Genomic DNA, 288,358 nt, shown 5'->3' with positions numbered 1-288,358 from the left:
CATCTCATCGGCAGGTTTGTAGTCATATACCTAGATGATATCTTAATTTATTCGGCTGATCTGAAAACACATGAAGTACATGTCAGGCAAGTACTGCAAGTCCTACGGACGAATAAATTATATGCGAAAATCGAAAAATGTGTCTTCGCCGTTCAGGAAATACAGTTCCTGGGATATCTATTATCTGCTTCAGGTTTCTGTATGGATCCTAGGAAGGTCCAGGCAATTTTAGATTGGAATCTTCCTGAGAACCTTAAAGCTCTACAACGTTTTTTGGGTTTCGCAAATTTCTATAGAAAGTTCATTAAAAATTATTCAGTGATCGTTAAACCCCTTACTGACATGACTAGGAAGGGGACTGATTTTTCTAAATGGTCTGACGCCGCTAAAATTGCATTTTCCTCTCTAAAAGAGAGATTTACCTCGGCACCTGTTCTAATTCAACCTGATGTCTCCCAGCCTTTTATTGTTGAAGTAGATGCGTCAGAGGTGGGAGTGGGGGCTGTATTGTCTCAGGGTCCGTCTCCTGGCAAATGGCGTCCTTGCGCTTTCTTTTCCAAAAAGTTATCTACAGCAGAAAAGAACTATGATATTGGAAATAGGGAACTGTTGGCGATTAAACTGGCGTTTGAAGAGTGACGTCACTTCTTAGAGGGAGCAATCCACCCCGTCACGGTGATTACGGATCACAAAAACCTTCTGTACCTAGAATCGGCTAAGCGTCTCACCCCTAGACAAGCTAGGTGGTCGCTATTCTTTACCAGATTTAACTTTGTAATCACCTATCGTCCTGGGGCAAAAAATACCAAGGCAGACGCATTATCTCGTAGTTTTCCTGGAGGGGGTAATGTTAGTGATCCGGTACCTATTTTACAAAGAGGAGTGGTTGTCTCTGCTGTACACTCTGTTCTAGAGGGAAAGGTGATAGAGGCCCAGGGGGACGCCCCGGCCTCTTGCCCCTCAGAGAAATTGTTTGTACTGTTAAACCTGCGTCTTGAATTATTAAAGGAACATCATAATTCGGCACTTGCTGGGCACCCGGGTAGTAAAGCAACCTTGGAACTATTGTCTCGTCCTTTTTGGTGGCCAAGGTTGCGTCAGGATGTAATGGATTTCGTGTCTACTTGTTCTACTTGTGCACGAGCGAAAGTCTCTCATACACGTCCAGCAGGGTCTTTATTGCCACTTTTCATCCCCAATAGGCCATGGACACATCTGTCAATGGATTTCATCACTGACTTACCGTTGTCTGTGGGTAAAACAGTTATCTTGGTAGTAGTAGACAGGTTTAGCAAAATGGTACACTTTATTGCGCTACCCGCACTTCCTAATGCTAAGACTCTTGCTCAGGTGTTTATCAGTGAAATCGTGAAGCTTCACGGGGTCCCTTCCGATGTGGTTTCGGATCGGGGAACCCAGTTTATTTCTAAGTTTTGGAAAGCTTTTTGTTCCCGTTTGGGGGTACACTTGTCCTTTTCCTCAGCTTTCCATCCTCAGTCGAATGGACAGACTGAGCGTACCAACCAAAACCTAGAAACATATTTAAGGTGTTTTGTGTCTGAAAACCAAGAGGTGTGGTCATCATATTTACCGTTAGCCGAGTTTGCCATAAATAATCGCTGTCAGGAATCCACTGGCAAGTCACCATTTCTTGGTGCATACGGTTTTCATCCCCAATTTTGTACTTTCAAAGATGGGGGGTCTTCTGGGGTTCCCGAAGAGGAACGGTTTTCTTCATCTCTTTCATCGGTATGGCAGAAGGTGCAAGCTAACCTGAAAAATATGAGTGGTAAATATAAATGCATGGCCGATAAGAAACGGTCGCCAGGTCCGGACCTAGGAGTGAATGACTATGTGTGGTTGTCTACTAGGAATATTAAGTTGAAGGTTCCCTCTTGGAAACTGGGCCCTAGGTTCATTGGTCCTTATAAAATAGTAGCCGTCATTAACCCTGTGGCTTTTCGCCTGGAGCTACCTCAGACTTTTAAGATCCATAACGTCTTCCATAAGTCGTTACTCAAGAAGTATGTTCCACCTCTAGAACCATCACCTCTGCCACCTCCTCCTGTTATTGTGGATGGTAATCTGGAGTTTCAAATATCCAGAATTGTTGATTCTCGTCGGGTCCGCCGCTCTCTTCAGTATCTGGTGCATTGGAGGGGTTACGGTCCCGAGGAAAGAATGTGGGTTCCAGCGTCAGAGGTAAACGCCAACAGGTTAATTCAGGCTTTCCATGCCTCTCATCCTGGGAGACCTGGTCCTGAGTGTCCGGAGGCCCCTCGTGAAAGGGGAGGTACTGTCACGAGGGTGTCAAGAGCCACGTCTGACTCCGTTATACCCGGGGTCAGGAAGTCGCAGCGGGTGGCTGCGCGCTCTATGTCTAAAGATCACGTTGTTTCTTAGTGATTGTTTTCTGTGTTTGCCTTGCAATCCTTTTTGTCTCACTCAGGGATCCGTAGCTTCTCCTCCTCAGCTGTTTCTTGTCTGCCACTCCCAACCTCCTTATATTCTCCTCTCACACTTCTCTAGTTGCCAGTTATAGAGCTTCCTGCCTGGACTTCTATACTGACCCACTGGAGCTGTGAATCCTGGTTGTTGTTCCAGAGTGCTACCCTCCGGATCCCTGTTGGGCTTTTTGTTGTCTCCTGTTGTCGCCCACCTGGGATTATATGTTTAGTCTGTATTGTCTGTCCTCCCCTTGGTGTTTTCCTTTAGAGCTAGTGGTGCGGACTAGTGTTCCCACCGCCCTGTTCACTATCTAGGGCTCATCTTAGGGAAAGCCAGGGTTTTAGGCACGTGATCGGCGTACGGGTGAGGAACCCGTCTAGGGACGTCAGGGCAGCCAGCCGCAAGGTGAGTCAGGGGTCACCACCTTCCCTCTCACTTGGGCAGGGCCTTCCTCTTTCCCTCCCTCTGTGTCACGTATGTGATAGTCATGCCGATCGTGATATAAGGACAGGCAACAAGCAGAAGAGACTTGTTTGGGCTAAAGAACACAAGGAATGGACATTAGACCAGCGGAAATCTGTGCTTTGGTCTGATGAGTCCAAATTTGAGATCTTTTGTTCCAACCGCCGTTTCTTTGTGCGACGAAGAAAAGGTGAATGGATGGACTCTACATGCCTGGTTCCCATCGTGAAGCATGGAGGAGGAGGTGTGATGGTGTGGGGATGCTTTGCTGGTGACACTATTGGGGATTTATTTAAAATTGAAGGCATACTGAACCAGCATGGCTACCACAGCATCTTGCAGCGGCATGCTATTCCATCTGGTTTCCGTTTAGTTGGACCATCATTTATTTTTCAACAGGACAATGACCCCAAACACACCTCCAGGCTGTGTAAGGGCTATTTGACCATGAAGAAGAGTGATGGGGTGCTGTGCCAGATGACCTGGCCTCCACAGTAACCGGACCTGAACCCAATCGAGATGGTTTGGGGTGAGCTGGACCGCAGAGTGAAGGCAAAAGGGCCAACAAGTGCTAAGCATCTCTGGGAACTCCTTCAAGACTGTTGGAATACCATTTCAGGTGATTACCTCCTGAAGCTCATCAAGAGAATGCCAAGCGTGTGCAAAGCAGTAATCAAAGCAAAAGGTGGCTACTTTAAAGAACCTAGAATATGACATATTTTCAGTTGTTTCACACTTTTTTGTTATGTATATAATTCCACATGTGTTAATTCATAGTTTTGATGCCTTCAGTGTGAATCTACAATTTTCATAGTCATGAAAATAAAGAAAACTCTTTGAATGAGAAGTTGTGTCCAAACTTTTGGTCTGTACTGTACATTGTATATACAGGTCCTTCTAAAAAAATTTGCATATTGTGATAAAGTTCATTATTTTCTGTAATGTACTGATAAACATTAGACTTTCATATATTTTAGATTCATTACACACCAACTGAAGTAGTTCAAGCCTTTTATTGTTTTAATATTGATGATTTTGGCATACAGCTCATGAAAACCCAAATTTCCTATCTAACAAAATTAGCATATTTCATCCGACCAATAAAAGAAAAGTGTTTTTAATACAAAAAAAGTCAACCTTCAAATAATTATGTTCAGTTATGCACTCAATACTTGGTCAGGAATCCTTTTGCAGAAATGACTGCTTCAATGCGGCGAGCATGGAGGCAGTCAGCCTGTGGCACTGCTGAGGTGTTATGGAGGCCCAGGATGCTTCGATAACGACCTTAAGCTCATCCAGAGTGTTGGGTCTTGCGTCTCTCAACTTTCTCATCCCAATATCCCACAGATTCTCTATGGGGTTCAGGTCAGGAGAGTTGGCAGGCCAATTGAGCACAGTAATACCATGGTCAGTAAACCATTTACCAGTGGTTTTGGCACTGTGAGCAGGTGCCAGGTCGTGCTGAAAAATGATATCTTCATTTCCATAAAGCTTTTCAGCAGATGGAAGCATGAAGTGCTCCAAAATCTCCTGATAGCTAGCTGCATTGACCCTGCCCTTGATAAAACACAGTAGACCAACACCAGCAGCTGACATGGCACCCCAGACCATCACTGACTGTGGGTACTTCTCACTGGACTTCAGGCATTTTGGCATTTCCCTCTCCCCAATCTTCCTCCAGACTCTGGCACCTTGATTTCCGAATGACATGCAACAGTCCAGTGCTGCTCCTCTGTAGCCCAGGTCAGGCGCTTCTGCCGCTGTTTCTGGTTCAAAAGTGGCTTGACCTGGGGAATGCGGCACCTGTAGCCCATTTCCTGCACATGCCTGTACACGGTGGCTCTGGATGTTTCTACTCCAGACTCAGTCCACTGCTTCCGCAGGTCCCCCAAGGTCTGGAATCGGTCCTTCTCCACAATCTTCCTCAGCGTCCGGTCACCTCGTCTCAGCGTTTTCTGCCGCATTTTTTCCTTCCCACAGACTTCCCACTGAGGTGCCTTGATACAGCACTCTGGGAACAGCCTATTCGTTCAGAAATTTCTTTCTGTGTCTTACCCTCTTGCTTGAGGGTGTCAATGATGGCCTTCTGGACAGCAGTCAGGTCGGCAGTCTTACCCATGATTGCGGTTTTGAGTAATGAACCAGGCTGGGAGTTTTTAAAAGCCTCAGGAATCTTTTGCAGGTGTTTAGAGTTAATTAGTTGATTCAGATGATTAGGTTAATAGCTCGTTTAGAGAACCTTTTCATGATATGCTAATTTTTTTAGATAGGAATTTGGGGTTTTCATGAGCTGTATGCCAAAATCATCAATATTAAAACAATAAAAGGCTTGAACTACTTCAGTTGGTGTGTAATGAATCTAAAATATATGAAAGTCTAATGTTTATCAGTACATTACAGAAAATAATGAACTTTATCACAATATGCCAATATTTTGAGAAGGACCTGTATATTGTGGACATGCAGGTGGAATACTGGTGGAAGGAAGGTATATTTCACCCAGATTTCTCACCTGGGAGAAGTAAGTGTATTCCAGGGAGTGCTGTAGCCTGAACAAACTTAGTTGTTTAGGCAGGATTCTTTCTGGAAATACGTGGGGCCTGGATTATGCGGAACGGTTGTTAAAGTTGTTAGAGGGAGCAACCGTTCCCTTCCTTCCAGGCCAGTTTGTTGCTCTGAAACACCTTAAGGCAGTTAACCTTGTTTGGTTACTATATACAGAGTGCAGTGGCTCACTTAGGTAGAGGCCTGCAAGGACAGCACACAGTGCTGTTAATACTGAGGACCAGTGAGCGAACTACATGCTGTGTCAACGTCAGCCGAACAACTGAGACAAACTATTTGTGTTATTAGTTAGTCCCTGACGGGAAGGCTTTCGTTTTGTGATTTGTTACTGCAATACTGGAAATCCTGGGTTCCGCTAAAAAGCAGGTGTTGATGTAACCCTCCTGAAATCGGACCCTAAATAAAAGTGATGTGAACTTTATATCATCTGTGCCTCCGTGAATATCCAGAACAGTACACTGCCCCCTTGCAGGCTTACAATTGGTGGAGAATGCGTGCATAACGGTTGCTAATGGCAACGGCACAAAAAAAACCTTTTTGCTCCAGTGGAGGCTGTGGGTAAAGCCTGACATCGGCCTGCAAGAGTCACGCGCTAATATGGAAGCGGCCATAACCCAGTTTGTTAAAGCGCAGGCTGAGGCGAACCTCCGCCAACAGGAGACGAACCGCCTTTTGTCAGAACAAATGGCTGCCCTTACAAAAGCCCTGCTGGTTGTTTCCCAGACCGCTCCAGCATCTCCCCGGAATCCCAGGAAAATTGCGCAACAGTCGCTACAGAAGTTCACCCCAGAGGACGATATTGAGACATAGCTAACCATTTTTGAGCGCACAGCAGAGCACCTTCCGGTGGCTTATTGTGTCAATAACTTGGCACCTTTCCTATCAGGGGAGCCCCAGAAGGCGTACCATGACCTTGGCCAACAGGAGGTTTGGGATTATACTAAGCTACGAGCAGAAATCCTGGCACGGTTAGGAGTAACCCCTGCTGTCTGGGCCCGGCGTGTGCATACCTGGTGCTTTGATTTAACCAAACCTACTCAGTCCCAAATGTTTGACCTGGTTCACCTCCCGAAAAAGTGGCTAAACCTGAGCTGAGCACAGCAGCCCAAATAACTGAACAGGTCGTAATAGATTGATTTACGACTGCATTACCTAGGACATTACAGCGCTGGGTGGGGCGGGGCGACCCTAAAGACCTGGATGAGCTGGTGAACCTGGTTGATCTGTATCTCACCATGGAAGACTATCTTCAGGATAATGCCTTCCCCTGTGCTCCTTCCAGGAGTGACCGTCCCAAATCTACAGCGGCTAGGAGACAGTTCCCAATGGGGGAAGCAGAAAAAATTGCACTGGAGAGTCCCCAGTGATTTTCCCCAAGCGTGCCCCGATTTTCTTCCCCAAAACTAGGACGTCCCCGATGTTGGAGGTGCCGGGAAGTGGGGCATGCCGTCGCTGACTCACTAATTGTCTCCTCACTTCCGAACCAATGGAGTGCGAGGCCGGCGGATGTCCTTGTTTGCTGAACTGGTCTTTGTGGCTTCCCCGGAGGTGAAACTTGAACCCCAGATCTGCAGTGTACTGGTGAATAGTCAACATGCAACTGCACTACTAGACTCAGGAAGTCTCGTAACTTTGGTGCATGCCTCTTATGTAACCAGAGACAAAGTCTAGGGAGAATCCCTGAGTGTGCTGTGTATCCACAGGGATGTTAAGGCATATCGGGTGGCAATGGTGACTTTTGAAACTACCTCTGGCTGTATTGACCATAATATAGGTGTGGTATAAAACCTCATGCATAATGTCATCCTTTGGCGTAACTTTCCCTCTTCTGGCAGTTGTGGAGGAGGTGCCAACCCCTTAGAGCTGCAGAGCAGTCGTTTAAAGAAGAATTGTCCGAGTTTGAGCCGGAATTGTTGCCAAAAGAGCCTGAGGAGAATAGTTTTCCTTTACAGGTACTGGCAGGAGATGAAGAAGCCTCCTCTCCTGAGCCAGTATTTAGTGATGAACGAGCACCAAAGTGTTCAGGTGTTCGGTCCAAACACATCGCAATATTTGTGCGCTCGGCCGAGCACCCGAGTATAATGGAAGACAATGGGAGGCGACCAAGCACCCAATGCTCGGATGAGGGGAGGGTGCCTGGTTCATAGGAAAAGGTCTGAAAGTGATGGAAACACCTCTGGAAACACCTCTGAAATCAATCAGGAACAGCAGGGGGACCATGTCTGGATGCATCTTGGACACCAATGTCGCTGCTGGGAACCATGTTGTCCAAGTTGTACACCACTTTTACAGACTGACAAAAAAACGCCCAAAACCCCGCCCCCAATTGTTTGGAAACATTCTTTCCTGTAGATTCAATTGTATATACAGTGTAAGTGCTGCCCAAAATTACAAGGAAGAAGAGATACAGCCTGTATATCACATAAAAGAGGGCCTCATTCACATGGTGCTACAATTGTTCAGGTAGTGGGACTCCTATACTCATAAAGCCTATGCACTAAGTGAAAGTGCTGCCCAAAATTACAATGAACTGGCACTACAATGCACCCTTTATTACACATAAAGGAGGGCATCATAAACACCCTTTAAAAATGATCATTGATGGCCTGCTGGTGACCCTCAAAAACATTAGGAGCAAGGGACTGCTTATCTAAACACCTAAGAAGTTAATTGACCCGGTCAGCACAGACTACAAAGAAAGAATGACCAATTTCTAAACGTAATGTTCCTTTTGTTTCCAGAGAACATAGCAGAGTTAGTGCAGGGAATGGTGGTCAGCATTTGTTGCCTCTTTACATTATGGAGCTGTACCACAATTACAAGCTGCTATTTGACTATCTTGGAATTCTATTGTCTACCCCAAAAAAAGATCTAGAGAAAGTAGCACATACAATGAAAAAAAGAAATACAATTGTAATTCCTCCAGGCCCCAAATGTGAAAGGGTCTAATATCTCCTGAAAAGGCATCTGCAAAGGAGAGAGGAGAAAATGTCAAGCAAGACATTTATTTTTATTTATTTTTTATTTACATTTTTACCCCTGTGCCACTATATAAAAAACAGAATCCTGTAAAAAACACACGTGTGAAAGATTCACCACTGAAGGAAACCAAATTATGTTTCCTTCCAAGTCTAAAACATAGAAAATAAACCATGTCAGCTGACCCCCAAAAAATTGTAGGTGAGGGCCTACAGGTGAGCGAACCCCATGAAACATTGTAGTGAGGGCCTACAGCTGAGCAGACCGTATGAAACATTGTAGTGAGGGCCTACAGCTGAGCAGACCGTATGAAACATTGTACTGAGGGCATATATACTGTATGGAACAGGAGGAGGAGGAAGATGAGTAAACAAGATTTTGTGGATTGAGTACATTGTAAAGCATACATTTAAATTGCGTGTTTGTTCCTAATTAGCTCAGCGTTCCTCTGGTGGAATGGAGAAGCCAGGGGCAATCCAGGCCTTGTTCATTTTTATCTGAGTCAACCTGTCAGCATTGCCAGTGGACAAGCAGATACGCTTATCTGTGATGATGCCACCAGCAGCACTAAATACACGCTCAGACAAAACACTGGCGGCAGGGCAGGCCAACACCTCCCAGGCGTAGACCGCAAGTTCATGCCACGTGTCCAGCTTGGACACCTAGTAGTTGCTTATTTCCGTTGAGATGCTCTAATATAGCATCTCTCAGAAAACCTTCAAACAGTTTACCCACAACAGATGTTAAACTTACCGGCCTATAGTTTTCAGGCTCTGTTTTTTGAATATTGGCACCACATTTGCCATGCGCCAATCCAGTGGGACATTCCCTGTCAGTATAGAGTCTGCAAATATCAGAAATAAGGGTCTGGCTATGACATTACTTAATTCCTTTAGGATACGGGGGTGTATGCCATCCGGTCCTGGCGATTTGTCTATTTTAATCTTTTTAAGTCGCTGATGTACTTCTTCATGGGTCAGACAGAACACTTTTAATGGGGAATTTATTTTTGCATTCTGCATGTCATCTGACAGTTTATTTTCCTCAGTGAATACATTGGAGAAAAAAATATTTAACAGCTTTGCTTTCTCCTCGTCGCTCTCTGCGACTTCCCCCTCATTACTCTTTAAAGGGCCGACAACTTCAGATTTATACTTTTTAACATTTATATAATTGAAGAACATTTTAGGGTTAGTTTTACTCTCTTTGGCAATTAATCTCTCGGTCTCTAGTTTGGCCGCTTTTATTTGTTTTTTACATGTTCTATTTTTTTCCTTATAGTTTTTCAGTGCTTCCGTGCTACACTCCTGTTTCAGTGAATGATATGCTTTCTTTTTGTCATTTATTGCTTTCTTTACAGTTCTATTTATCCACATTGGTTTCTTTTTGTTCATTAACCTTTTATTCCCATACGGTATGTACCTCTCACAATGAGATTTTAGGATGTTTTTAAAGATATCCCATTTTGAGGACTTTGTCCCAGTTAGTTCGGCCTATGGCCTCTCTTAGTTGGCTAAATTTAGCTTTTTTAAAGTTTGGTATTTTTGTTCCTCCCTGTAGAAACGCTCTTTTGAATGATAATTGGAAGGTTATTACATTATGGTCACTATTTCCCAGGTGTCCCCCAACCCGCACATCTGTTGTTCTGTCAGGCCTATTGGTTAGTACTAAGTCCAGTATGGCCGTCCCTCTAGTCGGGTCCTGAACCAGTTGGGAGAGGTAATTGTCTTTGGTTATTGCCAAGAACCTGTTTCCCTTATGAGTTATACAAGTTTCAGTTTCCCAGTCTATATCTGGGTAGTTGAAGTCCCCCATAATAACCACCTCATTATGATTTGCTGCCTCGTCTATTTCGTTTAGTAGTAGATTTTCTGTGGACTCTGGTATATGAGGTGGTTTATAGTAAACGCCTATTAGTAATTTATTGTTGTTTTTAGCTCCATGTATCTCTACCCACAGTGACTCCACATGTTCATGTCCCTCCCTTATTTCTTCGCGGAGTGTGGGCTTTAGACAAAACTTTACATAAAGGCAAACCCCTCCCCCTCTCCGGTTTTGACGATCCTTTCTAAACAGACGGTAACTTTGTACATTAACTGCCCAGTCATAGCTATCATCCAGCCATGTCTCAGTTATTCCCACTATGTCATAGTTCTCCTCACACATCAGAAATTCCAGCTCCCCAGTTTTATTAGTCAAGGCTTCTGGCATTAGTATACATACATTTGAGAGGTTTATGTATATTTTTTACCCTACACCTTTCCTTCTGAACTGTTCTAGTCCCTCCTTCCATTCCTCCCCCAGTCCCACTACCTTGCCCCCGGTCTCTATCTGCACTATCTTCCCCTCCTATAATGTAATTTTCCTCCCTCCCAGTCCCTAGTTTAAACACTCCTCCAACCTTCTAGCCATCTTTCTCCCCAGCACAGCTGCCCCTTCCCCATTGAGGTGCAGCCCGTCCCTACGATAGAGCCTGTAGCCGATAGAAAAATCGGCCCAGTTCTCCAGGAACCCAAACCCCTCCTTCCTACACCAGTTCTTGAGCCACTTGTTAATCTCCCTAATCTCCCGTTGCTTTTCTTGTGTGGCTCGTGGTACAGGCAGTATTTCAGAAAATACTACCTTAGAAGTCCTTCCCCTCAGCTTTTGACCTAAATCCCTGAAATCATTTTTAAGGACGCTCCACCTACCTCTAACTATGTCATTGGTTCCGATATGGACCATGACCGCTGGATCGTCTCCAGCCCCTCCCAGTAATCTGTCAACCCGATCCGCAATGTGTTGAATTCTAGCGCCAGGAAGACAGCACACTGTTCGGCGATCACGGTCTTTGTGACAGATTTCCCTATCTGTTCCCCTAATAATGGAGTCTAGCACTACCAGCACCTGTCTGGCCTGCCCTGCTCTCCTGGGCCCCTGCTTACTGGAGCTGACATTCCCCTGACTGGCAGAGGAAGTGTCCGGCTGCAGCAGTGCCATCCCTCGACTGACATCCCCCTCATCTGCCAAACGTGCAAACTTGTTGGGGTGTGTCAGATCAGGGCTAGCCTCCCTGGCACTCTTCCCTCTACCCCGCTTTCTAACTGTTTCCCAGCTATCTACCTCACTTTCCTCAGTCTCCTCTCTGTCACCCTCCCCCTCATCTACCCCAAAGAGTGCCTGCTCGGTGAGAAGCAAACTCTTTTGCAAATTGTCAATGCCTCTCAGTGTTGCAACTTGCCCGTCTAGAGACTCGATTTGCGATTCCAAATGGGTAATTTGCTCACATTTTGAACAAAGATATACACCCTGGAACGGCAGTTCCAGAACTGCATACATCATGCAAGATGTGCACTGGAATGCTTGTCAATTGTGCAACACATACTAAATGGGGATTACAACAGTAAAAAAGCAAAACAGTATAATATGCTTTAGAATTAGACCATGTCTGCTGTAATTGAAGGACTACGTAAAATTAAGCCAACAACACACAAGGAAATTATATCCAACCTTAGTTTCCAACTCCTTTTCTTAAACTCCTTGTTTTTTTAACTCCACTAAATAAGAAGCCACTTAGTAGAGCAAGCCCCAGGAAGAGCTAGCTCAGGAGAGTTTAAGTGGTTAAATTTATAGCACCTGGTTGCCCAGGGCACTCCCCTTAATCAAGCAGAGAAAAAAAAAAGTTTTAAATGGCAGTACTAGAATGCACTAGGCACGATGGGTGCATCACTACATCTGCCTCTCTTCTTACCCTGATGCACCCATCACTCTGGAACAGTGTAAATCTGGACTCAGACCACATGACCTTCTTCCATTGCTCCAGAGTCCAATCTTTATGCTCCCTAGCAAATTGAAGCCTTTTTTTTCGGGTTTGCCTCACTGATTAGTGGCTTTCTTACGGCTACACAGCTGTTCAGTCCCAATCCCTTGAGTTCCCTTTTCATTGTGCATGTGGAAATGCTCTTACATTCACTATTAAACATAGCCCTGAGTTCTACTGTTGTTTTTCTTCGATATGATTTCACCAAACGCTTAAGTGATCACCAATCACGATCATTCAGAATTTATTTTTCCCGCCACATTTCTTACTCAAATACAATGGTTCCCCACTATCCTTGCAGTTTTTAGTTATGCATTGGACAGTTCTTAACTAGGGTTGAGCGAACCCGAACTGTAAAGTTCGGATCCGTACCGAACTTTAGGATTTTTGGACCCTGGACATTTCCATAAAAGTTCGGGTTCGGTGTTCGGCTCTTTCTTGCCACTTTTTGAAAGGCTGCAGAGCAGCCAATCAACAAGCAGTTAACTGTCTGACCTTAGAGCCATCAGAGCCATGCCTACTAATAGCATGGCTGTGATTGGCAAGAGCAACATGTGACCCAGGCTCTATATAAGCTTGAGTCAGGTAGCGCTGCACGTCACTCTGCTGTTACAAGTGTAGGGAGAGGATGTTGCTAGACTTGTGATTTCAGGGAGAGAATAGGAGAGAATCTAACTCAGCGATCTACAGAGAAATAGTTGTGTGGGTGCCGGGCACAACCATTTTACCCTGCCCTGAGGCCATTGACCAAAAAACTAAAAAAAAAACTAAAAAACAACAACTTATAATTCTGTTAGTTAGGTGGGCGGCGGCCATTTTATGCAAGCTCAGTGCACCAGCACTGCATCTGAGCTTTTGAGACATTGCAAATAACCATTTTTTGGGGGGCAAACTACAACATCTTTATTAGTCAGTGTGCAATTTAAGCTAGAAATACACCCATCATTTTCTGGGGTTTGAAAAACACACTTTGACAAAAAACACTATTTTCAGGCCTTGCAGCATCAGCACGTGTGAAATTGCAGGCTTATATACTGCTGTCAAATTCAGTTGTTAAACAAACAGTCGTTTGGGCACAAAAAATTTAGTTGGCAGCCTTTGATGCAGATGTCATTGTGAGATACACCCGTAATACATTTGGGTTACATTCAGAGATCAGGCCTACACTGGTTCAGGCTGTGTGAGATACACCCTCTACATACAGGGGTTTGAATCAGGCATTTGAAATACAGCCATTTTGTGCAAAGAAATATTTAATTTAGACCTACGCTAGTTCGACCCCTGTGAGATACTCTCTCTACATACAGGGGTTTGAATCAGGCATTTGAAATACAGCCATTTTAAATACAGCCATTTTGGGCAAAGAAATATTTAATTCAGGCCTACACTGGTTCAGACCGTGTGAGATACACCCTTTACATACTGTTGTTCTATTCTACTATTAATTAAACACCCATTAAGGGCAAGATCTTAAATTGAAAAATATGAGGAGAGCGTCAAATAAGGGATGTGGCCCAGGTCGTGGTGCTGCTGGTGGAGCTCCTGTTGCACAGAGAGGACGTGGTCGATCTGTGCCAGCTACACGCACAAGTGAAACCCCTTTCTGAGGTGCGAGTAGGTGACAAAACCTGCAGCGGTATTTGGTCAGGCCTAATGCTGCTCTATGAATGGTGAGGCCTGAACAAGGACAGGCCATAGTATATTGGGTTGCTGACAGTGGACCCAGTTCCTTCATATTGTCTCCCACCCAGTCTCCTGCTGAAAGACCACAGTTGGCACCTGCAGCCGATGTCCATCAGTCTTTCACCTCACCCCCTTGCAAATCAGCCAAGCAGTCTGAGCCCCAAGTCATGCAGCAGTCTCTTCTGCTTTTTAAAGACTCTGTTAGCAGGGTTTCCTAGAGCCATACACCTATCCCTGCCCAAGAAGTAGAAGATATTGAGTGCACCGGTGCCCAACCACTTATCTTTCAAGATGAGTACATGGGAGGACCATTGCAGCACGTCTCGGATGATGACAAAACACAGGTGCCAATTGTTGGGACTTTTGAAAGTGTGCAGACCGAAAAGGAGGGCAGGGGTGAAGACTGGGTGGAAGATGATGTGGAGGACGATGAGGTCCTCAACCCCACATGGAATCAAGGTCATGCGAGTGACCTATGTAGTTTGGAGGAAGAGGCTGTGGTCGCACAGAGCCACCAGCACAGTAAAAGAGGGAGCAAGGTGCAAAAGCAGAGCGGCCGTCCTCTAGACAGTACGCCTGCTATTGCCCACCGCAGCAAGGGACCGAGCACACCAAAGCCAGCTCCAAGGAATTCCCTGGCGTGGCAGTTCTTCAGACAATGCGCTGACAACAAGACACGAGTGGTTTGCATGCTGTGCAATCAGAGCCTGAAGCGAGGCATAAACGTACTCAACCTAAGCACAACCTGCATGATCAGGCATTTAAGTGCAAAGCACGAGATGCAGTGGAGTAGACACCTCAAAAACCAAGAAAGGTCTCTGGATCCTCCTGCTTCTTCTTCTGCTGCAGTCTCGGCCTCTTCATCCACCTTTGGAGTGACAGTGCCACCTCCCACCCCGCAAACATAGGATCTTCCAGCAACACCACCACCTGGTTCACCAAGCATCTCCACAATGTCCCATAGAAGCGTTCAGCTCTCCATCTCCCAAACGCTGGAGAGGAAGAGGAAGTACCCCCCTACCCACCCGCGATCACTAGCCCTCAATGCCAACATTTCAAAATTACTGGTCTTTGAAATGCTGTCATTCCGTCTGGTGGAGACAGATAGTTTTAAAGGCCTCATGGCGGTGGCTGTCCCACAGTAGGTCATGCCCAGCCACCACTACTTTTGCTGGAGAGGCATCCCTTCCCTGCACAACCAAGTAGGGGACAAAATCAGGTGTGCACTGCGCAACGCCATCTGTGGCAAGGTGCACCTGACTACGGATACGTGGACCAGTAAGCACGGTCAGGGACGTTATATCTCCATAACAGCACACTGGGTTAATGCAGTGGCGGCTGGGCCTGAGGCGGATAGCAGTTGGGCACATGTCCTTCCACCACCGAGGATTGCAGGGCACTTCAGTTTGCCTCCTGTTGCTTTCTCCTCCTACTCTGCTTCCTCATCTTCTACCAGCTCCTCATCCAGTCAGCGTAATACCTTCACCACCAACTTATCTGTTTGGGGGACAAACCCCACACTGCGCAGGAGCTGTGGACGGGCCTTGAACAACAGACCAACGAGTGGTTTGTGCCAGTCAGCCTCAAGCCTGGCCTTGTGGTGTGCTATAATGGGCGAAATCTCATAGCAGCTCTGGGACTAGCCGGTTTGACGCACATCCCTTGCCTGGCACATGTGCTGAATTTGGTGGTGCAGAGATTCCTTAAAAATTACCCCGATATGTCAGAGCTGCTGCATAAAGTGCGAGACGTCTGTTGCACGCTTTGGGCATTCTCACCCTGCTGCTGCTCGCCTGTCAGCGCTGCAGAGTAACTTTCGCCTTCCCGCTCACCGCCTCATATGCGACGTGCCCACAAGGTGGAACTCCACCTTGCACATGCTGGCCAGACTGTGCGAGTAACAGCAGGCGATAGTGGAGTTTCAGCTGCAGCACGCACTGTGAATCGCTCGGCAGAACAGCACCACTTCAGTACCAATGACTTGGCCTCCATGCGAGACCTGTGTTCCTTGTTGTGCTGTTTCGAGTACTCCACCAACATGGCCAGTGCCGATAACGCAGTTCTCAGCGTTACTATCCCACTTCTATGTCTCCTTGAAAAATCGCCTCCTGGCGATGATGGAAGAGGATGTGGCACAGGAGGAGGAAGAGGGATTATTTCGTAGGGTTTCTGGCCAGTCATTCCCAAGTAGCTCCGAGGGTGGGTTCCTGCACCCACAAACCAAGGTACACAATTGTCCAGCCAGGCCACAGTTCTGGAGCATGACAAGGTGGAGGATGAGGAGGAGGAGATAGAGGAGGAGGAACCATGTTCACAGCAGGGTGGCACCCAGACCAGCTCATGGCCATCACTGGTGCGTGGCTGGGGGGATACAGTGGACACAGACGATACACCTTCCACCCTTCCACAGAGGACAGCTTTTCGTTGCCTCTGGGAAGCCTGGCACACATGAGCGATTACATGCTGCAGTGTCTCCGCAACGACCGCTGAGTTGCCCACATTGTAACTTGTGCTGATTACTGGATGGCCATGCTGCTGGATCCCCATTACAAGGACGACGTACAGTCCTTAATTCCGTCACTGGAGTGTGATTGTAAGATGCACCTGTATAAGTGTATGCTGGTAGATGCGCTGCTCGTGGCATTCCCACCTGACAGCGGGGGCACAGTGGAAGCACAAGGCGATGGCAGAGGACGAGGAAAAGGTCGCCAACACAGCTGGGGCACTGCTAGCACCTCAAAAGGCAGGGTTAGCATGGCCGAAATGTGGAAAAGATTTGTCAGCAGGCCACAACAACCAGCACCACCAACTGATATGGAACGTCTTAGCAGGAGGCAGCATTTCACCAACATGGTGGAGCAGTGCACACGCCTCTAGACGTACTGAATGACGGGACTGCCCCCTTCAACTTCTGGGTCTCCAAATTGGGCACATGGCCTGAGCTTCCCTTTACGCCTTGGAGGTGCTGGCCTGCATTGCAGCCAGTGTATTATCTGAACGTGTGTTTGGCACGGCAGGGGGCGTCATCACAGACAAGCGCAGCCGCCTGTCCACAGCCAATGTGGACAAGCTCACGTTGATTAAAATGAACCAGGCATGAATCCCTCAGGACTTGTCCATACCTTGTGCAGAATAGAAATGTATACCGACACTAAGCAGCCATTGTTATGCTGCAGCGCAATTGCTCATTTTGTATTTTGGATATCTCACACTCTTTTAGAGTGTACCCTAATTTTAAAAAATTAAATTAAAACCAAAAACCTGTGTTGGATACCTCGTCCTCCTCCACCGCCGATTCCACCTACACCGCTACGTCCACCACCTCCTCAAACTCCTACTCTGGTTTAAAAAAAAAAAATGTACTTTACATTTTTGGGTGAAATACACCAATTTTTGGATGTATAGTATCAGTGCTATACCTAGTAGGCCGATTAATAAAAAAAAAAAAATGTCAGTTACATTTTTGGGTAAAATTCACAATTTTTTGGGTGTGATGTACCACTGCTATACCTAACAGGCCGGTTAAAAAAAAAAAAAAAAATTGTCAGTTACATTTTAGGGTCAAATTCACAAATTTTTGGTTGTAATATACCCCTCCTCTACCTAGTTGACAGCTTAATAAATTTCAATCATTTTTATTTTACATTTTCGTGTGACAATAAACAATTGTTTTCTGTCATAGACCCCTGCTCTACTAAGTAGACAGGTTAATACATTTCTGTATTTTTTCTGTTACATTCTTTTTTTGACATTATACAATTTTAGATGTGAATAAACCCCTGCTCTGCATAGGTGACAGGGAATAACATTTCTGAAATGCTTTGTTAATTGATGCGCGCCACCTCCTTTGATTCAATGCTTATACCTAAACAAGTTGTACCACATTTGCACTTCAATAATTTGGCCCACATTTTTGCTATACTCTTTTGGCCAACATTTGCACCTCAATAGCTTTTCGTACATTTCCGCTTGACTCTTTTGGCCCAAATTTGGGCTTCTGTAATTTGTACCACATTTGCGCCTCAATAGCTTTTCCCACATTTCTGCTCGATCCCAATTTTTTAAATAAATTTATCTCCCTTAAATTTGTTTTTTTTTTCTCATGCTCCCTCTCCAGCCTGGAACCTTGATTCCCCGCTACCCGTGATCTCCATGGTAGGCGCATAAAAGAACATTGAAAGTTGATAGAGCAGATATCAAATTGGATCGTGAACATCACGGGGATGTGCGACATGGTGGGGCAGTAAGTATGCACACGCCTACACGAACTAACTGACAGAGGTCAGCCCCTGCAACTTCTGGGTCTCCAAATTGGGCACATGGCCTGAGCTTGCCCTTTACGCCTTGGAGGTGCTGGCCTGCCCTGCAGCCAGTTTATTGTCTGAACGTGTGTTTAGCACGACTGGAGGGTTATATTTCCCAATGTTTTGGGGTGTACCCTAACTTAAAAAAATATAAATAAATTTTAAACCAAAAAGCAGTGTAGGCTACCTTCTCCTCCTCCACCGCCACTTTCACCTACACCGCCACATCCACGGCCTCCTCAACCTCCTACTCCATATGGACCTGGTCCTCCTAGATCAAGATTATTATTTTTAATTTGTACGTATTTTATGTTATTTTAAGTAATTTCCCTGTCCACATTTGTTTGCAGAACACTTCCCATGCTCTTAACCGCATTTTGATGACATGTGCAACCCTCTAGCCTTTTCCATGACATTTTTACAGCCATTTTAGTGCTCAAAAGTTCGGGTCCCCATTGATTTTAATGGGGTTCGGGTTCAAGTTCGAGTCCCGAACTCGAACTTTTTTCCAAAGTTCGCCCGAACCCGTCGAACCGGAACATCCAGGTGTCCACTCAACTCTACTTCTGATACAACGGAATTGACCATAATGTACATTAATTAGCCACCGTGGCAAGTGACAGCTTGAAAACAAGATGTAGCTGTTTCTTGCCATTGGCTTCTGGTAGGTGTTGCATGTATATTTAATGTTTTTCTTAATGATCTGTAGATCTAAAAATTCAGTTTCTTCGTTATTGATGTTGGATGAGAAGCATAAGTTTAATCGGTTATTATTGATCTCTGCTAGAAATCTATGTAGTTCCTCTGTACCGTTCCTCCAAATTAATATGTCAGCCTAGCTGAGGGCAAACCTGGTGCCCATGGCGGTACCTCTAGTCTGCAAAAAATATTCTCCCTTAAAATAAAAATAGTTGTGATTGAGTATGTAGGACACTCCTTCCACCAAAAATTCAATTTGTTCTTTTCTTAGCGATCTACTTAACTCTAATTGACTCCTCATAGCTGAAGTTCCCTGGTCATGATCAATGATCGTGTATAAAGATTGTATGTCAAGAGTCCCCAATATCCAATCAGGATGTACTTCTAATTCCTCCAGTGTTTGAATAATATGAGTAGTGTCTCTTATATAGCATTGTGTCCTTTTTACTATTGGTTGCAATAGGGTGTCAATGTATTGTGAGAGATTGGCAGTCAATGAGTTTATCCCTGAAATAATCGGGCAGTCTGGGGGATCCGTTGGGTTTTTGTGGACCTTGGGTAAATAATAGAAGACTGGTAGTCTTCGTTGTGTACCCATGATAAAGTTGTGCTCCTATTCTGACAATATTCCCAATTTCAATCCTTTGTCGCAGTATTTTAATAGGGTCTTCGTAAAGTCTTCATTTGGGTCTCCTCTTAATTTTTGATATGTCGTACTATCTGACAGTTGTCTGAGACATTCTTTATTGTATTTTTCTCTTTCTAGAATGACGATCATGCCACCTTTGTCAGCGGGGCGGATCACTATATCTTCCTTCTCTTGGATTTCTTTTTTAGTCAGGATATTTTAAAAAAAGGGAGTTTTTATCTTTTATTTTTCTTAAGTCGGTCTCTATACATTTTTGAAATGCTACGATTTCTGGGCTAATCTCATTTCTCGGGAATTTTTTTTGAATTGTTCCTCAGATGAGTATGTGTAAAGGGACTATCTGTTGTATCTTGTACATTTGTTGAGATGGGATTTAAAAAACTTATTCAGTCAGACTGTGGGGGCAAATTTTAGACCTTTGTTCAATAGTCGTACTTGAGCTTCTGTAAGTGACATTCCACTTAAATTTATTATAGCTCCTAAGTCTGAACCTAGTAATGTCTTTTGTGTTCTGTCTTTTTCTTCTGTCCTCTCCGTGTCTTCTTGGTCTTAATGTGTCTTCCTGGTGCTGTTGTCTTTGTGTTTCCATCTGTCTGTGATTGAGGGGTAGGCTGTACTGATGTTGATTCTATTCTGGTGGCCGTGTCTTCTGGTATGGTCTGTCTCTCTGATCCTGTTTCAATTGTGGGGGTTTGTGTCTCAAGTTGTATGAGTGGGTTGGTGAGGGATATCTTTCTCTGGTGTGTTCTGGTGTTTGTGACCGTCTGTGTCTTATTAGTGGTAGATGGTGCGGCGGAGTTCTGTCTAAAAAATGTTGCTTGACAAAGTTTCATACCTATTATTCACTGGTATGTTGTATCTGACTTGATTGTCTATTCTTTCTCCTCTTTCTAGTTCTTGGTTATGGTTTTCTTCCGGCTGTGTTTGTGAATTAAACTGTGTGTTGTCTATTTTTTTGTTGTCTTATTCTAGCTGTATTTGTGTGTTTTTTTCATTTTTTTGGTGATTATTTCTTGTTCTGTTATGTCCAGACTTTTACATAGTCTCTCTTGCCATGTATCAAATGTGTCATTTTTTGGGGAATTTTTCTAAAGTGATTTTTATTTGATTAATTTGGGTTGTGAGTGTTTCCAGTAATTGTGTTCTTCTTTTAATAATTACATCTATTAGTGCCCATGATTGTTTAACAAGTAAATTGTCCCATTCCTTATCAAAGTCTTCCCCATTGAGGTCCTGAGTAGGTATTTTTACTAATAATAAGCCTTTCGGTATTTTATCTCAGTCTATTGTCTTAAGGATCGGATCTCCCAATGTTATTTCAATTGTTTTAATAGGAGACCTTCCAGTTCTCTGAAGATGTCTTACATAGAGCTCTCCTCTTGTTTTATATTCTTATTAGTCTTGAGTGTGTCAAACATAAATGATTCTGCCTTCAGTCTCTTGTGTTCCATGTGGTTCCATATGTCCATAGTTAATGGTAGAGGGGCTCAATTGCCGTATGGGTGAAGTGGTAAGAAAAAATGCTAGTACAAGGCAATGGCTCACTCTACTATATACCAAGGTATCGAATTGCAGAGAAATCTGTACACAGAAATCCAAACCAGGCTTTGATGGGAGCTCAAACAGGATATAAAAGATCGGATCCGGAAACATTGAATATAGCCACTGAAGAAGGGGAAAGTACTTCCGGAAAACACGTCTGGAAACTGTAAGACTATATTCAATGTCTGAATATATGCAAAAATAAGTCTGAAGCGCTTCAGCACATTGCGAAAAATTGGATGCAAAAAATCGGATGCAAAAAAATCGGATACATAAAAATCGAATACTGACAAGAATTAGAATTTTCCCGTGAGTTGTGAGGAGAGTCACGTGAACCGCCAACAAAAAACACAGCGTGAGATGCCGAGGCACAGCGTGAGAGGCCAAGATCGCATACCATTGCACCATAGGCTGAAACTCCATGCTGAAAACGTGGCTTTCCAATTCGATAATATCGATCACTGCAAAGGCGACATACAGGGTCAGGTAAGCCCACAGCAGTGGGATGCCACAACGGGCTTGACCGACTGAACTGTAAGTAACCATCCAAGCGGGTATTGAATCATTTAAGTTATATACAAATACCAATATCAAAATTGAAAGCCTAAGCCATATTTTTGTTCTACATATGAGCCCCATATAGCAGAATTGCCTGACATGAACGTGTACAACTGATCTCATTATAATATCCTGGTGTACATATGAACTTTCTACAACTGAATTTATTGAAATACCTATACATGGGACTTTTGTGAAAACACGGAACATATGTGGAGTGACTTTGTGGTTTAGCTACCTTTCCGTGCGTGGTTTTATGGTTCTATTATTTGTTTTTAGTGTGCAACATTTTTAGTGTGCAATATTTTAGCTGTACTATTCAGCTCTGTTATACATAGTTTTTAATACCTAATAAATCTACGTGTATCCATGTGAGTCACCTATGTTTGAGTGCCAGTCCACCCATTATTTATTTATTGTACTACTTATCATTGGAAGGGTGATCCAATTGGACTAGAACACCTACCTTGGTATACAGTGGAGTGAGCCATTGCCTTGTACTAGCATTTTTAAGACATGCTCTTTACTTATTTTAGAATATGGGAATCAATGTGTGTCATCAATCCATTTGCTCAAACTCATCGACAGCTTAATCTTTCAACAAAATAAATAGTCATTTAGATGGGCTTATAATGAAATTGGCAAACAACAGCTGAATATTTTTAATGATATAAAAATTTACTTAAGCCATAAAGCATAAAAGAGGATTATAGTATTACATTGTTTATAATGGCCCAGTTTGTACATATTGGCTAAAACTTAAATTTTTATATTTATATTTCATAATAATATTCCATGGCATTTGAACGCTTACATTCAATCTGTTAAATTGGCATCTGTCCTGCTCTTACATATATTTATTGTGCATATTGCAATTGAATAAACTGATAGCTTAAAGTTCTATTGGGAAAAGCTGACAGAGATGACAAAGAGCTCTAAAAGTTTGATGTTATTTCTATGAAAGCAAAAATTGTGGAATGATAAACGAAATAAGCATAAAATGTAATTTTTCCTTTTTATGGAGGAATCTAGAAATTGATTTGCATATATAAAATGTTAGTTTTATTAAAATTAAGGATGAGCAAATTGATTTGTTACGAATTTCACAAAAAATTGTCTGTCAAAAAAATTCTAAATATTTCTGGTTTACTTTGGATAAATCAAATCAAACAACACATGGTGGGTAAAAAAAATAAAAATAAAAAATGAGGGAGGAATAAGAAGCATGCTCACATGACCCTGGGTGGAAGTAGGGGGAAAGGTTTGCTCTGATTGTATTAGAGGCTAAAAAATAGAGAAATGTCTGTGCAGAATGAGATGATGCTATTCTGTTGATAAGTAGTGATGTTCGCGAACCGCACGTTCACGGCAAACCCCATTCACTTTAATGGCAGGCGAACCTGAAAAACCTTCAGTTCATATTTGCAGCCAGCAAACACTTACTAGAAGTACACAAATAGTCCCACAACAAGGACAGTGATATACCAGAGGGGGATCATTGGCAAAAATTTCCACAAAAAAATATGCATTTTAATCAGGGGAAATTGTTATGCATCTTAAAGGGAAACTCTATAAAATGTGCCCTGCTGGAGCCTAAATTTTTTTTATTTTATGCCACGGGAGTACAGGCCCCAAACATTAGGCATTCACCTGACAAAAAAGAACTTGTGATTATGTGGCTGGAGGTACATTAGGCAGTCACTGGATAAAAATGTTACTGTCGGCCAGTACAGGCCCCAAAAATTAGGCATTCACCTGACAGAAAAAAACTTGTGATTCTGTGACTGGAGATACAGTAGGCGGTCACTGGATAAAAATTTTACCGTAGGCCACTGGAGTACAGGCCCCAAAAATTAGGCATTCACCTGACACAAAAGAACTTGTGATTCTGTGGCTAGAGGTACATTAGGCAGTCACTGGATAAATTTTTTACTGTAGGCCACTGGAGTACAGGCCCCAAAAATTTGTCATTCACCGGACAAAATAACTTTGGCTGATGTGGTTGGAGGTACATTAGGCATTCACTGGATAAAAATTTTACTGTTGACCACTGGAGTAGAGGTCCCAAAAATTAGGCATTCACCTGACACAAAAGAACTTTTGATTCTGTGGCTGGCGGTACATTAGGAGGTCACTGGATAAAAATAGAACTGAAGACCACTGGAGTAAAGGCCCCAAAAATTAGGCATTCACCTGACACAAAAGAACTTGTGATTCTGTGGCTGGAGGTACATTAGGCGATCACTTAATAAAAGTTTCACTGTAGGCCACTGGAGTAGAGGCTCCAAAAATTAGGCATTCACCTGACAGAAAAGGCTTTTATGCCGCTGTATATACATAAGACAAGGACCACTATTTGTTCTGTGTTCTAGTGGATATGTGTGGGCTGGCATGAGGAAATTAAATTACACGTGGTGGTCACAGGTGTTGAATTCCTCCGAGATCCATACCTCATTCATTTTTAGAAATGTGAGGTAGTCCACACTGTCGAGAACTAGGCGAGTGCACTTGTCGGTCACAATATCCCCTGCTGCGCTGAACGTCCTTTCATACAGGTCACTTGAAGAGGGGCAAGCCAAGAGTTCCATGGCAGATTATGCCAGCTCTGGCCACAGAACAATCCTGCACACTCAGAAGCCATGGGGTTCCTCGCTTCTCAGAGCGTCCACATCAGCCGTTAACCCGATGCAGTCGGACACCTGTCGTTCTAGGCGTTCCCTGAGGCTGGATCCATACGGCGGCTGTCGATGGGTTGGTTGCAAGAATGATCTCATATCCGAAGTGACCAACACATCTTCAAACCGCCTTCTTCATGCAGGCGTGGTAGGATTGGTACCACACCTATTTCGCTGTAGGTGGAAATTCCTCTGCCAGCTCCCGCAACAGAAGAATGCATCTCTCACAGTAAGGCATTGAAATGCTGCATTTTTTCAGCCTTCTGTGATGCTGTAACATGTCCACCATTTTGTGTTTGCATCAGGGGTCTAAGTACGTTGCCACCAAGTACTGGTCCATGCCCTTTATGCTTTTTATACGGGGGTCCCTCTGCAAACACTGGAGCATGAATGCCCCCATTTTCACTAAATTGGAAGTGGTGGAGCGACCTGGCTCCTGCTCATCGCCCAGAAGAATATCGTCCTCGGTCTTATCCCCCCAGCCACGGACAACACCATGGATTCCCGAAAAGCTTGAAGTCCCCCTCAAAGCCTGCTCATCTTGCTCCTCCTCCTCGTCCCAGCCACCATCCACCTATGACTTTTCTTCAGACTCCTGCTGACTTGTTTCAGATGGAGTAGCCCCTCCTGGGAATTCATTCAGCATTGCGACTTCCTCATCTTCCTGCTCCTCGACAGCTTGATCAATGACACAACTAAATGCACGCTCCAGAAAGAAGGTGTAAGGTAGGATGTCACTGATGGCGCCCTGGCTGCGACTGACCAGTTTAGGGATCTCATCAAATCGCCGCATAAATCTGCATGCGTCACACATGAGCAGCCACTGTCGCGGTGAAAAGAAACCAAGCTCCCCAGAACATGTCCTGCTGCAGAGTTTGTACAGGTAGTCATCAATGGCACATTGCTGCTGGAGCAGCCTATCAAGCATATACAAGGTGGAGTTCCAGCGTGTCGGGCTGTCACAAACCAGACGTCTGATGGGCAAGTGATGTCGCCGCTCGTCAGCAAGGCAAGCCATGTCCGTGTAAAATCTTCTAAAATGGCCAGAGATTTTCCTGGCCTGCCGCAAGATGTCCTGGACCCCGGGGTATTTGGCAACAAATTGCTGCACGACTTTCAGGACCTGTGCCATGCATGGCATATGTGTCATTTTGCCCTGTTTCAGCGTACTCAGCAGATTGGCACCATTGTCGCACACCACTTTACCAACTGTCAAATTGAGCGGGGTTAGCCACTGATTGGCCCGTGACCACAGAGCTGAAAGGAGTGCAGGACCGGTGTGGCTGTTGGCTTCCAGAGACAACAGTCACAGCACAGCATGACAATGTCTCACCTGGCATGTCGAATAGGTTCTGGGGAGCTTGGGGGTTCAGTGGAAGATGCGGTAGCAGTTGAAAAGGAGGAGTCAGCCGAGGAGGAGACGGAGGATGGAGTAGGAGGAGGAGGAGAAGAAACATAGAAACATAGAATGTGTCGGAAGATAAGAACCATTTGGCCCATCTAGTCTGCCCAATATACTTAATGCTATGAATAGCCCTTGGCCCTATCTTATATGAAGGATGGCCTTATGCCTATCCCATGCATGCTTAAAATCCTTCACTGTATTTGCAGCTACCACTTCTGCAGGAAGGCTATTCCATGCATCCACTACTCTCTCAGTAAAGTAATACTTCCTGATATTACTTTTAAACATTTTCCCCTCTAATTTAAAACTATGTCCTCTTGTAGCAGTTTTTTTTCTTTTAAATATTCTCTCCCCTTTTACCTTGTTCCTTCCCATTATGTATTTTAAAGTTTCTATCATATCCCCTCTGTCTCGTCTTTCTTCCAAGCTATACAAGTTAAGGTCCTTTAATCTTTCCTGGTAAGTTTTATCCTGCAATTCATGTACTAGTTTAGTAGCTCTTCTCTGTACTCTCTCCAAAGTATCAATATGCTTCTGGAGATATGGTCTCCAGTACTGTGCACAATACTCCAAATGAGGTCTCACTAGTGCTCTGTAGAGCGGCATAAGCACCTCCCTCTTTCTACTGGTAATGCCTCTCCCTATACACCCAAGCATTCTGCTAGCATTTCCTGCTGCTCTATGACATTGTCAGCCTACCTTTAAGTCTTCAGAAATAATGACCCCTAAATCCATTTCCTCAGATACTGACGTAAGGACTGTATCACTGATTTTATATTCTGCTGTTGGGTTATTACGCCCCAGGTGCATTATCTTGCACTTATCAACATTAAATTTTAGTTGCCACATTTTTGACCATTCATCTAGTTTTCCTAAATCCTTTTCCATTCGGTGTATCCAGGAACATCAACCCTGTTACAAATCTTTGTGTCATCAGCAAAAAGACACACTTTACCATCGAGGCCTTCTGCAATTTTGCTGATAAAGATATCAAACAATATGGGTCCCAGAACAGATCCCTGAGGTACCCCACTGGTAACAAGACCATGGTCTGAATATAATCCATTGACTACAACCCTCTGTTGTCTGTCCCTCAGCCACTGCCTAATTTATTCAACAATATGGGAGTCTAAGCATAAAGACTGCAATTTATTAATAAGCCTTCTATGTGGGACAGTATCAAAAGCCTTACTAAAGTCTAGATAAGCGATGTCTACTGCACCTCCACCATCTATTATTTTAGTCACCCAATCAAAATAATCAATAAGATTAGTTTGACATGATCTCCCTGAAGTAAAACCATGCTGTTTTTCATCTTTCAATCCATGGTATTTTAGATGTTCCACAATCCTTTCCTTAAGTACGGTTTCCATTAATTTCCCCACTATTGATGTCAGGCTTACTGTTCTATAGTTGAACTATTCCTCCCTACTACCTTTCTTGTGAATGGGCACGACATTTGCTAATTTCCAATCTTCTGGGATGACTCCTGTTACCAGTGATTGGTTAAATAAATCTGTTAATGGTTTTGCTAGTTCACCACTAAGCTCTTTTAATAGCTTTGGGTGTATCCCATCAAGCCTCTGTGATTTGATTGTATTAATTTTAGACAGCTGACTTAGAACCTCTTCCTCTGTAAAGACACATGCATCAAAAGATTCATTAGTCTTCCTTCCTAACTGAGGTTCTTTTCCTTCATTTTCCTTTGTAAAAACTTAACAGAAGTATTCATTGAGGCAGTCAATTCTTCAATTCACCTTCTTCAATATACCTTTCTTCTTTTGTTTTTAATTTGTTAATCCCTTGTTTTAGTTTCCTTTTTTCATTTATGTATCTGAAGAATGTCGTATCGCCTTTTTTCACTGACTGAGATAATTTCTCTTCTACCTGTGCTTTAGAAGCTCTTATAACTTGTTTGCCTAATCTTATAAATTTGCCTGTCATCCTAGTTTTTTTTTTTTTATAATTACTAAATGCTATCTTTTTGTTTTTAATGATTTTGGCCACTTCTGCTGAGTACCACACTGGTCTCTTCCTTTTTTTGCTTTTACTGACAAGCCTAATGCAATTATCTGTTGCCTTCAATAGTGCCACTTTTAAGTAGTCCCATTTCTCCTGGACTCCATTGAAACTGTTCCAATCTGATTGGGACTCGTATACCACTAATCTAATTTTAGAAAAGTCAGTTTTTCGAAAATCTAAAACTTTTGTTTTTGTGTGGTGTGACTCAGTCACTGTATTTATAGTAAACCACACTGACTGGTGATCACTAGATCCCAAGCTTTCCCCTACAGTAAAATCAGATACCAAATTCCCATTTGGCCTCCTTCCAGGTTGGCTCGTCAACTACTTGCTGTAGAGAAAATCCCAGTAGGGAATTTAGAATATCTGTACTCCTGGCAGAACTAGCTATTTTGGCTTTCCAGTTTACATCTGGAAGATTAAAGTCTCCCATAATGATAACTTCCCCTTTCAATTTCATTTTAGCTATTTCCTCAACTAGTAGATCATCAAATTCTTTGACCTGGCTAGGTAGTCTATATATCACACCTACACAAGTTACCTTATGATTATCAAGCTGCAAGGTAACCCAAACTGACTATAAATTGGTCTTGCTAACTTGTATTAAATTAGATTTTATGCTATCTTTCACATACAGGGCCACCCCTCCCCTTTCTTGCCTTCCATGTCTTTCCTATATAGAGAGAACCCTCGAATTGTTATTTCCTAGTCATTACTCCCATTGAACCATGTCTCAGTAACAGCCACTAAATCTATATTCTCAGATGCCATTATAGACCCAAGTTCATTGATCTTATTCCCTAAACTGCGAGCATTTGGAGACAAGACTCTGAGCTTGGAATTTTTTTAACCTATGTGCTACTGGCATCTTCTGGCATTGTTCTGGGGGGGGGGGGCAGTCGGACTGCTGGATTATCACTCTTTTGCCCCCCTTTCCGAGTTTAAATGTTCCTTAGCAAATACTTTGAACTGTTCACTGAGGACATTTGTTTCCTTGAGAGAAAGATGCAAACCATCTTTCTTGTACAGTTCTTTTCCCGAAGAAGAGGCAGGCCTGCATGCAATCCGTGGCGGTAACACTAAATCCACACCAGTGCCACGGGTTGCATGCTTGATGGCCGTCAGAAGCTTTACCCAGTGCCCAATAAATGTTATGTAACTTCACTGCCCGTTGTTGCTAGACCATGTGTCTGTGGTCAGATGTATCTTGGCACCGACACTGTCAGAGATATATTCACTTGCCTCTGAACGTGGCGATATAGCTCCGGGATGCTCTTCTGAAATATATATTTCCTTCCGGGGACCTTCCATTAAGGTATGCCAATGGCCACAAATTTTCTAAAGGCCTCCGAGTCCACCAGCGGCAGTAATTGGCGGGATAGCACTTCTGACAAGCCAGCGGTCAGCCATTGGGCAAGAGGGTTATCCGGCGTAATCATATTTTTACGCTCAAACATTTGGGCCATGGAAGCCTGCCTAATGCCAGATGAATGCAATGATTGCACGGTGGAGGGCGGAGTGGAGGACAAATGGGAGGAGAGAGGAGAAGGAGAAGAGGCAGGATGTGGAGAGCCGGCAGTGTGCTTTGTGGGTTCTGACAGTGTTGCTCCCACTGGGCTCGCCAGAAGTGACCCTGCATGGTGGATGGCTAGCTCCAGATACATTTAGTAACATAGTATATAAGGCCGAAAAAATACATTTGTCCATCCAGTTCAGCCTGTTATCCTGCAAGTTGATCCAGAGGAAGGCAAAAAACAACAACTGTGAGGTACAAGCCAATTTTCCCCACTTAAGGTGGGGGGGAATTCCTTCCGGACTCCAATAAGGCAATCAGAATTACTCCCTGGATCAACAACCCCTCTCTAGTAGCTATAGCCTGTAGTATTATTACACTCCAGAAAATCACCCAAGCTCCTCTTGAATTATTTTATTGTACTCACCATCACCATCTCCTCAGGCAGAGAGTTCCATAGTCTCACTGCTCTTACCGTAAACAATCCTTTTCTATGCTTGTGTACAAACCTTCTTTTCTTCAGACGCAGAGGGTGTCCCCTCGTTACAGTCACATTCCTGGGGATAAATAGATGATGGGAGAGATCTCTGTACTGCCCCTGATATATTTATACATAGTAATTAGATCTCCCCTAAGTCGTCTTTTTTCTAAAGTGAATAACCCTAATGTTGATAATCTTTCAGGGTTCTGTAGTTGCCCCATTCCAGTTATTACTTTAGTTGCCCTCCTCTGAACCCTCTTCAGCTCTGCTATGTCTGCCTTGTTCACAGGAGCCCAGAACTGTACACAGTACTCCATGTATGGTCTGACTAGTGATTTGTGAAGTGGTAGGACTATGTTCTCATCACGGGCATCTATGCCCCTTTTGATGCAACCCATTATCTTATTGGCCTTGGCAGTAGCTGCCTGACACTGGTTTTTACTGCTTAGTTTAGTTTGCTTTTTATTAAAATTAATAGGCACTTTTCCATGTCAGTGTTACCCAGTGTTTTACCATTTAGTATGTACGGGTGATTTGCATTATTCCTTCCCATTTGCATAATCTTACATTTGTCAGTGTTAAACCTCATCTGCCACTTATCTGCCCAAGCCTCTAATCTATCCAGATCTATCTGTAGCTGTATAGTGTCCTTTACACAGTTTAGTGTCATCTGCAAAAATTGATATTTTACTGTGCAAGCCTTCTGCAAGATCATTAATAAATACATTGAAGAGAATAGGGCCCAATACTGACCCCTGAGGTACTCCACTAGTGGCAGTGACCCAATCTGAGTGTGCACCATTAATAACCACCCTCTGTTTTCTATCACTGAGCTAGTTACTTACCCACATACAGACATTTTCTCCCAGTCCGAGCATTCTCATTTTATATACGAACCTTTTATGTGGTACAGTGGCAAATGCTTTGAAGAAGTCCAGATATACAATATCCATTGATTCTCTGCTGTCCCTTATGAAGCCATGCTGATATAATGTTATTTTGTTGTTTTCATTGAGATCCTCCAAGATAGCATCTCTTAGAAAACCTTAAAACAGTTCACTCACAACATATGATAAACTTACTGGCCTATAGTTTCCGGGGTCTGTTTTTGCACCCTTTATGAATATTGGCACCCCATTTGCTATGTCCCAATCCTGTGGAACACTCCCTGTCAGTATAGAGTCTGTAAATATCAGAAATAAGGGTCTGGCTATGACATTACTTAATTCTCTTAGGATACGGGGGTGTATGCCATCTGACCCTGGTGATTTGTCTATTTTAATCTGTTTAAGTTGCTGTTGTACTTCTTCCTGGGTCAGACAGGGCACTTTTAATGGGGAATTTACTTTTACATTCTACATTTCATCTGACAATTTATTTTCCTCAGTGAATGCATTTTCCTTTTGCCTCCTGTGCCCTGTGAGCTGTGCCTGCTTCTCCTCCTTTTCCTCCCTCTCTGCTGCTCTGTATTTCCTTTTGAACTCCCCTCCTCTTCCTCTCTTGGGGGCACCCACATGACGTCCATCGACACATCATGATCTTCACCTTCACCAGCACTGATATTTGAGATCTCAGAGTAGGCAGCAACAGCGGGGACCACCCTCCTTGGGCTGATCTAGGTACTGTCATCAGACCACTGGGTGCCGGCTGTTGATACCTCCTCTTCCTCATCCGATGTCAAGAATGGCTATGCATTGGTAAGGTATGGAAATGGATGGGAAAATAATTCCTCTGACTCGTGTGGAGGGGATATGGTGGTGGTGGTGGTGGATTTGGGGGTGCACACAGCTAAGAGTGAGGCGGCTGAAGATACAGAGGATGAGGAGGGTGCAGAAGCGAAAGGCTGAGTGAGCCACTCAACCAACTCTGGTGCGTTCTTTGAAGTAATTACACGTGCCTTCTCCAACTTCCCACTTAGTCTCCGGCCTGGTGCACCTGCCCGACCCCTAGCACCCCTGCGGAATGGCCTGCCTCTTCCTCTGCCTGTCATTTTCAAAATGACCCTGTTCAGAAGTCCCTATAGAAGAGCAGTATTTGTGGAAGCAGGTATATTGCAGGCCTCATCAATATTTGGTGTTCGAATAGCGTTTGTCCCTCTATATAGCTGTGGTATCGCAGCAGAATAGTAAACAACTGCTGCACAGTACAAATGCACTATAATATACTTTCTATGTTAGAATGTATATTATAGGTATATCACACCCCTCTGTATATCACACCTATCGGTAGCACACCTATACCAGTCCTTAAAATGACTTTTGTGTCCCTATTAGCTAGCGTTTGGTGTCTCTAACAGCCTGTCCCTGCTCCACAAAGCAAACTCTCCCTACACTGACAAAATAAAGAATGTAAAATGGCAGCCAAATCGGGTTCTGTTATAGGGTGAGGGGTGTCCATGTGCTGAAACGTCTCAATTGGCTGTCCTGTCCCACCTGATGGATGTGTCATGGGTCAAAATTCAGCGCAATGCAAAAGAATATGGTTTGGGCAAACATCGCTATATGTTCGCAAGTTCGGCAGATCGCGAACGTTCAAAGTTCACCGCAAACCGACCGCTGGGCCATCACTATTGATAAGCATAAAAAAGTCCATGCAGTGTCTGACAGAAAAGAATGTTACACATTATACAGTGCACAAGCAAGCATTTATTCTAGTGTAACAGAGACAGTGTAGGAAAATAATAGAAATAAATACCTGCAAGAAAATGTATATATATATATATATATATATATATATACACTGCATGTGTATGTATATATATATATATATAATATATATATATATATATATATATATATATATACATATATCAATCATGTGCTGCTGGGCTGATTTACAGCCAGTTGAGGTAAAATACCGGACCGGATTTTAAGTGCCGGTCCGGGATTTGGCAGCACCTGACTGTTCTTAAATAGACAGCTGGGCTCAGAAGCCAAGTCTCTGTGTTGGGAACTGGGAGCCTTGTGTCTGGATGAAGGCCTGCTGCCTTTTTGACGTGAAAACAGGTTGGTGGTGCTATGGTCAAGGAGTTACCATATATGAATTACCACCAACACCGCAAGGTGACTTTTTGCTTGATTATGATTCTTGTTTTGTCACTTGCCTAAAGTGTGAATAAAATACTGAATTGTTTGATCCAAAGAATTTGTTGTTGCCTCTATACTGCATCCGCTAATCCTGTCAACCAGAGTGAAAACCCCACAATTGGTGGTGGATGCGTGCATGAGCAGTGAGGCTGGCGCGAACGCCGATATTTTTAGTTTCTGCATTTTTCAGGCACAGTTGTATGTCGTATATTAAACCAGCTGTATTACAACCAGTGCCCCATGACAAAATAGATCAAAACCAAAAAACTACCACAAGTACAAACTTCTACAAAAATATAATAGCTTTATTAGTAATATATATACTATCCGAATTGGAGTCTGGGAAAAAGGGGCAAGATGGAAAAAGACTCAGAGAAAGTGGGGAGCTGCCCTCCATCAGAAACCAATGTCAACTGTATGTTTAGTAACATGCAACAGCAATATCAGACAAATGTCTTTTTCCATCTTGCCCCTTTTTCCCAGACTCCAATTCGGATATTATATGTATTACTAATAAAGCTATTATATTTTTGTAGAAGTTTGTCCTTGCGGTAGTTTTTTGGTTTTGATATACAGTACTGCCCATAATTATTCATACCCCTGGTAAATTTTGACTTAAAGTTACTTTTATTTAACCAGAAAGCAATTTTTTGACGGGAAATGACATAGGTGTCTCCCAAAAGATAATAAGACGATGTAGAAGAGGCATTATTGTGGAAAAAAAAACATTTCTCAGCTTTGAATTGAAATTGAATTGTTTGGTCACAATGATGTTTCCTTCATTTGGCATAAAAAACGAGAAGCCTTAAATCCAAAGAACACCATCCCCACTGTCAAACATGGTTGTGGGAACCTAATGCTTTGGGGGTGTTTTTCAGCCAATGGACCAGGGAACCTAATCACAGTAAACTGCACCATGAAAAAAGAGAAATACATGAGGATTCTCAATGACAACATCAGGCAGTCTGCAGAGAAACTTGGCCTTGGGCACCAGTGGACATTTCAGCATGACAATGACCCAAAACACACAGCAAAAGTGGTGAAGAAATGGTTAGCAGACAACAACATTAACGTTTTGGAGTGGGCCCAGCCAGAGTCCAAACTTGAATCCAATTGAGAATCTGTAGAGGGAGATAAAGATCAGGGTGATGGCAAGAAGACCCTCCAACCTAAAAGATTTGGAGCTCATTGCTAAAGATGAATGGGCAAAAATACCTGTGGAGACAAGCAAAAAGCTGATCTGCAATTATAGGAAGCGTTTGATTGCTGTACTAGCCAATAAAGGCTTTTCTATTGATTATTGAGAAGGGTATGAATAATTTTGGACTGGACACTTTTTGCTCAAATGTAAATAAAAGCTGAGAATTATTTTTTTTTCCACAATAATGCCTCTTGTACAACGTCTTATTATCTTTTGGGAGACACCTATGTCATTTCCCGTCAAAAAATTACTTGCTGGTTGAATAAAAGTAACTTTAAGTCAAAATTTGCCAGGGCTATGAATAATTATGGTCAGCACTGTATGTATGCTGGTTTCCGCGGGCGTGTATACTGTTAAGAAATAGGGAGGTTTGTAGGTTTATATATATCCCACGACAAAATGGAGGCTGTTGTGAAGGCCCTCATGGAGGATAATCTGAAGCAGCGAGAGAGACAAACCTGCAGCAACACGAGGCTAATAAGCAGCAGCAGGAGACTAACTAGTTGCTGCTACAACACATGATGGCTTTGTAGACGGCAGGAGAAAACCTGAGTGTCCATGATGCCTAGAAAGCAGTCTATGCGCTATTCCTAAGATGACCCCTGCAGACCACATCGAAATGTTTGAGAAACTGGCCATCAGGGAAAAGCTACCCCGCGACCAGTGGGCTGAGGTCGTTGCTCCGTTCCTGGCATCCGATTCCCAGCAGGTGTATTTCGAGGCCGACTACCAGAAAGTCAAGGGTGAGATTCTGGCAAGACTGGGGGTGAATGTGTTGGTCCGGGCCCAGCGGGTACATCAGTGGGGGCTCCACCCGGCTGAGCCTGCAAGACCCCAGTATTATAACTTACTTCCCCTCTTACAAAAAATGCTACAGCCTGATGTGCTGAGTCCCACTGTTATGCTGGACCATCTGTTAGCCAATATGTTCTGGAGGGTTTTGCCATACCCTCTCCAGCACTGGATCGGTTAGGTGTCTCCTGCCAAAGCCTTTGAGATGGTGGACCTGGTGGAATGCTATGAAGCTACCAGAAATCTAAAGGAGGGTTCTGTCGGGAGGGGGGTCAGTAAACCCCGGAAATATCCACCCCAGGCCCGGAGATTTGAGCCGATAAAACTCGCCCGGGATGTACCCATGGCAGACCTGGAAACTAACTATGGCTACCGTCAGTCGCTATATGCTAGGAGGCTGTGTGCAATAGGTACCCCAGAGTCTCTAGATCACTTATGCCAGGTGGAAGTGGGAGACACTCTGACGGAGGCTCTGTTGGACTTGGGTAGTAAGGGCTACCCTGGTGTGGTCCCCTGAGTATACTGGACGGAAAGTCGTGGTGATGTGCATCCACAGAGTCTTAAAAGACTACCCCATCGCGCTGGTGTCTCTAAGTACGGTGGCCGATAGATGAACCCACAAGGTGTCTGTCGCCACAAATCTACATTATGAACTTATAATAGGGAGAGACTTACCGGGCTTCCCGGCACTGTGGGCTGCTATGAGAGTGACTGAAACCCATGAGACAGGGGTAACCCTAGCAGTGTGACCCGGCTCAGGGGGGAGACCAGAACCCTGGAAATTAAAGACCATATGGCCAGTGGTAGGGATGACCACCACTTCGGTGGAAGAGGGGGAGACAACCCCGCTAAGTGTTATGGTGGAAGATGTGGAGGACTTGCCGCCGCATCCTGAATTGGCAGACCTCAATGTCTTCGGGTATAATTTTGGATGTCGGGACCCAACCCTATCCCACACCTGGGAAAATATGTTAACAGTAGATTGTGAACCACAACAACCTGGGGCAGAGTCAGTGTTTCCCCCTTTTGTGGTTTATCAGGATATGTTGCATCAGGTAAGCCAACTACGGGGTGAGCCAATTGAACAGTTGGTGGCCCACAAGGCTTATCGCAAGCATGTGTTAGATCTAGCTTACCAAAACGTTCTTAGGGGTCACCTGGGGCTGCAGAAAACCCAGGATCGTATTCTACTGCGGTTTTACTCGCCCAGCATATTCAAAGAAGTGATAGAGTTTTGTAAGTCTTGCCTGACGAGCCAGATAACTAGCCTCCAGCCACATTTCAGTAGTCACCTAGTAACTCTACCGATTATCGAAGAACCATTTGACCGAATAGCTATGGACCTTATTCTAGACTACGCCACTCGGTACCTGGAGGCCGTGCCACTGCGACATACCTCGGACAAACTCATAGGCATAGCTAAGAAATTAATGGAAACGTTTTCCCAAGACTACCTAAAGAGGTTCTGACTGACCAAGGAACCACTTTTTATGTCCAAGGTGATGAGGGAACTCGGTAAGTTGCTGCACATAAAACAGCTACGGAGATCTGTTTACCATCCGCAAATGGACGGTCTGGCAGAAAGGTTTAACCAAACATTAAAAAATATGTTGAAAAGGGTGGTGGCTAAAGATGGGAAGGACTGGGACCTCCTACTGCCCTCCCTAATGTTCACAGTGCGAGAGGTACCCCAGGCCTCTACTGGGTTCTCGCCCTTGGAACTGCTATATGGCAGACACCCTTGTGGTCTCTTGGACGTGGCCAAAGAGGTGTGGGAACAACAACCCACTCCACATTAAAGTGTCATTGAGTACGTTACCCAGATTCAAGATCGGATAGAGACAGTGTTGCCTCTTGTTAGGGAGCATATGGAAGCAGCTCAGAGAGCCCAGAGTCGGGTATATAATTGGCAGGCTCGGGTACAGATCTTTAACCCGGGTGATCGGGTTTTGGTTCTGGTGCCGACCGTGGACAGTAAGTTCCTGGCTAGGTGGCAGGGGCCCTACGAGGTACTCAAGAAAATTGGAGATGTAAACTACAAGGTACACCAGCCAGGACGGCTATAGCCAGAGAAGGTTTACCATGTGAGTTTAATCAAACCGTGAAAAGATAGGGAAACTTGTACAGAAGACAGCCCACGGCCAGGTTTGTCTAATGCAAGAGAGGCTGCTACCACAGTAAAAATTGCTGACAGCCTCTCCTCTAAACAGACTCAAGAGGCCAGGGAGTTCATTAGTCGGAACAAGTAAGTGTTCACCAACCTCCCTGGATGCACTTCCATAATCCAGCTTGACATTGTCACTGAACCTCAGGCAAAAGTCGGATTAAAACCATACTGGGTACCCGAGGCTCGGCGACAAGCCATATCGGAGGAGGTGCAGCTAATGTTGTTGCTAGACGTCATTGAGGAGTCAAAAAGTGAGTGGGCCAGTCCTATAGTATTTATACCCAAGCCGGATGGGATGTAGAGGTTTTGTAACGACTTTCCAAATGTGATGCGCATCCCATGCCCTGGGTGGATGAGCTCATTGAGAGGTTAGGACAAGCCTGGTAGTTTTCTGTTTTGGACCTCATGAAAGGGTACTGGCAGGTGCCCTTAACGGAGGCTGCCAAAGAGAAAACTTCCTTCATCACGCCTGAGGGTCTGTATCAATATAAGGTCTTACCCTTTGGTCTGCATGGTGCCCCAGCTACTTTTCAGCGACTACTGGACATTGTGCTTCGTCCATATCGTCGATACACTTCAGCTCACCTAGACAATATTGTCATCCACAGTACCAACTGGGAAAGTCACCTACCCAAAGTGCAGGCTGTAGTGGACTCCCTAGGAAAGCTGGCCTAACCGCTAACCAAAAATAATGTGCGATAAGGTTAGAAGAGACTAAGTACCTGGGGTATGTCATTGGGCGCAGAGTCATCAAACCCCAAGTGAACAAAATAGAGGCTATACGGAATTGGCCCCGACCTGTCACCACTAGGCAAATATTCCTGGGAATGGTGTGCTATTACATGAGTTTTTTTTCCCCACTTTGCTACTCTAGCCTTGCCCTTGACAGGACTCTTGAAGGGACACAAGTCAATGATGGTTCGCTGGGATGAGTGGGCGGAAGAGGCTTTCTCCGCTTTGAAGTCAGCCCTGTGCGAGTTTTGGTGACGCCCGACTTCAAAAGGGAGTTTATAGCACAGACCGATGCCTCAGAGGTAGGCCTCGGTGCTGTACTGTCTCAGGAAGTCAACGAAGAGTATCATCCCATTGTTTTTCTTAGCCGTAAGCTCACCCCAGCCAAGAACCAGTATAGTATAGTGGAGAGAGAGTTCCTGGCTATCAAGAGGGCACTAGAATCTCTCCGCTATTATTTATTGGGGAGAAAATTCTGCCTGGTGACTGACCACTCCCCTCTCAAGTGGATAAGCCGGGCCAAGGACAGAAATGTCCAGGTCGCCCAATGATATCTCTCCCTACAAAACTTTACGTTTTCGGTGGAACACAGGGCAGGCCGGGGACAGGTAAACGCGAATGCGCTTTCCAGGGTACACTGTCTGGCGTGTGTTCACCACCTCAGGGTTGAACAAAGGTTATGTGACACAGTGAGAGGTTTTGTCTGGGAAAATATGTATTTTCCTCCCAGCATATGCTGCTGGGCTGATTTACAGCCAGGCGAGGTCACATACCTGACCGGATTTTAAGTGCCGTTCTGGGTTACGGCAGCACCTGGCTGTCCATAAATAGGCAGCTGAGCTCAGAAGCCAGATCTCTGTGTTGGTATCTGGGAGCCTTGCGTCTGGATGTAGGCTTGCTACCAGGTTGGTGCTGCCATGGTAAAGGACTCTTTGAGGCAGAATTGATGCACAATGTGAATTACCACCAACACCGCAAGGTGACTTTTTGCTTGATCATAACTGCTTGTTTTGTCACTTGCCTAAAGTGTGAATAAAACACTGGCCTGTATAATCCAAAGAACTTGTTGTTGCCTCTATACTGCATCCGCTAATCCTGTCTACCAGAGCGAAACCCCACAATATATATGCATTTTTTATTTAAATATAGAGCTTTGTTTTTAATTTGTTTCCAAAACCTCAAGTTTCTACAGAGGCTTATATCCAGCTTATTGCCAGAACAGCACAATAGCATTCTGCTGCTGAGCAATTGTAAATTTTTTTGCAAACACGTTTTTATTTTTAAACCAGTTGCATTATAGCAAACCATTTCATAGGAATTTAATGCCAGTTGAAATGACACTGTAGATGGAATTATTACTGCCTTTCATGTATCGTTATATAAGGGGAAGGGAGAACAATTGTATTACAAGTAGAGTTGAGCAGACACCTGGATGTTCGGGTTCAACGGGTTCGGCCCAACTTGACCCGAACTTGGCGCCGAACCCGAACCCCATTGAAGTCAATGGGGACCTGAATTTTGGAGCACTAAAATGTCTCTAAAAAAGTCATGGAAAGGGGTAGAGGGCTGCAAATAGCAGCAAAACGTGGTTAAGAGCATGGCAATTGCTCTGCAAACAAATGTGGATAGGGAAATGACTTAAAAAAACTTAAAATATGTAAAAATAAAAAATAATAATCTTGATCTAGGAGGAGGAGGTCCATATGGAGTAGGAGGTTGAGGAGGTGGTGGATGTGGCGGTGTAGGTGGAAGCGGAGGTGGAGGAGGAGGAGGAGGTAGCCAACACTGGTTTTTGTTTTTGTTTTTTATTTTATTTTATTTATTTTTGTTCAAATTTGGGTAGACCCAAAACATTTGGAAATATTAAAAATAAACGAAAGAGAAAGTGCGCTGGAGTACAACATTGGCTGGGTGAGGCCTGGTATACATGTCTATTCTGCACAGTCCTGTGGGATCCCTGCTTGGTTCATTTTAATGAACATGAGCTTGTCCACATTTGATGTGGACAGGCGGCTGCGCTTGTCTGTGATAACACCCTCCTACCGTTCTAAACAAACGTTCAGACAATACTCTGGCTGCAGGGCAGGCCAGCACCTCCAAGGTGTAAAGGGCAAGCTCAGGCCATGTGCCCAATTTGGAGACCCAGAAGTTTAAGGGGGCAGACAAATCAGTCAGTACGTGTAGGCGTGTGCACCTATACTGCTCAACCATGTCGCACGTCCACATAACGGCCTTGATCCAATTGGATATCTTCCCTATCAACTTTCGATGTAATTTTATGCGCCTACCATGGTGATCACGGGAAACGGGGAATCAGGGTTCCATGCCAGAGATGGAGCCTGAGAAAGGGATACCACTTCCAAGTGAGGTCAATGGATAAAATTAAATGTGATCGAGCAGAAATGTGGGACAAATTATTGAAGCCGGAGCTTCCAAGCAAAGGAGGGGGCGCGGGGCAATTACCTACTCCCGACGCGGGGAGGTAGTGACGATAAGTAACAATACAGGACTCTTAAGTTGCTCTGTTATTGGAATGATTAATACAAAAATATAGGGAATGTCACTGGGGTATTTTGGATTTGGAAACATTAGACAGGAGAGGCCCTGCTGCTGCTTTGTTGAATCTAGATAACTTCTGCCTGATCGCTTGTCCAAGTGACGTCCATAATCCAATTGGATATCTTCTCTATTGACTTTCGATGTTCTTTTCTGCGCCTACCATGGTGAGCACAGACCAACCGAAGATGAACTGAGACTAAACTAGTTTTTATATAATAAAATATAAATATACTTTGTTAAATAATTACCATGAATATACAGAATGTGATAAATCGGATAAAAGAGTGGACTACACCTGAGGGGACATAACACAATATTCATATAGGTGGAGGACAGTAAAAGAAGACCAAGTTGGCTAGAGTACAGAGTAGGTACAAAAATGTATACAAAAGTCACATCCAGACCATATCAAAGTGCAAGTGCGTATCTCTGTAGGCATGGAAGGAGTAACCATCAGTAACCTGAAATCAGGCAATAAACAGAAGTGTATACATACACAGAAACTAATCACTTCAATTGCCGTGTCCAATGATAGTGAGCACCAATACTATAAGGAGGGAATTGCAAGAAATAAATACAGGGAGCAATCCCCCTATTACATGCGGCGAATGGCCAAGGATACTAGAATTATATGACATATGCAGGCACCAACCACTTGTACTAGACCTCACACTCCAAAGAGTAACATACTCATAGAAACAGAAGTGTCCACCTCAGGAAAGCCACGTACCCAGCCGTGCGTTTCGACAGAATGCCTTCCTCTGGGGGATGTGGCTCTCCCTGTGAATGTGCCCGTTTTAAAACACCCTGCTCACCTGTCTGTGATTAGGAAGTTATCATGCGTCTATGCATTGCCCGATGGTCAGTCAGACGACCGCATGCACGTTCCCACCCCATGACACGACAGTGACGTGATGGCCAGTCACGTGACTGTTCCCGTAATGTTCCAGTAAGGTCCTCAAACCATAATACATGATTTTAACTGGGTAGGTGGTAAAAGAAACATCCATGGTGCGATGTGTATGGTACATTTCATAACTTGAATTACTCAATAACACAGCTTTATAACATGATAAATAAATAATCTACATTACAGATTGTGCAATTCATAAGTGATTAAAATAAATAATGTATATAATTCATAGGTAAATAGGATTGGAGAAATATATATATATAGATACGAAAAATGGCGGCACTGACCCTGTGTGGAGAAAATTGGGTGCACGTTCCAAGGGAATAGACTTCTTACCCCAAGTTAATATATCCAGAAAAAGGACGGCACTCCGGTCTTGTAAAAGTGGAAAAGTTCTTTATTCAACCATGCGGTGCAACGTTTCGGCTCCACTGAGCCTTTCTCAAGCAGTGTTACAAATCAAGTGATTGCAATTATATAGGTGAGTTAATTAAAATTCACATCATGTGATCACACCACACCCATAGGGGCGTGTTCAAAAAATACCATTGCATAGAACATGAGATGCACAGTGCAAGTGCAAAACTAGAGCAAATGTCATATATCTAGTGATAATACATCATGAAACTGTAATCAAGTACAAAATCAGACATTTGCGTATTAAAGTGAAAGAGGACAGACCCATCGATCGCACTCTTATACAAGTGCACAACCCGTGGGTATGTCCAGTGTACATGGAAACACACCGAGGGGGAGGAGCTGAGGGACGTGTTAAAGGACACCTGCAAACATTAAAGAATTCCTTCCAGGCGTACACTAGATTGTCTATACACATACACTTACATCGGAGCGGCATAGCATCAGACAGGAAGTAGTGATGACATCTACTACAGGACGCCGAGCGTCATCAGAAGCGGCCCACGTTCCTACGTCACCACAGCGCCACCGCAGTCAGTCTGGGCGTATTGCGGCGCATGCTCCGTCCATAGACACTCTCAGGACGCCATCTTGGAAATTGGAAAAGCAGCCCTTACCTGTATGCGGCCACCAGCAGGGTATTGCAAATTAGACCAGCACGGGCAGCCCGGTAACCAGATTGCCCTCATGCTGCACCCTGATTAGAGGCCACTGACAATACGGAAAACCCGTTATGTACAGGAAGATCTCCATCAGGGGTGTCTGGTCGCATATATACCCAAGGAGGGTTCTCCTCCAATTAGTGCCCAGGTATCACAGGGAGCAAAGCCATACCAACATGATGGAAAAGCAATTATAGCACCATCACAGCCCAACTGTAGTACTCATGATGCGTACCGAATCCGACAGTGAAATTTTTTTTTATAAAAATTAGATCAAAACTTCTTTAATAGAATAAAAAAGAAAAAAAACATATAGTTTCTAGAGGTATCCACCTCATATGTATAAAGATGTGTCCACTTCATCCTTGAGCTCCACCCCTCAATATGTGAAATGCTGGTGATCTGTGTGCAAAAAAGAGAAGAAAAAATTACTGTTAGTCCAACAGTTTTAAAAAATAATAAATAAACACAGTGTGTACATAAAAGTACCTTGGCATAATCAGCATAACACAGGAGGCAAGCCATTCCTCACACCACCTCCCCAAAGTTAAATTCTACATTCAATCCATTGGGTCTAAGGCTGTTAAGCCTGTGGATCCAGCACAACTCCCTACGTTTAAGCAACTTAGACCTGTCACCGCCACGTCTGGGTTGTGGCACATGGTCGATGATCCAAACTGTCAGATCACCCTCCCTGTGCCCAGCCTCAGAAAAATGTTTAGAAACTGGTAAATCGAGACATTTCTTACGAATGCTCAGGCGATGGTTGTTAAGGCGGGTCTTCAGGTCTGTTGTTGTCTCTCCTACATAGAGTAGGTTGCATGGACATGACAACACGTAAATCACGTAGTTGGAGTTGCACGTGAGATGAAATGATATCCCATAGGATTCACCTGTATGAGGATTTATAAATGTTTTTGCTTTTTGGATGTATCTACAATTGACGCACCCTAAGCAGGGAAAACAACCCAAGCCCGGCTGCGTCAATGCTGTCTGTCTGAAGGATTTCTTAGGACCAATATCCGCCTTGACCAGCTGGTCACGAAGATTTCTGGAACGGCGGTAGGAGAACAATGGCGGGCTTTGAAACTCTGGTATCCCCTTGAAAGAAGTCCCAAGTAGATCCCAGTGTTTCCTGACAATCCTATTGATAGACGGGCTGAGCTCACTGAAAACTGACACAAAAGGGATCCTGGCTGATCTCTGTGCAGTTTTTCAGCCAGGATCCCTTTTGTGTCAGTTTTCAGTGAGCTCAGCCCGTCTATCAATAGGATTGTCAGGAAACACTGGGATCTACTTGGGACTTCTTTCAAGGGGATACCAGAGTTTCAAAGCCCGCCATTGTTCTCCTACCGCCGTTCCAGAAATCTTCGTGACCAGCTGGTCAAGGCGGATATTGGACCTAAGAAATCCTTCAGACAGACAGCATTGACGCAGCCGGGCTTGGGTTGTTTTCCCTGCTTAGGGTGCGTCAATTGTAGATACATCCAAAAAGCAAAAACATTTATAAATCCTCATACAGGTGAATCCTATGGGATATCATTTCATCTCACGTGCAACTCCAACTACGTGATTTACGTGTTGTCATGTCCATGCAACCTACTCTATGTAGGAGAGACAACAACAGACCTGAAGACCCGCCTTAACAACCATCGCCTGAGCATTCGTAAGAAACGTCTCGATTTACCAGTTTCTAAACATTTTTCTGAGGCTGGGCACAGGGAGGGTGATCTGACAGTTTGGATCATCGACCATGTGCCACAACCCAGACGTGGCGGTGACAGGTCTAAGTTGCTTAAACGTAGGGAGTTGTGCTGGATCCACAGGCTTAACAGCCTTAGACCCAATGGATTGAATGTAGAATTTAACTTTGGGGAGGTGGTGTGAGGAATGGCTTGCCTCCTGTGTTATGCTGATTATGCCAAGGTACTTTTGTGTACACACTGTGTTTATTTATTATTTTTTAAAACTGTTGGACTAACAGTAATTTTTTCTTCTCTTTTTTGCACACAGATCACCAGCATTTCACATATTGAGGGGTGGAGCTCAAGGATGAAGTGGACACATCTTTATACATATGAGGTGGATACCTCTAGAAACTATATGTTTTTTTTCTTTTTTATTCTATTAAAGAAGTTTTGATATAATTTTTATAAAAAAAATTTTCACTGTCGGATTCGGTACGCATCATGAGTACTACAGTTGGGCTGTGATGGTGCTATAATTGCTTTTCCATCATGTTGGTATGGCTTTGCTCCCTGTGATACCTGGGCACTAATTGGAGGAGAACCCTCCTTGGGTATATATGCGACCAGACACCCCTGATGGAGATCTTCCTGTACATAACGGGTTTTCCGTATTGTCAGTGGCCTCTAATCAGGGTGCAGCATGAGGGCAATCTGGTTACCGGGCTGCCCGTGCTGGTCTAATTTGCAATACCCTGCTGGTGGCCGCATACAGGTAAGGGCTGCTTTTCCAATTTCCAAGATGGCGTCCTGAGAGTGTCTATGGACGGAGCATGCGCCGCAATATGCCCAGACTGACTGCGGTGGCGCTGTGGTGACGTAGGAACGTGGGCCGCTTCTGATGACGCTCGGCGTCCTGTAGTAGATGTCATCACTACTTCCTGTCTGATGCTATGCCGCTCCGATGTACAGTCATGTGAAAAAATTAGGACACCCTTTGAAAGCATGTGGTTTTTTGTAACATTTTTAATAAAAGGTTATTTCATCTCCGTTTCAACAATACAGAGAGATTAAAGTAATCCAACTAAACAAAGAAAACTGAAGAAAAGTCTTTTCAAGATCTTCTGTAAATGTCATTCTACAAAAATGCCTATTCTAACTGAGGAAAAAGATAGGACACCCTCACATGTATTCCCTCTTAAATTGGCTCAGATCTCACACAGGTATATCACACCAGGTGCACATAATTAGTAGATCGTTACTCTGCATGTTGAATGAGGCTTGCCCTATTTAAACCTCAGACATTTAGTTTGGTGTGCTCCTGACTGTTGAAGTGAGAGTGAGCACCATGGTGAGAGCAAAAGAGCTGTCAGAGGACTTCAGAAAAAAGATTGTAGCAGCCTATGAGTCTGGGAAGGGATTTAAAAAGATCTCAAAAGATTTTGAAATCAGCCATTCCACTGTCCGGAAGATAGTCTACAAGTGGAGGGCTTTCAAAACAACTGCCAACATGCCCAGGACTGGTCGCCCCAGCAAGTTCACCCCAAGAGCAGACCGCAAGATGCTAAAAGAGGTCTCCAAAAACCCTAAAGTGTCATCTCGAGAACTACAGCAGGCTCTGGCTACTGTTGATGTAGAAGTACATGCCTCTACAATCAGAAAGAGACTGTACAAGTTTAACTTGCATGGGAGGTGTGCAAGGAGGAAACCTTTGCTTTCCAAGAGAAACATCGAGGCCAGACTGACATTTGCCAGAGATAAAGTTGACAAAGACCAGGACTTCTGGAATAATGTTCTTTGGACAGATGAGTCCAAAATTGAATTATTTGGACACAACAGCAGAGGACATGTTTGGCGTAAACCAAACACAGCATTCCAAGAAAAGAACCTCATACCAACTGTGAAGCATGGAGGTGGAAGTGTCATGGTTTGGGGCTGCTTTGCTGCAGCAGGACCTGGTCAGCTCACCATCATAGAATCCACGATGAATTCTACTGTGTATCAGAAGGTGCTTGAAGAACATGTGAGACCATCAGTTAGAAAATTAAAGCTGAAGCGGAACTGGACCATGCAACATGACAATGACCCAAAACATACTAGTAAATCAACCAAAGATTGGCTGAAAAAGAAGAAATGGAGAGTCCTGGAATGGCCAAGTCAAAGTCCAGATTTGAATCCCATTGAGATGCTGTGGGGTGACTTGAAAAGGGCTGTACGTGCAAGAAACCCCTCAAACATCTCACAGCTGAAAAAGTTCTGCATTGAGGAGTGGGGTAAAATTTCCTCAGACCGATGTCGAAGACTGGTAGATGGCTACAAGAACCGTCTCACTGCAGTTATTTCAGCCAAAGGAGGTAACACTCGCTATTAGGGGCAAGGGTGTCCTATCTTTTTCCTCAGTTAGAATAGGCATTTTTGTAGAATGACATTTACAGAAGATCTTGAAAAGACTTTTCTTCAGTTTTCTTTGTTTAGTTGGATTACTTTAATCTCTCTGTATTGTTGAAACGGAGATGAAATAACCTTTTATTAAAAATGTTACAAAAAAACACATGCTTTCAAAGGGTGTCCTAATTTTTTCACATGACTGTAAGTGTATGTGTATAGACAATCTAGTGTACGCCTGGAAGGAATTCTTTAATGTTTGCAGGTGTCCTTTAACACGTCCCTCAGCTCCTCCCCCTCGGTGTGTTTCCATGTACACTGGACATACCCACGGGTTGTGCACTTGTATAAGAGTGCGATCGATGGGTCTGTCCTCTTTCACTTTAATACGCAAATGTCTGATTTTGTACTTGATTACAGTTTCATGATGTATTATCACTAGATATATGACATTTGCTCTAGTTTTGCACTTGCACTGTGCATCTCATGTTCTATGCAATGGTATTTTTTGAACACGCCCCTATGGGTGTGGTGTGATCACATGATGTGAATTTTAATTAACTCACCTATATAATTGCAATCACTTGATTTGTAACACTGCTTGAGAAAGGCTCAGTGGAGCCGAAACGTTGCACCGCATGGTTGAATAAAGAACTTTTCCACTTTTACAAGACCGGAGTGCCGTCCTTTTTCTGGATATATATATATATATATATATATATATATATATATATATATATATAATAAAAAAACATATATTTCATGAAGTCATTAAGGCAAATACAAAAATACATATATATACAGTACAGACCAAAAGTTTGGACACACCTTCTCATTCAAAGAGTTTTCTTTATTTTCATGACTATGAAAATTGTAGATTCACACTGAAGGCATCAAAACTATGAATTAACACATGTGGAATTAGATACATAACAAAAAAGTGTGAAACAACTGAAAATATGTCATATTCTATGTTCTTTAAAGTAGCCACCTTTTGCTTTGATTACTGCTTTGCACACGCTTGGCATTCTCTTGTTGAGCTTCAAGAGGTAGTCACCTGAAATGGTTTTCACTTCACAGGTGTGACCTGTCAGGTTTAATAAGTGGGATTTCTTGCCTTATAAATGGGGTTTGGGACCATCAGTTGCCTTGTGGAGAAGTCAGGTGGATACACAGCTGATAGTCCTACTGAATAGACTGTTAGAATTTGTATTATGGCAAGAAAAATGCAGCTAAGTAGAGAAAAACGAGTGGCCATCATTACTGTAAGAAATTAAGGTCAGTCAGTCCGAAAAATTGGGAAAACTTTGAAAGTGTCCCCAAGTGCAGTCACAAAAACCATCAAGCGCTACAAAGAAACTGGCTCACATGCAGACCGCCCCAGGAAAGGAAGACCAAGAGTCACCTCTGCTGTGGAGGATAAGTTCATCCGAGTCACCAGCCTCAGAAATCGCAGGTTAACAGCAGCTCAGATTAGAGACCAGGTCAATGCCAGTTCTAGCAGCAGACACATCTCTAGAACAACTGTTAAGAGGAGACTGTGTGAATCAGGCCTTCATGGTAGAATATCTGCTAGGAAACCACTTCTAAGGACAGGCAACAAGCAGAAGAGACTTGTTTGGGCTAAAGATCACAATTAATGGACATTAGACCAGTGGAAATCTGTGCTTTGGTCTGTTGAGTCTAAATTTGAGATCTTTGGTTCCAACCACCGTGTCTTTGCGCGACGCAGAAAAGGTGAACGAATGGACTCTACATGCCTGGTTCCCACCGTGAAGCATGGAGGAGGAGGTGTGATGGTGTGGGGGTGCTTTTCTGGTGACACTGTTGGGGATTTATTCAAAATTGAAGGCATACTGAACCAGCATGGCTACCACAGCATCTTGCAGCGGCATGCTATTCCATCCGGTTTGCGTTTAGTTGGACCATCATTTATTTTCAACAGGACAATGACCCCAAACATACCTCCAGGCTGTGTAAGGGCTATTTGACCATGAAGGAGAGTGATGGGGTGCTGCGCCAGATGACCTGGCCTCCACAGTCACTGGACCTGAACCCAACCGAGATGGTTTGGGGTGAGCTGGACCGCAGAGTGAAGGCAAAAGGGCCAACAAGTGCTAAGCATCTCTCAAGACTGTTAGAAGACCATTTCAGATGACTACCTCTTGAAGCTCATCAAGAGAATGCCAAGAGTGTGCAAAGCAGTAATCAAAGCAAAAGGTGGCTACTTTGAAGAACCTAGAATATGACATATTTTCAGTTGTTTCTCATTTTTTGTTATGTATCTAATTCCACATGTGTTAATTTATAGTTTTGATACCTTCAGTGTGAATCTACAATTTTCATAGTCATGAAAATAAAGAAAACTCTTTTAATGAGAAGGTGTGTCCAAACTTTTGGTCTGTACTGTATATATATAAAAAAAATATATATATAACGTCCATGAAATTGTATCTAATGCATCACAGTCTGTATTTCATGGTAATTATTTAATAAAGTATATTTATATTTTGTTATATATAAACCCATTTAGTCTGAGTTCATCTTCGGTTTGTATGTATTTATGTACAGTCGTGGCCAAAAGTTTTGAGAATTAAATAAATATTGAAAATTGGAAAAGGTGCTGCTTAGGTTTTTATAATAGCAATTTGCATATACTCCAGAATGTTATGAACAGTGATCAGAAGAATTGCATATTCCTTCTTTGCCATGAAAATTAACTTAATCCCCAAAAAACATTTCCACTGCATTTCATTGCTGTCATTAAAAAAAATCAGGGACAGATTGATCTTCTGCAGAAAATATGGTGAATGGACTGCTGAGGACTGGGGCAAAGTCATATTCTCCAATGAAGCCTCTTTCCGATTGTTTGGGGCATCAGGAAAAAGGCTTGTCCGGAGAAGAAAAGGTGAGCACTACCATCAGTCCTGTGTCATGCCAACAGTAAAGCATCCTGAGACCATAGTGGGGTTGCTTCTCATCCAAGGGAGTAGGCTCACTCACAATTTTGCCCAAAAACACAGCCATGAATAAAGAATGGTACCAAAACAATCTCCAACAGCAACTTTTTCCAACAATCCAACAACAGTTTGGTGAAGAACAATGCATTTTCCAGCACGATGGAGCACCGTGCCATAAGGCAAAAGTGATAACTAAGTGGCTCGGGGACCAAAACGTTGACATTGTGGGTCCATGGCCTGGAAACTCCCCAGATCTTAATCCCATTGAGAGCTTGTGGTCAATCCTCAAGAGGCGGGTGGACAAACAAAAACCCACTAATTCTGACAAACTCCAAGAAGTGATTATGAAAGAATGGGTTGCTATCAGTCAGGAATTGGCCCAGTTGATTGAGAGCATGCCCAGTCGAATTGCAGAGGTCCTGAAAAAGAAGGGCCAACACTGCAAATACTGACTCTTTGCATAAATGTCATGTAATTGTCGATAGAAGCCTTTGAAACGTATGAAGTGCGTGTAATTATATTTCACTACATCACGGAAACAACTGAAACAAAGATCTAAAAGCAGTTTAGCAGCAAACTTTGTGAAAACTAATATTTGTGCCATTCTCAAAACTTTTGGCCACGACTGTACACTGAGTGGGTATGTTATTTTAGGATGTTCTTTTCACATAGGACCATCATATGGTTTATGTAGATCTATGTGTATTTTGTGACCGATATTGATTAATCATGGTGATCATGGGTAGTGGGGAATCAGGGTTCCACGCCGGAGAGGTAGCTTGAGTAAGGGATACCACATCCAAGGGAGGTCAATGGCTGAAATGTGATCTAGCGGAAATGCTGGACAAGTTATTAAAGAGGAAGGATCGAATGAAAAGAAGGGGAAAACGTCAATTAAAGACAAATTTTAGAAATTTAAGTCCCTGTCACCTGAACAGGGGTTTTTCATCGGCAAAAATGGGTTAATGTCACCAACCAATGGAAAAGACGATTTTAAAAAAATGTGGTCCCTGTCAACTATGCAGAGCAGGGGTTTATTCACGGCAAAAATGGTAAAATGTCACCTGAGAATGTGACACACGCTTTTGCACCCTGCTCCCTCTTATTTTGTGCTGGTGCCTCTGTGCGACCACGACCTCTTCCTCCGTACTATACAGGTCACTCGCATGACCTTGATTCCATGTGGGGTCTAGTACCTCATCCTCCTCCACATCATCTTCCACCCACTCTTTACCCCTGCCCTCCTTGTCGGTCTGCAGACTGCAGAAAGCTGCAGCAGTTGGCACCTGTTTTTTGTAATCATCAGAGACGTGCTGCGGTGGTCATCCCCTGTCCTCATCCTGAAACATAAGTGGTTGGGCATCAGTGCACTCAATCTCGTCCTCTTCTGGTGCAGGGCTATGTGGATGGCTCACGGGAAGCAACAGGAGGCAAAGAGAAGCGCCCTGCAATCCTTGGTGGTGGAAGGACATGCGCCAAACTGCTATCTGCCTCAGGCCCAGCCGTCATTGCATTTACTCATAATGCTGTTAGGGAGACATAACGTCCCTGACCGTGCTTACTGTGCTTACCTAACTACGTCCACGTATCCGTAGTTAGGTGGACCTTGCCACATTGCCACAGATGGCCTTGCGCAGTGTACACCTGATTTTGTCCCCCACTTGCTTGTGCAGGGAAGGGATGGCATGCCTGGAAAAGTTGTGGTGGCTGGGCACGACATACTGTGGGACAGCCACAGCCATAAGGCTTCTAAAACTCTCCATCTCCACCAGACGGAATGACAAAATTTCAAAGGCCAGACATTTTGAAATGCTGGCATTCAGAGCCAGGGATCGCAGGTGGGTAGGGGGTTACTTCCTCTTTCGCTCCAGTGTTTGGGAGATAGACAGCTGAACGCTTCTATGGGACATTGTGGAGATGCTTGGTGATCCAGGTGGTGGCATTGCTGTCACATCCTCTGTTTGCGGGGTGGCAGGTGCCACTATAACTCCAGAGGGGGAGGAAGAAGCCAAGACAGCTGCAGAAGAGGAAGCAGGAGGAGCTAGAGACCTTTCTTGGTTTTTGAGGTGTCTACTCCACTGCAGCTCGTGCTTGCACTTAGATGCCTGGTCATGCAGGTTGTGCTCAGGATGAGAATATTTATGACTTGCTTCAGGCTCTGATTGCACAGCGTGCAAACCACTCATGTCTTGTTGTCACCACATTGCATGAAGAACTGCCATGCCAGGGAACTCCTTGGAGCTGGCTTTGGTGTGCTCGGTTCCTTGGTGCAGTGGCCAGTTGCAGGCGTACTGTCTAGGGGACAGCTGATTCGCTTTTGCACCCTGCTCCCTCTTCTGCTCTGCTGTTGGCTCTGTGCGACCACCGCCTCTTTCTCCAAACTACACAGGTCACTCGCATGACCTTGATTCCATGTGGGGTCGAGGACCTCATCATCCTTCAGATCATATTCCACCCAGTCTTCACCCTTGCCCTCCTTGTCGGTCTGCACATTGAAGAGAGCCACAGCAGTTAGCACCTGTGTTTCGTCATCATCCGAGACGTGCTCATACTGAAACAAGTGGCTGGGCATCGGTGCACTCAATCTCTTCCACTTCTGGGGCAGGGCTATGTGAATGGCCCTGGGAAACCCTGCCATCAGAGTCATCAAAAAGAAGAAGAGACTGCTGCATGACTTAGAGCTCAGACTGCTTGGCTGATTTGCAAGGGGGTGAGGTGAAAGACTGAGGCCATGGGCTGCATGTGCCAACTCTGATCTTTCGGCAGGAGACTGAGTGGGAGACAATGTGAAGGAACTATAGGCACTGTCTGCCACCTAATCTACTGTCGCCTGTACTTGTTCTGGCCTCACCATTTATAGAGCTGCATTATACCTGACCAAATAACGCTAAAGGTTCTGTCACCTACTCGCATCTGAGGAAGTTATTTCATTTGTGCGTGTAGCTGGAATAGATATACGATTTCCCTGCAACAGGAGCTCCACCAACACCAGCAGCACCACGACTGGGGCCACGTCCCTTTTTTGACACTCTCCTCATTCTTTTTTTTTTTTTTTTTTTTTTTAAATAAAAGTTTTATTGTTTTTCAACAAGAAACAAAGGGTAACAGGGTACCAAGGTAAAAGCACGCAGGCCTTAACAGAGTCATGAAGTAAGACGAGTACATTACAACATATTCCACTTGATAGTATCACATTAACCTAGACTGCATATTCAGGTCAATCATAAGCAGTACGATGTCACGCGAATCAGCCTCACATTAGGGAGTAAATAGCATATCAATAAACAGTATCAACCTAGCTCGACCTGTCTATGGAGAAACACCTTAATTTTGTTCGTATATGTATAGAACACAACAGTCGAGGACCAATGTACAGCAGAGGGGGGGAAAAAGGACCAATCCTACGTGCGACATCTTGACTCCATACATTGGCTCCCACCTCCCTTTGTAGATAGAGTAAGGACTTCCGGAAGGGGAGTCAATAGTGTATATGTTGGTCACCCAGCTCTGTAGCGCGACCTCGCCATGCTAGATAGTAGTTCATTTTTGTGGGTTCCTGAAATCTGCCCAGAGTGCCCAATTCTTCAGAAAAGTGCCATGAGCACGCATTTCCCAAGAGGATAATTCTTCAAACCTCTGGATTTGATCTAATTTTTGGATCCAGTCTTCCACAGTTGGGATGTGGGACTGAAGCCAATGTTTGGGAAGCAAGAGGCGCGCTGCTATAAGCATTTGCTTAAACATATAAGGCAGTTTCCCCCTGTGATCAGATGAGGGGAAAGAAAGAAGAGCCAGCTGTGGGGAAGGTTGAATGGAGGTCCTACAGATCTCGTTTGAATGGGCAAATATCTCAGTCCACCATTTATGAATAATAGGGCAGGTCCACCATATATGTATGAATGTACCCCTCTCCCCAAGGCACCTCCAGCATACGTCCGAGGCCGAATTGGAATATAAAGATGTTCTATCAGGCGTATTGTACCATCTGGTGAGAATCTTATAATTATTCTCTTGAATTCGAACGCAGCGAGAGGCCCCATGGGGAGAGCTCAGGAGACTAGAAAGCTTGCCATATGGAATAACTATATCTAGATCCCTCTCCCAACCCATAATGAATGCTGGTTTTACGAGCAAAGGAGGCGAGCGGATCCTACCATGAATCATCGATATAACTTTCTTGGGAGGGGAGTGATAAGAGATGATTGATTCAAACCACACTATGGGGCGATAAAGGTCTCCTATCTGTACATGTTGTTTTAGATAAGCTCTAAGGTACGTAATGGCAAAGGTGTCACATGGGCGGGGGTTTAAAAGGGCTTTCATCGAGTGGTGATCTAACCATTCACCTGTATGTAGTGTCAGAGCCACTAACTGTAAAGGTGTGGATTTGAGCTCTTGAGAGGTAGCAGCACGTAAAGTAAGAGGGGCAGTGTCTATGATGTCCTTTACTGTCAGAAGCGGGGAGGGGAAAGGAACGGAGTTATGTGAGGACAAGAACCATTTCCAGACCTCAAGCGCTGCTTTTATTAATGGGTAAGGGGCGTATTGACTCGGGATAATCTTTTGGGAACCAAGAAGCAAAGCCCTAGGGGAGCTTTGTAGAATATCCACTTCTGCTTCCACCAAGAGCGAGTGGGGGGGGGGGCCGCAACCATGCCACTACTCGGGCTAGGAGGATAGCCCTACCATAGTTTTCAGGATTTGGCAGGCCAATCCCTCCCTCATGTCTGGGCCTGGTAAGCAAAGAGTATGACAGCCTTGCTTTTTTGTTATTCCAAATAAAGGCCCTAAACTTTTTAGCTATTTGCTCATAATAGTGTCTGGGGACTGTGATGGGCAATACCTGTTGAAGATAAGTTAGGCGTGGAAGAATCAGTGATGCGAGGAGGTTCTTGCGGCCGAACCACGAGAGAGTTGGGTTAGATTGTGCCAGTTTATCTATAGCTTCGAATATGGATTCCCTTAGGGGGGTGTAATTAAGGGAAAAAAGATCCTGAATATTAGGGCTAATTTTGACTCCTAAGTAAGTGATCGTGGGTGAGGACCAATTAAAGGATGAGCCTACCCTTAGCTGATTTATTGTAGATTGGGGCACCCCTACGCAAAGGACTAAGGATTTGTTAGCATTGATTTTAAAATCCGAAGCTGCACTGAAGCAGTCTAAATGATATTGAATACGCGGTAGGGAAGCTTTAGGGTTATTTGTCATTATGAGAACATCATCCGCAAATGCAGCAACTTTTTGCTCCCTGCCTCCCAAACATAGACCAGATATCTCCCCATCTCTCCTCACAATAGCCAAAAGAGGTTCTAGCGCCAATATAAATAGGAGGGGTGAGAGGGGGCAACCTTGCCGTGTCCCATTGCTTATCAGGAAAGGGGCTGACAAGCTTCCATTTATTTGTACTCTCGCTGATGCCCGCTCATACATGGTAAAGGTCGCATCAATGAAGGGACCAGGAAGGCCAAATCTTTGAAGAGTCTGCCGTAAGTATTGCCAGTTCACCCTATCAAACGCTTTCTCCGCGTCTGTACTAAGGAGAAGCAAAGGGGAGGAAAGTCTTTTGGCGTGGCAGATGACGTTTATCACTCTGGACGTATTATCTTTGCCTTCTCTTGCGCGGATAAAGCCGACCTGGTCCCCATGTATGAGGGAGGGGAGGAAGGAAGCTAGTCGGTTCGCTAACATCTTGGCTAGGAGCTTGAGGTCTATGTTTAGGAGGGAGATGGGCCTATAATTGGAACAGCATTTGGGGTCTTTCCCCTCTTTCGGTATAAGTGTAATGTGCGCCATAGTCATGTCTCTTGAAAGCGGGTTTCCCAACACGGATTGGTTACAGACCTTCAACAGATGGGGTAAGAGAATTCCTTGAAGGGTCTTGTAATAAGCAAGGGGAAGCCCGTCCGGACCTGGGCTCTTTCCGGCTGTCATTTGTAGCATTGCATTTTTAAGTTCTAAGATGGAGAAAGGGGCTTCTAGTTTTAATTTCTGGTCTGTTGAGATTTGTGGTATTTTGGACGCGTCTAAAAAACTTCCAATGAGCGAGGTTCGTTGATCAGTGGGGGCTGAGGGGGAAAGGTTATAAAGGTTACTGTAATAATCTCGAAATTGCTCCGCAATCTGAGAAACTGAAAAGATAGATTTGCCATCTGGAGAAGAAAGCTGGTGAACATAGTTCGAAGATCTCCTTCCCTTAATCCTGCTTATCAAGAATTTTGAAGCCTTGTCTCCATGAGCAAAGAACTTATGTTGAGCACTCAAAAAGAACTTTGCTGTTTTAGCTGATAAGAGGGATTGGAGTTTCGCCCTATATTCAGAGAGTTCCTCTAGCTGTGATTTTAGAAGGGTAGATTTGTGGCAGGACTCAAGGTCCCGTATCTTTTTAAGGACCTCATCCATTGCCTTTTCTTGGAGTTTCTTTCTAAAGGAGCCCACACTGATAAAGTGGCCCCTTATAACTGGTTTATGGGCATCCCACAGGGTATTAGCGGAAATATCCGTACTGTCATTCAGTGAGAAATAATCTTTTAAGTGCTTTGAGGCCTGATCTATCAAGTCTTGGGAGCCCAATAAGGTCTCATTAAGGCGCCATTTAAAACAGGTAGGATTTTTAGAGGGAGCAAGTATCTTAATAAATATAGGGGAGTGGTCTGATATATGGATAGAGCCAATTGATGCTGAGTTGCAGAGGTGGAGGTGTTCTTTAGAGATGAACATGTAGTCCAGCCGGTGATAAGTGTCATGGGCCGGGGAGTAGAAAGAGTAGTCTAGGGAGTTGGGATGGAGGGAGCGCCATGAGTCTACCAGGTGAAGATCCCACAGGCTTTTCCTTATGAACTTGAGAGATCTGCCTGAGTGGGAAGATCTGCGTGATGACGTATCTAAGAGAGGGAAAAGGGCCACATTTAGGTCTCCCCCCATAATCACGATCCCTTCCTTGAAGGGGTTGACAATTGGGACCAGAGTAGCTACCCATTGGGGTTGGTTAGCGTTAGGACCATATATGTTGATGAAGGTGTATATTTGCTGTCCAATGGAACCCTTAATCAACAAATATCTACCCTCTGGGTCCAAAACCTGGTCTACGAGCTTAAACGGAATTCTCCTATTAAAGCCTATACTAACCCCACATGAAGCTGAGGAGTTACCCCCACAGTGATACCAATCAGAGAAATAAGAGAACTGCATGTTGGGGTAACGGTTGAACCGAAAGTGCGTCTCCTGGAGGAACACCACCTCAGCCTTGGCTTTCCTTAGAATGGCAAAGACTTGACTCCTTTTGGAGGGAGAGTGAAAGCCCTTGACATTGTAAGAAGCAATGTGTAAGTCAGCCATATTGTGAAGTGTAGATGCAAGTACCTCTGCGCTGGAGGTGTCCCCTCCAAGAGAGCAAAAAGGTATTAAGCGTTCTCTTCTCTTGATCAGTAGCCGTCCCCAAGACGCAGCCTCGTACACACGCAGTGGATAGAAGTGACTCATACCTTGGAAGAAAAAGAGGGTGAGAATACGGAACAAAACAGGAAAGAACAAACAATAAGGAATTAAGCATACAGTTACATGCTACAATCATGAGGGGGAAGTGTGGTCTTGTGACCGAGTAAGAGGTCATATAACATCTCAGCTAGGGCCATTGATTTTTCAGAGAGGGAGAGTCTTCCTGAACATTCCAACGGGACTAGACAGGGATATATAACTAAGCAGTCTTGCCTATATTAACCTGCCATTAAATCAGCAGGCCAGGACCTACTCAAGAAAGAAAAAAGCAATGGGAACAACCAAAAATAGATCCCAGACATAATGAGGAGGAACTTCTGTGTCCTAGGCTAATGATCCTGGGAAAGGCTTCTTGGAGTGAACTGCAAGCCTCTCTTCCTGGATCTGGAATTCTTAGGAGTACGCGGGACCTCAAAAGGAACGACTTTGGGCAGTTCTGGAAGGTCCTTCAGGTCTTGGTAGAGTTCCCAGTTCTCAATCGGTAATGGATCGATATTCAGGATGTCATAGGTGGCGAACAGGTCGGTGAAGGAAGCGATGAATACTTTCTTCCCAGAGAAGGAGAACGACAGCCCAAATGGATAGGACCAACGATAAAGGACTTTATTAGACCGGAGCCAATCGGTCAAGGGCTTCAGTGCTCGGCGTTTCCTCAAGGTAGAGGGGGCCAAATCTTGGTAGATTTCAATCTTAGAGTCCCCATACGATAAATCTGTGGCGTTGCGGGCGGCCTCTAAGATGGCGGACTTGACCGGAAAGTTCAGAAGCTTACAGATGACGTCTCTAGGGGGCTCAGACGGCTTGGGTTTCGGGCGGAGAGCCCTGTGAGCCCGTTCCACGATCACTTCACGTGTATAATCAGGCCCCAGTAGAGAGTTGAAGATAGAGAGGACAGCTGCCGGTATGTCACCTGGTTGTATCGCTTCAGATATCCCGCGGATCCTCAGGTTATTACGGCGCCCTCTGTTTTCTTGATCCTCTATCATATTGTGAAGCCCGTTCAGGTAAGACGAACACCGGCTCAGAGCATCTGTCGTTGCAGCTTGGTGGATCAGAGACGCAGCTTGGAGCGATTCCACGGCCTCTACCCGATCGCCGATGTGCTTTACCTCCTGCCTGAGAGCGGAGATTTCGGTAAGGATGGGTTCCATAACCCTACTCAGGGCTCGATCCAGATATTTTCTGGTGAGGGGGAGATCGGCACAAGCCTGCGTTTCTTCCGTGTCACTTTCTCCCTCTGAAAGAGCCTGCGCGCGCTTCTGCACCTTCGTCTGTGGTGTCGGCGCCATCTTGGCTTCCTTCTGAGTCACCGTGGCGGCAGCTTTTCTGAGGAATTTCTCCATCTCTCCAGGAGGGATCTGAGTTTTAGAGGTGGTGGAGTGTTCACCCTGCTTCGGGTTGCCAATCTTGACCATTCTCTCTCAATGAAGCGTCTGGTAGCTGGAGTTATGAGCAAACCTCTCGGGAGAGCTGTGAACTATGCAGCCATCTCCATCCGGCGCTAGCTCTGCCCCCTCTCCTCATTCTTTGCGTTCATCAACCAAACTAACAGATGGTTTATTTCAGGCGAAAAGCCGCAAATAAAGTGTCTTGCACAAAATGGGTTTAAACCACAATATAACAGCAGTATTTACAGTTTGTAATGGACTGTCAGAAATGCAGAAAAGGCCCCAAATGAAATGTTTTGCACAAAATGGGTGTATTTTTAAACCCAGAATATAACTGCAGTATTTAAAGCTTGTATTTGACTCTCAGAAATGCAGCAAAGGCAGCAAATGTAGTGTCTTGCAAAAAATGGGTGTTTTTTTAAACCAAGAATATAACTGCAGTATTTAAAGCTTGAATTGGACACTCAGAAATGCTGCAAAGGTCGCAAATGAAGTGTCTTGCACAAAATGTGTGTATTTTTAAACCCAGAATATAACTGCAGTATTTAAAGCTTGTATTTGACTGTCAGAAATGCAGAAAAGGCCCCAAATTTAGGGTCTTGCACAAAATGGATCTTTTTTTAAACCAAGAATATAACTGCAGTATTTAAAGCTTGTATTAAACTCTCAAATGCAGCAAAGGCCCCAAATGTAGTATCTTGCACAAAATGGGTGTTTTTTAAACCACAATATAACAGCAGTATTTAAAGCTTGTATTAGACTGTCAGAAATGCAGAAAAGGCTGCAAATGTAGTGTCTTGCAAAAAATGGGTGTATTTTTAAACACAGAATATAACAGCAGTATTAAACGCTTATATTGGACTGTCAGAATTGCAGCAAAGGCCGCAAATGAAGTGTATTGCACAAAATGGGTTTATTTTTAAAAACAGAATATAAAAGCAGTATTTAATGCTTGTATTGTACTATCAGAAATGCAGCAAAGGTTGCAAATGTAGTGTCTTGCACAAAATGAATATTTTGTTAAAGCGAGAATATAACTGCAGTATTTAAAGCTTGAATTGGACACTCAGAATTGTAGAAAAGGCTGCAAATGTAGTGTCTTCCACAAAATGGGTGTATTTTTAAACCTAGAATATAACTGCAGTATTTAAAGCTTGTATTTGATTGTCACAATTGTAAGAAAAGGCCCCAAATTTAGGGTCTAGCAAAAAATTCATATTTTGTTAAACCAAAAATATAACTGCAGAATTTGAAGCTTGTAGTGTCTTGCACAAAGTTGGTGTTTTTTTTTCAAACCAAAAAATAAAAGCAGGATTTAACGCTTGTATTGGACTCTCAGAAATGCAGCAAAGGCTGCAAATAAAGTGTCTTGCACAAAATGGGTGTTTTTTTAAACCAGAATATAACAGCAGTATTTACTAGTTGTATTGAACTGTCAGAAATGCAGCAAAGGCCGCAAATGTAGTGTCTTGCACAAAATAGTTGTATTTTTAAACCCAGAATATAACTGCAGTATTTAAAGCTTGTAATAAACTCTCAGAAATGCAGCAAAGGCTGCTAATGTAGTGCCTTGCAAAAAAGTGGGTTTATTATTATACCCAGAATATAACAGCAGTATTTAATGCTTTTATTGGACTCTCAGAAATGCAGCAAAGGCCACAAATGAAGTGTCTTGCACAAAATGGGTGAATTTTTAAACTCAGAATGTAACTGCAGTATTTAATGCTTGTTCTGGACTCTCAAAAATGCAGCAAAGACTGCAAATGAAGTGTCTTGCACAAAATGGGTGTATTTTTAAACCCAGAATATAACTGCAGTATTTAAAGCTTGTATTTGACTTTCACATATGCAGAAAAGGCCCCAAAATTAGGGTCTTGCACTAAATGGGTGATTTTTAAAACAAGAATATCACTGCAGTATTTACAGCTTTTATTGGACTTTCAGAAATGCAGCAAAGGCTGAAAATGTAGTATCTTGCACAAAATGGGTGTATTTGTAAACCCAGAATATGGATTGGACTCTCAGAAATGCAGCAAAAGCCGCAAATGAAGTGTCTTGCACAAAATAGGTGTTTTTTTTAAACAAAGTATGTAACAGTAGTATTTAACACTCGTATTGGAATCTTGAAAATGCATCAAAGGCCGCAAATGTAGTGTCTTGCACAAAATGGGTGTTTTTTTTAATCCCAGAATATAACTGCAGTATTTAAAGCTTGTATTTGACTGTCACAAATGCAGAAAATGCCTCAAATTTAGGGTCTTGCACAAAATGGGTGATTTTTAAACCAAGAATATAACTGCAGTATTTAAAGCTTGTATTTGACCGTCACAAATGCAGAAAAGGCCCCAAATTTAGGGTCTTGCACAAAGTGGGTGATTTTTAAACCACAATATAACATCAGTATTAAACGCTTGTATTACACTCTCAGAAATGCAGCAAAGGCCGCAAATGTAGTGTCTTGCACAAAATGTGTGTATTTTTAAACCTAGAATATAACTGCAGTATTTACAGCTTGTATTGGACTCTCAGAAATGCAGCAAAGGCCGCAAATGAAGTGTCTTGCAGAAAATGGATGTATTTTAAAACCCAAAATATAACAACCGTTTTTAAAGCTTGTATTTGACTGTCACAAATGCAGAAAAGGCCCTAAATTTAGGGTCTTGCAAATTTTTATATATTTTTTTTTAAACAAGACTACAACTACAGTATTTAAAGCTTGTATTGGACTCTCAGAAATGCAGCAAAGGCCGCAAATGTAGTGTCTTGCACAAAATGGGTGTATTTTTAAACCCAGAATATAACTGCAGTATTTAAAGCTTGTATTTGACTGTCACAAATGCAGAAAAGGCCCCAAATTTAAGGTCTTGCACAAAATGGGTGTTTTGTTAAACCAAGAATATAATAGCAGTATTTAATGCTTGTATTGGACTGTCAGAAATGCAGCAAATGCCGCAAATTAAGAGTCTTGCACAAAATGGCTGTTTTTTTTTAAAGTACCCCTTGAAAAAGCTGTACGCGAAACGTGCGTTGGGGAGTGGACCGGTGGTGCTGCTGTACGGTACATTTAAACCAAGTGGTCAGTATTTCCTTTATTATGTGCTGAATCTAACTCTAATTATCCCTACTGCTTCAGCTTTGACAAATGTGGTGTGTATTATCACACTAACTTTGTGACAAATTCTGATGTATAATGCATGTAGGTATTCTTTTGGTAGTTATGAGCCATAGCTTTTGGATATTATATATCCTTTAATTGATGACCAACTGGTAATATTTATGCACTTGCACTTTATACCTACATATATGTATCAACAGTTCACCATCGGTCCTCTTGGTTTTTAATGTGTATTGTAACCTGTGTCTATTGTTCTATTGTGACCAGTGCTGATCATGTGTCCTTTTTGTGATTTACAAATAAATTATGTGATTTTTGGACTACTCTAGTATCACTCGATTTATTTGTATTATACTTATCTCACTCCTTATGGATGGTAATATATGTTTTTTTTTTTTTAAACCAGAAAATCAAAGCAGGATTTATTGCTTGTATTGGACTCTTAGAAATGCAGCAAAGGCTGCAAATGTAGTGCCTTGCACAAAATGGGTGGTTTTTAAACCATAATATAATTGAAGTATTTAACGCTGGTATTGGACTGTCATAAATGCAGCAAAGGCCGCAAAAGTAGTGCCTTGCACAAAATGGGTGCATTTTTAAACCCAGAATATAACTGCAGTATTTAAAGGTTGTATTGGATTTTCAGAAATAGAGCAAAGGCCGCAAATTAAGTGTCTTGCATAAAATGGGTGTACTTTTAAACCCAGAATATAACTGCAGTATTTAAAGCATGTATTTGACTGTCACAAATGCAGAAAAAGCTGCAAATTTAAGGTCTTACACAAAATTGATGTTTTTTTTAAACCGCAATATAACAGCAGTATAAAACGCTTGTATTCAACTCTCAGAAATGCAGCAAATGCCACAAATGTAGTGTCTTGCACAAAATGGGTGTTTTTTTAAACCAGAATTAGCAGCAGTATTTAACGCTTGTATTGGACTGTCAGAAATGCAGCAAAGGCTGCAAATGTAGTGTCTTGCAGAAAATGGGTGTTTTTTTAAACCAGAATATAATTGCAGAATTTAAAGCTTGTATTGGACTCTCAGAAATGCAGCAAAGACCGCAAATGAAGTGTCTTGCACAAAATGGGTTTATTTTTAAACCCAGAATATAACTACAGTATTTAAAGCTTGTATTAAACCCTCAGAAATGCAGCAAAGGCCGCAAATTTAATGTGTTGCACAAAATTGGTGTTTTTTTCAAACCAGAATTTAACTGTAGGATTTAACGCTTGTATTGGACTGTCAGAAATGCAGCAAAGGCAGCAAATGTAGTGTCTTGCACAAAATGGGTGTACTTTTAAACCCGCAATATAACCTCGGTATTTAACGTTTCAATTGGACTCTCAGAAATGCAGTAAAGGCCGCAAATATAGTGTATTGCACAAAGTAGGTAATTTTTTTTTAACTCAGATTATAACTGGAGTATGCAAAGATTGCATTGGACTCTCGGAAATGCAGCAAAGGCCACAAATGAATTGTCTTGCCCAAAATGGGTGTTTTTTCAAACCACAATAAAACAGCAGCATTTAAAGTTTGTATTTGACTGTCACACATGCAGAAAAGGCCTAAAATTTAGGGTCTTGCACAAAATGGATGTTTTTTTTAAACCACAATATAACAGCAGTATTAAATGCTTGTATTGGACTCAGAAATGCAGCAAAGGCCGCAAATGTAGTGTCTTGCAGAAAATGGGTTTATTTTTAAACCTAGAATATAACTGCAGTATTTAAAGCTTGTATTAAACTCTCAGAAATGCAGCAAAGGCCGCAAATTAAGTGTCTTGCACAAAATGTTTTTCTTTTTAGAACCACAATATAACAATAGTTTTTAATGCTTGTATTGGACTCTCATAAATGCAGCAAAGGCCGCAAATGTAGTGTATTGCACAGAATGGGTGTTTTTTTGAAACCACAATAAAACAGCAGCATTTAAAGCTTGTATTTGACTGTCACAAATGCAGAAATGCCCCAAAATTAAGGTCTTGCACAAAATGGGTGTTTTTTTTTTAACCCAGAATATAACTGCAGTATTTAAAGCTTATATTTGACTATCACATACAGTACAGACCAAAAGTTTGGACACACCTTCTCATTCAAAGAGTTTTCTTTATTTTCTTGACTATAAAAATTGTAGATTCACACTGAAGGCATCAAAACTATGAATTAACACATGTGGAATTATATGCATAACAAAAAAGTGTGAAATAACTTAAAATATGTCATATTCTGGGTTCTTCAAAGTAGCTACCTTTTGCTTTGATTACGGCTTTGCACACTCTTGGCATTCTCTTGATGAGCTTCAAGTAGTCACCTGAAATGGTCTTCCAACAGTCTTGAAGGAGTTCCCAGAGATGCTTAGCACTTGTTGGCTCTTTTGCCTTCACTCTGCGGTCCAGCTCACCCCAAACTATCTCGATTGGGTTCAGGTCCGGTGACTGTGGAGGCCAGGTCATCTGGCGCAGCAGAGGTGTGTTTGGGGTCATTGTCCTGTTGAAAAATAAAAGATGGTCCAACTAAACGCAAACCGGATGGAATAGCATGCCGCTGCAAGATGCTGTGGTAGCCATGCTGGTTCAGTATGCCTTCAATTTTGAATAAATCCCCAACAGTGTCACCAGCAAACCACCCCCACACCATCACACCTCCTCCTCCATGCTTCACGGTGGGAACCAGGCATGTAGAGTCCATCCGTTCACCTTTTCTGCGTCGCACAAAGACACAGTGGTTGGAACCAAAGATCTCAAATTTAGACTCATGAGACCAAAGCACAGATTTCCACTGGTCTAATGTCCATTCCTTGTGTTCTTTAGCCCAAACAAGTCTCTTCTTCTTGTTGCCTGTCCTTAGAAGTGGTTTCCTAGCAGATATTCTACCATGAAGGCCTGATTCACACAATCTCCTCTTAACAGTTGTTCTAGAGATGTGTCTGCTGCTAGAACTCTGTGTGGCATTGACTTGGTCTCTAATCTGAGCTAAGCTGTTAACCTGCGATTTCTGAGGCTGGTGACTCGGATGAACTTATCCTCCGCAGCAGAGGTGACTCTTAGTCTTCCTTTCCTGGGGCGGTCCACATTTTAGCCAGTTTCTTTGTAGCACTTGATGGTTTTTGTAACTGCACTTGGGGACACTTTCAAAGTTTTCCCAATTTTTTGGACTGACTGACCTTCATTTCTTAAAGTAAAGATGGCCACTAGTTTTTCTTTACTAAGCTGCTTTTTTCTTGCCATAATACAAATTCTAACAGTCTATTCAGTAGGACTATCAGCTGTGTATCCACCTGACTTCTCCACAACGCAACTGATGGTCCCAACTTCATTTATAAGGCAAGAAATCCCACTTATTAAACCTGACAGGGCACACCTGTGAAGTGAAAACCATTTCAGGTGACTAACTCTTGAAGCTCATCAAGAGAATGCCAAGAGTGTGCAAAGCAGTAATCAAAGCAAAAGGTGGCTACTTTAAAGAACATAGAATATGACATATTTTCAGTTGTTTCACACTTTTTTGTTATGTATATAATTCCACATGTGTTAATTCATAGTTTTGATGCCTTTGATCAGTGTCAATCTACAATTTTCATAGTCATGAAAATAAAGAAAACTCTTTGAATGAGAAGGTGTGTCCAAACTTTTGGTCTGTACTGTATGCAGCAAAGTTCTAAAATGTAGGGTCTTGCACAAAAGGGGTGTTTTTTTAAAACCAGAATATAACAGCGGTATTTAATGCTTGTATTATACTGTCAGAAATGCAGTGCAGAGGGAAAATTTACTTTTTAGCAAAAAAATGTTTTTGTCCCCACAGAATCTAACATATGGATTTACTTGGATTGCACTATACAGAATAAAATGTGAATATGTCACTCCCTGGGTCCCCTAATTTACAGAACGATTCTCTATATAATTTTGCAGGTGCACTTTATAAAAATGGGTATGTGTTGCCCTCTGAACTAAAAGAACAGGGTTAAATTATTGTCCCTGGCACATATGCTGTGCTGGTGCAGTGAACTTGCACAAAATGGCCGCAGACGCCCACCTAACTAAAAAGTTATTTTTCTGTGTCACTGGGCTCAGGTCAGGGTAAAAAAAATGTTGCACTACACCCTTAAAACACAATCTCTGTAGATCGCAGAGTTAACAAGTTCTGAAATCAGATAGATTATTTCCTATTCTCTCCCTCACAGCAGCAGCATTCTATCCCTACACTAGTAAGAGCAGAGTGACGTGCAGCGCTACGTGACTCCAGCTTATATAGAGGCCGGCTGGCTGTGATGGCTACTAAGGGCACAAGAGTTAAACGCTTGTTGATTGGCTGCTTTTCAAAAAGCGCCAATAAAACCCAGAGCACCGAACTTGAACCCAAACTTTTACTGAAAAGTTCGAGTTCGGGTCCTGGGTCCAAAATTCCTAAAGTTCGGTACTAACCCGAACTTTACAAGTTTGCAACGTGTGTCTTAACAGTGAAGATTTTTTATTTAAACTGCTTTTTAAAACACAAATACAAGAGTAGACAGAAATCTTATAATTAAAAGTAAATTACAAGTTTGAAACATGTGTCTTAACAGTGAAGAAATGTCTTTTTCGATCCTTCTTTTTAAAATACAAATAACACAGTAGACAGAAATATTAGCAGCTTTCCTTGCATCGTTATATTGGTGGTTTTGGGAGGAAAGAATGGCATTGCAAGTGTGCATTGTGTGTCTTAACAGTAAAGAAAGGTATTTTTTGAACCTTTGTTTTTAAACACAAATAACAAAGTAGGCAGAAATCTTATCAGCACCAATACTGCAATATTCCCAAAGGAAATTGTCAAAAGCAGTGAATGTGTTTGTAGAAGGATATTTAATTGCATCTAAAGAAAACACATTGCAATTTTGATATAACTGTTCCATAATTTGTGTGACTGGGTACCAAATATGTGACTTTAATCTGGGAAAATCATTAGTTTTCATTAGGCCTCAATAAAATCTTTGGAAAAGAGAAGAGTTCAAAAGGAAAGACCCAGTCCTAGTCCTCCTAGGCCAGAAGCAGTAATGGTAGGCCCCAGTTCTCCCTAGCTTCCTAAAGATACAACATTATTATTAAGAGGAGGAGATTGTAGACTGGATGGCTCATTCCTCCTCTCAGTCACAGCATTATGACATGGAGGTGACCTCCATGTCTGACACCATGCCTTTGAGCCAGGGGTCACAGCATTTCTCCTGCTCCTTCTCATTGCAGCCCCAGAGATGCCTTTCAATGTCTTACTCTCTGTCTTCATTGCCTCCACCTAGTGTGATGCCTTCTTTTTTTTCATAAGAAGAAACAACATGAAGTTGATGAACAGTGAAGAAAGTCTGTTGATGACTTGTGTGAGAGCAGTCAGCATTGGACTGCCATGAGGAGGAGGTTTATTGGGATGCTGGCGACCCAATGCATAACTGTGTTGGTGGTGACAGTGGTGATGGCACTTGTAGCCATGGTGCTAGGGGCCGTGGTAGTGACAGTCATTCTCTGGGAAAATACAGCACAGGACATTGGGAAGCACCCAAGGAACCCACCATGAGCTATCTCAGTCTGCTAAAAGTGGTGGGGAGGGAGAGGATGATGATTGTGTGTTAAACAGGACCTGGGTATTAGATTGGGGTGCTGAAGGGGAGACATCAGAGGAGAAGGGTGGTGGATATATACATCTGCAGGGCATTTGTATGTTCTCCCGTAATTGCGTGGTTTCCTCCGGGTACTCCGGTTTCCTCGCACACTCCAAAAACCTGCTGTTAGAGAACTTAGATTGTGAACCTTAATGGGGATAGCTTGATGTTAATGTCTGTAAAGTGCTGCGGAATACAGTAGGGCTATATAAGTGTCTAAAAAAATAATAATACTGTGGATGCAGGCTCAAAACGTTCCAGACCTTAGAGATCATGTGCGAGCAACTCCCGTATGACAGTTTTTCTCCACAAGGCTGAAACATAAAACCACAGCTATGTGCAAGATCTGCTAAATTAAAATAAGCTGTGGGCATTCAAACACAAACATATTGTATTTTTCAGACTATAAGATGCACCTGAGGAAAATAAGAAAAAAATATATTTTGAATCAACCTCAGATTAGACCGCTAGTCCTCCTCAGACCCCCAAATCAGACCCCAGTTTTTATCAGACCTCAGATCAGACCCCAAAAATCTGACTACCAAGCTCTATCAATCCTCAGATCAGACCCTCATCAGACCCCCAAGCTCCATCAGCCTCAGATCATACCTCTATAGCCCCTATCAGCCTCACATCAGACCACCCAACCTCCATCAGCCTCAGATCATACCCCTATCAGTCTCAGATGAGACACCCTTACCTCCATCATCCTCAGATCAGACCCCCATCAGACTCCCCCAAACAGCCTCAGATTAGACCCCCATCAAACCCTTGCCTTAGATCCGATCCACATCAGCCTCAGATTAGACCCCATCAGACCTAAAAAAAAAAAAAATTACCTTGCTTTCTCTAGACATCGCTGCCACTTTCCAGATCCAGGACTTACTGATCCCTGCTCTTCTTCCGCCCTACGCTGCACTGTGACCTGACATCACAGAGTGGTAGGTCATAGTGCTTGCCTACATACACTACCTCCTAACTCTGTACGCAGTCAGGACACAGTGCAGCGTGGCACCTGGAAGAAGATGGGGGATGAGTAGAGCCAGTGCAGCGCTTCTGAAAAGACAGAATACAGAAGTAAGTTGAGACAGTTACAGTATGTGCTAAAATCTAAATATAGTATATGGCGGATTTCAGGAATGGGTTAAAATGTATGGCTGTGGACAAAAAACAGATAATTTCCTGAAAATCTGAGTTGTATATCTAAGTGAACACAATTATTAGTAGATGATTGTCAAGTTATGTGGGCCCCTATTAGACTTTGATGTGTCAATAACAGAAAATGACTGAGTGTGACAAATAGAAAAATCAGCTATGCTGACTCAGCATCTCAATGCAAGGAGAACAGACTTTATGTTTGAAGAAAATAATATACTGGCAAAGGAACTGATGTTCTATTTATACTTGCATTAAATCATACCATACAGCATAAAATATTTCTGTTTTGGGCAGATATGATGAATTTTCTTGAAAAAGATTTATCTTGTAGGCCTTCTATGCACATATAAAGATCAGAACAAGATATTTTACCTCTGTTCTCTATAAAATGCGTTGACAAGTAAAGTACAATTAAAACTAAAGATGAAGTACCTGCTGAAATCCCTAATCGAAGCTTTATTATGTGACTTTTTCCATAAATATTTAATGGCTGGAATCAAAAAGTTTTATGATGCACAGGAAATAACAAAAGATTGTAGTTTAAGAAAATGCTATCTCTAACTATAAATTCTTTATGTAAAGGAGGAAAACAAACAGGATAAAGAGTAGCAATATATTTTGGGTTAGAAAAAAAGAATACATCAGAATTAGGGATGAGCGAACTCGAACTGTATAGTTCGGGTTCGTACCGAATTTTGGGGTGTCCGTGACACGGACCCGAACCCGGACATTTTCGTAAAAGTCCGGGTTCGGGTTCGGTGTTCGTCGCTTTCTTCGCGCTTTTGTGACGCTTTCTTGGCGCTTTTTGAAAGGCTGCAAAGCAGCCAATCAACAAGCGTCATACTACTTGCCCCAAGAGGCCATCACAGCCATGCCTACTATTGGCATGGCTGTGATTGGCCAGAGCACCATGTGACCCAGCCTCTATTTAAGCTGGAGTCACATAGCGCCGCCCGTCACTCTGCTCTGATTAGCGTAGGGAGAGGTTGCGGCTGCGACAGTAGGGCGAGATTAGGCAGATTAACTCCTCCAAAGGACTTGATTAACTGATCGATCTGCAGCTGTGGATCATTGAGCTGCTGATCCTCAATTGCTCACTGTTTTTAGGCTGCCCAGACCGTTTGTCAGTCACATTTTTCTGGGGTGATCGGCGGCCATTTTGTGTCTTGTGGTGCGCCAGCACAAGCTGCGACCAAGTGCATTTAACCCTCAATGGTGTGGTTGTTTTTTGGCTAAAGCCTACATCAGGGTGAAGCTGTCACACCAAGTGCATTTAACCAGCAATAGTCTGTTCATTTTTTGGCCATATACAAAATCAGGGGCAAGCTGCGCCTGTCACCAAGTGCATTTAACCCTCAATGGTGTGGTTGTTTTTTGGCTAAAGCCTACATCAGGGTGAAGCTGTCACACCAAGTGCATTTAACCAGCAATAGTCTGTTCATTTTTTGGCCATATACTAAATCAGGGGCAAGCTGCGCCTGTCACCAAGTGCATTTAACCCTCAATGGTGTGGTTGTTTTTTGGCTAAAGCCTACATCAGGGTGAAGCTGTCACACCAAGTGCATTTAACCAGCAATAGTCTGTTTATTTTTTGGCCATATCCCAGTCTAATTCTGTCACTAAATCCATACCGGTCACCCAGCGCCTAAATACTAGGCCTCAAATTTATATCCCGCTAAATCTCTCGTTACCGCTGTCCTGTTGTGGCTGGGAAAGTTATTTAGTGTCCGTCAAAGCACATTTTTTGTTCTGGGTTGAAATACAATTCCCAATTTAGCAATTTCATAATTTAGTCGTTTCTGCTATATCAGAGCTATTTGAAATCTATCCCTAAAAGGGTAGATCATATTGAAGGTGCACATAGGGTCATTCAGAATAACTTCACACACACGCTTCTGTGCATTTCCAAGTCTAATTCTGTCACTAAATCCATACCGGTCACCCAGCGCCTAAATACTAGGCCTCAAATTTATATCCCGCTGAATTTGAATACAATACATTGGGCCAAATAATATATTTGTTGTTGTGGTGAACCATAACAATGAGAAAAACATCTAGTAAGGGACGCGGACGTGGACATGGTCGTGGTGGTGTTAGTGGACCCTCTGGTGCTGGGAGAGGACGTGGCCGTTCTGCCACATCCACACGTCCTAGTGTACCAACTACCTCAGGTCCCAGTAGCCGCCAGAATTTACAGCGATATATGGTGGGGCCCAATGCCGTTCTAAGGATGGTAAGGCCTGAGCAGGTACAGGCATTAGTCAATTGGGTGGCCGACAGTGGATCCAGCACGTTCACATTATCTCCCACCCAGTCTTCTGCAGAAAGCGCACAGATGGCGCCTGAAAACCAACCCCATCAGTCTGTCACATCACCCCCATGCATACCAGGGAAACTGTCTCAGCCTCAAGTTATGCAGCAGTCTCTTATGCTGTTTGAAGACTCCGCTGGCAGGGTTTCCCAAGGGCATCCACCTAGCCCTTCCCCAGCGGTGAAAGACATAGAATGCACTGACGCACAACCACTTATGTTTCCTGATGATGAGGACATGGGAATACCACCTCAGCATGTCTCTGATGATGACGAAACACAGGTGCCAACTGCTGCGTCTTTCTGCAGTGTGCAGACTGAACAGGAGGTCAGGGATCAAGACTGGGTGGAAGACGATGCAGGGGACGATGAGGTCCTAGACCCCACATGGAATGAAGGTCGTGCCACTGACTTTCACAGTTCGGAGGAAGAGGCAGTGGTGAGACCGAGCCAACAGCGTAGCAAAAGAGGGAGCAGTGGGCAAAAGCAGAACACCCGCCGCCAAGAGACTCCGCCTGCTACTGACCGCCGCCATCTGGGACCGAGCACCCCAAAGGCAGCTTCAAGGAGTTCCCTGGCATGGCACTTCTTCAAACAATGTGCTGACGACAAGACCCGAGTGGTTTGCACGCTGTGCCATCAGAGCCTGAAGCGAGGCATTAACGTTCTGAACCTGAGCACAACCTGCATGACCAGGCACCTGCATGCAAAGCATGAACTGCAGTGGAGTAAACACCTTAAAACCAAGGAAGTCACTCAGGCTCCCCCTGCTACCTCTTCTGCTGCTGCCGCCTCGGCCTATTCTGCTGCTGCCGCCTCGGCCTCTTCCTCCGCCTCTGGAGGAACGTTGGCACCTGCCGCCCAGCAAACAGGGGATGTACCACCAACACCACCACCACCACCTCCGTCACCAAGCGTCTCAACCATGTCACACGCCAGCGTTCAGCTCTCCATCTCACAAACATTTGATAGAAAGCGTAAATTCCCACCTAGCCACCCTCGATCCCTGGCCCTGAATGCCAGCATTTCTAAACTACTGGCCTATGAAATGCTGTCATTTAGGCTGGTGGACACAGACAGCTTCAAACAGCTCATGTCGCTTGCTGTCCCACAGTATGTTGTTCCCAGCCGGCACTACTTCTCCAAGAGAGCCGTGCCTTCCCTGCACAACCAAGTATCCGATAAAATCAAGTGTGCACTGCGCAACGCCATCTGTGGCAAGGTCCACCTAACCACAGATACGTGGACCAGTAAGCACGGCCAGGGACGCTATATCTCCCTAACTGCACACTGGGTAAATGTAGTGGCAGCTGGGCCCCAGGCGGAGAGCTGTTTGGCGCACGTCCTTCCGCCGCCAAGGATCGCAGGGCAACATTCTTTGCCTCCTGTTGCCACCTCCTCCTTCTCGGCTTCCTCCTCCTCTTCTTCCACCTGCTCATCCAGTCAGCCACACACCTTCACCACCAACTTCAGCACAGCCCGGGGTAAACGTCAGCAGGCCATTCTGAAACTCATATGTTTGGGGGACAGGCCCCACACCGCACAGGAGTTGTGGCGGGGTATAGAACAACAGACCGACGAGTGGTTGCTGCCGGTGAGCCTCAAGCCCGGCCTGGTGGTGTGTGATAATGGGCGAAATCTCGTTGCAGCTCTGGGACTAGCCAATTTGACGCACATCCCTTGCTTGGCGCATGTGCTGAATTTGGTGGTGCAGAAGTTCATTCACAACTACCCCGACATGTCAGAGCTGCTGCATAAAGTGCGGGCCGTCTGTTCGCGCTTCTGGCGTTCACATCCTGCTGCTGCTCGCCTGTCTGCGCTACAGCGTAACTTCGGCCTTCCCGCTCACCGCCTCATATGCGACGTGCCCACCAGGTGGAACTCCACCTTGCACATGCTGGACAGACTGTGCGAGCAGCAGCAGGCCATAGTGGAGTTTCAGCTGCAGCACGCACGGGTCAGTCGCACTACAGAACAGCACCACTTCACCACCAATGACTGGGCCTCCATGCGAGACCTGTGTGCCCTGTTGCGCTGTTTCGAGTACTCCACCAACATGGCCAGTGGCGATGACACCGTTATCAGCGTTACAATACCACTTCTATGTCTCCTTGAGAAAACACTTAGGGCGATGATGGAAAAGGAGGTGGCACAGGAGGAGGAGGAGGAGGAGGATGAAGAGGGGTCATTTTTAGCACTTTCAGGCCAGTCTCTTCGAAGTGACTCAGAGGGAGGTTTTTGGCAACAGCAGAGGCCAGGTACAAATGTGGCCAGCCAGGGCCCACTACTGGAGGACGAGGAGGACGAGGATGAGGAGGAGGTGGAGGAGGATGAGGATGAAGCATGGTCACAGCGGGGTGGCACCCAACGCAGCTCGGGTCCATCACTGGTGCGTGGCTGGGGGGAAAGGCAGGACGATGACGATACGCCTCCCACAGAGGACAGCTTGTCCTTACCCCTGGGCAGCCTGGCACACATGAGCGACTACATGCTGCAGTGCCTGCGCAACGACAGCAGAGTTGCCCACATTTTAACCTGTGCGGACTACTGGGTTGCCACCCTGCTGGATCCACGCTACAAAGACAATGTGCCCACCTTACTTCCTGCACTGGAGCGTGATAGGAAGATGCGCGAGTACAAGCGCACGTTGGTAGACGCGCTACTGAGAGCATTCCCAAATGTCACAGGGGAACAAGTGGAAGCCCAAGGCCAAGGCAGAGGAGGAGCAAGAGGTCGCCAAGGCAGCTGTGTCACGGCCAGCTCCTCTGAGGGCAGGGTTAGCATGGCAGAGATGTGGAAAACTTTTGTCAACACGCCACAGCTAACTGCACCACCACCTGATACGCAACGTGTTAGCAGGAGGCAACATTTCACTAACATGGTGGAACAGTACGTGTGCACACCCCTCCACGTACTGACTGATGGTTCGGCCCCATTCAACTTCTGGGTCTCTAAATTGTCCACGTGGCCAGAGCTAGCCTTTTATGCCTTGGAGGTGCTGGCCTGCCCGGCAGCCAGCGTTTTGTCTGAACGTGTATTCAGCACGGCAGGGGGCGTCATTACAGACAAACGCAGCCGCCTGTCTACAGCCAATGTGGACAAGCTGACGTTCATAAAAATGAACCAGGCATGGATCCCACAGGACCTGTCCGTCCCTTGTCCAGATTAGACATTAACTACCTCCCCATAACCATATATTATTGGACTCCAGGGCACTTCCTCATTTAATCCTATTTTTATTTTCATTTTACCATTATATTGCGAGGCTACCCAAAGTTGAATGAACCTCTCCTCTGCCTGTGTGCTAGGCCTAAATATATGCCAATGGACTGTTGCAGTGGTGGCTGACGTGAAGCCTCATTCTCTGCTATGACATGCAGACTGATTCTCTGCTGACATGAAGACAGATTCTCTGTTACGGGACCTCCCTCCTCTGCCTGGGTGCTGGGCCTAAATATATGCCAATGGACTGTTGCAGTGGTGGCTGACGTGAAGCCTCATTCTCTGCTATGACATGCAGACTGATTCTCTGCTGACATGAAGCCAGATTCTCTGTTACGGGACCTCTCTCCTCTGCCTGTGTGCTGGGCCTAAATATATGCCAATGGACTGTTGCAGTGGTGGCTGACGTGAAGCCTCATTCTCTGCTATGACATGCAGACTAATTCTCTGCTGACATGAAGACAGATTCTCTGTTACGGGACCTCTCTCCTCTGCCTGGGTGCCGGGGCCTAAATATCTGAGAATGGACTGTTCCAGTGGTGGGTGACGGGAAGCCAGATTCTCTGCTATGGAACCTCTCTCCAATTGATTTTGGTTAATTTTTATTTATTTAATTTTTATTTTAATTCATTTCCCTATCCACATTTGTTTGCAGGGGATTTACCTACATGTTGCTGCCTTTTGCAGCCCTCTAGCTCTTTCCTGGGCTGTTTTACAGCCTTTTTAGTGCCGAAAAGTTCGGGTCCCCATTGACTTCAATGGGGTTCGGGTTCGGGACGAAGTTCGGATCGGGTTCGGATCCCGAACCCGAACATTTCCGGGATGTTCGGCCGAACTTCTCGAACCCGAACATCCAGGTGTTCGCTCAACTCTAATCAGAATCTTTAATAAGTAATACTGTTGAGTGAGCATGCTCGGCCGAACTGCTGTTCGGCTCGAGCATCGCTATGCTCGGCAGATCCGAGTGCTCGGCCAAATATTTTGGGTGCTCGAGTACACTTTAATACAATGGAAGTCAATGGGAGAACCCCAGGCACCCCCTGCTCAGAAGAGAAAAAGGTGTCTGGTTCATAATAAAAGGTTAGAAATTACTAGGAAACAGCATTAAGAGGATAGCTGAATGCTTCTTAGACTCCTATTATGTATGACATACAATAGACAACCACACAAAGGCTATATGCTAAAAGCCAGGTATGTGCAGGTCATCAATCTATCCTTGAGATAGATAACAGCCAACATACCTTACAATGGCAGCCTTGTGCACTATGAGATATTCCAAACCAGCTCTCATCTGACTGAGAACCAGTAAACCTTAAGGTTATTTTGCATCTGTTGGATGGCTTTGGTGGACCTGTACACCTAGATCAATATCATTAGGGCGACAAAAAGTTTTCTGATTGTACTAACATAACATTTAATAACCTTTCTATACAGTTTTGTCATGTAAAAACGGGTTTGCATAAACATGGGCATATGGGAAAGACATGCAAATGAGCAGAATCTGCCTTGTTTTTTAGCTGTCATAAGACTATGAAAACCAATAGATGGCACTATTGAGTTATGAACAGCGCCATCTATTGGTTTCACAGTCTTATGACAAGACTAGATTAATAGTTTTGTCAAAAGACTATGAAACCAATAGATGGCGCTGTTCATAACTCATTAGCGACATCTATTGGTTTCATAGTCATCTGACAAGAATATTAGACTATGAGTCTTATGACGAGCTTATTAGTGTAGCACCACTTCACCACCAGTGACTGAGCCTCCATGCAAGATCTCTGTTCCTTGTTGCTCTGTTTCAAGTACTCCACCAACATTGCCAGTGCCGATAACACAGTTCTCAGCGTTACTATCCCACTTCTATGCCTCCTTGAAAAAACGCTGCTGGCGATGATGGAAGAGGATGTGGTACAGGAGAAGGAGGAGGAAGAGGGATCATTTCGTAGGGTTTGCAGCCAGTCATTGACAAGTGGCTTCGAGGGTGGGTTCCTGCACCCACAAACACCAGGTACACAATTGTCCAGCCAGGGCACAGATTTGAAGGATGTTGAGGTGGAGGATAAGGAGAAGGAGATGGAGGAGGAGGAACCTTGTTCACAGCAGGGTGGCACCCAGACCAGCTCATGGCCATCATGGTGTGTGGCTGGAGGGATACAGAGGACACAGACAATACACCTCCCACAGAGGACAGCTTTTCTTTGCCTCTGGGCAGCCTGGCACACATGAGCGATTACATGCTGCAGTGTCTCCGCAATGACCACTGAGTTGCCCACATTCTAACTTGTGCTGATTACTGGGTGGCCACGGTGCTGGATCTCCATTACAAGGACAACATACTGTCCTAATTCTGTCACTGGAGCGTGATCATAAGATGCGCAAGTACAAGCGCGCGCTGGTAGACGCGCTACTGGTGGCATTCCCACCTGACAGCAGGGGCACAGTGGAAGCACAAGGTGAAGGCAGAGTAGGAGTAAGAGGTCGCCAAAGCAGCTGAGGCACCACCAGCACCTCAGAAGGCAGGGTTAGCATGGCCTAAATGTGGAAAAGCTTTGTCAGCACGCCACAACAACCAGCACCACCAGCTGATATGGAACGTCTAAGCAGGAGGCAGCATTTCAGCAACATGATAGAGCAGTATGTGTGCACACACCTACACGTACTGAATGACTGGTCTGCCCCCTTCAACTTTTGGGTTTTCAAATTGGGCACATGGCCTGAGCATTGCCCTTTACACCTTGGAGGTGCTGGTCTGCCCGGCCTGCAGCCAGTATATTATCTGAACGTGTGTTTAGCACGGCAGGGGGCGTTATCACAGACAAACGCAGCCGCCTGTCCACACCACTACATCCACCGCCTCCTCAAACTCCTACTCCATATGGACCTCCACCTCATAAATCAAGTTTTTTTTAATTTGTACTTATTTTATGTCATTTTACTAATTTCTGTTACATTTTCGGGTGAAATTCACCAATTTTTGGGTGTAATATACCACTGCTATACCAAGTAGATAGGTAAAAAAAAAAATCACTACTTTGTCTATTACATTTTCGGGTGAAATTCACCAATTTTTGGGTGTGATATATCACTGCTATACCTAGTAGACAGGTAAAAAAAAAAACACTAATTTGTCTTTTACATTTTCGTGTGAAATTCACCTATTTTTGGGTGTGATATACCACTGCTATACCTAGTAGACAGGTAAAAGAAAATCACTAATTTGTCTGTTAACTTTTCGGTTGAAATTCACCAATTTTGGGGTGTGATATACTACTGCTATACCTAGTAGACAGGTAAAAAAAATTCACTAATTTGTCTTTTACATTTTTGGGTGAAATTCAGCAATTTTTGGGTGTGATATACCACTGCTATACCTAGCAGACAGGTAGACAAATTCACTAATTTGTCTATTAGATTTTCGGGTGAAATTCACAAATTTTTCGGTGTGATATACTACTGCTATACCTAGTAGACAGGTAAAAAAAAATCACTAATTTACATTTTCGGGTGAAATTCACAAATTTTTGGCTGTGATATACTCTTACTCTACCTAGTTGACAGCTTAATAAATTTCACAAATTTTTCTGTTACATTCTTGGGTTGACATTTAAAAAATTTTGACGTGAATAAACCCCTGCTCTGCAAAGGTGACAGGGACCAAAATTTGTAAAAATAATCTGTTCCATTGGTTGGTGACATTAACCCATTTCTAGCAATGAAATACCCCTACTCTGCATAGGTGACAGGGACTTAAATTTCTAAAATTCCTTCGATCCTTCTGCTTTAATAACTGTTCCCATATTTTCGCTCGATCAAAATTGACATTTTACCAATTTTACCGGATAGAAACCCCTGCTCTGCATAGGTGACAGGGAATTAAATTTCAGAAATTCTTCTTTAATTGATGCGCGCCACCTCCTTTCATTCAATGCTTAAACTTTACCAAGTTGTCCCACATTTGCGCTTCAATAGTTTGTCCCACATTTCTGCTCTATCATATTTAATTTGAAACAATTAACCTCCCCTGGATGTGGTCTCTCTTTGTCAAGCTCCCTCTCTGGCGTGGAACCCTGATTCACCGATAACCATGATCAACAGAAGATAGAGAAGATATCCAAATGGATGGTGGACATCACAGGGACGTGCAATCTGGCAGAAGTTAACTAGAGTCAACAAAGCGGCAGCAGGGCCTCTCCTGTCTAACGTTTCCTAATCCAAAATACTGCAGTGACATTCCCTGTAATTTTTAATTAATCATTCAAATAACAGGGCATCTTAACCCCTTAGTGACCATCCATACGTGTTTTTACGGCGGTCACTAAGGGGCCTTAGGCTGGGCCGCCGTAAAACAGCGGGGAGCGCAGACCCGGCTCTCACATGAGAGCCGGGGCCCTGCTCTAACAGCCCGGACCGGCAGAAGTGCCGATCCGGGCTGTTTAACCCTTTACATGCCGGGCGCAATGGTGCCCGCTGCATGTAAAGTGGTGACAGAGGGAGCAGACTTCCTCTGTCTCCCATCAGCACCACGAAAATGCGATTGCGGGGTGCTGATGTGTTCGGAAGCTTACCTTGCTTCTGATCAGGGCCCGAGCCTGTCTGTAGTTATCTCCAGCAGGCTGTGCCTCTCTGGCGCAGCCTGCTGGTCAATGTTTGAAATGCATTGGTATTTAAATGTAATGCTTTATAGAGATAATGCATTACATTTTAAAAGCAATCAAAATACTTTATATTATAGTCCCCTTGTGGGACTTTTAAGTAGTAAAAAAAAATACACATTTACTAAATAAAAAAAAATACCATTTTACGCATTCCAATGAAAAAAATTGCAAAAAGAAAATATCCCCCATATGTTTGGTATTGCCGTGTCCGTAATGACCCGGACTACATAAATATTACATAAATTATCCCCTATGGTGAACGCAGTAAAAAAAAAAAAGTTTCCACCGAAAAAAAACGTAATAACAAGCGATCAAAAAGCGCCATTTACTCCAAAATGATACCAATGAAAAATACAAGTTGTCCCTCAAAAATCAAGCCCTCACACAACTCCATAGAAAAATAAAAAGGTCTTGTGAAGTGGCAATGCTAAATAATTTTTTGGGTTAATAAAAGGGGTTTTATTGTAAAAGAAAAGTAGTAAAACGTAAAAAAAAAATGATAAGTATTTAGTATCACTGTAATCGTACTGACCCAGAGAATAAAGATATTATGTTATTTGTAATGAAAAATGAACGTCGTAAAATTTATAATGTAAAAACGCAGTGGCAGTATTGCTATTTTTCCCCATCTCCCTCCCAGAAAGAGTTAATAAAAGTTAAGCAGAAAGTTATGTGTACCCCAAAATGGTGCCATTAAAAACTACAACTTGTCCCGTAAAAAACAAGCTATATAGACGGAAAAGAAAAAAGTTATAGCTGTTGGAACGAGACCATGAAAAAAGGAAGAAAAACGCTTGGTCATAAAGGCCCAAACAGGCTTGGTCACTAAGGGGTTAAGAGTCGCAGAAAAGAACATCCAAAGTTGATACAGCAGATATCCAATTGGATTGTGAGCATCACGGGGACGTGCAACATGGTGGGGCAGTATGTTTGCACACGCCTACACAAACTGACACGAACTGACTGATGGTTCTGCCCCCTGCAACTTCTGGGTCTCCAAATTGGGCACATGGCCTGAGCTTGCCCTTTACGCCTTGGAAGTGCTGGCCTGCCCTGCAGCCAGTGTATTGTCTGAACGTATGTTTAGCACGACTGGAAGGGGTTATCATAGGTTATATTTCCAAATGTTTTAGGGTGTACCCGAATTTAAAAAAATAAAAATAAACTCAAAACTAAAAAGCAGTGTAGGCTACCTCCTCCTCATTAACCGCCTCTTCCACCTACACCGCCACATCCACCTCCTACTTCATATGGACCTCATCCTCCCAGATCAAGATTATTATTTTTACGTATTTTATGTTATTTCAAGTCATTTCCCTATCCACTTTTGATTGCAGAGCACTTGCCATGCTCTTAAAAACATTTTGATGCCATTTGCAGCCTTCTATCCCTTTCCATGACATTTTTACAGCCATTTTAGTGCTCAAAAGTTCGGGAACCCGTTGAACCCGAACATCCAGGTGTCCGCTCAACTCTAATCATAACACAAATATGGATTATAACTAGTGTTGAGCGAATGGAAGTGAAACAAATTGACTTAGATCTGAATTTCTGAAAATTTTTTAATTTGCCACAAATACGAATTTCCTCACGCTTCATGGTAACATTTTTTCCCCTAAAATGGCTGTTACATATGTTACAAAGTGAATGTAAGAAGCCTAGGAAAGCGATATGATCCAAAAAGCCACGTAGCCAGCCAATCAGCAGATAGTTATCCCCTGTGTTGTAACAGCCCTATATAAGCCTCACTTAACGTGGTCGCCGCAATTTTATTGTGATTTAAGCATAGGGAGAGAATATGCAAAAAAAAATAAAACATTTTTATCTGAATAATTATTCTTTCATCTTGTAGTGAAAAAATAAGCCTTATAGCGAATAAATTTGTATTTTACCAAATAAATGAGTCTGCTCCAGTATTACATCTGCTCTGAACATTTAAGCCTCTTTTACACAGGTGTCACAGATTTTGTCCAGATGCATTGCGAGTGCATTGCGCCAAACCCGCGCGAGTAGACACTCAATTTCAGTCTGCGATTGCATTCTGTTGTTCAGTTTTTTCCGCACTAGTGCAATGTGTGATAAAAAACTGAATATGGTACCCAGACCCGAACCCCTTCACTGAAGTTCGGCTTTGGGTTAGGTGTTCTGTTGATTTTATTTTCCCTTCTAACATGGTTATAAGGAAAAATAATAGCATTCCTAATACAGAATGCTAACTGAAATCTCCATTGAGGGGTTCAAAAAAATATAAAAAAATAAACCCACCTCATCCACTTGATCGCACAGCCGGTATCGTCTTCTTTCTCCTTCCTGCAGGAGCTGCAAAAGAACCTTTGATGACGTGGTGAGCGTGGTGACGTCAGCGCAGGTTCTGCTGAATGAAGATAGAAGGTCCTTCTATCTTCATTCAGCAGGACCTTCTCTGACCACGTGGTGAGCGCGATGACGTCATCAAAGGTCCTTTTGCAGGTCCTGCAGGAAGAAGAAAGAAGACGATACCGACTGCGCGATCAAGTGGATGAGGTGAGTTTATTTATTTATTTTTTAACCCCTCAATGGACATTTTAGATAGCATTCTGTATTAAGAATGCTATTATTTTCCCTTCTAACCATGTTAGAAGGGAAAATAATACAGTGAATTGACTTTACTGGGGTCCGGGGTTGCTCATCCCTATTTACTAACATCATCTCCTAGCAACCATGCGTGAAAATCGAACTGCATCCGCACTTGCTTGCGGATGCTATGCAATTTTCACGCAGCCCTATTCATTTCTTTGGGGCCTGCGTTGTGTGAAAAACGCTGAATATAGAACCTGCTGCAATTTTCACGCAACGCACAAGTGCTTTGTGAAAAACAACGCTCATGTACACAGCCACATTGAAATGAATGGGTCAGGATTCAACGCTGGGGGAAATGTGTTCATGTCACGCATTGCACCCGGGCGGAATACTCACCCGTGTGAAAGGGGTCTTAAAGGGGTTATCCCACTTTGCCTTTTTATACTTACCTGCTGCCACTGCGCGTTCACTTCCTGAATTCTGGCTGGGTGCAGGCGTTATCTTGATTGAAGTCTTCTCCCGGCCGGGCCGCACGCTGAACGTGCACGCCGCCGCGCATGCGCCATGGTGACTTATTTATGGCCAGTATAGTACAGAGCCGGCGTGCGCCTTCGCAGCTCTGTACTATTCTGGCCGGGTAGAAGTCACCGTCGCGCATGCCGCGGCAGCGTGCGCGTTTCAGGACAGCGGGCGGCCTGGACGGGAGAAAAGAAGGAGTCTTCTGGGCAAGCCCGACCATCGGGATTTTGGAGAAGAGCAGTGGTCGTAACCAGGGGAGACCGAGTCACAACAATAAGGTAAGTGGGGATGAATTTTATCCTAATCGGTGGGAATTTGTTAATAAAGTAAATTTACAAAAATGATCACTGTCAAATCATTTAACAGTGATCATTATGATGGGTTAACCCCTTTAAGGGCATCACTGAACAATTACTGCTGAACACCACTTGGCGCTCCAGGAAGTTGTACGTGGAATGCCTGGGGTCAAATAACAACTTGTATTAGGATTAAAATCAGATGGGTCAAACCTGAATGGATCAAATATGGCAGCTGGCATAAGGGAGGAGTGTCGATGGTTATTGGAATGATCCACACATGCCACTTCACCAACTCGACCCAAATTCATCGTAGCTGATACAAGTCGTTAATTCAATTGCTTATAGTCGGAACTATGACGGTATTACCAGACAAAACGCTTTACCAACTGACCCCAAATTCATACAGATGCAGCCAAGCTAAACTTGATGGTTAATGTGTTAAGTAAAAAATGGCACAAAAAGGTTAACTAATTCTTTCAATGTATTTTAATGGATTTTGTCAAAAGATGGCACAAGATAAAACTGTGACATCTGTTATCAGAGTAAATTTTAGCTTGACTACATCTGTACCATGTTCTGTTATGAAAAATTTTAATCTGTGCCCCTTTGACAGCCACAACAAATTTTAAACAAATTCTACGTCACTGTGCAGTGCAACAAAATTTTAACCCATGTGGATCCCTCCATAAAGTCCGGGATCCCTCCCTACTATGAACTTAATGGTATTTTGCTTTCAATATGTACTTGGGTTAAAACCAAGTGGGGTGAACTTGCTGAATGGATCAAACCTGGCAGCTAGATTATTGCCATACTGGAGGAGTGTTGTCGTTATTGGAATGAACCACAAAAATCACTCCACTAACTCCATTCAAATTCATTGTAACAAATATGTTCTTTTAGTCAGTGTTTAGTAAGTGTTTTGCATCAGTATTGGATCAGGATTTGTAAGCCAAAAGCAGGAGTGGGTCCAAAACACAAATGAGATGCAAATAATTTCACTATATTTAATCTCTGTTTTGAACCCACTCCTGTTTTTGGCTTAAATTACTGATCAAATACTGATGCAAAATACTGAACAAATACTGACCATCTGAAAGATGCTAAAAATACAGGATAGTTCTTTGTTGTTGTTTGTTTTATTCTCTATTGATGGATGCCACTGCTGCTGCTGCCACCACCCCCACTCTGTCATGGGGCCACTACTTGAATCTTGGGGCACTGCATGGTTAAGTCCATGGCAATAAATTACACCTGACATATTTTTTTTTGACCTGTAATACTAATACACAGTAATTCAACGGCTAACAGAAGTGATTAGCTATGAATCTTGGTGCCTTGCTCAGTGATGTAGATGGCGATAAATTACAACTTCCTGTAATACTAATGGCACAGCACCTACAGAACAGATTAACTATGAATGTTGGTGTACTAGAACATAATGCACACGGTGATACCCTCTCCCTGCACTGTACATGCAGTTTAAATTCCAAGCCTTCACACTGAGTTTGGGCCACCAAGTGATATGTATATGATTAGGCAGAATGGCCTGGAGTCACCAGATTTATTGTCATTCGTGACAAATTAATTAAAAACAAATCAAATTTCTTGAAGAACTTCGGCGAATCGTCCAAATCATATTTTTCTAATCTTAGCTTGTCTCTAATAATAACATTACTACTGCTTACAATATACAAAGAAGCTGTAATGGGGAGCCGGCAACGCGCTCCATCCCTGCAACGCTGCCGGCATCCTATCTGTCCTCGTCTCCATAGTAACAATGGGGCAGGGAAGACCCAACCGCACACGCCTCCTCAGCGTGGCCGACGTCGTTCATCCCCAAGACAACGAGCAGGGGGGAAAACTGAGTGCCGACGGCAATGAGTCGGCGCTCAGGTGTTTAGATCTAAAGGACATGGGTCACGTGACACTGGCCACGTCACGTAACCCACCTATTTAAACAGGTAGCCTGCTGGCCACAGATTGGTCTTATTACCTCACTAGTGTTCTCTGCATGTGTGACTTTGTTTGTTTGACTTCGGCTTATATTTGACCTTGACTTGCTGTTATCCGTTGTACTTATGCGATCTCTTGGCTCCTGACTTCGGCTTGTATTGACTTCAATTTTGTATTAACCCTTTGTGCCTGTGTTATCTCCTGGCTCTTGACCTCGGCTTCCAGTTGTTCCTGTTGTGGTACTTTCCCAGCCTGCAAAACTTTGCACTTCTGTTTGTTCTGTCTTTGTCTTTTGGTTTTTTCCCTAGTTATTTCCTTCCTTGAGGCCCCTGCACGTACGTAAGTAGGGACTGCCACCCACTTGTACCCCGTCGGTTAGGGTGGACCGTGCAAGTTGGTAGGGATAGAAGAGTGGGTGGAGTATAGGGCTGCACTTATCCCTACCTTTTCGTGACAGAATCATAGGCCTTACCTAAATCATGGACCCTATGCAAGTTCTTATGGATCATGTAAATAAACTCGTCCAAATGGTGCATGAAATGGCAGAGAGACCCCACCTATGATGGACCAATCAGAATGTGCTGATCATTTTGAATGGCTAAGATTTAAGCTGGATTGATTTTTATTTGAAGTCTCCCATTACTGCACCATATCCAGCCTGCTAGATGCTGACTGGGAAGCCCTTCAACACCCAGCCGCTTCTCTGTCCTGTAAGTAGCCATTGGATAAATGCTCAACAGAGCTAGCCTCCATCACCTGTATCATCTATCAAATTCTTTCTATGTGTAGTCTATAATGATTTTTATATTTGGAAACAATTAACTGTTTTAATAAGCTATGCTGAATCCCCCTGATTTAGGAATGCACAGGTTACAAGGGTCCCTTTGATCTCAGCAGGACGCCTGCAGTCAGCTGCCCTAATGTCAACACTTAGGTACACAAAATAGACCCTTTTCAGCATAAGGAACTATGTCTCCAAGGAACTTTTACAAATTGAACCCTCTGTGTTCCTACTACTAAAATCCCTTGGGTCTCTCAGAAAGAAGAAAAGAGGTAAAAGGGGGAAGGGAGGAAGATCTCGTAATCCCAAATTACCACCCAAAAAAATCTGATACAATTTAAAAAAGAAAAGACCCAGAACTCCCAAACAGAGACAGTTGCCACTCTTCTGAACGCAGGCCCCAGCTGGGGGGCTGTTAACACAGACTCCAAATCTCAGGAAGGCCACATAAAAGCAGTACTCTGCAATGCCAGGTCAATAAATAACAAAACAGCAGTTATACATGACTTAATAGAGACTTCAGATCTGGCCTTTCTAACTGAGACATTCTGGAAGCTGCTGTGCCGGCCAACTACTCTGTGCTACACTGCTAGAGACAAGACCGCAAAGGAAGAGGGGTTGCACTGTGCTTCAAATCCAGTTTAAAATTCAAACCCTTTGCTGTGGCCCCACCCATTCTTTTGAATGCCTGGCAGGGCAACTTTTAACTAAGAAAAGCATAAACATACTGCTCATCTACCGCCCTCCTGGCAGTGGCTCAAACTTTCTCAAGGAAATGGCTGATCTTCTATCCTGTCTAGCATTGGAACTCCCGAGATGGATAATCCTGGGAGACCTCAGTGGACACCCACTCCTCCCAGCTAGGAACAGATCTACTTCTCACCATGAATAAACTAGGCTTCTCTCAAGCCGTTCACCTACCTACACACAAGAGAGGCCATGCCTTGGACCTCATATTTCATTCAGGACTATCAATTTCCAAGATGGAAATAAAATACTCTAATTTGGTCAGACCATCACACTATCCACTTTTCCCTTGCAGGACCAGCTCTAAAACATCAAGCAAAAGATCTCACAAAATACCATTCACTGAAAGGTCTATCTCCCCAACATCTTCAGCACAACCTAAACCTGGATGGACTAACGGAACACAGCTTAGACCTCGATTTCATCGTCCATAAATATAACTGCCTTGTATCATCTGCCTTTGACTCTACTGCTCCCCTACGCATAAAATGCTCCACACCATTACATCATGCGAGATGGTTCGACAACTCCTTAAAGGAGCTAAAGAAAGAGGGACGCAGACTAGAACGACAATAGCGCAAATACCAGCGCTCAAAGGATAAACACTCCCTAATTCGTCACCAAAATAATTATTAGGCAGTGATCAACAAGAAAAAGTCCTCTTTTCTATCACAGGAAATTGCAAAACAGCCAACAAAGCAGCCCAGCTATTCCGCACAGTTGACAGTCTATGCAATCCATCGTGCTGGAATCCCAACATCACATTCTCTAAAGATCTATGTGAGAAATTTGCCCTCTTCCTCACAGACAAAGTCTCATCTGTTCGGTCTGCTATCAAATCTACAACACCGAAAACCTATGCAAAGACTCATAACTGATGCCACAACAACCTAGTGCCATGGTCTGACTTCAAGGTAATTGTCGAAGAAGCCATCTCAAACATCCTTCTAACCCTTCGCCAGACTACCTGTGACCTGGCCCCACACAGTTCATGTTGAAATGCCCTGATCTGTTCATGCCAGCATTAGTGATGAGCGGGAGGTGCAATATTTTCGATTTTGCGATATTTCGCGAATGTTCGAATGAATATTCGTGTTATATTCGTCGAAATCGAATATTCGTAATTATTCAATTTATCACGAATAATATGCGATTTAATTAATCGCGTATTGCAATTTTTCTTTTGATAGTATAAGGCAACGTTCCTATGACTAATTCACTATGGCTAGGCTAATATGTGTATTTTACGAATATTCGTAATATTGCTCCAACATCGTCTTTTAGAATATTCGTAATATTCTAAAAGACGAAGTTAGAGCAATATTACAAATTTTCGTAAAATACACATAGATTGTAATTTAGCTAATATAGTGCTATAATCCATTTTTTTTTCTAAATTTTTTTTTTGCCTCTTCTGAACTTCAGTTTTGGAAAATATGTACACTATTAAAAAAAATTACTATAGCAGTATATTAGCTAAATTACAATCTATATGTGTATTTTACGAAAATTCGTAATATTGCTCTAACTTCGTCTTTTAGAATATTCGTAATATTGCTCTAACTTCGACTTTTTAGAATATTCGTAATATTGCTCTAATTTCATCTTTTAGAATATCAGGAATATTCTAAAAGACGAAGTTGGAGCAATATTACGAATATTCGTAAAATACACATATAGTGCTATATTCCATATTCGTTAATTCTAGCCTAATATGGAATATAGCAGTGCTAAGTTGAAATCGCAATTCGATTAATTCAAGTTATAATAATCGAATTGCAATTTCAACTTGGACCTGGTTTAGTTGTGATTAAAAATTAGCACTGCTAGATTCAATATCAGTTAAGTTCGTTAATTCTAGACCCATTCCATTAGAGAGACCCAGCAGCAGCATCAAGTTGAAATCACAATGCGATTAATATAACTCGAAGTAATCGCATTGGCGATTTCAACTTAGTACTGCTATATTCCATATTCGTTAATTCTAGCCTAATATGGAATATAGCAGTGCTAAGTTGAAATCAAATTGCGATTTCAACGTAATTCTCAAATCCCACAGTACATTCTAGTATATGGAAACGTTCCCATGGTGATGCTCCATGAGAATAAAAGTCGGCAGAAGCAGCAACGGGCACTGACTGGAGCAGCCAGGAAGCCAGGAATTCTAAGGACAGGTAAGAACAACTTTAGGGAAGTGGTAAAGAAAAAAATATAACAATAAAAAATAAAAAAAATAAACTAATATTCGATTTCGCAAATATATAGAACTATATTCTAAATATTCACGAAATCTCGAAGTTACGATATTCGAGAAAAAAATTTGCAATTCCAATATTCGCGCTCAACACTAGCCAGCATTCCATAAGATAGTCAACTGCTCCTTGTGCAGCGTCTCACTACGTGTGTGTGGGCACTGCTTAATAGCACTTTCTACATTTAAGACAGTATTATGTTGTAATGTATGACTCTGTATTAATGTACCTGCAAAATCCCTGTTACCAGGCAGATTAGGTGTAATTTATACATCCCAACACTAGATGGGGGTATAGCTTAGGTCTTATATATACCCAGGTCAGGCCTAGTGAGACAGATTAGTTGGGACCAAAGTTCAGATTAGTGGAGATAGATCAGTGTGGAGATCAGTAAGTAGACTGATACTGAGAGTGAAAGAGTGCAGATCCAGCACTTCTGCTCTAATGAAAGTCTAGTTCAGAAAGGGACAAGGAAAAAGGACTTATATACCTCCAAAGAATAAAAGCCACAAATCCGGCATCAAGGACCTTTGGAATATTCAGGTGAAGGATACTATAGCCTCTGGCAACCTCACCCAAAATTGCCCTGATATTAAAAATAACCCACTGCTCCAAACAAAAACCTGAAAAGCCTAGAAAAAGTGGATTTGCAGACCAACTCTGTACCGTCAAGAGACTGCATTTTTGTACTGCTGCAACCAAAGTCATCAAAAGTAAAAGTTGTGAGTTGCATTTCACCACTGTCTACCTCATTATTACCACTATTGGTTGTACCGCCATTAACGGTACTGGCGTCACGACAAAAACCATCAAGGGCCGCAACAAGCACCCTAAGCACCCCTAACACCAAGGGCACCTCAACTACCATCTTGGCTGATGCTTCCCTACCACAGAGCGTGCCCCGGAGGATTTCATGCTGTCCACCTCAACACTGTGCTACCAGCCCAGGGAGGCTTTCTGCTAACCGTGAGTAAACTGATGAACTGTGTGTTATAATTTGGCCCCTCATCGGTCCACCGTGCACCTCACATGTTGCCCCTGCACTACTGGCTAGCTGCACTTGCAAGCGGGGAAGTTTCCTACCTGTCTGAAAGAAGAAATCATCAGGCTACTACTCAAGAAACCATCTCTAGATCTGAATATTTTGAGCAACTACAGACCGGTCTCCAAGCTTCCCTTTTTGGGAAAAGTTATTGAGAAGGCTGCATATCTCCAACTTGAAGCCAGGCTCTCATTGAACAACATCTTTGACCCCCTACAATCTGGATTCAAGAAGCACCACAGCTGTGAAGCAGCTCTTGTCTGGATTTGCAATGACCGGCGAGTGTTCCATCCTGGTACTGCTTGATCTCTCAGTAGCTTTTGATGCACTTGATCATTAAATCTTGCTCAACAGGCTGCAAGAGTACTGTGGCATTAATGGTTTAGTCCTCCAATGGTTCTCCTCCTTCCTGGCTGGCAGAACTCAAAGGGTAGCCTTGGGGTCTTTTCAGTCCAACCCTGTACCACTAAATTATGGTGTGCCCCAGGGCTCAATCCTATCCCCTTTGTTGTTTACCATATACATGCTGCCACTCGGAAAAATCATCCAAAAACACGGTCTAACATACCATTGCTATGCTGATGACACCCAGCTATATATGTCATTCAAACCCAATATGACAGACCCAATCCCAAAAATAAACACATGCTTAGCCGAGCTTTAGGAGTGGATGAATGGAAACTGGCTTAAACTAAATGCTGACAAAACAGAGGTTCTTGTCATCGGAGGCCAGCGCCTAACAGCTCCAGACACAGTCAACACCACTGAGGGTAGGGAACTCAGACCTTACTAGCTCCAACACTGTGCGCAGCTTGGGTTTACTGATGGATAAGGAGTTAAACCTCAGGAACCAAATTTCAGCTGTGATGAAACACTCCTTTTTTCACCTTGCAAAAATGAAGCACCTCATACCTTCAGAAGATCTTCCAACCTTAGTTCACGCCTTCATCACATCATGGCTGGACTATTGCAATGCCCTCTAATCTAATTGCAGTTGCCTGCCAGCGTGTGTGTCAGGCTCACAGCGCATACTGTGCCCACTTGCCCAGTGCCACCACTCATATTTGGTGTCACAGTAGCTTGCATTTAAAAAAATAACAAAAAACTTTTTTGACTGTAATATAATTGCAGTTAGCTGCCTGCAAGCGTGTGTGTCAAGCCTACAGCGTGTACTGTGCCAACTACTGCCAGTGCACAGTGCCACCAGTGGAATGGCACTGGTGTCACAGTAGCTTGCATAAAATAAAATAAATGTTTTGACTGTAATATAATTGCAGTTAGTTGCCTGCAAGCGTGTGTGTCAGGCCTACAGCGTGTACTGTGCCAAATACTGCCAGTGCACAGTACCACCAGTGCCAATCATATCTGATGTCACAGTAGCTTGCATAAAAAAAAAATTGACTGTAATATAATAGCAGTTAGTTGTCTGCAAGCGTGTGTGTCAGGCCTACAGTGTCTACTCTGCCACCTTCTGCCAGTGCACAGTGCCACTCATATCTGGTGTCACAGTAGCTTGCACGCCTAGTACAACTAAACTAATCTAAAAAAAATGACAGGCATAGGCAGGCCATGGTCATGGCGCTGTGATTCCCTTTGGCCCTAGAATAAAAAAAAAAAATTTTTTGACTGTAATATAATAACAGTTAGTTGTCTGCAAGCATGTGTGTCAGGCCTACAGCGTCTACTCTGCCAACTTCTGCCAGTGCCACCAGTGCCACTCATATCTGGTGTCACAGTAGCTTGCATTAAAAACTTAAAAATAAAATTTTGACTGTAATATAATAGCAGTTTTCTGCAAGCGTGTGTGTCAGGCCTACAGCCTCTACTCTGCCAACTTCTGTCAGTGCCACCAGTGCCACTCATATCTGGTGTCACAGTAGCTTGCATTAAAAAAAAAATATATACCGTAATAGCAGTTAGTTGCCTGCAAGCGTGTGTTTTAGGCCTACAGCGTGTACTTTGCCAACTACTGGCAGTGCACAGTACCACCAGTGCCACTCATATCTGGTGTCACAATAGCTTGCATTTAAAAAAAAATTTGACTGTAATATAATAGCAGTTGTCTACAAGTGTGTGTGTTAGGCTTACAGCATCTACTCTGCCAACTTCTGCCAGTGCCACCACTGCCACTCATATCTGGTGTCACAGTAGCTTGCATTAAAAAAAAAAATAATAATAATAATTTTGACTGTAATATAATAGCAGTTAGTTGCCTGCAAGCGAGTGTGTCAGGCCTACAGCATCTACTCTGCCAACTTCTGCCAGTGCCACCAGTGTCACTCATATCTGGTTTCACAGTAGCTTGCATTAAAACAAAAAAAACAAACAATTTTGACTGTAATATAATAGCAGTTGTCTGCAAGCGTGTGTGTCAGGCCTACAGCGTCTACTCTGCCAACTTCTGCCAGTGCCACCAGTGCCACTCATATCTGGTGTCACAGTAGTTTGCATTTAAAAAAAAAATAAATAATATTTTTTGACTGTAATATAATAGCAGTTAGTTGTCTGCAAGCTTGTGTGTCAGGCCTACAGCATCTACTCTGCCAACTTCTGCCAGTGCCACCAGTGTCACTCATATCTGGTTTCACAGTAGCTTGCATTAAAACAAAAACAAAAAACAACAACAATTTTGACTGTAATATAATAGCAGTTATCTGCAAGCGTGTGTGTCAGGCCTACTACGTCTACTCTGCCAACTTCTGTCAATGCCACCAGTGCCACTCATATCTGGTGTCACAGTAGCTTGCATTTAAAAAACAAAACAAAAACAATTTTGACAGTAATATAATAGCAGTTAGTTGCCTGCAAGCGAGTGTGTCAGGCCTACAGCATCTACTCTGCCAACTTCTGCCAGTGCCACCAGTGTCACTCATATCTGGTGTCACAGTAGCTTGCATTAAAACAAAAAAACAAAAACAATTTTGACTGTAATATAATAGCAGTTGTCTGCAAGCGTGTGTGTCAGGCCTACAGCATCTACTCTGTCAACTTCTGCAAGTGCCACCAGTGCCACTCATATCTGGTGTCACAGTAGCTTGCATTTAAAAAAACAAAAAACTATTTTGACTGTAATATAATAGCAGTTAGTTTCCTGCAAGCGTGTGTGTCAGGCCTACAGCGTGTACTGTGCCAACTACTGTCAGCGCACAGTACCAGCAGTGCCACTCATATTTGGTGTCAGAGTAGCTTGCTTTAAAAAAAAAAACTAAAAAACTATTTTTCTGGTGTCACAGTAGTTTGCATTTAAAAAAAATATAATAATATTTTTTGACTGTAATATAATAGAAGTTAGTTGTCTGCAAGCTTGTGTGTCAGGACTACAGCGTCTACTCTGCCAACTTCTGCCAGTGTCACCAGTGCCACTTATATCTGGTGTCACAGTAGCTTGCATTTAAAAAAAAACAACAACAATTTTGACTGTAATATAATAGCGGTTGTCTGCAAGCGTGTGTGTCAGGCCTACTATGTCTACTCTGCCAACTTCTGGCAATGCCACCAGTGCCACTAATATCTGGTGTCACAGTAGCTTGCATTAAAAAAATAAAAAATAAAATTTTGACTGTAATATAATAGCAGTTGTCTGCAAGCGTGTGTGTCAGACCTACAGCGTCGACTCTGCCAACTTCTGCCAGTGCCACCAGTGTCACTCATATCTGGTGTCACAGTAGCTTGCTTTTAAAAAAAATAAAGCGTTTTGTCATGGTCTTACCTCCTTGCTGTTCTCCTTCGTTTGACATGTGCTGGCGGCCATCTTGGTTTCTGGGTTTCTTGTAGCCTCCCACCCTGCGGCTCCTCCTTCCCACTGGGAGGAGCTGGATGCCTAGCTCATATATATAGGAGGTCTGTGGCTTCAGTTCCCTGCTTGGTCCTCCTGTGCTCACATGCTTCTAAGACTGCTGCTGCTTCTGGTTCCTGATCCTGGCTTCGTCTGACTACCCTGCTGATTCCTGATCCTGGCTTCGTCTGACTACCCTGTTGGTTCCTGATCCTGGCTTCGTCTGACTACCCTTCTGGTTCCTGATCTTTGGTTTCGCAAGACCCTGCTTCGGTTTAGCCATCCGTTTGGACTTTTGCCTTACAGCTTTATTTTCAATAAAGCCTTCTTATTTCCACTCATCTCTTGTTGTACGTCTGGTTCATGGTTCCTTGACATTAGGACCAAGCCATGAATTCTGACGGTACAGGGCCATCCTCGCTACCTACGCTGGTTGCCAGACTTGATCAGCAGGATCACCTGTTGGGTCGGTTCGCTGTGGCGTTGCAAACCCTGCTTGAACGCACGGCTCATTTAGCTTCCGTTGCCGATGGGTCGGTTGTCGCTCCTGGGCCCGCTCCTACTGCCGCTCCGGTTGTTGCGCCAGAGTCTACCCCGACACCTGTTGCTGCGCCTGCGGTGTTTCGGGGTATGACCGGTTCTGCCCCCCTTCCACAGCGCTTTGGGGGAGAGCCAACTCAGTGCCGAGGTTTCCTTAACCAGGTGGGCATTTACTTCGAGTTGCTGCCACATGCCTTTCCTACTGAGAGATCAAAGGTGGGCTTCTTGATCTCGCTGCTCTCGGACAAGGCCTTGGCCTGGGCCAGCCCTTTATGGGAGAACAACAATCCGGTGGTTGCCGAGTTTTCCGGTTTTGTTGCTTCTCTTCGGAAGGTATTCGATGTGCCGGCTCGTGCTGCCTCTGCTGCGAAGCTCCTTATGTCCATCAGACAGGGTTCACGATCCGTAGCTGAATACGCCATTGAGTTTCGTACCCTGGCAGCAGAGGTGGGCTGGAATAATGAGGCTCTGGTCGCTGCTTTCTCTCATGGTCTCTCGGATGCCTTGAAGGATGAGGTTGCAGCTAAGGACCTACCTGTGGAGCTCGAGTCTCTTATTTCTTTCCTGATTTTGATTGACACCAGACTCAGGGAGAGACCTTCCTTTCAGGAGAGCCTGCGGAGGCCTTCTAACAGATTTGCTGTCCCACCCGTGCCTCCCTCTCCTCCCACGCCTCCTGGGGATGACTTGTCTGGGGGTGAACCCATGCAGCTGGGGTTTGCTCGCCTGTCCGAGGGGGAGAGGGTACTCCGGAGACGCGAGGGCCGATGCATGTACTGTGGTCTCGGTGGGCATTTTCGGTTGGCATGCCCGAACCGTCCGGGAAACGCTCGCACCTGAGATCCTGTCGGGGGCAGATCTTGGGTGGAGTCTCCTCGTCCCCGGTTTCCCGTGTTGACAAACCACTGATTACTGTTGTCCTCTCCTGGGTCGGGGGCTCGGTGACGACCCAGGCGTTGGTGGACTCTGGTGCTGGTGGTTTGTTCATTGATAGTGTGTTCGCTGCCGCCAATTCCATTCCTCTGCAGCCTCGAGTTTCCCCACTGGCTCTTGAGGCGATAGACGGCAGACCCCTTCTGCCGCCACACGTGACTCATGAGACCCTTCCAGTGGGGATGGCCATTGGTGGCGTTCACAGAGAGTCGGTCTGTCTCCAGGTTATTTTGTCTCCACACTACTCGGTGGTCTTGGGGTACCCCTGGCTCCAGAAGCATAATCCGACGTTCGATTGGAAATCGGCCGAGATCCTCTCGTGGTCACCGCAGTGTGGGGCTAGTTGCATCCATGGGCCTGTCAAGTTGCTGTGTACTTCCTCGGACTCTCTGTTGCCTCCTGAATACGAGGAGTACCGGGATGTATTCGATAAGGTGCGTGCGGTTGCCCTACCTCCGTACCGCCCATACGATTGTGCCATAGAGTTACAATCTGGTGCCGTTCCTCCTCGTGGCAAAGTCTATCCACTGTCGGTAGCGGAGAATGAGGCCATGGAGGAGTACGTGAGGGAGGCGCTTTCACGCGGACACATTCGCAAATCCTCGTCCCCGGCAGGGGCTGGATTTTTCTTTGTGAAAAAGAAGGGCGGTGAGTTGAGGCCTTGCATCGATTACAGGGGTCTCAATCGCATCACGATCAAGAACGCTTACCCGATACCCTTGATTTCCGAGCTGTTCGATCGCCTCAAAGGGGCCACGTCTTTACCAAACTCGACCTGAGGGCGGCATATAACCTGGTAAGGATCAAGGCGGGCGATGAGTGGAAGACCGCGTTTAACACCAGGAACGGTCATTATGAATCCTTGGTTATGCCCTTTGGGTTGTGCAATGCGCCCGCAGTCTTCCAGGAATTCATCAACGATGTTTTCCGTGACCTGTTGCAGCAGTGTGTGGTGGTCTATTTGGATGACATCTTGGTATATTCTGAATCCATGGAGGCCCACATTCTGGATGTCAGACGAGTGTTGCAACGGTTACGAGAGAACAAGCTGTTCGGTAAGCTTGAGAAATGCAAATTTCACCGATCCCAGGTAACCTTCTTAGGTTACATCATTTCCGCTGAGGGGTTCTCCATGGATCCTGAGAAGGTTTCGGCTGTCTTACAGTGGCCCCAGCCCAGTGGTCTTCGTGCCCTGCAGCGCTTTTTGGGCTTCGCCAATTATTATCGGAAGTTCATCAGGGACTTTTCCATGCTAGCCAAGCCTCTCACGGATCTGACCAGGAAGGGCAGTAATCCCCAGGTCTGGCCGCCCGAGGCCATCCGAGCTTTTGAGGCTCTAAAGTCCGCCTTTGTGTCGGCTCCGATTCTGTCGCATCCCAACCCTGGGTTGCCGTTTGTCCTCGAGGTGGACGCGTCTGAGACGGGAGTAGGCGCCCTCCTGTCTCAGCGTAGAACACCAGAGGGTCCTCTGCTTCCTTGTGGGTTTTACTCCCGGAAACTGTCTTCCGCGGAGTGCAACTATCAGATTGGTGACAGGGAGTTATTGGCCATCGTTCAGGCCCTTAAAGAATAGAGGCACTTGCTCGAGGGCTCGGTGGTTCCGGTTCTCATCCTGACGGACCACAAGAATCTGACCTACCTCTCTGAGGCCAAGAGATTGACACCACGTCAGGCCAGATGGGCTCTGTTCTTGTCACGTTTTAATTACGTGGTCTCCTACCTACCCGGTTCCAAGAACATCAGAGCGGATGCCTTATCACGGCAGTACTCCGAGCTGTCCGGGGAGGAGTCGATTCCGACTTCGGTCATACCTCCGAATCAGATCCTGGCCACCATTCGCACCAGCCTGACCTCTCCCCTGGGTGAGCAGATTTTGGCGGCTCAATCTGGTGCTCCCTCTGGGAGACCCAACGGCAGGTGTTTTGTGCCTGAGGAGTTGCGCACTCGGTTGTTGCGAACCTACCATAACTCCAAGGCCGCGGGGCATCCTGGAAAGAATCAGCTGTCCTGGGCTGTTTCACGTGTGTTCTGGTGGCCTTCTCTACGTTCCGACATCGCCGCATATGTAGCGGCATGCTCCGTTTGTGCCCAGAGTAAGTCCCCTCGGCACCTTCCGTTGGGTCTTTTGCAACCCATAGCCACCGGGGAGCGTCCATGGTCACACCTGGGGATGGATTTCATTGTGGACCTCCCTGCATCCCGAGGCCATACGGTCATTCTCATGATAGTGGATCGGTTTTCCAAAATGTGCCACTGTGTACCTCTCAAGAAGTTACCCTCTGCACAAGAGTTGGCCTCGATTTTTGCCAGGGAGGTCTTCCGGTTGCACGGTTTGCCCAAGGAGATTGTGTCGGATCGGGGGAGTCAGTTTGTGTCCAGGTTCTGGCCCGCCTTTTGCTCCCAGTTGGGGATTCATCTCTCTTTCTCATCGGCCTACCACCCTCAGTCCAATGGGGCCGCAGAACGATCCAATCAGGCCTTGGAGCAATTCCTTCGTTGCTATGTCTCCGATCACCAAGACAATTGGGTTGACCTCCTGCCTTGGGCTGAGTTTGCCAGGAACACGGCGGTGAACTCTTCCTCTGGGACGTCTCCCTTCATGGCCAATTATGGGTTCCAACCTGCCGTGTTACCGGAGGTATTCTCTCCCCAGGATATTCCGGCTGTGGAGGATCACCTTTCCGTCCTACGTGCTTCTTGGGTACAGATCCAGAGGTCCCTTGAGGTCTCTGCGCAGCGCCAGAGACTCCAGGCTGATCGCAGACGAGCGCCCGCTCCTTCCTACCAGGTCGGAGACCGCGTATGGTTGTCCACCCGCAACCTCAACCTTCGAGTGCCCACTCCCAAGCTGGCGCCTCGCTTTGTTGGTCCCTTCCGAGTGCTTCGCAGGGTAAACCCGGTAGCCTATGCCCTTGCGCTTCCTCCTGGCATGCGGATCTCCAACGTGTTTCATGTCTCCCTCTTGAAGCCACTGGTGTGTAATCGTTTCACTTCCTCGATTCCTCGGCCTCGTCCGGTCCAAGTGGGCAATCGTGAGGAGTATGAGGTGAGCAATATCCTGGACTCACGCCTGGTCCGCGGCCGGGTGCAGTTTTTGGTCCATTGGCGTGGTTATGGTCCAGAGGAGCGTTCCTGGGTTCCCTCCGCAGATGTCCATGCTCCTGCCTTGCTCCGAGCCTTCCACGCACGCTTCCCTCAGAAACCGTTCCTTACTCCGCGGAGGAGGGGCCCTTGAGGGGGAGGTACTGTCATGGTCTTACCTCCTTGCTGTTCTCCTTCGTTTGACATGTGCTGGCGGCCATCTTGGTTTCTGGGTTTCTTGTAGCCTCCCACCCTGCGGCTCCTCCTTCCCACTGGGAGGAGCTGGATGCCTAGCTCATATATATAGGAGGTCTGTGGCTTCAGTTCCCTGCTTGGTCCTCCTGTGCTCACATGCTTCTAAGACTGCTGCTGCTTCTGGTTCCTGATCCTGGCTTCGTCTGACTACCCTGCTGATTCCTGATCCTGGCTTCGTCTGACTACCCTGTTGGTTCCTGATCCTGGCTTCGTCTGACTACCCTTCTGGTTCCTGATCTCTGGTTTCGCAAGACCCTGCTTCGGTTTAGCCATCCGTTTGGACTTTTGCCTTACAGCTTTATTTTCAATAAAGCCTTCTTATTTCCACTCATCTCTTGTTGTACGTCTGGTTCATGGTTCCTTGACACGTTTTGATTGTAATATAATAGCTGTTGTCTGCAAGCGTGTGTGTCAGGCATACAGCGTGTACTGTGCCAAATACTGCCAGTGCACAGTACCACCAGTGCCACTCATATCTGGTGTCACAGTAGCTTGCATAAAAAAAAAAAAATTGACTGTAATATAATAGCAGTTAGTTGTCTGCAAGCGTGTGTGTCAGGCCTACAGTGTCTACTCTGCCACCTTCTGCCAGTGCACAGTGCCACTCATATCTGGTGTCACAGTAGCTTGCACGCCTAGTACAACTAAACTAATCTAAAAAAAATGACAGGCATAGGCAGGCCATGGTCATGGCGCTGTGATTCCCTTTGGCCCTAGAATAATGCCCAGTGTTCAGAGGCCACGTACCCTGAACTCGAAAAGTTCTGAGGACATAGTTGACTGGCTAACACAGGATACCCAATCTTCTACAGCTTCCGCTCGGAACCTTGACGCACCATCCTCCTCCAGCTCAGCTTCGGGCACCTCTCAAGTTACCACTCGCCCACCTGCCGCCACCACTAACACTAGAACCGCAGCTGCTTCACTTGAACTGTCAGATGAGTTATTTACACATCAGTTGGAAGAAATGAGTGATGTGCAACCATTATTGCCAGATGATGTAGATATAACAGGGATATGTCTCAGTCAGGCAGCATTACACACATGGACGTACGGTGTGATGATGATGTTGTACCCGCTGCTGCTTCCTTTGCTGAGTTGTCAGATGCAAGTGAAGCGGTTGATGATGATGATGTGTCCGTGGATGTCACGTGGGTGCCCGAAGAGAAGAAGAACAGGGGGAAAGTTCAGATGTGGAGACAGAGAGGAGGAGGCGACGAGTTGGAAGCAGGGGGAGATCGTCGCAAGGAGCTAGTGGCACAGTCAGACAGCATGTATCGGCACCCGGGGTCAGCCAGACAGCACGCCAATCAACGCATGCTGTTGCCACCACCAGAATGCCGTCATTGCAAAGCTCAGCAGTGTGGCATTTCTTTTGTGTGTCTGCCTCTGATGACAGCGATGCCATTTCCATCCTCCTCCTGGTCCAGCATCTTCAGCCACGTCAACAACTGCTGTCCTTCTTGCCCCCTCTCAACCACCCGCCACTCTGCCTCTCACCTTAAGCAGTTCCTGCTCATCTGCCCACAGTCGGGTGTCTGTCAAGGACATGTTTGAGCGTAAGAAGCCAATGTCACAGAGTCACCCCCTTGCCCGGCGTCTGACAGCTGGCTTGTCGGAACTCTTAGCCTGCCAGCTTTTACCATACAATCTGGTGGAGTCTGAGGCCTTCAAAAAATTTGTAGCTATTGGGACACCACAGTGGAAGGTGTCCGGCCGAAATTTCTTTTCACAAAAGGCAATCCCCAACCTGTTATCTAATGTGGAAAAGGAAGTCATGGCATGTCATGGCACAGTGTTGAGGCAAGGGTCCATCTGACCACTGATACCTGGTCTGCAAAGCACGGTCAGGGTAGGTATATCACGTACACTGCGCATTGGGTAAACCTGCTGACGGCTGCCAAGCATGCTCTTCGCTAACCTCCTCGGCTGAGTCCTCTTCTGCTGCTGCGTCTTGCTCCACATCAACTGCACACCCCAAGCTCCCCAGGAGCTATTCCACATCCCGGATACGACAGTGTCATGCTGTCTTGGGGTTGACTTGCCTGAAAGCAGAGAGTCACACCGGACCAGCACTCCTGTCCGCCCTGAACGCACAGGTGGATCAGTGGCTGACTCCGCACCAACTGTAGATCGGCAAAGTGGTGTGTGACAACGGAAGCAATTTGTTGGCGGTATTGAATTTGGGCAAGTTGACACATGTGCCGTGCATGGCACATGTGTTGAATCTGATCGTACAACGCTTTGTGCATAAGTACCCAGGCTTACAGGACGTCCTCAAGGAGGCCAGGTGTGTGGCCATTTCAGGCGTTCCTACACGGCCATGGCGCACTTTTCAGATACCGCCTGCTCCAACAAGAAAAAGCCGTCAATGAGTATTTGTATGACCGGGGTGCTAGGACAGCCTCAGCGGAGCTGGGTATTTTTTTGCCACGTTACTGGACGCTCATGCGCAATGCCTCTAGGCTCATGCGTCCTTTTAAGGGGGTGACAAACCTAGTCAGTCGCACCGAAGGCACCATCAGCGACATCATCCCATTTGTTTTCTTCCTGGAGCGTACCCTGCAAAGAGTGCTGGATCAGGCCGTAGATGAGCGTGAAAAGGAATTGGAAGAGTTGTGGTCACCATCACCACCAGAAACAGCCTTATCAGCATCGCTTGCTGGACCTCCGGCAACGCTGGAAGAGGAGTATGAGGAAGAGGAGCCAGAGGAGGAATGTGGCTTTGAGGAGGAGGAGGAAGACCAACCACAGCAGGCATCCCAGGGTGCTCGTTGTCACTTATCTGGTACCCGTGGTGTTGTAACAGGCTGGGGGGAAGAACAGACCTTCAGTGAGATCAGTGAGGACGAGGAACGGGACATGAGTAGCTTGGCATCCAACCTTGTGCAAATGGGGTCTTTCATGCTGTCGTGCCTGTTGAGGGACCCTCGTATAAAAAGGCTGAAGGTGAACGACCTGTAATGGGTGGCCACGCTACTAGACCCCCGATATAAGCAGAAAGTTCCTGAATTGTTACCTAATTACCGGAAGTCGGAAAGGATGCAGCAGTTCCAAAACAAGTTAAAAAGTATGCTTTACACAGCGTATAAGGGTAATGTCACAGTACAACGGGAATCTAACAGGGGAAGAGGTGAAAGTAATCCTCCTCCTACCACGCCAGCAAGGACAGGACACTTTACAGACGTGTTGTTGATGGAGGACATGCAGAGCTTGTTAAGTCCTACGCATCCACAGTCACAGAACGACTCGACCGACAAGTAGCAGACTACCTCGCCTTAACTGCAGATATCGACACTCTGAGGAGCGATGAACCCCTTGACTACTGGGTGTGCAGGCTTGACCTGTGTCCTGAGCTATCCCAATTTGCGATAGAACTTCTGGCCTGCCCCGCTTCAAGTGTCCTGTCAGAAAGGACCTTCGGTGCAGCAGGAGGTATTGTCACTGAGAAGAGAAGTCGCCTAGGTCAAAAAAGTCTAGATTACCTCACCTTTATTAAGATGAATGAGGCATGGATCCCGAAGGGACTGACAGTGGGCAATACATTTGACTAAAAAAGGCCTGATGAGATGAGCTGCCTTGAGCTAAAAATGGTCCACACGCTGCTGTATTTTATCTCTGCATGCCGGATGACTTGCGTGACTTATCCGCCACCAACTAGGGTTCAAGCCGCAATGTTTTAGTGCACTTTCTGCCTGGAAAACATCAGTTTTCTGGCCGCTGCTACAGCAGCGGCTGAAACAATACCTAATTTTTCTGGCATGTGTACATGCCTAATTTTTCTGGCCTCTAGTGCTGCACTGTGGCTGCAAAAACAAAACAAAAAAAAGGCACATACATGTGTCAATTCCCCTTCATGATCGTTACCTTGTTGTGTTGAAGGGGCTTGCGTATCACAATGAAGTGACCACTTCTATGAGTGTGTTGGCAATGGCAATGTTGGCACACCTCAGATGATAAGGTCGTTGCTTCATTGTGATCGGCTGGATAATTTTGCACAGAAAAAACATTAATTTTCTTTGTGATCATCTAAGGTCATCATTAAAGCCTACTAGGCCAACAATGGGCCCACACTGCAGAATCATTGTTTTCTGGGTCACTTAACTGTCACTGAACTATCTCAGCATGACCATAGGCTTTGAAAAACCCACATCACCTGCAATCTCCCAAACGTGCGCATGAGCACAGTCATCACTACACCAAGATTGACACATAGAGGAATAAAATTTATGTCATGAGTGTGTCAACTATTGACAACTCTTTGCGGTTGTCTAAAATCTATTCGATACACGTCCCTTGATAGGGGACGTAACAGGGATTAAACTGATAGGTATAGTACTACTTAAACACACCACTCATATCTGGTGGCACAGTACATTGCAAGCCGTACGCGCAGTGCCCCAAATTGGAAGTAAGCGGACCGACCAAGCATCTTTTTCCATCTCCAAGTTCCTAAAATCTATTCCATACACCGGCCCCTGATAGGGGACAAAACTGAGAATAAACTGGTAAGAACAGATTTTTTTTATTTAAAAAAAAAGAGGACAGCCTCTGCGGAGCTGAGTATTTTTTGGCCACGTTACTGAACGCTCATCCACTATGGCTGTAGGCTCATGCCTCCTTTTGCGGAGGTGACAAACTTGGTCAGTCAAACCCAAGGCAACATCATCGACCTCATCCCATATGTGTTTTTTCTGGAGCGTGCCCTACGAAGAGTGCTGGATCAGGCCATAGATGAGCATGAAGAGGAAGAGTTGTGGTCTCCATCACCACCAGAAGCAGCCTTGTTGTCGTCGATTGCTGGACCTGCAGCAACGCAGAGAGAGGAGTCTGAAGAAGAGGAGTCAGAGGAGGAAGGTGGCTTTGAGGAGGTGAAAATCATGCACATTTTAAATATGGAGTTTATATACCTCCAAACGTATATATATGCAAATTACAAAAAATGGTATGGTGTCAAAAGGCAAGAAGTGCTTAACCCCATATGCAGTTGTGCATCTATTCCCAGGGGAGCAGATCCTGCACTTGTGTCCCGTTGCTAATGGCGATCCCAAGCAAAAATGCATACAGTGGAGGATGCCCGTAGCAGACCACAAGTACCACAAAAAGACATTCTACACAAGATAGAAAAATGTGTGGATATTTAATAGCTATATGAAATAAACATTAATAAGGAAGATGTACTACTGTGGATGCAAACAAACAAGTCTGACTAAACGCTCAAAGTGGTGTTAAAATTGAGAATTGTGAGAATTCACAATTCCTTATTAGTAGTGCACCTTCTTTAGTAATGTTTATTTCACATAGCTATTTACTGAAAAATAAAATATGAGACTTCTGCTGTATAGGAATACTTACTACTAAGTAATTAGTATTATATATATATATATATATATATATATATATATATTTTTTTTTTTTTTTTTTTTTTAAGTAACTGGCCATGCAGCTCTATAGTGTATTGGTTAAGATTCTTGGCTATAATGTAGTAGGTTGTAAGTTTGAATCCCGCCAGAAACTTTTCAGAAATAGAGGCTAAATTAGATTGAAATACGCTGGGTTTCCCCAAGCACTGACTTCATATATGGACATAACTATATATGGAGTCAGAGCAGGGACTCCTAAGCCAAACTAGAGTCCCGACACCCTCCCCTCTTCAGAGCAGGGGGTGCCTGGTTTAATGCCCGGGTTCTCCTATTGACTTCCATTGTGCTCGGGTGCTCTGTGGAGCACCTGAGCATCGGGAAGTGTTCTACTCAAGCACCAGAGCACTTTAGTGGTCGACCAACAAAAATGTTTCTTTAACCCCTTCCTGACATGACGATTTTCAGTTTTTGCACCCAGTGACACTTTTCACAAGCTCTGCGTTGCTAGAAATTACTAGATCCAGAAGAGCATCGCCTCTAGTAGGATCTTTTACAAACTGACCCATAAAATTATCCTGCAAAAAGCTGAGGAATTTTCTCAGTTTTGCAGCAGCCGTAGAACCATGTTACCAACCTATGTTTGGATAGTTAAAATCTCCCATTATCACTACTGTGCCAGCCTGTGCTGCCCGCTCCATTTGCACATATAGTTGATCTTTTATCTCCTCAGTGATATTGGGGGGTCTATAGATCACACCAAGAATTATTTTTTTCATAATTTTTCCCTCTGAATTTCCACTCACAAGGTTTCAACATCCTCACAACCTTCATCCACAATTATTTATTTTACACTTGCTTTCATATCACTCACACTTACTTTGATAAGTGCAAAACTTTTTAGTTTTTTTCTTGATCCACATGACAATTATTATAGGCTAGACAATGCTCCTCTGGATTCCTGGGTAAAATCTAGGCAAATTATCCTGTCTTTCAATACTGAGCATGCGTACTCGACGTATCATGGGCTCTCCAATAATGAGAAAGAGTACCCTTTAGACAACAAATATATATTATTATGTTGTGAACTGAGTGTACCTTGTGAGATATAATAATACATAACCCTCATTAATCTCTTTAAAATAAGTAAGACAGTGTTACTAAAATTCTTACACACGCACTTTGGTGCGTATGGCTCTTTGATAGGACAGGTGTATTTGTACGGTCTTTTGCCCTAGTGAGGGCTTGGCAGTTTGCGGTGGGGGTTGCTTCTAGGTGAGATCTGCAGATGATGCTCAGTATTGACTTTACAGCTAAGCTTACTTGTCTCTGACCCTAACTCTGCTCTTGAGTGGAGAGATAGGCTAACTGGCTGTAGTCGGAGCACTCGCCCTGAAAAGAGCGACCCCCAGCCGCTGGAACCTCAGGCCTGACCTAATTATTCCTTCCAACAACTGCCTGCAAGTTCTATGCAACACTTTTCACCATAATACAATGGCTCCCCTGATGAGCCATTGTATTATGGCAAAACGCGTCAGATAGAACTTGCAGGCAGTTGTTAGAAGAAGGGATAATTAGGTTAGGCCCGAGGTTCCAGCGGCTGGGGGTCGCACTTTTCAGGGCAAATGCTCCGACTACAGCCAGTTAGCCTATCTCCCCACTCAAGACCAGAGTTAGGGTGAGAGACAAGTAAGCTTAGCTGTAAAGTCAATACTGAGCATCATCTGCAGATCTCGCCTAGAAGCAACCACACCGCAAACCGCCAAGCCCTCACTAGCGCAAAAGACCATACAAATACACCTCTCCTAAAAAAGAGCCATACGCACCATAGTGCGTGTGTAGGAATTTTAGTAACACTGACTCACTTATTTTAAAGAGATTCGTAAAGGTTACACATTATTATATCTCACAAGGTACACTCAGTTCACAAAATAATAATTATTGAGACTACTGAGCTATTAGATAGTCTGTCAAGAAAGACAGCCTATCCTACTTTGGGTTATTTATTAACAAATATATATATATATATATTTTGGATAAAGTGGATTACCATGATGAATGGATCAAAACAACTATTGAATGTGATGCTTATGTAGTAGCATATCACATTAGGCCATCAGAAGGGGAAAGAAAGCAAGTGATTAAGTGTGCAGGTCATACCAGCATTGGATGCTGCTACATGTTGTGGTGTTACTCCTGCTAATCTGGGTGTTATGCTAGGGGATCATCTGGCAACACCATTACTCTCCTTCAGTGATTTCCTTTTTCTGGGGTTCCTGCCTAATAACTATATGTTTATTCCCTGTTTTTAATGAGTTGTTCAGATTTTTAACAACATTTTTTTTTTGTTCTATTCTAATCTTTTCATTATTCCCTTTATCTGGAGGAAAAAAGGTTTCAGCATGAACATAGTTGGGGGTTCTTTACTATAAGAGACTATGGAACTATCTTCAACAGGATGATGTGATGATTTATTTACTGAGTAAATTAAATAAGGTCCTGGATCCCTTTCTTGAATGTATGATGTTTTGAGACAGAATAGTGAGAAATGAAAATTGTAAAATGTGCAGAACCACAAGTCCCTGAAGACCATAAAAGATCAAACAGCATTGAAAAAAATGCTGTTAAGTCTGTGGAACCACGTGCCCGGACAGACAAGTGATTGCAATATTGATATCCACTATTTCATATATGGAGTGATTTTAGGAGGAAAACTATTTTGTTTGGCTTCATGGTATATTAGACAGCACTGCTTTTTGAAGATTCGGACAGTGAAATAAGTGTGAAAATGTGTTGTTCACTTATACATAGACAAGATAAATCTTATTTTCATCGGCACACATGACTGATATATATAAACTTTTAAAACAACATTGATTAAAAACCTTTCTGGAAAAAATATCCTAGGACTAATTTTATTTCTGTATATTCTTGACCAACACCACTATAACTATCAAAATGTATCCTAAATATCTTCACCAAAACTGCCCAAAAAAATGCACATAAATCTACACTATCTATCATGGTTTTGTTGAGTTATTTTTCTGCGTGTTTTATGCTTTCTTTGCAGATTTTCATGCAGATTTTTATGCTTATGTTTAACAAAAATCCGCACAACCAGTCAAGTTCCACATGAAAGAAAAAAGCTGAATGCACATGAGTTTTGTCACATCTTATTCACTATGTTGATACTGTAGTACGCTGTGGTTTTTCCACATGGAAAATTTCACAGAAAAAAATGTACGTAATCTGCATCATATGCAGGTACCCTTGAGTTCTTTCTTTGAAAAGTAGATAGTGAACAAACAAGCTAATATCTAATAATTAGAGATGAGTGAATTTCTCAAAAATTCAATTTGGCCGTTCGCTACATTTTCAAAAAAAACCCATTTGATTTGATCTGAATTTATTTGTGGCAAATCACGTTAAAAATGGCTATTTCCTGGCTACAGAGTGCCTTTACAGGGAGTGCAGAATTATTAGGCAAATGAGTATTTTGACCACATCATCCTCTTTATGCATGTTGTCTTACTCCAAGCTGTATAGGCTCGAAAGCCTACTACCAATTAAGCATATTAGGTGATGTGCATCTCTGTAATGAGAAGGGGTGTGGTCTAATGACATCAACACCCTATATCAAGTGTGCATAATTATTAGGCAACTTCCTTTCCTTTGGCAAAATGGGTCAAAAGAAGGACTTGACAGGCTCAGAAAAGGCAAAAATAGTGAAATATCTTGCAGAGGGATGCAGCACTCTTAAAATTGCAAAGCTTCTGAAGCGTGATCATCGAACAATCAAGCGTTTCATTTAAAATAGTCAACAGGGTCGCAAGAAGCGTGTGGAAAAACCAAGGCGCAAAATAACTGCCCATGAACTGAGAAAAGTCAAGCGTGCAGCTGCCAAGATGCCACTTGCCACCAGTTTGGCCATATTTCAGAGCTGCAACATCACTGGAGTGCCCAAAAGCACAAGGAGTGCAATACTCAGAGACATGGCCAAGGTAAGAAAGGCTGAAAGACGACCACCACTGAACAAGACACACAAGCTGAAATGTCAAGACTGGGCCAAGAAATATCTCAAGACTGATTTTTCTAAGGTTTTATGGACTGATGAAATGAGAGTGAGTCTTGATGGGCCAGATGGATGGGCCCGTGGCTGGATTGGTAAAGGGCAGAGAGCTCCAGTCCGACTCAGACGCCAGCAAGGTGGAGGTGGAGTACTGGTTTGGGCTGGTATCATCAAAGATGAGCTTGTGGGGCCTTTTCGGGTTGAGGATGGAGTCAAGCTCAACTCCCAGTCCTACTGCCAGTTTCTGGAAGACACCTTCTTCAAGCAGTGGTACAGGAAGAAGTCTGCATCCTTCAAGAAAAACATGATTTTCATGCAGGACAATGCTCCATCACACGCGTCCAAGTACTCCACAGCGTGGCTGGCAAGAAAGGGTATAAAAGAAGAAAATCTAATGACATGGCCTCCTTGTTCACCTGATCTGAACCCCATTGAGAACCTGTGGTCCATCATCAAATGTGAGTTTTACAAGGAGGGAAAACAGTACACCTCTCTGAACAGTGTCTGGGAGGCTGTGGTTGCTGCTGCACGCAATGTTGATGGTGAACAGATCAAAACACTGACAGAATCCATGGATGGCAGGCTTTTGAGTGTCCTTGTAAAGAAAGGTGGCTATATTGGTCACTGATTTGTTTTTGTTTTGTTTTTGAATGTCAGAAATGTATATGTGTGAATGTTGAGATGTTATATTGGTTTCACTGGTAAAAATAAATAATTGAAATGGGTATATAGTTGTTTTTTGTTAAGTTGCCTAATAATTATGTACAGTAATAGTCACCTGCACACACAGATATCCCCCTAAAATAGCTAAAACTAAAAACAAACTAAAAACTACTTTCAAAAATATTCAGCTTTGATATTAATTAGTTTTTTGGGTTCATTGAGAACATGGTTGTTGTTCAATAATAAAATTAATCCTCAAAAATACAACTTGCCTAATAATTCTGCACTCCCTGTATAGTGGTTAGGGCACTGTGCCTTGCAGTAACACACATAGGGAGTCTGCTGTTATAGTGAAATAGTATTGTGAGTCCATATGACATGCAGATGACAGAAGTCGCTCTTAGAATCACTGCACACTTCACTTATTTGGGAAGTTACGGGGCCAAAACTGACCAAATAACTCAAGTATGAACTCTTACAGGTCAATATTAGCGGCAAGAAGAAGCATACTACTTTTACACTGTTGTCAGCTGATTCCATATACATACTGTTCTATTAAACGCTTATACAAGTAGAGCCCCCGCCCCCAACAGAATGGAGAGGGTGTCAGCAGTTAGTTTGTGTTGACATCACTGATTATTTTGCCCTTCCGTCAGAACAATATCCCCTCAAAAACAGATCCTGTTTGTTGAGCATCCGACCTCATTTGGTCAGCATTTAGGCAGTAATGCATCAGTATTGCTAAAGCCCCAAAAAAACAGTGGATCAAAAACAGGAATGACATGTGAATGGTATACTTGCATGTCTTCTGTTTTTAGTACCCACTAGTGTTGATCAAGCATGCTCGGCTGAACAAGAGTTCGGTTCGAGCATCTTGATGCTCATCACGTGGCGATATTTGGCTGAAAATCGCATGTGCTGAAGCGCAATGCTCGAGTCTCCTCCCTGCACGTTTGTTGCCTGCTACACAGTCAATAAATGTGCAGGTCAGTACTGCCCTTCACTGTAATGCCGTAGCCATGGTGGTTACTAGCATTAGAGTAATTGGCTGACCGGAACGCGTTATCGGGTGCTATATAGCACCCGATGACACGTGTTCGGCTCAGTCTTAGTCAGGGAGAGAAGCAGAAGGGACAGATAGTGTAGGGACAGGAATAGTTTTTTTGTAAGTTGAAAAACTTGTCAGAGACCCAAAAGTTCTTTTAAGGACTATTGTGTGTGCCAGCAGGCATATAAATTTTTTGTGCAACCTGCGCTAAATTGCGAAACTTTGCAGACTCAAAAGTCCTTTTAAAGACTATTGTGTGTGGCAGCAATATCTATTTTTAGTACATCCTGTCCTAAATTGCGTGCAATAGTTATCTGCGCTATCTCCTGTGTAACGTGTGAGCATCCCAAAAATATCTGTTACATCCAGTGTACTTCTTCCGTAGACGGTGTCGACTGCAGACAGTGACATTACCTGGGGTGCATCTCCTGTGTAATGATTCCACATCCCATTCCACATTTCCTGTCATTTTTTATTAGCCCCTGGTGACAGCATTGACATAATCTGTGGTATATCTCCTGTGTGACGTTTCCACAACCCAAATCCCAAATACCCGTGACATTCCATGTAATTTTTTATTAGCAGCTGGTGAAATCAGTGACATTATCTGTGGTATTTCTCTTGTGTAACGTTTCCACATCTCAAATATCTGTGACATTCACTGAAATGTTTTGTTAGTTGCTGGTGACATCTGTAACATCCCAAAGTTATGTTACTAAACTCTTTTTCCCGCTACTATGTGTTGGTAACATGTGCCTTGTCATCTAATGTGATTTTATTTAATTGTCCTCACAAATGTGCATTGAAAGCCCTTGTTAAATGTAATCACTCTAATTTCCATGTGCACCAGCAGGTGTCAGCAATGTGTCAGCAGGGCCTTAGTAACAGTTTAGCATATCTAGACTGGAATAGTACATTCCAGTTTAGCTCCCCCTCTTTGAGGAGGTGTGGAATGTTCCCACATCCTGCCTTATGGGGGGAAGAAGGAAGTTCAGTTAGTGTGCCAGCCACCCCGGCTAGGGGAAGGCTGTGCTGGTTGGAGCTCCCAGTTCTAGGGATCCCAACCCAGGATCGTGTCTCAGCTGAGACCAAAGATCACCATTCCCAGTCTGAGCCTTCTGCTGGACTAAAGTGCAAGTGTTTCCCAACGTCTATCTCATGCGATGTAAAGTGACTGGTGCATAATAATAGATACGATCAATGATCTGTCATACAATGTAAAGTGACTAGTGCATAGTAATAAATGAGATCTATGATCTGTCAATACCTGTAAGGTGACGATATGGATGAAGGTGCCGCTCATCGACACGCGTTTCATCGTCAGTGACTTCCTCAGGAGGAGTGAACTTTTAATGGGAAGAATGGTGGTGTATTTAAATTACATGTTGTCCTATCACAGGCTTGAACCTGGGTCATGTGTGCGATCATGTGTTGAATATAATTACCTTATGCTGTTTCGGTAATGAGCGCGGCGCATGACCCGCCTCTTCCTCCTACGTGTAGGGTCTTCCGCCCTCACCCTGAGTCGAGTGTCGGAGAGGGCAATCACTGACGTCACTTATGATGTGGATTGAACTGTCCGACACCCGATCTCGGTGGATGACGGCGCAAGTGCACGTATGGTGAGACTGTCATGCGCACCAAAACCAACAGCATACTGGGAAATGTCTATGTACTGGGATTATCCATTATTACAAAATCAGGGAATATGGGAAGTATGAATTTGTTATATATCCATCTACGTGTTCATATTTGTTATGTGTATTAGGACTGTTCATAATGCGGGGCTTATGTGATCATTGATTAATTATAATATAGGTGATGGATGTGATGAACTGTGCCAATAAACAATTAATGCATGAAAAAAATATATAAAAAATATAATTGGATAAAAAACTGATGGTGCAACCCAATCAATGAATATGATGACTCATTATATAACTAGATTAAATAAACTAATAGTGACAAGTGCCAACATATATTAATATCAGCGATAATTAAACATCCGATTATAAATATTGTGTTACAATCAACTTAATAAACTATAAAAATCAATTAAACTATTGATATTACATTATATAAAGTGGTGTTCTATAATATTGATGAATACATGCTATCCAATGATCATAACGATTACATTATTTTAGAGAATAGTCAGATGCACTCTTTCCATCATATAAAAGAGACAATAAATATCAAATGCAAAAAATCATAATTGAATAGAAGGTTAATCACTGTCATTTCTCTGATGACTATGACTATCTTGCTTGTGGTTACCCTTCATCTTTACGCTGATGATGCTTTCCGCTGACCCAATAATGTAATAGAAGTTGGTAAGCCCATGCAATATTGAACAACAGAATTTAATTCTAGAAAAGACATTCAGTCGTGGCCAAAAGTTTTGAGAATGACACAAATATTAGTTTTCACAAAGTTTGCTGCTAAACTGCTTTTAGATCTTTGTTTCAGTTGTTTCTGTGATGTAGTGAAATATAATTACACGCACTTCATAGGTTTCAAAAGCTTTTATTGACAATTACATGACATTTATGCAAAGAGTCAGTATTTGCAGTGTTGGCCCTTCTTTTTCAGGACCTCTGCAATTCGACTGGGCATGCTCTCAATCAACTTCTGGGCCAATTCCTGACTGATAGCAACCCATTCTTTCTTAATCACTTCTTAGAGTTTGTCAGAATTAGTGGGTTTTTGTTTGTCCACCCGCCTCTTGAAGATTGACCACAAGTTCTCAATGGGATTAAGATCTGGGGAGTTTCCAGGCCATGGACCCAAAATGTCAACGTTTTGGTCCCCGAGCCACTTAGTTATCACTTTTGCCTTATGGCACGGTGCTCCATCATGCTGGAAAATGCATTGTTCTTCACCAAACTGTTGTTGGATTGTTGGAAGAAGTTGCTGTTGAAGGGTGTTTTGGTACCATTCTTTATTCATGGCTGTGTTTGATCCCACTCCCTTGGATTAGAAGCAACCCCACCCATGAATGGTCTCAGGATGCTTTACTGTTGGCATGACACAGGACTGATGATAGCACTCACCTTTTCTTCTCCGGACAAGCCTTTTTCCTGATGCCCCAAACAATTGGAAAGAGGCTTCATCGGAGAATATGACTTTGCCCCAGTCCTCAGCAATCCATTCACCATATTTTCTGCAAAAGATCAATGTGTCCCTGATGTTTTTTTTTTTTTTAGAGAAGTGGCTTCTTTGCTGCCCTTCTTGACACCAGGCCATCTTCCAAAAGTCTTCGCCTCACTGTGCGTGCAGATGCGCTCACACCTGCCTGCTGCCATTCCTGAGCAAGCTCTGCACTGGTGGCACTCTGATCCCGCAACTGAATCCTCTTTAGGAGACAATCCTGGCGCTTGCTGGACTTTCTTGGACGCCCTGAAGCCTTCTTAACAAGAATTGAATCTCTTTCCTTGAAGTTCTTGATGATCCTATAAATTGTTGATTGAGGTGCAATCTTAGTAGCCACAATATCCTTGCCTGTGAAGCCATTTTTATGCAACGCAATGATGGCTGCACATGTTTCTTTGCAGGTCACCATGGTTAACAATGGAAGAACAATGATTTCAAGCATCACCCTCCTTTTAACAGGTCAAGTCTGACATTTTATCAGCCTGACATAATGATCTCCAGCCTTGTGCTCGTCAACATTCTCACCTGAGTTAACAAGACGATTACTGAAATGATCTCAGCAGGTCCTTTAATAACAGCAATGAAATGCAGTGGAAAGGTTTTTTGGGGATTAAGTTCATTTTCATGGCAAAGAAGGACTATGCAATTCATCTGATCACTCTTCACAACATTCTGGAGTATATGCAAATTGCTATTATAAAAACTTAAGCAGCAACTTTTCCAATTTCCAATATTTATGTAATTCTCTAAACTTTTGGCCATGACTGTGCATCAAAAACTGTTTAATATCCTAATTAAAATGACGGATCCCCATCAAATTAAAAGATGCTACAGTCACAGGAAAGAGCTAAATCCCAAATTTTTATTTAACCCTTTGGGTGCCAAGGTATTCAGTCTAAAAATCCATCTACTTTCTAATTGGGCCAATTTTTTTCCCTTGTCACCACCTCTGATTCCTGGATGGATCATGTCAATTCCCATAAATCTCAATAGATTGGGGTTGTTGTCATGAAAAAGTCTAAAGTGTTTGGGAATAGTCTTAAGACAATTGATATCCATCTCATCTTTTGCTTTTTATATATCTCTGACGTGTTCCCTGACTCTTTTTTTTATTCCCTTGTTGTAAGCCCCATGTATATCTTTTCACAGGGGCATATAGCATAGTAGATAACTCCTGTGGAGGAACAAGAGATATATTCTCGAATTTGGTAGTTATTCTCTTTCTGGGAATCTGTGAAATTATTTTGTTGATCCATATTTTTGCACGCTTTGCAAGAGCCGCATGGATATGATCCCTGTCTTCCTGACCCACTTTTATCATCTGACGGGACATAGTGGCTATGGACCAACATGTCCTTTAAATTTCTGGACCTTCTAGCTGTCATCAATGGTCTGTCTGTGATGCATTCCATCATTTTTGTATCTGTTTGTAGAACATCCCAATGTTTTGTTAGAATGGCATTGAGCTGCAGCCATTGTTTATTATAATTGGTGATGAACCTCAGTTCATTATTATTTTTGTTGGTTCTAATTATATTGGTACAAAGCAATTTTTTTCTGTATCTTTTTTTGGCCATTTGTGTCCCTCTACGTATTTGTCGATTACTATATCCTCTCTCCTTGAAACTGCTTTTTAAGTCTGCTGACTGTACATCAAATGTATTTTTGTCTGAGCAGATTCTTTTGAGTCTGAGGAATTGTCCTGCTGGGATTCCATCTATGGTTGCCCTTGGATGGGCCGAATCCGCATGCAACATTGTGTTTACCGCAGTACTCTTTGTATGAACGTCCGTCATCAGATGGCCCCCCTCACTCACCACAATCCTCAAATCCAGGAAATCTATGGTCCTTGCCTGAAAAGTGATAATGTTAATGTTAATGTTGTTGTAATGTTTGATGTTAATGTTGTTGTGATTTAATTCTCCCATGAATTGATATAATTCTTCTAGGGATCCTTCCCACATGAACAACACATCGTTGATGAAGCACATCCAATTATGGACCCGCTCTACACCGACGATGCTGCTGTCCTGAAAAATGTTTCTTTCCCATGCCCCTAAAAACAGGTTCGCATAGGACGGGGCACAGGTGGCCCCCATCGCTACACCCTGCGTTTGGAGGTAATATTTGTCTTTAAACACAAAGAAATTGTGTCGAAGAACAAACTCCAGGATAAGATTATTGAAGGGTTGTTCCTGATTGTTACCTCTCAGGAATTCCACGACTGCCCCCAGGCCGTCTTCATGCCTGATGCTAGTGTACAGGGATTCTACATCAGCAGTAACTAACAGCATATTCTCCTCCATTTCTATATTTTCCAATCTGTTCAGGACTGCTGTAGTATCCTGCACAAAAGTTCATTACCAATTTTTGTAGGTGATAATCAATAAATCTGCATACATTTTCACATAGTCCCTCATTCCCAGCCACTATAGGTCTACCTGGCGGGTCTCTATTATTTTTATGTATCTTTGGGATAATATAAAAAGTGGGGACTCTTGGATGGCTTACCTGTAACATCTCCTTAATTTTTTGGGGTATTACATTGTCATCTTCTACGAAGTCCAGAATATCATTCAGTTCCTTTTGAAAGATAGGGAGTGGATTACTGGATAGGTATTTCTCCTGTGTAACGTTTCCATATCCCAAATACCTACGACATTCCCTATAATTTTTTTATTAGCCGCTGCTGAGATCAGCGACATTATCTGCGGTATATCTCCTGTGTGACGTTTCCACATCCCAAATACTTTTTTTTTAAATTGTACATACACTTATCCTACGCTATTGTATGTGTGACATACTTTCAAGCATATATAACAGAAGGCGAGCACAAGAAAAACACTCATCCACGATACCTAGCTTCATGTCCCAGTTTGCAGGGCAGCGCAGGACAACGCTCTCAAAGTCAGACCAGTGCGACCAGGTGGTCGGTTGGATTGCAGCAGATAATGCTTCCAGTCAGATAAGCACCACCCTTTATTCCACCAAGTCTAATCTCAGTAGCCAAGAGTCTGGACAACACAATCCTCACCCTGATCCTCCTTCCTCCAACCATTTACAGTCCGGCCAAACAAGTGACCCCACACTCAGATATTCTGACTAGCTCTTTTCAGCGCCATTCCTTCATTTGGGCCTCTCAACAAGCCTGCTTGAAGAGGGACATGAGATCTTGTGCCCTAATTCCCAAACTCTTGAGTATCCACAGTCATAAGAAGATGACGGTTGGGAACGGCAATCAGTAACATAGTAACATAGTACATAGGCCGAAAAAGAAAGACATTTGTTCATCTAGTTTGGCCTGTCATCCTGCAAGTTGATCCAGAGGAAGGCAAAAAAAAACAAAAAACTGTGAGGTAGAAGCCAATTTTCCCCACTTTAGGGGAATAAAAAAATCAGGCAATCAGAATAACTCCCTGGATCAACGACCCCTCTCCAGTAGCTATAGCCTGTAATATTATTACACTCTAGAAATACATCCAAGCCCCTCTTGAATTCCTTTATTGTACTCACCATCACCACCTCCTCAGGCAGAGAGTTCCATAGTCTCACTGCTCTTACCGTAAAGAATCCTCTTCTATGTTTGTGTACAAACCTTCTTTCCTCCAGACGCAGAGGATGTCCCCTCGTCACAGTCGCAGTCATGGGGATAAATAGATGATGGGATAGATCTCTGTACTGACCCCTGATATATTTATACATATTAATTAGATCTCTGCTCAGTCGTCTTTTTTCTAAAGTGAATAACCCTAATTTTGATCATTTTTCAGGGTACTGTAGTTGCCCTATTCCAGTTATTACTTTAGTTGCCCTCCTCTGGACCCTCTCCAGCTCTGCTATGTCTGCCTTGTTTACAGGAGCCCAGAACTGTACACAGTACTCCATGTGTGGTCTGACTAGCGATTTGTGAAGTGGTAGGACTATGTTCTCATCATGGGTATCTATGCCCCTTTTGATGCAACCCATTATCTTATTGGCCTTGGCAGCAGCTGCCTGACACTGGCTTTTGCAGCTTAGTTTACTGTTTACTAAAATTCCTAGATCCTTTTCCATGTCAGTGTTACCGAGTGTTTTGCCATTTAGTATGTACGGGTGATTTGCATTATTCCTTCCCATGTGCATAACTTTACTTTTGTCAGTGTTAAACCTCATCTGCCACTTATCTGCCCAAGCCTCCAATCTATCTAGATCCCTCTGTAGTAGTATACTGTCCTCTTCAGTAGTGTTTCACAAGGTGGATAATGATGATGAGACACAGCTGCCAAATAGTCAACTACAATTAGTGCGTCAAGAGGTTGATAATGAGGATGAGACACTGTTGCCAATAACTGAGGTTGTTAGGTCAACAAGTCAGGAGGATGAGCAGAGTGAGGAAGTGGAAGAGGAGGTGGTTGACGATGAAGTCACTGACCCAACCCGGGAAGGTGGCAACCCGAGCAAGGACAGCAGTACAGAGGGAGAGGGATCTGCAGCACCGCAACAGGCTGGAAGAGGGAGTGGGGTGGCAAAAGGGAGAAGGTGGGCCACACTAAACAGGCCCGCAACTGTTCCCCAGAGCACACCCTTGCAGAAATCTCCCTTGCCAAGTGGTAGGTGTTCTGCTGTCTGGTGTTTTTTTGAGGAATGTGCGGACGACAAAATAATTTTAATTTGCAACCTGTGCCATGCAAAAATGAGCAGGGGCATGAACGCTAGCAACCTCAACACCACCAGCATGATCTGCCACATGGCATCAAAGCACCATAATAGGTGGGCCGAACGCCTGGGTCCACAATCTGTTTCTGAGTGTCACACCACTGCCTCCTCTTCCCCTGTGTTACGTGCTGGCCAATCCCCTGTTGAAGGTACAGGCCCGGATGCCTCCCGCCCTGCATCTGGACCTTCGCAAGCACCATCAGCGACCACATCCACTTCCGTGTCCCATCACAGCGTAGAAATGTCCTTACCCCAGGTAAGAACTCAAGTGCAAATATATAAGCGGCTTACAAAGGACAATAATATAATAAAGGGGAATATACAAAACTTAAACTGAGTATGATATCTGAGGCTAGGAGGGAAATGAGAGAATAAAAACTATCCCAAATACAGACTTATATAATAGGGGCAAAATGTATCGACAGACACCCAGACCTAGGCGTCCGCCGTATGACGCGAAAGACACTCGGGAATACAGACTCGATGTCAAAGGTGGCTAAAACAAGGAAAAAACTAGATGTGTCAGGAAAAATACAATATTGAATAATAATACAATGTTATGTACTAGATATTGTCAAGTATATATTGACAGGAAAAAAAACACCCATGTCTAAAGCCTCATAATATGAGTGGATATAAAAAACCGGTTAAGTAATAAACCAGTTTATTTTAACATATAAAATGCACCAACTATACCCCAGAAACCCTGTGGCCGGCAGATGGGGACATAGTAGATAGAAAAAACTACTTCCAAATTGCTAGGGGGATTACAGCCTTACAGTCATTTTTGTATGTGGTGATGCCCATGATGTCTATTTTTTATTGTTTATTTTCATTTTGATATTGGGGAAAGGGGGGTGATTTGAATATTTTTTTAATTGTTTTAGACTTTTAAAAACTTTTTTTTTTACACTTTTTAATAGTTTCCATAGGGAACTTGAATAAAAAAATTATCAGATTGCTTCTCTCATAGATCTCAATGCATTAGCATTGGGGTCTATGAGACTTACACTGTGTTCCCATGAAGCTTTTGCCATAGACAGGATCTTCATAAGAACTTACTGTGTATGTGACAGCCTCATATAATTCAGGAGTACAGAGGGTGCCTCTCGCACCATCTAGCTCCCCCCAATTCTCCCCTAGGGGGAGGCGGTACACACCTGGAACCGCAAGCTTCCAGGCTTTTGCACTCCCAGACGCTGTGGTCACATTTGATCACAACATCTGAGGGGTTAAATGCCTGCTATCAGCTGATTACAATTAGCCATGGGTTTCTGCAGTGTGAACCGGTTGCTATGGTGCCTGCTTCTCTCCAGAGCGGGTGCCATCTTTAAAGACCCAACATATGATGTACTGTTACATCACATGTCGTGAAGGGGTTGATAAACAGAGATTTGAGAAAGAACATATCTCAGTCAAAACCACCAACTTAGAGGGGGAAATTTATCATTGTAGCTATATTTGAGGTTAGTTTTTAAATTGAATCTGCATATGTGCACCTGTGCTAAATTTATGAAAATGGCACAACACTAATAGTAAGTTTTATTTCAGTACAAATATACTTGAGGAATGCTTGTCATATAGTTGAGACTTTTTTGTAATTTTTTAAAAAGGTGCACTTCATAAATATGTAACAAAATTGATCTAGTCTGAAATTCTCACAAAATTTTCATTCCAAATCAGTAGATAGTGTTGGAAGGTGCAGTGCTAAAAAAGTTGCAAATGTTTTATGCAATTGTCTTCAAAAAGTTACAAAGTATCAACTTGTGACTTTTAGAAGTCACAATTCTAGCATGCAGGGCTTTATACATTCCCTCCTTAACCTACTTACAGTCACAATAAAACTTGGAAAAACCCTCCTGAAAATGTCAATTTATTTTATTGTAGATTTAAAATATATGTTTGAAGTAAATATTGTTGGCGCACTACTTAGGAGACACAGTTGCATTTTTAACTTTTTTGTGACATACCTAATTTTTGCCTTAAGAATCAGTTTTCCAACTCTGTGTTCCAGCAGTCATAACTTTTTATGTTTTCTTCTAAAAAGATTTTCTTGATTTTGTGGGATAAATTGTAGTTCTTTTAGAAACAATTTTGGGGTACGTAACTGGTATTATTTTTGGGTAACTGGTATTATTTTGTTATTCTAAGGGGACATATAAAAAACTGCCATTTTAACATTATTTTGTGTAATTTATTTACGTTGTTCCATGTGTGGTATAAATAACATAACTTTATTCTGATGGTCAGTACAAATATGTGCAGGCTGTCAGCACCACAACTAAAACTCCAGGTTGACGAGAGGAGGGCTGCTTTAGCTTCTCGTATCTAAAGAATAGTAAATGATAAATACACTGCGCATCGGCTCCTGTGGCTCGGAAGAGTAGTGTAATTGCAAGTACTCTGTCCATTCAAGTGAATAGAGAAAGTACTCATCATTACACTGCACATCCAAGATGAAATGCATTGTAATGAAGAGGAATCAGTGCTCACATGGAGTGCTGCCTCCTCTTCAAACAGCTAATCGGCAGGGTTGCCAGGTGTCTGATCCCTGCCAATCAGACATTGATGACCTATCCTGTGGAACCATCATCAATATAAAACCCTGCACAACCCCTTTAAGTCTTTTTCTCAAAGTCTGAGCAGAGTTTGGGCAAAACTGTTGAGTGGTTAAACCCTTAAGATTTTCAAATTGAAAACTATTATACTTCATGATCTGAATGAGGCACTGGAGCAGATTTTATTAAATATAATTATTATTTTTTTCTCTCTGTAACATGTTTATCAGAATACTTTACTTACTATCTGTATTTTCTGCATGTGTTTTTAGCTTTGTTTATGCCTCATGTATATTTTATGTAACTTCCTTTTTTTATGATATTGTCACTCTGTTGTCAGAATTAGAGGCCCATCTCACTAATTTACTTAATATTTACAAGTACTAATGTATTGTATCTGATATTGTTACCAAGCACAATTTCTTTATAGCACATTTGCTCAACCTAGTGAATTAACAATTATTGATTACATTGATACTTTTTATACTGTGTTATGATTCAGTCTGAATTCCATGTATACAAGTTGGAAACTTTCTAATAGTATTTTCTATTGCAAGAGAGAACTTGCAATTGCTGTTGAAATAAGGGTTAATATCCATTATGTTGCAAGTTAGATGGAACAAGAGACTACTATAAATATTTGATTAACATTTACTGTGTCACCCTACAGCTGCTCTTCATTGTGAAGGAGATCCACATTTCTTTGTAGACGTATTAACAATACCAGGAGGATATCACTTTATTGGCATCCATATGGATACAACATTTTGAAAGGACAAGGATTGGATTTAGGTGTATGGCATAAAAAGGGCAAAATCATTGTTACATTTTATGTTATAAGTAGTACTAAATGCTAATTAACAGTACATATTAGTCAATATACCTCACAAAATATAAGCTCTCACATAGCTCCATAGATATAACTATAAAAAAAAAAATATGGAGGTCATAGCAATGCAAAGAAAAAAAGAAAAAATCAATAAACAAATGCAAGAAAAACTATATAAATTTGGTATCACTATAATCATAATGACCCAGAGAATGAAAATATCATGAAGGAAACAGGTCAGTTTCACAGCATAGGTAATGTCCTAAAAATGAAACCTGCATTTTTTATTCTCAATTCCACCCCATTTGGAATTTTTCCAGCTTTTCACTACATCATATGCAATATTAAATGGTACCATTACAAAGTATGCAGATGTCAAAGATAAAATGCAGAAGAGATCAGAGCACTCCAGATGTAGATGTGGAAACCATTGATTTATTCTTGTGTCCATTACAATGCAACATTTCAGCTCCCATGTGGAGCTTTTTTCCAGCTTCATTGCTCGAAAAAAGCTTCAGGTGGGAGCTGAAACATTGTGGTAATGGACACTTGAGAATAAATCCACAGTCTAAACATTTATGTCTGGAGTGCTATGATCTCTTTTATATATTATCAGGTGTGCTCTGATGTAAAAGTTGCTTTCCCTTGCTGCCCTAAAAAGGCTCTCAGAAACTACATTTGGGTAGTGTACTTCTTCTTGTGAGATCACTGACTGGTAAACATTTTTCTTCTAGTATTTTAGTGGTATTGGCAGTAGGAGCAGTGTTAGCAACATTGGCACTTGGATCAGATATAGAGAAGGGAAATGCAATGGACTCCAAGGAGCGCACAATGACAAAACAGACTTGAGTCACATTATTATGACCACTAGCTGATATCCAGAGTAACCACTGTGTGCAGCACAGACAGCAGCTAGTTGAGCCATGAGTGACTTAATAGGGTCCTGGTAGGTTATCACAAGTATCTGTAGGCCTACAACTGCTAGAGGGTGAATAAACACAACAATCAAGGTGGTGCCAGAGATGCTCATTTGGGTTTAAGTCTGGGCAATTAGGGGGCCAGAGTGGCTCTTGGACATCTTGGTCATGCTCCTCCCACCAATGTCAGATGTTTATAGCCGTATTACATGACGTATTATCTTGCTGGAATATCCCATCCATCCCATGGAAGACATGTATCTGATCTGCAAGGATGGATTCATACCTAAATTTATTGAGAGTGCCTTTCACAAGAAGGAGTGGGCACAGAGAATATCGCAAAAACATTCCCAAACCATAACACTGCCAACTCCAGCTCGTGTTCTTACAGCAATGGTTGCAGGGTGTTTGTTCTCTGATGTTTCTCATCTGACGTGCCATTGTCCATGAAGCAGAGAAAATGACTCATTGGAGAAGGTACACCCCTTCCAACCAGTGGAGGTCTAATTTCAATACTGCCCAGAAAAGTGAAGTCTTTTCTACTGATGCAACTTTGTTAACAGAGGTGAAGTGATCATTTGACTGCTTTGGAGTCCCATATGCAGTTAGGTTTGCTGAACTGTTGTTTTAGACACACATCTTATCCCCCTGGTTCATTTTGTCAGTGATCTGCTCCACTCTAGCGTGTTAGTCCACCCTTGCATACCTTTATGGCCAATGATCAATGGCAGATGGTAGTCCACAGTTTCCACATTGCTTATTAACAATGGTGGCATTTGTCCACTTATACTACTTCACAAACTGTTTACTTTCAGAAATACTGTAACCCTTGGCCCGAAAGCCAATCATCATCTTTTTTTTTGCAAATCTGATAAATGATCCCTTTTAAGCTATGTGCCGCTGATGACAAAAGTAGGAAGTGATCATAATAATGTGATTCAACTACATATCACAGTTTTTCCATATAGTTTTTGAAGGCACCATTTTATATTTGAAGAGACCCTGACAAACCCCTACAATGGAAACCCTCCAAAAGTTATCCCAATTTAAAAACTACTTCCCTCAAAGAATTTATTAAGGGGTATACTAAGCACATTCACACCATAAGCATTTTACGGAATTTAGAAACACTTGGCTGTGAAAATATAAAGTTTAATTTCTTCTTTACAGGAGTTAACATAAGAAAAAGCACCCCATAATTTGTTACCTATTTTTACTAAATATAGCAACACCCCATGTGTTGTGGTAAATTGCTTTAGGGGCACATGGTAGGACTCAGAAAGGAAGGAGGGCCATATGGCTTTTTCAGCGCAGATTTTGATGGATTAGTTTAGAGGAGCCATAGTTTGTTTTTTTAGCAATTGTCTTATGTGAGGATTCATTTTTTTCAGGATGAGGTGACATTTTCATTGGTACCATTTTGGGGTGCATGTGACTTTTTGATCACTCAATATTATGCATTTTGTAAGGCGAGGTGACAAAAAAATGATTGTTCTTGTACAGTTTTGCACAGTAAAAGCACTTTTTAGAAGAAAATAAGGTTTTTGTGTTGCCATTGTCTGAGAGCCATTTTTTTTTTCAGGCGATTGAAATAGAGGCAAATTTTTTGTGGAATGAGATGATGGTTTGATTGGGACCATTTGGGGGTATATACAAATTTTTTATTGCTTGGTATCACACTTTTAGTGAGGCACTGTTTAAAAAAAATAAAAATTATGGTGTTCACCTGATGGGGCGAATCATGTGATGATTTTATAGAGCTGATCGAAACAGACATGTCCACTTTTTTTTTTTCTTCAAAATTTTATATACCATATTTTTCACCCTATAAGATGTTTTAGAGGAGGACAATAAGAAAAAAAAAATCATTAGACCTCAGATCAGATCAGCAATCAAAGCCCCAATATTAATCAGACCTCAGCTCACAGCCCTAATCAGATCTCCAATGTTAATAAGACCTCAGATCAGAGCCCAATATAAAGAAGACCCCAATAAGACCTCAGATGAGACACCATGCCTCATATCAGCCCCCAGCCATATGTGATCAGCCCTCAGCCATATGTAATCAACCCCCAGCCATATGTTATCAACCCCCAGTCATATATATAATCAGCCCCCAGCCATTATTCAGCATCCCCCAGCCATTATTCAGCATCCCCCAGCCATTATTCAGTAGTGTTGATCACAAATATTCTAATAGTGAATTTTTATTGCAAATCTTGGCACTTCGAGAATTTGCGAATATTCTAGATTTTTTTCATTAGTAACCTCCCTTCTTGCTTGTGAGCCAATGAGAAGGTTGCAATATCTTTGTCAGAGCATAGCAACATCCCTAGCAATCAATAGGAAAGTTGCCTACCCTATTACTATATAAGAAACTCCCCAGCAGTAGAGTAGGCCTTGCGGTTTGCTCGGCGGTCGTTTCGTGGCGAACTTTGGTCGTTTGCGATTCGCTGAACATGCGAACATATGGCTATATTAACGCCCGCCATATTCTTTTACATTGTAAAGAACTTTGACCCATGACACATCCATCAGGTGGTACAGGACAACCAATTGAAAAGTTTCAGCACATGGGCATACCCCCTACCTTACATTTTACATTCTGTCTTTTGTCAGTGTAGGGAGAGGTTGCTGTGTGGAGCAGGGACAGACTGTTAGGGACACTAAACGCTAGCTAATAGGTCCACAAAAGTATTTTTAAGGACTGGCATAGGTGTACTATTGATAGGTGTGCAGTATATAGGGGTGTAATAGACGTATAATATACTTTCTAATATTATAGTTGTATTGTGCAGCATTGTGACTAGTGAGCGGTTGTGCAAAGAGTGACAAACGCAATTAGAAAAAATAATTATAACTGGTGTGATATACCAGTGGCCCCCCAAAACGACAGAATTTTTTGGCTGTTTTGCTGCGTTCCCTCTACACTATTACACTAAAACAGAGCAATATTACAAAAACCAAAATACACGTTATAACTGTATAAACAATTTATATAACTTATTCAAAAAAAATAAAAAATTAAGGCAACTTTTCCAAGAGCAGGAGCATCTCCTGCACCCCCTCTATGGCCTTCATCCGCTCCTGAATGGCCCGCATATCCTGGCAGTGCTCCTTCTGCATTTTGGCCAATTTGGCCTTCTACAGTATGTTTTCAGTACTGTTTTAAAAAAAAAAAACATATGAACATTATTTGCGATTCTTATTAAACCTTTAAACCTTGATTTTGTGGTGCATATGACTTTTTGATCGCTTGCTATTACACATTTTTGTGATAAAAGTTGTCCAAAAAATGCCTTTTTGGAGAGTTTTAATTTTTTTTTAGAAAGGTGTCCACCTGAGGGGTTACTTGGTATGATATTTTTATACAGCTGGTTGTTACAGATGCGGCAAGACCTAATATGTTTCCTTATTTTTTTGTTATTTCTGTTTTAAAAGCATTGTTGAACCAATAAGAATTAATGTTTTAGTGTCTCCATAGTTTGAGAGCCATATTATTTTTATTTGGCGATTGTTTAATGGTAGGGTCTAATTTTTGGCAGAATTAAATGACAGATCGGTACTATTTTGGGGGGCATATGCCTTTTTTCATAGCTTGGTGTTGCACTTTTAGTGATGTTAGGTGACTAAATTATTTTTTTTTTAATTGTTTCTATTTTTTTTATTTTTAAAGTGAAGTGTTCACCTGAGGGGTTAGATAATAGGATATTTTTATAGATACGGTCGATATGTACACGGTGATACAAAATATATCTGTTTGTCTTTGTTTTTACCTTTTTTTTTGTTTAAAGTCTTTATACACATTGACGATTTAAATATCAATACGTTAATTAGTGATATTTATGATGATTATATCGTTTCTTAGTTAGTGATATTTCAGTACAGTATAATTTTATTTTGTTTGTTAGTTAGTGATAGTTCTATAGAGTTTAATATTATTTATTTGTTAAGTTAATGGTTTTAATGTAGATTAGAGTTATTGCCCAGTGTTATTTTTTTGTATTACTATAGTGTATGTTGTCCCCTCATTGTTGGCCCTTTTAATGTTTATGTACATGTTATGGATACATAATCATATTTCTATGTGCGCATATTTACCCTTCTGGTGGGGGCTGGTGATCGCCTCCTCTTCCTCCAAGTCCTGAGATGGGGCGGTGCTGGAGGGTCCAGTACTTTCCACCTCCACCTCCTTCACTTCTCCCACATCTGTTGGAGGTAGCTCAATAGGCTGGAAGGGCCCGGCCTCCTCCTCCTCTTCATCCTCCTTCTCCTCAACCTCCACCACCTTCACGGCCTCCGCCGATCGCCTTCTCCCAATGGAGGGAATAAGAACTTCTGTATTCACAGAATGTTCAGATTTTAGCGAAACAACTCAGAAATCTTAACAACATTAGATATAAATACATTCCAATATGGAGGCATCTATATATAATTGCAGTGGCTGCCAGCTTTATGCCGCATAACTCAATCAAAAATGAACAGCATGCAAACAGACATCCCCTACATAGTGTCTTGATGAAACAATAGGGAGAGAGGAGACCCATGGGATGGGATTATCTCCTGAGTGTATCATAGGATGATCTACTTCTCTACTCCAGAGTTGGCTACTTCTTAATCCCATCACTAACGCAATAGAACAAAGGGACAAATAAACTAACACATTCATTGGGAGTCTCAGAGCAGAGTTAACCTTTATTGTGTTTATAGATTCACACTATGCAAATTTAATGGGGAATAGGAAAGATGTGGCCTATAAACTCAACCAAAATATCATGGTTTATAGTTCCCTCTAACCCAAATAGGTCAGAGTTGGAGTCTCCATAGTCCTGGGTCCATAGCCCATAGGAAGGAGGCTAGCCCTCAGGCTTCTACTGCAGACCCAGTGATGGTTCAGTCCGTCACTTGTCTGGCACAAAGCCAACACATCACATCACCCAAAGAACACTATGAAACATGGTGTTGGCAGCATCATGCTGTGGGAATGTTTTTCAGCAGCTGGGACTGGGAAACTGGTCAGAGTTGAGGGAAACATTGACAGGGATATTCTTGAGCAAAACCTGTACCACTCTGCGTGATTTGAGGCTAGGACGGAGGTTTACCTTCCAGCAAGACAATGCCCCCAAACACACGGCTAAAGCAGCACTTGGAGTGGTAAACATATTAATGTGTTGGAATGGCCTAGTCACAGCCCAGATCTCAATCCAATAGAAAATCTGTGGTCAGACCTAAAGATTGCTGTTCACAAGCGCAAACCATCCAATTGGAATGAGCTGGATCAGTTTTGCAAGGAGGAATGGGCAAAAATCCCAGTGGTAAGATGTGGCAACTGCTCATAGAGACTTATCCAAAGCGACTTGGAGCTGTGATTGCCGCAAAAGGTGGCTCTACATAGTACTGACTTTAGGGGGTGAATAGTTATGCACATTGACCTTTTCTGTTATTTTGTTCTATTTGTTGTATGCTTTACAATTAACCAATTTTTAAAAAAAGCTCTAAGTTGTGGGCATGTTCTACAAATTAAATGATGCAAATCCTCAAACAATCCATGTTAATTCCAGGATCTGAGGCAAAAAAAAAAAAAGAACAAAGTCAAGGGGGGAATACTTTTGCTTAGCAATGTATACATTACAGAGTGTTGGCAAAACATACAAAAGTTATTTACGCAAATATAAACTGGGGGTGTCTGCGCTTCATGTCTGACCATTTTTTTATGATGGCCAGACGGTGGTGTTTGAGACCAGTCTTGCGCCAAAATCTCAAATGCCAGCTCCCACCCCAACATCCGCTGCAAGATAAAAATGCAAGCATATAATCCCAATTTTTAACAATAATAGTATTGAAAATAATTTACTCAAGTAAACTGCAAAAAGTATTCAAGTTTTTGAAGTGGAAATATTAGATTTAGGCCGCCTGCACATGGGCGTGTTTTCTTACAACTACGGACCGTACAAACCCGCCCTGCCGTCCTACAGAATGTACAAGCGGACAGCTTCATTGGTTGCTATGACGCCGTGCGCTTCCGGCCACCACCGCTGTACTGTGATACACTTGTATGATCTATACAAGTGTATTACTGTACAGTGATGGCGGCAAGAAGCGCATGGCGTCATATCGAGTTAGACAGCCTAAGTTTACACTCTCTACAGTCTTAGTAAATCAGCTCAAATATTCTAGTCTGACAAGTGATTTTCATAGATGCAAGACTGTATGTTTCATGATCCTCTATGCTTCTTTTAATGCATCCCACAATTTTGTTTACCTGGGCAGCACTTGTTGTTAAATATAAGCTTATGGTCCACCAACAGGCTCTGTCTGGCCCACAGGGGAACAGGTGAATCCCCTGGTGGGCCTCTGAGCAAGGTTGGGACCCCAGTCCCTCACTCCATGCACAAGTGGCACAAAACACAGTAGAATGGCTGCACGTCATACAAATAGGCCGCTTATAGAATCTCAACCAGCCATGTAAAAAATTGAGTAGATTATTTAAGAGACTACCCAGTTTATTATTGTAGATGCATAGGGTGAGAGAGAAGACTTCAAAGCACAGAGGCACTCTAGCCAATATCCTCTTTCCCCATGGACCAACTCCTCAAATTCACTGTAGGAACCACATAATTAAAGGGGTTATCCAAGTTTTATAATGCCTCCCCATATTCCCAGGAACCCTCACATAGGTTGTACTTACCTCGCTCCCTGGCACCCACGTCGCTTCTCATACCGGAGTGGCCGCTACTGCATCTCCCCCTTGTGTGGATGAAAATATCTGGCGACACAAGCACTGTTAGTAAGGCTTGTTTCCATTGTGGCCTGCTATTGGCTGCCCCCCCCCCCCCCCCCCCAATGCCAGATGTTCAACAGGGAGATGCAGCGGCAGCCGTGCCGGTATGAGAAGTGACTCATCTTGCCATTGTCTTTGCAAGCATTTGTTTTGTTTTACTTACTTTACACAGTTTAGTATCATCAGCAAGAATTGATATTATACTGTGTAACCCCTCTACAAGATCATTGGGTCACAGAAGTCAATGCGACACAGAAGTCAAGATATATGAAATCCATTGACTCACCCCGGTCCAGTCTAGAACTTACTTCCTCATAGAAACTGTTTAGATTAGCCACCTCCGGACCGCCTAACGCAAATTCGCGTTCCGGAGGTGGCAGCCCTGCGCACAGTCACGCATATATGCGTCATCTCGCGAGACGCGAGATTTCCTGTGAACGCGCGCACACAGGCTCGCGCGCTCACAGGAACGGAAGGTAAGCGAGTGGATCTCCAGCCTGCCAGCGGCGATCGCTCGCTGGCAGGCTGGAGATCCGAATTTTCTAACCCCTAACAGGTATATTAGACGCTGTTTTCATAACAGCGTCTAATATACCTCCTACCTGGTCCTCTGGTGGTCCCTTTTGTTAGGATCGACCACCAGAGGACTCAGGTAGGTCAGTACAGTCGCACCAAACACCACACTACACTACACTACACCCCCCGTCACTTATTAACCCCTTATAAACCCCTGATCACCCATGATCACCCCATATAAACTCCCTGATCACCCCCCTGTCATTGATCACCGCCCTGTCATTGATCACCCCCCTGTCAGGCTCCGTTCAGACGTCCGTATGATTTTTACGGATCCACGGATACATGGATCGGATCCGCAAAACGCATACGGACGTCTAAATGGAGCCTTACAGGGGGGTGATCAATGACAGGCGGGTGATCACCCATATACACTCCCTGATCACCCCCTGTCATTGATCACCCCCCTGTCATTGATCACCCCCCTGTAAGGCTCCATTCAGATGTCCGCATGATTTTTACGGATCCATGGATGCATGGATCGGATCCGCAAAACACATGCGGACGTCTGAATGGAGCCTTACAGGGGGGTGATCAATGACAGACGGGTGATCACCCATATACACTCCCTGATCACCCCCTGTCATTGATCACCCCCCTGTCATTGATCACCCCCCTGTAAGGCTCCATTCAGACGTCCGCATGATTTTTACGGATCCATGGATACATGGATCGGATCCGCAAAACACATGCGGACGTCTGAATGGAGCCTTACAGGGGGTGATCAATGACAGGCGGGTGATCACCCATATACACTCCCTGATCACCCCCCTGTCATTGATCACCCCCCTGTAAGGCTCCATTCAGACGTCCGCATGTGTTTTGTGGATCCGATCCATGTATCCATGGATCCGTAAAAATCATGCGGATGTCTGAATGGAGCCTTACAGGGGGGGTGATCAGTGACAGGGGGGTGATCACCCTGATCACCCTGATCACCCCCTGTCATTGATAACCCCCCTGTAAGGCTCCATTCAGACGTCCGCATGTGTTTTGTGGATCCGATCCATGTATCCATGGATCCGTAAAAATCATGCGGATGTCTGAATGGAGCCTTACAGGGGGGGTGATCAGTGACAGGGGGGTGATCACCCTGATCACCCTGATCACCCCCTGTCATTGATAACCCCCCTGTAAGGCTCCATTCAGACGTCCGCATGTGTTTTGTGGATCCGATCCATGTATCCATGGATCCGTAAAAAATCATGCGGATGTCTGAATGGATCCTTACAGGGGGGGTGATCAGTGACAGGGGGGTGATCACCCTGATCACCCCCAGTCATTGATAACCCCCCTGTAAGGCTCCATTCAGACGTCCGCATGTGTTTTGTGGATCCGATCCATGTATCCATGGATCCGTAAAAAATCATGTGGATGTCTGAATGGAGCCTTACAGGGGGGGTGATCAGTGACAGGGGGGTGATCCGGGAGTCTATATGGGTGATTACCCCCCTGTCATTGATCACCCCCCTGTCATTGATCACCCCCCTGTCATTGATCACCCCCCCTGTCATTGATCACCCCCCCCCCCCTGTAAGGCTCCATTCAGACATTCTTTTTGGCACAAGTTAGCGGAAATTTTTTGTTTGTTTTTGTTTTTGTTTTTTCTTACTAAGTCTCATATTCTACTAACTTGTGTCAAAAAATAAAATCTCACATGGACGCACCATACCCCTCACGGAATCCAAATGCGTAAACATTTTTAGACATTTATATTCCAGACTTCTTCTCACGCTTTAGGGCCCCTAAAAAGCCAGGGCAGTATAAATACCCCACATGTGACCCCATTTTGGAAAGAAGACACCCCAAGGTATTCGCTGAGGGGTATATTGAATCCATGAAAGATTGAAATTTTTGTCCTAAGTTAGCGGAAAGTGAGACTTTGTGAGAAAAAAACCAAAAAAATCAATTTCCGCTAACTTAGGCAAAAAATAAAAAATTCTAGGAACTCGCCAGGCCCCTCATTGAATACCTTGGGGTGTCTTCTTTCCAAAGTGGGGTCACATGTGGGGTATTTATACTGCCCTGGCTTTTTAGGGGCCCGAAAGTGTGAGAAGAAGTCTGGGATCCAAATGTCTAAAAATGCCCTCCTAAAAGGAATTTGGGCCCCTTTGCGCATCTAGGCTGCAAAAAAGTGTCACACATCTGGTATCGCCGTACTCAGGAGAAGTTGGGGAATGTGTTTTGGGGTGTCATTTTACATATACCCATGCTGGGTGAGAAAAATATCTTGGTCAAATGCCAACTTTGTATAAAAAAATAGGAAAAGTTGTCTTTTGCCAAGATATTTCTCTCACCCAGCATGGTTATATGTAAAATGGCACCCCAAAACACATTCCCCAACTTCTCCTGAGTACGGCGATACCAGATGTGTCACACTTTTTTGCTGCCAAGGTGGGCAAAGGGGCACATATTCCAAAGTGCACCTTTCAGATTTTGCAGGCCATTTTTTACACATTTTGATTGCAAGGTACTTCTCACACATTTGGGCCCCTAAATTGCCAGGGCAGTATAACTACGCCACAAGTGACCCCATTTTGGAAAGAAGACACCCCAAGGTATTCCGTGAGGGGCTCGGCGAGTTCCTAGAATTTTTTATTTTTTGTCACAAGTTAGCGGAAAATGATGATTTTTCTTTTTTTTTCTTTTTTCCTTACAAAGTCTCATATTCCACTAACTTGCGACAAAAAATAAAAAAATCTATGAACTCGCCATGCCCCTCACGGAATACCTTGGGGTGTCTTCTTTCCAAAATGGGGTCACTTGTGGCGTAGTTATACTGCCCTGGCAATTTAGGGGCCCAAATGTGTGAGAAGAACTTTGCAATAAAAATGTGTAAAAAATGCCCTGCAAAATCCGAAAGGTGCACTTTGGAATATGTGCCCCTTTGCCCACCTTGGCAGCAAAAAAGTGGACACATCTGGTATTACCGTACTCAGGAGAAGTTGGGGAATGTGTTTTGGGGTGTCATTTTACATATACCCATGCTGGGTGAGAAAAATATCTTGGTCAAATTTCCAACTTTGTATAAAAAAATGGGAAAAGTTGTCTTTTGCCAAGATATTTCTCTCATTTATATATATGGATGTCGTTTTTTTTTTGCAAAATTTTACAGCTGAAAGTGAAAAATGTCATTTTTTTGCAAAAAAATCGTTACATTTTGATTAATAACAAAAAAAGTAAAAATGTCAGCAGCAATAAAATACCACCAAATGAAAGCTCCATTAGTGAGAAGAAAAGGAGGTAAAATTCATTTGGGTGGTAAGTTGCATGACCGAGCGATAAACGGTGAAAGGAGTGTAGTGCCGAAGTGTAAAAAGTGCTCTGGTCATGAAGGGGGTTTCACCTAGCGGGGCTGAAGTGGTTAGTTTGACAAGACTGATACCTCATAAACATGTGTTGATACGGTGTTATACAATTATTTTCATTGAGATACTCCAGGAGAACATCTCTTATAAAACCTTCAAACAGCTTATCCACAATAGATGTTAGACTATAGCTTCTGATGTTTTGGACCCCTTTTTGAATATTGGAACCACATTCGCTAAACACCAATCCTGTGGAATACCCCTTATCTGTCTGCCAAGGGAAAACATAAGAAGGACACATGTTGAAAAAAGAGAAAATGCAATAAAGTACACATTTGTATATGAGCCCTTTGTATGCCAAATGCTAATTTGAAAACAGTAGATCTAGCTATAAAGTAACTCACTGTAAGATCATTCAGAAAACCCATTAACTAGTATGTCAATTCACCACCAATTAGATGAGAATAAGTAAAGGCTTACATACATTTTAAGAAAGCAATAGGATTTGTTGACTACAATTTCAGTTCTCCTACAGCTGAACAATGTTAAAGGTTATCATCAGCACATTTGTATTGATTTTGTAATTAATTGCTTGATCTATTATGTGATAGGAAAGAAAACCTTTTGTAATTGGTTGTTATTAAGCATTTTACAACATTTTCATCTGCAGCTAAGTGTTCTGGAGAGGAGAGACTGGGATTAACAAATTTCAAATGTCTTTTAGATATAATAGATGTAATTCAGTAATAAAAAAATATATCAATACAACTAGCCATTAAGCTGTTAATAATAATGAATATATGTTTAAATGGTCACAAAACCGAAGGAAAAAAAAAAAAAATTTGGAGGAAAAATTGATAGGAAACATTCTTTCCTGTATATTTACTTGTATATAAAGTGCAAGTGCTGCCAAAAATTACAAGGAAGAAGCACTCCGATACAACCTGTATATCACATAAAGGAGAGCCTCATTCACATTGTGGTACAATTATTCATGTAGTGGGACTCTTACACTCATAAAGCGAAAAGGCTGCTAAAAATTACAAGGAACAGTCACTCCAATACATCCTTTGTTACACATAATGGAGGGCATCATACACAGCCATGATTGATGGCATGCTGGTGACCCTCAAAAAACATTTGGAGCAAGGGCCTGCTGATCTGACCATCTAAAATATTATGGGAGATGGCTTGCTGCCGCTTTGGTGACTCTAGATAACCTGGGGACGATTGCACATCTCTGTGATGGCGACAATCCATTTGGATGTCTGCCCTATCAACTTTCGATCTTATTTTCAGCCCAAACCATGTAGACCATGGTAACGGGGAAATCATGGTTCGATTCCGGAGAAGGAGCCTGAGAAATAGCTACGGCTAGGCAGCATGCGTGCAAATTGCCTATTAGGTATAATTAGGTGAGGGCCTGCAGGTGAGCTGACCCTGTAAAAGATTTTAGGTGTGGGCCTGCTGGTGAGCTGACCTTGTAAAATATTTTAGGTGCGGGCCTGCTGGTGAGCTTACCCTGTAAAACATTATATGCGAAGGCCTGCAGGTGAGCTGACCCTGTAAAATATTATATGCGAGGGCAAGCAGGTGAGCTGATCCTCTAAAAAATAAATGCGAGGGCCTTCAGGTAAGCGGACCCTGTAAAAGATTTGAGGTGCGGGCCTGCTGGTGAGCTGACCCTATAAAAGATTTTAGGTGAAGACCTGCTGGTGAGCTGACCCTCTAAAACATTATATGCGAGGGCCTAAAGGTGAGCTGAACCTGTAAAAGATTGTAGTTGAGGGCCTGCTGGTTAGTGATGTCCCGAATAGTTCGCCGGCGAATAGTTCCCGGCGAACATTGCTTGTTCGCGTCAGCCGCTGCGGGCGAACATATATGATGTTCGGTCCGCCCCCTATACATCATCATTGAGTAAACTTTGACACTCACAGTAAGCAGACACATTCCAGCCAATCAGCAGGAGACCCTCCCTCCCAGACCCTCCCACCTCCTGGACAGCATCCATTTTAGATTCATTCGGATGCTGCATTCACAGTGAGAGGAGGGAGAGTGCTGCTGCTGCTGATTCAATAGGGAAAGAGTTAGCCAATGGCATTGTTCTGTGTCCACAGACTCATCTGCTGTAAGGACAGCGTCCTGACAGCACCCCAAAAAGCCCTTTTCAGGGCTGGTACATCAGTGTGCTTTTTATTTTTTATATATATATATATATATATATATATATATATATTGCAGTTGCCTGGCTGCCCGTGTGTGAGAGGCTGCAGGCTCAGTCACAGACAGCACTGTGTGCACAGTGCACACCATCTATACAGGGTATGACAGAAAATACCTTGCAGATAAAAACAATTCTATTTAATATTTTTCTGTAACATAATCACAATTGCAAGCCCGTGTGTGTCAGGCCAACACAGACTGCATACTGGCTAGTGGCTAGGCCTCCACTCATACTGTTACAGGGGGTCATTCACTCAAATACCTTGCAAATAAAAAAATATATTTAACATTTTTCTATGATATAATCACATTTGCAAGCCCGTGTGTGTCAGGCCAACATATACTGTATACTGGCTAGTGGCTAGGCCTCCACTCATACCGTTACAGGCTGTCATTCACTCAAATACCTTGCAGATAAAAAAATTATATTTAAAATTTTTCTGTGATATAATCACATTTGCAAGCCCGTGTGTGTGTCAGGCCCACACATACTGTATTGTGGCCACTGGCTAGACCTCCACTCATACCGTTAGAGGGTGTCATTCACTCAAATACCTTGCAAATAAAAAAATAATTCTATTTAAAATGTTTCTGTGATATAATCACATTTTCAAGCCTTTGTGTGTGTCAGGCCCACACATACTGTATTGTGGCCACTGGCTAGGCCTCCACTCATACCGTTACAGGCTGTCATTCACTCAAATACCTTGCAGATCAAAAAAATTCTATAAAAGAATTTCTGTGATATTATCACTTTTGCAAATTGCAAGCCCATATGTGTCAGGCCCACACAGACTGTACTGTGCCCACTGCCCACAATTTATATAGGGTGGCACAGTACCTTGCACGCATAAACCACTTATCTAAAAAAAAATGCCAGGCAGAGGCAGGACACCCCGCAGGGGCCGTCGTGGTCGTGGTGCTGTGATTTCCACTGGCCCTGGAATAATGCCCAGTTTTCAGAGGCAACGTACCCTGAACCCAAAAAATTCGGAGAAAATAGTTGACTGGCTTACACAGGACACCCAATCTTTCACAGCTTCCGCTAAGAACCTTGACGCACCATCCTCCTCCAACTCAGCTTTGGTCACCACTCTACCGCCTGCTGCCACCACCACCACTATCACCACAGCAAAATTTTACAGCTGAAAGTGAAAAATGTCATTTTTTTGCAAAAAAATCGTTACATTTTGATTAATAACAGAAAAAGTAAAAATGTCAGCAGCAATAAAATACCACCAAATGAAAGCTCCATTAGTGAGAAGAAAAGGAGGTAAAATTCATTTGGGTGGTAAGTTGCATGACCGAGCGATAAACGGTGAAAGGAGTGTAGTGCCGAAGTGTAAAAAGTGCTCTGGTCATGAAGGGGGTTTCACCTAGCGGGGCTGAAGTGGTTAGTTTGACAAGACTGATACCTCATAAACATGTGCTGATACGGTGTTATACAATTATTTTCATTGAGATACTCCAGGAGAACATCTCTTATAAAACCTTCAAACAGCTTATCCACAATAGATGTTAGACTATAGCTTCTGATGTTTTGGACCCCTTTTTGAATATTGGAACCACATTCGCTAAACACCAATCCTGTGGAATACCCCTTATCTGTCTGCCAAGGGAAAACATAAGAAGGACACATGTTGAAAAAAGAGAAAATGCAATAAAGTACACATTTGTATATGAGCCCTTTGTATGCCAAATGCTAATTTGAAAACAGTAGATCTAGCTATAAAGTAACTCACTGTAAGATCATTCAGAAAACCCATTAACTAGTATGTCAATTCACCACCAATTAGATGAGAATAAGTAAAGGCTTACATACATTTTAAGAAAGCAATAGGATTTGTTGACTACAATTTCAGTTCTCCTACAGCTGAACAATGTTAAAGGTTATCATCAGCACATTTGTATTGATTTTGTAATTAATTGCTTGATCTATTATGTGATAGGAAAGAAAACCTTTTGTAATTGGTTGTTATTAAGCATTTTACAACATTTTCATCTGCAGCTAAGTGTTCTGGAGAGGAGAGACTGGGATTAACAAATTTCAAATGTCTTTTAGATATAATAGATGTAATTCAGTAATAAAAAAATATATCAATACAACTAGCCATTAAGCTGTTAATAATAATGAATATATGTTTAAATGGTCACAAAACCGAAGGAAAAAAAAAAAAAATTTGGAGGAAAAATTGATAGGAAACATTCTTTCCTGTATATTTACTTGTATATAAAGTGCAAGTGCTGCCAAAAATTACAAGGAAGAAGCACTCCGATACAACCTGTATATCACATAAAGGAGAGCCTCATTCACATTGTGGTACAATTATTCATGTAGTGGGACTCTTACACTCATAAAGCGAAAAGGCTGCTAAAAATTACAAGGAACAGTCACTCCAATACATCCTTTGTTACACATAATGGAGGGCATCATACACAGCCATGATTGATGGCATGCTGGTGACCCTCAAAAAACATTTGGAGCAAGGGCCTGCTGATCTGACCATCTAAAATATTATGGGAGATGGCTTGCTGCCGCTTTGGTGACTCTAGATAACCTGGGGACGATTGCACATCTCTGTGATGGCGACAATCCATTTGGATGTCTGCCCTATCAACTTTCGATCTTATTTTCAGCCCAAACCATGTAGACCATGGTAACGGGGAAATCATGGTTCGATTCCGGAGAAGGAGCCTGAGAAATAGCTACGGCTAGGCAGCATGCGTGCAAATTGCCTATTAGGTATAATTAGGTGAGGGCCTGCAGGTGAGCTGACCCTGTAAAAGATTTTAGGTGTGGGCCTGCTGGTGAGCTGACCTTGTAAAATATTTTAGGTGCGGGCCTGCTGGTGAGCTTACCCTGTAAAACATTATATGCGAAGGCCTGCAGGTGAGCTGACCCTGTAAAATATTATATGCGAGGGCAAGCAGGTGAGCTGATCCTCTAAAAAATAAATGCGAGGGCCTTCAGGTAAGCGGACCCTGTAAAAGATTTGAGGTGCGGGCCTGCTGGTGAGCTGACCCTATAAAAGATTTTAGGTGAAGACCTGCTGGTGAGCTGACCCTCTAAAACATTATATGCGAGGGCCTAAAGGTGAGCTGAACCTGTAAAAGATTGTAGTTGAGGGCCTGCTGGTTAGTGATGTCCCGAATAGTTCGCCGGCGAATAGTTCCCGGCGAACATTGCTTGTTCGCGTCCACCGCTGCGGGCGAACATATATGATGTTCGGTCCGCCCCCTATACATCATCATTGAGTAAACTTTGACACTCACAGTAAGCAGACACATTCCAGCCAATCAGCAGGAGACCCTCCCTCCCAGACCCTCCCACCTCCTGGACAGCATCCATTTTAGATTCATTCGGATGCTGCATTCACAGTGAGAGGAGGGAGAGTGCTGCTGCTGCTGATTCAATAGGGAAAGAGTTAGCTAGGGCATTGTTCTGTGTCCACAGACTCATCTGCTGTAAGGACAGCGTCCTGACAGCACCCCAAAAAGCCCTTTTCAGGGCTGGTACATCAGTGTGCTTTTTATTTTTTATATATATATATATATATATATATATATTGCAGTTGCCTGGCTGCCCGTGTGTGAGAGGCTGCAGGCTCAGTCACAGACAGCACTGTGTGCACAGTGCACACCATCTATACAGGGTATGACAGAAAATACCTTGCAGATAAAAACAATTCTATTTAATATTTTTCTGTAACATAATCACAATTGCAAGCCCGTGTGTGTCAGGCCAACACAGACTGCATACTGGCTAGTGGCTAGGCCTCCACTCATACTGTTACAGGGGGTCATTCACTCAAATACCTTGCAAATAAAAAAATATATTTAACATTTTTCTATGATATAATCACATTTGCAAGCCCGTGTGTGTCAGGCCAACATATACTGTATACTGGCTAGTGGCTAGGCCTCCACTCATACCGTTACAGGCTGTCATTCACTCAAATACCTTGCAGATAAAAAAATTATATTTAAAATTTTTCTGTGATATAATCACATTTGCAAGCCCGTGTGTGTGTCAGGCCCACACATACTGTATTGTGGCCACTGGCTAGACCTCCACTCATACCGTTAGAGGGTGTCATTCACTCAAATACCTTGCAAATAAAAAAATAATTCTATTTAAAATGTTTCTGTGATATAATCACATTTTCAAGCCTTTGTGTGTGTCAGGCCCACACATACTGTATTGTGGCCACTGGCTAGGCCTCCACTCATACCGTTACAGGCTGTCATTCACTCAAATACCTTGCAGATCAAAAAAATTCTATAAAAGAATTTCTGTGATATTATCACTTTTGCAAATTGCAAGCCCATATGTGTCAGGCCCACACAGACTGTACTGTGCCCACTGCCCACAATTTATATAGGGTGGCACAGTACCTTGCACGCATAAACCACTTATCTAAAAAAAAATGCCAGGCAGAGGCAGGACACCCCGCAGGGGCCGTCGTGGTCGTGGTGCTGTGATTTCCACTGGCCCTGGAATAATGCCCAGTTTTCAGAGGCAACGTACCCTGAACCCAAAAAATTCGGAGAAAATAGTTGACTGGCTTACACAGGACACCCAATCTTTCACAGCTTCCGCTAAGAACCTTGACGCACCATCCTCCTCCAACTCAGCTTTGGTCACCACTCTACCGCCTGCTGCCACCACCACCACTATCACCACAGCCACCACAGCCGCTTCACTTGATCTCTCAGAGGAGTTATTTACACATCAGTTGTATGAAATTAGTGATGCACAACCATTATTGCCAGGGGATGGAGATAACAGGGATATGTCTCAGTCAGGCAGCATTACACACAAGGACGTACAGTGTGAAGATGATAATGATGTTGTACCTGCTGCTGCTTCCTTTGCTGAGGTGTCAGATACAAGTCAAGTGGTTGAAGATGACGATGTGTCCGTGGATGCCACGTGGGTGCCTGCTCGAAGAGAAGAAGAAGAGGGGGAAAGTTCAGAAGGGGAGACAGAGAGAAGGAGGAGACGAGTTGGAAGCGGGGGGAGGTCGTCGCAAGGAGCTAGTGGCACAGTCAGACAGCATGTATCGGCACCCGGGGTCAGCCAGACAGCACGCCAATCAACACATGCTGTTGCCACCACCAGAATGCCATCATTGCAAAGCTCAGCAGTGTGGCATTTTTTTGGTGTGTCTGCCTCTGACAACAGCGATGCCATTTGCAACCTGTGCCAAAAGAAACTGAGTCGTGGGAAATCCAACACCCACCTAGGTACAACTGCTTTGCGAAGGCACATGATCGCACGTCACAAACGCCTGTGGGATCAACACATGTTGATGAGTAGAAGCAGCACACAAGCTCAAAGCCACCATCCTCCTCCTGGTCCAGCATCTTCAGCCACGTCAACCACTGCTGTCCTCCTTGTCCCCTCTCAACCACCCGCCACTCCGCCTCTCACCTTCAGCAGTTCCATCTCATCTGCCCACAGTCAGGTGTATGTAAAGGCAATGTTTGAGCGTAAGAAGCCAATGTCACAGAGTCCCCCTCTTGCCCGGCGTCTGACAGCTGGTTTGACGGAACTCTTAGCCCGCCAGCTTTTACCATATCAGCTGGTGGAGTCTGAGGCCTTCAAAAAATTTGTCGCAATTGGGACACCACAGTGGAAGGTACTCGGCTGAGTCCTCTTCTGCTGCGGCATCTGGCTGCACATCAATTGAATCCCCCAAGCTCCCCAGGGGCTATTCCACATTCCGGATACGACAGTGTCACGCTGTCTTGGGGTTGACTTGCCTGAAAGCCGAGAGCCACACCGGACCAGCACTCCTGTCCGCCCTGAATGCACAGGTGGATCAGTGGCTGACCCTGCACCAACTGGAGATCGGCAAAGTGGTGTGTGACAATGGAAGAAATTTGTTGGCGGCGTTGAATTTGGGCAAGTTGTCACATGTGCCGTGCATGGCACATGTGTTGAATCTCATCGTACAACACTTTGTGTCTAAGTACCCAGGCTTACAGGACGTCCTCAAGCAGGCCAGGAAGGTGTGTGGCCATTTCAGGCGTTCCTACATGGCCATGGCGCACTTTTCAGACATTCAGTGCCGAAACAACATGCTAGTGAGGCGCTTGTTTTGCGACAGCCCGACACATTGGAATTCAACACTCCTAATGTTCGACCGCCTGCTCCAACAAGAAAAAGCCGTCAACGAGTATTTGTATGACCGGGGTTCTAGGACAGCCTCTGCGGAGCTGCAAATTTTTTTGCCACGTTACTGGACGCTCATGCACAATGCCTGTAGGCTCATGCGTCCTTTTGAGGAGGTGACAAACCTAGTCAGTCGCACCGAAGGCACCATCAGCGACCTCATCCCATTTGTTTTCTTCCTGGAGCGTGCCCTGCGAAGAGTGCTTGATCAGGCTGTAGATGAGCGTGAAGAGGGTTGTGGTCACCATCACCACCAGAAACAGCCTTGTCATCATCGCTTGCCGGACCTGCGGCAACGCTGGAAGAGGAGTATGAGGAAGAGGAGTCAGAGGAGGAATGTGGCTTTGAAGAGGAGGAAGACCAACCACAGCAGGCATCCCAGGGTGCTCATTGTTGTCACCTATCTGGTCCTGTGGTGTTGTACGTGGCTGGGGGGAAGAACAGACCGTCAATGACATCAGTGAGGAAGAGGAACGGGAAATGAGTTGCTCGGCATCCAACCTTGTGCAAATGGGGTCTTTCATGCTGTCATGTCTGTTGAGGGACCCTCGTATAAAAAGGATGAAGGAGAACGACCTGTACTGGGTGGCCACGCTACTAGACCCCCGGTATAAGCAGAAAGTGGCGGAAATGTTACCAAATTACCGGAAGTCAGAAAGAATGCAGCAGTTCAAAACCAAACAAAAAAATATGCTTTACACAGCTTATAAGGGGGATGTCACAGCACAATGGGAATCTAACAGGGGAAGAGGGGAAAGTAATCCTCCTCCTACCGTGACCATGGCGGCAAGGACAGGACGCTTTACAGATGTGTTGTTAATGGAGGACATGCAGAGCTTTTTCAGTCCTACACATCACCACAGCCCTTCGGGATCCAGCCTTAGAGAACGACTCGACCGACAGGTAGCATACTACCTCGCCTTAACTGCAGATATCGACACTCTGAGGAGCGATGAACCCCTTGACTACAGGGTGTGCAGGCTTGACCTGTGGCCTGAACTATCCCAGTTTGCGATAGAACTTCTGGCCTGCCCCGCTTCAAGTGTCCTGTCAGAAAGGACCTTTAGTGCAGCAGGAGGCATTGTCACTAACAAAAGAAGTTGCCTTGGTCAAAAAAGTGTTGATTACCTCACTTTTATTAAGATGAATGAGGCAAGGATCCCGAAGGGACTGACAGTAGGGGATACGTTTGACTAACAAAAGGCCTGATGATATGCCTTGGCCTCAAAACGGTCCCCACGCTGCTGTATTTAATGTCTGCATACCGGATGATTTTCGTGAATTCTCCACCACCAACTAGGGTTCAAGCCGCAATGTTTTAGTCACCTTTCTGCCTGGAAAACATCAATTTTTCCGGCCGCTGCTACAGCAGCGGCTGCAACAATACCTAATTTTTCAGGCATGTGTACATGCCTAATTTTTATGGCCTCTAGTTCTGCACTGTGGCTGCAAAAACAAAAAAAAAAAAAAGGCACATACATGTGTCAATTCCCCTTCGTGATCGGTACCTTGTTGTGGTGAAGGGGCTTGCGTATCACAATGAAGCGATTATCACCTCTATGAGCGTGTTGGCAATGTTGCCACACCCCAGATAAGGCCGTTGCTTCATTATGATCAGACTAAAAGCGATCGGCTGGATAATTTTTCATAGAAAAAACATATTTTTTTTCATTTTTTTATTTTAAGTTGTATGGGTTTTTAATACATAAAATAAAAACATCACAATAAAGTCTCTTAATAGTTTATTAGAAATAATGCAGACAATTTAAAAAATCCCCATCAGTTCCAATACAAAGCAAGTACAGAGCTCAGAACAAAATTATTTCAGGATGTCGTTAATTCGACAATGATTAATCAATTCGACACACGTCACCGGATAGGGGACATAACAGGGATTAAACTGATGAGAATAGTACTACAGAAAATACCACTCATATCGGGTGTGACAGTAAATTGCACGGCGCAGACGCAGTGACCGTGGCGTGGATTCAAACAAAGGGGAGGGAGCCAGCTTTTTTTTTAACTATCTCCCCGTTCGAAAAATCTATTTAATAAATGGACCCTAGATTGGGGACGTTACGTAACAGGGATTAAACTGATGAGAATAGTACTACAGAAAATACCACTCATATCGGGTGTGACAGTAAATTGCACGGCGCAGACGCAGTGACTGCGGCGTGGATTCAAACAAAGGGGAGGGAGCCAGCGTTTTTTTAACCATCTCCCCATTCGAAAAATCTATTCAATTCACCTTTCGGGGACTCTTGGTGTTGTACGTGGCTAGGTGGAGGAAGAAACCTTCAATGACATCAACGGGACATGGCTAGCTTGGTATCCAACCTTGTGCAAATGGGAAGTTTGCTGTTGGGCAAATGGACTGTTTGCGGTTGTTTGCGGTGCATTAAAAGGGGAGTTTGGTCTGTCAATGTCTGTAAAGCGGGCGTAACCCTTACACTACCTGATCAATACAACATCATACCTGATCGTATACACACACTGGATGTTTTAAACCACGTTGTTCAAAAAAATTTAGGATTGTTAGATGATTTATGCCCTTTATGGATTAAAATCCAACTCTGCGTCAACTATGTAATTTTCCATGGGAGTTTTGCCATGGATCCCCCTCCGACATGCCACAGTCCAGGTGTTAGTCCCCTTGAAGCAACTTTTCCATCACTACTGTGGCTAGAAAGAGTCCCTGTGGGTTTTAAAATTTGCCTGCCTATTGAAGTCAATGGCGGTTCGCCCGGTTCGCCCGTTCGCGGACATTTGCAGAAATTCACGTTCGCCGTCCGCGAATGGAAAATTTTATGTTTGCGACATCTCTACTGCTGGTGAGCTGACCCTCTAAAAAATTATATGCGAGAGCCTACAGGTGAGCTGACCCTCTAAAAAAATTTATGCGAGGGCCTGCATGTGAGCTGATCCTATAAAACATTATATGCAAAGGGCATATATGCAAGGGCATTATATGTGACAAATAAGTGTTGATATGATGGAAGAGGAGGAGGAGAAAATGAAGATTCAACCATATACCCTTGTTTGTGGTGGAAGGGGTGCGTGGGAATACAGTGTATTCAGTACATTATAAACAACACATTTAAAGTGCCTTTATGTTCAGGCGCTTTCCTCTGGTGGAGTCGAGAAGTCATGGTTAATCCAGGACTTGTTCATTTTTATAAAAGTCAACCTGTCAGCATTTTCAGGTGGATACACTTATCTGTTATAATGCCACCAGCAGCACTAAATACCCGCTCCGACAAAACACTGGCGGCAGGGCAGACCAGCGCCTCCAAAGCATAGGACACCCAGTAGTTGTAAGGCACTGAGGGACCAGTGAGAATGCTGACATGGCCTGCTATGTACTCCTTCACCATCTTCCAAAATGTTTCCCTCCTTGTGACATCAGGGTGAGGGTGCCGGCGGGGTGTCATGAAACTGTCCCCAGCTTTGGAGAGTGTTGCCCTGCCTATGTTGGAACTGTTGTGTGTTCCCCTTGTCTCCCCTCCTCAGTTGGCCAAGGAAGTACGGACTCTGCCGCCAGAGTTGTCAGATGGAAATTTTTGGAGCAATTTTTCAACAAGGATCTTCTGGTATTGCACCATTTTTCTCTACACCTGAGGAATGAGAGATGACAAGTTCTCTTTGCAGCAGGAGTCGAGAAGATTGAACACCCAGTAATCCATGTTGTTTAAAATGCGTAAAACGCGCGAGTCGCGGCAAAGGCAGCTAACATGAAGTCAGCCATGAGAGCCAGAGTACAAACAGGCAAGACTTTGCTGTCGCCATCAGGAGGATGACTTTCAATCTCCTTATCCTCTTCCTCTTCTTCTGCCCACCCACGCAGAACAGATGGAATTAAACTTCCATTAAACTTCCATGGGTACTACCCTCTGTAGCATTGGCAACCGTCTCCTGCTCTTCCTACTTCTCCTCTTCATCGTCCAATTCGCGCTGAGAAGTGATCTGGCTATCACCCTGTGTAATATCTTCCCCCATTTCCACCGCTTCCACATGCAAAGCGTCGTACCTAATTGTGAGCAGCGAGCATTTGAGTAGACACAGAAGTCGGATCGTTATGCTGATAATAGCATCATCGCCGCTCACCATCTTTGTTGATTCCTCAAAGTTTCTTAAAACATCACAGAGGTCAGACATCCATGCCCACTCCTTGCTTGTGAATACCGGAAGCTGACTGGAAATGCGACAATGATGTTGCAGATGGTATTCTAGTACTGCTCTCTGCTGCTCACAAAGCATGGCCAATATGTGGAACGTGGAGTTCAGGCATGTGCTCACGTCGCACAACAGCTGGTGAGCTGGCAATTTCAAGTGCTGCTGCAGCGTTAAAAGACCGGCTTAAGCAGTCGATTACTTGCGGGATATTTGCACACACACGGCGTATCTTCCCCAGTAGCTCAGGCAAATTGGGGTAGGTTTTGAGAAACGACTAAACCACAAGGTTGAACATGTGGGCTAGGCATGGGATGTGTCTGAGCTTGCCAAGATCCAAAGCCCCCATCAAGTTATGGCCATTATCAAACACAACCATGCCTGGTTCTAGTTTGAGTGGTGAGAGCCCCACCTCAGTCTGTTCTCTAATCTTCTGCCACAGCTCTGCGGCGGTGTGCTGTTTGTCCACTAAGCATATCAGCTTCAGCATGGCCTGTTTCCCCACTGCAGTGCTACACTGCTTCCAGCTACCAACTGATGATTGCCTGGTGCTGCACACGGATAATTCGGAGGTGGAAGTGGAGGAGGAGCCGGAGGAGGAGAAGTGGGGGTTGGATCCATTAACGCAGGTTCTGGCGGAAACCTTGATCGACGTAGGGCCGCAATTCTTGGCATCAGTAGCACCTGTGCCATCCTAGGGTACAACTCTCCCGGCCTCCACAACATTCACCCATTGTGCCATCAGGGAAATGTAAAGTCCTTGACAAAATGCAATTGTCCATGTGTACGTGGTTAAGTGGACCTTCACAGGAACTGCATTGGTCAGGGCACGTGTTGTTGTAAGGCGGGCATGGCACACCATGAAAAATATTGGCGGCTGGGGGGGGGCGGAGCCGGCGCCTGCAGTGGATGGCTGTGTAAGTGCTCAGCTCCGTGTAAGAAATCGCTCTAACAGCTTGGAATTCAGCCTTTAGGAGTCACTATAGTGAAGATTGGGGGATCCAAACCCAGCGAAGGTCCCGATCCACAAAAATCCACGGTGAGCAAGGGACAAATGGACAAATTTATTAAAAAAGCTGCCTCCTCTTATGTGGCTAGAGAGAGCAAGATGGCGCCGGTTTCCCCACGCTCGAGCAACCGCTCACATAAAGAACAGCCGAGGCTGCTGCAGAAGGAAATGAGGAGCCGAATACACTTCCTCTATCCAGAGCTTACTTTAAAGATACGCTAATGTCCTCTCTATCAGCAGCCCTTGAACCCATAAGCTTTGACCATCAAATAAGACATTAAACATGTAGCACGGAGGGTAGAGGCTCTAGAGGAATCTCTGCTATTATAAAGCACCAACAAGCGGTCTCTCAACACGTCTGCTCTATTCAATCAAATCTAAACGCCTTATACTGTGCCCTGGAGGATCAAGAGAACCGCGGCAGATGCAACAACCTGCGCTTCCGTGGTATACTGGAATCGGTTGCTACGGGTGATATCCCGCATACAATAACACAAATCTGCTTATCTCTTCTGGGTCCCGACTCTGCGCACAACGTGATCCTAGAGAGGGCGCACAGGGCGTTAAGACCTAAACCGGCCACAAATGCCCCTCCGAGGGATATAATATGCAAATTTCTTGCCTTCCCAGTTAAGGAGGCCATCCTTACTAAAGCGCGACAGTCTGGAGAGATTACCTGGGATGGATAAACCGTCTCTATTTTCCAAGATCTGGCCCAAACCACTCTTCAAAAAAGAAGATCCCTGAAGACTCTAACCGATTGGCTCAGGTCCCATGGCATCCTATACAGATGGACCTTCCCCTTTGGCATATTCTTCTTTTATGAGGGACGCAGGATGGCTGTCTCTTCCTACACTGACCTGGATCAAGTATACGACCATCTGAACATCAGTCCACTAAACATCCAAAATTGGGACATAGTACAAGACCTTTCTTCCCTCCCGTTTTTACCTACTGCAGACCATTGGGAGAAACAACATACCCCCAGATCTGGCAAGCAAAGGAGAGACGTTTCCTTATCAACACCAAGATATCTGCCTATGGGAGATTAAGTATCCGTGGACTCTGGGTTTACCAGGATCACCCATCCACATTCACTGTCTTCAGCTCCTCCCATCCTCCTTTCCCTTCTCTTTTCTAATCTTCGAGTCCTCTCTCGACTGAACCTTCCCATCTCATTCTATCTTATATACTCCCCCTTTCGATTAATCCTCATACCGAATTTTGTGTGACGATAGTGATATCCTAGGGTGATAATCCGGAATTTCACTACCCCCATGGTCAATATCGTATTGTTATGCGCATGCGCACACTTATTAATGTTTGTTATGTTCTTATGGTATTTCGTTAATACCCGATTTGTTACTATTTTTATTTTGTGGACCTGCTATACCACACTATGTGTAAATTAATCTTCACAGAGATTTCTAAATTGGCCCTATTGGCCGGGAGGGATGCCAATGGATCTAGGCCAGATGGATCGGGATCGAAATGATGGCTAATCTTAAAATCGCATCATTTAATGTAAAAGGCTTTAATTTGCCTTCTAAAAGATGTCAAATACTGTCCTTCATGAAAAAAAAAACAGACTTCAATTCTGTTCTTGCAAGAAACCCATTTTAAATTTAATAGATATCCCGATCTATCTCACTCCAACTTTCCCGTATGGTACCATTGCGGATCCAATTAATCTGCTTCTAGAGGAATTAGCATTGGTTTTAGTAGATATACACCCTTCCAATACTGTTCCCATCAACAAGATGTTGAAGGCAGATATTTGCTACTCAAGGGTTCTATTGACAAATGCATGTACACCTATGTTAATATATATGCCCAAATGTCGACCAGGCTACTTGGCTCAAAGATCTTATGCCAATTATATCCCCTTTTCAAGAAGGCATATTGATCATGGGTGGTGATTTTAATGTCACCTTAGACCCGTCTTTAGATTCAACCACTAGTAAATCTGCCCCATCCAAACGAGCACTCCGCACAATTAATAATTCACTAGCGGAATTACACTTGGTCGACATTTGGAGAGTATTGAACCCATCGATAAGGGATTATACCTTTTATTCAAACTTACATGGCTCTTATCAAAGACTTGATTATTTATTAGTGTCTAAAGAACATATTCAGACATGTAAAGTCCCCTGTATTGACTCTATCCACATGTCCGACCATGCCCCTATATTTATCTCCATCTCCCCTACAATACCCCCTCTCTAAATATTTATATGGAGACTCAATGAACAACTCCTTTCCAACCAAACTATGTCTCCAAGCTAAAAAAAAGTCCTAAAGGACTTCTTCACGCTGAATGCCCTCCCGGAAACCTCCCCCCCATTTGCTGTGGGACACTCATAAAGCCTTTATGCGAGGGCAGCTCATCAGTCTAGGCTCCTATGTAAAAAAGTTAAGATCGTCCCAAATAGATACTCTGCTTCTTCATATAAAAAAATTAGAGACCCAACATAAACAAACCCTATCTGACACACATTTAGCTGAACTCACCAAACTTCGATCCAAACTAAAAAACCTTCTAAACAATGCTTCAGCCAAATATTTTCTCAACTCCCAATTTAAGTTTTTTGCCCATGGAGACAAAGCTTGGAGATTTATGATGAACAGGATAAAGCAAAGGAGATCTCATAACCATATATGTAAACTGCATACCAAAAAAGGGGAAACTTCTACCAAGACCAAAGATATAGCCTCTCAGTTTCGAGACTTTTACCACACCTTATACAATATCCCCAATAATACTCCCCAGACAGAACCTCCCTCTCATTTAGAAACAATCCAAAAATGTCTCCAATCCCTTTCTCTCCCAAACTTGAACCACTCTCAGAAGCTCTCTCTAGAATCCCCTTTTACACTTATTGAAGTGAAAGAGGCTATAAAACAACTCCCCAAAAATAAAGCATCTGGACCCGATGGGCTATCGGCCATATATTACCGCACCTTTAGTGAACTCTATGCTCCCCATCTACTTTTACTCTTTAACCAATCCCCAAAGGGAACACCCTTAACCCAAGATATGACCAGAGCACATATCACGGTAATCCCCAAAACAGATAAAGACCCCGCTTACTGTGAAAATTATAGCCCCATTTCACTACTAAATCTGGACCTTAAACTAATGGCCAAAATTCTTGCTAATCGTTTATCCCCGTTGCTCCCCTATCTAGTACACAAGGACCAAACGGGTTTTGTATCTGGTAGGGAGGGTAAAGATAATTCAACAAGAATTATAAATGCCATCTTCTATGCTAAAAGAAAATCTTGTCCATTAGTCTTTATCAGCACCGATGCCGAAAAAGCATTTGACAGAGTCAACTGGAACTTTATGCGTCTCGCTATGATGAAATTTGGGCTTCCAGACCCCTTTATAGAGGCGGTCTTCTCAATGTACCTTAATGCCTCAGCATCAGTGCTGGTGAACGACACATTCTCCCCTCCTTTCCCCATCAAAAATGGCACTCACCAAGGCTGTCCATTATCCCCCTTGGTCTTTGTTCTGGTTATGGAATCCCTTCTACAATCCATTCGCCAAGACCCCTTGATAGAAGGCATTGATTTAGGAGGCCATAAACATAAAACCGCTGCTTTTGCTGACGATATTTTACTTATTCCTACTAACCCCTCCATCTCTCTGCCCTGTATTTTTGATCATCTAGAAAAATGCAGCCCCCTATCTAACTTTAAAATATACATGAAAAAATCCCACGTCCTAGCTATAGGTCTACCCCCACATACCAGCTCTAAGCTTGTTTCACTTTCACCCTTTAATTGGGACTCATCCACCATCACATATTTGGGAGTCAAAATTGGCCCGGACCTCTCCAACTTGTTCAATTTCAACTATATCCCTTTACTACAATCCATGCAATCCCAAATTGACAAATTATATTTCCCAACACTTTCTTGGTTTGGCCGGAAAAACCTTTTCACATCCCTGGTCTTGCCAAGATTAAACTAATTACAACAGGTCCTGCCCCTCCCTATTCCTAACCCCTATTTCCAAGCTATTAATAGAAATGTTCGAAATTTTATAAGAAAAAAAGCCTGCATTAGCTTTCATATCCTACAGAGACCTAAATCCTCAGGTGGTATTAACCTACCTGACCCAGCGACCTATAATATGGCTAGCTTAGTGTCTAGAGTCGTAGATTGGTTTAGGGAAACGCCATCTAAATCCTGGGTTGGTATGGAGTCCTCCTTATTCCTCTCATTGTTTAGAGTCCTCCTAATTCACCCCAAAAAAATCCCTCGCAAACTGTATTCAACACAATCTAAATATCAGGGCTACCCTGGAAGCTTGGGATAAATTTCAAAAATCAGCCTTAGCAGTTCCCATACCTTCCCCCCTCATTCAGGTGAGAGACCTTCTGAATTTGGCTCCGTTAGAACTGTCACAAAGCCTCCCACTCTCGATTAGAAACTCCACATTACCAGTGATCTCCCTTTTTGATGAAAATGGTAAACTGTTGGATAGACATAACATCCAAAGCCTTTTCACCACAATCACTCCCTCCATATTTTTCATAGCTTTCCTCCAATCCTTTATCTCTAAAAATGTCCAATATAGAGATTTGCTTAGGCCTCTAACATGGTTTGAAAGCCTTATCTGTGCAAACCCTCCACCCCCCCCCCCCCCCCCCCCCGTTAATCTCCTGTTAACATGCCTAAACCATCTTTCATTGGCTCTTGGGAGAAGGACCTAGGTATGCCACTCAATATAGAGGATCAACACCGCCTCTTTATTGAACCGCACTCTTCATCCAGATGCGTCAGAATACCAAAAAACGGATATAAAATCCTTACTAGATGGTACAAAACCCCAGACGTAACCTGCTGTTTTTCATCCTCGGTATCTGACTGGCTGAAGCAGTCGGTGACTTGCGGGAATGTGCACACACACGGCGCACCTTCACCATTAGCTCAGGCAAATTGGGGTAGGTTTTGAGAAACAGCTAAACCACAAGGTTGAACATGTGGGCTAGGCATGGGATGTGTCTGAGCTTTCCGAGCTCCAAAGCCCCCACCAAGTTACGGCCATTATCAGACACAACCATGCCTGATTCTAGGTTGAGTGGTGAGAGCTACAGCTCAGTCTGTTTTCTAATCCCCTGCCAAAGCTCTGCGGCGGTGTGCTGTTTGTCCCCTAAGCATATCAGCTTCAGCACAGCCTGTTTCCCCAATGCAGTGCTACACTGCTTCCAGCTACCAACTGTTTACTCATTCTGAATTCAATGGTAAATCCATTCAGAGATGAGTTAGATTTTTACCTTAATGAGGGATTAGGTTACGTGTTACCCATGGAAGTCAATGGTGAGGGAAAGGAAGGCGGGGGAACTGAATGAAAAAGAGGTCGAGAGATACACACAAATGTATTGCTATATCTAATGGTGTTTTATTGTTTCTCAGATTCTAGATTCACATCTAAACTGCTCAGTATATCTCTCCAATGTTTTCCATGGTGCTGCTGCTTCTATGTATATGACAGTAAAAGAGAAGAAGAAGCAACTAGTCCCCACCAACTAGCTAAGGGACAGCTTAGAGTTATAGAAAGAGCCTGCAGACATGAAATATAAAAAATGTCATATACAATTCATATAATGATCAGATATAATGTTATTTATTATATTTAAACACATTTACACGTTTCACATAACATATATCAGCTATATCTACATTCTTCTCCCCGCTTCCTAAACCTCAACATGGAGAAAACTGAATTCATTGTCTTTCCCCCATGTCACTCAGCCCCCTACCTGACCTGTCCATTACAGTTAATAGCACACTGCTTTTTCCAGTCTCGTAGGTCCGCTGCCTGGGGATAACATTTGATTCTACCCTGTCCTTTAAGCCACACATCCAAAATCTCACCCCCACCTTTCACTTTCAACTTAAGAACATCTCTTGTATTCGCTTCTTCTTCACCCCTTAGTGAACTAAAATGCTAGGGCATGCCCTCATCATATCACCCCTGGACTACTGTAACATCCTCCTCTGTGGCATCCCATCCATCACACTTGCTCCCCTCCAATCTATTCTAAACTCTGCTGTCCAGTTAATCCACCACTCCCATCATTTCTCCACTGCCTTCCCCTCTGCCAATCTTTTCACTTTCTCCCTATTGCCCAGCAAATTCAGTTTAAAATACTAAGAACTACAAGGCCGTCAACAACCAGTCCCCTCCAGAAACATCTGATCTGCTTTCTTGATACATCCCCACACTCCATAATCTCCAATCCTCATAGGACCTCCTTCTTTGTTCTCCTCTCATCTTTTCTTCACACAATCAACTACAAGATTTATTACGAGCCTCTCTGCTGCTCTGGAACTCGCTACCCCAGTACAGTACATCAATCTCTTCCCCAACTTCCAAACCTTCAAAAGTAACCTGAAAACCCATCCTCTTCAGGAAAGCATACCACCTATAATAAGCATGCTGCCACCACACAGCCAGATAAGCAGCCTTTACCCTCACCTTCTGTGTTCTTCTCCCTTCTCTTGTATATTGTAAGCTCTTGTGGGCAGGGTCCTCTCCTCCTCTGTACCAGTCTGTTAATAGTTTTGTGTTTATTGTATTTTTATATTATGTATTTGTAACTCCCTTTTGATATACAACACCATAGAACTAATGGTGCTTTAAAATAATAATAATAATCATCTTCGGAAGGAGCCGTAACAATAATTAAACCAATTCCTAGAACTCATGGAAACAGAAGAATCTATTTTTTTAATAGTAATAGTTTTTCAGTCAGGACTGTCTGCTCCAGTGATTATTTTGCACTAATATCTTGCACTCAATGTTCAGTTTCCTGGACTAGAAAATCAAAAGCATTTGAGAATTTCATGGCTTAAGTGTTTTTTTGTGCTAACCCAACTGATATTCAGTATGAGAAAATAAAACAGACCATAAACTTGCTCTATATCTAATGCAGCATTTACATTAAATGACAAAGGTTACACTGTGGGTGGGTTAAGATTATATATATATATATATATATATATATATATATATATATAGATATATATATAGATATATAGATATATATATATATATATATATATTCATATATTGAAAATTATATCAAATTTCATATGATAAATAGAGATGAGCAAAGTTTAAAACAAATTTGTATGCTTTGCCAAATTTTCTTAGAATTTTTTGATTTGATCCAAATTAATTAGTCACAAAATCAGCTAAAACTATTACTGTGGGTCAGTATATAACAGTCAGGTGGCAGGCGTCATTCTTAGACTTAGTTCACACTTCACTTATTTGGTCAGTTACAGGTCAAAAACTGACCAAATAACTGAAGTGTGGACTCAGCCTTACAGGTCAATGATAGCGTCAGGTATAATGTACTTAACCGTGCAGTAGCCCAAGATTCTACTATGAGTGAATGAGCCCTCTCCTTTTACACCAACTGCTGATTCCCCAAAGATTGCTAGAGAACCTGTTCTGTTACACGATGATACAAGTAGCAGGCCCATGACAGAATGGAGAGGATGTCAGCAGTAAGTCTGTTGTTTGTGTTGATGTCACAGTTAATTTTTCCCTTCTTCTGATCCATCACAAGAACAACCCAAAAAAATGGACCCTGTCTTTTGAGCACCCACCTTCACGCGATCAGTATTTGGTCAGTAATTGATCAGTATTGGTAAGGCCCCAAAAAAATGGAGTGGGTCCAAAACAGATATAATGATGGAAATATTTGCATGTCTTTAGTGTTTTGTACCCACTACTGCTTTTGGCTTCCAAATAATCAAAATACTGGCCATGTGATTGAGGCCTTATGAATGCTACCAAAGACAGAATCAGTTGTGTTTTCCATTTTTTTGGTTCTTCTGACGGATCAGAAGAAGGGTAAAATAAATGGTGAGGTTAACAAGGTCAAACAGTTTGCAGTTTGTGGTGAGAGTGGCAACAGCATGATAAGTCAACATAATGGCCAAGTCACAGATTGATGAGGGTGGCAACAGCATGAGGAGTCAACATAGTAGTGGGGTAGCAACAGCAGTGGCAGCAACAGCACATGATGGTGGCAGTAGGAGAAGATGGCAACAGAGGCAGCAGGTGTGTGAAATCAGACGGGAAGAAGCATCAGAATAGGGACTGAAGCACGTGGCCAGAAGTAACGGCAGCACACTGCAGTCAGAGCATAACTGCCGGAATGATCTAGTATGATGATAATACATTCTTGCTGATCCACGCCTGATTCATCTTTGGTAAGCTTAATCTATGAACATTTCCTGTTGAAAGGCGAGTTCTATTTGGGGTAACTATGCCCCTTGTCACACTAAACATCCGCTCTGATGCCACACTACATGCTGGGTAGGAAAGCATGCCCAGGTCAAACTCCGACAGTTGCGGCTACAAATCAAGTCAGGGTGCACTACAAGTATGGCACTGCCTGCTGATTCAGGTTCTGCTCCATGTCCTGCTGTTGGTTGTTTTTTTCAGTAGGTGGGTGAAGAAAAGTGCCCTTAGAAACCCCAGATATTGCTGCTGATAGAGCTGGTGCTGCTCCTGTCCCTCTACTCCTCTCCAACAGTCATGGCAGTGGAGCATTAGCAAAGGGCTCCCCCGGTCAGACCTTTGTGAGTATAGGAGATGGCGCACATAGGCAGCGACCCACCGACTACATAGAATGTCTCAATAGTAGTTGAGTTTTTCATACTTCTCAGCAAATGGAAAAAAAAAAGGCCCCCGTTTTTGCCTGATAGCGAGAGTCTACGAGAGTCTAACATTGTGGAGAGCCCATAGTCATCCCCCTGCTGAATGGCGATAATGCGGCTGCCACTTGCAAAACATGTATCTGGCCATTTGCAAAAGGTAATCAGAGGGACTCCCTGTCTCTATCTCCACTGCATACTGCCACATTTTGTCGGGGTCATCTGCCTGATCTTCCTCATCGCCCTTCAGCTGCTCATGCTCCTTCTCTTCCACCTATTTCTGTATACAATTCCTGGGAATTAATGTTCTGTTCCTCCTCCCCTAGTTCAGCATCCACAGGGCTCAGGTGGCCATGAAATGTAGTCACCACGGCTCATGTCCCCAGGCCAACTAGATTTAAAAGCATCTGCTACAAGATGGGAAGGGGTGGAATGACATCATTTATAGCCCTGGCAACTGACAAAGTGGCCTCCTCAAAGGTCCTCAACAAACGGAAGGTAAGCTGCCACTGGCTAACATCGAAGTTGCACAAGAGAGTACCCCTGTCAGCCTGCATCATCAAGAAATAGTTCACGGCCTTCCTCTGTAGAGATGGCCTTATGGTTTGCCCAGCGGTCGTTTCGCAGTAAACTTTTGCTCGTTTGTGGTTCGCCGAACGGGCGAACATATGGCAATGTCCGCCGGCACCATATTATTTTACATTGTGAAGAACTTTTACCCATGACACATCCAACAGGTGGTACAGGACAGCCAATTGAAACATTTCAGCACATACCCTCTTATATATGTGTTACATATCTTATGAATAAACCCAATCTGGCCGACATTAAACCCAATCTGGCTGACATATTTACATTCAGTATTTTGCCAGTGTATGGAGAGGTTGCTGTGTGGAGCAGGGACGGACTGTTAGGGACACCAAACGCTAGCTAATAGGGCCAGAAAAGTTCTTTTAAGGACTGGAATAGGTGTGCTATCGATAGGTGAGACTTAATGAGGGGTATAATATACTTATACTTTCTAACATAGAAAGCAAATTATAGTGCATTTGTATTGTGCAGCAGTTGTGTGCGATTCTGCTGCGATACTGCATCTACACAGAGTGCCAAACGCTATTGAAACAAATAATTTCTACTGGTGTGATATACAAGTTGCCCCCCCAAAAAACTTATTGAAGCAAGAGTGTGACATACCAATAATATACTGTCTATATAGTGCATTTAGGTAGTGCAGCATTTGTTTGCAGTTTTGCTGTGTTACCGCAGATACACAGAGGGACAAACGTTATTGGAACAAATAATTTCTACTGGTGCCCCCCCAAAAAACTGATTGAATCAGGGGTGTTGCATACCAATAATATACTTTCTATATAGTGCTTTTGGGTACTGCAGCATTTGTTTGTCGTTTTGCTGTGTTACTTCAGCTACACAAATTGGAACAAATTGGAACAAATAATTTCAACTGGTGTGAGATAGGTGTGCTATCGATAGGTGTGACTTATTGAGGGGTATAATATACTTATAATATACTTTCTAACAGAAAGTATATTATAGTGCATTTGTTCTGCTTTGCGTTATTGAACTGTTGTATAAAACTAGTCAGACAGCTTAACAATAATTCCGAAGTCAAGAAACGTCAAACATCAGATATGTATGTATTCTTTTTTCTGAATAACTTTGTAAAACTACAACATAAGCATAAACAAAACATACTGTATGTGTCAGTACATTAAACATAATACAGCAGCCTCACTCCATCAGTGAGAGTACTCACAAACAATTCCATCATTAGTCCAGAATTAGATCAAGAGCTCCTCTGCATGCAGTCTGCTAGATCCAGGAGCAGTCATGAAATGGAGGAAATATAGTTCCAGGTTAAAGGTTACTTCCTCTGACTCTGAGAAAAATACACTTCCTGTAAAGTTCTGGCAAGGTAGTAACAAACTTTGACCACTAGATGGCAACAACGTCAAACATAACATTGCAGTATAATCATTACAGCACATTGCATACATTTACTTTGCACAATATGGGCAGAACACTCCCTGTCTGGCATAATTTATGTCACTACCTAAATAACTACTGCAATGCAGAAAAAAACATATAAACAGGAAAATGGAATCCTAACTAATCTGAGATCAAAACTATAATGTCAGTTATAGGTCTGAGATAAATTCTGGCGATCTAATTTTTTACAATTTTGACCTCCACCTTTGTAACCTTGCTATCCCTGCATGGTAGAGTATTGACAATAAATCCTATAGGCCACTTGTTCCTGCCCTCTTGGCTGTCCTTCAACAGAACAAAATCACCCACTTTTACATTTGGGCGATCCTCAGTCCATTTCCTATGGCGTTGCAGATTTGACAGATACTCCCTCTTCCATCTTTTCCCGAAGGTGTCTGCCAAGCAGTGTACTTGCTTCCATTGTTTCGCATGTACTTGTGTTGTACTTCTGGTTCCAGATGGAGCAGACAAAGAGTTCACCTTTTGAGTCAACAACATTGCTGGGGTAAGGACCATAGGTGTATGGGTCTGAGGACACAGGAACTATATGCCTGGCATTCATAATAGCTGTAACCTCTGCCATAAAAGTGCTTAAAGTCTCATTGGTCAAGTGATTTGGTTTGGTTTGTAGCAACATAGTGCCCAAGATTCGCCTGGCAATACCTATAAGACTCTCCCAGACCTCACCCATGTGTGAGGAGTTTGGAGGATTAAAGACCCATGTACATCCTCTGTCTTGGAGAAAGTCTTGCAATTGTGATTATCTGTCACAAATGTTAAGTTCTTTGCAGGCTCCCACAAAGTTTGCTCCTCTCAGAACGGGGCAGTTTTGCTGGGCCACAAATTGAGAAGAATCTCCTCAAGGTATGAATAAAGCTTGATGTTGACATGGCTTCAAGTAGCTCTATGTGTACAGCTCGGGTGGAAAAACAAGTGAAAAGGACTGCCCATCGTTTACTGTCCGCGCTGCCTCCTCTAGTGCGCCGGGTTAAGACAGACGATGGAACAAATACATCTAAGCCCACATTGGTGAAAGGTTGTTGAGCAATTACTCTGTCCTCTGGTAGCTCTGCCATCTTTTGACTTTGTAATCTTCCTCGCAGCTTGCGACAGATGACACATTTGTGTATAACAGCTGATACCAAGTGTGTCACAGCGTGCGTGCACTCAGACTCACAGATAACCCACCAACCAGGCTCTCGGCGAGAGACAGGGGAAGGGTCACCTCCTAGCTAATCCCTGACCTCTTTCCCTGCACTGCTCAGCCCACATGCAGACCTTAAAGGTAGGTGTGATGTGTCCTCGTGCCTGGGCTGACAAAACCCTAAATTCCCTGAGATGGTGAAGAGGGGAAATAGGACAGAACATGGATGGGAGAGATGACGCAAAACAACCAAACTTGAATCACACTTATCTTTCTGAGCTGGACCAGACAGACAACCTTCCTTCCTAGCTTCCAAGACCACAATGATTAGTATAATCCGCTCAGAGCACTGGGCTGGTGTGCTATTTAAACTAATGACCCCACCCAGTGCACCTGATGAGAGGCGGATCCAGCACGGCTCCAAAACAAACACTAAACTCGTGCTGCTATCCTGGCCGACCTCTGCACATCGTCAGAGTGGGGCATGACAAAGCGTTTGCAACCAAGAATACAGAAACCTGCGGATCTAATTGCACCTTCTGTAATGTGTCGCCCTTGGTGAACTACTTGTTTATGATAGTACCTAACAGGCAGTGTCATAACGTGGTGATCATAAGCTATAATGACAGGCTGTTTCTCTTTCTTTGAAAGTTCAGCAAGAGACAAACATCAACCTACTCTCAACAACTCATTATTGTCTACAAAGGGGCTGAGCCTCCTAAGACGGCTTTGTTTTGGGAATGTCTTTTGTTTTTTTATGCCGTCAATTTCCTTCTGGAAATGTTTGTTTTGAACAGAAGAAATTATAACAGACTTTGCCTGAACAAGTTTTTCTAGATTGACCTGCTCATGGAAACCTTTCCACCTTCTGACCTGATCGCTATTGGTTTCTCTCCGGAAGGTTTTAGCGACATGGATGAGTCTGGCTAGGGTCTTAACTAATATTTTCCAGCAAGAAAATCTATCAAAGCAATGTGAGTGAAGTGTGACTTCAGAAGCTTTTGTACTGAAACTTGTAATTTCAGTCTGATTTCAGGGTCAGCTTTGGGCTCTATGAGTGGATAAATAGAACCTCCTAGTGGTGTTGCAAATGTACCCTAGGACAGTCTTGCTATCAGTGAAGAATTTCACAGCATCCTAGTCAGTGTCTAGTTCATCTACAAACCGGATTCCAAAAAAGTTGGGACACTATACAAATCGTGAATAAAAACTGAATGCAATGATGTGGAGGTGCCAACTTCTAATATTTTATTCAGAATAGAACATAAATCACGGAACAAAAGTTTAATCTGAGAAAATGTACCATTTTAAGGGAAAAATATGTTGAATCAGAATTTCATGGTGTCAATAAATCCCCAAAAAGTTGGGACAAGACCATTTTCACCACTGTGTGGCATCTCCCCTTCTTCTTACAACACTCAACAGACGTCTGGGGACCGAGGAGAGCAGTTTCTCAAGTTTAGAAATAGAACATAAATCACGGAACAAAAGTTTAATCTGAGAAAATGTACAATTTTAAGGGAAAAATATGTTGAATCAGAATTTCATGGTGTCAATAAATCCCCAAAAAGTTGGGACAAGACCATTTTCACCACTCTGTGGCATCTCCCCTTCTTCTTACAACACTCAACAGACATCTGGGGACCGAGGAGAGCAGTTTCTCAAGTTTAGAAATAGAACATAAATCACGGAACAAAAGTTTAATCTGAGAAAATGTACCATTTTAAGGGAAAAATATGTTGAATCAGAATTTCATGGTGTCAATAAATCCCCAAAAAGTTGGGACAAGACCATTTTCACCACTCTGTGGCATCTCCCCTTCTTCTTACAACACTCAACAGATGTCTGGGGACCGAGGAGACCAGTTTCTCAAGTTTAGAAATAGGAATGCTCTGCCATTCTTGTCTAATACAGGCCTCTAACTGTTCAATCGTCTTGGGCCTTCTCTATAGGTGAAAGATCTGGACTGCAGACTGGCCATTTCAGTACCCGGATCCTTCTCCTACGCAGCCATGATGTTGTGATTGATGCAGAATGTGGTCTGGCATTATCTTGTTGAAAAATGCAGGGTCTTCCCTGAAAGAGATGACGTCTGGATGGGAGCATATGTTGTTCTAGAACCTGAATATATTTTTCTGCATTAATGGTGCCTTTCCAGACATGCAAGCTGCCCATGCAACCCCATACCATCAGAGATGCAGGCTTCTAAACTGAGCGTTGATAACAACTTGGGTTGTCCTTGTCCTCTTTGGTCCGGATGACATGGCGTCCCAGATTTCCAAAAAGAACTTCAAATCGTGACTCGTCTGACCACAGAACAGTCTTCCATTTTGCCACACTCCATTTTAAATGATCCCTGGCCGAGTGAAAACGCCTGAGCTTGTGGATCTTGCTTAGAAATGGCTTCTTCTTTGCACTGTAGAGTTTCAGCTGGCAACGGCGGATGGCACGGTGGATTGTGTTCACTGACAATGGTTTCTGGAAGTATTCCTGAGCCCATTCTGTGATTTCCTTTACAGTAGCATTCCTGTTTGTGGTGCAGTGCCGTTTAAGGGCCCGGAGATCACGGGCATCCAGTATGGTTTTACGGCCTTAACCCTTACGCACAGAGATTGTTCCAGGTTCTCTGAATCTTCGGATGATGTTATGCACAGTTGATGATGATAGATGCAAAGTCTTTGCAATTTTTCGTTGGGTAACACCATTCTGATATTGCCCCACTATCTTTCTGTGCAACATTGTGGGAATTGGTGATCCTCTACCCATCTTGGCTTCTGAGAGACACTGCCACTCTGAGAAGCTCTTTTTATACCCAATCATGTTGCCAATTGACCTAATTAGTGTTAATTGGTCTTCCAGCTCTTTGTTATGCTAAAATTTACTTTTTCCAGCCTCTTATTGCTACTTGTCCCAACTTTTTTGGGATTTGTTGACACCGTGAAATTTTGAATCAACATATTTTTCCTTTAAAATTATACATTTACTAGGATTAAACGTTTGATCTGTCATCTACGTTCTATTACAAATAAAATATTGACATTTGCCATCTCCACATCATTGCATTCAGTTTTATTCACAATTTGTTTAGTGTTCCAACTTTTTGGGAATCCGGTTTGTATGATTAGCTCAGACATTTCGACTGCAAGTACAGCAGCACACAACTCTAAACGAGGAATTGTGTGGGCTGGTTTAGGGCTTAATTTGGACTTTCCCATGACAAATCCAGCATGACACACATTTTCTGCATCCATTACTTTCAAGTAAGCTACTGCACCTATTTGCGGTCACAGGCTGACCAGTGGCTAACCCCGCTAAATTTGACAGTTGGTAAAGTGGTGTGCGACAATGGTGCCAATCTGCTGAGCACTCTGAAACAGGGCAAAATGACACACATGCTGTGCATGGCACACGTCCTGAACTTAGTCGTGCAGTGATTCATTGCCAAATACTGTGGTGTCCAGGTCATCTTGCAGCAGGCCATGGCATGCCTTGCTGACATTCAGCGGGGACACCTCCTGCCCATCAGATGTCTGATTTGTGACTGCCCGACGCAATGGAACTCCACCTTGTATATGCTTGATAGGCTGCTCCAGCAGAAACGTGCAGTTAATGACTACCTGTACAAACTCTGCGACCAGACAGGTTCTTGGGAGCTTTTTTTTTTTTAGTGCGCCAGTGGCTGCTCATGCGCGACGCATGCAGACTTCTGCAGCCATTTAATGAGATCACCAAACTGGTCAGTCGCAGCCACGACGCCATCAGTGACATCGTACCTTACGCTTTCTTTCTGGAGCTTTGTGTCATTGATCAAGCCATCGAGGAGCAGGAAGATGAGAAAGTCTCAATGCTGGATGAATTCCCAGGGGGGGCTACTTCATCTAAGACAGATCAACAGGAGTCTAAAGAGGAGTAAGAGGAGGATGGTGCCGGGGCGGAGGGGGAGAAGAAAAGCATGCTTTAAACTTTTCTGGGATCCCTGGTGTTGTCCGTAGCTGGGGGGAGGAGACAGAGGATGACATTATCTTGTATGTTAGGCCACTCCACCGCTTCTAGTTTAGTGCAAATGGACTCCCGTATAAAGAGCATAAAGGCCAAGGACCAGTACTGGTTAGCAATGTACTTAGACCCCCGGTACAAAAACAAAAGGGCAGACATGCTACCAGCATCATAGAGGGCTGTCAGGTTTCAGCACTTCCAGGCCTTGCTTCTAGAAATGTTGCATTCTGCTTTTGCGGGCGCTGACTGAGAAATTTCCACTCACAGAGAAACAGTTGCGGGTACCAATCCAACAGCACATGAAAGAAGAGGGCGGTTTAAAGATGTGTTGGTCACTTTGGATATGAGATCATTCTTGCAGCCAACCAATCGAGAGCCGCCCTCCGGATGCAGCCTCAGGGAACACCTAGACAGACAGGTGTCTGACTACATCGGGTTAACGGCCGATCTGGACGCTCTGAGAAGCGAGGAACCCCTTGACTACTGGGTGTGCAGGCTTGACCTGTGGCCAGAGCTGGCACAATTTGCCATGGAACTCTTGGCTTGCCCCTCGTCCAGTGTCCTGTCCGAAAGGATGTTCAGCGCAGCAGGGGGGATTGTGACCGATAAGCGCACTCGCTTAGCTCACAACAGTGTGGACTACCTCTTATTTCTAAAAATGAATGAGGCATGGATCTAGGATGATTTCAACACATGTGACGAATCGACCACGTTTAATTGAATTTCCTCATGAAAGCCCAGAAATATCCTTCACCACCCAGAACTAATAATGGTCCCTGTCTTAGGTAAATACAGCGGCATAAAAGTATTTATCTATCCGGTGAATGCCTAATGTTTTGGGTCTCGGAGAAATTAAACACTTGTGACGACCACGTGTTTCAACTATCATTAAGTTTTTTTTTCAAGAGGGGGGATTTCATTTGCCATATTTTTAATCCAATATATTTTTAGTTATTTAAAAAATATGTATATGACCTGTATTTGTACTGGCCTTAAGTAAAATTGATATCCATAGACCTCCAGCCACATACTTACTTGTTATTTTATGTATGCTGAATGCATAATTTTTGGGGCCTGTAGTACACTGGCCTGCAAAATTGATATGCAATGACTGTGTAATCCTCCTCCAGCCACATACTTACTTGTTATTTTATGTATGCTGAATGCATATTTTTGGGGGCCTGTAGTCTACTGGTCTGCTGTAAAATTTTAGTTCAATGACCGTGTAATCTACCTCCAGCCACATACTTACTTGTTCTTTTATGTATGCTGAATGCATCATTTTTGGGGCCTGTAGTCCACTGGCCTGCTGTAAAATTGATATCCAATGACCGTGCAATCTGCATTCAGCCACATACTTACTTGTTCTTTTCTGTACGCAGAATGCATACTTTTTGGGGTCTGTAGTCCACTGGCCTGCTGTAAAATTGATATCCAATGACCGTGTAATCTACCTCAAGCCACATACTTACTTGTTCTTTTATGTACTCTAAATGCATAATTTTTGGGGCCTATAGTCCACTGGCCTGCTGTAAAATTTAAGTTCAATGACCGTGTAATCTACCTCCAGCCACATACTTACTTGTTCTTTTATGTATGCTGAATGCATAATTTGTGGGGCCTGTAGTCCACTGGCCTGCTGTAAAATTGATATATCTAATGACCTTGTAATCTACCTCCAGCCACATACTTGTTCTTTTCTGTACGCTGAATGCATAATTGTTACAGTCTCAGAGGAATTTAACACCAGTGACGACCATGTTTTATCGAATTGATCTTTTATGTCCGGTGAAAGCCTAATGTTTGGGGCCTGTAGTCCAGTGGCCTACATTAAATTTTTTATCTATTGACTGCATAATGTACCTCGAGCCACATAATAAGATTTTCTTTTATGTCAGGTGAATGCCTAATTTTTAAGGCCCGTACTCCCGTGGCCTAAAATAATATTTGTCTAAGCTCCAGCAGGGAACATTTAAGAGAATTTCCCTTTAAGATGCATAAAAATGTCCCCTGATTAAGACACATATTTTTTGTTTGAATTTTTGTCATTGATCCCCGTCTAGTATGTCACTGCCCATGTTGTGGGACTATTTGTGCACTTCTAGTAAGTATTTGGTGGCTGCAAATATAAGCTGGAAGTTTTTCAGGTTCGCCTGCCATTGAAGTGAATGGGGCCCGCCGCAAACTTGTTGTTCGTGAAGATTTGATCAAATTTGCGCGATTGGGTTTTCGAACCGTCCCTGCCGATGTTCATCCATCACTATTCCTCTGCTTATATGGTTGGTCCAACATGTAGAGGGTGCAGTTTCAATGTGTGGAAACACATATGAGGCCATGTTGGGGAACACTATTATGCCTTTGCAGCTCAAGGAGGGCTTGTTTTGCAGGGTAAGAGTGGCTGAAGTGCTTGCACAGTTTCCTGGCCATTTTCAAGATGTCTTGCAGAAACTTCAAGAACCAGAATAAAGATGTGTTCCATGGGTCAACCCTCCTTGACGCAGTGCCAAAACAATTTTCTTCCCATTATCGGTGACCATGGTTCTGATATTCAGTTGGTCAGAAGATAGCCAGGATTTAATTTATTGGTGTGACTCAGTTTGCCCAGGCTAGCCAGGTCCAGAACAACGTGACAGCACCGTGCTCTGCAATGGTGGTATGCTGGAGGAACAGTCAGAACTGTTCCTGCAGTGGAGGCTGAGAACCAGGTATAGGATGACAAGGCAAAGGAGGACATTGGTGCCAGAATAACAGTATGAGACCAAGGAGGTGGCATTGCCATCGCCTGGCCAAGTTGCTGGTGTGCCTGGGCGGAAACCACATTTACCCAGTGGGCCATAAAAGACATCTATTGTTCTTGACTCCAGCTACACAGGTCGGCGCTGCCATGAACTGTACCAGACACTGACAGGCTCAAGCACTGCAAAGAAAGAAAAAAAGGGGGTCAGTCAGCACATCCCAAACCGCAGGAGCACATTGCTATGGCAGGGAACAACACTAAAAGACAAAACATGCAATGCGACAACTCACTGCAATATAAAGTACAAAATTGCATAATAATTACAAGTGCTACACTATAAGTGAGAGATACTTGGCAAATCGTTTTGTACAAAATAATTTGAGATAACAGAGATCTCCTTATAGTGTAGCACTTGTAATTATTATGCAATTTTGTACTTTATATTGCAGTGAGTTGTCGCATTGCATGTTTTGTCTTTTAGTGTTGTTCCCTGCCATAGCAATGTGCTCCTGCGGTTTGGGATGTGCTGACCGACCCCCTTTTTTTTTCTTTCTTTGCAGTTTGTACTGGAGGTGTGGCTGCCTCCTCAGTCATGCACTCCTGACCACCTTGTCTGCCCTATAGGCTGCTTATAATTAGTGTGACTATATAGTATGGCCTGCTCCCCCTCACTCACTGAAGCCATTTGGCACCAGGAGTGAGATAGTTTGTGGACTCTCACTGCAGTCTCTGGTGGCCATTTGGCGCCGGGATCGTTGTGGAGTGGGCCGGCATGCATGTTGGTACCTGCACTATTGGATACAGTGGAGGCCATTTTGGCACCCAAAATGACAGTTACACTCCCTGAAGTGTATGGTAGCCGTCATGGCACTTAAGAGGTAGAATTTAGTGTTAGGAACCCGTTTAACAGAGATCGCCTTGACGTGCGGCAGACGGGCTCAAATAATTTTGTACAAAACGATTTGCCAAGTATCTCTCACTTATAGTGTAGCACTTGTAATTATTATGCAATTTTGTACTTTATATTGCAGTGAGTTGTCGCATTGCATGTTTTGTATTTTCGGCTCAAGCACTGGCCTACTTTCTGCTGTACATATGTATGCAGAGCTTTTTTTGAGAAGTAGTGATGGCTTGGGACTCTCCACCTTGGCTCCGCACAAGCCATCAGTTTTCTTAAATAGGCAGAGTAAACCACATGGAAAGGGAGGGACTGTAGTACCAGCAACTTAGCCAGGAGTACGTTCAGCTTCTGCACCGTTGGATGAGTGCACGCATACTATTGTCTCTTTGCAATCACCTTGGTGATCTATTGCTGGCAAAACGCGTGGCAATGAATAGATGGAGGAGGAGGAAGAGGAGCATCAGGACCAGCAGACAATATAAAAAGAAACACCACTCCCTTTTGCTGATGTGGTAGAGCCCTGACTGCTGGAGAAGGGATGGGGGCCACTGAAAGATGTATCAGGCTGTACCACTACATTAGTGCCACAGTTTTACCACACCATGTTACGTTAACTCTTCATGTGTTGACGCAAGGCCGTGGTGCCCTTGTCTCGTTTCACATTTTGCCCACAGATTATATACGGCCAGGCTGACGTCCTCAAGTGTCTTGATGAAACATTTCCATTAATGGTGAGTATGAAAATTTACCCCTACAACTCTGTGCTGACTGCCTGCCGCTGACTCCATGAAGCTGAGCACCACTAGCTGTTTCCAGACATGTAGGCACATTTGACTCCAGATCTCACACTGCTTCCATCCTGCTGGCTCATTGGCATGCTACCACCCTGCCCCTGTATCACAGGTCTGCTGCCACCCTTGCCCCCTGATGATGATGATGATGATGGTGAAACCCCCTATTCACCTGGCTCCCACATGCGATTGGCTACATCATCATCCACTATAGCCACATCCCTGACCTCTCTCAACACCTGCTCCCAGACGACTCTCATCATCACTACTTGGACGCCTACTGCAGGAAGCAGCAGACCTCTCCTCCAAGTCTGCACTGGGCAGTAGGCGCTGACTGTCCTCAATAATATCTTCCTGGCTGAAAAGTGGAGCCGAGCTGACGGCATACATCACTTGCCTGGCAGAAGGGGCAACAAAGGAAAGATGCAGGTTCAGGACAAGTGAGGGCACAGAGCGGGTTCACAGGCTATGCCAACTCAGTGAAGTGTAAGAAGAACCCAATGACTCCTGGCTATGGGTGTTTGGTGTCAGTTGAGATGATGTTGAAGACTAAGTCAACCGTTCCAGGACAGCGGGAATGGTCGTCAAAAAATGACCACTGGATGACACTGGCAGCTCTGGCCTCTTGCTGCAGCTGTTGCTACCATGACCCCTTCTTCTGCTGCTACTTCAATATTTTTGCCACTGCCAGTTCCTTTGGAGGACCCTAGCACACCTTTCTTGGACATACTGTACATACTATGAACAATATTCAATTATTTAATGTCAATGTGGACACTCCACTAACAGTTATATTACACAGGTTATTCATCCCAAAATGAGAATCAAGGCATAATGGAACAGCTTATCTAGGAAACCAGGTGGGCAACACTCTAACGCAGGGGTGCACAACCTTTTTTGGTCTGAGAGCCGCATTGTCACATCGCTCTATTTCAAGGGGCTGGAAAAAATAATGGCAATCGGTGCTCATTTGCATAAGCCTATTACACAAGAAAATGCAAAGTGATTGGGGAGGAATGATCGCTACCGCAGTCATTCCGCCTTCATTTAGTTATATTGATTATTGGAAGCCCATCCCTGATTACACAGGGAGATGTGCGGCTGATAATTGTAAACCTTTCAACCTGATAAAATATGCAAATCAGCCGACAAACGAGCAATTCCTTGTTTATCAACTGATCAGCGGCACCATTATACCGGCCAGATATAAGATATGAGCGCTCCTATGAACACTTTTTCGCAGTAATTGTCCTAAATATCGTGCTGCAGCATGGCCACTGAAACCGAAGAGTTTTACTTACCAGCTCCCCACCGCTCTGGTCCTCTGCACTGCCTCCATCTTCCAGTCCCCGAGCAGTTTACACCTTGCAGTGAATGGCCATGGCCACATGTACATCTCCAGCCAATGACTGGCATCAGCGGTGATGTGGCCACAAGCAGTGTGTCACCACTGAAGCCAGTAATTGGCTGGAGAGGTGCATGTGACCATGGCTATGCACTGGCAGGTGTAAACAACGCAGGGACCGGAAGATGGAGGCAGCGGGGCAGCACAAAAGACCGGAGCAGCGGGGAACAGGTAAGTATGAACCTTTTGTTTCAGGGATTATGCTGCAGGAACTGGTTAAAAATCATTTTTACCGGAAAAGTGGCGACATTTCCTTCTATCCTGTCTCCTATTAATAAATCAGTGTTTTCCTTCACTGCAGAGGACAGACCTCACTGGTTATTACCGCCTCTTGCCCCCACTTATAGGGGCCCTGTTATAACCAGTAAGCACTTTAACTTACTAGTGGGGAAGGAGCTTGTTGGTTAACCCTTTAATGACCAGGCTTATGTTTTTATTTTTTAAAACTTTCTATTTTTTCTAAATATATTTTTGACACATAATATATTCCCCAAATGGTCATAAAAAGACTTTGGGGACAGTGAACAGTCTTTTACTCTATTTTTTGCCACATAATATCTTATTTATTTTTTATTTTATTTGTATTTTATTATAATTTTTCTTTAGTTTTCAAATTTTTTTGTTTTATAATTTTTTTTTACTTATTTTTTTTATATCTTTTTTCCATACAATTTGTCCCCAAGAGGTCACTGTAACTGGGGCATCCAAAGGTATCCAGTTAGAGGTGAAACCAGCCTTGTTCACCTCAATTTGAGAATAAAAACATAATAGAATTTCTTACCTATTAAACAAGGTGGCCACCCAAATAACAGTTAGATTACACATAGGGATGAGCGAACCCAAATTGTATAGTTCAGGTTCGTACCGAATTTTGGGGTGTCCGTGACACGGACCCGAACCCGGACATTTTCGTAAAAGTCCGGGTTCGGGTTCGGTGTTCGTCGCTTTCTTGGCGCTTTTTGAAAGGCTGCAAAGCAGCCAATCAACAAAAGTCATACTACTTGCCCCAAGAGGCCGTCACAGCCATGCCTACTATTGGCATGGCTGTGATTGGCCAGTGCAGCATGTGACCCAGCCTCTATTTAAGCTGGAGTCACATAGCGCCGCCCGTCACTCTGCTCTGATCAGTATAGGGAGAGGTTGCAGCTGCGACGTTAGGGCGAGATTAGGCAGTGATTAACTCCTCCAAAAGACTTCATTCAGAGATCGATCTGCAGCTGTGGCTGATTGAACTGCTGCTATTGAATTGCTCACTGTTTTTAGGCTGCCCAGAGCGTTTTTCAGTCAATTTTTTCTGGGGTGATCGGCGACCATTTTGTGTCTTGTGGTGCGCCAGCACAAGCTGCCAACAAGTGCATTTAACCCTCAATGGTGTGGTTGTTTTTTGGCTAAATCCTACATCAGGGTCAAGCTGTCACACCAAGTGCATTTAACCATCAATAGTCTGGTTATTTTTTGGCCATATACTACATCAGGGGCAAGCTGAGCCTGTCACCAAGTGCATTTAACCCTCAATAGTGCGGTTGTTTTTTGGCTAAATCCTACATCAGGGTCAAGCTGTCACACCAAGTGCATTTAACCATCAATAGTCTGGTTATTTTTTGGCCATATACTACATCAGGGGCAAGCTGAGCCTGTCACCAAGTGCATTTAACCCTCAATAGTGCGGTTGTTTTTTAGCTAAATCCTACATCAGGGTCAAGCTGTCACACCAAGTGCATTTACCATCAATAGTCTGGTTATTTTTTGGCCATATCCCAGTCTAATTCTGTCCGTAAACGTATACCTGTCACCCAGCGCCTAAATAATAGGCCTCAAATTTATAGTCTGCTAAATCTGTGGTTATTGCTGTGGCTGGGCGAGTTATTTAGTGTCCATCAAAGCACAGTTTTTGTCCTGGGTTGAAATACAATTCCCAATTTAGCAATTCTCTAAATTAGTGGTTTCTGCTGTATCAGGCCTACTTTAAATTTATCCCTAAAAGGGAATATTAGATTCAAGGTGCTGATAGGGTCATTCTCAATAACTTCACACACACGTTACTGTGCATATCCCAGTCTAATTCTGTCTGTAAACGTATACCTGTCACCCAGCGCCTAAATAATAGGCCTTAAATTTATAGTCATCCAAATCTGTCGTTATTGCTGTAGCTGGTCAAGTTATTTAGTGTCCGTCAAAGCACAGTTTTTGTTCTGGGTTGAAATACAATTCCCAATTTAGCAATTCTCTAAATTAGTGGTTTCTGCTGTATCAGGCCTACTTTAAATGTATCCCTAAAAGGGTATATTAGATTCAAGGTGCAGATAGGGTCATTCTCAATAACTTCACACACACGCTACTGTGCATATCCCAGTCTAATTCTGTCTGTAAACGTATACCTGTCACCCAGCGCCTAAATAATAGGCCTCAAATTTATAGTCATCCAAATCTGTCGTAATTGCTGTAGCTGGTCAAGTTATTTAGTGTCCGTCAAAGCACAGTTTTTGTTCTGGGTTGAAATACAATTCCCAATTTAGCAATTCTCTAAATTAGTGGTTTCTGCTGTATCAGACCTCCTTTAAATCTATCCCTAAAAGGGTATATAAGATTCAAGGTGCACATAGGGTCATTCTCAATAACTTCACACACACGCTACTGTGCATATCCCAGTCTAATTCTGTCTGTAAACGTATACCTGTCACCCAGCGCCTAAATAATAGGCCTCAAATTTATAGTCAGCTAAATCGGTGGTTACTGCTGTGCCTGTATTAGTGTAATACGGTACCTAAATAGATAGCCAGATAGTGTTAGGTGTCTTTAAAAAAAGGCCTGAATTTGAATTCAATACATTGGGCCAAATAATATTTTTGTTGTTGTGGTGAACGATAACAATGAGGAAAATATCTAGTAAAGGACGCGGACGCGGACATGGTCGTGGTGGTGTTAGTGGACCCTCTGGTGCTGGGAGAGGACGTGGCCGTTCTGCCACAGCCACACGTCCTAGTGTACCAACTACCTCGGGTCCCAGTAGCCGCCAGAATTTACAGCGATATATGGTGGGGCCCAATGCCGTTCTAAGGATGGTAAGGCCTGAGCAGGTACAGGCATTAGTCAATTGGGTGGCTGACAGTGGATCCAGCACGTTCACATTATCTCCCACCCAGTCTTCTGCAGAAAGCGCACAGATGGCACCTGAAAACCAAGCCCATCAGTCTGTCACATCACCCCCATGCATACCAGGGAAACTGTCTGAGCCGCAAGTTATGCAGCAGTCTCTTATGCTGTTTGAAGACTCCGCTGGCAGGGTTTCCCAAGGGCATCCACCTAGCCCTTCCCCAGCGGTGGAAGACATAGAATGCACTGACGCACAGCCACTTATGTTTCCTGATGATGAGGACATGGGAATTCCACCTCAGCATGTGTCTGATGATGACGAAACACAGGTGCCAACTGCTGCGTCTTTCTGCAGTGTGCAGACTGAACAGGAGGTCAGGGATCAAGACTGGGTGGAAGACGATGCAGGGGACGATGAGGTCCTAGACCCCACATTGAATGAAGGTCGTGCCACTGACTTTTACAGTTCGGAGGAAGAGGCAGTGGTGAGACCGAGCCAACAGCGTAGCAAAAGAGGGAGCAGTGGGCAAAAGCAGAACATCCGCTGCCAAGAGAATCCGTCTGCTACTGACCGCCGCCATCTGGGACCGAGCATCCCAAAGGCAGCTTCAAGGAGTTCCCTGGCATGGCACTTCTTCAAACAATGTGCTGATGACAAGACCCGAGTGGTTTGCACGCTGTGCCATCAGAGCCTGAAGCGAGGCATTAACGTTCTGAACCTTAGCACAACCTGCATGACCAGGCACCTGCATGCAAAGCATGAACTGCAGTGGAGTAAACACCTTAAAACAAGGAAGTCACTCAGGCTCCCCCTGCTACCTCTTCTGCTGCTGCCGCCTCGGCCTCTTCTGCTGCTGCCGCCTCGGCCTCTTCTGCTGCTGCCGCCTCGGCCTCTTTCTCTGCCTCTGGAGGAACGTTTGGCACCTGCCGCACAGCAAACAGGGGATGTACCACCAACACCACCACCTCCGTCACCAAGCATCTCAACCATGTCACACGGCAGCGTTCAGCTCTCCATCTCACAAACATTTGAGAGAAAGCGTAAATTCCCACCTAGCCACCCTCGATCCCTGGCCCTATATGCCAGCATTTCTAAACTACTGGCCTATGAAATGCTGTCATTTAGGCTGGTGGACACAGACAGCTTCAAACAGCTCATGTCGCTTGCTGTCCCACAGTATGTTGTTCCCAGCCGGCACTACTTCTCCAAGAGAGCCGTGCCTTCCCTGCATAACCAAGTATCCGATAAAATCAAGTGTGCACAGATACGTGGACCAGTAAGCACGGCCATGGACACTATATCTCCCTAACTGCACACTGGGTAAATGTAGTGGCAGCTGGACCCCAGGCGGAGAGTTGTTTGGCGCACGTCCTTCCGCCGCCAAGGATCGCAGGGCAACATTCTTTGCCTCCTGTTGCCACCTCCTCCTACTCAGCTTCCTCCTCCTCTTCTTCCACCTGCTCATCCAGTCAGCCACACACCTTCTCCACCAAACTTCAGCACAGCCCGGGGTAAACGTCAGCAGGCCATTCTGAAACTCATATGTTTGGGGGACAGGCCCCACACCGCACAGGAGTTGTGGCGGGGTATAGAACAACAGACCGACGAGTGGTTGCTGCCGGTGAGCCTCAAGCCCGGCCTGGTGGTGTGCGATAATGGGCGAAATCTCATTGCAGCTCTGGGACTAGCTGGTTTGACGCACATCCCTTGCTTGGCGCATGTGCTGAATTTGGTGGTGCAGAAGTTCTTTCACAACTACCCCGACATGTCAGAGCTGCTGCATAAAGTGCGGGCCGTCTGTTCGCGCTTCCGGCGTTCACATCCTGCCGCTGCTCGCCTGTCTGCGCTACAGCGTAACTTCGGCCTTCCCGCTCACCGCCTCATATGCGACGTGCACACCAGGTGGAACTCCACCTTGCACATGCTGGACAGACTGTGCGAGCAGCAGCAGGCATAGTGGAGTTTCAGCTGCAGCACGCACGGGTCAGTCGCACTGCGGAACAGCACCACTTCACCACCAATGACTGGGCCTCCATGCGAGACCTGTGTGCCCTGTTGCGCTGTTTCGAGTACTCCACCAACATAACCAGTGGCGATGACGCCGTTATCAGCGTTACAATACCACTTCTATGTCTCCTTGAGAAAACACTTAGGGCGATGATGGAAGAGGAGGTGGCCCAGGAGGAGGAGGAGGAGGAAGAGGGGTCATTTTTAGCACTTTCAGGCCAGTCTCTTCGAAGTGACTCAGAGGGAGGTTTTTTGCAACAGCAGAGGCCAGGTACAAATGTGGCCAGCCAGGGCCCACTACTGGAGGACGAGGAGGACGAGGATGAGGAGGAGGTGGAGGAGGAGGAGGATGAGGATGAAGCATGGTCACAGCGGGGTGGCACCCAACGCAGCTCGGGCCCATCACTGGTGCGTGGCTGGGGGGAAAGGTAGGACGATGACGATACGCCTCCCACAGAGGACAGCTTGTCCTTACCTCTGGGCAGCCTGGCACACATGAGCAACTACATGCTGCAGTGCCTGCGCAACGACAGCAGAGTTGCCCACATTTTAACGTGTGCAGACTACTGGGTTGCCACCCTGCTGGATCCACGGTACAAAGACAATGTGCCCACCTTACTTCCTGCACTGGAGCGTGATAGGAAGATGCGCGAGTACAAGCGCACGTTGGTAGACGCGCTACTGAGAGCATTCCCAAATGTCACAGGGGAACAAGTGGAAGCCCAAGGGCAAGGCAGAAGAGGAGCAAGAGGTCGCCAAGGCAGCTGTGTCACGGCCAGCTCCTCTGAGGGCAGGGTTAGCATGGCAGAGATGTGGAAAAGTTTTGTCAACACGCCACAGCTAACTGCACCACCACCTGATACGCAACGTGTTAGCAGGAGGCAACATTTCACTAACATGGTGGAACAGTACATGTGCACACCCCTCCACGTACTGACTGATGGTTCGGCCCCATTCAACTTCTGGGTCTCTAAATTGTCCACGTGGCCAGAGCTAGCCTTTTATGCCTTGGAGGTGCTGGCCTGCCCGGCGGCCAGCGTTTTGTCTGAACGTGTATTCAGCACGGCAGGAGGCGTCATTACAGACAAACGCAGCCGCCTGTCTACAGCCAATGTGGATAAGCTGACGTTCATAAAAATGAACCAGGCATGGATCCAACAGGACCTGTCCATCCCTTGTGCAGATTAGACATTAACTACCTCCCCTTAACCATATATTATTGTACTCCAGGGCACTTCCTCATTCAATCCTCTTTTTATTTTCATTTTACCATTATATTGCGGGGCAACCCAAAGTTGAATGAACATCTCCTCTGTCTGGGTGCCGGGGCCTAAATATATGACAATGGACTGCTCCAATGTTGGGTGACGTGAAGCCTGATTCTCTGCTATGAAATGCAGACTGATTCTCTGCTGACATGAAGCCAAATTCTCTGTTACTGGACCTCTCTCCTCTACCTGGGTGCCTGGGCCTAAATATATGACAATGGACTGTTACAGTGGTGGCTGACGTGAAGCCTGATTCTCTGCTATGAGATGCAGACTGATTCTCTGCTGACATGACACCAGAATTTCTGTTACGGGACCTCTCTCCTCTACCTGGGTGCCTGGGCCTAAATATTTGACAATGGACTGTTACAGTGGTGGCTGACGTGAAGCCTGATTCTCTGCTATGACATGCAGACCGATTCTCTGTTGACATGAAGCCAGATTCTCTGTTACGGGACCTCTCTCCTCTGCCTGGGTGCCTTGGCCTAAATATATAACAATGGACTGTTACAGTTTTGGGTGACGTGAAGCCTGATTCTCTGCTATGACATGCAGACTGATTCTCTGCTGACATGAAGCCAGATTCTCTGTTACGGGACCTCTCTCCTCTACCTGGGTGCCTGGGCCTAAATATATGACAATGGACTGTTACAGTGGTGGCTGACGTGAAGCCTGATTCTCTGCTATGACATGCAGACTGATTCTCTGCTGACATGAAGCCAGATTCTCTGTTACGGGACCTCTCTCCTCTACCTGGGTGCCTGGGCCTAAATATATGACAATGGACTGTTACAGTGGTGGCTGACGTGAAGCCTGATTCTCTGCTATGACATGCAGACTGATTCTCTGCTGACATGAAGCCAGATTCTCTGTTATGGGACCTCTCTCCTCTGCCTGGGTGCCTGGGCCTTAATATATAACAATGGACTGTTACAGTGGTGGCTGACGTGAAGCCTGATTCTCTGCTATGACATGCAGACTGATTCTCTGCTGACATGAAGCCAGATTCTCTGTTACGGGACCTCTCTCCTCTGCCTGGGTGCCTGGGCCTAAATATATGACAATGGACTGTTACAGTGGTGGCTGACGTGAAGCCTGATTCTCTGCTATGACATGCAGACTGATTCTCTGCTGACATGAAGCCAGATTCTCTGTTACGGGACCTCTCTCCTCTACCTGGGTGCCTGGGCCTAAATATATGACAATGGACTGTTACAGTGGTGGCTGACGTGAAGCCTGATTCTCTGCTATGACATGCAGACTGATTCTCTGCTGACATAAAGCCAGATTCTCTGTTACGGGACCTCTCTCCTCTGCCTGGGTGCCTGGGCCTAAATATATGACAATGGACTGTTACAGTGGTGGCTGACGTGAAGCCTGATTCTCTGCTATGACATGCAGACTGATTCTCTGCTGACATGAAGCCAGATTCTCTGTTACGGGACCTCTCTCCTCTGCCTGGGTGCCTGGGCCTAAATATATGACAATGGACTGTTACAGTGGTGGCTGACGTGAAGCCTGATTCTCTGCTATGACATGCAGACTGATTCTCTGCTGACATGAAGCCAGATTCTCTGTTATGGGACCTCTCTCCTCTGCCTGGGTGCCTGGGCCTTAATATATAACAATGGACTGTTACAGTGGTGGCTGACGTGACGCCTGATTCTCTGCTATGACATGCAGACTGATTCTCTGCTGACATGAAGCCAGATTCTCTGTTACGGGACCTCTCTCCTCTGCCTGGGTGCCTGGGCCTAAATATATGACAATGGACTGTTACAGTGGTGGCTGACGTGAAGCCTGATTCTCTGCTATGACATGCAGACTGATTCTCTGCTGACATGAAGCCAGATTCTCTGTTAAGGGACCTCTCTCCTCTGCCTGGGTGCCTGGGACTAAATATCTGACAATGGACTGTTACAGTGGTGGGTGACGTGAAGCCAGATTGTCTGCTATGGGACCTCTCTCCAATTGATATTGGTTAATTTTTATTTATTTTATTTTTATTTTTATTCATTTCCCTATCCACATTTGTTTGCAGGGGATTTACCTACATGTTGCTGCCTTTTGCAGCCCTCTAGCTCTTTCCTGGGCTGTTTTACAGCCTTTTTAGTGCCGAAAAGTTCGGGTCCCCCTTGACTTCAATGGGGTTCGGGTTCGGGACGAAGTTCGGATCGGGTTCGGATCCCGAACCCGAACATTTCCGGGAAGTTCGGCCGAACTTCTCGAACCCGAACATCCAGGTTTTCGCTCAACTCTAATTACACAGCTTATTCACCCCAATTTGAGAATAAAGGTGTAATAAAATTGCTTATCTATTAAACAAGGTGGTCTCCGTTTAAGTAGATAGCTCTGTGCCTTACACAGGGGATTGATGCAAACTGCACTGTCTCTTAAAGGGAGTCTGTCAGCACATTTACCCCTTTTTAACAGTTCCCATAGCGCTGTGGCCGCAACACAGACAAAACGCTGGTAGCAGGGCAGGCCAGCACCTCCAAGGCGTAGAACGCAAACTCGTGCCAAGTGTCCAGCTTGGACACCCAGTAGTTTTAAGGCACTGAGGGATCATTTAGGAGGCTGACAAGGCCTGCTGTGTGTTCCTCTTGTCTCCCTTCCTCAGTTGCCTAAGGAAATACGGACTCTGCTGGCCGAGTTGTCAGAGCATTCTCTCAACAAGTACCTTCTGGTTTTAAACCGTATTACTCGTCCTTGCCACCACAGGAATTAGTGGTGAGAAGTTGTCTTTGTAGTGGGGGTCGAGAAGGGTGAACACCCAGTAATCCATGTTATCTAAAATGCGTATGACGCGAAGGTCGCGGGAAAGGCATCCTAACATGAAGTCAGCCATGTGTGCCAGAGTACCAATAGGCAATACGTCGATGTCGACATCAGGATGACTCTCTATCTCCTCATTCTCCTCCTTCTCTTCTGCCCATCCACGCTGAACAGATAAAATTAAAGTTCCATGGGTACTACCCTCTGTAGCAGAGGCAACTGTCTCCAGCTCCTCTTCCTCTTCATGGTCCAATTCGCGCTGAGAAGACGAACTGTGGTTGTCTGGCTATCACCCTGTGTAATGTCCTCCCCCATTTCCTTGTCTGCCACCTTCAGAGCGTCATCCTTAATTGTGAGCAGCGATCGTTTGCGTAGACACAGCAGTGGGATGGTTACGCTGATAATAGCGTTATCGCCACTAACCATCTCTGTGGATTTATCAAAGTTTTTTAAAACCTCACAGAGGTGTGACATCAATGTCCACTCCTCGCTTGTGAATAGTGGCAGTTGACTCAAAATGCAATGACCATGTTGCAGGTGGTATTCCACAACTGCACTCTGCTGCTCACAAAGCCTAGCCAAAATGTGGAACGTAGAGTTCCAGTGCATGCTCACATCACACAACAGTCGGTGAGCTGGAAGCCGCAAGCGCTGCTGCAGCGTTGACTGACCGGCTGAAGCTGTGGTCAACTTGCAGAAATGGGCACACACCATGTTAGGGCCATTGTCAGACACAACCATGCCTGGTTGTAGGTTGAGTGGCGAGAGCCACAGCTCGGTTTGGTCCCTCATACCCTGCCACATCTCTGCGGCGGTGTGCTGTTTGTCCCCTAAGCAGATCAACTTCAGCACGGCCTGTTGATGCTTACCCACAGCAGTGCTACACTGCTTCCAGCTAGCGACTGATGGCTGACTGATGCTGGATGTGTAAGTGGAGGAGAAGGTGGCAGAGGAAGAGAAGTGTGGGTTGGAGTCAGTAACATAGCTGCTGGCGGAGACCCTGATGGACGTAGGGCCAGCAATCCTGGGCGTGGGTAGCGCCTGTTCCATCTCCACTCCTGGCCTCCACAACATTAACCCAGTGTGCGGTCAGGGAAATGTAGCGTCCCTGGCCACCAGCACTTGTCCATGTGTCCATGGTTAAGTGGACCTTCCCAGTAACTGCATTGGTCAGGGCACGGGTGATGTTCTGGGACACATGCTGGTGTAAGGCGAGCACGGCACACCGTGAAAAATAGTGGCGGCTGGGGACTGCATACCGAGGGACGTCCGCCAACATCAGGCAGTGGAAGGCCTCAGTGTCCACAAGCCTAAATAGCAACATTTCAAGGGCTAGTAATTTGGAAAGTTGCGCATTTAGTGCTATGGCCTGTGGGTGGGTATTTGCGCTTGCGTTCAAATGACTTTGTTATAGACATTTGGACACTGCACTGGGACAGGGAAGTACATGCTGTTGCTGATGGTGCATGCGAAGGTCCAGGTGCAGGGCTGGGGGCATCTGGGCCTGCGCCTTCGACAGGGGATTGGCGAGCAGTGTGTAACACAGGGGAAGAGGAGGCAGTGGTGTGACCCGCAGACCGAGATTGTGGACCCAGGCATTCGGCCCACTTATTAGGGTGCTTGGATGCCATGTGGCGGATCATGTTGGTGGTGGTGAGGTTGCTAGTGTTCACACCCAGGTTCATTTTGGTACGGCACAGGTTGCAAACTACCACTATTTTGTCGTCTGCACTTTCCTCAAAAAAGCGCCATTCTGCAGAACACCTACCCCTTGGCAAGGTAGATTTACGCATATGGGTGCTCGAAGTAACGGATTCGGGCCTGTTTGGTGTGGGCCGAATTCTCAGTTTTGCAACCCCACTGCCTCTTCCAGCCTGTTGCGGTGTTGCGGATTCCTCCCCCTCTCTACTGCTGTCCCCGCTCTGCTTTTTACCTTCCCATATTGATGATGATGATGATGATGCATAGTCTTGTATACACGCAGTCTTACCCTTTGGGCCTCGATGCGCTTAGCTGACTAATTCAACAGGGAGGAAAAAAAGAAGGCATGACACTTTGCCATGGGCCACAAAGGCCTAGAGAATAAGGCACCTATTCCAGAGGCTAATTTCCTAGCACTTATTGGGTCAATGACCTCATCGTCAACCACCTCCTTTTCCACTTCCTCACTCTGCTCATCCTCCTGACTTGACCTAACCACAACCTCAGTGATTGACAACTGTGTCTCATCATCATCTACCTCGTGAACGATTGATTGCCGTTCACAACCGTCATCTTCTTAAGACTGTGAAGGCTCAAGAGGTTGGGAATCAGGGCACAATATCTCAGGTGCCTCTTCAAGCGTGCTGGGCAAGAGGGCCAAATGTAATAGTGGCACTGGAAAGAGCTCCTCGGAATATCCGAGTGTGGGATCACTCATTTGGCAAGCCTCTCCATTGTGGGAGGAAGGATGATCAGAGAGATTATTCGGTTGACCAGACTCTTGGCTACAGAGATTGGACTTGGTGGAAGAGAGGGTGGTGCTTAACCAACTGGAAGCATTATCTTCAGCAATCCAACCGACCAACTGTTTGCACTGGTCCGACTTGGACATTGTTGTTGTGCCGCCCAGCTAAATTGGACATGAAGCTGGGTACGGTGGATGTTTTTTTTTTTTTTTTTTGGTGCACTAGCAGCAGGCACAGTTTCATTATGCCTAGGGCCATGGCCTCTGCGTGCACCATCAGCATCACGCCCACTTCCCTGTCCATTAGTGCTCGCCTTCTTCATATTAATGGTTTTGTCACTAGATGTGGCGCAGATTGTTTTACAGTCCGCTAAAGACACAGTTTTCAGATGCAGGACAGTATATGTCACAGAAACCCACAGATTATGGACACTATATTAGGCCCAGTTTATTGGAATCTACAATACAGACACTGTTTTCAGATGCAGGACAGTATGTCACAGAAACCCACAGAATATGGACACTAGATTAGGCCCAGAATAGTTAAATTTGCCCTAAAGAAACGGTTTTGGATGGCATACTGTATATGCCACAGAAAAATACACACTATGGACACTAGATTAGACCGAGATTATTGGAATTTGCAATACAAACTCAGTTTTCGGATGCAGGACAGTATATGTCACAGAAACTCACAGAATATGGACACTAGATTAGGCCCATATTAGTTAAATTTGCCCAAAAGAAACAGTTTTCAGATGGCATACTGTATATGCCACAGAAAACAACACACTATGGACGCTACATTAGGCCCAGATTATTGGAATTTGCAATACAATCTCAGTTTTCGGATGGCGTACTGTATATGTCACAGAAAGCCACATAATATGAACACTTTATTAGGCCTAGATTAGTTAAATTTGCCCTAAAGAAACAGTTTTTGGATGGCGTACTGTATATGTCACAGAAAGCCACACACTATGGACACTACATTAGGCCCAGATTATTGGAATTTGCGCTGAAGAAACAGTTTTTGGATGGAGTACTGTATATGTCACAGATGTGTATTACACGCACACTATACACAATAAATGTCTCACTGATTATTAGAATTTACGCAAAAAGACACAGTCTGCGGATAATGTACAGTATATGTCACTAATAGGTATTAAAGAAAAATATCTTGCTGCTGTCAGACACACACAGTAGTCCTTAAAAGGACTTTGGGGTCTTTGAAAAGCTTTTGGTAGTAAAAACAGCAAATTTATCTCTCTGCACTATCTGTCCCTTCCTCAGCACGGATGTCCCTGAGAATGATCAATTTAGCGTAGGCAAAAATATATTGCTGCTCTAAAACACACACACACAGTAGTCCTTGAAAGGACTTTTGGGTCTTTGAATAACTTTATTCGAATAATAACTGAGAATTTCTCTCCCTACACTGCCTTTCCCTTCCTACCCTCTGCCCTACCTGACTTTGACTGATCTAAGCACGTGATGACACGTTCCGGCCAGCCAATCACTGTAATGCCAGCAGCCAACATGGCTACTGGCATTACAACTTTGGCAGTACTTACCTGCACGTTTATTGGCTGCTTAGCAGCCACGAAACATGCAGGGAGGAGACTCGAGCATGGCGTTCCAGCACATGCGGTACTCGGCCTAGTACCGCCATGTGCCGATCATAGCGATGCTCGAACGAAACAGGTATTCGGCCGAGCATGCTTGCTCATCACTACTAACCATGCACAAAATATTTCCTTCATTCCCAGAAATGCCAACTTTGTTCCGACACGTTTCTCTGAACCGTTCTCTGGGGTCACTTTATCTGGGGACCACATATACCAAAAAAACTCCAAAAAATAAACAATACAGGAATGGAGGCAATAATATGTGTGCAAATTTGATTATATTCTTGTAGTAATACCCCAATGATAGTGGTAAATCTCATGGCCATAAAAAAAAGAGAGACAATTCCCACATATTTGGGACCAAATATAATGCATCTACATCATATACCAAATGTCAACAGTGCTGCTAATACTGAGACCCTTTAAAAAATCTACCACACACCATTTAAATACTGATAATCAAAGTATGGCTTTCAAAAGAATCTAAATAACAGCAGGATAGGCCAATAAACATAACAATCTCTATGACAGAAAGGGGAAGATATGATTGTACCTCCCTAAATTCTAGATGAGATGCCAAGCCTGGAAAGGATACGATAAGGGATCTATCTGGGTCAGCACAGGAGCATTGGTGGTGCAGTGGTGGCCATCTTGATGGAAAGTCTGGTCTCTGTCCATGTCAGCATGCAATCAGCATTGCTCTGAATACCCACACACCAAAAAACGGAAGTCACATGACCAGAAGTCTGCAGTAGAACGCATGGTGGAACGCAAATACAGGACGTGAATCACAGCTATTACCGTATTGTCTCTCTTTTTTTTTATGGCCATGAGATTTACCACTATCATTTTACTTCAGTTGCTAATAATATACAGTACACTAGGCTCTCTTCAAACAATCACAAACTGCGGCGCTCACCTGTGTGATGTCAATGGGAAGCATGGGCCGGGTCCGGACTCGACCTGGTAAAACTTGCAAAAAAAAAGGGGTGTGAGGTCCAGCTTCCGATAAAATATTTTCTTCAGTTAATTGCGGTAAAATCCATATACAAATAGCACACAGTATCCACGTCTGCGCGTTTCAGACCCTCCTTTCCTGGTCCTTATTCATGACATATAAGCATACAACTTATCTCCCTCCCTTTATACAGGTGTAGTACTCGTCATTCCCAATTAGCAATATCCCATGACTTAAAGGGGAGGTGAGAACACCAAGTGAACACAAAAATACTTAAAAGTGAAAAACCCTTTAAAAAGCATATCAAGATAAAATCACACCATATTTCTTTTATACTGTAAAATCAGGTCATGCTTTTTATTAAGACCTGTAGGAGCACAGGTTCCCAGCTGAAACATCCAGTAAGCCTCTCGGCTTAGGAGCTTTTGTCTATGGTCTTTTCCTCTCACTGGGCGGATCACTTTTTCAATTCCCTGAGCTGCAAACGCTGTGGTGTCTCCTTTATGTACAGTAGAAAAGTGGAAGCTTGCTGCCAACACGTTACGAGTTTTATGGTAAGGGATGTCCGATAAATGTTTGCGCACCCTCACCTTAATTTGTTTCGTGGTACACGCCACATATTGTAACTGGCAATCCCTACATGTAAGAACATAAATTGCAAACTCTGTATTACAATTCAAGAACTGCCTAATCACATGATATCTGCCATTCACAGTCAATATTATTTCGCAGACCGTCATGTGATTACAGCAAATGCATCTTTTGCTTCCACATTTAAAACTTCCCTTACATGAAAGCCAAACCGGACGAGTGGTGGGCCCGAATAAAAAAGACTAGGGCTAATTTTTTGTGGTCGCTCTCCGGGCCACACATCTCAGCAGACACAAATCTATTTTTTAAGTATATTAAGTGGTATGGATGCTATATCGATGATATATTGATAATCTGGTGAGGCGATGTGACGGACACACCAGCTTTAAAGGACTATTTCAATCATGGTGTGCAGTTTATCAATTTTAGTGTTTACCATAATAAAAACTCTATTGTTTTTCTGGATTTGTGTCTGTCTGGAGATATTGAGAATAATAAAATTATAATGTCCGCATTTAGGAAGGAGACTGCAGGGAACACCACTCTGCAAGCAAGATCATGCCATCCCCCACATGTGATTAGCAATATTCCAAGAGGAGAGATGTTAAGAGCGAGAAGAAACTGCACCACTGAGTCAATTTTCATTGGAGAAGCAGAAAAAAAAAAGATTACTAGCGAGACAATACACGTTTCAGTCCATACAGAAAGCCCCAAAAATGGCTTTGTTCCTTAATAGAGAAAGTTTTGTTTTTCTAGATAAAAAAAGGTGAAGAAAAAAATAAGCATATAGAAACCACAAAAAAAGAGAAAATAAGACGTATGGGGCTAAAAAAACAACCCACCATCTTTGTAACTAGTTACAGTGAGGAATTTACAGATATCTGTCAGATGGTACAGAAACATCTACCGATCCTGAACTTTGATACAGAGTGGAGGGAGGTAGGCCAATTGGGGTTGAGATCTATGGCCCGGAGAGCGCCCACTTTGGGACAAAAAATTAGCCCTAGTCTTTTTTATGCAGGCCCACCACTCGTCTGGTTTGACTTTCATGTAAGGTAAATTTTAAATGTGGAAGCAAAAGATGCATTTGCTGTAATCACATGATGGTCTGCGAAACAATAGCATCGACAACGAATGGCAGAAAACATGTGATTAGGCAATTCTTGAATTGTAATACGGAGTTTGCAATTTATGTTATTACATGTAGGGATTGCCAGTTACAATATGTGGGGTGTACCACGAAACAAATTAATGTGAGGGTGCACAAACATTTATCGGACATCCCTTACCATAAAACTCGTAATGTGTCGGCAGCAAGCTTCCACTTTGCTCCTGTAGATAAAAGAGACACCACAGCGTTTGCGGCTCAGGGAATTGAAAAAGTGATCCGCCCGGTGAGAGGAGAAGACCTGTAACGGGGTTCCGAAGGCGCACTCGGTCTCCCATCAGCCGCAGACCTGCTGCTTAGCTTCGGGAGCGAGGATCTGTGTTTGACCTTGTTCCTGCTCCTAGGTCTGCCTTGAGCGCCGAGCTGATCACTCGGTGCTTGACTGGTCGGTCTGTCGGTCATGTGACGCTGGCCACGTCACATGACCCTCACTCCCCACTGTAAATACAGGCAGCCTGCTGGCCACAGGTTGCCTGTTAATTTAGGTTCCTGGCAGTTGTTGGATACCTGTGTACTGACGATCCTTTGCCTGCTCCTCCTGTACTGCACATCCTTCCTGGTATATTGACCTCGGCTTCCACCTGACTATTCTTTGCGGACTCCTTTGGTACTTCTCGTCTCTCCTGGTATTTATGACCCCGGCTTCTCCTGACCTTTCTTTGCTTATCCCTCTGTACTGCGTTGTCCTCTTGGTTTTGACCCGGTCCGTTCACTATCCGTTATTTGTCTTGTCTGTCCTTCCCGCACGTATTCTAAGTTAGGCACTGCCGTCCAGTTGTCCCCTGTCATCAGGACTCGTGAGGCAAGTAGGCAGGGCCAGGGGTGAGGGTGGAGCGCAGTGGTCACTATCCTCCCCCCTGTGTGTGTGTGTGTACGTGACCGTTACAAGACCATAGACAAAAGCTCCTAAGTTGAGAGGTTTACTGGATGTTTCAGCTGGGAACCTGTGCTCCTACAGGTCTTAATAAAAGCATGACCTGATTTTACAGTATAAAACAAATATGGTGTGATTTTATCTTGCTATGCATTTTAAAGAGCTTTTCACTTTTAAGGATTTTTGTGTTCACTTGGTGTTCTCACCTCCCCTTTAAGTCATGTGATGTTGCTAATTGAGATTGAGGAGTACTACACCTGTATAAAGGGAGGGAGATAAGTTGTATTTTTATATGTCATGAATAAGGGTCAGGAAAGGAGGGTCTGAAACACACAGACATGGATACTGCGTGCTATTTGTATATGGATTTTACCACAATGAAATAAAGGAAATATTTTAGCGGAAGCTGGACCTCACACCTCTTTTTTGTACTAGGCTCTCTTGGAATGGGAATTTTAAAGGGAATCCTACCAGCAACCTCCCTAGCAAACTGGTTGCATAGACACATAGCTGTGGCTTATCCTAATAGCCAAATTAGAAATTTGGTGCAATGAGGGTGTCACCATTGTTTTTGTTGCACCCAAGCTTCACTCATTTCTGTAGCCAGCCACCTCCTTTGCTGATTTGCCACAGTCTGGTCCTGTCTTAAAAACAGCTAGGAAGGGGGTGGCTACAGAAACAAGGAAAGCTTGGGTGCAACAACTGCAATGGTGACACCCTCATTGCACCAAATTTCTAATTTGGCTCTTAAGAAAAACAATAACTCAGGAAGGGAGCCTCAAATCGACAAAAGAACAACAAGGATTTTAATCAGGTGAACTACAGCTATTTGTCTATGCCAACAGAGTGGTAAGAAGGTCGCTGGTGAAAGACTAGTAATGACAATAACCTTATGTGTTATACTCACTAATACTTATTCATAGATTTAAGGATAATACAGTGACTACATGTCTAATGGTAAGCAATCAGATAATTTCAGGTAAAATGACAGAGACACTGTGACATAAACCCAATTCACCCAATTATTATCAATAGAGTTTGTCAGGCACTGGAAATTATTAGTAGATTTGTAATAATATGAATATTCCCTTTGCTTCAGTTGTGTGTGTAACCCAGACATTAAAGGGGTTTGCCAAAAGTAAGATAGCTCATCAATATCAGATGGGTGGGGCCTGACTCCCAGCATAAACACAGAACAGCTGCATCAATAGACCATGGCCCTTTCCCTAGGTGAGTGACTTCACATTCATTGGTCACATAAGCTTTATACAGCTCATCCCTATTCAAGTGAATGGGCCTGGGTTTCAATACCTAGCACATCCACTATACAATGTGTGCTGTTGTGCTTGGTATGCCTCGAGGAGACTACAGCACTTTTCTGAGCACTGCATCACTTTCAAACAGCTGATTGGTCAGGATCCTGGGAGTTGGGCACCCTTTGATCTGATATCGATTAAATATCCTGAGGATATGGATATGCTCAACCACCACTTTAAAAACTGTAGCTGCCCTAGCATATGGATGGAGTAAAAGATTGTTTCCATTAGTAAAATAAGATTAATCATTTTCTTCTTTACTTTTGTTTTCCAAATGCTTGAAATATAAAAGCAGGACTGAAGATAATTATAGTAAAAATAGTAGTGAAATCCTTACAGCTGCATTTTGAATTGTGAGTGGCAATAGAAGTTTATTTCATAAAGCATACAGAACACTAAATTGTACATAAGTTATTAAATACAGATGGAAGTGATTATCAAGAAGCATCTGGCGTTATGGGGAAAAAACATATTTTATGCCAGAAACTAAAATTATGTTTACAAAATTGTACCAACTATTTTTAAACCAAATAGAACATAGCTACAAAGACGTGCTTACCACATTGTTAATTTGTTTGGGTTAAGTTAACCTAAGCAGAAATGTAGCAGAAAACCTAAAATAAATACATCTAATGCAGATTTATATTCATTGCTCATAAAGATGAACATTTTATGTACTATAAAAAAAATTACTTATTATAAGCCACCTAAGATAACAGAGTCCACAGAAAATCTACTACTGTGTTCCCTTGTAAGCAGCTGGCCCTGTGCTCAACAGTGAACTTAAAGTTCTGGAGGGACAAGAACCACCTGGTAACCCGAGCGCTCGCCTCCTTAGCCTGGCTCATCCACTGGAGAGGGGAGTGGTTGGTTACCAGACGGAACCTTCTCCCTAAAAGGTAATATCTGAGAGACTCGAGTGCCCACTTGATGGCGAGGCACTCTCTCTCCACAATGCTATACCTGGTTTCTGCTGGGGTAAGATTGCGGCTTAGAAAAACCACGGGGTGCTCTTCCCCGTTGAACTCCTGGGAAAGCACAGCCCCTAGTCCTACTCCCGAGACATCTGTTTGAACTACAAACTCCCACTTGAAGTTGGGCGTCACCAGAACCGGGGACTCACATAGGGCCGACTTCAAACGGGAGAACGCATCCTCCTCCTGCTCCCCCCAGCGAACCATCACTGACTTTCTACTCTTCAAGAGTCCGGTTAACGGGGCTGCCAAGGTGGCAAAATAGGGAATGAACCTCATGTAGTACCCAATCAGGCCCAAAAATGACCGTACTTGCTTGGACGTACGAGGCCTGGGCCAATTTCGTATTGCTTCAACTTTATTCACTTGGGGCCTAATGACTCTGCGTCCAATCACATACCCCAAATAGCGAGCTTCCTCTAGTCCCATCAAGCATTTCTTTGGGTTAGCGGTCAACCCCGCCTTCCTGAGAGAATCTATCACTGCCTGAAGTTTTGACAAATGACCCTCCCAGTCTGGGCTGAACACGACTATATCATCCAGATACGCAGAGGTATACTGGTGATGGGGCTTGAGGACAACATCCATCAGACGCTGGAACGTAGCCCCAGCGGCGTTCTCCGGAACCCCTGGTGACCCCGGGTCACTCCCTGCCGTCCAGACAGAGGGCGGGCTGTCTCCAAACAAATTCTCTCTGTCTCTCCAAGGTTTTAGTAGATTCACATGATATACCTGTTCGGCCTTCCGCCGCCCTGGCTGGTATATCCTGTAATCAACTGGGCCCACTTTCTCCTTAACTTCATAGGGTCCTTGCCACCGGGCCAAGAATTTACTCTCGACCATGGGCATGAGAACAAGAACTCGGTCACCCGGGTGAAATGTCCTTACGCGGGCTGATCCGATATATACCCAACTCTGTGCCAGTTGTGTCGCTTCCATGTGCTCACGGACGATCAGCAACACGACCCCTATTCGGTCCTGCATTTTTCCTATGTGCTCTATCACACTTTTATGAGGCGTAGGCTGTTGCCCCCATGTCTACTTAGCGATATCCAGTAGCCCATGGGAATGTCGCCCATATAACAACTCGCCTGGGGCACTTCCTGCACCGCAAACAAAACATAGGGCAACAGTAATTCCCAATCTCTCCCGTCCTTAGCCATGACTCTTTTTAGCATGGACTTCAGGGTCTTATTAAACCGTTCTACTAACCCATTGGTTTGGGGATGGTAGACAGACGTGTGCAGGTGTTTAATATTTAATAGCTTACACAATTCCTTTGTTATTTTGGACATAAAGCGTGTCCCCTGGTCCGTCAGAATCTCCTTTGGTATCCCCACCCGGGCGAACATACTCATCAGCTCTTTAGCTATTACTTTGGCCGACGTATGGAGCAATGGGACTGCCTACGGATACCGAGTGGCATAGTCTGACATTAACAGGATGTGTTGGTGACCTCGGGCTGATTTAATAATGGGGCCTACCAGATCCATGGCGATCCTTTCGCAGGGCACCTCTATAATGGGCATAGGTACCAGTGGACTGCGATACTGAGGTTGGGGGCTAGTCACCTGACACACTGGACAGGACTGACAGAACCTCTGGACTTCCTCATATATCCCAGGCCAATAGAACCGTTGTAGAATTCACTTCAGCGTTTTCTTAACCCCCAGATGACCACCCAACACATGCACATGCACTAAATACAAGACCATTCGCCGGTAAGGCTGGGACACCACCAGTTGTTCCACCACATCCTGCCTCACCTTGTCTACCCTGTATAACAGGTCCTGGTTATAGGCCAGGTAAGGAAATACGGTATCGGCGCCGGGACGCTGGGCAACGCCATTAATCACCGACACACCTTCTCTAGCCCGCAATAACGTTGAATCCTGGAGCTGTGCGGTCCCGAAGGTTTCTCGGGGTACCTCCAGATCCAGGATGGACGAACTTTCTACTGTCTCACCCGCCAATACTTCTAGGGAAAACCGGTCAGGGTTACACTCAACCTCCCCTACGGTGACCCCTACAGCTGGGGCCCCTGCCTCAGGGTCCTCAGGCTCAGGACCCGGACTTTTTTCTTCCCCACAGGTAGGCAACCCGTTCCTCCACAAAGTCCAGAACAAGGGAAAGTCCCTCCCCAATATTGCGGCATAAGGGAGCCGTCTCCCCACTCCGACGACATGTGATACCTCCTTCCCACACACTGCAAGGGTAACCTTAGTGGAGGGATACTCCCGGCGATCCCCATGTATACAGACAATGGTAAGGGTTCGCCTTTCTGGGAGTTTTTCCGTTACCAGCGACTCATGGACCAGAGTTACCAGGCTCCCAGAGTCCAGCAGGGCCTGCACGGAGTGTCCATTAACAACGATATCACACACCGGAGGGGTGTCCGCAGCCAGCAGGGGGTCAGCTATATACACCGGTTGGGCATAAAAAGAGGACCGGCGAGCGAACCCGCAGTCCATGGGTTTGGATGCCCTAGGGCAGTTGGCTGCCACATGTCCCCAGTCCTGACAATGCCAACATCTGATCCCCGCAGCCTCCCTCCTCCCCAGGGTATTCCTCCCACGGACTGGAGATCCACTCCCTCCCTTATGAGGTGGGATCCTTTTTTCAGGATTCCAGGTTGGCAATGGGGGCTGACGTGACTTTGGTACTACCGCTGAGTCCCGCACCAAATTCTGAGTGGCCATATACCTTTGAGAAGCTAAAGCTAGAAATTCTCCGCCGTTTGGGTGTCACTCCTGCGTGCGGGCCCAACGAGTACACCACTGGAATTACCAACCTAATAAATCTCCCAGGTCACAGATGCATGACTTAATTTATCTGGTACGAAAATGGTTGCAACCTGAGATACTCACGGCACCCCAGATTGTCGAAAGGGTCACAATGGATCGCTTCCTGATGCGCTGCCGTATGAGTTAAGAAAATGGGTCAGTCACGCTGATCCAAAGTCCGCCAATGAGTTAGTTGAGATGGTTGAACGCTACCTGGCAGCAGAGTTTTTTTGGGCAGGGGGGTCTGACCCCGAGAACTTGCATGTAAAGCGGTGTCTGCCCGCAGTGGCGGGGAGAGGCCCCGCAACCTTAAATGCTGATGCTGGTTTGAAAACGTGGGTGAAGACCAACATGGATACTAGGCTGCTGAAAGAGACCCTACCAGTGTCCAATGCTGGAGGTGCAAAGCCCGGGGGCATGTGGCTGCCAAATGTCCTGTCGTCCCAGAACCTATGGAGTGTGGAGAAGCTCGGTGACTTTCCTTCTTCGCTCATCCAGTGTGTCTGACATCTGTGCTGGCTCACATGGCACAGGTCAAAGAGGGTGGAAGGAGTGTCCAGGCCTTGCTGGAGTCTGGGAGCCTCGTTACGCTTGTACATTCAGACCTGGTAGCTCCAGACCAGCTGAAAAAACAGTGCATGGGTGTTTTGTGTATACATGGTGATGCAAAGAGTTATGGTACAGCAGTGGTCCCCATTGTGTAACGTCCCATTAGGTTGGAGTATCTAAATCTCTGATGCATAGTGTCATATTAGGACGGGACTTTCCTTTGTTCAGGGACCTGTGGATGGTCGAGTTTCCACCTCGAATTTCCCTAAGTGTGGGGGATGAAACTCCGGGCTAGTCTGCCTGACTTTGGGGATTCCAGTTCTAAAGTCTCAGCCGGTAGACTGGCCCCTGTTGAGCCTGACCAGTTCCCCTTCTCTGTGCTAGTGGGGGAGTCCGAGAGACCTCAGTCTGTGGAAGAGTTACCTATGCCAGAAATAAACTGTTCTCAAGATAACTTTGGCACATCCCAACTGAGGGACTTAATGTTAGCTCATGCTTGGGAAAATGTTGCTGTGATTAATGGGGTTGCCCACAGCACGGGCTTGGAGAAGATGTATCCTCACTTTGCTGTCAACCACGATCTTCTTTATCGTGTTTATAATATAAGGGGTGAAGTAGTAGAGCAACTAGTTGTTCCCAAATCACACAGGAAAGTGGTACTTGACCTGGCTCATAAAAACCCCATGGGAGGACACCTGTCAGCTGAGAAAACTCAGCAACGGGTACTCCAGAGTGTTTTTTGGCCTGGAGTGTTTGCAGAAATCAAACGATTCTGTGCATCTTGCCCAGAATGTCAGTTGATGTCCCCTGCACCTCATTACTGGGGACCCTTGGTACCGTTACCTATCATTGAGGTACCTTTTCACCGAATTGCGATGGATTTGGTGGGGCCCCTGGTGAAGTCTGCAAAGGGACATCAATACATTCTTGTGGTTTTAGACTATGCCACTAGGTATCCAGAAGCGGTTCCTCTGCAGAACATTTCAGCTAAAACAATTGCCCGGGAGCTTTTTCATATGTTTAATAGAACAGGCATTCCCAAAGAGATCCTGACGGATCAAGGAGCACCTTTTATGTCCAACGTAATGAAAGGTTTGTGTAAGCTGCTGGGTATAAAACAGTTAAGGACATCAGTCTATCACCCTCAAACTGATGGGTTGGTGGAGCGCTTCAACAAAACCCTCAAGAAAATGTTAAAAAAGGGTCGTTGAGGCAAATGGGAGAGATTTGGATTGCCTGTTCCCCTACTTGATGTTTGCTGTTCGTGAGGTGCCTCAGTTGTCTACTGGGTTTTCCCCGTTTGAGATTTTGTATGGACGACACCCCCGGGGGCTTTTGGATATTGCAAAGGAGTCGTGCGAAGAGGAGCCCTCTCCCCACCGCTCCGTGGTGGAACATGTTCTACAGATGCAGGACCACATCACAGCTGTAATGCTCATAGTACAAGAGCATATGAAAAAGGCTCAAGAGGCCCAAAGTCGCATATACAATTGGGGAGCCAGACTCAGGGTTTTTCGGCCGGGTGACCGGGTCCTGGTTCTGGTTTCCACAGCGGAAAGTAAATTCCTGGCAAAATGGCAAGGGCCCTACGAGGTTGTAGAGAAAATAGGGGATGTGAATTATAAAGTCCACCAACCCGACAAACGAAGAAAAAAAATGCAAATCTATCATGTCAATTTAATAAAGGCCTGGAAGGAACCTTTAGTTTATATGGCGGCTGAGTGTCTCAGTCCTACACTTCAGGGGGAGTTACTGAGGTAAAGGTCTCGGAGACTCTGTCAAGGGCACAAGCCCGAGAGGTAAAGGAATTTCTCCTTAGGAATGCTAATGTGTTTTCAGAGTGGCCAGGTTGCACTCATGTAATTAAGCATGATATTGTTACAGATCCACAAGCTCGGGTTCGCTTGAAGCCATGTCGCATTCCCAATCCTGAAGCCCGCAGACAGACAGTAGTCGGTGAAATTATTATTATTATTATTTATTATTAAAGTGCCATTCATTCCATAGTGCTGTACATATGAGAAGAGGTATACAAACTGTACATAATACAGACAATTGCACTAATCATAAACAAGACGAGCTACAAACTGGTACAGAAGGAGAGAGGGCCATGCCCGTGAGGACTTACAATCTACATGGTATGGGAGAAGGACACAGTAGGTGTGGGTGAAGTTGGTCATGGCGGTATGGAGGCAGCAGGGTCACTGTTTGTAGGCTTTTCTAAAGAGGTGGGTTTTCAGGTTTCTTTTGAAGGAGTCCACTGTAGGTGATAGTCTGATATGTTAGGGTAGCGAGTTCCAGAGTATAGGGGATGCACGAGAGAAATCTTGGAGTCGATTGTGGGAAGAGGCAATAAGAGAAGAGGAGTGAAGGAGGTCTTGTGAGGATCGGAGAGTGCTTGTGTGGGTGTATCAGAAAAGAAGCTCAGAGATGAAGTGCGGGGACAGGTTATGGATGGCCTTGTATGTATTTGTTAGTACTTTGAAGTGAATTCGCTGGGCAATGGGGAGCCAGTGAAGGGATTGGCAGAGGGGAGAGGCAGAGGAGTAATAGGGTGAGAGGTGGATTAGTCGGGCAGCAGAGTTGAGGATAGATTGGAGGGGTGTGAGAGTGCTAGATGGAAGGCCACAGAGGAGAGTGTTGCAGTAGTCTAGGCAGGAGATGATGAGGGCATGTACAAGCATTTTTGCAGATTCAAAGTTAAGGAAAGCACGGATGCAGGAGATGTTTTTGAGTTGGAGGCGGCAGGTGGTGGAAAGGGCTTGGATGTGCGGTCTGAAGGAAAGGGCAGAATCCAAGGTCACTCCAAGGCAGCAAACTTAGTTGACAGGGGAGAGTGTGCAGCCATTGATCGTGATTAGAGTTGAGCGGACACCTGGATGTTCGGGTTTGAGAAGTTCGGCCGAACTTCCCGGAAATGTTCGGGTTCGGGATCCGAACCCGACCCGAACTTCGTCCCGAACCCGAACCCCATTGAAGTCAATGGGGATCCGAACTTTTCGGCATTAAAAAGGCTGTAAAACAGCCAAGGAAAGAGCTAGAAGGCTGCAAAAGGCAGCAACATGTAGGTAAATCCCCTGCAAACAAATGTGGATAGGGAAATGAATAAAAATAAAAATAAAATAAATAAAAATTAACCAATATCAATTGGAGAGAGGTCCCATAGCAGAGAATCTGGCTTCACGTCACCCACCACTGTAACAGTCCATTGTCAGATATTTAGTCCCAGGCACCAAGGCAGAGGAGAGAGGTCCCGTAACAGAGAATCTGGCTTCATGTCAGCAGAGAATCAGTCTGCATGTCATAGCAGAGAATCAGGCTTCACGTCAGCCACCACTGTAACAGTCCATTGTCATATATTTAGGCCCAGGCACCCAGCCAGAGGAGAGAGGTTCCGTAACAGAGAATCTGGCTTCATGTCAGCAGAGAATCAGTCTGCATGTCATAGCAGAGAATCAGGCTTCACGTCACCCAACATTGGAACAGTCCATTGGCATATATTTAGGCCCAGGCACCCAGGCAGAGGAGAGAGGTCCCGTAACAGAGAACCTGGCTTCATGTCAGCAGAGAATCAGTCTGCATGTCATAGCAGAGAATCAGGCTTCACGTCAGCCACCACTGTAACAGTCCATTGTCATATATTTAGGCCCAGGCACCCAGGCAGAGGAGAGAGGTCCCGTAACAGAGAATCTGGCTTCATGTCAGCAGAGAATCAGTCTGCATGTCATAGCAGAGAATCAGGCTTCACGTCACCCAATATTGGAACAGTCCATTGGCATATATTTAGGCCCCGGCACACAGACAGAGGAGAGGTTCATTCAACTTTGGGTAGCCTCACAATATTTAAGGTTAAAATGAAAATAAAAATAGGATTGAATGAGGAAGTGCCCTGGAGTACAATAATATATGGTTAAGGGGAGGTAGTTAATGTCTAATCTGCACAAGGGATGGACAGGTCCTGTGGGATCCATGCCTGGTTCATTTTTATGAACGTCAGCTTGTCCACATTGGCTGTAGACAGGCGGCTGCGTTTGTCTGTAATGACGCCCCCTGCCGTGCTGAATACACGTTCAGACAAAACGCTGGCCGCCGGGCAGGCCAGCACCTCCAAGGCATAAAAGGCTAGCTCTGGCCACGTGGACTATTTAGAGACCCAGAAGTTGAATGGGGCCGAACCATCAGTCAGTACGTGGAGGGGTGTGCACACGTACTGTTCCACCATGTAAATGAAATGTTGCCTCCTGCTAACACGTTGCGTATCAGGTGGTGGTGCAGTTAGCTGTGGCGTGTTGACAAAACTTTTCCACATCTCTGCCATGCTAACCCTGCCCTCAGAGGAGCTGGCCGTGACACAGCTGCCTTGGCGACCTCTTGTTCCTCCTCTGCCTTGGCCTTGGGCTTCCACTTGTTCCCCTGTGACATTTGGGAATGCTCTCAGTAGCGCGTCTACCAACGTGCGCTTGTACTCACGCATCTTCCTATCACGCTCCAGTGCAGGAAGTAAGGTGGGCACATTGTCTTTGTACCGTGGATCCAGCAGGGTGGCAATCCAGTAGTCCGCACACGTTAAAATGTGGGCAACTCTGCTGTCGTTGCGCAGGCACTGCAGCATTTAGTCGCTCATGTGTGCCAGGCTGCCCAGGGGTAAGGACAAACTGTCCTCTGTGGGAGGCGTATCGTCATCATCCTGCCTTTCCCCCCAGCCACGCACCAGTGATGGGCCCGAGCTGCGTTGGGTGCCACCCCGCTGTGACCATGCTTCATCCTCATCCTCCTCCACCTCCTCCTCGTCCTCCAGTAGTGGGACCTGGCTGGCCACAATTGTACCTGGCCTCTGCTGTTGCAAAAAACCTCCCTCTGAGTCATTTTGAAGAGACTGGCCTGAAAGTGCTAAAAATGACCCCTCTTCCTCCTCCTCCTCCTCCTGGGCCACCTCCTCTTCCATCATCGCCCTAAGTGTTTTCTCAAGGAGACATAGAAGTGGTATTGTAATGCTGATAACGGCGTCATCGCCACTGGCCATGTTGGTGGAGTACTCGAAACAGCGCAACAGGGCACACAGGTTTCGCATGGAGGCCCAGTGATTGGTGGTGAAGTGGTGCTGTTCCGCAGTGTGACTGACCCGTGCGTGCTGCAGCTGAAACTCCACTATGGCCTGCTGCTGCTCGCACAGTCTGTCCAGCATGTGCAAGGTGGAGTTCCACCTGGTGGGCACGTCGCATATGAGGCGGTGAGCGGGAAGGCCGAAGTTACCCTGTAGCGCAGACAGGCGAGCAGCGGCAGGATGTGAACGCCGGAAGCGCGAACAGACGGCCCGCACTTTATGCAGCAGCTCTGACATGTCGGGGTAGTTGTGAATGATCTTCTGCACCACCAAATTCAGCACATGCGCCAAGCAAGGGATGTGCGTCAAACCGGCTAGTCCCAGAGCTGCAACGAGATTTCGCCCATTATCGCACACCACCAGGCCGGGCTTGAGGCTCACCGGCAGCAACCACTCGTCAGTCTGTTGTTCTATACCCCGCCACAACTCCTGTGCGGTGTGGGGCCTGTCCCCCAAACATATGAGTTTCAGAATGGCCAGCTGATGTTTACCCCGGGCTGTGCTGAAGTTGGTGGTGAAGGTGTGTGGCTGACTGGATGAGCAGGTGGAAGAAGAGGAGGAGGAAACTGAGTAGGAGGAGGTGGCAACAGGAGGCAAAGAATGTTGCCCTGCGATCCTTGGCGGCGGAAGGACGTGCGCCAAACAACTCTCCGCCTGGGGCCCAGCTGCCACTACATTTACCCAGTGTGCAGTTAGGGAGATATAGCGTCCCTGGCCGTGCTTACTGGTCCACGTATCTGTGGTTAGGTGGACCTTGCCACAGATGGCGTTGCGCAGTGCACACTTGATTTTATCGGATACTTGGTTGTGCAGGGATGGCACGGCTCTCTTGGAGAAGTAGTGCCGGCTAGGAACAACATACTTTGGGACAGCAAGCGACATGAGCTGTTTGAAGCTGTCTGTGTCCACCAGCCTAAATGACAGCATTTTATAGGCCAGTAGTTTAGAAATGCTGGCATTCAGGGCCAGGGATCGAGGGTGGCTAGGTGGGAATTTACGCTTTCTCTCAAATGTTTGTGAGATGGAGAGCTGAACGCTGCCGTGTGACATGGTTGAGATGCTTGGTGACGGAGGTGGTGGTGTTGGTGGTACATCCCCTGTTTGCTGGGCGGCAGGTGCCAACGTTCCTCCAGAGGCGGAGGAAGAAGCCGAGGTGGCAGCAGCAGAAGAGGTAGCAGGGGGAGCCTGAGTGACTTCCTTGGTTTTAAGGTGTTTACTCCACTGCAGTTCTTGCTTTGCATGCAGGTGCCTGGTCATGCAGGTTGTGCTAAGGTTCAGAACGTTAATGCCTCGCTTCAGGCTCTGATGGCACAGCGTGCAAACCACTCGGGTCTTGTCGTCAGCACATTGTTTGAAGAAGTGCCATGCCAGGGAACTCCTTGAATCTGCCTTTGGGGTGCTCGGTCCCAGATGGCGGCGGTCAGTAGCAGGCGGAGTCTCTTGGCGGCGGGTGTTCTGCTTTTGCCCACTGCTCCCTCTTTTGCTACGCTGTTGGCTCGGTCTCACCACTGCCTCTTCCTCCGAACTGTGAAAGTCAGTGGCACGACCTTCATTCCATGTGGGGTCGAGGACCTCATCGTCCCCTGCATCGTCTTCCACCCAGTCTTGATTCCTGACCTCCTGTTCAGTCTGCACACTGCAGAAAGACGCAGCAGTTGGCACCTGTGTTCGTCATCATCAGAGACATGCTGAGGTGGTATTCCCATGTCCTTATCATCAGGAAACATAAGTGGTTGTGCTTCAGTGCATTCTATGTCTTCCACCGCTGGGGAAGGGCTGGGTGGATGCCCTTGGGAAACCCTGCCAGCGGAGTCTTCAAACAGCATAAGAGACTGCTGTATAACTTGAGGCTCAGACAGTTTCCCTGGTATGCATGGGGGTGATGTGACAGACTGATGGGCTTGGTTTTCAGGCGCCATCTGTGCGCTTTCTGCAGAAGACTGGGTGGGAGATAATGTGAACGTGCTGGATCCACTGTCGGCCACCCAATTGACTAATGCCTGTACCTGCTCAGGCCTTACCATCCTTAGAACGGCATTGGGCCCCACCAAATATCGCTGTAAATTATGGCGGCTACTGGGACCTGAGGTAGTTGGTACACTAGGACGTGTGGCTGTGGCAGAACGGCCACGTCCTCTCCCAGCACCAGAGGGTCCACTAACTCCACCACGACCATGTCCGCGTCCCTTACTAGATGTTTTCCTCATTGTTACCGTTCACCAGAATAAGAAAAATATTATTTGGCCCAATGTATTGAATTAAAATTCAAGCCTTTTTTTACAGACACCTAACACTATCTGGCTATCTATTTAGGTACCGTATTACACTAATACTGGCACAGCAGTAACGACATATTTAGCTGAATATAAATTTGAGGCCTAGTATACGTTTACTGACAGAATTAGACTTGGAAATGCACAGTAGCGTGTGTGTGAAGTTATTCAGAATGACCCTATGTGCACCTTGAATCTTATATACCCTTTTAGGGATAGATTTAAAATAGCTCTGATACAGCAGAAACCACTAAATTAGGAAATTGCTAAATTGGGAATTGTATTTCAACCCAGAACAAAAACTGTGCTTTGACGGACACTAAATAACTTGACCAGCCACAGCAGTAACGACAGATTTAGCTGAATATAAATTTGAGGCCTAGTATTTAGGCACTGGCTGACAGGTATAGGTTTACTGACAGAATTAGACTTGGAAATGCACAGTAGCGTGTGTGTGAAGTTATTCAGAATGACCCTATGTGCACCTTGAATCTTATATACCCTTTTAGGGATAGATTTAAAATAGCTCTGATACAACAGAAACCACTAAATTAGGAAATTGATAAATTGGGAATTGTATTTCAACCCAGAACAAAAACTGTGCTTTGACGGACACTAAATAACTTGACCAGCCACAGCAGTAACGATAGATTTAGCTGGATATAAATTTGAGGCCTAGTATTTAGGCGCTGGGTGACAGGTATAGGTTTACTAACAGAATTAGACTTGGAAATGCACAGTAGCGTGTGTGTGAAGTTATTCAGAATGACCCTATGTGCACCTTAAATCTTATATACCCTTTTAGGGATAGATTTAAAATAGCTCTGATACAGCAGAAACCACTAAATCAGGAAATTGCTAAATTGGGAATTGTATTTCAACCCAGAACAAAAACTGTGCTTTGACGGACACTAAATAACTTGACCAGCCACAGCAGTAACAACAGATTTAGCTGGACATAAATTTGAGGCCTATTATTTAGGCGCTGGGTGACAGGTATAGGTTTACTGACAGAATTAGACTTGGAAATGCACAGTAGCGTGTGTGTGAAGTTATTCAGAATGACACTATGTGCACCATTGAGGGTTAAATGCACTTGGTGACAGCTTGCCCCTGATGTAGTATATGGCCAAAATATAACCGCACTATTGCTGGTTAAATGCACTTGGTGTGACATCTTGACCCTGATGTAGGATTTAGCCAAAAAACAACCACAACATTGAGGGTTAAATGCACTTGGTGACATTTTGCCCCTGATGTAGTATATGGCCAAAAAATAACCACACTATTGCTGGTTAAATGCACTTGGTATGACAGCTTGACCCTGATGTAGGATTTAGCCAAAAAACAACCACACCATTGAGGGTTAAATGCACTTGGTGACAGCTTGCCCCTGATGTAGTATATGGCCAAAAAATAACCACACTATTGCTGGTTAAATGCACTTGGTATGACAGCTTGACCCTGATGTAGGATTTAGCCAAAAAACAACCACACCATTGAGGGTTAAATGCACTTGGTGACAGCTTGCCCCTGATGTAGTATATGGCCAAAAAATAACCAGACTATTGATGGTTAAATGCACTTGGTGTGACAGCTTGACCCTGATGTAGGATTTAGCCAAAAAAACAACCACACCATTGAGGGTTAAATGCACTTGGTGACAGCTTGCCCCTGATGTAGTATATGGCCAAAAAATAACCAGACTATTGATGGTTAAATGCACTTGGTGTGACAGCTTGACCCTGATGTAGGATATAGCCAAAAAACAACCACACTATTGAGAGTTAAATGCACTTGGTGGCAGCTTGTGCTGGCGCACCACAAGACACAAAATGGCCGCCGATCACCCCAGAAAAAAGTGACTGAAAAATGCTCTGGGCAGCCTAAAAACAGTGAGCAATTCAATAGCAGCAGTTCAATCATCCACAGCTGCAGATCGATCTCTGAATTAAGTCTTTTGGAGGAGTTAATCACTGCCTAATCTCGCCCTAACGTCGCAGCTGCAACCTCTCCCTATGCTGATCAGAGCAGAGTGACGGGCGGCGCTATGTGACTCCAGCTATAATAGAGGCTGGGTCACATGGTGCTCTGGCCAATCACAGCCATGCCAATAGTAGGCATGGCTGTGACGGACTCTTGGGGAAAGTAGTATGTTGCTTGTTGATTGGCTGCTTTGCAGCCTTTCAAAAAGCGCCAAGAAAGCAACGAACACCGAACCCGAACCCGGACTTTTACGAAAATGTCCGGGTTCGGGTCCGTGGCACGGACACCCCAAAATTCGGTACGAACCCGAACTATACATTTCGGGTACGCTCATCCCTAATCGTGATAGATAGGTCTGTTGGTGGGGTAGAGCAAGATGGGGGAAAGAAGATGAATTCTGTTTTATCCATGTTAAGTTTTAGAAAGCGAGAGGAGAAGAAGGATGATATAGAAGATAGACATTGTGGGATTCTGGATAGTAAGGTGGTGATATCTGGACTAGAGAGGTAGATTTGTCGTCAGCGTAGGAGTGATACTGAAAGCCATTGTACTCTATGAGCTATCCCAGGCCAAAAGCGTAGATGGAGAAGAGCAGGGGTCCTAGGACAGAGCCTTGCGGGACACCAACAGAGAGGGAATGAGACGACTAGGTGGTGCGGTAGTGGGAGACGCTAAACATCCGGTCTGTGAGGTATGATGTGATCCAGGAGAGGGCCAGGTCAGTGATGCCAAGAGATTAGAGAGTTTGCAACAGAAGGGAGTGGTCAACCGTGTTGAAGGCAGAGGACAGGTCAAGGAGAAGGAGGACAGAGTATTGTTTCTTGGTTTTGGCTGTCAGTAGGTCATTGGTGACTTTGGTGAGGGCAGTCTCAGTTGAGTGGTGGGGTCGAAAGCCAGATTGTAGGTGGTCAAAGAGGGAGCAGGAGGAAAGGTGAGAGGACAGTTCAGAATGGACATGTTGTTCAAGTAGCTTTGAGGCATATGGAAGTAGTGATATGGGGCAATAACTGGACAAAGAATATGGGTCAAGTGAAGGCTTTTTGAGGATGGGTGTAATGGTATCGTGTTTAAAAGCAGAGGGGAAGACACCAGAGGTTAGTGATAGGTTGAAGAGATGAGTTAGGGCTGGGATAAACACTGTGGTGAGGTTAGGGATGACGTGAGATGGGATTGGGTCAAGAGATCCAGAGAATGTTGGAGCTAGGTGTTATTGAACCATCCCATAGTGATTGGAGTAGCCCGTTGGTGTTGGTAACAAAACCGGATGGATCATTGCTGTTTTGCAACGACTTTCACAAATTAAACGAGATGTCAAAGTTTGACGCTTATCCCATGCCACGTGTGGATGAGTTGATAGAAAGGTTAGGTCCAGCCAGGTACATCACCACCCTAGATCTAACCAGAGGTTATTGGCAGATTTCACTTACTTCAACAGCTAGGGATGAGACAGCGTTTTCTACTCCACAGGGCCTGTTTCAGTATGTGAGAATGCCATTTGGGCTTCATGGGGCCCCTGCCACCTTTCAGAGGTTGATGGATGAAGTCCTCAGGCCACACACGGCACTTCGCTTTGGCGTACCTTGACAACGTGGTGATATTCAGCTCGGATTGGGAAAGTCATCTTCCCAAGGTCCAAGCGGTGGTCAACTAAATTCGGCAGACTGGTCTGATGGCCAATCCCAAGAAATGTGCCCTGGGCCTTGAAGAGGCACGATACCTAGGGTACATTATCGGTAAAGGCCTCATCAAGCCTCAGGCTCAAAAGGTAGAGGCAATTAAGGAGTGGCCTCAACCTTGCACAATAAAACTGTTGAGGACGTTTCTGGGGATGGTAGGGTATTACCAGAGGTTTATTCCAGATTTTGCCACCATAGCTGCTCCACTTACGGACCTAATCAAAGACAAAAGCTCAGGGAGAATTTATTGGAACAAAGATGCTGAGGTTGCATTCTGTAAACTCAAGGAGGTGTTATGCAGTAGGCCAGTTTTCATCTCTCCTGATTAAAAAAAAAAGTTTGTTGTTCAATCAGATGCTTCAAATGTGGGCCTAGGGGCTGTGTTGTCACCGTTGGTGCATAGAGAAGAACACCCAGTGATATATTTGAGTGGGAAGCTAACCCTGGCTGAGAAAAACTATAGTATTGTGGAGCGTGAGTGTTTAGCCATCAATTGGGCTTTGGAGACTCTGCAATACTATCTGCTCGGCCGTCGATTTCAATTGGTGACAGATCACTCACCTCTTACCTGGATGTCACGGGCCAAAGGTCATAATGCAAGGGTGACTCGCTGGTTCCTGTCACTACAGGACTATAATTTCTCAGTGGAGCACAAAGCTGGAAAGCTGCAGGCCAATGCTCTCCCGAACTTATTGTATGTTCATGGAAAGTGTCCGTACCCACGGGTTTGAACAGAGGGAGGGGGTATGTGACAGGGTGTCACAATGTTTGGCAGAGAAAGTGCTGGATGGTGTGTACATTGCACCAAGTTTCCGGCACTTCATGTGTTAAAAGGCTCCAGGAAGGTTTGGTTTTCTTTGTTTCTAGAAGCCTCCTGGGAAAAAGAAAGCCAGTTTAGGGTCCTGGAGCCGGTCAGGGAAGAGTTGGGTGGGTTCCCTGACCACCCGGAGCCAGTCCGGGTTTTTTCCTGCCTGGGGGGACTGCTCACACAGATGTACTAAATAGGTTAGCAGGCCTGACACAGGAGCTCTCTCTCTGGGAGTGTGGGCAGTCTGTTTGAGAAGCTGCAAGACTAGGAGCTCTGAGAGCGGTCGCTTTTCTATCCTACTACTGAACAGTAAGTTGCTCTGTTTTCCCCTTTGAAAATGCTCTTTGTGTTTTGTGTTATGAGTTTAGCTAGTGCTGCTGAGTGAGATAGGCAGGAGCCAGACGGCTATTTGTTTTGGTTTTATTTGTTATTTTGAGCAACTTACAAAATAAACTATCAACAGTCTGACGCACAAGCTACAAAGGTGTCAGTATTCCTGTTTCTGCCGAAAACAACCCCGCAGGAGGGTGTAACAGTTCACAATATATACAAAAAAAAAATATAATTAACTGTTGGTAGTAGTGAGGTTACATTATAAAAAGCATACTAAGTGTCTATTAATTCAATTGGATGCCAAGTTTAGTGTACATGTGACAACATAATGAGGCAGGAAGGAGAAAAAGAAAAGAATATGTAGAAATATGGTTGGGTGGTGTAGGGAGATACCTGGTGTCGCTTGTTGTAGGTAAGATGGTAGGTGCTGGGCAACAAAGTGCTCCTGAAAGCGTGCATCTGCACGGCTGCTGTAGTGAGCTGCTAGTGAGAAGGAGCAGCGTGCATTTAAAGACCGCGCTTCCCTCGGTGCAGATGCACACAAGGGTGTGTGTGGGCAGTGGCCAGCGGGGCTCAAGAGGCAGCTGCCTTGGGTCACCAGGAGCAACTGGGCCTGTATCAGCTGCCCCCTTTGCCATGTGTTAAAGACCCTGGACCTGGCAGAACAACAGATGTGCAGGTTGGGGACACCTGGGAAATAGTGACCATAGTATAATACACTTTCAATTATCATTCAAAAGAGGCACAAAAAAAGCTGAATTTCTGAAAGGCAAAATGTCCTCAAAATGAAAAATGCAGCCACAAAATGTGACATTTTCAAAAGCATCCTAAACTCTCCTTGTGAGAGATACATACTCTATGGTAATAAAATGATGAGAAAATCAGTATGGATAAATTTAAAGGTAAAGGGGGCAATACAAATTGACAAAAACCATTTAAATTACTAAAGCAGGACTGTAGTGAAGTGCTGGAGAGGCTTGTTGCCAAAAGAGAATAACTCTAACCCTAAAATGTTCTTAAATTATAAATATTAAAAAAAATTAACATGAAAGTGTTGGTCCCTTAAGGAGTGATGATTAGTGTTGGGCGAGCATGCTACACAGCCAATAAACATGCAGGTAATTACTGCCATTCACTGTAATGCTGTAGCCATGTTGGCTACAGGTATTACAGTGATTGGCTGGCCGAAACAAGTCTATATAGCACCCGATGACACGTGTTTGGATCAGTCTTAAGCCTCATGCACACGACCATTGTGTGTTTTGCTGTCTGCAAATTGCAAATTGCGGATCTGCAAATTGCAGATCCGCAAAACACGGATGGCGTCCGTGTGCGTTATGCAATTTGCGACATTACTTGCGCTATACCTCCTGTATAACGTTTGCGCACCCTAAAATTATCTGTGACATTGTGTACTTTTTTCATAGATGCTGCGGACAGTGACATTATCTGTGCTACATCTCCTGTTTAACGTGTGCGCATCCTAAAAATATCTGTGACATTCTGTGCACTTTACCTGCGCTACTGTACATGTGATATACTTGCAAGCATATATACCATTTAATATGCTCAAGGCGAGCTGTAAGGGACGGGAAGTGGCTGTGCTGCTGATGGTGCATCCAGAGGCCGTGGCCCTGGGTGCAGTGAAACTGTGCCTGCTGCCAGAGCACAAGAAACACATTCATGTCCCAGTTTGCAGGGCGGAGCAGGACACCACTCTCAAGTCAGACCAGGTGGTCGGTTGGATTGCAGCAGATAATGCTTCCGGTCGGTTAAGCACCATCCTGTCTTCCACAGAGTCCAGTCTCAGTAGCCAGGAGTCTGGTCAACAGAATCCTCACCCTGATACTCCTTCCTCCCACCATGGAGAGTCTTGGCAAACAAGTGATCCCCCACTCAGATATTCCAAGAAGCTCTTTTCATCACCATTCCCTGATTTGGGTCTCTCGACAAGCCGGCTTGAAGAGGGACATGAGGAGATATTGCGCCCTGATTCCCAAACTCTGGAGCCTCCACACTTACAAGAATATGATGGTGGGGAATGGCATCTAGGGTTTCCCGAGGTGGATGATGATGATGATGAGACACAGTTGCCAAAAAGTCAACCGCAATTAGTGTCTCAAGAGGTTGATGATGAGGATGAGACACAGTTATCAATAACTGAGATTGTTGTTAGGTCAAGTCAGGATGATAACCAGAGTGATGAAGTGGAGAAGGAGGTGCTCGACGAAGAAGTCACTGACCCAACCTGGGAAGGTGGCAAGCCGAGCAAGGACAGCAGTACAGAGGGGAAGGGATTCGCAGCACCACAACAGGCTGGAAGAGGGAGAGTGGTGGCAAAAGGGAGCCTGATGGCGGAGGCCGTCCCTCGTTACTCTGTCACCAGGTGCCAATATTTTTCATGTTATGCAGTCCCAGCCTTACACCAGTATGTGTCCTGTAACCGGTGCCCTGACAAACGCAATTATTTAGAAGGTCCACTTAACGACTGACACATGGACAGGTGCTTTTGGCCAGGGATGCTACATTTCCCTGATGGCACACTTGGTGAATGTTGCGGAGGGCGGGAGTGAGTCATACCCTGGGATGGCACAGGTGCTACCAATGCCAAGGATTGCGGGCCTTACTTCCATCAGGGTTTCTGCCACAACCTACGTTAGTGGCTGCAACTCCACCTTCTCCTCCTTTCACTCCTCCTCACTCCCACCTCTAAATTATCATCTTGCAGCACCAGTCATAAATCAGTCAGTAGCTGGAAGCAGTGTAGCACTGCAGTGGGGAAGCAGCTACAGGCTGCTCTTAAACTGATCTGCTTAGGTGAGAAACAACACACAACCGTAGAGCTGTGGCAGGAAATAAGGGACCAGACTGAGCTCTGGATCTCACTAGGGATGAGCGAACCGGAACTGTATAGTTCGGGTTCGTACCGAATTTTGGGGTGTCCGTGACACGGACCCGAACATTTTCGTAAAAGTCCGGGTTCGGGTTCGGTGTTCGGCGCTTTCTTGGCGCTTTTTGAAAGGCTGCAAAGCAGCCAATCAACAAGCGTCCTACTACTTGCCCCAAGAGGCCATCACAGCCATGACTACTATTGGCATGGCTGTGATTGGCCAGTGCAGCATGTGACCCAGCCTCTATTTTAGCTGGAGTCACGTAGCGCCGCACGTCACTCTGCTCTGATCAGTGTAGGTATAGGATACAGCTGCTGCTGTTAGGACCAGATTAGGCAGTGATTTACTCTTCAAAATCACTTAATGAAGTGATCGATCTACAGCTGTAAATCATTCAACCTCTGCTATTTAATTGCTCACAGTTTTTAGGTTGCCCAGAGCGTTTTTCTGTCACTTTTTTCTGGGGTGATTTAACCATCAATAGTGTTTTTTTTTTTTTTGCTATATCCTACATCAGGTGCTTGGCTGTGCTTGCTATTTTATTGAGGGATGAAATACAATTGCCAAAATAGCAGTACCCTAAATCTGGTGTTTCAGCTGTGGCTAGCCAATTGTAATACTGTATGCTGTCTGGCAAAGGATATATTTTTGTTCTGGGTTGAAATACAATTCCCAACTTAGCAATTCCCTAAATCAGTGGTTTTTGCTGTATCAGGCCAAGTTTAAATCTATCCATAAAAGGGTATATTACATTGAAGGTGCTGATAGGGTCATCCTCAATAACTTCACGCTACTGTGCATTTCCAAGTCTAATTCTGTCCGTAAACGTATACCTGTCATCCAGCGTCTAAATAATAGGCCTACAATTTATATTCAGCTAAATCTGTTGTTACTGCTGTGGCTGGTCAATTTATTTAGTGTCCGCCAAAGCACAGTTTTTGTTCTGGGTTGAAATACAATTCCCAACTTAGCAATTCCCTAAATCAGTGGTTTCTGCTGTATCAGGCCAAGTTTAAATCTATCCATAAAAGGGTATATTAGATTGAAGGTGCGGATAGGGTCATCCTCAATAACTTCACCCGCTACCGTGCATTTCCAAGTCTAATTCTGTCCGTAAAAGGGATACCTGTCATCCAGGGCCTAAATACTAGGCCTACAATTTATATTCAGCTAAATCTGTTGTTACTGCTGTGCCTGTATAAGTGTAATACGGTACCTAAATAGATAGCCAGATAGTGTTAGGTGCCTGTAAAAAAAAAACCTCAATTGGAATTCAATACATTGGGCCAAATAATTTTTTTCTTATTGTGGTGAACGGTAACAATGAGGAAAACATCTAGTAAGGGAAGCGGACACGGACATGGTCGTGGTGGTGTTAGTGGACCCTCTGGTGCTGGGAGAGGACGTGGCCGTTCTGCCACAGCCACACGTCATAGTGAACCAACTACCTCAGGTCTCAGTAGCCGCCAGAATTTACAGTGATATTTGGTGGGGCCCAATGCCGTTCTAAGGATGGTAAGGCCTGAGCAGGTACAGGCATTAGTCAATTGGGTGGCTGACAGTGGATCCAGCATGTTCACATTATCTCCCACCCAGTCTTCTGCAGAAAGCGCACAGATGGCGCCTGAAAACCAACCCCATCAGTCTGTCACATCACCCCCATGCATATCAGGGAAACTGTCTGAGCCTCAAGTTATGCAGCAGTCTCTTATGCTGTTTGAAGACTCTGCTGGCAGGGTTTCCCAAGGGCATCCACCTAGCCCTTCCCCGGTGGTGGAAGACATAGAATGCACTGACGCACAACCACTTATGTTTCCTGATGATGAGGACATGGGAATACCACCTCAGCACGTCTCTGATGATGACGAAACACAGGTGCCAACTGCTGCGTCTTTCTGCAGTGTGCAGACTGAACAGGAGGTCAGGGAGGAAAACTGGGTGGAAGACGATGCAGGGGACGATGAGGTCCTAGACCCCACATGGAATGAAGGTCGTGCCACGGAGGAAGTTCGGAGGAAGAGGCAGTGGTGAGACAGAGCCAACAGCGTAGCAAAAGAGGGAGCAGTGGGCAAAAAAGTCCGTCTGCTACTGGCCACCGCCAATTTTTTGGGTTCAGGGTACGTGGCCTCTGAACACTGGGCATTATTCCAAGGTCAGTGGAAATCACAGCACCACAACCACGACGGCCCCTGCGTGGTGGCCTGCCTCTGCCTGTCATTTTTTTTTTTAGATAAGTGGTACTATGCGTGCAAGGTACTGTGCCACCCTATATAACTGGTGGGCAGTGGGCACAGTACAGTCTGTGTGGGCCTGACACACACTGGCTTGCAACTGCGATTATATTTATTACAGATAAATAATAAATTGACTTTAGTTTTATCTGTAAGGTACTGTGACACCCTATATGAGTGGTGTGCACACAGTACAGTCTGTGGGCCTGCAGCCTCTCACACACGGGCAGGCAACTGCAATATATATTGTAACGGACCGTTTCAGCAGACAAGGGGTTAAAATCTGTTTAGGCGATATGCCCCTTTCTGAGAGACAGGCACAGCTACTGCAGAACACCAACCTCCCGAACTGGATACAAAATAGCACTCCAAACTGGAACCTCGCGGATAGCTGCCAGCAGACGAACAGGAAAAGCATCCAATCAGCTTACACTCCTGGCAATCAGTCTCTAACAGCATATAGGGAATCCCCCCAATAACGAGACAAGGCTCCGTCTTGAGGGTCAGCAGTGGTCTGACTGTACTTCAAGTACAGCCTCTTTTATTGATAAAAACCAAACATAGTACTGCCCACAGGGTTTTGAAATCCAACCAATCAGTAATTCACAACACACAATGTAAATACAGCAACCAATCGTTCCCGCCCCCTAGAGGACCAGAAGGGAGACTGTGACACAGAACAGATACAACATATCCCCACAATGCATCATGGTTTCCTCCTCTCCGCCTGGTAGACGACCGAAGACAATCCAATTATCTCTCAGGACAAAGGGGAGATCACCAATACACATGTGGAGACAACAGGACAGACATCACCATTTAAACACACAATGGGACAATAGAACCACACCCAGCATATTCCTCCCAAGCTGACAAGTTACACTTATTATAAATAGTTACAACTTTGTGAGGTTACATTGTCCATACATATAACTTACATCAATTTAAACAGTATAACTTGGGGGACAAACCTATCCAAAATTCCCTGGAATAGGTTCAGGGGTTTAAAAGTTACTATGGGCCATAATCCTGAGGCAAGAGGCTTTTAAACAGCCCCCTCCAAAACCCAGTGGCGAGGTTGGTTTCGCCACACATATATATATATATATATATATATTAAAAGCAGACTGATGTACCAGCCCCAAAACTGGCTTTTTTGGGGTGCTGTCAGGACGCTGTCCTTACAGCAGGCAGATGAGTCTGTGGACACAGAACACTGCCCTAGCTATCGATTTCCCTATTAAATCAGCAGCAGCTTTACTGTCCCTCCTCTCACTAAGAATGCAGCTTCCGAATGAATCTAAAATGGATGCTGTCCAGGAGGTGGGAGTGTCTGGGAGGAAGGGTCTGCTGCTGATTGGCTGGAATGGCTGGAATGTGTCTGCTGACTGTGAGGTACAGGGTCAAAGTTTGCTCAATGATGATGTATAGGGGCGGACCGAACATCGCATATGTTCGCCCGTCGCGGCGAACACGAACAAGCCATGTTCGCCGGAGAATAGTTCGGGACATCTCTAGTCCACGTTCCACATGTTGACCCGGCTTTGTGAGCAGCAGAGAGCAGTAGTGGAATACCGGCTGCAACAGTCAGCTTCATCTCTTCACAAGCAACAAGTGGGCATTGATGTCATTGATGTTTTACACAACTTTGAGGAATCAATACAGATGGTGAGCAGCGATAACGCTATTATCAGCGTAATCATCCCATGTCTGCGTCTACTGAAACACTTGCTGCTCACAATTAAGGACGACACTTTGCATGTGGAAGAGGTGGAAATGGGGAAAGACAGTACACAGGATGATAGCCAGACCACCTTCAGTTTGTCTTCTCAGCCTGAATTGGATAATGAGGAGGAGCAGGAGACGGTTGCCTCCGATACAGAGGGTCGTACCCATATAAGTTTTATTCCATCTGTTCAGCGTGGATGGGTAATAAAGGAGGAAGAGGATGAGAAGATTGAGAGTCATCCTACCGATGAGGACAGCAAAGTCTAGTCTGTTGGGACTTTGGCACACATGGCTGACTTTATGTTAGGCTGCCTTTCTTGTGACCCTTACGTTGTATACATTTTGTCCAACACCGATTGCTGATTGTTTACCCTTTTCAACCCCCGCTACAAAGAGAACGTCTCATTCTTGTGGTGGAGAGGACATGCAAAATGGTGCAATACCAAAAGGTCCTTGTGGAAAAATTGCTCTAAAAACTACTGCTGAAAATGCTGGCTGCAGAGTACATAATTCCTTGACCAACCGAGGAAGGGAGATGAGGGGAACACACAGGAGTTCCAAAAGAGGTATGGCAACACTCTCCAAGGCCTGGCACAGTTTTATGACACCCAGCCAGCACCCTCAACCTGATGCACGGCCTATTGTCACAAAGAGGGAAAAATTGTGGAAGATGGTGAAAGAGTACATAGCAGACCGTGTCAGCATCCTCAGTGATCCCTCTGTGCCTTACAACTATTGGGTGTTGAAGCTGGGCACGTGACATGAACTGCCACTCTGCGCTTTGGAGGTGCTGGGCTTCCCTGCTGCCAGCGTTTTGTCAGAGCGTGTATTTAGTGCTGCTGGTGGCATAATAATTGATATGCGCATCTCCCTGTCAACTGAAAATGCTGACCGGTTGACTCTTTTAAAAATGAACAAGGCTTGGATTGCCCCTGACTTCTCTACTTCACTAGATGAAAGTGGCTGAACATAAAGGCACTCTAAATGTGGCCTTTATGATGTATTAAATACACTGTATTTCCATGCACCCCTTCCACCACTAAAAAGAGTATATGGTTCAATCTCCCTTTTCTCGTCCTCCTTCTCCGCCTCCATCATATCAACATGCTTATTATGCTTCCCTCACTCCTAATATTTTAAAGGGTTAGCTCAGCAGCAGGCCCTCACCCATAATGTTTTAGAGGGTCACCAACAGGCCCTCGCCCATTATGTTTTTGAGGGTCACCAGCAGGACCTTGTTAATAATGTTTAAGAGGCACATCAGCAGGCCCTCGCCGATAATATTTTAGAGGGTCACCAGCAGGCCCTTGTTCTTAATGTTTTAGTCGGTCACCAGCAGGTCCTTGCTCGTAATATTTTTGAGGGTCACCAGCAGACTCTTGTTCATAATGTTATTGAGGGTCACCAGCAGGCCCTCGCCCCTAATGTTTTAGAAGGTCAGCTCAGCAGCAGACCCTCTCCCCTAGTGATGGACGAACATCGGCCGATGCGGTTCGCGAACGATCAAACGCGATCAAATGTTCGTGAACCGCAAGTACACGGCAGGCCCCAATCACTTTAATGGCAGGCGAACCTGAAAAACCTTCAGCTCATATTTGCAGCCACCAAATACTTAGTAGAAGTGTACAAATAGTCCTACAACATGGACAGTTACATACTAGAGGTTGGATCACTGACAAAAGTTCCCACAAAAAATATGTATTTTAATCAGGGGCCATTTTTATGCGTCTTAAAGGGAAAATCTCTAAAATGTGCCCTATTGGAGCCAAGGAAATTTTTATTTTAGGCCACAGGAGTATGGGCCTTAAAAATTAGGCATTTATCTGACATAAAATAAATTGTGATTATGTGGCTTGAGGTACATTATGCGGTCACTGAATAACAATTTTACTGCAGCCCACTTTTTTTTCACTTTTTTTTTTGGGGGGGGGGGGGGCAACTGGTATATCACACAAGTAGAAATTATTTGCTCCAATGACTTTTGTCACTATCTGTAACTGAGGTAACGCAGCTAAACCTCAAACCAATGCTGCACTACCAAAATGCACTACATAGAAAGTATATTATTGGCATATAACACGCCTGCTTCAATCAATTTTTTTTTTTGGGGGGGGTGGGGCAACTGGTAAATCACACCATTAGAAATTATTGGTTCAAATAGTGTTTGTCACTCTGAGTAGATCCGGTAACACAGCAAAACCGCAAACAAATGCTGCACTTCCTAAATGCACTATATAGAAAGTATATTATTGGTATATAACACCCCTACTTCAATCAGTTTTTTTGGGGGGGTACTGGTACAACACACAAGTAGAAATTATTTTTTCCGATAGCGTTTGTCACTCTGTGGTTGCAGTATGGCAGCAGAACCGCACGCAACTGCTGCACAATACAATTGCACTATAATATACTTTCTATGTTATAAAGTATATTACACTACTCAGTATGTTGAACCTATCGATAGCACACCTATACCAGTCCTTAAAACGACTTTTGTGGCCCTATTAGCTGGCATTTGGTGTCCCTAACAGTCTGTCCCTGCTCCATACAGCAACCTCTTCCTACACTGGCAAAAGACTGAATGTAAAATGTGAGCAAGATCAGGTTTATTTATAAGGTAGGCAGTATGTCCATGTGCTGAAACGTCTCAATTGGCTGTCCTGTACCACCTTACGGATGTGTCATGGGTCAAAGTTCTTCACAATGTAAAAGAATATGGCGGGCGCGAATATTGCCATATGTTCGCATGTTCGGCGAATCGTGAATGCGCAAAGTTCGCCGCAAAAGTCCGTGGGGCAAACCGCAAGGCCATCTCAACTCACCCCTAATGTTTTAGATGGTCAGCTCAGCAGCAGACCCTCACCCCTAATGTTTTAGATGGCCAGCTCAGCAGCAGGCCCTGCCCCTAATGCTTTAGATGGTCAGATCAGCAGCAGGCACTTGCCCCTAATGTTTTAGAGGGTTAACGCAGCAGAAGACCCTCACCCTGTCACGGTCTGGAGTCAGGCTCGGAGGCCAGTAGCTATAGCAGCGGAGCAGATATTCACACTGGTCACCCTGGCTGATGACATGGGTTCACCTGAGGTGCGGGGTCTAAGTACTAACTGGTATTCGCCAGAGCTCCAGATGGTGGAGATGGACTTTGCTGCGTGTTAGTACCAGGTCGCGGTCCCCAGGATAGCCCAGCAGGAGGTGAGCAAGCCGAGGTCCAGTAGCAGACATAGCAGACAGGGATCAAGCAGAAGCGTGGTTGAATAACAAGCCAAAGTCGGTAACAAATAGTGCAGGTTGGGATTAAGCAGGAGCGTAGTCAAGGAACAAGCCAAATGTCAGTAACGGATGGTAGCAGAGATACGGTCGACAGCAGGATAGACAGGAGCGAGATATTGGCTGGTAAAGGCACAATATTCTGGCAACCAGGAAGTGCAGAGACATGGCTTAAATCAGGAAGTTCATGGGAGGAGCAAAGAGTTCAAGGTTCAAGGCAAACAAGAGTCAAGACAAGATCATTCAAGGAATTGTCTAAGGAGCTGTCCAGCACTTCAGGTGGCTCAGCAAGTAGAGGCACTGCAAGACACAGCAGAGGTCCCAGGTTCAAGTCCAGATCCTAACACACCCCTAATGTTTTAGATGGTCAAATCAGCAGACCCTTGCTACAATTGTTTTTGAGGGTCACCAGCAGGCCACCAATCATACTTTTTCAAGTGTGTGTATGATGCCATCCTTTATATGCAATAAAGGGTGTATTGTAGTGCCAGTTGCTTGTAATTTTTGGCAGCCCTTTCACTTAGTGCATAGGCTTTATGAGTGTAGGAGTCCCACTACCTGAACAATTGTACCACTATGTGAATGAGGCCCTCCTTTATGTGGCATACAGCTTGTATCGGAGCGCCTCTTCCCTGCAATTTATGGCAGCAGTTGCACTTTATATACAAGTAGATATACAGGAAAGAATGTTTCTTAACAATTTTTCCTCTAAAATCAATTTCATCTTTGGTTTGGTGGGTATTATTGTCAGTTTGTAAAAGTGGCGTACAACTCGGACAACATCGTTCCCAGCAGCAAGTCCAAGATGCATCCTGACCTTTTCCTGTGAACCAGACACCCTCCTCAGAGCAGGGGTTGCCAGGTTTAATGCTCAGGTTCTCCCATTGACTTCCATTGTGCTCGGTAGAGCACCCGAGCATCCTGAGGTGTTCTACTCGAGCACCCGAACACTTTGATGCTCAACCAACACTAGTGATGATGGAAAAGTTGCAGAGAACAATAAGAAAAAGGAAATTTCTTAAATACCTTTCTCTTCACTATATTTACCGAGGAAAACGGAATATAGAGTGTCAAAGCAAACTCCTCATTAAATACAGCAGTGTCTTATAAAGATTAAAATATACAAATAGCTGGTTCCAGATGGTATACAACCCCGTAACCTAAGAGAAGTAATGTAATAGACAGACTCTTAATTTTGATATTTAATGACTCTATAATGATAGAGTCTGTTCTACAGGATTGGCGCTTAGCAAATGTGGTGCCAATATTCAAAGAACAATGCCAGGAAAATATAGACTGGGTTGAGCGGACACCTGGATGTTCGGGTTTGATGGGTTTGGCCGAACTTTACAAAAAGTTAGAGTTCGGGACCCAAACTTGACCCCAAACCCAAACCCCATTTAAGTTACTAGTGACCCGAACTTTTGAGCACTAAAATGGCTCTAAAAATGTCATGGAAAGGGCTAGAGGGCTGCAAATGGCATCAAAATGTGGTTAAGAGCATGGCAAGTGCTCTGCAAACAAATGTGGATAGGGAAATTACTTTAAATAACGTAAAAAATAAAATAAAACATCTTGATCTAGGAGGACGAGGTCTATATGGAGTAGGAGGTTGAGTCGGTGTAGGTGGAAGCGACAGTGGAGGAGGAAGAGGTTTTTTATTTATTTTTTGTTTAAATTTTGGTACACCCCAAAACATTGGGAAATATAACCTGTGATAACCCCCTCCAGTCATGCTAAACACACGTTCAGACAGTACACTGGCTGCAGGGCAGGCCAGCACCTCCAAGGCGTAAAGGGCAAGCTCAGGCCATGTGCCCCATTTGGAGACCCAAAAGTTGCAGGGGGCAGAACCATCAGTCAGTTCGTGTAGGCGTGTGTAAACATACTGTCCCACCATGTTGCACGTCCCCTTGATGTTCACGATCCAATTGGATATGTGCTCTATCAACTTTCAATGTTCTTTTCTGCGCCTATCATGTTGATCACGGTTAGCGGCGAATCAAGGTTCCACCCCAGAGAGGGAGCGCAAGAAAGAGAGCCCACATCCAAGGGAGATCAATAGATGAAATTCAATTGTGATCGAGCGGAAATGTGAGAGAAGCTATTAAAACTGAAGAATTGAAGGAAAGGAGGGTGCGCGTGGCAATTACCCACTCACGACTCGGGGAGGTAGTGACAATAAATAACAATACAGGACTCTTAAGATGCCCTGTTATTTGAATGATTAATAAAAAATTACAGGGAATGTCACTGTGGTATTTTGTATTAGGAAACGTTAGACAGGAGAGGCCCTGCCGCAGCTTTGTTGACTCTAGATAACTTCTGCCTGATCGCACGTCCCTGTGACGTCCACCATCCATTTGGATATCTTCTCTATCAACTTTTGATGTTCTTTTCTGAGCCTACCATGTTGATCACGGTTATCGGCGAATCAGGGTGCCACGCTGGAGAGGAAGCTTGAGAAAGAGAGATCACATCCAAGGGAGGTTAATTGTTTCAAATTAAATATGATAGAGCGGAAATGTGTGACAAACTATTGAAGTGCAAATGTTGGAAAATTGGTTAAAGTTTAAGCATTGAATGAAAGGAGGTGGCGCACATCAATTAAAGAGGAATTTCGGAAATTTAATTCCCTGTCACCTATGCAGAGCAGGGGTTTCTATCCGGCAAAATTTGTAAAATGTCACCAGACAATGTAACAGACGATTTTTTGAAATTTATGTTCCTGTCACCTATGCAGAGGTGCCCCCGTGACGTCCACCATTCATTTGGAAATCTTCTCTATCAACTTTCGATGTTCTTTTCTAAGCCTACCATGTTGTTCCCGGTTATCGGCGAATCAGGGTTCCACGCCAGAGAGGGACCGTGAGAAAGGGAGACCTCATCCAAGGGAGGTCAATGGCTACAATGGGATTAAGCGGAAATTTGGGACAAATTATTAAAGCAGAAGGATCGAAGGAATAGTCCAATTAAAGACGAATTTTAGAAATTTAAGTCCCTGTCACCGATCCAGAGCAGGGGTTTCTTTCCAGCAAAATTGGTAAAATGTCACCTGACAATGTAACAGATGATTTTTTGAAATGTATGTTCCCGTCACCTATGTAGAGGTGCCCCCATGATGTCCGCCATTCATTTGGATATCTTCTCTATCAACTTTCGATATTCTACCATGTTGATCACGGTTATCGGCAAATCAGGGTTCCACACCGGAAAAGGAGCGTGAAAAAAAGAGACCACATCCAAGGGAGATAAATGGATAAAATTTTATTTTGATCGAGCGGAAATATGGGAAAAGTTATTAAAGCAGAAAGATCGAAGGAAAGGGCCAATTAAAGACGAATTTTAGAAATTTAAGTCCCTGTCAACTATGCAGAGTAGAGGTTTTTCATCACCAGAAATGGGTTAATGTCACCCACCAATGGAACAGATAATTTTTAAAAATTTTGGTCCCTGTCACCTATGCAGAGCAAGGGTTTATTCACATCAAAAATTGTTAAATGTCAACCCAAGAATGAAACAGAAAAAATTGTAAAATTTATGAACCTGTCTACTAGGTAGAGCAGGGGGTCTATCAAAGCCAAAAATTGTTTAATGTCACTCTAAAATGTAAAAGAAAAATGTGTGAAATTTATTGAGGTGTCAACTAGGTAGAGCAGTGGTATGTCACACCCAAAAATTGGTGAATTTCACCCAAAAATGTAAAAGACCAATTAGTGAAATGAAATAAAATAAAATATGTACCAAAAAAAATAAAATACTTGATTTATGAGGTGGAGGTCCATATGGAGTAGGAGTTTGAGGAGGTGGTGGAGGTAGTGGTGTAGGTGGAAGCAGCGGTGGAGGAGGACGAGGTAGCCAACACTGGTTTTTGGTATTATTATTATTATTTTTTTTTATTTATTAGGATGCACTCCAATTTCCAAAATTCAAGAATGAGCAATTGCGCTGTAGTATAACAATGACTGGTTAAGGCCGGTATACATGTCTATTCTGCACAAGGTACGGACAAGTCCTGTGGGATCCATGCCTGGTTCATTTTAATGAACATGAGCTTGTCCACATTGGCTGTGGACAGGTGGCTGCGCTTGTCTGTGATAACGCCCCCTGCTGTGCTAAACATACGTTCAGATAATACACTGGCTGCACAGCAGGCCAGCACCTCCAAGGCGTAAAGGACAAGCTCAGGCCATGTGCCCAATTTGGAGACCCAGAAGTTGAAGGTGGCAGACCCGTCATTCAGTACGTGTAGGCGTGTGAACACATACTGCTCCACCATGATGGTGAAATGCTGCCTCCTGCTAAGACGTTCCATATCAGCTGGTGGTGCTGATTGTTGTGAATGCTGACAAAGCTTTTCCACATTTCGGCCATGCTAACCCTGCCTTCTGAGGTGCTGCCGGTGCCCCAGCTGCGTTGGTGACTTTCCCTTGTCTCTGCTTCCACTGTGCCCCCGCTGTTAGGTGGGAATGCCACCAGCAGCGCTCCAGTGAGGGAATTAGGGACGGTACATTGTCCTTGTAACAGTGATCCAGCAGCGTGGCCACTCAGTAATCAGCACAAGTTAGAATGTCGTTACGTAGACACTGCAGCATGTAATCGCTCATATGTGCCAGGCTGCCCAGAGACAACGAAAAGCTGTCCTCTGTGGGAGGTGTATCGTCTGTGTCCTCTGTATCCCCTGTAAGCATCCAAAGGGTGAGGTTATTGATGGTAAGTATGTGTCACTGAGGCTGCTGCTCTCAGTGATGTAAATCCCGGAGGTAAATGGCAACCAGTGATGTTAGATTGCTGAGTTTGTGGTAGCTGGAATTTGGGTCCGGGATTTAGGAGTGACTGAAGAGTTTGGGTGGAAAGGTCACTCCCATACTCCATCTCCTGTGTTACCACCTCACCCAGCTGGAAGCTAAATTAAAAGACTCACTGTCAGTGTGTGGTTGGTGTTGGTCTGCAGAGGACTTGGGAGCATTCATCTCCACAGTGTTCCTGAGAAGGGAAAAGACAAGATTCTGCAGAAAGGTGACTCCTGTATTTTTGCCTGTGTAAAATTTGAACTGTTATATGACACATGAGGGCTGAAGATAAGTGCTTTATGTGACTGAACTTTGATGGGCTGAAGCCAAGCCATCCTGTTGGAACAAATTTGAGTTGTGTTTTTTCCAATAAAACCCTTATGTTGCATCCAATCCTGCCGACTGCCTACCATTTGTACAGCTAACCTCCACACCCCCCATCCACACACCAGTGTTGGCCATGAGCTGGTCTGGGTGCCACCCTGCTGTGAACATGGTTCCTCCTCCTCCATCTCCTCCTCATCCTCCACCTCGTCATCCTCCAGAACTGTGGCCTGGCTGGACAATTGTGTACCTTGGGTTTGTGGGTGCAGGAACCCACCCTTGGAGCCACTTGGGAATGACTGGCCAGAAACCCTACGAAATGATCCCTCTTCCTCCTCCTGTGCCACATCCTCTTCCTCATCGCCAGGAGCGTTTTTTCAAGGAGGCATAGAAGTGGGATAGTAATGCTGAGAACTGCGTTATCGGCACTGGCCATGTTGGTGGAGTACTCAAAACAGCGCAACAAGGAACACAGGTCTCGCGTGGAGGCCCAGTCATTGGTGGTAAAGTGGTGCTGTTCCGCCAAGTGACTCACCTGTGCGTCCTGCAGCTGAAACTCCACTATCGCCTGCTGCTGCTCGCACAGTCTGGCCAGCATGTGCAAGGTGGAGTTCCACCTTGTAGGTACGTTGCATATACAGTGAGTGCAGAATTATTAGGCAAATGAGTATTTTGACCACATCATCCTCTTTATGAATGTTGTCTTACTCCAAGCTGTATAGGCTCGAAAGCCTACTACCAATTAAGCATATTAGGTGATGTGCATCTCTGTAATGAGAAGGGGTGTGGTCTACTGACATCAACACCCTATATCAGGTGTGCATAATTATTAGGCAACTTCCTTTCCTTTGGCAAAATGGGTCAAAAGAAGGACTTGACAGGCCCAGAAAAGTCAAAAATAGTGAGATATCTTGCAGAGGGATGCAGCACTCTTAAAATTGCAAAGCTTCTGAAGCGTGATCATCGAACAATCAAGCGTTTCATTCAAAATAGTCAACAGGGTCGCAAGAAGCGTGTGGAAAAACCAAGGCGCAAAATAACTGCCCATGAACTGAGAAAAGTCAAGCGTGCAGCTGCCAAGATGCCACTTGCCACCAGTTTGGCCATATTTCAGAGCTGCAACATCACTGGAGTGCCCAAAAGCACAAGGTGTGCAATAGTCAGAGACATGGCCAAGTTAAGAAAGGCTGAAAGACGACCACCACTGAACAAGACACACAAGCTGAAACGTCAAGACTGGGCCAAGAAATATCTCAAGACTGATTTTTCTAAGGTTTTATGGACTGATGAAATGAGAGTGAGTCTTGATGGGCCAGATGGATGGGCCCGTGGCTGGATTGGTAAAGGGCAGAGAGCTCCAGTCCGACTCAGACGCCAGCAAGGTGGAGGTGTAGTACTGGTTTGGGCTGGTATCATCAAAGATGAGCTTGTGGGGCCTTTTCGGGTTGAGGATGGAGTCAAGCTCAACTCCCAGTCCTACTGCCAGTATCTGGAAGACACCTTCTTCAAGCAGTGGTACAGGAAGCAGTCTGCATCCTTCAAGAAAAACATGATTTTCATGCAGGACAATGCTCCATCACACGCGTCCAAGTACTCCACAGCGTGGCTGGCAAGAAAGGGTATAAAAGAAGAAAATCTAATGACATGGCCTCCTTGTTCACCTGATCTGAACCCCATTGAGAACCTGTGGTCCATCATCAAATGTGAGTTTTACAAGGAGGGAAAACAGTACACCTCTCTGAACAGTGTCTGGGAGGCTGTGGTTGCTGCTGCACGCAATGTTGATGGTGAACAGATCAAAACACTGACAGAATCCATGGATGGCAGGCTTTTGAGTGTCCTTGCAAAGAAAGGTGGCTATATTGGTCACTGATTTGTTTTTGTTTTGTTTTTGAATGTCAGAAATGTATATTTGTGAATGTTGAGATGTTATATTGGTTTCACTGGTAAAAATAAATAATTGAAATGGGTATATATTTGTTTTTTGTTAAGTTGCCTAATAATTATGCACAGTAATAGTCACCTGCACACACAGATATCCCCCTAAAATAGCTAAAACTAAAAACAAACTAAAAACTACTTCCAAAAATATTCAGCTTTGATATTAATGAGTTTTTTGGGTTCATTGAGAACATGGTTGTTGTTCAATAATAAAATTAATCCTCAAAAATACAACTTGCCTAATAATTCTGCACTCCCTGTAAGGTGGTAAGCGGGAAGGCTAAAGTTACACTGCAGCGCTGACAGGAGAGCAGCAGTAGGGTGAGAACGCCGAAAGCGCCCACAGACGGCATGCACTTTATGCAGCAGCTATTACATATTGGGGTAATTTTTAAGGAATCTCTGCACCACTAAATTTAACACATGCGCCAGGCACGGGATGTGCGTCAAAATGGCTAGTCCCAGAGCTACTCCGAGATTTTGCCCATTATCGCACACCACCAGGCCGGCTTGAGGCTGACTGGCACAAACCACTCATCGGTCTGTTGTTCAAGGCCCGTCCACAGCTCCTGCGCGGTGTGGGGTTTTTGTCCTCCAAACTGCCTGCTGTCGTTTACCCCTGGCTGTGCTGAAGTTGGTGGTGAAGGTGTTACGCTGATCGGATGAGGAGCTGGTAGAGGATGAGGAAGCAGAGTAGTAGGAGGAAGCAACAGGAGGCAAACTGAAGCACCCTGCAATCCTCGGTGGTGGAAGGACATGCGCCAAACTGCTATCTGCCTCAGGCCCAGTCGCCACTGCATTTACCCAGTATGCTGACCGTGCTTACTGGTCCACGTATCTGTAGTCAGGTGCACCTTGCCACAGATGGCGTTGCGCAGTGCACACCTGATTTTTTTTCCCCTACTTGATTGTGAAGGGAAGGGATTGCTCGCCTTGAAAAGTAGTGGCGGCTGGGCACGACGTACTGTGGGACAGCCACCGCCATAAGGCCTTTAAAACTATCTGTCTACACCAGACTTTTCAGCATTTCAAAGGCCAGTAATTTAGAAATGCTGGCATTCAGGGCTAGGGATCGCGGGTGGGTACTTCCTCTTCCTCTCCAGCGTTTGGGATATGGAAAGCTGAACACTTCCGTGGGACATTGTGGAGATGCTTGGTGAGCCAGGTGTTGGTGTTGCTGGCAGATCCTCTGTTTGCGGGGTGGCAGGTGCCACTGTCACTCCAGAGGTGGATGAAGAGGCCCCGACTGCAACGGAAGAGGAAGCAGGAGGATCCAGAGATCTTTCTTGGTTTTTGAGGTGTCTACTCCACTGCAGCTCGTGCTTTGCACTTAAATGCCTGGTCATTTAGGTTGTGCTCAGGTTGAGAACGTTTATGCCTCGCTTCAGGCTCTGATTGCACGGCGTGCAAACCACTTGTGTCTTGTCATCAGCACATTGTCTGAAGAACTAGCAGGCCAGGGAACTCCTTGGAGCTGGCTTTGGTGTGCTCGGTCCCTTGCTGCGGTGGGCAGTAGGAGGCGTACTGTCTAGAGCAGTGTTTCCCAACCAGTGTGCCTCCAGCTGTTGCAAAACTACAACTCCCAGCATGCCCGCACAGCCAAAGGCTGTCCAGGCATGCTGGGAGTTGTAGTTTTGCAACAGCTGGAGGCACACTGGTTGGGAACACTGGTCTAGAGGACGGCCGCTTCGCTTTTGCACCCTGCTCCCTCTTCTGCTGTGCTGGTGGCTCTGTGCGACCACTGCCTCTTCCTCTGAACTACATAGGTCACTTGCATGACCTTGATTCCATGTGGGGTTGAGGACCTCATCGTCCTCCACATCATCTTCCACCCAGTCTTCACCTCTGCCTTCCTTGTCAGTCTGCACACTTTCGAAAGCCCCAGCAGTTGGCACCTGTGTTTCGTCATCATCTGAGACATGCTGCGATGGTCCTCCCATGTACTCATCTTGAAAGATAAGTGGTTGGGCATCGGTGCACTCAATCTCTTCCACTTCTGGGGCAGGGTTAGGTGGATGGCCCTGGGAAACCCTGCTAACAGAGTCATCAAAAAGCAGAAAAAACGGGGGGGGGGGGGGGGTTTGGCAGCCGAGGGTGATCGCCACTTAAACTTGCTGCTTCTGCACAAAGCGACTATACTAGCAAGGTATACCCTCGAAAGTGCCTGGTTCCATACACCGCATAGTGCCTCGAGATCTTTGCAAGATGCCTAGGGGCAAGAGAGCGCCCGCCAAGCAAGGCAAGTTAGATTTTTACTTTGAAAAGGACGCGGACGCCTCTCAGCAGAGCCCAGCGGCACCGCCATCTTTACCTAGTGAGGCCGAGAAGGATTCTGCATCCTCTCCTACATGTCAGCGAGGATCACCACAGCCGGAGAACGACTCCAGCCTAAACCTGCCTGAGCACCGGACTACACTGTCGGACAGCTCTGCTGCCTCATCGCCCTTATCCGGGATCACACAAGCACGGCCGCCATGCTGTTCAAGCGCGGGAAACCTGGTGCAGCTGAGGCCCAAACTCCAACCGGCTGCAGAAGTGGAGGTGAGCGCTGAGGGCCTAGAAGCCCAATCCGTCACAGACATCCTACACAGGCTACCCACCTCTGACCAGCCTGCGTCGGGCAACCTCATGAAGGAGATGTTGATTGCATTCAGTGCAGCCCTTCATTCAGATTTCTCCTCCCTGATTACCCCGCTAAAATCGTCTGTCGCGGGCTTGGAGTCGAGAGTTGTGCATGTAGAGGACAAGATGGGAGAGTTTGCGACCTCGCACAACCAGCTGATAGACAACCAGGAGGCCATGCAAGCGGACATTGACCGCATCCAAGCTAAGTTAAACGACCTAAAGGATCGCTCTAGGCGTAATAACATTAAATTTCGGGGCATACCAGAGGACATTAGTCCCTCGGAGCTGATGGACTATCTAAAATCCCTAATGAAAAAGCTACTGCCCTCATTTGCGGATCAGGACCTGATGATAGATTGACCACACTGGATCCCTAGACCCCGGCACCTACCGGAGAACACCCCCAGAGACACTCTGGCCCGCATACATTTTTTCCACACGAAGGAGGCTGTACTAATGGCGGCCCGCCAGCTGTCTGAGATGCCCACGCCTTTCCAGCCAGGGAAGTTGTATGCTGATTTGTCGGCAGCCACATTACGGCAAAGGCGTCTACTGGCTCTTATTACCACCATTTTCAGGGAGCATAGTATCGCCTATAAATCGGGGTTCCCTGTGAAGCTCCTGCTCACCCATAATGGCAAGCAACACAGCATCACATCTGTGGAGGAGGGTCGACGCCTGCTGAGCTCATGGAACTTTCCTTTACCCTCAGATGATGACCTCCCATCGTCGCATCCACGCCACTTAAATGCAGAATGGCGCACTGTTGGTGCTAAGAGGGGCACCAAGCATTAATATTATCTTATTCATTTGTGCACAGGAGTGCACTCTAGTGCTTGGCATCAAACAGGACTAGTTCCCCTTTCAGTCCTAAAACCGGATTTACACCTCTGCGGGTGACTATTCACTCCGGTTTGAATGATGTCTGTTTTCCTTTTTTTTCCTTTATCATTATGTACTTGTTCTTTGTTGTTTGTCATTTGCCTATATAGTCGTAGTCATATATCAGACAATGTTGTTAGATGGGATGGAGGGGGTTCTGGGAGGGGGCCTCTTATTGTTCCCAAAATGATCGCAGCGTGTGTCCTTAGCCTTTTGGTTATTTTCCCATGGTTCTTAAATTAGTCTCTCTGAATGCTAAAGGGTTAAATAGCCCCCAGAAAAGGTCCTTTATGTGGTCAGAAGCACTTGGCCTCAATGCAGATATTTTATGTGTTCAGGAGTCCCATATACTAAGCAAAGATGCGCATAGGATCAAACACCATCTATTCCCTTACGTCGTACAGTCTCATTACCGCAAAAAGCAAAGAGGAGTCATTCTGGCTTTTAGGAACTCTGTTGCCTTTTCAATAAGCAGTACGTTCATAGACCAAAACGGTAGATTCATCATCCTAACATGCACTTTGAACAATATAGTGTATACTATAGTGGCCGTTTATGCTCCAAATAGGCATCAGATACACTTCCTTAATAAAGTGTTAGCGAAAACGGAGAAACTACGACAAGGTCATTTAGTGATTTGTGGAGACTTTAAAGGGCTTCTGTCACCCCACTAAAGTGATTTTTTTTTTGTTGGGCTAGTGAAATTAGTTATATTGCGATATATGACAATATAATTGTGTTACTTACTTTGATCCAGCAGTTTCAGCAAAAAACGAAGTTTTATAATATGTAAATTCGGTCTCTACCAGCAAGTGGGGCGGCTACTTGCTGGTAGCTGCTGCAGAAATCCGCCCCCTCGTCGTGTTGATTGACAGGGCCAGCCGGGATCTCCTCCTCCGGCCAGCCCTGTCGGCATTTCAAAAATCGCGCGCCTGTGTTGATTCGGCGCAGGCGCTCTGAGATGAGGAGGCTCGTCTCCTCAGCACTCCCTCAGTACGCCTGCGCCGATGACGTCTTCTATTTCGGTGATGTCATCGGCGCAGGCGCACTGAGGGAGTTCTGAGGAGACGAGCCTCCTCATCTCAGAGCGCCTGCGCCGAATCAACACAGGCGTGCGATTTTTGAAATGCCGATAGGGCTGGCCGGAGGAGGAGATCCCGGCTGGCCCTGTCAATCAACACGACGAGGGGGCGGATTTCTGCAGCAGCTACCAGCAAGTAGCCGCCCCACTTGCTGGTAGAGACCGAATTTACATATTATAAAACTTTGTTTTTTGCTGAAACTGCTGGATCAAAGTAAGTAACACAATTATATTGTCATATATCGCAATATAACTAATTTCACTAGCCCAAAAAAAAAAAAAAACACTTTAGTGGGGTGACAGAAGCCCTTTAATCTAGTACCCGACACTGAGATAGACTCCTCGGCCAAAAATAGAAGTTCTTATCCCACTCTGAGTCCTCTTTTGAGACGTGAGGAGTTGTACGACATTTGGAGAATTCAACATGCATCTGAAAGGGATTACTCCTTTTTCTAACCTGTGCACAATTCTTACTCCCGCATAGACCTTTTCTTGATCAGCAGATCACTCCTACAGCTGGCCACTCAGTCCACGGTGGAAGTGATAAAATGGTCGGATCATGCTGCTATCTCCCTATCCATTCAGGAAACATATAATGTACGAGAAACTCTCTGGAGATGTAGCCCTTACATTATCTCCAACCCAGAATATAGGGCAGAAATCAATAGAGCACTAACTAACTATTTTGAGCTGAACGTGGGCTCAGTCTCTAATCCATGTAGCCTATGGAATGCGCATAAGGCCTATATCCGAGGTATCTTTATCAAGCTGGGACACCAGGCAAAAAAATTAAGAGAACAGAAAATAAATGCCATACTCTCCCAACTTGCATCCCTAGAATCCCTAAATAAATCCTCCCTATCTGCAGAAAGGGTGGCCCAAATACATGCCCTGAGAACGCAACTTAGGGAGTGTCTTCTTTTTGCATATGAAAAAAACCTGAGGGCCTCTAAAGCCCGCTACTACTCACAGGATAACAAAGCAGGGAAACTATTGGCCCGCCGCTTAAAAATGAGAGCCGCCAAAGCCAGAATCCCTCACCTTGTTCACCCGACCAAATGGCATAAGATCTATGACCCGAGGGCTATAGCAGATCAATTTGTAGAATATTATTCGGCCCTATATAATCTAAAGGACTCCCCTGAGATAGAATCCATATCGCCCCTTGAGATTAGCTCTTATCTAGAGAAATTAAACCTCCCAGCCCTAAACGACCATCAAAGGAATAAACTGTCCAACCCTATTAGTACCTCTGAAATAACTAAAGCCATATCCTCACTTCATCCTCATAAATCCCCTGGCCCGGATGGTCTAACCAATATTTACTATAAGACCTTTCAAGACCAACTTATTCCCCACCTCTTGCCGGTCTTTAATAAAGCATTCACAGAGGGTTCACTTCCAACCAAGATGCTATCTGCTACCATAGTAGCTCTGCCAAAACCAGGCAAAATGCCAGACAGACCCCAACATTTTAGACCTATCTCTCTGTTGAACACAGACTTGAAAACTTATGCTAGCCACTAGAATAGCAGACATTATACCACTCCTAACATCTGCTGACCAGTCAGGATTTGTCAAAGGTAGGCAAATCACTGATAACTCCTGCAGGATTCTAAACATCATAGATACTATTAATTGTAAAGGGACTAGTGCGCTACTGGTAGCCCTAGACGCAGAGAAGGCGTTTGACCGACTGAACTGGTCGTTCGCCTTCTCTGTGTTGAAAGTAATGGGGCTGGGGGAGGCGTTCATAGAGGCAGTGCGAGCCCTTTACTCTAATCCCTCGGCTAAAGTATTTATTAATGGGGCACTATCTGGGTTATTTCCCTTAACTCGTTATTTCCCTTAACACGTCAGGGGTGTCCCCTTTCTCCCTTGATATTCATCCTAGCGATGGAGCCTCTAGCTCAGGCCATTAGACTCAGCCCAGATATCCCTGGGATACAGATTGGGAGGTGCAAGCACTGCATCTCCATGTATGCAGATGATGTGCTCTTGACACTCTCATCACCTCAAATTGCCCTTCCGGTGGCACTTTCTATTATTAAAGAATATGGTCGGTTATCGTACTATAAAGTCAATGAATCCAAATCCCAAATTCTCCCTTTAAATATGGTAAACAACCTGGTAGAATCCCTAAAGATTACCTTCCCGTTTGATTGGAGAAAGGATAGCATTAAATACCTGGGTATAAACTTACCTCCGTCCCTTCCAAATCTGTTCAAGATTAACTATCTCCCCCTGCTGGAGATGATTAAGAGTGACTTTGCCTCATATAAGTATGAAATATCCTGGGTTGGACGCATTGCGACCTTCCAAATGTTTATCCTGCCAAAGCTTCTGTTTATCTTCAGAATGGTCCCTATTAAAGTCCCCATCTTCTTTTTCAAGAAGGCACAAGGCCTGCTCAGCGACTTTGTGTGGTCTGGAAGTAGGCCTTGAATTGCCACAAGTACTCTCACAAAAAATAAAATCAATGGAGGTCTTAATCTTCCAGATCTTAAGGATTACTTCCTGGCCACCCAAATCCAGGTGCTGAAGAAATGGTGGATTAGACGTTCATACTCCATGGGTACAAATAAAATCTGCATCAACCCCAAGTGGCCATCTCAAAGCTCTTCTGATTGACAGCTCAAGTGTCTCCAAATCTAAGGTTCTGCCTTTACCCCTTGTAATGAAGACTTCACTACATCACTGGTGTCTATTTCATAAAAACTGTAATCCGACTCCCTCCTCTCTCACTGTTAGAAACGGCACCTTTGCAATTAGTGGAATTACATATTCCTGAGTTAGATCTATCAACATGGAGCCCCTTAGGTATCAACACGCTTAGTCAACTATATAATAATGGCTCTTTAAAATCCTTTAGCCAGCTACAAGAGGAATTTGAGATTCCCAGGGGAGACTTCTTAAAGTTTTTGCAAGTTAGACACCTCTTACAATCAAAACCACCTTACCAAGTGATTGCACATAAGGGGATTTTTGAGATATGGGCCCGGCCAACTAGTAATGATCGCAAAGAAGGGATTGGATCTCTGTATCAAGTGCTTGGCTTGAAATCCACCTTTTCTAAATCTGCACCACTTCAAGCATGGGATAAGGAACTAAAAGTAATTATCCCTGAGTTAGAGTGGATAGCAACATTCAAATTCATCTCCAAGACTTTTCGGAGCACATCCTTGTATGAGGCGGCCGTTAAGTCATGTTTGAGGTGGTACTATACCCCTGACAGACTGAGCAAAATGTACCCTGGCACGTCTCATCTTTGTTGGCGTGGTTGTGGTTACTCTGGTACATTACTGCATATCCTCTGGGAGTGCCCCTTGATATTAAAAATCTGGTCTGACATATTCGAGATAGCTTCTAAGTTCTGTGGTATCATGGTCAATAAAAGTGTGTTCACAGCTTTGTTTTTTAGGGGTATACGAGAAGTCCCATCTAAGTGCAGAATCCCAGTAGCGCATTTATTGCTGGTCACTAAATTAACACTAACTAAATATTGGAAATCAGCTTCTATCCCATCTGAGGCTGAAATAGTAGCTAGAGTCCATAACAATTGTGCATATGAGAAAGCTATGGCTTATAAGGAACATAGAGTGGATAGGTTTTTGTACCAATGGGGGTCGTGGATGCAGTTCCTGCCCGGGGCCCAAGGCCGGCCCTATGACGTATCGCTATGATGTTGTCTGTACTCTGTATGACTATAATGTTATTTCATATAAAGGCAATGATTTTTTTCTGTTGTTTTTTTGTTTGTTGTTTTTTCCTATTATTATTTTCTGCTCTCTAATACTTGTTTACTTGTATTAAATTACCTATTGCTGATTGTAATGCACCGCCATCTATGTGTACTTGTATGTATGATCAACTACCTTCTGTATCTGATGGTGTCTAATTATCGCTTGTGTTGAAAATATTCAATAAAAATTATTGAAACAAAAAAAAAAAGCAGAAGAGACTGCTGCATGACTTGGGGCTCAGACTGTTTGGCTGATTTGCAAGGGGGTGAGGTGAAAGACTGATGGATATCGGCTGCAGGTGCCAACTGTGGTCTTCCAGCAGGAGACTGGGTGGGAGACAATGTGAAGGAACTGGATCCACTGTCAGCAAACCAATCCATTATCGCCTGTACTTGTTCAGGCCTCACCATTCGTAGAGAAGCATTAGGCCCGACCAAATACCGCTGCAGGATTTGTCGCCTACTCGCACCTCAGGAAGGAGGTTTCACTTGTGCATGTAGCTGACGCAGATCGACCACGTCCTCTCCCTGCAACACGAGCTCCACCAGCATAACCATGACCTGGGCCACGTCCCTTATTTTTTGAATTTAGGATCTTGCCCTAAATGGGTGTTTAATTAATAGTAGAATAGAACGACAGTATGTAAAGGGTGTATCTCACACGGTCTGAACCAGTGTAGGCCTAAAGTAAATAATTATTTGCACAAAATGGCTGTATTTCACATGGCTGTATTTCAAATCCCTGAATCAAACCCCTGTATGTAGAGAGGATATCTTACAGGGCCTGAACCAGTGTAGGCCTAAATTAAATATTTATTTGCACAAAATGGCTGTATTTCAAATGCTTATATCAAACCCCTGTATGTAGAGGGGGTATCTCACACGTTCTGAACCAGTGTAGGCCTGAATTAAATATTTATTTGCCCAAAATGGCTGTATTTTAAATGGCTGTATTTCAAATCCCTGAATCAAATCCCTGTATGTAGAGGGGGTATCTTACACGGTCTGAACCAGTGTAGGCCTGAAGTAAATATTTATTTGCCCAAAATGGCTGTATTTCAAATGGCTGTATTTCAAATCCCTGAATCAAAGCCCTGTATGTAGAGGGAGTATCTCACAGGGCCTGAACCAGTGTAGGCCTAAATTAAATATTTATTTGCACAAAATGGCTGTATTTCAAATGGCTGTATTTTAAATGCCTGTATCAAACCCCTGTATATAGAGGGGGTATCTCACACATTCTGAACCAATGTAGACCTGAATTAAATATTTTTTTGCCCAAAGTGGCTGTATTTCAAATGGCTGTATTTCAAATCCCTGAATCAAACCCCTGTATGTAGACGGAGTATCTCACAGGGCCTGAACCAGTGTAGGCCTAAATTAAATATTTATTTGCACAAAATTGCTTTATTTCAAATGGCTGTATTTCAAATGCCTGCATCAAACCCCTGTATGTAGAGGGGGTATCTCACACGTTCTGAACTAGTGTAGGCCTGAATTAAATATTTCTTTGCCCAAAGTGGCTGTATTTCAAATCCCTGAATCAAACCCCTGTATGTAGAGGGAGTATCTTATAGGGCCTGAACCAGTGTAGGCCTAAATTAAATATTTATTTGCACAAAATGGCTGTATTTCAAATCCCTGAATCAAACCCTTGTATGTAGAGGGAGTATCTCACAGGACCTGAACCAGTGTAGGTCTAAATTAAATATTTCTTTGCACAAAATGGCTGTATTTCAAATGGCTGCATTTAAAATGCCTGCATCAAACCCCTGTATGTAGAGGGGGTATCTCACACGTTCTGAACCAGTGTAGGCCTGTATAAAATATTTTTTTGCCCAAAATGGCTGTATTTCAAATGGCTGTTTTTCAATGCCTGAATCCAACCCCTGTATGTAGAGGGAGTATCTCACACGGCCTGAACCAGTGTAGGCCTGAATTCAATATTGGTGCACCAAATGGCGGTATTTAAAATCTCTGAATGTAACCCAAATGTATTAAGGATGTATCTCACAATGACATCTGCATCGAAGGCTGCCAACTAAATTTTCTGTGCCCAAATGAGTGTTTGTTTAACAACTGAATTTGACAGCAGTATATAAGCCTGTAATTTCACACTTGCTGATGCTGCAAGGCCTGAAAATAGTGTTTTTTTTTTTTGTTAAAAAAGTGTGTTTTTCAAAGCCCAGAAAATGATGGGTGTATTTCTAGCTTAAATTGCACACTAACTAATCAAGATGTTGTAGATTGCCCAAAAAGTGTTTTTTTTTTGTAACAGAATATGAAAGCTGTATATATTAAACTTGAATTTAACACTTTTTTGAAAAAAAAGTGTGTTTTTCATACCCCAGAAAATGATGGGTGTATTTCTAGCTTAAATTGCACACTGACTAATCCAAATGCTGTAGTTTGCCCAAAAAAATGTTGATTTGCAATGTCCCAAAAGCTCAGATGCAGTGCTTGTGCATTGAGCTTGCATAAAATGGCCGCCGCCGCCACCACCCACCTAACTAAGGCCTATTGCACACGACCGTATGGCTTTTTCAGTGTTTTGCGGTCCGTTTTTCATGGATCCGTTGTTCCGTTTTTTGTTTCCGTTGTGTTTCCGTTTCTGTTCCGTTTTTCCGTTCCGTTTTTCCGTATGGCATATACAGTATACAGTAATTACATAGAAAAAATTGGGCTGGGCATAACATTTTCAATAGATGGTTCAGAAAAAACGGAACGGAAACGGAAGACATACGGATGCATTTCCGTATGTGTTCCGTTTTTTTTGCGGATCCATTGACTTGAATGGAGCCACGGACTGTGATTTGCGGACAATAATAGGACATGTTCTATGTTAAAACGGAACGGAAAAACGGAAATACGGAAACGGAATGCATACGGAGTACATTCCGTTTTTTTTGCGGAACCATTGAAATGAATGGTTCCGTATACGGACCGTATACGGAACACAAAAAACGGCCAGTAAACGGGAAAAAAAAACGGCCGTGTGCAATAGGCCTAACAGAATTATAAGTTTTTGTTTTTTTGGTCATTGGCCTCAGGGCAGGGTGAAACGATTGTGCCCTGCACTCACACAACTATTTCTCTGCAGATCGCTGAGTTAGATTCTCTCCTATTCTCTCCCTGAAATCACAAGTCCAGCAGCATCCTCTCCCTACACTCATAACAGCAGAGTGACGTGCAGCGCTACCTGACTCAAGCTTATATAGAGACTGGGTCGCATGCTGCTCTGGCCAATCACAGCCATGCCATTAGTAGGCATGGCTGTGATGGCTTCTAAGTAGAGTTGAGCGAACACCTGGATGTTCGGGTTCGAGAAGTTCGGCCGAACATCCCGGAAATGTTCGGGTTCGGGATCCGAACCCGATCCGAACTTCGTCCCGAACCCGAACCCCATTGAAGTCAATGGGGACCCGAACTTTTCGGCACTAAAAAGGCTGTAAAACAGCCCAGGAAAGAGCTAGAGGGCTGCAAAAGGCAGCAACATGTAGGTAAATCCCCTGCAAACAAATGTGGATAGGGAAATGAATTAAAATAAAAATTAAATAAATAAAAATTAACCAAAATCAATTGGAGAGAGGTTCCATAGCAGAGAATCTGGCTTCCCGTCACCCACCACTGGAACAGTCCATTCTCAGATATTTAGGCCCCGGCACCCAGGCAGAGGAGAGAGGTCCCGTAACAGAGAATCTGTCTTCATGTCAGCAGAGAATTAGTCTGCATGTCATAGCAGAGAATGAGGCTTCACGTCAGCCACCACTGCAACAGTCCATTGGCATATATTTAGGCCCAGCACACACACAGGCAGAGGAGAGAGGTCCCGTAACAGACAATCTGGCTTCATGTCAGCAGAGAATCAGTCTGCATGTCATAGCAGAGAATCAGGCTTCACGTCAGCCACCACTGCAACAGTCCATTGGCATATATTTAGGCCCAGCACACACACAGGCAGAGGAGAGAGGTCCCGTAACAGAGAATCTGGCTTCATGTCAGCAGAGAATCAGTCTGCATGTCATAGCAGAGAATGAGGCTTCACGTCACCCACCACTGCAACAGTCCATTGGCATATATTTAGGCCTAGCACACAGGCAGAGCAGAGAGGTCCCGTAACAGACAATCTGGCTTCATGTCAGCAGAGAATCAGTCTGCATGTCATAGCAGAGAATGAGGCTTCACGTCAGCCACCACTGCAACAGTCCATTGGCATATATTTAGGCCTAGCACACAGGCAGAGCAGAGAGGTCCCGTAACAGACAATCTGGCTTCATGTCAGCAGAGAATCAGTCTGCATGTCATAGCAGAGAATCAGGCTTCACGTCAGCCACCACTGCAACAGTCCATTGTCATAAATTTAGGCCCAGCACCCAGGCAGAGGAGAGAGGTCCCGTAACAGACAATCTGGCTTCATGTCAGCAGAGAATTAGTCTGCATGTCATAGCAGAGAATCAGGCTTCATGTCAGCCACCACTGCAACAGTCCATTGGCATATATTTAGGCCCAGCACCCAGGCAGAGGAGGGAGGTCCCGTAACAGAGAATCTGTCTTCATGTCAGCAGAGAATCAGTCTGCATGTCATAGCAGAGAATGAGGCTTCACGTCAGCCACCACTGCAACAGTCCATTGGCATATATTTAGGCCTAGCACACAGGCAGAGCAGAGAGGTCCCGTAACAGACAATCTGGCTTCATGTCAGCAGAGAATCAGTCTGCATGTCATAGCAGAGAATCAGGCTTCACGTCAGCCACCACTGCAACAGTCCATTGGCATATATTTAGGCCTAGCACACAGGCAGAGCAGAGAGGTCCCGTAACAGACAATCTGGCTTCATGTCAGCAGAGAATCAGTCTGCATGTCATAGCAGAGAATGAGGCTTCACGTCAGCCACCACTGCAACAGTCCATTGGCATATATTTAGGCCTAGCACACAGGCAGAGCAGAGAGGTCCCGTAACAGACAATCTGGCTTCATGTCAGCAGAGAATCAGTCTGCATGTCATAGCAGAGAATCAGGCTTCACGTCAGCCACCACTGCAACAGTCCATTGTCATAAATTTAGGCCCAGCACCCAGGCAGAGGAGAGAGGTCCCGTAACAGACAATCTGGCTTCATGTCAGCAGAGAATTAGTCTGCATGTCATAGCAGAGAATCAGGCTTCATGTCAGCCACCACTGCAACAGTCCATTGGCATATATTTAGGCCCAGCACCCAGGCAGAGGAGGGAGGTCCCGTAACAGAGAATCTGTCTTCATGTCAGCAGAGAATCAGTCTGCATGTCATAGCAGAGAATGAGGCTTCACGTCAGCCACCACTGCAACAGTCCATTGGCATATATTTAGGCCTAGCACACAGGCAGAGGAGAGGTTCATTCAACTTTGGGTAGCCTCGCAATATAATGGTAAAATGAAAATAAAAATAGGATTGAATGAGGAAGTGCCCTGGAGTCCAATAATATATGGTTATGGGGAGGTAGTTAATGTCTAATCTGGACAAGGGACGGACAGGTCCTGTGGGATCCATGCCTGGTTCATTTTTATGAACGTCAGCTTGTCCACATTGGCTGTAGACAGGCGGCTGCGTTTGTCTGTAATGACGCCCCCTGCCGTGCTGAATACACGTTCAGACAAAACGCTGGCTGCCGGGCAGGCCAGCACCTCCAAGGCATAAAAGGCTAGCTCTGGCCACGTGGACAATTTAGAGACCCAGAAGTTGAATGGGGCCGAACCATCAGTCAGTACGTGGAGGGGTGTGCACACGTACTGTTCCACCATGTTAGTGAAATGTTGCCTCCTGCTAACACGTTGCGTATCAGGTGGTGGTGCAGTTAGCTGTGGCGTGTTGACAAAAGTTTTCCACATCTCTGCCATGCTAACCCTGCCCTCAGAGGAGCTGGCCGTGACACAGCTGCCTTGGCGACCTCTTGCTCCTCCTCTGCCTTGGCCTTGGGCTTCCACTTGTTCCCCTGTGACATTTGGGAATGCTCTCAGTAGCGCGTCTACCAACGTGCGCTTGTACTCGCGCATCTTCCTATCACGCTCCAGTGCAGGAAGTAAGGTGGGCACATTGTCTTTGTAGCGTGGATCCAGCAGGGTGGCAACCCAGTAGTCCGCACAGGTTAAAATGTGGGCAACTCTGCTGTCGTTGCGCAGGCACTGCAGCATGTAGTCGCTCATGTGTGCCAGGCTGCCCAGGGGTAAGGACAAGCTGTCCTCTGTGGGAGGCGTATCGTCATCGTCCTGCCTTTCCCCCCAGCCACGCACCAGTGATGGACCCGAGCTGCGTTGGGTGCCACCCCGCTGTGACCATGCTTCATCCTCATCCTCCTCCACCTCCTCCTCATCCTCGTCCTCCTCGTCCTCCAGTAGTGGGCCCTGGCTGGCCACATTTGTACCTGGCCTCTGCTGTTGCCAAAAACCTCCCTCTGAGTCACTTCGAAGAGACTGGCCTGAAAGTGCTAAAAATGACCCCTCTTCCTCCTCCTCCTCCTCCTCCTCCTCCTGGGCCACCTCCTCTTCCATCATCGCCCTAAGTGTTTTCTCAAGGAGACATAGAAGTGGTATTGTAACGCTGATAACGGTGTCATCGCCACTGGCCATGTTGGTGGAGTACTCGAAACAGCGCAACAGGGCACACAGGTCTCGCATGGAGGCCCAGTCATTGGTGGTGAAGTGGTGCTGTTCTGTAGTGCGACTGACCCGTGCGTGCTGCAGCTGAAACTCCACTATGGCCTGCTGCTGCTCGCACAGTCTGTCCAGCATGTGCAAGGTGGAGTTCCACCTGGTGGGCACGTCGCATATGAGGCGGTGAGCGGGAAGGCCGAAGTTACGCTGTAGCGCAGACAGGCGAGCAGCAGCAGGATGTGAACGCCGGAAGCGCGAACAGACGGCCCGCACTTTATGCAGCAGCTCTGACATGTCGGGGTAGTTGTGAATGAACTTCTGCACCACCAAATTCAGCACATGCGCCAAGCAAGGGATGTGCGTCAAATTGGCTAGTCCCAGAGCTGCAACGAGATTTCGCCCATTATCACACACCACCAGGCCGGGCTTGAGGCTCACCGGCAGCAACCATTCGTCGGTCTGTTGTTCTATACCCCGCCACAACTCCTGTGCGGTGTGGGGCCTGTCCCCCAAACATATGAGTTTCAGAATGGCCTGCTGACGTTTACCCCGGGCTGTGCTGAAGTTGGTGGTGAAGGTGTGTGGCTGACTGGATGAGCAGGTGGAAGAAGAGGAGGAGGAAGCCGAGAAGGAGGAGGTGGCAACAGGAGGCAAAGAATGTTGCCCTGCGATCCTTGGCGGCGGAAGGACGTGCGCCAAACAGCTCTCCGCCTGGGGCCCAGCTGCCACTACATTTACCCAGTGTGCAGTTAGGGAGATATAGCGTCCCTGGCCGTGCTTACTGGTCCACGTATCTGTGGTTAGGTGGACCTTGCCACAGATGGCGTTGCGCAGTGCACACTTGATTTTATCGGATACTTGGTTGTGCAGGGAAGGCACGGCTCTCTTGGAGAAGTAGTGCCGGCTGGGAACAACATACTGTGGGACAGCAAGCGACATGAGCTGTTTGAAGCTGTCTGTGTCCACCAGCCTAAATGACAGCATTTCATAGGCCAGTAGTTTAGAAATGCTGGCATTCAGGGCCAGGGATCGAGGGTGGCTAGGTGGGAATTTACGCTTTCTATCAAATGTTTGTGAGATGGAGAGCTGAACGCTGGCGTGTGACATGGTTGAGACGCTTGGTGACGGAGGTGGTGGTGGTGGTGTTGGTGGTACATCCCCTGTTTGCTGGGCGGCAGGTGCCAACGTTCCTCCAGAGGCGGAGGAAGAGGCCGAGGCGGCAGCAGCAGAATAGGCCGAGGCGGCAGCAGCAGAAGAGGTAGCAGGGGGAGCCTGAGTGACTTCCTTGGTTTTAAGGTGTTTACTCCACTGCAGTTCATGCTTTGCATGCAGGTGCCTGGTCATGCAGGTTGTGCTCAGGTTCAGAACGTTAATGCCTCGCTTCAGGCTCTGATGGCACAGCGTGCAAACCACTCGGGTCTTGTCGTCAGCACATTGTTTGAAGAAGTGCCATGCCAGGGAACTCCTTGAAGCTGCCTTTGGGGTGCTCGGTCCCAGATGGCGGCGGTCAGTAGCAGGCGGAGTCTCTTGGCGGCGGGTGTTCTGCTTTTGCCCACTGCTCCCTCTTTTGCTACGCTGTTGGCTCGGTCTCACCACTGCCTCTTCCTCCGAACTGTGAAAGTCAGTGGCACGACCTTCATTCCATGTGGGGTCTAGGACCTCATCGTCCCCTGCATCGTCTTCCACCCAGTCTTGATCCCTGACCTCCTGTTCAGTCTGCACACTGCAGAAAGACGCAGCAGTTGGCACCTGTGTTTCGTCATCATCAGAGACATGCTGAGGTGGTATTCCCATGTCCTCATCATCAGGAAACATAAGTGGTTGTGCGTCAGTGCATTCTATGTCTTTCACCGCTGGGGAAGGGCTAGGTGGATGCCCTTGGGAAACCCTGCCAGCGGAGTCTTCAAACAGCATAAGAGACTGCTGCATAACTTGAGGCTGAGACAGTTTCCCTGGTATGCATGGGGGTGATGTGACAGACTGATGGGGTTGGTTTTCAGGCGCCATCTGTGCGCTTTCTGCAGAAGACTGGGTGGGAGATAATGTGAACGTGCTGGATCCACTGTCGGCCACCCAATTGACTAATGCCTGTACCTGCTCAGGCCTTACCATCCTTAGAACGGCATTGGGCCCCACCATATATCGCTGTAAATTCTGGCGGCTACTGGGACCTGAGGTAGTTGGTACACTAGGACGTGTGGATGATGCAGAACGGCCACGTCCTCTCCCAGCACCAGAGGGTCCACTAACACCACCACGACCATGTCCACGTCCGCGTCCCTTACTAGATGTTTTTCTCATTGTTATGGTTCACCACAACAACAAATATATTATTTGGCCCAATGTATTGTATTCAAATTCAGCGGGATATAAATTTGAGGCCTAGTATTTAGGCGCTGGGTGACCGGTATGGATTTAGTGACAGAATTAGACTTGGAAATGCACAGAAGCGTGTGTGTGAAGTTATTCTGAATGACCCTATGTGCACCTTCAATATGATCTACCCTTTTAGGGATAGATTTCAAATAGCTCTGATATAGCAGAAACGACTAAATTATGAAATTGCTAAATTGGGAATTGTATTTCAACCCAGAACAAAAAATGTGCTTTGACGGACACTAAATAACTTTCCCAGCCACAACAGGACAGCGGTAACGAGAGATTTAGCGGGATATAAATTTGAGGCCTAGTATTTAGGCGCTGGGTGACAGGTATGGGTTTAGTGACAGAATTAGATTTGGAAATGCACAGTAGCGGGTGTGTGAAGTTATTCTGAATGACCCTATGTGCACCTTGAATATTATATACCCTTTTAGGGATAGATTTCAAATAGCTCTGATATAGCAGAAACCACTAAATTATGAAATTGCTAAATTGGGAATTGTATTTCAACCCAGAACAAGAAATGTGCTTGAACGGACACTAAATAACTCGCCCAGCTACAGCACTAGGGACAGATTTAGCGGGATATAAATTTGAGGCCTAGTATTTAGGCGCTGGGTGACAGGTATGGGTTTAGTGCCAGAATTAGACTTGGAAATACACAGTAGCGGGTGTGTGTGAAGTTATTCTGAATGACCCAATGTGCACCTTGAATATTATATACCCTTTTAGGGATAGATTTCAAATAGCTCTGATATAGCAGAAACCACTAAATTATGAAATTGCTAAATTGGGAATTGTATTTCAACCCAGAACAAGAAATGTGCTTGAACGGACACTAAATAACTCGCCCAGCTACAGCACTAAGGACAGATTTAGCGGGATATAAATTTGAGGCCTAGTATTTAGGCGCTGGGTGACAGGTATGGGTTTAGTGCCAGAATTAGACTTGGAAATACACAGTAGCGGGTGTGTGTGAAGTTATTCTGAATGACCCAATGTGCACCTTGAATATTATATACCCTTTTAGGGATAGATTTCAAATAGCTCTGATATAGCAGAAACCACTAAATTATGAAATTGCTAAATTGGGAATTGTATTTCAACCCAGAACAAGAAATGTGCTTGAACGGACACTAAATAACTCGCCCAGCTACAGCACTAAGGACAGATTTAGCGGGATATAAATTTGAGGCCTAGTATTTAGGCGCTGGGTGACAGGTATGGGTTTAGTGCCAGAATTAGACTTGGAAATACACAGTAGCGGGTGTGTGTGAAGTTATTCTGAATGACCCAATGTGCACCTTGAATATTATATACCCTTTTAGGGATAGATTTCAAATAGCTCTGATATAGCAGAAACCACTAAATTATGAAATTGCTAAATTGGGAATTGTATTTCAACCCAGAACAAGAAATGTGCTTGAACGGACACTAAATAACTCGCCCAGCTACAGCACTAGGACAGATTTAGCGGGATATAAATTTGAGGCCTAGTATTTAGGCGCTGGGTGACAGGTATGGGTTTAGTGCCAGAATTAGACTTGGAAATACACAGTAGCGGGTGTGTGTGAAGTTATTCTGAATGACCCAATGTGCACCTTGAATATTATATACCCTTTTAGGGATAGATTTCAAATAGCTCTGATATAGCAGAAACCACTAAATTATGAAATTGCTAAATTGGGAATTGTATTTCAACCCAGAACAAGAAATGTGCTTGAACGGACACTAAATAACTCGCCCAGCTACAGCACTAAGGACAGATTTAGCGGGATATAAATTTGAGGCCTAGTATTTAGGCGCTGGGTGACAGGTATGGGTTTAGTGCCAGAATTAGACTTGGAAATACACAGTAGCGGGTGTGTGTGAAGTTATTCTGAATGACCCAATGTGCACCTTGAATATTATATACCCTTTTAGGGATAGATTTCAAATAGCTCTGATATAGCAGAAACCACTAAATTATGAAATTGCTAAATTGGGAATTGTATTTCAACCCAGAACAAGAAATGTGCTTGAACGGACACTAAATAACTCGCCCAGCTACAGCACTAAGGACAGATTTAGCGGGATATAAATTTGAGGCCTAGTATTTAGGCGCTGGGTGACAGGTATGGGTTTAGTGCCAGAATTAGACTTGGAAATACACAGTAGCGGGTGTGTGTGAAGTTATTCTGAATGACCCAATGTGCACCTTGAATATTATATACCCTTTTAGGGATAGATTTCAAATAGCTCTGATATAGCAGAAACCACTAAATTATGAAATTGCTAAATTGGGAATTGTATTTCAACCCAGAACAAGAAATGTGCTTGAACGGACACTAAATAACTCGCCCAGCTACAGCACTAAGGACAGATTTAGCGGGATATAAATTTGAGGCCTAGTATTTAGGCGCTGGGTGACAGGTATGGGTTTAGTGCCAGAATTAGACTTGGAAATACACAGTAGCGGGTGTGTGTGAAGTTATTCTGAATGACCCAATGTGCACCTTGAATATTATATACCCTTTTAGGGATAGATTTCAAATAGCTCTGATATAGCAGAAACCACTAAATTATGAAATTGCTAAATTGGGAATTGTATTTCAACCCAGAACAAGAAATGTGCTTGAACGGACACTAAATAACTCGCCCAGCTACAGCACTAAGGACAGATTTAGCGGGATATAAATTTGAGGCCTAGTATTTAGGCGCTGGGTGACAGGTATGGGTTTAGTGCCAGAATTAGACTTGGAAATACACAGTAGCGGGTGTGTGTGAAGTTATTCTGAATGACCCAATGTGCACCTTGAATATTATATACCCTTTTAGGGATAGATTTCAAATAGCTCTGATATAGCAGAAACCACTAAATTATGAAATTGCTAAATTGGGAATTGTATTTCAACCCAGAACAAGAAATGTGCTTGAACGGACACTAAATAACTCGCCCAGCTACAGCACTAAGGACAGATTTAGCGGGATATAAATTTGAGGCCTAGTATTTAGGCGCTGGGTGACAGGTATGGGTTTAGTGCCAGAATTAGACTTGGAAATACACAGTAGCGGGTGTGTGTGAAGTTATTCTGAATGACCCAATGTGCACCTTGAATATTATATACCCTTTTAGGGATAGATTTCAAATAGCTCTGATATAGCAGAAACCACTAAATTATGAAATTGCTAAATTGGGAATTGTATTTCAACCCAGAACAAGAAATGTGCTTGAACGGACACTAAATAACTCGCCCAGCTACAGCACTAGGGACAGATTTAGCTGGATATAAATTTGAGGCCTAGTATTTAGGCGCTGGGTGACAGGTATGGGTTTAGTGCCAGAATTAGACTTGGAAATACACAGTAGCGGGTGTGTGTGAAGTTATTCTGAATGACCCAATGTGCACCTTGAATATTATATACCCTTTTAGGGATAGATTTCAAATAGCTCTGATATAGCAGAAACCACTAAATTATGAAATTGCTAAATTGGGAATTGTATTTCAACCCAGAACAAGAAATGTGCTTGAACGGACACTAAATAACTCGCCCAGCTACAGCACTAGGGACAGATTTAGCTGGATATAAATTTGAGGCCTAGTATTTAGGCGCTGGGTGACAGGTATGGGTTTAGTGCCAGAATTAGACTTGGAAATACACAGTAGCGGGTGTGTGTGAAGTTATTCTGAATGACCCAATGTGCACCTTGAATATTATATACCCTTTTAGGGATAGATTTCAAATAGCTCTGATATAGCAGAAACCACTAAATTATGAAATTGCTAAATTGGGAATTGTATTTCAACCCAGAACAAGAAATGTGCTTGAACGGACACTAAATAACTCGCCCAGCTACAGCACTAAGGACAGATTTAGCGGGATATAAATTTGAGGCCTAGTATTTAGGCGCTGGGTGACCGGTATGGATTTAGTGACAGAATTAGACTGGGATATGGCCAAAAAATAAACAGACTATTGCTGGTTAAATGCACTTGGTGTGACAGCTTCACCCTGATGTAGGCTTTAGCCAAAAAACAACCACACCATTGAGGGTTAAATGCACTTGGTGACAGGCGCAGCTTGCCCCTGATTTAGTATATGGCCAAAAAATGAACAGACTATTGCTGGTTAAATGCACTTGGTGTGACAGCTTCACCCTGATGTAGGCTTTAGCCAAAAAACAACCACACCATTGAGGGTTAAATGCACTTGGTGACAGGCGCAGCTTGCCCCTGATTTTGTATATGGCCAAAAAATGAACAGACTATTGCTGGTTAAATGCACTTGGTGTGACAGCTTCACCCTGATGTAGGCTTTAGCCAAAAAACAACCACACCATTGAGGGTTAAATGCACTTGGTCGCAGCTTGTGCTGGCGCACCACAAGACACAAAATGGCCGCCGATCACCCCAGAAAAATGTGACTGACAAACGGTCTGGGCAGCCTAAAAACAGTGAGCAATTGAGGATCAGCAGCTCAATGATCCACAGCTGCAGATCGATCAGTTAATCAAGTCCTTTGGAGGAGTTAATCTGCCTAATCTCGCCCTACTGTCGCAGCCGCAACCTCTCCCTACGCTAATCAGAGCAGAGTGACGGGCGGCGCTATGTGACTCCAGCTTAAATAGAGGCTGGGTCACATGGTGCTCTGGCCAATCACAGCCATGCCAATAGTAGGCATGGCTGTGATGGCCTCTTGGGGCAAGTAGTATGACGCTTGTTGATTGGCTGCTTTGCAGCCTTTCAAAAAGCGCCAAGAAAGCGTCACAAAAGCGCGAAGAAAGCGACGAACACCGAACCCGAACCCGGACTTTTACGAAAATGTCCGGGTTCGGGTCCGTGTCACGGACACCCCAAAATTCGGTACGAACCCGAACTATACAGTTCGAGTTCGCTCATCCCTACTTCTAAGGTTAGACAGTTAACCGCTTGTTGATTGGCTGCTCTGCAGGTTTCAAAAAGCGCCAAGAAAGCGTTGAACACCAAACCCAAACTTTTACGGAAATGTTCGGGTCCGGGGTCCAAAAATCCAAAAGTTCGGTACGAACCCGAACTTTACAGTTCTGGTTCGCTCAACCCTATACATGTCCAATTATTCAATGTTTCAGTACTTTTTGTACAACTTACTATTCTCTAACAAAGAGCTTAATGACAAAATTCACAACAGGTGTTTGATCCATGAATCGCGCAATAAATTCCTGGTTTAATTAGAATTGAAATTTAAAGAGTCCTCCTCATCATGCTGTTCACATTTTGACATTGTGAGGCCAAGATGACACCTAACAATTGATCAACAGTACCTCGCCATTGTAAGGCTTCAAGTAGGGTGTTCTCAGACAGAAGATACAGAGATATAGATGGACTGGAAGAGTTTGAAAGTACTAGATATTCATGTTGCTGCAATGCACAGTGATGTCACTAAGATAAACTCTTTCGCTATATAGTTGATGTAACATGCTTTGTGATGAATTAATTTGGAATACAATACCTAGAAAGATGATCAAAATCAGGCTTTTTTCATTTAGAACAAAGATGACTGAGGGGAGATCTAATAACCATATATAAATATATCTGGGGTCAGTATAGAGATCTTCCTCAGGAAGGGGTCACTGTTATTTCCCCGAAATGCGTATGGGCCGTACCTTGCACTGGCATGCTAGTAAAGAATCCCCCCTGGACATGAATCAAAGTTTCCGGAAGAAAGACAAAAAGTTCTGACGATACATGTCCTCATAGAGCGCACAAAGCAACCGCGGGAACATAGTTTGGACAAGCGCAGCTGATATCCATTATACTACGCAACCACCAAGCCCGCATTCACACACCGACCAGACTAAGGTAGCAAGGATAACTGTACCGGGGTGGAACGCCACCTTGAGAAGTTACCACACTGTACCTTCTGGCCTCCTGTGTGTTATTGGAAAGACTGGCGATCCATGCGTGCGCTGGTACAGAAAGTCAGTAACAACTGTGAATTGTGAATACCTAAGGCCATCCATCCTGCATAGCGTGGAATAGCGATTTTATATGCAAAGACCTGCACACAGTCTGAGGTCTGCTGGACACTGATTATTGCTACTATTTGAATGCACTCTTGCATTGCGGTATAAGAGGAACAGTTTATGTTTAAACCCACTTACAGAATGCAGATTCTCTATGGTTGAATTTTATTATTGATATTATTTGATTATAATGGCACTTTTCGCTGTTTTTTCACTGCTGTCATTTTATGTCGTTTTTTTACATACTGAAGCCATATATTTATGCTGTCATGTCATATTAGATATTGCTGCTTTATTATACGCTGTTGTGTTTACTTTTAAAATAATAAATAATCAAATATTTCAACAACCTTATCTCGATTTTGGCTGCATATATAGAGTGCCAGGTCTTTTTCTCTACTTTTTGATTATATCCACTATGACTAGAGGTTTCTACATCAACATAAAAGAGGATTCTTTACTGTAAGAGCATCAAGAGCTCAAATGGGGTTTGGATGTATTTCTGGAGTGTAATAATATTACAGCGTATAGTGACTAAAATTCTGGAGATGGGTCATTGATCCAGGAGTTATTCTGGTTGCCTGATTGGAGTCGGGAAGGAATTTTCTCCCTAAAATGAGGTAAATTGCTTTGCCCTCATAAGAGTTTTTTTTTGCCTTCCTCTGTTATTCTGGATCAATTTTGCAGGATAACAGGCTGAACTAGATGGACATACCGTATTTTTTGGACTATAAGATGCACCTTTTTTCCCACAAGTGGGGGGAAAGAGGCAGTGCATCTTATAGTCAAATGCTAAGGAAGAATGAGGTCTGATGAAAAATATTTTTTTCTTATTTTCCTCCTCAAAATCCTAAGTGTGTCTTATAGTCTGGTGGTCTTATAGTAGGAAAAATATGGTATGTCTTTTAAAGCCTAATAAACTACATTACTATGTTGCAATTTATTTGTAATGAAACTATTTTGTTTAGATACATACTTATTTCATTCTATGCATTTGTTTTCAATTTAAGCTACTGTTCAGCTTATTTATGGGTTTTTGCTTTCATAAAATAACACAGTTATATATTCAGTTTTGTTGTTTCAGAGCTATAAATTTACAAGGCATCCGTGAAGTTGTCATTATGTGTTCTATTTATCAGCAGCAAAGCTAAAATGGATTGCCATTTGGTCACTTAGACATTGCTTCACAATGTTTATTTTAAATGCCAGATGCCACCTGAATATATGACAGTCCTAAGAAAGATATTTGCATGAAATGCTGTTCCCCAGAGATATAAAAGTATCCATACTGTGGTTTTATTGCAAAATAAGTGATGAGTTTTTAAAATAACTTGAAGCTCAGATTTTTTTTAAATTAACTCTTACAGACTATACTGTGGCTAGCTATGCAAAACAATAAACTAGTTATGATTTTAAACATATAAATAGGATTTTAATAATATAATTTTTCATATTATGATGTATGTTTCTAAGTTTATCAAAAGCTATAAAGCCCATTTTCAGAAGTATTACAGTACATCCCAAATATTCATTTGAATAGCTGACAAGTAATTGTACATTTCACTAGAACTAGGCAGCGGTGTACTGTATGTTACAGACCCTCTTGTTTCCTTGCTACAAAGCTATATCTACATTGAGGATGTTTACATTATAGTATTAAAGTCAATCGGGGGCATAAATCCTGAAGCCCTTATGGGATATTTGGATTCATTGGGGAGTGAGAAGTCATGTTTGTCTGTAGCAGGGGTACAGTAGATTATCTTTCTTTTTTTCTTTTTTTTTTTTTATAAGGAGAGAGGCTCATAGTATATTCTTATTCTGGAACTCCAGGAATGAGCTCAAAACCTTAGAGGGATTTGGTAGCAAGTGTTTAATAAAAAAAAAAAAAAAAAAAATCAACAGAAAAAACTAAGATAAAAACATCTTGCACAATATGATATACAAATGTGCGGATGTCCCTGGCCATATTATTGAAGAAAACCACTGAAATAAGATAATAATGCACTTAGTAAAGTAGATGCAAGCACTATATATGGACAAAGTCCTCACTCTGATATGATAATATCTGAGACACTTAGTCAATATATTTTGATCAAAACACATCTAAGCCCGCCTACCAAATGCCAAGGTGGTCTCAGGTCAGGCGGGTCCTACGCTAAACCTACCTAAGCCGTTTTCTTTTTTGTCTATGTAGTATTTGCTTGAGGGAGTGGCACCTTCAAGTGTGAATGCGCACCTATTTTATCTTGGGAGTAGCATTCATCTGCACTATTGCCCTTCCTATCCAATAGAGCGCCTTGATTAGGTGGTACATATGGGTGTGATTGCTCCTCCTCCCATTGGTCCTATATGTGCGGCGTCTGCGCTCCTGAACATAGAAGCCCAACGGCTTAGGTAGGTTTAGCTTAGGACCCGTCTGACCTGAGACCACCCTGGCGTTCGGTAGGCGGGCTTAGATGTGTTTTGATCAAAATATATTGACTAAATGTCTCAGATATTATTATATCAGAGTGAGGACTTTGTCCATATATAGTGCTTGCATCTACTTTACTAAGTGCATTATTATCTTATTTCTGTGGTTTTCTTCAAGTGTTTAATTACCCTCTAACATAAGTACAAGGGATATTAGAGTAGATTCAAACATGGTGTAATTTTATGCCACAGATACAGTATGTCTTCAGCAAATCCACTGCAATATCCCCATATGATATATGTGGATTATGATGTGATATTTTATTGATTCATTGGTTCTGTTGCGGTTCACCCGGCGGTCGTTTTGCGGCGTACTTTGCTTGTTCGTGATTTGCCGAATATGCAAACATATGGCGATGTTCGCATGTGCCATATTCTTTTGCATTGCGCCGAACTTTGACCCATGAAACATCCATCAGGTGGGACAGGACAGCCAATTGAGATGTTTTAGCACATGGACACACCCCCACCCTATAACAGAACCCGATCTGGTAGCCATTTTACATTTTGTATTTTGCCAGTGTAGTGAGAGGTTGCTTTGTGGAGCAGGGACAGGCTGTTAGAGACACCAAACGCTAGCCTTTTAAGGACTGGTATTGGTGTGCTATCGATAGGTGTGATATACTGAGGGGTGTGATATACTTATAATATACTTTCTAACATATTATATTATAGTGCATTTGTATTGTGCAGCAGTTGTGTGCGGTTCTTCTGCGATACCGCAGGTATAAAGAGGGACAAGCGTTATTGGAACAACTATTTGAAACGGGTGTAAAATACTTGTTGCCCCCCAAAAAACTGATTGAGAGGTTTGATATACCTGCTTCTACAAAATAGTGATTAAGGGGTTTGATATACCTGCTTCCACAAAATAGTGATTGAGGGGTGTGATATACCTGCTTCTACAAAATACTGATTCAGGGGTTATTTATATCTGCTTCTACGAAATACTGATTGAGGGGTTTGATATACCTGCTTCCACAAAATACAGATTGAGTGGTGCGATATACCTGCTTCCACCAAATATTGATTTGGGGGTTCTATATACCAGTTTCTACAAATTCTGATTGATAAATGCGATATACCTGCTTCAAAAAAATACTGATTAAGGGGTTCTATATACCTGCTTCCACAAAATATTAATTGAGGGGTGCAATTTTCCTGCTTCTGCAAAATACTGATTGAGGGGTGCGATATACCTGCTTCTACAAAATAACTGATTGAGGCATGAAATATACCTGCTTCCACAAAATACTGATTAAGGGGTGTGATATACCTGCTTCCACAAAAAAAATGATTATGGGGTGAAATATTCCTGCTTCCACAAAATACTGATTGTAGAGTGTTATATACCTGCTTCCACAAAATATTGGTTAATGCCTGCGATACACCGGCTTCCACAAAATATATATATTTTTTTTAAATATATTTTATTAATTTATAATACAAAAATTCATATCCATATTACAGTTATAATATTATAAAATCCTTCAGTCCGTAAATTTGTGATTTGCAACATGATTAAGAATAATTTCATACAAGTATCCATGCTTATGGAGACAACAAGAATACAAATGGAGATCTCACTTGCTGGGGGAAAAGCGGGATACATCCGTCATCCACAGCCTAATGAGGCAAAGCAAACACACAAAACATCCCACTTGACATATTGTTGTCTATAAAGGGGAAAAGGTCAGGGGCCCGCAGCCCGGGCGGCCAGCCAGGGAGCGAGCGCGCACCTAGCGCACTCTCCCCCGAACATAGGTAATAAAATTGACAGGATTGACAGCCATGTAACCATTCATCCGATGCTCACATTAACCGTACGTAGCGGGCCTACTGCAATCTTTGATCGCAAGCATTTCATAAAACAAGTTTGGGGGTCCAGCAGTCTTCTATCGCAGTGGTAAAAGAACCTCTTACATATTTTGCTGCCTCATCCCCTTGTAATTAAATTAAGAAATTAGTGCCCGACTTAACCGTACCTCATGTATGTCCAAATTAGTGTCTCATATATAAAGGGACTCAACTCGAGTATCACTCGGTGATCACCGGCATTTAGGGAAAATGTAAACATGAACACTACCTAAAACCGGCTCTGTCCCGCTGAGAGAACACCTCTTGGTACCCATACAACATGTGTCATATCACTGCCTGCAGTCAAGCCACATGTCTGACAGAGAGAGCCGCGTCCTAGGGCACACCCAGTCACCGGGCTGCCCAATATCCCGGGCCCCGGGTCCCCACCCATAAACGGCACGGTGCTATGGTTTAATTAAAAATTTTAGCCATTGTTTAATGCCGGAAGGTCCCGCCATCCCCCAGCATTCCTAGAGATACTCCAGTACCCAAATATAACTTCACCTCCTTTACTATTTATGATTCATATAGAAAAAGCCGGACTAATAGGATCATCCCCAACCCACCCCGCCAAGCCCCTTCCCCCCCACCTTGCAGGAAAAATAAAAAGAAGAGAGAAAAAAAAAAAATTATAAAAATAAAATATGTATATATGGAAAAAATAAAAATAAAAAATTAACCCAGATTAATTATTTAGGCTTGTCCCAGTCTGCCCACAATTTGCCCCACTTTAGATAAGATCCTCTTTGTTTATACAAAATCCTCTCATAACTTTTCACTTTCTCAACCAAGCTCAACCAATGGTTGCAGTCTGGAGCGGAAGAGCAAAATCATAATCTAGAAATGAGAAGCCTGGCCAAAAACATTACCTTGATCAATAGTTGGCATTTTATAGGCTGGTAATTAACCTCTGATAAATCTCCCAGGACCCATATCCTGGGGGACAGAGGGACAACAATATTAAGTTTACGAGCCAAGTTAATTTGGACCGATCTCCAAAAGCTGCTCACCATTGGGCAGTCCCAAAACAAATGTAAATGATCTGCCTCGGGATCGCCACAGCGTGGGCAGTCAGAGGAGACTCTAAGTCCTCTCCTATATAACCACATAGGTGTCACATATATTTTGTGCAAAATATTGAATTGTACAACAGTGTGATTAAAATTATGTGAAACAAATTTTAAACTTTCCCCTATATTCTCCCAATCTGGGGGACCCATCTCTAAAAGTAAAGAAGACCAGGATCTTTGTCCTGGAGAAAGAACACCCAAAAAAAATTCTTTCATTAAGTGTCTATAACAATGTGATATTTTAATTCTCATGACAGCTTTTTTACAGAGTAAGTCATGTAGAAATTGCGGAGTATCTATAAAAAAAAGGTGACTATTCAAAGTGCTAGAAAGTGCTGACCTCAATTGAAAGTATGCATACCAAGCCACCTCACCCAAGTTTGTTCTTTGCCTTAGCTACGTCAGGGACAGGATTTGTCCGCCACTGACCACCTGATATAAGTACTGAACATTCTTAGTCCTCCAATACTGGCAACAACTCAAATCCCTTAACTCCAAGAGCTTTGAATTATGCCATAGTGGAGTACAAATAAGTGATGCCTTGACTCCACACCAGCTCCTTATAACCAGCCACGTCTTTATAGCCATTCTGCAAAAAAGTGTATACCCAATCTGTGGATTTGATAAGTAATCGGCTCCAGTACAGTAAAGAAATCCGAAAAACCTGAGTCTTTCACCACTCTGTTGCAGAAATGGCTACTTTCCCAATCATTAAAAAAACAAAGTTGAGAGGCCACAAAATAGCCCTTAAAATAAGGGAGGTTAAGGCCTCCCTGATTATAGAGCATGGAAAAATAGAGTGCCTTCAGTCTCACGCGCTTCCTCCCCCATAGTAGATCATTAAGCATCCGCTCTATCAACCTAAAATACTTGTCCGTGATCCATACAGGCGAGTTGCGCAGGACATAAAGAACCTGGGGCAGCACTACCATTTTTATTAGAGAGATTCTATCCGCTCTTCCGGGCAGGATTTTTTGCCATATCTTAATTTTGGCCCTCAGCTTTTTCAGCAGGGGAATCAAGTTGAGTTGTAAATATTCCTGAGGTTTGGCAGAGACTGAAATCCCCAGGTATTTTATTGAATCGGAAGTTGTTAACTGGTTGTCCCAGTCGCCTCGCAACTCATCTATAGGGAGGAGAACAGTCTTCTCCCAATTAATCTGCAAACCAGACGGAGCAGAAAAAGAACCCACCAAATCCATTATTCGAGGAAGAGTGGTTTCTGTTTGATGGAAAAAAACCAAGAGGGATACACGTCTGCATAGAGGGATACACGATCATGCTTCCCCATTACACCGAAGCCGGACACCTGCAAGTCTTGCCTAATACTAACTGCTAAGGGTTCAATATAAATGTTAAACAAGAGGGGGGAAAGAGGACATCCTTGACGGGTGCCTCTTCCTAGGGAAAAACTCTCAGTGATCGTATCATTAATCCTAATCCTGGCAACTGGAGAGCTATATAATAACTGCACCATCAACATAAATCTCGGACCAAATCCCATTTTTTTCATCACATCCCAGAGAAAAATCCACTCCACCCTGTTGAAGGCTTTAGTAGCATCCAACGATAGGGTGGAGCGGGAGCCGCACCCCGGGGACTGAATATTCATAAATAACCTATGCAAATTATGATGGGTGCCTCTCTTTGGCATAAAGCCATTTTGATCTGGGTGGATAATGGTGGATATAACCCGCGAAAGCCTCCTAGCCAAAACTTTTGATAGTAGCTTAGCGTCAGTATTTAGTAAAGAAATTGGTCTATAGGAGCTCATTTCTATCGGGTCTTTATCATTTTGGGAATTAGAACAATAAGAGCTTCCATCATAGAGCAAGGTAGACCCCCTCCCTGTATTGCTTGGGAAAAAACCTCTAGTAGCTGGGGAAGAATCACATCGCTGTATTTGCGGTAAACCTCGTATGGAAGGCCATCCATCCCTGGCGACGAGCTCCCCGAGATAGACCCCAAGGCCTCCTGGAGCTCCGAAAGAGACAACTCCTCTTCCAGATACTCTATTTGGGCTTCACTTAAAGTAGAAAGTGGAATCCTCTCCAAGAACTGCGTCGCCAGATCGGATGACAAGCCAAGAGAGGAGCTATATATATATGAGAGAAATATTTTAAAAAAGCATCCCTAATTACTTCTGGGTCTGTTATAATTTCCCCCACTGTGTTACGAATCGAGACAATAGATTGATTTTTCTTATCTTGTTGTGTAATTATCCTGGCTAAAAGCTTACCAGGGCGTCCGGACTCCGAAAAATATTTTAAGCCCCTAAAGAATACTCTATGGTTTGCTTTCTCTATTATATATTTCTCCAAAGAACAACTGGCCTTCTGCATCTCTTCCCTGTTATGCTCGGAAGGTTGGCTGGTAAATCGTTCAGTTGTGTCTGCAGCAGCCTTGGCCAGTTCCTCCTCTTTTTTCTTAAATGTTCTCTTTACTGCAGCAATCTCACTTATAAAGACCCCCCTCAGATATGCTTTCAGGGCATCCCATACTATATTGATGTCAGCAGAGGGGAAATTCACCTCCCAAAAGGAGGATATCAATAGTTTAATAGACTGAGGGTTATCCATAATAGTAAGCCAATATGGATTCAGCTTAAATCCTAGCCCCCTGTTATCCTTATTCTCCCCAATGCAAACCTCAACCAGTACGGGCGAGTGGTTCGAGACTGTTCTTACCCCATATCGTATCTTCCGGATAGTACGCAAGTTGCTCTCATTGGTAAATGCTAAATCAATCCTAGACATTGCTCTACCACCCCGGCTAACGCAAGAGTATACTCTCTTTCCTCCGCCAAGATGTTCCCATATATCCACCACTCCAACCTCCGAGCAAAACTGTGGCAACGGTGAATTACATAAATTCCTCCCTCGATCTACATCTAATGTGAATCTATCTCTGTTGGGGTCCATGACCGCATTAAAGTCCCCCATCAGGACTAACCGGCATTCTGGCCTCCTTTCAGAAAAAAGCATCAACTGAGTCAGTGGGTACATTGAAAAAGGCGGAGGTATATAGAAAAAGGCAAGAATATAGCTATGACCATGCAGCTTACCATGCAGAAAGATGAATCTGCCCTGATCATCTATGTAAGATTCTATGAGGATAAAGTCCACAGAATTATGAATCAGAACTGAAACGCCCCTAGAGGAACTGCTAAAAGTGGAATGGTAAGATTGAGAATACCATCCCGTTGTCAAACGGGACACAGTTTCTTTAGTAAGATGAGTTTCTACTATGCAAATAATTGCTGGAAGGTATCTTTTTAATGCATCCATAATAGCTTGCCTTTTGACCCTTTCCCCGAGCCCTCTAACATTCCAAGTTACAATTCTAGTGGCCATCCTTCATTGCTACGGAAACAGACACGGGACAAACAAAGGAAAAAAAAAAAAAAAAAAAAACATACCTACAAGGTGGGTTCCCTTTTCCCCCTCCCCTTTCCCTCCCATCCCCCCTCTCTATTGATCCGCCCAATCAGCGAACCTCTAACCTCAAGCCAATCTCCCCCTCCCCCGCTCCATCCCCCCTCCAACATTTCAATCATAATAGTGCACGATTTCAAATATCCCTTTGCTCCATCCAATCCAGCGCTTGCTGTGGTGTTTCAAAAGAAAGAGAAGTCCCATTATGGATCACTCTCAGTTTCGCTGGATACTGTAGGGAATATTTAATCTCCTTTGATGCCAGGCGTTTCTTTATCTCTATGAAATTTCTTCTTTTTTCCTGAGTCTGCCGAGCAAAGTCAGGAAAAAAGAGCAGCCTAGTGCCCTGATACTCAACAGGAGTACATTCTCTTGCTCTTTTCAGTATCATGTCTCTATCCACGGATGATAATAATTTCATTAAGATTGCTCGCGGCGGCCTCCCTGGAATAGGTTTCCCTCCTGGGATGCGATGGGCTCTTTCTATCTGAAACATGGAAGAAAAATAGTCACTGCCTAGGTTATGCAAGACCACATCTTTAAGTTGTTCCTCTATGTGTCGGCCTTCCACTCCCTCTGGGAAACCAATTATGCGGACGTTGTTTCGCCTTGACCTATTTTCAAAGTCCTCTAGCTTATTATGTAGTGCTTGATTTTCTGAAGCAAGAGACGAAGTTTTAGATTTTAACATGTTAATATCGGTTTGCAAAGAGTCCACTATTTTTTCCACATTATGGACTCGCTCGCGGATCTTTACCAGGTTCTCTCTTATTACAGAAATGTCGCTCTCTACAGATGCTAATTGGATGGACATCTCTTGCACTAAGGTGCCATTGTGCTCCACGGCCGAGAGAATTTTATCCAGAACGGAAGGGTCATGTTCGGTTCGCATCTGAGCAGATAGGTCTTCCCCCCCTGCTTCCTGATCTACCTCCACTAAACCGTCCTCAGAAAATTTGTCAGTTTGGGGAGTTTTAGCAGATTTTTCAGATTAGCAGAGGATTTTGTTTTGGCTAAGTTCTTTTCATTTAGGAAGGGCGACTTCAAGAACTTATCAATTTTATTCTCTGGGGTCTTGGAGCCCAGCTTTGTTACAGAGGAGTCAATCGACCGTCGTTTTGGGGCCATTCTTTTTTCCTTCTTTTTCTTTTTTTCCTTCCCGTCTCTCCCTTCCACCTCTTTTTTTTTTTTAACCTCTTTTTAATCCTTTTTTTTTTTTTTTCCTTTGCTTTAATTTACACTCTTCTTTATATCCCCTTTACTTCTTTCCCCTCTGCTCCTATTCCTCCCTTTTTACTTCTCTTTATTGGCCCTTTCCTTTCTTCTCTTATCCCTCTATTCACCCCTTTATCCCTCCCTCTCCACCACCGCACAGGGAGGGGGAACACCAAATTCCAGCTCTGTGCAGCCGGAAAACTTAGTCAAATAACAATAACGTCACGATAATAGGCTTCTCACGTGGCCCGACGAGGGAGGCAAGGATCCTCAGGATGGCAAAAGATCCAGATGACAAGTGGCCGCTTCGGGAAGGAAGAGACTGCAGGCAAAACGGTTTTCAAAATGAAAAAGAATAAAAAAATCCCACCGATCACCAGCAGAGGGAGCCAGCAGCAAGCGAACCAGGAAGCTGGTGAGCAGCTGAACAGAGCGCGCCGATCCGGACACACGCCACACTGCAGAGGAGAGAGGGCAGCCGAGGAGGGAGACGGAAGATCCGGACGGGACAAGACCCAGGAACACAGAAGAACAGACCAGCAGCAGGAACCGGAACCAGGGGCCAGACGGGAGCGGTGGCAGCCAGCAGCCAGCAGCCAGGTCGGTAAGTAGATCGCAGGACCCCCGGCACTCCAGGACAGCTTAAAGAGACACTGACGGCACTGGAGCATGGCAACACGCTGAGGCGGTCAGCGCTCAATCAGCCCTCTGATCGGACGGAGCCGGGAGCCGGGAGCATGGAGGGGAGGAGGCCAGCAGGAGAGAGTGAAACGTGACGTGTTCACGTCATCAGGCTTGGCTTCCACAAAATATTGATTGAGGGGTGCGATATACCCGCTTCCACCAAATATTGAATGAGGCCTGCGATACACCGGCTTCCACAAAATACCAATTGAGGAGTGCGATATACCTGCTTCCACCAAATATTGATTCAGAGGTCCTATATACCTATTTCCACAAAAAACTGATTGAGGGGTGTAATATACCTCCTTCAAGAAAATACTGATTAAGGGGTTCTATACACCTACTTCCACAAAATACTGATTGAGGGGTGCGATATACCTGCTTCCACAAAATACTGATTGAGGGGTGGGATATACTGGCTTCCACAAAATACTTATTAAGGGGTTTTATATACCTGCTTCCACAATATATAGATTGAGGGGTGCAATATACCTGCTACCACAAAATACTGATTACGGGGTTTGATATACCTGCTTCCACAAAATACTGATTGAGTAGTGCGATATACCTGCTTCTACAAAATACTGATTAAGGGGTTCGATATACCTGCTTCCACCAAATATTGATTGAGGCCTGCCATACACCGGCTTCTGCAAAACACTGATTGAGGGGTGCAATATACTTGCTTCTCCAATATACTTATTAAGGGGTTTTATATACCTGTTTCCACAAAATACTGATTTAGGGGTGCGATATACCTGCTTTCACAAAATACTGATTGAGAGGTTTGATTTATCTGCTTCCAAAAAATACTGATTGAGGGGGGCAATATACCTGCTTCCACCAAATATTGATTCAGGTGTTCTATATGCCTGTTTCCACAAAATACTGATTGAGGGGTGCAATATAACTGCTTCTACAAAATACTGATTAAGGGGTTCTATATACCTGCTTCCACAAAATACTGATTGAAGGGTGCAATATAACTGCTTCTACAAAATACTGATCAAGGGGTGCTACAGTTGCAAGAAAAAGTATGTGAACCATTCGGAATTATATGAATTTCTGCACAAATTGGTCATAAAATGTGATCTGATCTTCATCTAAGTCACAACAATAGATAACCACAGTCTATTTAACCACTTAAGGACCACAGGTTTATACCCCCCTAGTGACCAGGCCCTTTTTTACAAATCAGCACTTTACAACTTTAACGGTTTATTGCTCGGTCATGCTACTTGGCACCCAAATGAATTTTACCTCCTTTTCTTCTCACAAATACAGCTTTCTTTTGGTGGTATTTGATTGCTGCTGAGATTTTTAGTTTTTTTTCTGATATTAATCAACTCGCCATGCCCCTCACAGAATACCTTGGAGTGTCTTCTTTCCAAAATGGGGTCACTTGTGGGATATTTATACTACCCTGGCATTTTAGGGGTCCTAAAGCGTGAGAAGTAGTTTGGAATCCAAATACGTAAAAAATGCCCTGTGAAATCCTAAAGGTACTTAATGGAATTTGGGCCCCTTTGCACACCTAGGCTGCAAAAAAAAATTCACACATGTGGTATCGCCGTACTCAGAAGAAGTAGGAAAATGTGTGTGAGAAATATCTCTGTAAATGACAACTTTTCCCATTTTTTTTTATACAAAGTTGTCATTTACAGATATATTTCTCTCACCCAGCATGGGTATATGTAAAAATACACCCCAAAACACATTGCCCTACTTCTGAGTACGGAAGTACCACATGTGTGACACTTTTTTTGCAGCATAGGTGCACAAAGGGGCCCAAATTCCAATAAGTACCTTTAGGATTTCACAGGGCATTTTTTATGCATTTGAATTCCAAACTACTTCTCACGCTTTGGGGCCCTAAAATGGCAGGGCAGTAAAAAAAAAACACAAGTGACACCATTTTGGAAAGAAGACACCCCAAGGTATTCCGTGAGGGGCATGGCGAGTTCATGTAAAATTTTATTTTTTGTCATAAGTTAGTGGAATATGAGACTTTGTAAGAAAAATATATATATATATATATATTTCCGCTAACTTGTGCCAAAAAAAAAAAAATCTTCTATGAACTCGCCATACCCCTCACGAAATACCTTGGGGTGTCGTCTTTCCAAAATGGGGTCACTTGTGGGGTATTTATACTGCACTGGCATTTTAGGGGCCCTAAAGTGTGAGAAGTAGTTTGGAATCCAAATGTGTAAAAAATGCCCTGTGAAATCCTAAAGGTACTCATTGGAATTTGGGCCCCTTTGTGCACCTAGGCTGCAAAAAAGCGTCACACATGTGGTATCACCGTACTCAGAAGAAGTAGGGCAATGTGCTTTGGGGTGTATTTTTACATATACCCATGCTGGGTGAGAGAAATATCTCTGTAAATTGACAACTTTGTATAAAATGTTTTAAAAAGTTGTCATTTACAGAGATATTTCTCACACACAGGATGTGTGAAAAGACACCCCAAAACAGATTGCCCTACTTCTCCTGAGTACGGCGATACCACATGTGTGACACTTTTTTGCAGCCTAGGTGCGCAAAGGGGCCCAAATTCCAATGAGTTCCTTTTAGGAGGGCATTTCTAGACATTTGGATTCCAGACCTCTGCTCACGCTTTAGGGCCCCTAAAATGCCAGGCAATATACCCCACATGTGACCCCATTTTGGAAAGAAGACACCCAAGGTATTCTGTGAGGGGCATGGGAGGTTATAGAAGATTATTTTTTTGGGGCACAAGTTAGCGGAAATTGATATATTTTTTTCCTCACAAAGTCTCCCTTTCCGCTAACTTGGGACAAAAAGTTCAATCTTTCATGGACTCAATATGTCCCTCAGCGAATACCTTGTGGTGTCTTCTTTCCAAAATGGGGTCATTTGTGGGGTGTTTGTACTGCCCTGGCATTTGAGGGTCTCCACAATCATTACATGTATGGCCAGCATTAGGAGTTTCTGCTATTCTCCTAATATTGAGCATACTGGTAATGAGATATTTTTTTTCTGTTCAGCCTCTGGGCTGAAGGAAAAAATGAACGGCACTGATTTCTTTATTTGCATCGATCAATGTGGATGAAAAAATCTCTGCCAAAAATGTGCAAAAAAAAAAAAAAAAAGAGAGGAAAGGTGTCTGCCAGGACATAGGAGCTCCGCCCAACATCCAAACCCACTTCAGCTCGTATGCCCTGGCAAACCCGATTTCTCCATTCACATCAATCGATGTGAATGAATAAATCATTGCCAGAATTTTTTTTATTTTTTATAAAAAATGTTTGCAAAGCATATGAACACCGCCCCTCAGAAATCTCGTCTTGCAGCGCCTCATACACCGACTTTGTGTAATCTGACAGCAGCGCAATGCTTCTGTCAGAATGCACATCAGTACTGCAGCTGGTTGATCGCTTAGTCCACTTATAAAGCTAAAAAATACATTTATTAACATCAACTTTTATAAACGTTATATAACATATGAAACAGAACATTAACTTTTTTGCTTACCTGCGATTTTTTTATTTATTTTTTTACCTTTACAAATCGCACAGAGATGTGGCGAAGTACATTATGCACTTTGTCCCAGGTGAAAGGAGAGGCTTGTAGCAGCTCTGTGTGAAAGGGCCCTAAGACCCCTGTGTACCTGTCCTGTGTCACGCGATCCCTACACTAATTGTGTACCTGTGTGTGGTACTTGTGGAAACACTCCCATAGGGCAGGCTGGTCAGGACAGTCAGGACAAAAAACGGTGGTGTCACGCCTCATTCCAGCCCTGCTACAGACACAACATCTTTTTCTTGGGGAACGGTGAGTTGGGGTACCAGGATAGACACTCGGGAACTGTCTGTCATGTAGCCGGCTCACTACATCAGGGACATGGGGCACGGACCCTCCTGGATACAGGAGTTCCGAAATGATCTCTTCCTGGAATTTTAGGAAGGATCCCATTCTCCCAGCCTTACTGTAGAGAACAAAACTATTATAGACAGCCAATTGAATTAAATAAACAGACACCTTGTTATACCAGCGTCTGGTGCGGCGGGACACTAAATAGGGAGCCAACATCTGGTCATTGAAGTCCACCCCTCCCACGTGAAGGTTATAGTCATGGATAGAGAGGGGTTTCTCAATGACTCCAGTTGCCCTTTTAATTTGTACTGTCGTGTCTGCATAAAAGGTGGACAGAAGGTAAACATCCCTCCACTTCACCGCGAGCAGTTCTTGGTCACACAAGGCAGCCCTCTTCCCCCGTGCAAGTCAGGTATTAACGAGCCATTGGGGGAAGCCCCGGCGACTAGGTTGCGCTGTGCCACAGCATTGAATTCTGACTAGATGTAAGTGCCGAAAGAGGGCCACGCTTGTGTAAAAATTGTCCACGTATAGGTGGTACCCCTTGTGGAGTAAGGGTGACACCAAGTCCCAGACAATCTTGCCACTGCTCCCCAGGTAGTCAGGACATCTGACCGGCTCCAGTTTTGAGTCTTTTTCCTCATAGACCCTAAAACGATATGTATAGCCTGTGGCCCTTTCACAGAGCTTATACAGTTTGACCCCATACCGGGCGCGCTTGCTGGGGATGTACTGTTTGATGCCAAGGCGCCCGGTAAAATGTACAAGGGACTCGTCTATGCAGATGTTCTGATTGGAGGTATACACATCTGCAAACCTGGATGACAAATGGTCTATGAGGGGCCGAATTTTTTGGAGCCGGTCATAAGCAGGGTGGCCTCTTGGATGACAGGTTTTATTGTCAGTAAAATGCATAAAGCGCATGATGTCCTAAAAACGTGCCCTGGTCATAGCAGCAGAGAACATGGGCATGTCATGTATTGGGTCTTTAGACCAATAGGACCGCAATACATTATTTTTTTTGTTAGACCCATGCTGAGGATAAGGCCCAAAAATATTTTAAATTCGTAAACTGTGACTGGTTTCCACCGGAAAGGCTGGGCATAGAAGCTTTCCGGATTGGCGGTTATATACTGTGTGGCGTAGCGGTTGGTTACTGCCACAACTAAGTCATAGAGATCTGCGGTGAAGATCAGCTCAAAAACTCAAGGGCTGATCCTAAATGAGCTGTCTCCACGAAAACTCCAGACTGGGTGGTGAAAGGGGGCAATACGGGTGTGGCGGAAGCAGGGGATTGCCATTTTGGGTTTGCCAGCACCTCTGGGAGACAAAGGGCTCTATAGGCCTGTGAACGTGGTGGCTGCGATGGGGGAGTTACTGCACGTGCCACTGTACCAGCTTGAACTGCCCTTCTGGTGCTCACCACTTCACCAGGGAATACGGCAGTGCTGGTAGAAGGTCCAGGATGTGCTGCACTGCTGGTGTATGCGCACCATAAAAAAGATTAGCGCTAGCACCACTCTGCTGCAAATGAGGCTCATCACGCGGGGTATGCAGAACACTGACATGGGGTCCAGTACATCTGACCATAGCTAGGACCTCAACCTCGTCATTTTCACTAGCGGTTAGAGTGCCACTGCTGTCTACAGGTTCATATTCTGAACCACTGGATTCACGCTTTCATCCATCAGGGCCAGAATCCTGTAGGCCTCTTCAGCGGAATACCCCTTTGACATTTTGGGCTAACTAAATTTAGGGGGTATTCCTCTGAGACTACCCAGGAAAAAGAGCACACCTGCCTAGTAAAAAGGAGTGCTTGCGAAGTAAAGCTGCGATCGCTAATAAAGATCCAGAAAGCTGAAAAGTGATCTTTATAGCGCCACAGTGATTTTACAGTGTTTTTGCAGTGATCAGAAAAAAAAAATCTGTCACTGAGGTGAGGCGGACTGAACGCAAGTGCGCGCACAAGAACAGGCCTGATCGGGCGAACACTGCGTTTTTTGTAGCGTCTAAGGTGACCCTAATGTACTGATATAGATATGATTGCAATCAGTCTTGATCACTTACAGATACTATATAGTACTAGTGCTGATTAGCGACAGCGATGATGCTAATCAGCGACTAATCAGTGACTGCGGTGCGGTAGGCTGGGCGCTAACTACCTAACAAGTAGCTAAGTAACTGGCAGTGATAAGGGACCCTTACAGGGGGGTGATCAATGACAGGGGGGTGACAGCGGGGCAATCAGGGAGTCTATATGGGGTTATCAGGGTTTAATAGGGGGTTAATAAGTGTCGGGGGGGTGTAATGTGTGTGTGTGTGTGGTGTTTGGTGCTACTTACAGAGCTGCCTGTGTCCTCTGGTGGTAGATCCAAGCAAAAGGGACCACCAGAGGAGCAGGTAGAAGGTATATCAGATGCTATTTACAAAATACCTATTTGGTTATTTTAAAAATCGACAGCCTGCCAGCCAATGATCAGCGCTGGCAGGCTGTAGTTCAACTTGTTTACTGCGCAATCCTGTGAACGCGCGCTCCTGTTAACGCGTATTCACAGGAAATACAGTGGCATTACAGTGGCGGCAAGCGGTTAAACTAATAACACACAAATAATTAAATGTTACCATGCTTTTATTGAACACACCATGTAAATATTCACAGTGCAGGTGGAATAAGTACGTGAACCCTTGGATTTAAAAACTAGTTGAACCTCCTTTGGCAGCAATAACTTCAACCAAACCTTTCCTGTAGTTGCAGATCTGACGAGCACAATGGTCAGAAGTAATTCTTGGCCATTCCTCTTTACAGAACTGTTTCAGTTAAGCAATATTCGTGGGATGTCTGGTGTGAATCGCTTTCTTGAGAACACGCCACAGCATCTCAATAGAGTTGAGGTCAGGATTCTGACTGGGCCACTCCAGAAGGTGTATTTTCTTCTGTTTAAGCCATTCTGTTGTTGATTTACTACTATGCTTTGGGTCAATGTCCTGTTGCAACACCCATCTTCTGTTGAGCTTCAGCTGGTGGACAGATGGCCTTAAGTTCTCCTGCAAAATGTCTTTATAATCTTGGGAATTCATTTTTCTTTTGATGATAGCAATCTGCCCAGGCCCTGATGCAGCAAAGCTGCCCCAAACCATGATGCCCCCACCACCATACTTCACAGTTGGGATGAGGTTTTGATGTTGGTGTGCTGTGCCTCTTTTTATCCACACATAGTGTTGTGTGTTTCTTCCAAACAACTCAACTTTGGTTTCATCTGTCCACAGAATATTATGCCAGTACTGCTGTAGAACATCCAGGTGCTCTTGTGCAAACTGTAAACGTGCAGCAATGTTTTTTTTTTTTTTGGACAGCAGTGGCTTCCTCTGTGGTATATTCTCCCATGAAATCCATTCTTGGTTAGTGTTTTACGTATCGTAGATTCGCTAAGAGTGACGCTAGCATATGCCAGAGACTTTTGTAAGTCTTTAGCTGACTCTCTAGGATTCTTCTTCACCTCATTGAGCAGTCTGCGCTGTGCTTTTGCAGTCATCTTTACAGGAGGGCCACTCCTAGGGAGAGTAGCAGCAGTGCTGAATTTTCTCCATTTATAGACAATTTGTCTTATCATGGACTGATGAACAGCAAGGCTTTTGGAGATACTTTTATAACCCTTTCCAACTTTATGCAAGTCAACAATTCTTAATTGTAGGTCTTCTGAGAGCTCTTTTGTGCGAGGCATCATTCACATCAGGCAATGTTTCTTGTGAAAAACAAACCCAGAACTCTTGTGTGTTTTTTTTATAGGACAGGGCAGCTATAACCAACACCTCCAATCTCATCTCATTGATTGGACTCCAGTTGTCTGACACCTTACTCCAATTAGCTCTTGGTGATGTCAATAGTCTAGGGGTTCACATACTTTTTCCACCTGCACTGTGAATCTCTACATGTTGTGTTCAATAAAAACACGGTAACATTTAATTATTTGTGTGTTATTAGTTTAGGCAGACTGTGATTGTCTATTGTTGTGACTTAGATGAAGATCAGATCACACTTTATGACCAATTTGTGCAGAAATCCATGTCATTCCAAATGGTTCACATACTTTTTCTTGCAACTGTATTTACCGACTTCCACCAAATACTGCTCTTCTCTAGGGACTTTGGCATAGGGTTATTTTAAAAATTACAGGCAGAGGAAAAGGCAGGCTGTTTCGCAGGGGTGGTAAGGGTCAGGCAGGTGCACCAGGCCAGAGCCTAAGTGGGAAGTTGGAGAAGGTGTGTGCGTTTATGTCAAAGGACGCACCAGAGTTGGTTGAGTGGCTTACTCAGCCTTACACTTCTGCACCCTCCTCATCCTCTGTATCTGCACCCTCCTCACTCTCTGCTGTGTGCACCCACAAAGACACCACTACCACCATAGTCCCTTCACTCTAGTCAGAGGAATTATTTTCCCATCCATTCCCAGACCTTACAAATGCGCAGCCATTGTTGGCATCGGATGAGGAAGAGGAGGTAGCAACGGCCGCCACCCAGCGATCGGACGACAGTACCCAGATAAGCGCAAGGAGGGTGGTCCCCGCTGTTGCTGCCTACGCCGAGATCTCTAATGTCAGTGGTGGTGAAGGTGACGATTATGATGTGTCGATGGACGTCACGTGGGTGCCTATAAGAGAGGAAGAGGAGGGGAGTTCCAAGGGAGAGACGGAGCAGCAGATAGGGAGGAGAAGGAGGAGAATCAGGAAGAACTCACAGTGCAGACTATAAATGTATCTGGAGTGAGCCATCCACCACGCACTTTAAAATCTTGCGCTCCCAGGACACCACCACATGGCTCCGCAGTGTGGACTTTTTTAAATGTGTCAGCTGCTGACAATAGTGTTGCCATCTGCAGCCTGTGCTGTCAACGCATAAGTCACGGTTAGCCTAAAACTCACCTAGGGACGACTGCCTTAAGAAGGCAACTGGCCTCCCATCACCAAGCCCAGTGGGATCAACGCTGTCTGAACCCACAAAGCCACACTCCAGGCGCTCCACGTCCTGCCTCTTTTCCTTCTCCTCCCATTTGTCCTCCACTCCACCTTCCACCGTACCATCGTCGCGTTCATCTGGCAGAAGGCAGGCTTCCGTGGCCCAAATTTTCAAACGCAAAAAGTTGATGGCGTCGGATAACCCTCTTGCCCGGCTGACCACTGGCTTGTCGAAACTGCTAGCGCGCCAACTACTGTCATATAAACTGGTGGACTCAGAGGCCTTTAGAAAATTAGTGGCCATTGGCACACCGCAATGGAAGGTCCCCAAATAAATATTTCTCCCAGAAGGGCATCCCAGGGCTATATGGCCACGTTCAGTGGCAATTGAATATATCTCTGACACACAGTGTCGGTGCCAAGACACATCTGACCACAGACACATTGTCTTTCAAACATGGGCAGTGAAGGTACATAACTTTTACTGCCCCCTGGGTGAACCTTTCATCGGCCGTCAAGCATGTAACCCTTGGCACCCATGTGGATTTGGTGTTACTGCCACGGATTGCATGCAGGCCTGCCTCTTCTTTTTCTACTCCATCCTCTGTCTCCTCCCCGGCTGACTCCTTCTTTTCCACTGCTACCGCCTCTTCCACTGCACCTCCCAAGCTCACCAGAACCTATTTGACATGCCAGGTGAGACGTTGCCATGCTGTGCTGCGGCACTTGTGCCTGGAGCCACACTGAACCGTTCCTGCACTGCTTTCAGCTCTGCGGTCACAGGCCAATCAGTGGCTAACCCCGCTCAATTTGACAGTTGGTAAAGTAGTGTGCGACAACTGTGTCAATCTTTAAGCTTGCTGAAACAGGCCAAAATGACACAAATGCCATCCATGGCACACATCCTGAACTTAGTTGTGCAGCTATTCATTGTCAAATACCATGGGGTTCAGGACGTCTTGCGACAGGTGAGGAAAATCTCTGGCCATTTTAGAAGATCTTACATGGCTCGCCTTATTGACGTTCAGCGGCGACACCAACTGCCCGTCAGATGTCTGATTTGTGAACGCCACCATGTACATGCTTGATATGCTGCTCAGGCAGCAATGTGCCGTTAATGACTACCTGTACAAACTCTGCAGCAGTACAGGTTCTGGGGAGCTTGGTTCCTTTTAACCACACCATGGGCTGCTCATGCACAATGCAAGCAGACTTCTGTGGCCATTTGATGAAATCACCAAACTGGAAAGTCACGGCCAGAGCACCATCAGTGACACCATACCTGACGCCTTCTTTCTGGAGCGTGCATTGTGTCGTGTCATTGATCAAGCTGTCGAGGAGCAGGAGATGGAAGATGAGGTGAAGTCACAATGCTGAATGATTTCCCAGGGCGAGCTACTCCATCTGAGACAAGTCAGAAGGAGTCTGAAGAGGAGTCAGAAGAGTAAGGTGACTGGAAAGAGGAGGAGGAGGAGCAAGAAGAGCAGGGGGCATGGATACTTAAGACGACATTCTCCTGGGCGATGAGCAGGAGCTAGGGCGTTCCACTGCTTCCAATTTAGTGCAAATGGGGGATTTCATTATTCAGTGTTTGAAGAGGGACCCCGTATAAAAAGCATAAAGAGCAAGGACCAGTACTGGGTGGCATTGAACTTAGACCCCCGGTACAAACACAAAATGGCAGACATGTTACCAGTATCACAGAGTACTGTCAGAATGCAACATTTCCAGGCCTTGCTCTGAGAGATGCTCATTTTTTTGCTGCGGGCACTGGCAGAGGAATGTTTGGGACCTATACGCCACTGGCCTGCAGTAAAATTGTTATCCAATGACCGCCTAATATACCTCCAGCCACATAGTCACTTGTTCTTTTCTGTCCAGTAAATGCCTAATGTTTGGGGCATATACTCCACTAACCTGCAGTAAAATAGTTATCCACTGACCGCCTAATACACTTCCAGCCACATAATCACTTGCTCTTTTCTGTCAGGTAAATGCATAATTTTTGGGGCCTGTACTCCACTGACCTACAATAAAATTGTTATGAAATGATCGTCTAATATACCTCCAGCCACATAATCACTTGTTCTTTTCTGTCCAGTGAATGCCTTAAGTTTGGGACCGTACTCCCCTCGCCTGCAGTAAAATTGTTATCCCCTGACCGCCTAATATACTTCCAGCCACTTAATCACTTGTTCTTTTTTGTCAGGTGAATGCATAATTTTTGGAACGAGTACTCCACTGGCTTACAGAAAAATTGTTATCCACTGACTGTCTAATATAACTTGAGCCACATAATCGCTTGTTCTTTTCTGTCAGGTGAATGCCTTATGTTTGGGGCCTATACTCCACGTGCCTGCTGTAAAATTGTTATCCACTGACCGCCTAATATACTTTCAGCCACATAACCTTTTTTTTTTTGTCCGTTGAATGCTTAATGTTTGGGGCCTATACTCCACTAACCTACAGTAAAATTGTTATCCACTGACCGTCTAATATACCTCTAGCCACATAATTACTTGTTCTTTTCTGTCCGGTGAATGCCTAATGTTTGGGGTATATACTCTACTGGCCTACAGTAAAATTGTTATCCACTAACCGCCTAATATACCACCAGCCACATAATCACTTGTTATTTTCTGTCCAGTAAATGCCTAATGTTTGGGGCCTATACTCCACTGGCCTGCAGTAAAATTGTTATCCACTCACCGCCTAATATACCTCCAGCCACTTAATCACTTGATCTTTTCTGTCCAGTGTATACATAAGTTTTGGAGTACAGTAAAATTGTTATCCACTGACCGCCTAATATACCTCCAGCCACATAGTCAGTTGTTCTTTTCTGTCCAGTGAATGCCTAATGTTTGATGCCTATGTTCCACTAGCCGGCAGTAAACTTGTTATCCACTGATCACCTAATATACCTCCAGCCACATAATCACTTGTTCTTAACTGTCCGATGAATGCCTAATAATTGGGGCCTGTGCTCCACTGGCCTGCAGTAAAATTGTTATTCAGTAAACATCTAATGTACCTCCAGCCACATAATCAGTTGTTCTTTTCTGTCTGGTGAATGCCTAATGTTTGGGGCACATACTCCACTAACCTGCAGTAAAATAGTTATTCACTAGCCGCCTAATACACCTCCAGCCACATAATCACTTGTTCTTTTCTGTCAGGTAAATGCATAATTTTGGGGGCCTGTCCTCCACTGGCCTACAATAAAATTGTTATGCACTGATCGTCTAATATACCTCCAGCCACATAATCACTTGTTCTTTTCTGTCAAGTGAATGCCTAATGTTTGGGGCATATACTCCACTGGCCTGCAGTAAAATTGTTATCCACTGACCGCCTAATATACCTGTAGCCACATAATCACTTGTTTTTTCTGTCCAGTGAATGCATAATTTTAAGGGCCGATACTTTACTGGCCTGCAGTAAAATTGTTATCCACTGACCGCCTAATATACCTCCAGCCACATAATCACTTGTTTTTTTCTTTCCGGTGAATGCCTAATGTTTGGGGCATATACTCCACTGGCCTGCAGTAAAATTGTTATCCACTGACCGCCTAATATACCTGTAGCCACATAATCACTTGTTTTTTTCTGTCCAGTGAATGCATAATTTTAAGGGCCGATACTTTACTGGCCTGCAGTAAAATTGTTATCCACTGACCGCCTAATATACCTCCAGCCACATAATCACTTGTTTTTTTCTTTCCGGTGAATGCCTAATGTTTGGGGCATTTACTCCGCTGGCCTGCTGTAAAATTGTTATCCACTGACTGCCTAATATACCTTCAGCCACATGTAGTGTCCCACTAGGTAGGGGTGGGCACTACACAAGGGTCAATTGGGCCACGTGGTACTCTTACTCCTGAGGGACAGTGGCATTATATTTAACTATGCATTTTAATGTATTTTCTACAGGTTCTTATATGTATTGTTCCCCTGTGACATGTACAGCAGGCCTATTGGGGTGTAGTGTAGCATCCTAGACACTAGAGGGAGATAGAGAGCCCCTGGTATAAATGTTCAGGTCCAGACAGGGAGACAGAAGTGAGAAGGTACCAGCCAGAGACAAGCTGAGAGCCTCCTCCTGACATGCAGCTAGACAGCCCAGGCTACTAGTTGCTACCAGGAGGCTAGTGGAGGGATCCTAGCCTGCCTGAAGTTTGCCTGAGTCTATGTTAGCTCAGAAGAGTCACCCCAGTAGAAGAGATGTGCCTCCTGGGAGAAATCTGCAGTTCCCACCTGCCAAGCAGAGCCAGAGTTCCAGCTAAACGCAAGTAAGCTGAAGGGCAGAAGAGTCATAAATATAGAGCAAGGATAAATACGGGAGGAAGATTATTTGCCAAGGATAAAAGCCAGCATGTGGGCGTCCGGGCCTTGGGATAGAAACCAGACAGGAGTTCTAGGAACAGTGTACTCTATATCTGAGGAGAAGGTACAACCTGATCTGAGTGTATGTGATTATTACCCTCCGAGTATCTTGCCATTGTTGATGTAAGCCTGCTAGTGAAGAGCACTTGATGTAAGGAACTGTATTGCCATCCAACTGTATAAAGTTGAACTGTTACTAGTAAAGCAAAGTTTGGTTCACCGCAACTTGTGTTCCTCACTTATTACGGCTAGAAACCGGTGTGCCACCATTACAGGCACTGGTGTCACGATTCTTAAAGGGACCTTGCCCCAGGGACATAAAACACCTGCAACATCCAGGGCACCTCATCCACCATCAGGCCTGGTCCCTATATACAGAGTGTGCCCCAGAGGACTCCTGTGCCAGCCTCTCCTTCACTGCCGCATGCCTGCCCAGGGTTCTTCTACAAAACTGTGAGTAACCCTCGCTTGCCCATTAAACCGTGACCTCACAATCGCAATACCCTGAAGGTCTGGCGTGCTGCACACATAATCTTTTTTTTTTCTGTTGAATGCCTAATATTTGGGGCCTATACTCCACTAACCTACAGTAAAATTGTTATCCACTGACCGTCTAATATACCTCCAGCCACATAATCACTTGTTCTTTTCTTTTTAGTGAAAGCCTAATGTTTGGGGCCTGTACTCCACTTGCCTGCAGTAAAATTGTTATCCACTCACCACATAACATACCTCCTGCCACATAATCACTTGTTCTTTTGTGTTCAGTGAATGCATAATTTTTGGGGCCTATACTCTACTTGCCTACAGTAAAATTGTTATCTACTGAGTGCCTAATATACCTCCAGCCACATAATCACTCGTTCTTTTCTGTCAGTTGAATGCCTATTTTTGGGGGCCGGTACTCCTGTAGAATAAAATAAAAAAAATTCTAGGCTCCAGCAGGGCACATTTTTGAGAGTTTCCCTTTAAGACGCATAAAAATGGCCCCTGATTAAAACACATTTTTTTGTGGGAATTTTTTCTATTGATCCCCCTCTGGAATGTCGCTGTCCATTTTGTGGGACTATTTGTGTACTTCTTGTAATTATTTTGTGGCTGCAAATAAGACCTTAAGGTTATTCAGATTCTCCTGCCATTAAAGTGAATGGGGCCCGCCATAATCGCGCAGTTCACAAACATTTGTTTGCGAATGCTCGCTAGTGTTTGTGAAACGTCTCGTCCGATGTTCATCCATCACTGTTTTCTTCCATACCCTCCACTAACAGTGTTTACACCGGGTGAGAACATACCTCTTCTAGTGTGCCAAATTTTATTGGAAGATCTATAGGTATAACTACTGTACCCTGGGTATAAGTGGATCCAAATCATGAGATTTGCTGAACATGTGAGCAAGTATGTCCACCTTGAGGTGGACAATGTGAGGTGGAATTTGAAGAACACCTGGGGGCCTCCAAAACAAGTAAAGTATGCAGCAGAAATATATAAATACAAAAGTCTTTTTTATTTGAAAACTGTTGTTTCACTTTAACCCCTTCAATATAACATAAATGTATATCGAAGGGCACTAGTACTTTAAACCCACCAATATATATGCATGGCACAGAGATGGTAGAGGTTTAGAAGATGTACAATGGGAGCTGGCTGTAATCTACAGCCACACTGCAAATACAATGGGTGAGATCACACCTAGCTCTGATTCCGGTTGTTTAACCCCTGGTATGCTGAAGTCAATAGCAGTATCTAAGGGGTTAAACAGCCAGGCTCAGATCTGCATACCATTAAACCCCCCAGATCCAATTGCAGGGTGCCAATTGTAGCCATGGTGACTGCAGGCCCAACAGCCTCCCGGGTTGCCATGTATGGAAGAGATAAACAAATTGAATTTGATCCATATTTTCCAAAAGTTAGTGTCAAAGCTTAATTTTTGATTCACGTAAATTGAAGAGACAGGAAAGATAAAAAAAGGAGGATCACATGACCCCAGGAGGTATGAGTATATATTCACCAGCATTTGCTGCCAAAAAAGCTAAAATTTTTATGAACTACTTAAAAAACCATTAAGTGCAGTTTGTTTTTAAAGAAGCGGTTTGTTACCATTAGCAAGCATGTGTTTACCCATAGTCATATATGTTTCTGCCATTTTAAGATTGCTAATATTGATTTGGTGTAAAAAAGCTTGAAAGGATTTGTATACTGTCCTAGGGGACCCCAGAATGTCTTTTTAGGGCAATTGGAGAACTTTCAATTCGGGCAAATTTATTCAACCCAAATTGAATCACCTGATTGATTTGGTCACATCGAATTTACTCATCACTAGTTATCAGTGTAAGAATATGGCAATGCAAAATACATGCAAAAATCATACAGCGAGTACCAGAGGATCCTCATGGCCCCCAAAGGACCATAGAAAAAATACATTTGGAGCTTTGTTTGGAGGCAATAAATTGCCATTAGTGTTTATTTCTTTGAATCAAAACTAGAGATGAGCGAACTTCTGTTTTAAGTTCGGCGTCTAAAGTTCGGGGGCGGGTTAGCGGAGAATCCCGATCTGGAACCGGATATGGATTCCGACTTCCGTTGTGGTCCGTGGTAGCGGAATCAATAATGGCCGATTATTGATTCCGCTACCACGGACCACAACGGAAGTCGGAATCCATATCCGGTTCCAGATCGGGATTCTCCGCTAACCCGCCCCCGAACTTTAGACGCCGAACTTAAAACAGAAGTTCGCTCATCTCTAATCAAAACCTATTAGGCTTTATTGATGATATGGGGGTTGGGCCCTGAAAGTAATTTTCTCTGGTGGGCCTAAGTAACCCCTGGTCCAACCCTGATACCATACTCATATCAACCTGCAGAATACAGTTATTATGTCATTTATACCACAAATGTCACAACAGTAGAGTATATATGGAAAAGAACAGTACACCTACTACCTAGAGTACTTGCAGTACAAGCCCTAGATGGCTAGACCACAAGTGGTTGATAGTCCCAGAGGAACACAATACCAGAATCACCAGAAATGACAATACCAAAGTGATCAGAAATGGGTCAGAACCAGATGGACTATGCAGTACCAGAACCGAGACGGAGAGTGGTCAAAAGACAAGCTGAGGTCGGAAACACAGGATATCGATAGTCAAAACAGGAACAAGGAACCTAGCTAGTGAGCCAAACAAGACTTTCACTGGCAATGGTGTATGACCAGGAAAGAATTTGAATAACGAATCAAGTCCCTGGATCAGAACCTGATAGGTCCATGTCATAACACTCCATTAGTCAGAAACACTGGTACATAGTAATAGAGCAGCTGAGCTAATTAGCCCACTGCTAATCACCACCAGCACATGCTCGCTCCTGAGAGAAAGAGAGCATTGCAAACTGTTACTAAGGAAGTGGTTGCATCACCAGGAGGCATGGCTCAGCAGCGTGTGGTTGCATCACCAGGAGGCATGGCTCTTCTGATGCGGCCATGGCCAGGCTGAGTAATGAGCTGCTGGAGCCCAGACAAGAAAGTTTATTACAGCATGATATAAATAAATAAAACATAACAATAAAAACCTCTGACAGAATACCTGTTTATTGTTCATCTCACCTCCCCAAAAATTACATAAAATATATACCACAAAATGGTACCAGTGAAAATTAAAAACAAGAGTCTGTCCCACAAAAAACAATGGAAAAATAAAAAAGTTACAACTCTTAGAACACAGAGACACAAAATGTTAATCATTTTTTAAGTGATGTTTTAGTTCAAAAGTAGTAAAACATAAAAAAACTAATAAAATTGCAAGTGTTGTCAGTATTGCCTACGTAACCTTCCAAAAATAAAATAAAAAGTTATCAAAAAGAAATATGTATCCCACAATGGTAGCAATATGAACTATAGCTTTTTCCACAACAAACTAGCCCTCATGTAGTAAACAAAAGAAGTAAAAACAAATAAAATAAAATAAATATTTCTCTTAAATCCTGATTTCAGCTAAATCCATGTTCAAATATTCAAATCAGTCTCCGTCCGTCTTGAGATCTGCATGTTCCCAAATAACTTTTATTGAATATTTTTTTGCTTGGGAGTAATTATGTAGCAATCTGTGTGGTTCTTTTCCACAGTAGAATATAATATATGTCATAATTAGGGATGAGCGAACCCGAACTGTATAGTTCGGGTTCGTACCGAATTTTGGGGTGTCCGTGACACGGACCCGAACCCGGACATTTTCGTAAAAGTCCGGGTTCGGGTTCGGTGTTCGTCGCTTTCTTCGCGCTTTTGTGACGCTTTCTTGGCGCTTTTTGAAAGGCTGCAAAGCAGCCAATCAACAAGCGTCATACTACTTGCCCCAAGAGGCCATCACAGCCATGCCTACTATTGGCATGGCTGTGATTGGCCAGAGCACCATGTGACCCAGCCTCTATTTAAGCTGGAGTCACATAGCGCCGCCCGTCACTCTGCTCTGATTAGCGTAGGGAGAGGTTGCGGCTGCGACAGTAGGGCGAGATTAGGCAGATTAACTCCTCCAAAGGACTTGATTAACTGATCGATCTGCAGCTGTGGATCATTGAGCTGCTGATCCTCAATTGCTCACTGTTTTTAGGCTGCACAGACCGTTTGTCAGTCTCATTTTTCTGGGGTGATCGGCGGCCATTTTGTGTCTTGTGGTGCGCCAGCACAAGCTGCGACCAAGTGCATTTAACCCTCAATGGTGTGGTTGTTTTTTGGCTAAAGCCTACATCAGGGTGAAGCTGTCACACCAAGTGCATTTAACCAGCAATAGTCTGTTCATTTTTTGGCCATATACAAAATCAGGGGCAAGCTGCGCCTGTCACCAAGTGCATTTAACCCTCAATGGTGTGGTTGTTTTTTGGCTAAAGCCTACATCAGGGTGAAGCTGTCACACCAAGTGCATTTAACCAGCAATAGTCTGTTCATTTTTTGGCCATATCCCAGTCTAATTCTGTCACTAAATCCATACCGGTCACCCAGCGCCTAAATACTAGGCCTCAAATTTATATCCAGCTAAATCTGTCCCTAGTGCTGTAGCTGGGCGAGTTATTTAGTGTCCGTTCAAGCACATTTCTTGTTCTGGGTTGAAATACAATTCCCAATTTAGCAATTTCATAATTTAGTGGTTCCTGCTATATCAGAGCTCTTTGAAATCTATCCCAAAAAGGGTATATAATATTGAAGGTGCACATAGGGTCATTCAGAGTAACTTCACACACACCCGCTACTGTGTATTTCCAAGTCTAATTCTGTCACTAAATCCATACCGGTGACCCAGCGCCTAAATACTAGGCCTCAAATTTAATTCCCTCTAAATCTCTCGTTACCCACCGCTGTACTGTTGTTGCTGGGCAAGATATTTAGTGTCCGTCAAAGCACATTTTTTGTTCTGGGTTGAAGTACAATTCCCAATTTAGCAATTTCATAATTTAGTGGTTTCTGCTATATCAGAGCTATTTGAAATCTATCCCAAAAAGGGTATATAATATTGAAGGTGCACATAGGGTCATTCAGAATAACTTCACACACACCCGCTACTGTGTATTTCCAAGTCTAATTCTGTCACTAAACCCATACCTGTCACCCAGCGCCTAAATACTAGGCCTCAAATTTAAATCCCTCTAAATCTCTCGTTACCGTTGTCCTGTTGTAGCTGGGAAAGTTATTTAGTGCCCGTCAAAGCACATTTTTTGTTCTGGGTTGAAGTACAATTCCCAATTTAGCAATTTCATAATTTAGTGGTTCCTGCTATATCAGAGCTATTTGAAATCTATCCCAAAAAGGGTATATAATATTGAAGGTGCACATAGGGTCATTCAGAATAACTTCACACACACCCGCTACTGTGTATTTCCAAGTCTAATTCTGTCACTAAATCCATACCGGTGACCCAGCGCCTAAATACTAGGCCTCAAATTTAATTCCCTCTAAATCTCTCGTTACCCACCGCTGTACTGTTGTTGCTGGGCAAGATATTTAGTGTCCGTCAAAGCACATTTTTTGTTCTGGGTTGAAGTACAATTCCCAATTTAGCAATTTCATAATTTAGTGGTTTCTGCTATATCAGAGCTATTTGAAATCTATCCCTAAAAGGGTATATAATATTGAAGGTGCACATAGGGTCATTCAGAATAACTTCACACACACCCGCTACTGTGTATTTCCAAGTCTAATTCTGTCACTAAACCCATACCTGTCACCCAGCGCCTAAATACTAGGCCTCAAATTTATATCCAGCTAAATCTGTCCCTAGTGCTGTAGCTGGGCGAGTTATTTAGTGTCCGTTCAAGCACATTTCTTGTTCTGGGTTGAAATACAATTCCCAATTTAGCAATTTCATAATTTAGTGGTTCCTGCTATATCAGAGCTCTTTGAAATCTATCCCAAAAAGGGTATATAATATTGAAGGTGCACATAGGGTCATTCAGAGTAACTTCACACACACCCGCTACTGTGTATTTCCAAGTCTAATTCTGTCACTAAATCCATACCGGTGACCCAGCGCCTAAATACTAGGCCTCAAATTTAATTCCCTCTAAATCTCTCGTTACCCACCGCTGTACTGTTGTTGCTGGGCAAGATATTTAGTGTCCGTCAAAGCACATTTTTTGTTCTGGGTTGAAGTACAATTCCCAATTTAGCAATTTCATAATTTAGTGGTTTCTGCTATATCAGAGCTATTTGAAATCTATCCCAAAAAGGGTATATAATATTGAAGGTGCACATAGGGTCATTCAGAATAACTTCACACACACCCGCTACTGTGTATTTCCAAGTCTAATTCTGTCACTAAACCCATACCTGTCACCCAGCGCCTAAATACTAGGCCTCAAATTTAAATCCCTCTAAATCTCTCGTTACCGTTGTCCTGTTGTAGCTGGGAAAGTTATTTAGTGCCCGTCAAAGCACATTTTTTGTTCTGGGTTGAAGTACAATTCCCAATTTAGCAATTTCATAATTTAGTGGTTCCTGCTATATCAGAGCTATTTGAAATCTATCCCAAAAAGGGTATATAATATTGAAGGTGCACATAGGGTCATTCAGAATAACTTCACACACACCCGCTACTGTGTATTTCCAAGTCTAATTCTGTCACTAAATCCATACCGGTGACCCAGCGCCTAAATACTAGGCCTCAAATTTAATTCCCTCTAAATCTCTCGTTACCCACCGCTGTACTGTTGTTGCTGGGCAAGATATTTAGTGTCCGTCAAAGCACATTTTTTGTTCTGGGTTGAAGTACAATTCCCAATTTAGCAATTTCATAATTTAGTGGTTTCTGCTATATCAGAGCTATTTGAAATCTATCCCTAAAAGGGTATATAATATTGAAGGTGCACATAGGGTCATTCAGAATAACTTCACACACACCCGCTACTGTGTATTTCCAAGTCTAATTCTGTCACTAAACCCATACCTGTCACCCAGCGCCTAAATACTAGGCCTCAAATTTAAATCCCTCTAAATCTCTCGTTACCGTTGTCCTGTTGTAGCTGGGAAAGTTATTTAGTGCCCGTCAAAGCACATTTTTTGTTCTGGGTTGAAGTACAATTCCCAATTTAGCAATTTCATAATTTAGTGGTTCCTGCTATATCAGAGCTATTTGAAATCTATCCCAAAAAGGGTATATAATATTGAAGGTGCACATTGGGTCATTCAGAATAACTTCACACACACGCTTCTGTGCATTTCCAAGTCTAATTCTGTCACTAAATCCATACCGGTGACCCAGCGCCTAAATACTAGGCCTCAAATTTAATTCCCTCTAAATCTCTCGTTACCCACCGCTGTACTGTTGTTGCTGGGCAAGATATTTAGTGTCCGTCAAAGCACATTTTTTGTTCTGGGTTGAAGTACAATTCCCAATTTAGCAATTTCATAATTTAGTGGTTTCTGCTATATCAGAGCTATTTGAAATCTATCCCTAAAAGGGTATATAATATTGAAGGTGCACATAGGGTCATTCAGAATAACTTCACACACACCCGCTACTGTGTATTTCCAAGTCTAATTCTGTCACTAAACCCATACCTGTCACCCAGCGCCTAAATACTAGGCCTCAAATTTAAATCCCTCTAAATCTCTCGTTACCGTTGTCCTGTTGTAGCTGGGAAAGTTATTTAGTGCCCGTCAAAGCACATTTTTTGTTCTGGGTTGAAGTACAATTCCCAATTTAGCAATTTCATAATTTAGTGGTTCCTGCTATATCAGAGCTATTTGAAATCTATCCCAAAAAGGGTATATAATATTGAAGGTGCACATTGGGTCATTCAGAATAACTTCACACACACGCTTCTGTGCATTTCCAAGTCTAATTCTGTCACTAAATCCATACCGGTGACCCAGCGCCTAAATACTAGGCCTCAAATTTAATTCCCTCTAAATCTCTCGTTACCCACCGCTGTACTGTTGTTGCTGGGCAAGATATTTAGTGTCCGTCAAAGCACATTTTTTGTTCTGGGTTGAAGTACAATTCCCAATTTAGCAATTTCATAATTTAGTGGTTTCTGCTATATCAGAGCTATTTGAAATCTATCCCTAAAAGGGTATATAATATTGAAGGTGCACATAGGGTCATTCAGAATAACTTCACACACACCCGCTACTGTGTATTTCCAAGTCTAATTCTGTCACTAAATCCATACCGGTGACCCAGCGCCTAAATACTAGGCCTCAAATTTAATTCCCTCTAAATCTCTCGTTACCCACCGTTGTACTGTTGTTGCTGGGCAAGATATTTAGTGTCCGTCAAAGCACATTTTTTGTTCTGGGTTGAAGTACAATTCCCAATTTAGCAATTTCATAATTTAGTGGTTTCTGCTATATCAGAGCTATTTGAAATCTATCCCTAAAAGGGTATATAATATTGAAGGTGCACATAGGGTCATTCAGAATAACTTCACACACACCCGCTACTGTGTATTTCCAAGTCTAATTCTGTCACTAAATCCATACCGGTGACCCAGCGCCTAAATACTAGGCCTCAAATTTAATTCCCTTTAAATCTCTCGTTACCCACCGCTGTACTGTTGTTGCTGGGCAAGATATTTAGTGTCCGTCAAAGCACATTTTTTGTTCTGGGTTGAAGTACAATTCCCAATTTAGCAATTTCATAATTTAGTGGTTTCTGCTATATCAGAGCTATTTGAAATCTATCCCTAAAAGGGTATATAATATTGAAGGTGCACATAGGGTCATTCAGAATAACTTCACACACACCCGCTACTGTGTATTTCCAAGTCTAATTCTGTCACTAAATCCATACCGGTGACCCAGCGCCTAAATACTAGGCCTCAAATTTAATTCCCTCTAAATCTCTCGTTACCCACCGTTGTACTGTTGTTGCTGGGCAAGATATTTAGTGTCCGTCAAAGCACATTTTTTGTTCTGGGTTGAAGTACAATTCCCAATTTAGCAATTTCATAATTTAGTGGTTTCTGCTATATCAGAGCTATTTGAAATCTATCCCTAAAAGGGTATATAATATTCAAGGTGCACATTGGGTCATTCAGAATAACTTCACACACACACGCTTCTGTGCATTTCCAAGTCTAATTCTGTCACTAAATCCATACCGGTCACCCAGCGCCTAAATACTAGGCCTCAAATTTATATCCCGCTGAATTTGAATACAATACATTGGGCCAAATAATATATTTGTTGTTGTGGTGAACCATAACAATGAGAAAAACATCTAGTAAGGGACGCGGACGTGGACATGGTCGTGGTGGTGTTAGTGGACCCTCTGGTGCTGGGAGAGGACGTGGCCGTTCTGCCACATCCACACGTCCTAGTGTACCAACTACCTCAGGTCCCAGTAGCCGCCAGAATTTACAGCGATATATGGTGGGGCCCAATGCCGTTCTAAGGATGGTAAGGCCTGAGCAGGTACAGGCATTAGTCAATTGGGTGGCCGACAGTGGATCCAGCACGTTCACATTATCTCCCACCCAGTCTTCTGCAGAAAGCGCACAGATGGCGCCTGAAAACCAACCCCATCAGTCTGTCACATCACCCCCATGCATACCAGGGAAACTGTCTCAGCCTCAAGTTATGCAGCAGTCTCTTATGCTGTTTGAAGACTCCGCTGGCAGGGTTTCCCAAGGGCATCCACCTAGCCCTTCCCCAGCGGTGAAAGACATAGAATGCACTGACGCACAACCACTTATGTTTCCTGATGATGAGGACATGGGAATACCACCTCAGCATGTCTCTGATGATGACGAAACACAGGTGCCAACTGCTGCGTCTTTCTGCAGTGTGCAGACTGAACAGGAGGTCAGGGATCAAGACTGGGTGGAAGACGATGCAGGGGACGATGAGGTCCTAGACCCCACATGGAATGAAGGTCGTGCCACTGACTTTCACAGTTCGGAGGAAGAGGCAGTGGTGAGACCGAGCCAACAGCGTAGCAAAAGAGGGAGCAGTGGGCAAAAGCAGAACACCCGCCGCCAAGAGACTCCGCCTGCTACTGACCGCCGCCATCTGGGACCGAGCACCCCAAAGGCAGCTTCAAGGAGTTCCCTGGCATGGCACTTCTTCAAACAATGTGCTGACGACAAGACCCGAGTGGTTTGCACGCTGTGCCATCAGAGCCTGAAGCGAGGCATTAACGTTCTGAACCTGAGCACAACCTGCATGACCAGGCACCTGCATGCAAAGCATGAACTGCAGTGGAGTAAACACCTTAAAACCAAGGAAGTCACTCAGGCTCCCCCTGCTACCTCTTCTGCTGCTGCCGCCTCGGCCTATTCTGCTGCTGCCGCCTCGGCCTCTTCCTCCGCCTCTGGAGGAACGTTGGCACCTGCCGCCCAGCAAACAGGGGATGTACCACCAACACCACCACCACCACCTCCGTCACCAAGCGTCTCAACCATGTCACACGCCAGCGTTCAGCTCTCCATCTCACAAACATTTGATAGAAAGCGTAAATTCCCACCTAGCCACCCTCGATCCCTGGCCCTGAATGCCAGCATTTCTAAACTACTGGCCTATGAAATGCTGTCATTTAGGCTGGTGGACACAGACAGCTTCAAACAGCTCATGTCGCTTGCTGTCCCACAGTATGTTGTTCCCAGCCGGCACTACTTCTCCAAGAGAGCCGTGCCTTCCCTGCACAACCAAGTATCCGATAAAATCAAGTGTGCACTGCGCAACGCCATCTGTAGCAAGGTCCACCTAACCACAGATACGTGGACCAGTAAGCACGGCCAGGGACGCTATATCTCCCTAACTGCACACTGGGTAAATGTAGTGGCAGCTGGGCCCCAGGCGGAGAGCTGTTTGGCGCACGTCCTTCCGCCGCCAAGGATCGCAGGGCAACATTCTTTGCCTCCTGTTGCCACCTCCTCCTTCTCGGCTTCCTCCTCCTCTTCTTCCACCTGCTCATCCAGTCAGCCACACACCTTCACCACCAACTTCAGCACAGCCCGGGGTAAACGTCAGCAGGCCATTCTGAAACTCATATGTTTGGGGGACAGGCCCCACACCGCACAGGAGTTGTGGCGGGGTATAGAACAACAGACCGACGAGTGGTTGCTGCCGGTGAGCCTCAAGCCCGGCCTGGTGGTGTGTGATAATGGGCGAAATCTCGTTGCAGCTCTGGGACTAGCCAATTTGACGCACATCCCTTGCTTGGCGCATGTGCTGAATTTGGTGGTGCAGAAGTTCATTCACAACTACCCCGACATGTCAGAGCTGCTGCATAAAGTGCGGGCCGTCTGTTCGCGCTTCCGGCGTTCACATCCTGCTGCTGCTCGCCTGTCTGCGCTACAGCGTAACTTCGGCCTTCCCGCTCACCGCCTCATATGCGACGTGCCCACCAGGTGGAACTCCACCTTGCACATGCTGGACAGACTGTGCGAGCAGCAGCAGGCCATAGTGGAGTTTCAGCTGCAGCACGCACGGGTCAGTCGCACTACAGAACAGCACCACTTCACCACCAATGACTGGGCCTCCATGCGAGACCTGTGTGCCCTGTTGCGCTGTTTCGAGTACTCCACCAACATGGCCAGTGGCGATGACACCGTTATCAGCGTTACAATACCACTTCTATGTCTCCTTGAGAAAACACTTAGGGCGATGATGGAAGAGGAGGTGGCCCAGGAGGAGGAGGAGGAGGAGGAGGAAGAGGGGTCATTTTTAGCACTTTCAGGCCAGTCTCTTCGAAGTGACTCAGAGGGAGGTTTTTGGCAACAGCAGAGGCCAGGTACAAATGTGGCCAGCCAGGGCCCACTACTGGAGGACGAGGAGGACGAGGATGAGGAGGAGGTGGAGGAGGATGAGGATGAAGCATGGTCACAGCGGGGTGGCACCCAACGCAGCTCGGGTCCATCACTGGTGCGTGGCTGGGGGGAAAGGCAGGACGATGACGATACGCCTCCCACAGAGGACAGCTTGTCCTTATCCCTGGGCAGCCTGGCACACATGAGCGACTACATGCTGCAGTGCCTGCGCAACGACAGCAGAGTTGCCCACATTTTAACCTGTGCGGACTACTGGGTTGCCACCCTGCTGGATCCACGCTACAAAGACAATGTGCCCACCTTACTTCCTGCACTGGAGCGTGATAGGAAGATGCGCGAGTACAAGCGCACGTTGGTAGACACGCTACTGAGAGCATTCCCAAATGTCACAGGGGAACAAGTGGAAGCCCAAGGCCAAGGCAGAGGAGGAGCAAGAGGTCGCCAAGGCAGCTGTGTCACGGCCAGCTCCTCTGAGGGCAGGGTTAGCATGGCAGAGATGTGGAAAACTTTTGTCAACACGCCACAGCTAACTGCACCACCACCTGATACGCAACGTGTTAGCAGGAGGCAACATTTCACTAACATGGTGGAACAGTACGTGTGCACACCCCTCCACGTACTGACTGATGGTTCGGCCCCATTCAACTTCTGGGTCTCTAAATTGTCCACGTGGCCAGAGCTAGCCTTTTATGCCTTGGAGGTGCTGGCCTGCCCGGCAGCCAGCGTTTTGTCTGAACGTGTATTCAGCACGGCAGGGGGCGTCATTACAGACAAACGCAGCCGCCTGTCTACAGCCAATGTGGACAAGCTGACGTTCATAAAAATGAACCAGGCATGGATCCCACAGGACCTGTCCGTCCCTTGTCCAGATTAGACATTAACTACCTCCCCATAACCATATATTATTGGACTCCAGGGCACTTCCTCATTCAATCCTATTTTTATTTTCATTTTACCATTATATTGCGAGGCTACCCAAAGTTGAATGAACCTCTCCTCTGCCTGTGTGCTAGGCCTAAATATATGCCAATGGACTGTTGCAGTGGTGGGTGACGTGAAGCCTCATTCTCTGCTATGACATGCAGACTGATTCTCTGCTGACATGAAGCCAGATCCTCTGTTACGGGAGCTCTCTCCTCTGCCTGGGTGCTGGGCCTAAATTTATGACAATTGACTGTTGCAGTGGTGGGTGACGTGAAGCCTGATTCTCTGCTATGATATGAAGACTGATTCTCTGCTGACATGAAGCCAGATTCTCTGTTACGGGACCTCTCTCCTCTGCCTGGGTGCTGGGCCTAAATTTATGACAATGGACTGTTGCAGTGGTGGCTGACGTGAAGCCTGATTCTCTGCTATGACATGCAGACTGATTCTCTGCTGTCATGAAGCCAGATTGTCTGTTACGGGACCTCTCTGCTCTGCCTGTGTGCTAGGCCTAAATATATGCCAATGGACTGTTGCAGTGGTGGCTGACGTGAAGCCTCATTCTCTGCTATGACATGCAGACTGATTCTCTGCTGTCATGAAGCCAGATTGTCTGTTACGGGACCTCTCTGCTCTGCCTGTGTGCTAGGCCTAAATATATGCCAATGGACTGTTGCAGTGGTGGGTGACGTGAAGCCTCATTCTCTGCTATGACATGCAGACTGATTCTCTGCTGACATGAAGCCAGATTGTCTGTTACGGGACCTCTCTGCTCTGCCTGTGTGCTAGGCCTAAATATATGCCAATGGACTGTTGCAGTGGTGGGTGACGTGAAGCCTCATTCTCTGCTATGACATGCAGACTGATTCTCTGCTGACATGAAGCCAGATTGTCTGTTACGGGACCTCTCTGCTCTGCCTGTGTGCTAGGCCTAAATATATGCCAATGGACTGTTGCAGTGGTGGGTGACGTGAAGCCTCATTCTCTGCTATGACATGCAGACTGATTCTCTGCTGACATGAAGCCAGATTGTCTGTTACGGGACCTCTCTGCTCTGCCTGTGTGCTAGGCCTAAATATATGCCAATGGACTGTTGCAGTGGTGGGTGACGTGAAGCCTCATTCTCTGCTATGACATGCAGACTGATTCTCTGCTGACATGAAGCCAGATTGTCTGTTACGGGACCTCTCTGCTCTGCCTGTGTGCTAGGCCTAAATATATGCCAATGGACTGTTGCAGTGGTGGGTGACGTGAAGCCTCATTCTCTGCTATGACATGCAGACTGATTCTCTGCTGACATGAAGCCAGATCCTCTGTTACGGGAGCTCTCTCCTCTGCCTGGGTGCTGGGCCTAAATTTATGACAATTGACTGTTGCAGTGGTGGGTGACGTGAAGCCTGATTCTCTGCTATGATATGAAGACTGATTCTCTGCTGACATGAAGCCAGATTGTCTGTTACGGGACCTTTCTCCTCTGCCTGGGTTCTGGGCCTAAATTTATGAAAATTGACTCTTACAGTGGTGGGTGACGTGAAGCCTGATTCTCTGCTATGATATGAAGACTGATTCTCTGCTGACATGAAGCCAGATTCTCTGTTACGGGACCTCTCTCCTCTGCCTGGGTGCTGGGTAGTGTTGAGCGCGAATATTCGAAAAGCAATTTTTTTTCGCGAATATCGCAACTTCGCGATTTCGCGAATATTTCGAATATAGTGCTATATATTCGTAAAAACGAATATTCGTTTTTTGTTTCCCCCCCCCCCCCCCACAAAATTACAGTACACATATAATTGATTGTTTCCCAAAGGTCCAACAGCTCAGATCTTACTCACATTGCCTAGAAAGTGATTGAGGCGCGAATCTTCGTAAGGCGATTTTATTAGCGCACATGCGAATATCGGCACGTCCCAGAACAGAGGCAAAGGGCTTTGCATTCATACATTAGTGAATTGAGTTGCGAATCTTCGTAAGGCGATTTTATTAGCGCACATGCGAATATCTACACTTGTCCCAGAACAGAGGCAAAGGGCTTTGCATTCATACATTAGTGATTGAATTGAGCTGCGAATCTTCGTAAGGCGATTTTATTAACGCAAATGCAAATATCTACACTTGTCCCCAGAACAGAGAGGCAAAGGCCTGTGCATTCATATAGTATAGCACCATATTCGCGAATACGTAGAACTTCGTAAAATTCGATTTACGAATATTCGTATTTTTTATTTTACTTTCCACCTTACAGATTACATTGATCTGTACTCTGTCAACTACTGTCATCACCCCCCACTGTATCTCGATTGATTCCCAAAAGTCTCACATTCCCTAGAAAGTGATTGAGGTGCGAATCTTCGTAAGGCGATTTTATTAGCGCACATGCGAATATCTACACTTGTCCCAGAACAGAGGCAAAGGGCATTGCATTCATACATTAGTGATTGAATTGAGTTGCGAATCTTCGTAAGGCGATTTCATTAGCGCACATGTGAATTTTGCATAGCATATGTATTATGCGATAATTCGAATTATCGCATATGCGAAATAATAACGAATTTGAATAATCGCGAATATTTTACGAATATTCTTTCGAATATTCACAAAATTTCGCGAATTCGAATATGGGACATGCCGCTCAACACTAGTGCTGGGCCTAAATTTATGACAATGGACTGTTGCAGTGGTGGGTGACGTGAAGCCTGATTCTCTGCTATGACATGCAGACTGATTCTCTGCTGACATGAAGCCAGATTGTCTGTTACGGGACCTCTCTCCTCTGCCTGGGTGCTGGGCCTAAATATATGCCAATGGACTGTTGCAGTGGTGGCTGACGTGAAGCCTCATTCTCTGCTATGACATGCAGACTAATTCTCTGCTGACATGAAGACAGATTCTCTGTTACGGGACCTCTCTCCTCTGCCTGGGTGCCGGGGCCTAAATATCTGAGAATGGACTGTTCCAGTGGTGGCTGACGTGAAGCCTCATTCTCTGCTATGACATGCAGACTAATTCTCTGCTGACATGAAGACAGATTCTCTGTTACGGGACCTCCCTCCTCTGCCTGGGTGCTGGGCCTAAATATATGCCAATGGACTGTTGCAGTGGTGGCTGACGTGAAGCCTCATTCTCTGCTATGACATGCAGACTAATTCTCTGCTGACATGAAGACAGATTCTCTGTTACGGGACCTCCCTCCTCTGCCTGGGTGCTGGGCCTAAATATATGCCAATGGACTGTTGCAGTGGTGGCTGACGTGAAGCCTCATTCTCTGCTATGACATGCAGACTGATTCTCTGCTGACATGAAGCCAGATTCTCTGTTACGGGACCTCTCTCCTCTGCCTGTGTGTGTGCTGGGCCTAAATATATGCCAATGGACTGTTGCAGTGGTGGCTGACGTGAAGCCTCATTCTCTGCTATGACATGCAGACTGATTCTCTGCTGACATGAAGCCAGATTCTCTGTTACGGGACCTCTCTCCTCTGCCTGTGTGTGTGCTGGGCCTAAATATATGCCAATGGACTGTTGCAGTGGTGGCTGACGTGAAGCCTCATTCTCTGCTATGACATGCAGACTAATTCTCTGCTGACATGAAGACAGATTCTCTGTTACGGGACCTCCCTCCTCTGCCTGGGTGCTGGGCCTAAATATATGCCAATGGACTGTTGCAGTGGTGGCTGACGTGAAGCCTCATTCTCTGCTATGACATGCAGACTGATTCTCTGCTGACATGAAGCCAGATTCTCTGTTACGGGACCTCTCTCCTCTGCCTGTGTGTGTGCTGGGCCTAAATATATGCCAATGGACTGTTGCAGTGGTGGCTGACGTGAAGCCTCATTCTCTGCTATGACATGCAGACTGATTCTCTGCTGACATGAAGCCAGATTCTCTGTTACGGGACCTCTCTCCTCTGCCTGTGTGTGTGCTGGGCCTAAATATATGCCAATGGACTGTTGCAGTGGTGGCTGACGTGAAGCCTCATTCTCTGCTATGACATGCAGACTAATTCTCTGCTGACATGAAGACAGATTCTCTGTTACGGGACCTCCCTCCTCTGCCTGGGTGCTGGGCCTAAATATATGCCAATGGACTGTTGCAGTGGTGGCTGACGTGAAGCCTCATTCTCTGCTATGACATGCAGACTAATTCTCTGCTGACATGAAGACAGATTCTCTGTTACGGGACCTCTCTCCTCTGCCTGGGTGCCGGGGCCTAAATATCTGAGAATGGACTGTTCCAGTGGTGGGTGACGGGAAGCCAGATTCTCTGCTATGGAACCTCTCTCCAATTGATTTTGGTTAATTTTTATTTATTTAATTTTTATTTTAATTCATTTCCCTATCCACATTTGTTTGCAGGGGATTTACCTACATGTTGCTGCCTTTTGCAGCCCTCTAGCTCTTTCCTGGGCTGTTTTACAGCCTTTTTAGTGCCGAAAAGTTCGGGTCCCCATTGACTTCAATGGGGTTCGGGTTCGGGACGAAGTTCGGATCTGGTTCGGATCCCGAACCCGAACATTTCCGGGATGTTCGGCCGAACTTCTCGAACCCGAACATCCAGGTGTTCGCTCAACTCTAGTCATAATACATCCTTGGGGCCATTAAATTATTACACTCCTAGCTAAACTCCTTAGGGCATGTCGTTTTCAAAATAGAGTCATGTCTTGGGGCTTTCCATTGTACTTCAGAGGTGTTGCAAATGCGACATGGCACCCAAACTCATCCATGGAAATCAGCACTTCAAAAGAAAAATGGCCTTCCTTCTCTTCTGTGACCTGCAATTTGCCCATATAGCTATTAATGACCACATATAGGCTATTGTCATACTCTGTAGAAATTATTGAACAATTTGTTGTGGTGATATTTTTTCTGCTAATCCCTGGAAAAGTGATTTTTTTTTTGACAATGTTACACATTTTTAAAAACATGTCATTTTAAATTTTCACACCTTAATTAGAATACATTCTATATACTTGTGAAGTGTGAAAGCTTAATAAGTACCTTGAGGGGTCTTGTTTCCAAAATAGTGTATTTTGGGGGTGTTTCCTATGTTTTAGCACCTCAGACCTTCCATTTCTAAGTCAAGTAGCACTCTAAAGACACATATGAGTATTTATTAAAAAAAAAAAAAATTAATTAGGGTAATACATATTGAGTTTTATTTCTCTTTTATTACTTGCTATGCTAAAAAAAATTAAATCTCATCTCCATTTTGTGTTAATTCTTGTATAATACTTAAGAGTTAACAAGCTTCCTAAATGCCATTTGAATATTTTTAGGAGTGCCGTTTTAAAAGGATGTGATCTGTGTAGAGTTCACAGTACAGTATATAGGCCTTTCAAAGCCACCACAGAACTGAATTGGTACATTAAAAAATTTATCTTGAAAATTTGATAAATTGCTACTAAACTTAGAAGCCTTATAGTGTCCCCAAAAATTTGAATTGTGTTTAAAAAATGATGCCTGCATAAACTTACATGGTGCGCCCCATTTGCCTCATTATCTGTTTTAAAAGCAGAGAAATTCTCTTAAATTTGTGTTTGGTTTTGGATTTTTATTTTTTTTTAAAAGAAAAACAAAGCATATATATACGAAAAATAGGCATCTCACTGTAAAATAGGATTGGATATGTGCTGAGTGCACTAGATAAACCCTTTATATATAACGGTAATTAGGGGAAATATTAAATAAAAAAATCGAACTCTCTAGGCAATTGCAATAAAAATTAAGGCAATTGGAAGAATATAAAATCATTTATTAAATCCCCAATATGTATCAAGTTATAAATAATCATGCATACAAATTACATAATAATAATTTTATTAGTAGTATTTTATTATTATTATTATTATTATTATTATTACTATTATTTCCCAAAAAAATACTATAACAAATTGGTGAGAAAAATAGTTACAATGTGTCACGAAAAAACTATCTCAGAATGGCTTGGATAAGTAAAAGCATTCCAAAGTTAATACCACATAAATTGACACATGTCAGAGTTATAAAATGGGTCTCTGTTCTTAAAGGGGTTGTCCAAGATATATTGATCACCTAACCTCAGGATAGGTCATCAATATCAGATCAGCCCATGAATGAATAGGATGGCTTAGGTGTGAAGAAAAGGTAGCTCTGGCACAATGTGAGCCTTCTCTTCAACCAGATGATAGGTGGTAGTGAGACGAGATCTTAAAATACAGATGTAGTAGAGTTAACACACATGCTTTCTCGGAAAATGTTATTCCAACTAAAAACGTTAAGCAACACCTTCAATAGCTTTTCAGTAGCTTTTCTTTCAAGATAACGCGATGAGTTAAGAAATTTGTGTGTTAACCCAACTACATCTGTAACTTGGACAACCCCAGGTCCTTAAGGGGTTAGCAGAGATTTATTCATGGAACAACCACATGAGAAAGAAATAAGGGCAAAGCCCCTATATTGCCACCAGATTTTTATTCTGGAAAGTGACAGTTCACATTTAGGTTCTTCTATTTTTGTCAGATTCAGCTTAAATTAGGAAAATAACCTTCCGATTTTGTACTGAAATGTCTGTAAAAAGTCACATAGGGGAGGCCACTTTCCTAAACTCCACACAACTCAGATACTGTAGGTCATCACTAAGTACCTCCAGCTTCATGAGGCACATGCAAAAATAAAGTAACGGTCTACATCCTTCTTCACTGTGCATGTGCCAGATGCCATATGAGACACCCTGTCATGACATATCCAGTTTGTGGAATGTCAATCAAAAATATGTATTTATTATTACAAAAAGTATTTTGCATATATTACTAAAACAAACTTGTTTATAGCTAAGAATTCCTGCCGTGTTTTTTTAACAGCAATATGTAACTTATATATGCAGTAGATGGTCATGCAATTATTCCACATTTCAGAACTTGACACTATAAGTGCTTTCTTTGTAGGGTTTGCTATTAATCTTATGTGAGAGATTCAGCTGCTGAAGTGTAAAGTAGATAAACCAGAGAAAGAAATTAATCAATGCACACAGGCTATTCCAAGTCTCTATATTTTGCAGTGGAATATCAATATGGTATTTTGAGATCAATATCTGAAACAATTTGGGATATGCTTTAAGAATTGGCATATATATTTCTTAGTCATTGAGATAGACTTCTCAGCATGTCAAATCTTTACTATATAATATTGTTTAGGGAGTTAAAGAATTCACCTCAATAAAATTTCTTCCCATATATTAAGGCATACAGTAGTAATCCCTAGGAATTTCTAGGAACTTTGCTTTATTTCATTTTTGTGTTTGAGAATAAAATATGAGTTTGAGCAAGCAACAGGGACAAAAGACAGAACTGCTATCTTTTGAATTGTCATATAAAGTATACACAAATACATTTGTCTAAAGTGATTTTTTCATAACTCATATAAATGTTACAATCTACAACTGAATCATTGATATTATAAGTTATATTTTTAACAAAGCAATGTTAATACCTTGGCACATGCCATATATTTATAGAGCTATTGGCTTTCACCAGGCTTATGTTGCCCTGAGTCAAGCACTAGGCCACTTATCTTGTTTTCCTCCAGCTCTTTACATAATCTGTTGATTATCTGTAGCGGGAGTGTGTGGGGAGTCTTCCTATTCATGAGATGCAATTTAATCCTCCACATGGGGAAAAAGATTGAAATCAGCTGCAAGGCAAAGTCATTTTTTTTTTTTGGGGGGGGGGGGGGGGGGGTTTGCTTTCAATTTAGGCTACTTTCACACTGGCATTTTGGCCTTCCGTTTGTGAGAGCCCTTCAGGGCTCTCACAAGCGGTCCAAAATGGATCAGTTTTGCCCTAATGCATTCTGAATGGAAAAGGAACCGCTCAGAATGCATCACTTTGCCTCTGTTCCGTCTTCATTCCGCTTTGGAGGCGGACACCAAAACGCTGCTTGCAGCGTTTTGGTGTCCATCTGACGAAACTGAGCCAAACGGATCCGAACTGACACACAATGTAAGACAATGGGGATGGATCCGTTTTCCATGACATAAAAGAAAACGGATCCGTCCTCCATTGACTTTCAATGGTGTTCAAGATGGATCCTTCTTGGCTATGTTAAAAATAATACAAAAGGATCCATACTGAACGGATGCAGACATTTGTATTATCTGAACGGATCCGTCTGTGCAGATCCATGACTGATTTGCACCAAACGCGAGTATGAAAGTATCCTTAATTAAGCAGCATATATATGTGATTGCTGCAGCAATACATATGATGTGGCAACAATCTACCTGTGTGTGTTAAGTTGAAATTCAGATTGTATTTGCATTGTTAAATGTTATTAAACCAGTCCAGTATATATATATATATATATATATATATATAAAAATATGAAAGTATGGCAGCACCAACCATTATCGGAAATGGGTGCTGACTCCTAAGGGAAGGCTTACCCAAAATATGAAAAAAATATAAAATTGTAAAGCAGAGCATCACTCCAAAATAGTGATAAAAAAGGATGTGTTTTATTCACCCATAAGTACGTCACTTAAGGGTGAATAAAACACATCCTTTTTTATCACTTTTTTGGAGTGATGCTCTTTACAGTTTTATATATTTTATATATACAGTCATGTGAAAAAATTAGGACACCCTTTGAAAGCATGTGGTTTTTTGTAACATTTTTAATAAAAGGTTATTTCATCTCCGTTTCAACAATACAGAGAGATTAAAGTAATCCAACTAAACAAAGAAAACTGAAGAAAAGTCTTTTCAAGATCTTCTGTAAATGTCATTCTACAAAAATGCCTATTCTAACTGAGGAAAAAGATAGGACACCCTCACATGTATTCCCTCTTAAATTGGCTCAGATCTCACACAGGTATATCACACCAGGTGCACATAATTAGTAGATCGTTACTCTGCATGTTGAATGAGGCTTGCCCTATTTAAACCTCAGACATTTAGTTTGGTGTGCTCCTGACTGTTGAAGTGAGAGTGAGCACCATGGTGAGAGCAAAAGAGCTGTCAGAGGACTTCAGAAAAAAGATTGTAGCAGCCTATGAGTCTGGGAAGGGATTTAAAAAGATCTCAAAAGATTTTGAAATCAGCCATTCCACTGTCCGGAAGATAGTCTACAAGTGGAGGGCTTTCAAAACAACTGCCAACATGCCCAGGACTGGTCGCCCAAGCAAGTTCACCCCAAGAGCAGACCGCAAGATGCTAAAAGCGGTCTCCAAAAACCCTAAAGTGTCATCTCGAGAACTACAGCAGGCTCTGGCTACTGTTGATGTAGAAGTACATGCCTCTACAATCAGAAAGAGACTGTACAAGTTTAACTTGCATGGGAGGTGTGCAAGGAGGAAACCTTTGCTTTCCAAGAGAAACATCGAGGCCAGACTGACATTTGCCAGAGATAAAGTTGACAAAGACCAGGACTTCTGGAATAATGTTCTTTGGACAGATGAGTCCAAAATTGAATTATTTGGACACAACAGCAGAGGACATGTTTGGCGTAAACCAAACACAGCATTCCAAGAAAAGAACCTCATACCAACTGTGAAGCATGGAGGTGGAAGTGTCATGGTTTGGGGCTGCTTTGCTGCAGCAGGACCTGGTCAGCTCACCATCATAGAATCCACGATGAATTCTACTGTGTATCAGAAGGTGCTTGAAGAACATGTGAGACCATCAGTTAGAAAATTAAAGCTGAAGCGGAACTGGACCATGCAACATGACAATGACCCAAAACATACTAGTAAATCAACCAAAGATTGGCTGAAAAAGAAGAAATGGAGAGTCCTGGAATGGCCAAGTCAAAGTCCAGATTTGAATCCCATTGAGATGCTGTGGGGTGACTTGAAAAGGGCTGTACGTGCAAGAAACCCCTCAAACATCTCACAGCTGAAAAAGTTCTGCATTGAGGAGTGGGG

This window comes from Bufo gargarizans, chromosome 1 (assembly GCF_014858855.1).
Source record: "Bufo gargarizans isolate SCDJY-AF-19 chromosome 1, ASM1485885v1, whole genome shotgun sequence".
Taxonomy (NCBI): domain Eukaryota; kingdom Metazoa; phylum Chordata; class Amphibia; order Anura; family Bufonidae; genus Bufo; species Bufo gargarizans.
The sequence above is the reverse complement of the archived record's forward strand: the minus strand, read 5'-3'. Positions refer to the sequence as shown.